General features: G+C 40.1%; 10 protein-coding genes and 1 pseudogene across 23 annotated transcripts; 7 read left to right on the top strand and 4 right to left on the bottom strand.

The window, feature by feature from the left end:
• Positions 1-20,008: 20,008 nt before the first annotated feature.
• Positions 20,009-31,749, bottom strand: LOC116044580 (lactase-phlorizin hydrolase-like). Its single transcript, XM_036004655.1, is given in 18 exon segments — positions 20,009-20,291; positions 20,572-20,811; positions 20,983-21,016; positions 21,018-21,210; positions 21,417-21,548; positions 21,883-21,989; positions 22,106-22,296; positions 23,785-23,983; positions 24,185-24,475; positions 24,638-24,906; positions 25,041-26,594; positions 26,766-27,414; positions 27,499-28,177; positions 28,280-28,367; positions 29,578-29,671; positions 29,758-29,835; positions 30,557-30,627; positions 31,289-31,749. Coding segments are annotated over 18 exon segments (5,268 nt in total). The 5' UTR covers positions 31,479-31,749; the 3' UTR covers positions 20,009-20,082.
• A 5,595-nt stretch (positions 31,750-37,344) lies between these two features.
• Positions 37,345-47,564, top strand: LOC116044576 (lactase-phlorizin hydrolase-like). The gene is made up of 17 exons (XM_031291887.2): positions 37,345-38,005; positions 38,667-38,737; positions 39,459-39,536; positions 39,623-39,716; positions 40,159-40,246; positions 40,349-41,027; positions 41,112-41,760; positions 41,856-43,406; positions 43,501-43,769; positions 43,881-44,171; positions 44,265-44,463; positions 44,714-44,916; positions 45,057-45,163; positions 45,263-45,394; positions 45,493-45,716; positions 45,925-46,161; positions 47,252-47,564. Exons 1-17 carry the CDS (start codon positions 37,384-37,386, stop codon positions 47,422-47,424), a joined length of 5,667 nt encoding a protein of 1,888 aa, XP_031147747.2. The 5' UTR covers positions 37,345-37,383; the 3' UTR covers positions 47,425-47,564.
• A 1,421-nt stretch (positions 47,565-48,985) lies between these two features.
• On the bottom strand, positions 48,986-57,366 carry LOC116044350 (gap junction gamma-1 protein-like). Its single transcript, XM_036004503.1, has 3 exons — positions 57,136-57,366; positions 50,486-51,661; positions 48,986-50,375 (listed from the first exon to the last, which is right to left on the bottom strand). The coding sequence occupies exons 2-3, from the start codon at positions 51,630-51,632 to the stop codon at positions 50,362-50,364; spliced, it is 1,161 nt and encodes a 386-aa protein (XP_035860396.1). The 5' UTR covers positions 51,633-51,661; positions 57,136-57,366; the 3' UTR covers positions 48,986-50,361.
• A 26,640-nt stretch (positions 57,367-84,006) lies between these two features.
• Positions 84,007-86,526, top strand: cxcr2 (chemokine (C-X-C motif) receptor 2). Its single transcript, XM_031291416.1, has 3 exons — positions 84,007-84,017; positions 84,315-84,409; positions 85,453-86,526. Exons 2-3 carry the CDS (start codon positions 84,335-84,337, stop codon positions 86,518-86,520), a joined length of 1,143 nt encoding a protein of 380 aa, XP_031147276.1. The 5' UTR covers positions 84,007-84,017; positions 84,315-84,334; the 3' UTR covers positions 86,521-86,526.
• Positions 86,527-88,566: 2,040 nt separating this feature from the next.
• LOC116044570 lies at positions 88,567-89,536 on the top strand (annotated as a pseudogene).
• Positions 89,537-95,063: 5,527 nt separating this feature from the next.
• On the top strand, positions 95,064-100,842 carry faima (Fas apoptotic inhibitory molecule a). 7 transcript variants are annotated; one of them, XM_036004633.1, is made up of 5 exons: positions 95,064-95,177; positions 96,191-96,338; positions 96,451-96,679; positions 98,586-98,635; positions 98,938-100,842. In XM_036004633.1, exons 2-5 carry the CDS (start codon positions 96,225-96,227, stop codon positions 99,085-99,087), a joined length of 543 nt encoding a protein of 180 aa, XP_035860526.1. In that variant the 5' UTR covers positions 95,064-95,177; positions 96,191-96,224; the 3' UTR covers positions 99,088-100,842. The 7 variants fall into 7 exon arrangements, with proteins under 7 accessions (XP_035860526.1, XP_031147332.1, XP_035860525.1 ...); XM_031291472.2 differs by having other exon boundaries at positions 95,085-95,178; positions 96,199-96,338; XM_036004632.1 differs by lacking the exon at positions 95,064-95,177 and adding an exon at positions 95,854-95,964 and having other exon boundaries at positions 96,190-96,338.
• On the bottom strand, positions 100,506-107,181 carry parp9 (poly(ADP-ribose) polymerase family member 9). 3 transcript variants are annotated; one of them, XM_031291395.2, is made up of 8 exons: positions 106,929-107,181; positions 104,514-105,386; positions 103,909-104,139; positions 103,242-103,454; positions 102,855-102,915; positions 102,004-102,512; positions 101,575-101,734; positions 100,506-101,389 (listed from the first exon to the last, which is right to left on the bottom strand). In XM_031291395.2, the coding sequence occupies exons 2-8, from the start codon at positions 105,369-105,371 to the stop codon at positions 101,115-101,117; spliced, it is 2,307 nt and encodes a 768-aa protein (XP_031147255.1). In that variant the 5' UTR covers positions 105,372-105,386; positions 106,929-107,181; the 3' UTR covers positions 100,506-101,114. The 3 variants fall into 3 exon arrangements, with proteins under 3 accessions (XP_031147255.1, XP_031147245.1, XP_031147264.1); XM_031291385.2 differs by having other exon boundaries at positions 106,847-106,954; XM_031291404.2 differs by having other exon boundaries at positions 102,004-102,509; positions 106,847-106,954.
• On the top strand, positions 107,012-123,097 carry parp14rs1 (poly(ADP-ribose) polymerase family member 14-related sequence 1). 2 transcript variants are annotated; one of them, XM_031291372.2, is made up of 17 exons: positions 107,012-107,259; positions 107,392-107,510; positions 108,090-108,120; positions 112,098-112,379; positions 113,930-114,154; positions 114,277-116,528; positions 116,786-117,016; positions 117,280-117,501; positions 118,558-118,636; positions 118,999-119,160; positions 119,633-119,695; positions 119,906-120,082; positions 120,286-120,504; positions 120,594-121,208; positions 121,314-121,450; positions 121,751-121,925; positions 122,261-123,097. In XM_031291372.2, exons 1-17 carry the CDS (start codon positions 107,085-107,087, stop codon positions 122,542-122,544), a joined length of 5,448 nt encoding a protein of 1,815 aa, XP_031147232.1. In that variant the 5' UTR covers positions 107,012-107,084; the 3' UTR covers positions 122,545-123,097. The 2 variants fall into 2 exon arrangements, with proteins under 2 accessions (XP_031147232.1, XP_035860523.1); XM_036004630.1 differs by having other exon boundaries at positions 119,014-119,160; positions 122,261-122,544.
• Positions 123,098-124,252: 1,155 nt separating this feature from the next.
• Positions 124,253-144,775, top strand: esyt3 (extended synaptotagmin-like protein 3). Of its 2 annotated transcripts, XM_031291359.2 has the most exons (24): positions 124,468-124,812; positions 128,190-128,231; positions 129,504-129,638; positions 129,869-129,945; positions 130,093-130,162; positions 130,542-130,631; positions 130,720-130,775; positions 130,868-130,988; positions 131,257-131,433; positions 132,281-132,363; positions 132,929-132,977; positions 133,994-134,083; positions 134,304-134,366; positions 134,527-134,586; positions 137,856-137,930; positions 138,597-138,683; positions 139,036-139,185; positions 140,014-140,408; positions 140,555-140,653; positions 142,361-142,492; positions 142,674-142,779; positions 143,055-143,104; positions 143,317-143,367; positions 143,420-144,775. In XM_031291359.2, exons 1-23 carry the CDS (start codon positions 124,468-124,470, stop codon positions 143,354-143,356), a joined length of 2,592 nt encoding a protein of 863 aa, XP_031147219.1. In that variant the 3' UTR covers positions 143,357-143,367; positions 143,420-144,775. The 2 variants fall into 2 exon arrangements, with proteins under 2 accessions (XP_031147211.1, XP_031147219.1); XM_031291351.2 differs by having other exon boundaries at positions 124,253-124,812; positions 143,317-144,775.
• A 400-nt stretch (positions 144,776-145,175) lies between these two features.
• Positions 145,176-236,158, top strand: dnah7 (dynein, axonemal, heavy chain 7). The gene is made up of 66 exons (XM_031291338.2): positions 145,176-145,798; positions 146,050-146,146; positions 146,318-146,498; positions 146,655-146,730; positions 147,113-147,293; positions 147,447-147,519; positions 147,692-147,817; positions 148,761-148,880; positions 150,650-150,833; positions 151,003-151,182; positions 153,122-153,394; positions 153,920-154,047; positions 154,426-154,504; positions 154,769-154,993; positions 155,152-155,298; positions 155,917-156,096; positions 159,195-159,335; positions 159,485-159,852; positions 160,578-160,764; positions 170,331-170,524; positions 172,748-172,946; positions 173,858-173,998; positions 175,207-175,419; positions 175,499-175,608; positions 176,501-176,669; positions 177,160-177,262; positions 178,435-178,562; positions 178,887-179,099; positions 181,983-182,081; positions 182,437-182,685; positions 186,603-186,752; positions 193,439-193,621; positions 195,478-195,654; positions 195,934-196,065; positions 199,277-199,498; positions 200,482-200,679; positions 203,170-203,325; positions 203,567-203,735; positions 204,790-204,916; positions 205,961-206,180; positions 207,248-207,874; positions 208,108-208,353; positions 208,760-208,989; positions 209,127-209,457; positions 209,562-209,908; positions 210,290-210,470; positions 210,821-211,006; positions 211,499-211,662; positions 212,731-212,885; positions 214,502-214,692; positions 216,814-216,947; positions 217,057-217,392; positions 217,561-217,687; positions 217,985-218,179; positions 221,110-221,202; positions 221,368-221,544; positions 221,933-222,094; positions 222,179-222,379; positions 222,602-222,763; positions 224,289-224,474; positions 225,583-225,720; positions 227,929-228,159; positions 230,026-230,178; positions 232,619-232,796; positions 233,520-233,623; positions 235,896-236,158. The coding sequence occupies exons 1-66, from the start codon at positions 145,730-145,732 to the stop codon at positions 236,100-236,102; spliced, it is 12,009 nt and encodes a 4,002-aa protein (XP_031147198.1). The 5' UTR covers positions 145,176-145,729; the 3' UTR covers positions 236,103-236,158.
• A 7,841-nt stretch (positions 236,159-243,999) lies between these two features.
• slc39a10 (solute carrier family 39 member 10) lies at positions 244,000-280,863 on the bottom strand. 4 transcript variants are annotated; one of them, XM_036004331.1, is made up of 11 exons: positions 275,143-275,161; positions 265,710-266,496; positions 265,117-265,499; positions 262,601-262,778; positions 253,779-253,954; positions 250,639-250,803; positions 250,337-250,445; positions 249,910-250,218; positions 249,153-249,233; positions 246,782-246,972; positions 244,000-246,594 (listed from the first exon to the last, which is right to left on the bottom strand). In XM_036004331.1, the coding sequence occupies exons 2-11, from the start codon at positions 266,473-266,475 to the stop codon at positions 246,442-246,444; spliced, it is 2,511 nt and encodes an 836-aa protein (XP_035860224.1). In that variant the 5' UTR covers positions 266,476-266,496; positions 275,143-275,161; the 3' UTR covers positions 244,000-246,441. The 4 variants fall into 4 exon arrangements, with proteins under 4 accessions (XP_035860224.1, XP_031147165.1, XP_035860223.1 ...); XM_031291305.2 differs by lacking the exon at positions 275,143-275,161 and adding an exon at positions 280,631-280,863 and having other exon boundaries at positions 265,117-266,496; XM_036004330.1 differs by lacking the exon at positions 275,143-275,161 and adding an exon at positions 275,780-275,931 and having other exon boundaries at positions 265,117-266,501.
• Between the last annotated feature and the right edge of the window lie 2,840 nt (positions 280,864-283,703).

Below are 283,703 nucleotides of genomic sequence, written 5' to 3'. Positions count from 1 at the left end.
AATGACAGAATGCATGACTGTCATGGGTTTCATACACTTTCTGTAATAAAAAAAACCTGGGACAAAATCTATTTACATTGGGGGTCTGTGGTCTAATTTATGTCAGTTTAGGGGATGTTGCTTTACCACCATAATTATATTGTCTTGTTTCATGAGACTGTGGTACTCAACAGTGAGTAACTGTATTCTGTTACCCATGTTATCATTAGTCAAATCACAGTCAAAAACTGTTCATATCCTATTAATCAGAACGTAATTACAAGCAGCCAAGTCAGAAAAAACATTCACATCAACCTCCAAGTTGTAATTCCAAGTGAAAGATATCAGGAGTTTTTGACAGCTATTATATTGTGGATATCGTCACTTGGTCAACATAACTTAAGAAGTGTCAACAAACTGCTGGCAACATGGCTGCATGCAAAGCATCCATTGCTGACCGTTACATCTAAATAAAAGGGAGCTTTACACTGTTTGTTTGTACCCAGTTTCACTTGATAACTAACCACTACAAATGTGTAACACAACAAAATAAGCTAATTTAAGCATTTAAATTAATATGACTACAAGGCTAGCAGTGGGGGGGGAGCCAGTAACCATCTGGTGATGTGTGAATAAGTCGGAACAACAGGAGGTTTTCTTGTCCTTCCCATTCTGCTGACATTTTTGTGAATGCAACATAAGCAAACAACTCCCTAAATGTCATACGATTCAAATATTGCTCAGCTCTGATTGTTGCCAAAAGTACATGCAACATACATCAACTTTTTCCAGCTAAACTCCACCCACTTCCAACCTTGAAAAGAGTGCATGCAGAAATGCAGAAATGTCTCATGTTAAACAACCGAAACTATTGCAACATTGGCAAAAAAAGAACGTGTCTGATCATGTACTGTAAACCTCACTACTTAAGAAGCTGATTGAGAACATTTGTTTTTAGCTTCTTTAGATTAAATATATTGTATAAATATAGGGTAAAAGTAATTCCATAAAACTAAAGGTCATTATAAAACATATGCAAGCCACAAAGATCTAGGTAGACTCCAAGTCTGAAACACCCAACATATAATACACACTATCCTCATAGAGATTTATCATCACAAATCTGCAAAGTTCACTTCTTGTGAGGGAATTTTGTCATTTGCTTCCTTGTGTAGCCTCAGTCTGCATCACCTTATTCTATTTCACTTGGTGATTTCCAGGCAATCTTTTCAAGAATAACTTTTTACAGCTGCAGAGAACATGTGTCAACTTGTCGCATTCAGCAGTTGGTTGGTTTACTGTAATACTTAGGTGGAGAGACATAAACCAACAGTAGATTTTCCTTTTGAGAAACGTGAGGCTCGTTATTTGAAGCATAACATGTTTGCTTGTGGTGGCTTTGCGTCACTGTTGGTTCAGAAAATAATAATATGCTTCCTGCTTCCTTCTTTTACAGCAAAACCTGGTAGAATCAAGATAGCTGGAAGATTTTATGATAAAATTCTTTATCTTTTATCTTATCTTTACTTATGTGGGTCTTCCGCATCTGTGTTCTCGAAGTCTCTGCACCATCATTGCAGCCGGGGAAGACTGTAACGGCACTGTAGCGGCACTTTCTACCTATTTATTGTATAGGTATGACATCACAACTGCACAGAAGTCCTGTTGGCTCGTTTAAAGGCACCGTTTCCAAATACAGGCTGTGTGTATTTCTCTACGGATTGAGCATTTTTATTCTTTCACAGTATTTATATATAGCCCCCCAACCTACTTTAAAATAAAAAAAGACATGAAAATCTCACTTTTTGCAATATAAATACGTTATTTGTTTCTTCAATATTAGGTAGTAGGTATAATTTAAAAAAGTATTTTGAACTAACAGTACCACAGTCTGTGAAGAGAGCCTTTAATTATCAAGTCACACACATATGTTGCAGCTTAAACAAGTAGCAAAGACATCACTGACAGGTGTTGCCTTGAAACAAAAATGACACAATGCAGCTAAAATAAAAACAATGTTCAAGGGGAAAACAATTATAATTAGGTGGATGAAATAGAAAACAGAGTTGTGAATTTCTTTTCTTCATCCCTTTAAAAATCTACCGTATCCATTATCCAGAATCAATCTCTGGAGTTGATTATGGGGACTGGACAGGAGATAATAAAGATTTCTTTTCACAGTTAAAGCAAAACCTGCAAAGCCATTCTCTATGTACACTATTTATGGACTAGAGAGTGAAAGCAACAGAGAGAACATGGCTAATACACAAAGTTGACAAGTAAATGCAGTTATGTGGTAACTGTGTCCATCACTGATATCCAGCAGTGTACAGTGTGTGCACAAAGTCAGTGATCCAAAGCACGTACTGTACAACAGTGGACTATATACAGTAAATGCGAGGCATGGAAAGACACATGATGCTGCCACAAATTATGTAAACACTGGCATCTTAGCTTTAATAGTGGGGGTTCATCTAAAAAGAAATGGAACAACTCAACCCAGTGGAGACGTTCTCTAAAGGAAACACTGACAGCATAATAAGTATCCACTCTAACAGGCCTGTCCACGATAGCAAGTGGAGAAAGCTGATTTGAACATAGATGGGACAACTCAACCCGGCCACACTATCCTCTAAAAGGATACCACTGACAGCATAATAAGTATTCTCTGAAACTCGTCTGTGGCGGTGTGAAATGGGATGCATTCAGAGTTTATTTGCTGTAATGGAGGCAGATTTGGCTTACATGTGATGCCATACCATGCAATATGATATATGACCCGCACTCGGGGCATTTACAAAAGATTTTATTAGGACCATTTTCTTGTCCATCACCCATTAGCACACAACATATATTTAATGCAACCGATGTATTTCGTACAAGGATTCAAAAGGAACGAATCGTACTGTACATTGAAATTCTTGGTGTGCTTCTCATTTTGCCATCCGAAGAGAAGTTATTTACAAAGTTATTAAAGAGAAAGATCAGTAGAGGAGAAATAGAAGAAATAATTTTCCGGCACATTTGTGGCGTTAAACATGACACCAGAAAAAAAAAGGAGTCTTGGCTATTTTAAGTGGGTTTACCCATGTGTAAAAAACCTGAATATACACGCTAATCTTGGTGGAAAAGGGTATTACTGATCCTCACTGATTTGCTCCTTCCAGCTCTTGTTTGTTGCACCCATCGTCATACTGACAGATGGGGTGAGGAGAGGGAACGAGGTAACACATGAACAGAGTGGAACTCTCTGTGTTGAGAGCAGGAAGAAGAGGGAGGGCATGTCAAACTTTGACTTATTCCAGAAAGAGGAGTGGCCTGAAGGAGATACTGTGTGTTTAACCATTGTTTCAAACATAAAGTGCAGAATATGACTAATACAAATGGAACACAGTATCTTGGAAACGCAGTTCAAAACAGTACAAAGTACAAATCAGTTCAAAGATAACTAATCCCCTTAGATGCAGGCATTGATCACTTTTGCTACTGGTTCAGTTTTCAGAAGACAAATTGATTTATGGTTGTGCAGAGGCTCCACGCAGAGCTTTCGCCGTAGTCTATGTATGTGGCCTGAAGTTTATACTTGTGCATTGGTGTGTGCGTCGATCTCTTTAAGAGAATAGCAGGGCTGGCATGTGTGTGTGTGTGTGTGGGGAGTGTGTGTAGAACGAGTGAGAGTGTGACAGCGATTAGCTTCAGAGCAGTACCGACTCTAGAGGCATAGTGGGAGAAACACAGGGGAGAAAGTGTCTCCCCTGTGCTTTCTGACCACGGTGGGAAATCTGTAGCAGGAAAAGTTAACCCTCTCCCTGATTTCATGTTGTTTATGGAGGAGGAGAACCAGGGGGAAATGCAATGCTACCAAGCCACAGTGCCGCGACGTGTAGTTACATTTTTTGAGAGGTGCATGTCAGGCTACGGCGTAGGGTCCGGCGTGGGGTCCGGCATGGGGTCCGGCATAGGGTCCGGCGTAGGGTCCGGCGTAGGGTCGGTATCTACACATTCCTACCTACGTAGCCACGGCGTCGATTTAACGCAGAAGCATAAATGGGCCTTCACACAGTCACTTGTGTGGCTGTAGACTTTTTTAAAGCGTTAGATAAAGTGTCAGAATGGCAAAATCTGGCACAATAAAGTAACAAAAGTGACTTTACCTAAGAGTTTGACTGACAAGAAAATGTGGCAAGAGAGACTTTTTGTCACCTGTGTTGACACTCGTCTTGTTAGCCTTGTCGGGATCTGTGACACCCGTCTGGGCGTCAGAAGAAAGAGTGACAGAAAATAGAGGCTTTTATTGGATAGTTTAGCTCACTGGAATTGGAGACCAAAGAGAAACCTAATTACTATGACAAAAGGGAATGTTGTTATTGGTAGAGCCCCTGCAGCTATGCTGTATAATTTGACATTTTGTTTTAATTCAGCAAAATGATGTCAACATAAACCTGAATGAGTCACAGTCTTCACAATATCACTTTTGTTGCTGTCATTTGCAATACTTACATTTTAATGTCATTCACTTGTCAACTTACTGCCAGTGGCTGAATGGTTTATAGTGAGAAAAGAATGTCTCTGAAAACAGTGTGAGATGGGTTATATTTAATAATTTTTGTCATTTAATTTTTGGTACTAATGGTAAACGCTACCCTGAATAAGACAAGAAACTAATGCATTTTTAGGCTATTTATGACTAGACAATGTTACAGTTAAGCAAAACGTGAATATACAGTACATGCTTGGTAATGTGTTGCCATTTGCAGATTGAAGTAGGCAGGATTTCACATCAAACTATAAAGGGGAGAGAGCAACAAAATATAACACACAGGTAACTTTCATTAATAAGTCATCTAAATATTTTTGAGAGTTTGTTAACTCTTTGTTAATGTGTATATCACTTCTCCCTGATGCAAATAATGAAAGATCACAGTGCATTCTTGAGTGTCCATGCACTCCTTTGGTTTTTGAAGGGTAGATCAAAAAAGACTGCTTCAGTTTCAGAGTAATGGAACTCCACTTCAAATGGAGTCTGGGAATCAAAGTGGAGCGGAGAGGTCAGTGAGGATTTTACAAACAACAACTGGAATCTGCTGTACCTATGGAATTACACAAGGGATCCTTAACACTCTCTACTCAACGGGAAACACACAATATCTGTAATCCACACAGAGATTGAGTTTAAATCTTTAGCAGATGGTGCAGAATATCATTAAAAAAAAAATAAAAGCAACAAAAGCCAAAACAGCTAAGCTAAAAACAATATGTATTTTGTCTTCATTGCACCAATACTGATAAGCCAGAACTAATACCTCTCTACTAACAGGAGCAGCTTGTAGCCCCAAATGCTGTCAATAACCCTCCAGAAATGACAATACAGGCCTTTTAAAACACCTGCTTCATCAAATCTTGCTGCTTTTCTTCCAAACACGACTGGGAATTCTATTTGAGTCATCTAAGATCTGCAGGAAATACACACTGTATGCCTTTATTGTAATATTGCTTTGACAGCACCAGAGGGATTTCCTGTACGTTATGACGGAAAGATCAATTCTTCCAAACCCATGATAGCTGAGCATTCTCCAGAGAGCACAGCATTATCTTTTAGGAGATAAGCTAACGTTGGCACATTTGAACACTACAGGTTAATGCAATTCAAAGTGGGACAGAGGAGCAGAGGGTAGATGCTCGGCCATGCAAATGTGGCAACCATGATAAGCGGGGTGGAAGTTGCTGGTACTGCAGTAAACTGCTGTGAGACAACAGAGTTTTTCTTGTAACCCTTTTGGAATAATCTAATAATGTTTCTCTTTTCCATTATCTTATTTAATTTCAAGATTTCAGCCACCCACACAAGAAGGGAAAAGGCTAACAGGGCGTGTGTTTGTGCATCCAACTAACTTAATTAAGGCCCAGGGTTTTAGTCCTGTCGTGAATGCTCAGCTCATTGATTTGGCCCAATGGTCCAGCACAGAGACAAGTTTCTTTCAGACTCAAGTGATTTTTTTTTTAATCCAAGATGGTGAAAAGCAAGATTTCACAGTATTACCACAGTATGAATGCATACTGATTTCTGTAGGTCAACTGAATGGGAAGCAGGTATGCAGGGTGCAATTTGTTCTTTTGTCATTTCAGCTGTCAAATGAAAACACTGTAAGCTTAAAGAAGATAGTGAAGACTCATCGAATTCATGTATCAAGGAGAAGTAAAGTCGCTACATCTTTGACTTTGACAATTTAAAATGTTCATTTTTTTTAAGTTGAATGATTTTGGCTTCTTTTGTCATCAAATTCCTTTTTAAAATTGCTTGCCTTTTCCATATTGTGCCATAAGATATTGTTACAATGCAGGACTAAACTAGAATAGAATAGAATGCAATGCAGGTTTTCCTGTGCCGCAGGTTTAAAGAAGCGATAACCAACAGGAGATAGCAACAGCTTGCTGCATATCCTTCCTCCACAGTTTAAGGTGCAGTAAGTGGATAAGACAGATTAATGGTATCCAAGCCACAACACAGCAGCCAATCCTGTTAAGCCAAGCCGGGCACGGTGGCAATAGTTCAGATGTGTATGGCTTCAGTGATCCCTCGTGGGTCTCCTCCTGACACTGAGGATCCCCCAGATGACTGTTATTGCATCTGCCTGCGTATGTACTGTCTCCCTATTGTATGTTCCCCAGTGTGTCTTTTTTTTCTTTGTCTTTCTCCTTCCTCTCTGTCTCAATTGTTCAGTGCAGACTATTGTGGCATGACCATTGACATGTCCATGTTTTCTTTCTTTCGTTTCCCACTTTGTTTCCACAGCGACAGTCTTGCTGTAGTCCATGGCATGACGCAACGTTCCTCCTTTATGTGTTTGTATTTTGACATTCCACTGTATCTGTGTCATGAGGCATTTGGTAACTAAGTGAGATGGATTTGATTAATTTGAGCCAGATAAAATAAGTTTAATCTTGAGTCGATCACAAACCATTCCATCCTACAATCCGCAATCCTATTCTTCTCCCAGACCACTAATGATGCACCCCCCCCCCCACCCCCCTGTGTTAATGATACATCACTCACTGGACTATTTCATCCAGCCACACAGATGCTCAATTCATGGCCCATCCATATAGCAAAATAATCCTTCCTAAATTTACAGCAAAAGCTGGAACAGTTTGCTTCTCACTTTTCACTCAGTCCTTTATCTGATGTTTTTCATTAGATTTGGCTTAGGAGCTCAACACAAGAAGATGAAATGTGTTATTTCAGTGGATTAGGTGTAGACTTGTTTCTGGAGTCGAATAATCCCTTTCAGCAAATTACGGTCCCCCCAGGTGCTGAATACAGACGCAGAACCTGAAACAAGAAATGCAATACATTTTGTATGTCTAAGCTTCAGAGAATATGTTCCACACTGAATGCTTGTTCACAATAATGCTGCTCAGGAACACCCGAAAGGGACTAAGGTGCGGAGAACACTTCCTGCAGCAGTGGTGAAAGTCCTGTTACAGTGTGATAAACATGCGGCTCTAATCCACCAACAACACCATGCACATTAGTGCACAGAAAGAGAGCTCAAGGAATGACAGCAAGGCGGGAAAGACGCTTTGATTCTTATTTTCACCACAGTGCAATCTTCACGCCAGTTGTGAGGAGCATTACTATGGTAACAGTGGATTGTCTTCTTTAACATAACTGGGGCCGTACACTTAAAACCACTGGATAAAGTCACATTGTGCTGGTTTCGTTGCTAGGCAGTACAGATTAGGCTACATTAGTTTACTCATAGATCATTTAAATAACAAAAAAAAGGTGTTTATTCATAATGCGCACATTTATTGTGCCTTCTCATATGCCCCATTGCAATACATTTGACAGCTCCTTCAAAATAAAATGCGATTAAAATCAAGCAATAACTTCGCAGTTCTATTTGCACCACATCATTAATCAACCTAACCCCTGCGAGATAAGACTGGAAAACATTTGCTTTAATGTGGTACACAAACAGCACATGGATCCTCAAATATTCCATTTAGAGTCTTCACTCATTCCTCGTTATTTAGAATGCGTTTGTTTGTAAAGCTCTGCCTGTTGAAGGTATGCTGTGTTTCAAAACACTGACGGCTCAAGCCAATTAAGAATACATTTCTTTTAATTACTGCACTGGACTATATACAGAATTAGAAGCTGAGTTCTGGTATGCCGTCTTTTATATATATTCATATTATGACAAATGCTTACGGTCAGAGTGTTCTCTCATTATGAAGCTAAACCTGTTTCATTAAAGTCAAGACGATCTCCTACATGCATGCACAAAAGTCTGCAAACCCCACATGCTATGACTGTAAATCAGTGCCTGATTGTCTTAGAGGGTGACATTTGAATATGAGAGCCACTCATGGCCTGCATGATTCATCTCCACAGCTAACCACATAATACTACACACTACTAAACCTGGGCACATATTTAACATACACGTTTGCACCATACACGTTTACATACTTATGAAACTAAAGGCAATTTAAACTCCCTTTACACACACGCTCAAGCTCAGTGCAAGTGCCACTAGTCTGTTGACAGCATGTGGGAGAAAGGAACACTCTAATTGGATACAAAGATACTTTAAACTGTGGATAGAATGTATGGACAAAATTGTAATTTTAATTGAATTGGGCCATTTTTACAGATGTAATTCTATTGGACTGATAAATCCATTTCTGAATAAAGCATGTTGTGCTCACCTCAGTACACAGAAGGAGCCGCATAGTGAACACCTACAGGGAATTTTACAGAGCGCTCTAGTCAACAGTGAAATCCGCCAGGGCAAGTGTACCCCTCACTCCTAATTACTATGTTCCCTGGTGAAATTTAAACTCATTTATTGCTTTTGTTCCCTGATAGCACTTTTAATGTAGAGCCCCTTGAAACATTTTAATTGTGTTTTCAAATCAAGAATAGCAATTAAGTATTGACAGCGGGGTTGAACCCCATGCTACAACAGGAAGTTTCATTTAAGCAATCTGTTTGTCAGACATGTGCAGCTGATCTAGTTAGCGCTCTGTGTAATCATTACCATAACTAAGGAATACGTTCACTGCTATTCCTGCTGCTCATGGCACTACATCACAACGTTTCCTATTACTAACCGTAAAAACAACAGTCCACTGCCATGGTAAAGACTCTGTGACATTGTACAATACTAATATCACCAAGCTAACATGCTCACAATGAAACATGCTAGCAGGTAAAGTTTACCATGATGACCAACTCTGTTTGGCATGTTAGCATGCTAACATCTTTAAATTAGCAGTTTTAGAGCTAGCAAAAAACAGAGTATTGGGGCAAAATGACATTTTGACCAGATTGTGGCGCTTGGCTAGATGACAAAGTCAAGTGACCAAAGGTATTACAATTCTTCCTGAGGGGGACACGAATGTGTGCACCAATTTTGATGGTAATTTGTCCAAAAGATATTTTATCAAACGCCAAACACCTCAACCTTCCAAGGAAAGGCATGGGATTATCAAAGTCTGCAGGACTGAACCTATAGTTCACATGAATCTCTTTATTGGATAGTTCATTGAAATCCTTAAATACTGCTTGAGGTATGTCAGTCTGGACCAAAGTGCTGAAACAACCAACCAACGGACAGACAATGCCTTCCCTAGTGCCATGCCGCTAATAGCGTGAATATTGCTGCGTTATGGCTGTGCTGTTTTTTGTAAATGTCATTAAAACAGTTTGACCTTTAAATCCGATTTAGCCAGTAAAGCAATGATTTCTCCCTTTCCATTCAGAGACAGTTCCTCATACTGGAATATCTTGAAATGGACCTCAGCAGAACAGTAGAGGTTCCCTCTGAGAAAGGAAGTTTGTGGCCTGGTTGTCAAAAGCCTGTTTGGAAATGTTCAGTCCCCAAACATGTCAATGTCCCCGTCAACTGGGACCATTGCTGCAGCTGATACCACAGCTTGGTTAAATATTGAAAATCTGAACATGCTTTGTCTCATGCTTGAGTTTCACTACATTTGACTCTTGTCTCACTCAGGTGCAGCAATGGAGGCAGTGAATGGCATATGAGTCACAGTCAGTGACTCATTTGGATTCAATTGGCAGCCCTAAAATAAAATTCAGTAAAATGTGGTTTCACTTGTTCCATTTCTGTCATGCATGCATAGTGAAAGAGTCAAAGAAAAATGCAGAGAGAGAAGGCATGTGCCAAAAGGTCACCAGCTTGGATATGTGGTTTATGGTATGTGACAGTGGCCGATGCAGAAGAATCAGAAAGAAGTGCTGATGATACAATGTTCATATGGTTTCATTCTGCACTTCAAAATCACATCCATAGTCAGCTTACATATATTAGGTAGTATTCATAAGCGGTTTGGCTACCAGCTGACTAGAAACATCCAATCTTACTCTGCATATACCACTACATCAACACCCCAACTTCCTCCCTATGTGTTATGCTTTTGTTACCAAGATCTAATGTTAAAGCAGCCATATTATGCTCATTTTCAGGTTCATAATTGTATTTTAAGGTTGTACCAGAATAGGTTTACATGGTTTAATTTTCAAAAAACACCATATTTTTGTTGTACTGCAGTGCTCTCTCTCACTGCTGCAGATCCTCTTTTCAGCTGGTCTCTGTTTTAGCTACAGAGTGAGACCTCTTTTCTTCTTCTTCTTCTTCTGTACTATCTTTGATTGCACTTGCACATGCTCAGTAGCTCAGATGTAGATCATGTCAGCTAGCTAGCTCCATAGATGGTAAAAGAAAGGCTGTTTCTACAACTTCGGTCAGTTACAAGGCAGGATTAGCTGGGAGACTTCTAAATGAGGGCACACATGTAAGTAGTTCTTTTGTAGATTATGGTGAACTTGTGTGTGTTGTAGCAGTGCTTTGCTATTGAGAACGAGGTAGCATGCTACGAGCTAATGGTTGCGGTTAGCCTGCTCGTTTCGGCTTGTGACGTCAAGCCGTGCCGATTTTGAACAGCTCACCCAGAGACTGAAGGCAGGACACATTCAGAAGCCAGATCTCACTCTAAACAGCATGGATGGATTTTTTCTCAAAGTTTGTATGTGTGTGGAAGCACCAGAGACACAAAAGAACACCCCAAATTCCAGAAAAGTGTTTTTTTCATAATATGGGCACTTTAATGTAAGTCAGACTAGTTTTCCCAGCAGAATATTCAAGGGCAGAGCCTCAGATATAACTATGACCATTTGTTCTAAATTACAAAATTAAAAAATGATTCTCAATTGATGTTCATATATGTCAAATATCCAATAATCCAAAAGCATTTCTCTAGTACATCACAAATTCACAACGATATCAAAAGACATCAAAAGACAATGAACAGTGAAAGGAAACACTGGAGTAGACTCAATTGATGTCAGTATGAAAGAAGAAGCAGTAAGCAGGTGGGCAGTTGAAGCAGAGTATTTATTGGCAGAAGGCAGCTTCAATATAATTTCTTTGCTGCCCATTTCTGTCTGGGTATGTGTGTTTTAACTCTGCAACAAAATACCAAAACTCATTAAAAAGGTAGTCAATGTGGCTGATTGGACCTTTTCCAGGACTGTGTGGGTGTGGTTAGACTGAGAGATTGACATCTTCCTGAGTCCACTGTTAGTGTTCTTGCACCTGTTAGGGCGGGACAAATGACACCTTTGTCATCCTTATTGGTAGAAAGAATTTGTGACCTAATAAATTCCCATCAAAGCTCCGGCCCACCTTCAACCTGAAAAGAGTCTAATCAGCCAGAATAACCTGTGTGGGTGTTGAGAGGCTTTAACAGTAAATATAAACATAACCTGTGTGCATTAATGACAATCAAAACCAATCAATAGACAGGGATCATGGTTAGGTGGAAAAGAATGAACAAAGGGAGGAATGCTGCGTTCATAGACATCGGAAAAAAACATTTTTCCGAGTGAAAACGTCATCATTCGCATCACTTCCTGTGGGAATCAGAGGTGGGAAACTCGGGCTAGATTTTGCTAACCGAGTTTCCCAGTTGGTGACGCGTTGTTGACAACTGACGTTTGATGTAGGCGACTTTGGTTCACTGAACATATTTCAATGACAATAAACTGTTTATTGTGGACAAATGCCTCTGCCAAGAAACATAATATGTTTCAAATTATTCATAAATAGGCCCAACACCTTATCCGTGTCCTTTCCCATCCGTTGTCCTGCAGATAACACCAACAAACACCTGTCCATGTGCTGTTTGTATGCTCGCATAAGAAAACTGCAGCAAATCTTTTGTTATTGTGGCCTCCATGTTTTCACACACCTGATGCTCTAGGCTACAGCCAACCGTTGGTGGCAGTCATGCAACAAATTGTTATGCCAAACGCCAATATAACAGAAGAAGAAGAACACGCATCCCGACCATCCTAACCATGTGAACGCTGGCAGTCGGAAAAACAATGTAATCACGGGGGCGGTCCCTGTTATTCCCAGGTGGCATGAATGTAGCAGAAGGCTGTACATATAACCTCTAATTAAGGGGATTGATTTCACCTGAAGGGGGCAGGTCATTCCTCATGAAGGAGTGTTTGATTTTAACTTCCACTTCTCAGGTGTGGTCAGGTGACCTCTGTTTGGGGACTTTTAACACACAGGATGTGCTACAGTATATACACCTTCATAGCCAACTCTCATAGAACCAAAATAAATCGATCTTCTACGTCACACGTGTCAAACTCGAGGCCCGCGGGCCAAATCCGGCCCCTCGCAGATTTTGATCCAGCCCGCATAGGCCTATCAGTTTTGGTTCACAATCAATTTTGGCCCGCCTAGTTTTTGTTGCCTTTTCTACGTATTTGTCTCTTTTTCCAAAGTTTTTGTTGCTTTTTCGGACCTTCAGGGCACTTTTTTTCTTGATGGCTGAGGAACTTTTTTAAGACTTTATGTTGACCAAACTGTAAGTGAGAAGACAATATGAGACATGCAATAATACAGTCAAAGATATTTGACTTTTTCGATGAAATAAAAGCATGTCAATAAACTATACATGTCTGGCCCTTGATGTGATTCTCATTTTCCAATGTGGCCCTTAGTGATATTGTGTTTGACACTCCTGTTCTACGTGATGATCCTGAAAGTTCCTCACTGTTTGTTTGTCTGTCTGTTTGTTTGTTTGTCTTTGAGTAAGGAGTCAGTAGCACAGGTTCTACTCAGCAGGGTGAGTAGCTCAGCAGAAGAATGGCAGACTACATCCTGTCACGGTGAGGCTGTTACTAATTGTTTCCCGTAGACCAGTGGCACACCAGACAGCCAGACCTCAGTAGAGTTTTCAAACAATCCAACCTGCCAGATGAGGATGTTCAAACTCTTCTGTGAGCGGGGACACACAATTACTTTGCAATGATCTTGTCAGACTGTACAGTCATACACAAAAATGTATTAAAAAAGCAATTATCCATCATGGACATATCTGTAGCTTTATTTAACTTTTTACTGTATTTGCATTTTTGCCAATCACCTTTTGCTTTGCTTTTTGACTCTTGAGCTGCTGTAACAAGTTTTTATCTTACCTTAATATATATGTGCTGTTGAAGCAAAATTTGTTGAGAAGTGTTTCTTAGCTAGACATAACAAACCTTTTCAAAAAACATAATATCAACATTGTTGAAAGTGGATTATTTGCAATATTTTGTTTGTGTCTGGTCTCGTCTGTTCTCAAATAATGTCTGTCTCCCTCTGCATGCTAATACAGGAAAAGAAGACAGACTCTAGTAACTCCCATTTCTCTTTTCACCTCTAAAAAATTAAGTGTTATAATCACCAGAGACTCTAAACTGGCTTTGGCACTCAGTAAACATTGGTGAGCAGCCTGTAAGCCACAAGCTGTATGCCAGCTGTTGTGTGCCATCCTGCTGCATGTCCTTTGAAGTGCTCCAGCCAACCAGGCTGCATGAAGAATGAGCCAAGACGGGCCGAGGATGCCAAATGGCATACCACCGCCATGTCAGTGCCCTAGCAATAAAAATGAATCTATCTTTGAAACAGGGACAGTGTTATGGATAATATTGCATTACACGTCTGGCCAGAATTTTCCCCTCAAGGACTTTGAGCATTATTAGACAGTGCACACGTGCATCTGGTGAGTGTACCAGACTGGCATGTTCAGAGGAAATAGAAGTAGGCACAGCGGTTTCCACAACACAACAGGACCCCTCTTTTCAATTTCCTGCTCCAGTTTCCATTCCTGCTTTATTTCGTGCGGGGACCGGTGAAGTGGGAATCGCAGAGGAAGAACGTAACATTTAGCCGATATGGCACCACAGAGGACAAAACAAGGAAATTGATTCTGTCAAAGGTAATATTTGTGATAATGATCTCAATAAAAACATAGTGTGATGTCAAACTGGGTTAGCAGGATTCCCTCGGGAGATTTTACTCCTAACACAGCAGTGGTCACTAACTAGCTTTATAACAACTTCAAACTTAATACCAGCCTGTTACCTGAAGTGTATTTTATTTCCTTATGCAAACTAAAAGCTTGTCTTTAGTAGTTTGACATCAGGCCTGTATAAGTAGTGTTGACGTGCATACTTTTTATAGCTTGATTTAGCAGCCAAACAATTCACGTTGAAAGATGATGGTATCCTGTTTTCTGAATTGTGTCGGTACTGTCAGTGAGGCCTTCCTTCAATCAAACATGTACATTTACAGGGAATTCTGAGCTTTACAACAATTTAGAATAAAACTAAGACTATAGCCTTGAGTCAGAATCTTAAAGTGACTACAATCAGTATTTGTATGATAACAATGTATCAAATGACAATGTGAAAACAATGTGACAATCTGAAAGGGGAAGTTATCGCCTAAATCTGCAGCTCTGCTTGTCTTCACTGAGCTTTAGAGTCAGTTTCAGCTCATTGTTTAGCTGCCTGGCCCAAAACCTTTCTGTTTTGGTTTACTCTCACTGCTCTTATAGAGTCGTCTTTGACCGCAAGAAGGTAGCTGTTTTTAGCAATAAATGTCTAAAAACCCACTGTACACTACCTGCCAACATCCAAACATCAAACAGTAGTCATTGACTAGCTGGTAAACATAGTGAAGAGCCAGATATTTCCCTCAGGAATTGATAGAGACAATTATCAGGCCTAAAATGCCCACAAATAAATAAATAAATAATACTAATAATACTAATAATAATAATAATAATAATAATAATAATAATAATAATTAAAAAAATAAAAAATAAAAAATACATATATATATATATATATATATATATATATAGTACTTGTGCTAAGCTGATATTGGCCATTATATCGGGTTGGCTGATTTAGCAGTCTAGCTTTACAAAAGAAAACACTCAAGGCATCAACTCAGTTTCCTTTATGTGTGTGTGTGTGTGTGTGTGTGTGTGTGTGTGTGTGTGTGTGTGTGTGTGTGTGTGTTCGTGTGTGTGTGCGTGTGCGTGTGTGTGCGTGTGTGTGCGTGTGTGCATGAGAGAGCGAGAGAGAGAGCATGTGCTTCACTAATTACACTCATAAAAGTAACACAGCAACATATTCACCAACCTGGATTTCCACATCTAAGGTTGCCACGGGAAGCAGACACAACAACACCCAACAACCATTTATAACTAATTATTTACAGATGTTTTTGGCTTTTTGTCACAACTGAAATTTTCCAATGCAGTGATTGGAGTCATACTCATAGTGACACCTTGGGACAAAGGTTGACAGAACAGAACAGAACTTTTTGTGCAGTAGTTGAACGTTCCTGATTATTTTCTATTCCTGTATGTGACTAAAATTGTACTTTCAAAGATTGACACCCAGTATACTGTAAACTTAAGATCTGTGTTGCAGGCGGTGCTGGCTCCAACAGCCTTAGCTCAGCTGGAAACATTCTTAAAGTATCATATTGCTATTAGGGGAATGAAAATGAAAATACCCCCCCCTCAATTCCAGCCAATTCCAGCGTCCCATCCCACACAATTCTTTAACGATAATGTTTTCCTGATCTAGTATTTCAACGAGGAAGATCTCAGCCTCTTTCCTGGAGAGAAAGACCGTGTGGAAAACACTCCCTCTTTAAAAAAGAAAAAAGAAACAAAAGAAAACGGCTTTTGCAAAGTGTAATTAAGGCACTCATTGCATGTCAGACTGAATTAGAATATCAGAAAGAAAAACTCAAAATCAAAATGTAAAATGTAAGTACCCGTCACACACAGACAGAATGTATAGCAACAACAAACACTTCAGAGCGAAATTCTAACTATTTCCCTTGCTTTGAAAAACTCTCGACGAGAGCCCCATCAGGGCCTACTAGGGAGCAAGGATGGCATGCAGCAGTTTGCAATCACCATCAGTCTGCCTCCATGACACAAAGGGGAGACTTCCACCCAGCAAGCATTTGATTAAAACAGCAGCAGTACATCAAGTCTCATCTTTGTGCCAATACCATGGAGAGTCAGTGCAGAGCAGCAGATGTGTAGAATATGGCCTGTGTTTGTTTGTCTGTGCACATGAGATTGCCATGGACACAGAGCCAAAGGCACAATATCACATATACTGTGATATAAGATGACATTTAAATGTGATGCAAAATAGTTATTTACAGAGGCTATGAGTGTATCATGGTTTATCTGAGGACATCTCAAACTGTACTGTACTGTAAGACCAAAGTTTTTGTCAGTTTCTTTTTTTTAAGCAGATTGAAAACATGAGCTACTTTCTATTTGGACTCTAGGGGTGTTCAGCTCTAAGTTACTCACTCAATGGTTGAGTCTGAACTTCAATTATGAAAGCACTTTTTTAACTGCATACATATATCATATGACTGATGTTCCTTATTAGAAAAAGGACCATTTCTGTGTTTTTAGTTGCACTGGAAAATACAACACATCACACCACTCCTGTTCTGTTCTTACCAGTGAAATAGTTTTTTTAACTTTTTGTTTTTAAAAGCCTTAAATGGACGAGCTCCACAATACATTACTGACCTGCTAACTCCATGTTCTGCCCCCAAACAACTCCTCTCAGTCCATCACTCATGTCTCAAACCCAAAGGTGACTATGCTTTTTCGGTTGCTGCTCCCAGGCTCTGGAACAGCCTCACGTCCCACATTAAGTCATGTTCCACAATTGAAAACTTGAACTCAAATTTAAATCTCTACTTTTTTTTCACTCACTTTCAGTTCCGTTTGAAGCTGCTTGGCTTCTGCCAATTCCCCTCTTGACTTATTTTCAATTCCCTATACTGCTTTTTAATCTATTATATATAGATATATTATATATATATCTATATATATATATATAGATATATATATATTCCTTCTCTCCTAACTTCCTATTTCTTTACTTGACTTTGGCTTATCATGTCAGTTGTTTTGTATTACATTTTGTATTGCTGCTTGTTATGTACCTTTTCTCTCTGTAATGTTGTGTATTTGTATTGATTATTATGTATTGATATTCTTAAACCATCTGCCTTGACTGGAAAGCACTTTGGGTCAACTTCATATGTTTTGAATGTGCTTGATAAATAAAGATGACTTAATTTGACGTGACATTTCAAAATGCAGATGATTGTGTCGCAACGCAATACGTAATAAAGAATAGCCTGTGTTGTATTAATGTACAGACACATACATTCACACATGCAAATTGTTATGTAATGCTGCTGGATTGTAATGATGAAAAAATGTATTGAATTATCGAGTTTAAGTTGATACTCTGCATGCAGCCTGTCATGTTTTATATACTGCACATACTGGATGCAATTATATAATAACAATTACACTTCCTGAGTCTTGACAGTATCTTGTACGAGTGTGCATAACTCACAGATTGGCAGGCACTCCTACATGTGCAAGTCATCAAACTTTTATACAAGTTAATCCACTTGACCTAAAAACATTTCATGGAACTATGAGCAAATATGTTTTCCTCCGGTCTGACTCATACCCCATCCTGACAGACTCTGGGATTTCAGATATTGAACAGACCCCTTGTTGATCAGAGCTGTTGAGGCACAAGCAGTGGAGAGCATGCACAACAGACACCCACCGTGCATTATTGCGTACATCCTGTTGAGATGACGTGTCACCCTGCAGACCAGATGTAGGTATTACAGCAGGAGTGTAGAGAAGATGCGTTGTTGCCCTGCGAGCCTCTTGTCAGGGAGAAGAGCTGTTTGTGTGGATCATGTGGGAGAAACATGAGTGACTGGCTCCTCCAGGCTGTGATGGTCTTCTAGCCTGATTGGTGGAACAGTGGCAACCGAAAGCCTAGAGATGTGTTCTGAGACTCGATGGTTTCCAATCCCCAGACCAGTACTAGGAAACGTTTAGGTAAAAAAAAGAATATACCTTCTCTTTAAGAACTCCTACTGAGGTGCCCTCAAGCAAGGCAATTTTCTTTTTTTTTTCAAATTCAACTCAGTGGAGCGACTGACTGCCCAGCAGTTTAAGACTGAGGATGTACCTGTAAGCTATGAAATAGATTCATGAAATGCTTTATTAGTCCCATTGGGAAATTCTGTAAGCATTGCATCAGCATGCGGCAGGTTATAGGCCTAGTGTCAGAGCTCACAAACCCAACAATGCATGTATATATGTATCTTTAAAGTTATCAGGATCTTGAATACTTTTTTCTTGAATATTTTACTTCCCTTGATCAAAATGGTAGTAAAAGAGCAAAATGTATGCAGGCATAATACAAGAGACAATTTTGCTTAAAATGGATGTACACCCTGCTAAATAGCTGAATATGATCTTTATTTGGTTTTCCTGATTTGTATTCTTCAATGCATACCCTTCTTTAGCCTTAGCTTTAACTTCGGTTGAATATTAATATTTATAAATGTGGAAACTGTATTGCAGCAACTGTCAAGTGTCTGCGTAGAAAATGATTTTCTGGCGCCATCCAGAGGTCATTCACTGACGGTGACACAAGGATTTGAAAACCTCACAGGTATAATCTTTATATTTAAAAATATATAGAAAGCAGCAATGGTCACACAATATTACATTGACAAACCAGGGGACACACAATTGAATCCAATATTTACAGATTTATTTCAGTATAGCAAGAAATAAAGGCACAGAAATGGTTGCCATTACCTGTTACATATTAGAGTTCACAGCCTTTTAAATTTCACCAACCTAAAATCTTAATTTATTTACAATAACAATTGTTTTTTATATTCCTAAAATATCGTTATCATCTTTAAGTGTGTCAATAAGAAATTGAATCAAACCCTAAATACATCTTGGGCCTTTTGCTTTCTTTCTGAACCTGTGGCTATGAGCAAATGTTCATACGTAAGTTGGTATAAAGCTCTGATCAGAATAAAGGTCAATTGACCAACACAGTTGTTCTATGCAGTGTTGTAATGTAATGAAGTACAAATACTTCGCTACTGTACTTAAGTAGAATTCTTACGTATCTGTACTTTACTTGGTTGTTTATATTTCCGGAAACTTTTACTTTTACTCCACTACATTTCCCCTAAGCATCTTCGTTACTTGTTACTGGAAAGTACACTGGAAAAAAGCAGGTTTGGCGAATTATTGCTCCTAAATTGCCAAGATAATGCACCCTCCATTCCAGTTGGTGACCTTATGCCTGGTTGTTGCCAAGCAGCAAAAAAAATAACCTTAGGCCAATACTAAAGAAGAAGAGGAGGAAGGATAATGACTGATAGTGTCATGGAAGCACCTGGTGCAGGCTCTGCCGCCATGGTAACAGACGATGACCACCCCGACGACAGTGGTGATGAAGATAACGTTACACACCTTTGGCCATAAAGTTCATAATCAATTTTTTTTTTACTTTTACTTTTACTTCTAATACTTCAGTACATTTAATATCAGAAAATTACTTTTGATACTTAAGTACTGTACATATCAGATACTTTAAGACTTTTACTCAAGTAATACTCTAAAAGGAGACTTTAACTTCTACCAAAGTCATTTTCTGGTAAGATACTTCTACTTTCACTCAAGTATTGCTTTCAAGTACTTTATACAAGACTGGTTCTATGTTGCTGCAAGATACTGGAGAAAAAAAAACTATATATGATTCATTCATTTAGCACCTAAACAGGCAACCGTTCACATATCAGATTTCACTTCCTTTCAAAACTTTCCTCACAATCTCTCCATCTTAACAGATTCCACCACCGCTCTCTTTAACTTCCTTCGTGTTTTCAGGAGCCGATGTGCAACAAAGATGATACCAAGTACACTTAAAAATAGAAGTACAAAGATGACATAAAGTGCAACTTCAGCATCGTAAGTTGAAAGCTCCAGACCCAAGAAGTCCACCATGTTCAGGAGCAGAACAGGGACAGTTGTATGTGCAGTGTTCTCTGGTGTGGTCATAATGGGGGCATTTGTCACTGTGGAAAGAGAGAGACAAGAAACAAGGGAAATGTAATGATTTATTCATGATAACCTTATATTTTGCATTTAAACCAGATCTAGCTTCTGCTTTAGAAATGTGTTTTTGTTTTAATAGTTTATGATCTGCATGCTATTGCACTTGTTTCCACCATAAGAGGTTTCCATGCTGCAGAACTAAAATCTAGAGGAAGTTTCCCCTTCTAAATCTTGTTTTTTAATCTGTGGACTGAGCATTACCTTCAGGTTCAGGGTTCAAACAGTCATGGGGCCCGAGGGCCGGGTCTGGGAAGCCATTGCAGGTGATGATGGAGGCGTAGCGGGAAGCTGAGTTTTTAGGGATGCGGGGCAAGGTAGGATTGGAGCGGTTCACATAGAAAATCCCAAATCGCTCGGCGTAGCCGGAGGCCCACTCAAAGTTGTCCATTAATGACCAGGCTGTATAGCCTCTCAGGTCAACTCCATCCAGAACATGGGCTGAAAGAGCAACAGTAATGCATGTGCATAATTATTTATTTTTAATGCATGAATTAAATCTCTTTCAGACTTTAAAATATATAATTTAATGTAAAAGGTATGATAAATAAGCAGGACAATACAATTTTCATAAATCCGTCCAATACTTGTTTTTTTTATTGGCTGTGGTACCTTTCAGGGCTTGGTTAATGTAGTTTTCAGCCGTAGTAGTACTTTCTGTGGATGTCATTCAAGTTCACTTCTCCTCGTTCTGAGATCCCATTCTCTGTGACATAGACGGGTGGGTTTCCATACTCATCCTTGATAAACTTGAGGATTTTCCTAAACCCAAATGGAGTGATCTTTAGCCAAAAGGAGCCAGACTCAATCCAGGTGCGGTCATGGCTGGTTCGAGTTCCCCTGGATATTGGAATGGACATTAGCTCAGCATTAGTCACATATGTGATGTATATTTTGGCATCTACCTTATGTGGTCATTGAAACAGGCAGCTGAACAAAGTATGGCATTTTTTTCCCTCTTGTGTCATCAATCTTCTGCTCAGGTACCGGGAAGTACAAAAAAGCACCCATGTTAACTAGGTGTCATTTTTTAAATTCCAACCTACCTGTCGCCTTCATAATCCTGCTGTTTTCCCAAATCGAATGGGTATGAAAGAACTGTGGTGTAATGGTTGAAGCCAAAGTAATCATGGGTCCCTTTGATCCTCTTGATTTCCTCAGATGTGAACTCAGGAAGCCTTTATTAAAAAGAAGAGTCTTTTTCAAAACCCAGTCCAGGATTTCTCCATAAATCTTAAAGATGCACTCTAATATTAATCTGTTACGTAGAGTGCAGACTTCTTTAAGCAATTACTTTTAGTATACTAAACCAAATAAACAAAACTAGTGGTAGAAGTAGAGCATGACAGAATGCATTTAATGGAGTATTGAGGCTTCAACACCAATTGTATAGTATTTCAAAAAGAAAAGACAATAAAATTCCCCACACACACATTTCACCTCTGTCGGTCTAAGCCATAACAATATTCTATTTCAAACCAAATTTGTTTTTATTTAATAATTTTAATTTACCGTGATTCAGGGAGACCTGCAGCAAGGCTTCTTTTACGAATGATTGTTTTCATTAAGTCAGGGTAATCGCCGTTGAAGATGGGATGGGCAAACCAGCCAAGGAGGAACTGCAGACATTATGTATCAGAATTAATATATCATGTGATTATTAAGGTGAATTAAGGTGAAAGAAAAAACTGTATAAAGTGGCAGACCCAGTTCTGGTGTCAACATATTATTCTACCTGCAAGTAGCGTTTGGCTGCATCCACATCCTCCTGCTTATATGGGTTCCTTGGCTCCACCCAATCAGAATTAATGGTAATGGAGATGATGCCACCCTGCGTTACACGGTACTTGTCATTGTAGAGGTGCCAGGCCTCAGCATGGGCCTTGATGATGTTGTGAGCCGCAATATACTGCTTACGTACAATGCCTGAAATATTTGTGGCGTCATTAAGATTGCTATCATTCGTCGTCATACAGTGTAAGGTTTTCAAATACAGGACATTTAAAGAGCCCCTATTATCCTCCTTTTCAGCATCATATTTGTACTCTTGGGGTCTAAATGCTTTGATGTTCCAAAAACATATTATGTTTTTCATACTGCCCATTGCTGCACCTCATCTGCTTAAAACACTGAGCTCTTGGCCCGCCTTCCCGAAAAGCCCAGTCTGCTCTGATTGGTCAGCTGTCCCACTCTGTTGTGATTGGTCAACCAAATTGAAACAAGCCACTGGGTGGGCTGTGCTTGCTCAGGCGGCACCTATGGGCAGCACCAACCCGTTCTCACTCCCAACTCGTAAAATACGGATGCTTGGGCAAGGGCTCTCAGCGTCCGATACAACGCAAAAAGCACCCTTCAGCATACGTATGGGACGCACCGGGCAGAGCAGCAGCGCGACCACGGTGCTGTAAGATGATGTAGTATTAAGAGAGACAACGGTAGCAAGTAGTATAAAAGACTGAAATGCCGTGTAAGGAGGTTGGTTAAGGTGGTGGATGGGTCAAACAACACAGGACTTTCACCCAAGAGACCGTGGTTCGTGTTTCCCGTTCTTGTCCCGCGTGTCACAGAAATGCTCATTTTATAGCCCCACCCACGATATTTTCCTAAACTTAACTGTCCCGTTCTTGTACCGCGTGTCACTGAAACGTACATTTTATAAACCCACCCACAATCTTTTCCTAAACCTAACTGTCCCGTTTTTGTGCCGCATGTCAGTCAGTACGTCCCGACCCAGAGCGTCAAAAGTAGAGGAGACTTTTAGCGTGAATAACAAACGCCAAAGGACGCCAACAGTCCTGACGCTAAAGGAGACTTTTAGCAAACGCCAAAGGCACATGACCAAGCGTCCGTATTTTACGCGATGGGAGAGTGAGAATGCGTTGGCAGCACATATGAAAAACTGGGCTGGCATTCTCAATCAGTGACATCACTAATTGAATTTCAAATAGGAATGTGGGAGAGGCGTTTCAGGCAGTTGAGAAAAAGGGCTGTCTGTGATAGAGAAAGCTCAATTTTATGTAACACACTAAAAGACTGGAAAAACAAAAACCAAAAAAAGCATAATTGGGGCTCTTTAAAACCAATGGAGTACATACATCATATGTTTTTGTGTTGTGTAAAATGTGATCTAGTTTAGTTAAGTCTGATTAACTTTGTAAAAGTTTCTCACATACACTGATAAGTAACAAACAGATTTGATTCAAAAAGGGGATACAATCTTTTTTCAGTTTACATGACACCATTTTTTGTGTGAAATGGTGTCATATGTCTACACCTACTCTTGTACATGAAGCCTCTTTTCACTAGTTTTGTGCACAAAAAAAAGGGAAATTATGGAATTTCTACAACTTTTAACTTTTAAACATACAGCAAAAAAATGTTTCTCAAGAGATGGTATCTCAAGAGACGGTTTACCTGGAGCAAAGGTACCATATCCATAGCCAAGGTTGGCTACAAAATAAGGTTCATTTATAGTAATCCAGAACTTCACTCTGCTTCCAAGTTGGTTGAATAAAACATCAGCATAATCTCTGAATCTCTGAACAATGGTTTCATTCTCCCAGCCCCCCACCTTCTGTAGAGCTAGGGGGAGGTCCCAGTGGTACAGGGTCACCTGAGAAACAGAGGAGAGGAAATGTGTACAACAGTATTTTTTCTAGAGGTGATTTTTTTTCTTTGAGGGCAAATGTATTTGTATGTATGTATTTGTATGTATAATAATTTTGGTGACATGTACTGCTGATTTTTTCACTATGAGCCCATGTCCAACATTTTAAAATCCAGTACTACATATACAAACTGCAACACTGCCTACCTGGGGCTGAATATAGGCATCTTCCAAGGCATCCAGTAATCTATGATAATAGTTCAGTCCAGCTTCATTGATGTGGTTGTTGGTGCCATCAGGAAGCACTCTGGGCCAGGATACAGAGAAGCGATAGTGGGTCACCTTCAACTTCTTTAGCACCTCCACATCCTCGTTGATCTTGTTGTAACTATCACAAGCAATATCGCCATTGTCGCTGTTGGCCACTCTTAAAGGAGTATGGACAAACTTGTCCCAGATACTCAGTCCTTTTCCATGGGCCCTCCAGCTCCCTTCAATCTGAAATGAAAAACAAGTTGTATTACAGTACAAGTAATGGTTAATATTTCCTTTGTGTTTCCTCCCTGTGTATTGATAAAATATACCTTAAAGATAACTGACACTCCACCATGCAAATGCACTCTGCCATTGTAGAAGAATGAATGTGCCAACATTGCTTACCTGGTAAGCGGCACTGGCAGTACTCCAGTTGAAGCTTTTGGGAAACTGTCCATGAAGGCTCTTCTCGTCATCTGTTAACGGGAAGCCATTGTCCTTTATGACTTGGTAATAATAGTGAGCAGAGCGTTTGGGTGTCCTTGGCCGGTTTGGGTTAGTAAAGTCCACATGGTGCAGCCCAAATCCTACTTTGTACCCATTGAGCCACTCAAATGAATCCATGAGCGATGTTACTATGTATCCTTTCACTTTCACACCATCAAGATTATGAGCTGTGTGAAATATGTTAGGATGAAGATAACATGATTAGGAATTAAAAAGAGTTGAGTTTAGCTTCAGCATGCAAGATTAAGCGACCTAACAAACAGTATGTTCTAAAACATAAGTAACTGAAGTGAACACTCACCCTTTAAAGTCTCATCAATGTAGGTTTTGTAGTAAAATATTCTGTCAGTGTCATCAACTGTGGTTTTTATGTCTGTAGCAACTCCATTCTCAGTAATGTAAATTTCTGGATCTCCATACTCCTCTTTGATCCAGTTGAGGAGTCTTCTCAAGCCCCACGCTACAGCTCTCTGCTTACTGATGGCAGTAGTTGGCGATTCACCTTCCTCAGCTTCTGACAAGTCCCGGTCATATTCATAAGATTGAGGGGCAAGCCTCAATGTAGCATGACTTACTATCTTTGTAGTGTAATGATTTACACAGAAAACGTCAGCAGTTCCCTTGATGAAGCTCTTTTCTTCTTCAGTGAAGGAAGGCAGTCTTGTCTCTGTAAGACCCTGGAGTTCACTTTTGTTTCCAACTTGCCACTTCATTGCATCAGGATAATCACCGTTCTTGAAAATGGGGTGTGCAAACCAGCCCAGTTGGAACTGCAGAGCGCGGTCAGCAGCCACCACTTCACGGGGAACATGAACATCTTTAGGTTCAATCCAATCAGCATTCAGGGCAATGGATACTAGACCGCCTTGGGATTTGCGATACTTATCATTGTATGTGTGGTAAGCCTTGGCGTGTGCTTTTATAAGGTTGTGTGCAACTCTGTATGGTGCAATTCCTGGATTCTTAACATTTGGTGGGATCTGTCCAAGTCCATATCCTGACCATGCAATTGTGTGAGGCTGGTTGAGGGTCATCCAAAATTTCACTCTGTTGCCAAATATAGCAAAGCAGAAGTCACAAAAGTCATTAAAAATATGAATCATCTCTACATTGTCCCAGCCACCGAGGTCTTGTAAAGCTTGAGGAAGGTCCCAGTGGTAGAGTGTCACCATGGGAGAAATATTATATGCTAAGAGGCCATCAATGAGTCTATTGTAATAGTCAACACCTTTCTGGTTCAGGGAGGTGCGCCGACCATCAGGAAAGATCCTGGACCAGGACAAAGAGAATCTGTACGACTTTACCCTCAGAGCTCGCAGCAGGTAGAAGTCTTCATCCAGTCTGTGGTAGCTGTCACAGGCCACATCTCCATTGGCGTTAGCAGGAATACTGCCAGGTTTTTGAGTGAATGTATCCCAGTTGCTGGGCCCCTTCCCATCAGCATTCCAACCACCTTCAATCTGATAAGCCGAAGATGATACTCCCCAACTAAAGCCTTGCGGGAAAGTGCCGTAATGGTAGAGTTTTCTCTCAAAATTGGTTTGGCTGGAGAATTTCTTCCAAACATCCTTGGCTTTGGAAGGGACAGTGGAGGGTGGGTTTGAATACATTTTATTTGACTCTTTGTTTTTCAGTTCTGGTTTATAAAAGAACAGTTTTTTGAAAGCAAAACCACTGTTCTCAATAACTGTGGAGTAGAAGTAGGCAGACTGCTTTGGAGTCCTGGGTCTGTCAGGCAGGTCAAAGTTGACATGGTGCAATCCAAAACGTTCACTGTAGCCTTGTGGACCTTCAAAGCCATCCACGAGCGACTGGACAGTAAACCGCTGTATATTTACTCCATCCAAATGTATAGCTGTTGAGAGGATAATGACAAACCAAAAACTAAAATAAGGAACGCAAAAGTATTTACGAGGTATCATCCACTAACCTTAACATATAATCTCCGATGATTGGGGCAAAAGCCTTGTCTTCAGTATAAATACATATGAAAATACATAAGCAACTACGAATTTCAACAACATACCTTTCAGGGCCTCATTGATGTAACTCTTCATGTACTCTATTCTACTGGCATCATTTAAAGTGTCCCCACTGTACTCAGTGGGCATACCATTCCCAGTAATGTGGATGTGCACTTTGGTAACATTTAAGTATTCTGTAGAAATGTAGTTTAGAAGCCTTCTAAGTCCCCAAGGTGTAGAATAGATCCACGCAGAAGCTGTAGAGGATCATGACGGGTCCACATGTGCCTGGAAGTCACCTACCCCCTGAGGACCAGGTGTGCAGCCACCAACACTGTTGTTGACCAACCGGGAGGTATAGTAGTTTAATCCCAAGTAGTCAGCTGTTCCACGTATCCTCTGGCTCTCTTCAGTAGTGAAAACTGGAAGTCTTGCTGGATCAGAGAGGGGACACTCGTTTCTTTTCTGTTCAATCTGAGTCTTGAGTGTTGCAGGATAATCTCCATTTACAAAGATGGGATGTGCAAACCAGCCCAGCATGAACTGCAGGTAGCGATCTGCAGCTGCTATGTCTTCAGGTCTGGAGGGGTCCATGGGCTCAACCCAATCAGAGTTCAATGCAATGCCTACCTTCCCTCCTTGTGTCTTCCTGTACTTGTCATTGTAGACATGAAAGGCCTCAGCATGGGACTTGAGCATATTGTGAGTGACCTGCAAAGAAAAAAGAAATAATGACATTAGTAAATGTAGAATGGCTGTGCATCAACATGTATTTAATATTAATATTGCTCTCACCTGATAGGAGGCAACCACATAGTCTTTTACTCCAGGGGGATGCTCACCAGTGCCATAACCAGCATGGCTCACCACCCAGGGGCTACTGAATGTGTTCCAGGTCTTGACCCTGTCTCCAAACCTGGAGAAACAGAAGTCTGCGTAGTCCTTGAATGCTTCAACGATGGAAGCGTTGGTCCATCCACCATAGTCCTGGAGTGCCTGGGGCAGATCCCAGTGGTAGAGAGTGACAACAGGCTGTATGTCAGACTCAATGAGAGCATTGATCAGCTTGTCATAGTAGTGCGCCCCTTTCTCTGATTGGCTGCCCCGGTGGCCAGAGGGGAAAATACGGGCCCAGGAGATGGAAAACTGGTAGGTGTTGACATGAAGACCTCGCAGGAGGTAGACATCATAATCAACCTTGTGGTAACTGTCACAAGCTAGATCAGCTGTCTGATTTTCAAAGGCTAGGCCGTCATGACCAAAACGGTCCCAAATGGTCTCTCCCTTACCATCTTCTACCCAGCCTCCCTCAACCTTGAAGGATTCACTGGAGCTGGCCCATTGGAAGCCAGAAGGGAATGATTCATTGAGGAAAAGATCTCGTTCTGTTGTGGACTGGGTCCCAAACTTATTCCACACATTCTGATAACTGTTTTTAAATGTTTTAATTCCATTGTATTGTGAAATGTCATGACTGTTGGAAAAGAGAGGGACATAAAACAATGTAAAAATACAAGTAACAAACTGTCATTACTGTACATATTAAACTGTACATTTCACCAAGATAAACAGGTACCTGGTTGGGAAGTCCTCCACTTCCAGCATACCCAAAATATCCATCATGTCACATCCCACAATATTCAGGTCATTGTTGTTCAATAAGGCTGTGATGAGTGCAAGACAGAGTTACTGACAGTTCTATGATCAGCATTAATGGCATATGCAGAAGTAAAAAGGCACATTCCTTTTTGATACATATTAAAAAGGGCCAGCAGCAATGCTAACAGCTTTGTTAGGCTGTACTTAGCATGGTGATTAGCAGGTATAGTGACTATTTTCAAACAAAAAATTGGCATGCTCAACTCAATAGTCTTAGAAGGCTAATGTGTGCTTACCCCAAAATCATACAACTGGCAAATGAAATTGCCACTCACATGTAAGTATATAATACGTTTACATGTTTTAATAACGCAAAACAGAAGGAAACAGATGTTAGGCTTTCCTCAGTGTTTTAGCGTTAGCGACCATGATCTCCATCTTAGTTTAGCGTGCTAACATTGGCTAATTAGCACTAAACTCATAGTACAGCTGAGGCTGATGGGAATGTCATTAGTTTGGCAGGTATTTCGTCATAAACCAAAGTATTTAAAATGAAGTAAGTAAGAACTAAAGTAAAAATTGATTTTGATCTTAAGATAAAATTGTTGACATCAGTTATTGATAGTTTAATTTGCAACAAATACATAATAAATTAGGCGCTTTAAACCCTACATTCTTTATCTAACCAATCAACGTTTAAAATGTTCTTGCCACAGTCAAGTGGAAATGACTGTTCAAACGATATGTATTGCCTGCTAAACACATTGCATTGTGTTGTATGCATTAACTTAGAATTAGAAAGCAAGTCCAGCTGTGCCATGAATGTGATTTTCCTTGTAAAACTTTACTGGACCATAAAGAAAACAATTTGCACTGATCACTGCCATATGATAACACTTCTAATAACACTGCCATGATTATTGTACTGTAAAAGTTTATGATATTGCAATTTACAACAGGCTAGCCTTGATATGTCTTGAGGATCATGTTGAAAATATCCTACACATTTTCAACTTCATGCACAATTCACTAGAGTTTATGATTATGAATCATAATAATAATACTTAATACTCAACAGTAGAAGAACCGCAGGCACATTTATACATTTAAAAAGAATGGTCACTTGAATGCAGACTTTGTTTAATTTCATGTGTATAGTTCCTGTTGTAACTGCATTTTGGACTGGTTCACAAATCACAAAAAGTGTTAGTAGTTTATTAGTAAATGATAAGTAGTGTAATTGTGAGAGAGACACTGTTGTTCCATGAAATTTACCTTGGACGGAATTGCCAAGAAGCTGGTATTCATTGTAGGGACAACCATGAACAGTCATCTCGTATATCAGGATAGGCAAGTCCCCACTGGACATCTACAACATAACATGCATGTGGCTGCAGTGGGATACAAAATATGAAATGCAACGTGAAAAGAAACACCCTTGAATGTTTACTGTACCTGTAAGCTGCTCAGCTCCTTTGCAAAGTTTGATGCAGCGGCACAGTTATATTCAATGTGCACTGACAAGAAGTCCATCTGTTCAAAATAAAAGACACAGCACAGTATGCTATCCCACTCATGTCTTTTAATGAAATAAAAAGTGATTGTTTAAGTTTTATAGCCATAGTGCCGACATTGATACACAATATACTAATGTTATCCAAAAGTTTTGTTGTTTTGCGATGAATGTGTGTCAGAGTAAAGATACAGGCATGGGCAACAAGTTGCTGACACATAATCTTTGAACACTTAGTGTCAAAGAGTTAAGATAAGGAGAGATATGAAACATTTTGAATAGCTGACAATAAACTTTGTAGAATGCTGAATCGAATAGAAAATAAGGCACCACCGGGACCTTGCCAAGATGAGACCATCACTTCTAGATCTGTACAAGGAGGATGTTTGACAGCTACCAAGAGGTCGAAAAAAACTGCAAAACTTGTGGTGCAGTCTGACCCCTTCATACACGCAACATCAATCAGAACTGTATGGACAGCTATTGCTTAATACCACATATATTTATTATTTTTACAGGTGGAATTATAACATCCACAAAAATGATACTAAAATGTCCCTTAAATACAATATTTAAAATGACTACATCAACTATTTATATTTATGTTGATTTACTGTTTTTCAAATGGTTTTCATTTGGAGCCTAAAAGCAATAGCACCTAAATTTAATAATATAAATGATATAAAGAAAGAAGACATTTGAAAGATGCATATACATGAGAGACCAGAAGAAGCAGCTTACTGTAGTTGAATCTTTGATCTGGGGAAGAATTTCAACGTCGTTAGCTCTCAACCCGATTGACAAACGTCTCCCTGTGAATGTGCATAAAGACACTCTTAGCACAATGTAATCTTAGGACCTCAACATAAGCCTTGATTACTGATGATATTTTGACAAAGCACAAGTTTAAAATAATAAATTAACGATGGCTGAATTCCATTTAGCTGCTCAGTTTCAGGGTTCTGGTATTGTGTGTGCTGACTCACTGTCACACTGTCACACTCTGGCAATACGAGACTACACTGAACGTGAATAGTGAGACACGTGAATAGAACCGAGCCATCATTAATGTTATTAGTAACACCTGTGCTTTTCCTACTATGACAAAGAAAAAGAAAAAGAAAAGAGCCAATTGGGCACAGCTTTACATTGGCATGCGTGCTTAGCTTCTTTTATTGATCTCACCTGGATTGATTATTGAGATAGGCATGGTAATCTACACGTTATCTGTGTCATAAATAATGGGGTGAAGGGTTTCAGATAGAAAAATAACGATTATCAGTTGGTCAGAAAGTAATCTTTTTTACAAGTTATTTCTCAAGACACATTAAAAATACCATATACAAGTCAATGTAGTAATGGAAACATATTTTTGGAGGATTAAGGGTGACAAGAATTAATTTCCTGCAGACTGAAGCTAAATCAATCAATCATATTTATTCATCTCCTCCTTCTCTTATGAGTCTTACTTACCTTTGTCAGGAAACCGTTGATGGTAGAGCTGGTAAATGTTCTTGTTGAGCTGGAGGATATTTTGCAAAGGACTGGGAGAACCTGAAGGCTGCCCGTCATGCCAAACATCATCCAAGTCACTCAGGGTCACCCATGAGTGCACCAGTGCTCCAAACTCCTGGAAGGCAAACTCTGCATACTGCTGAAACATCTTTCCCAGCTCCTGGCTCTCCCAGCCTCCATACCTTGATCTCAGAGCGTCTGGCACTGTGGATCCATGAAGGACGCCCAGAGGCTGAAGGCCCACCTCCAGCAGCTGTTTCAGCAGGGTCTGGTAACAGGTAACCACAGCCTGCTGCGGTTGGCTGGGGAGGCCTGCGGGCAGGAGTTGAGCCCATGAGAGCGGCACTTTAAAGTGAGTCAGCCCTCTGTCCTGGAGGTACTTAAAGTACTGTCTAGAGCCTGGAGGTATGGGATGACTGCAGTCAAATGTGTCCAACACTGCCTCTTCAGAAGGTTTGACATTCAGGCCTTTCACATTTTCGGTGGTCTTGGGACCGGCAAGAAACATGGCCTGATCATCATGTTTCTGGCACATGCAGCCATACACAGTGATCGAAAACAGAGAGAGAAGTTTGCCCAATAACAACATATTGTCTGAGTGTGGGGAACTGAATGAACCATCGGATGACTAACCTTTTATACTAGTGCTGTTTACAAGCTTGAACTTTCAGTCAGACCAGAGTTTCATAATTGACACTTTTGTATGCAGGGGTCGCCACTGCTGTGATACAGCCTTGAATGCTTCTGATAAAAGATAAAGGGTCAAACCAAAGGCAGGAAAGATTTATGATGAAAGGTTAAACAGTATGAGTGTATAGGTCAAGGAGGAAATTCCAGAAAAAATAAAAGCAAGTATTGGTTTACTGAGTGTAATATTAAATGTCCATAGAAAGATTGGTTATATTATAGTATGTAATATTTGTGTGTTGGGTGTAACAGTGTGGCAAAAGTATATCCTGTTAAAATTTGTTTTAATTAACTATGTCATTTTCATATTGCTAGAATATTGCTAGAATTTGTATAAGACCATTTCATTCCAGTCAAATTCAATATATCATATTATGCTCAATCTGTAAACTATAAACTACCCAGTGAGCAAAAAGTTGTCTAAAACGCGTCTAAATGACGTGATTTATGGATATCCAGAAGACTTCTTCTGGGGAAACAGAATGAAAGTTTTCAATACATCTTTTCTGGACGTTGTATAGACGTCAATTAAAGATGTGTGAAAGACGTAATTGTTAGACATCCAGAAGTCGTCCTCCGGGTATATAGAATATTGTTTAAAAAATATTGTTTATATAACTTAAAAGTTAATTTTGAACCCTGCTTACAGGGCATCAGGGAAAACATAAGCAAGATGTAATCAATATAAACATCCCCCGATGAGCTTGGAAAAGCTCCAACTTCCAGATGATAGGGGGGTGGGGGTGTGTAGGGTTACCTAAACTGCTGTTTTATCATTACACCTTTAGTACGAGACATTTAGCTCATTACACCCATGTTATGAAATGGAGTGGGTGATAGGCTCTCCACTCCACACTGTTGAATTGCTTAGCCTATCTACCAAATAATCTCCCCAGTATCGATCCCATCCTGTCATATCCCATCTCCTGGATACGTGGAGGATACTATGTCAAATGTTCAATCTAAATACTTATCTTAATTTAAAGTCAAGTATATGGTTGAATCAATTCAGTGTCAAGTATATGGTTGAATCCCACATTACTAACAGGCAAAGCCCCTTTCTTATGGCTAAATTTGGCTTACTTTTACTAAAGACCTGGGGGTCTGTTTTGGTGGGTTTTTTTTTAACTTATTTTATTTCTTAATTATATTTATTTATTTATTACTTATTATTATTTTATTTAAATATATTTGTTTAATTTATTGAAATTTCTTTGTCTTTTGTAAAGACGTATGTTTGTTACAAAGAAAAGAAGCTTCCTGCTTCTTACAGTGCAGACGCTTTGCTGCTTGCTTCTGCTTCTGCTTGCATATTTCTGCTGCTAATCTTGCTTTTCCTCTGAGAGAAACTATGAGCAGCGGCTCTTGGATACTTATAAATCACTGGACTATACATTTATTGTAGACATAGTAGGCTATTGCCATATTTCAACTTTTTTCTGCGTGAGCGTGGCCTACCAATAGCTCAAGCCTGTCCTACAGTGACTGGAAACGTGGTACTTAGCTAAAGCTAATTAGCAGCAAGATGTCTCCCTTCTCCGTGGTTGACTACTACAAACTCCAGAAGATTGCAGTTCTGGAACCCAAAATTCATCCGTTAGAAGTAAATGTGGAAGTGAACGGACCATGTGGGAATTACACCACTTTACCATGGACCCAAAACAATGGACAAAAGCATGCTAACACACGGCTAATTAGCACCAACAAGATTACAAAGAAACAGGAGGGCTGTGTAACGGGTAATATATCAACAAGTGGTAATCCTCACTGGAACTCTTTTGGTGCGTAGCCTAAGAGAGAAGACACACCAGCCCGATAATCGGCAGTCGGACCATCTGGCGAGGTCGGTGACTCGAGTCTGTTCGGTGTGTCCTGTGCCATCGGCCGTCCGAGGAGCCGTCGGCCTTCATTTGGGCCAACCCGACATGTTCAGTTGGGAGACAGGGCAGTCGGGACTCACCCGGAAATGGGGAGCGGATGAGCCGCTCAAAATCTGACGAAAATCTTTTACACTGACCTTTGTCAATCTGAAATGAAGACAGATTCAGAAACTACACGGCCTATTTCTCGCTTAAAATGTTTTCAGAAAGACGTTTCGGTGAACTATTTTAGTACAATATGAGATCGACATACAAGCTGCCAATGACTGCCAATGGCTGTGAATTTCCGGAGAAAAAAGAACCACGTGACGCGTTCGTCCAATCAGCTGCCGGTTTTCATTTTCTGGGAAATAATCAGATTGTTAATGGAAACAATACAGAGCAGCGCCGCCTGTTGCTATGGAGACGTATTATGTTTCGCGCACGCGCAGAGCGTACGCTCAAGTCGGCGTCGCCTCAGTGTGTTCTGAGGCATTTTTTGGACCTCGGGACCCGACTGATCAGTCCGACTGGCTTTTCTGCCGACGGTCGGCCCGTCTGGTTGGTGTGTCAGGGCCCTAAGAGTAAATCATTTTCCTGGGAAATGGGAGGACGACTAACTGCCCGTTAGTCATCCTCCCATTTCCCAGGCACAGCGCCCTGAGATTTGTGATATGACCGGCTGGCCTGTATTATCATCCAGGCAGAGTGCCTCCCCAACAACCGAGTGTGCAACTGGATAACAGATTTGTTCCACTGCTGCAGGACCCTGGACCTCCATCTGATGACCTAGATTGCGTCTCATTGTCACACAGCAGGGTAAGGACTGAGAGCAATTCAAAAAGTAAAAAGCTACAGGGAAACAACTGGGCATCAAACTCTGATTGTGGGTGACTCTGCTGTAAAAGATGTAAAAGGCATTAAAAACACCAAAATACTCAAAGACACAAAGACATGGTGTCTGACTTGGCCCAAAGAATCCCGGACATCGTGGCAGCATACCCAACTGTGAAGAACATTAAAAAAACCTCTGTCCACATGAAAACGTAAAAACACGCTATTAAGTGCTGTCAAGAGCATGCCAAACCAAAAGGTGGCGATATAACCCTATAACCCTAACCGTTAAGCCATGTTGGCCAAGCCTGAAGTTCCCGTAGAGGTCCGATCGTCTCGTCCGTCTAGTCCAAAACCGGCAATGATGGTGGCGAGTTCTGTCGTGGGAGTGTTGTCATAAGCAGTGACTTGCATTCTGACACCTCTTTTCGGCAATATAATGTGAGAACTGTGTGCATGTATCTGAATATATCTAACAAGCCCTGTTAGCACAGTTATTAGCAGAAATATCTTAGCTACATCCGCCATTGCAGAGATTCGTCTCATGTAAACAAAGGTGATAGCGGCGCACAATCTGATGTCAAACAAAGGAAACAACAGTGTGCACTCCGACGTCACAAGCCAAAATCACCATTTTCACCAGCTACATGGCACCAATGCAACCGGAGTTTCTAAAAATCTTCACCCTGGCAGGAGTTTTCAAAAAGGTTCGGTTTTCGGACCTGGTACTGCGTTTTCGTGTGGACGAATGGCCTAACCGTATAGAAAAAGCTGCGGTTTTGAAAATACCTGTGTTCGTGTTGACAGGGCCTTAAACTTTATTAAAATATGAATGAAAATGGGGTGCCTGGGTAGCTCACCTTGTAGAGCAGGTGCCCATATGAAGAGACTCAGTCCTCAACGCAGGGGCTCAGGGTTCAGGTCCGACCTGTGGCCATTTGCTGCATGTCTTCTAGAGTGCGGATCGAGCCCGGCAGACAGAGCAGTAACCAAACCCGACCCGAACCCGACAGGCATTAAGATATTTATGTCCGAGCCCAACACAGTTAAAATCTTATTTTTTTCTCATACTAAATACTCCTTTTTAACTTCATCCTGAGTAGTAATATATCACTAATTTGGGATATAGTAGAATGTAATATGAAAAAAAGAAATTAAGATGCTTTCAGACAGCAATATGTCATGTAATGTCTATTTTGAAGTAATGAGTAACAATTTAGCCAACATTTCCTGTGTGTTAATAACATAGTGGTTCAGGGTTCAAACATGTATCTGCTGAAGGTTGTTCATCATAACAACTGGCGATGCAATTAGAACCAACAATTCACAACATACAGTATATTACCTATCTGTTCTGATGCCTTGTTAACCCAAACTTCATAGTTATTCTAAGGGGCATTATGTTGCCTGTAAGCTTCATTGATCTTCATCAGTGATCTGACAAAATGGCAACACAAGTGGTAGATCATATCTACATCTGCTCAAGAGTCCAAGCACTAAAGAAGAAGATGGAGATGACAAAATAACAAAATAAAATCAATAGAGTTATGTATTTAAATAGGCCATTGTATCATTTTTAATGTTAATTTTCTATATCATATATAGAACCATTAACTTGATAAAAAAATATTCATATATATATATATATATATAAAATGTTAGAAATTTGTAATGCCAGTTAAGCCCCATGGTTGAGAATTGAACCATACATAATCATCCTGGGACTGCATGGGGTATTAAGATCAAGTTAACCTGACATATATGTTCATTTATGCAGTCCATCTTAAAAACAGAATTGTAATATTGTGCTTGCAACTCCCAGCGTGAGCATAAGACACACGTATAATGTAACTGAATTCAGCTCATTTATTAACTACGTAAATTAAAAACCACAGGCAACATGCAAACAAAAGCAAGGGAAACATAATTTATTATTGGTATACTTATTATACCTGTAATTATGGCCAGCCTTTGTGACATAAAAAGCTGAACTTCCATATCCCAAAAGTCTCTGAATTCAAAGGTGGGTAGGCTATCTTTAACCTATCAGAGATTTGATCAGCCATGATCCTGCAACCCAAGAGGTTGAGTTTAATAACCCCCGAGAGCGTCTGTTGATAATAGTTTATGATGGACACATACTGTACTTGTGTTTTTCTGAATTTAAGAAGAGAAACATTGCTGGTGGGAGAGATACCAGCAAGGGGAGCTAGTCCACTGTGAATCCAACTCCCTCAGCATTTCCAACCCAAGGTTTGTTGAAGTGTAAAAGGAATTCAAAAGGGCACCTGTAGGTTCCTCGTAAACAAAACTGTCACTATTTTTTAACTTACACTTTGGCTTCTAAATATGTATTTCTTACACTTGTGGGTTCAAAATCAACAGCCTTTATATTCTCTCTCATATTTTCCTGTCATGCTATTAAGGAAACATACATTTTTAAAAAGCATGTTGCATAAGTACAAGAGGGGGATGCAGTTATTTATCACTTGCCATGTGCGAGTCCAGAGTCTTTCTGACCATATCACACAGCTGCAATAAAACACTTCTTGCACCACTTGGATGTGATAATCATCTTTTAATTGTGTAACAATGCAATAAGAATAAAACATAATTGCTTTAAAAGAGCTCGGCTATCCGTTGATAATATCAGTCCATCCGTTTCAAGCCACAATGAAGTACCCAATGTGGGTTGTTTCCTTGTATGTTTTTTGTCTGTATATTTGCCGGAGCAGTGAGCTGAATGGAAAGGAGGACTTCATGCTTGTTGCAGGGCCTCTGACAAAGCAGCTGGTGAGAAGCTCAGGCAGTGCAGTGAATGATGCATTTGACTGCAGTCATCCCATACCTCCAGGCTCTAGACAGTACTTTAAGTACCTCCAGGACAGAGGGCTGACTCACTTTAAAGTGCCGCTCTCATGGGCTCAACTCCTGCCCGCAGGCCTCCCCAGCCAACCGCAGCAGGCTGTGGTTACCTGTTACCAGACCCTGCTGAAACAGCTGCTGGAGGTGGGCCTTCAGCCTCTGGGCGTCCTTCATGGATCCACAGTGCCAGACGCTCTGAGATCAAGGTATGGAGGCTGGGAGAGCCAGGAGCTGGGAAAGATGTTTCAGCAGTATGCAGAGTTTGCCTTCCAGGAGTTTGGAGCACTGGTGCACTCATGGGTGACCCTGAGTGACTTGGATGATGTTTGGCATGACGGGCAGCCTTCAGGTTCTCCCAGTCCTTTGCAAAATATCCTCCAGCTCAACAAGAACATTTACCAGCTCTACCATCAACGGTTTCCTGACAAAGGTAAGTAAGACTCATAAGAGAAGGAGGAGATGAATAAATATGATTGATTGATTTAGCTTCTGTCTGCAGAAAATTAATTCTTGTCACCCTTAATCCTCCAAAAATATGTTTCCATTACTACATTGACTTGTATATGGTATTTTTAATGTGTCTTGAGAAATAACTTGTAAAAAAGATTACTTTCTGACCAACTGATAATCGTTATTTTTCTATCTGAAACCCTTCACCCCATTATTTATGACACAGATAACGTGTAGATTACCATGCCTATCTCAATAATCAATCCAGGTGAGATCAATAAAAGAAGCTAAGCACGCATGCCAATGTAAAGCTGTGCCCAATTGGCTCTTTTCTTTTTCTTTTTCTTTGTCATAGTAGGAAAAGCACAGGTGTTACTAATAACATTAATGATGGCTCGGTTCTATTCACGTGTCTCACTATTCACGTTCAGTGTAGTCTCGTATTGCCAGAGTGTGACAGTGTGACAGTGAGTCAGCACACACAATACCAGAACCCTGAAACTGAGCAGCTAAATGGAATTCAGCCATCGTTAATTTATTATTTTAAACTTGTGCTTTGTCAAAATATCATCAGTAATCAAGGCTTATGTTGAGGTCCTAAGATTACATTGTGCTAAGAGTGTCTTTATGCACATTCACAGGGAGACGTTTGTCAATCGGGTTGAGAGCTAACGACGTTGAAATTCTTCCCCAGATCAAAGATTCAACTACAGTAAGCTGCTTCTTCTGGTCTCTCATGTATATGCATCTTTCAAATGTCTTCTTTCTTTATATCATTTATATTATTAAATTTAGGTGCTATTGCTTTTAGGCTCCAAATGAAAACCATTTGAAAAACAGTAAATCAACATAAATATAAATAGTTGATGTAGTCATTTTAAATATTGTATTTAAGGGACATTTTAGTATCATTTTTGTGAATGTTATAATTCCACCTGTAAAAATAATAAATATATGTGGTATTAAGCAATAGCTGTCCATACAGTTCTGATTGATGTTGCGTGTATGAAGGGGTCAGACTGCACCACAAGTTTTGCAGTTTTTTTCGACCTCTTGGTAGCTGTCAAACATCCTCCTTGTACAGATCTAGAAGTGATGGTCTCATCTTGGCAAGGTCCCGGTGGTGCCTTATTTTCTATTCGATTCAGCATTCTACAAAGTTTATTGTCAGCTATTCAAAATGTTTCATATCTCTCCTTATCTTAACTCTTTGACACTAAGTGTTCAAAGATTATGTGTCAGCAACTTGTTGCCCATGCCTGTATCTTTACTCTGACACACATTCATCGCAAAACAACAAAACTTTTGGATAACATTAGTATATTGTGTATCAATGTCGGCACTATGGCTATAAAACTTAAACAATCACTTTTTATTTCATTAAAAGACATGAGTGGGATAGCATACTGTGCTGTGTCTTTTATTTTGAACAGATGGACTTCTTGTCAGTGCACATTGAATATAACTGTGCCGCTGCATCAAACTTTGCAAAGGAGCTGAGCAGCTTACAGGTACAGTAAACATTCAAGGGTGTTTCTTTTCACGTTGCATTTCATATTTTGTATCCCACTGCAGCCACATGCATGTTATGTTGTAGATGTCCAGTGGGGACTTGCCTATCCTGATATACGAGATGACTGTTCATGGTTGTCCCTACAATGAATACCAGCTTCTTGGCAATTCCGTCCAAGGTAAATTTCATGGAACAACAGTGTCTCTCTCACAATTACACTACTTATCATTTACTAATAAACTACTAACACTTTTTGTGATTTGTGAACCAGTCCAAAATGCAGTTACAACAGGAACTATACACATGAAATTAAACAAAGTCTGCATTCAAGTGACCATTCTTTTTAAATGTATAAATGCGCCTGTGGTTCTTCTACTGTTGAGTATTAATTATTATTATGATTAATAATCATAAACTTTTTTTTCAAAAAATTATGCATGAAGTTGAAAATTTGTAGGATATTTTCAACATGGTCCTCTGTGTTTTACTGATAAGACATATCAAGGCTAGCCTGTTGTAAATTGCAATATATCAATATCAATGTTAAAATTTTTACTTCTGCGTATGCCATTAATGCTGATCATAGAACTGTCAGTAACTCTGTCTTGCACTCATCACAGCCTTATTGAACAACAATGACCTGAATATTGTGGGATGTGACATGATGGATATTTTGGGTATGCTGGAAGTGGAGGACTTCCCAACCAGGTACCTGTTTATCTTGGTGAAATGTACAGTTTAATATGTACAGTAATGACAGTTTGTTACTTTTATGTTTACATTGTTTTATGTCCCTCTCTTTTCCAACAGTCATGACATTTCACAATACACTGGAATTAAAACATTTAAAAACAGTTATCAGAATGTGTGGAATAAGTTTGGGACCCAGTCCACAACAGAACGAGATCTTTTCCTCAATGAATCATTCCCTTCTGGCTTCCAATGGGCCAGCTCCAGTGAATCCTTCAAGGTTGAGGGAGGCTGGGTAGAAGATGGTAAGGGAGAGACCATTTGGGACCGTTTTGGTCATGACGGCCTAGCCTTTGAAAATCAGACAGCTGATCTAGCTTGTGACAGTTACCACAAGGTTGATTATGATGTCTACCTCCTGCGAGGTCTTCATGTCAACACCTACCAGTTTTCCATCTCCTGGGCCCGTATTTTCCCCTCTGGCCACCGGGGCAGCCAATCAGAGAAAGGGGCGCACTACTATGACAAGCTGATCAATGCTCTCATTGAGTCTGACATACAGCCTGTTGTCACTCTCTACCACTGGGATCTGCCCCAGGCACTCCAGGACTATGGTGGATGGACCAACGCTTCCATTGTTGAAGCATTCAAGGACTACGCAGACTTCTGTTTCTCCAGGTTTGGAGACAGGGTCAAGACCTGGAACACATTAAGTAGCCCCTGGGTGGTGAGCCATGCTGGGTATGGCACTGGTGAGCATCCCCCTGGAGTAAAAGACTATGTGGTTGCCTCCTATCAGGTGAGAGCAATATTAATATTAAATACATGTTGATGCACAGCCATTCTACATTTACTAATGTCATTATTTCTTTTTTCTTTGCAGGTCACTCACAATATGCTCAAGTCCCATGCTGAGGCCTTTCATGTCTACAATGACAAGTACAGGAAGACACAAGGAGGGAAGATAGGCATTGCATTGAACTCTGATTGGGTTGAGCCCATGGACCCCTCCAGACCTGAAGACATAGCAGCTGCAGATCGCTACCTGCAGTTCATGCTGGGCTGGTTTGCACATCCCATCTTTGTAAATGGAGATTATCCTGCAACACTCAAGACTCAGATTGAACAGAAAAGAAATGAGTGTCCCCTCTCTGATCCAGCAAGACTTCCAGTTTTCACTACTGAAGAGAGCCAGAGGATACGTGGAACAGCTGACTACTTGGGATTAAACCACTATACCTCCCGGTTGGTCAACAACAGTGTTGGTGGCTGCACCCCTGGTCCTCAGGGGGTAGGTGACTTCCAGGCACATGTGGACCCGTCATGGTCCTCTACAGCTTCTGCGTGGATCTATTCTACACCTTGGGGACTTAGAAGGCTTCTAAACTACATTTCTACAGAATACTTGAATGTTACCAAAGTGCCCATCTACATTACTGGGAATGGTATGCCCACTGAGTACAGTGGGGACACTCTCAATGACACCAATAGGATAGAGTACATGAAGAGTTACATCAATGAGGCCCTGAAAGGTCAGTGTACAGAATTTCTCTGAAGAAAACCACCTTTTATACAGTATTGAATTATTTTCAACTTTAACGTGCTGTTGTGTGTGTCCATTTTGTAGCAATATTCTTAGATGGAGTGGATGTGCAGCAATTCACAGTGCAGTCACTCATGGATGGATTTGAGGGAAAACAAGGCTACAGCCAAAGATATGGTCTTCACCATGTCAATTTCGAAAATGCAGACAGACCAAGAACCCCAAAACAATCGGCATATTTCTACTCTGAGGTCATCAAGCAAAACGGATTTGGGTCACTAAAAGGGGATGTTTTTAAAGGGGCAGAGATGCAACTTACCCGCCAGCCAACTGTTTTACCACCCTCAGAGGTTCCGTCTAAATCAAAGGTTGTCTGGGAGAAATTCTCACACCAGTCTAACTTCCAGAGAAAGGTGTACCACTACGGCACTTTCCCACAAGGCTTTAGTTGGGGAGTATCATCTTCGGCTTATCAGATTGAAGGTGGCTGGAATGCTGATGGGAAGGGGCCCAGCTTCTGGGATACATTCACCCAAAAACATGGCAGTATTCCTGCTAACGCCAATGGAGATGTGGCCTGTGACAGCTACCACAGACTGGATGAAGACTTCTACATGCTGCGAGCTCTGAGGGTAAAGTCGTACAGATTCTCTTTGTCCTGGTCCAGGATCTTTCCTGATGGTCGGCGCACCTCCCTGAACCAGAAAGGTGTTGACTATTACAATAGACTCATTGATGGCCTCTTAGTATACAACATCACTCCCATGGTCACACTCTACCACTGGGACCTTCCTCAAGCTTTACAAGACCTCGGTGGCTGGGACAATGTAGAGATGATTAATATTTTTAACGACTTTTGTGACTTCTGCTTTGCTATATTTGGCAACAGAGTGAAATTTTGGATGACCTTCAACCAGCCTCACACAATTGCATGGTCAGGATATGGACTTGGACAGATCCCACCAAATGTTAAGAATCCAGGAATTGCACCATACAGAGTTGCACACAACCTTATAAAAGCACACGCCAAGGCTTACCACACATACAATGATAAGTATCGCAAATCCCAAGGCGGTCTAGTATCCATTGCCCTGAATGCTGATTGGATTGAACCTAAAGATGTTCATGTTCCCCGTGAAGTGGTGGCTGCTGACCGCGCTCTGCAGTTCCAACTGGGCTGGTTTGCACACCCCATTTTCAAGAACGGTGACTATCCTGATGCAATGAAGTGGCAAGTTGGAAACAAAAGTGAACTCCAGGGTCTTACAGAGACAAGACTGCCTTCCTTCACTGAAGAAGAAAAGAGCTTCATCAAGGGAACTGCTGACGTTTTCTGTGTAAATCATTACACTACAAAGATAGTAAGTCATGCTACATTGAGGCTTGCCCCTCAATCTTATGAATATGACTGGGACTTGTCAGAAGCTGAGGAAGGTGAATCGCCAACTACTGCCATCAGTAAGCAGAGAGCTGTAGCGTGGGGCTTGAGAAGACTCCTCAACTGGATCAAAGAGGAGTATGGAGATCCAGAAATTTACATTACTGAGAATGGAGTTGCGACAGACTCAAAGACAACTTGGGATGACTCTGCCAGAGTATTTTATTACAAGACCTATGTTGATGAGGCTCTGAAAGGTGCACTGACATTTGCTAATATAAATATGATTGTCATGACTGTTTAGATTTTTAGTCTTGGTCATTTATTTGTGTGTGTATGTTTTATTAACAGCCTATGATCTTGATGGCGTGAAGTTGAAAGGATACATAGCAACATCTTTAATGGATTCTTTTGAGTGGCTCAATGGGTACAAAGTAGGATTTGGGCTGCACCATGTGGACTTTACTAACCCAAACCGGCCGAGAACACCAAAGTATTCAGCTCACTTCTACTACCAAGTCATAAAGGACAATGGTTTCCCTACACCTGATGATGAGAAGCAACTTTATGGACATTTCCGCAAAGATTTTATGTGGAGTACTGCAACGGCATCATACCAGGTAACTGTTTTGATGAAGCCCCTTCATTAATGCTGGATCGGGAAATTGCACATACATTCCTTACTCTGTTGTTTTCTATTTAAATCTCTGTTTTACATTTACTCTCTCCAGATTGAAGGGGGATGGAGAGCAGATGGAAAAGGTCTTAGCATCTGGGACAAGTTTGCTCATACTCCTCTCCGAGTGTACAATGATGACAATGGTGACATAGCCTGCGACAGTTACAATAAAGTAGAAGAGGATGTTGCTGAATTGAAGCAACTTAAGGTGACCCATTATCGTTTCTCCATATCCTGGCCGAGGGTGCTTCCTGATGGCACCACCAAGCACATCAATGAGGCTGGACTCAACTACTACCACAGACTGGTGGATGCACTGCTCGCAGAAAACATCCAACCCCATGTATGTGTATTTCTTACCAGCATCTCAAACATTTATTTGAAATGGAAAGTTGCTTAATTCAGTAAACCGTAACTGCTTTTCCTTTGTTGTTAGATCACTCTCTACCACTGGGACCTTCCACAAGCTCTGCAGGATATTGGTGGCTGGGAGAATGAGACTATTATTGTCAAATTCAGGGATTATGCTGACCTCATCTTTAGCCGTCTTGGCCACAAAGTGAAATTTTGGATCACTATTAATGAGCCGTACAATATAGCCAATATAGGCCATGGCTATGGAGCAGCTGCCCCAGGTTTTCTTTTACATAATGCTATTCATCTCACACTCCTACCTCACATTATTGTATGTTCACTTGTTTGGTGTGAAAAACAAGAAATGTTATTGAAACAGTATTGCATGGTCATGGAGTGACACATGGAGTAAGAAAACAGTGTTATTTTATGTGCAACAATCCTTAATCTGACCTTTGTAAACCATAATGACAAAAAGCATATAGCTAAACAAACTAGCAAATATGTCCGTTACTCCTTGTGTGTGCCCAGGGATCAGTTTCCGACCAGGCACTCTGCCCTACATTGTGGGTCACAACCTGCTTAAAGCTCACGCTGAAGCCTGGCATCTCTACAATGACACGTACCGGGCCAAACAGAAGGGAATTATCTCTATCACCATCAACTCTGACTGGTCAGAACCCAGAAATCCCTATAAACAGGAGGACATCGATGCTGCAAGACGTGTGGTGCAGGTACGACAAAAACAAAAACGGAGATACTTTTACACAACTTATTGTTTGCAGACTCTTCTTTTGTACACACATTGTATAATATACATGTAGGGCAATAGTTGTTTAGGTCTCTAATAGCTGTTGTGTGTCTCCTTGTGCAGTTCTACATTGGCTGGTTTGCCCATCCCGTTTTTAATGGAGACTACAGCAACATGATGAAGACAATCATTCGAGAGCGAAGCTTAGCTGCTGGTCTTTCTAAATCTCGGTATTATAAAAACTGACATTTAAGTCTGAAAAAAAAAATAATGGAAAATTGTTTTGCATTTATCAGGTAAATTGAATTAGTTTGATTCAATCTCTCCAGGCTGCCTGAGTTCACTCCTGAGGAGATTAAAAGGATTAAGGGAACCTATGATTATTTTGGGTTCAACCATTACACCACTGTCCTGGCATTCCCTGTGAACTATGGAAATCTTCAGCACTATGATGCTGATAGGTAAGCAAGTCATACATGATCACAAGGTGATGAGCTGAAGATGTAGAATTTCAATTTTTGTGGGGAAAAAATAAAAGTCACTGATTGGATCTTCTTAGGGGTGCAGGAACAATAGCTGATCGTACCTGGCTGGATTCAGGCTCATCCTGGCTGAAGGTCTCGCCGTTTGGATTCCGCCGGATATTAAACTTCATTAAGAAAGAGTATGGAAATCCACGTATTATCATCACAGAAAATGGCATGTCAGAGCGGGGACCTATTGACCTTAATGATATTCATAGGAGCTACTACTATGAAAAATACATCAACCAGGTGCTGAAAGGTATCAAACCACAACTTCCATTGTATATTTTTAATATAGATCATTGACAATATCTCATGTAAAGTATCTCTAAGTAGTGGATGCAGTTTGGTCCACGGTAATCCGTCTGTTTCACCGAATAATGTTCATGTTTAAAGCAAGATACAGAATTTCTAGTATATAAAACAAGAATTTTGCATTCCTAAAGGTGTTCATTTTCTCCTCCCAGCATACTTGCTAGATAATGTGGATATCCGTGGTTACACAGCTTGGTCACTGATGGACAATCTAGAGTGGGCCACTGGCTTTTCGGAGAGATTTGGCCTTTTCTACGTCAATCACTCAGACCCTAAACTGCCTCGCGTTGCCAAGACTTCTGTCACCCTCTACTCCACCATCATCAACTGCAACGGATTCCCCGACCCCGCCATGGGACCCCATGAGTGCCTGAACTCTGTGCCCAAACGTAGGTTAATGAACTCATAAACTGACAGTTGGAACTAAGATATGCACCCAATCAATCATGTAAATCGATGACGTAACATACAGCAGTGGTTTCCAAACTTTTTCACGTCAAGGAGCCCTAAACTGCCACAAATTAGACCACGGACCCCAATTTGATAAGATTGTGAAGATTGTTTTATCACAGAAAGTGTATGACAGCCATTACCAAAATAGTCATACATTCTGTCATTGTGTTACTTATGGATAGAATTAGAGTGAAAATAAATGATACCCCCTCAAGGACCCCTGGGAGTCCCCGGACCCCACTTTGAAAACCACTGACGTTCAGTGTACAGAACCTAAAATGTATTGTGATATACTGACCCAGTTACTAGTAAGCCCATAGGAGTTACTGCAGTAAGCCTAATTTTGTTAAGGCCTAAAGAAACAGTGTTCACATTTTAGAGTTAGATGGGAGAATACCACGCTCATATCTGTCTGTTAAGTATCCAGCTGGAGCCGGCAGACAGTTAGCTAAGCTTAGCTAAAAGACTGAAAGCGGGCTTAAACAGCTAGCCTGGCTTTGTCCAAAAGTAACCATCACCTTTAAAGCTCACTAATTACAATGTTGTATCTTTTTGATCTGTACAAAATCCTAAGTAAAAATAAACGGGGGTTATGAGTTAGACTATTTCTTAGTCAAGAGTCTTGTTGTCATCTTCTTAAACAAAATATATAACTTGTTAATCACTGAGCTTTAGAGGTGCTGGTAGGTGGATTTTGTTCCCTGTGGACAGAGCCAGGCTAGCTGCTTCCTCATGCTCTCAGTCTTTATGCTAAACTAAAGCTAACCGCCTGCTGTCTGTCTTCATGTTAAACAGACAGACATGGGTGTGCTATTGATCTTCATCTAACTCTTAGCAAGAAAGCAAATAAGCATTTCCCCCACAAAATGTCACTATTTCTGTAAAAACACCATTCAGTAGTAGAAAGACTTTAGATTTTGTGAACTAGTAGGTTTTCTGTTCCCACATTTAGAATGTGTAAAACAAATATGGATTAGATATACAGTTACTATTACTAATATGACAACCTTTGTGTCTTTTCTACAGCAACGAGTGCACCGATCACACCCGCTCCCGACACTGTGAGCTTCCTGGGTATGAAGCTCTCTACCAGTGATGCCGAGATCGGACTTAGCACCACATTTGCTCTACTGGCTGTTGCAGTGTTGGGAGCTATTTGTTTATCTTGTTTCCTTTATAAGGCAAATAAAACATTTTAAGGTTTAACTTTAGAAGAAGATATTGAACTATAAAAATGGAATGGAAATTGACTGGAGTGGTAATTCTATCAAGTATTCTATCAAATATCAAGAGTTGTAATAGAAGTCTAACATAAAGTAAACTGTCTGAGCTGTGTATTCCTATAAACACCATTTTATAAAACTTCCTGCATGATAAAGTTGAGCAGGATTCAACTAATGTCTTATATTTGTCATTCATCCGATAACATCAATATGTTACTGCTGTTCTCAAGTCTCCGTTTATGATTAGAAAATAATACAATTTGCTTTCCACGTTATTTGATTTAATGCTAAAACTGAGCCCCTGTAACTGTGAACCACATTAGATCCAACAAGATCTGCCCTTCGTTTGTGGTAGCACTCTGTCTTGCATTCAAAAAGTTAAACACAAGTAAGTCATTTATGAAGTAAAAATACCAAATATGATCTGGTTACAGCAGCAGGTCCACAAACAAACTAGTGAGATAGTCTTCCACTTAATGCAACCACATGCTTACCTACGATCACATAACATAAAACATTACCATGTAACAAAAAGTTTGTTCTGGGCCTACAACTTTAACATCAATATCAGAAATAATAGCACCTTCTCACCATCCATGCAGTCTACAGACTTTGGCATCTGTCTATGACAGACATTTTCAGATAGTTCTTAAACTATTTGAGAAGTGCTGAGAAGTGCTGTTAGATACAGTATCTTATAGACATCTGTATTTGCATTGTAAAACCAAATCTATTGCATCATCCATGAAATACTGGATAGCGCCTTGCAGAAAATCGGTTCTGTTACTCAATGCCATGTATGTTCTATTACTCATAAGTTTGGAAAAAGTCAACTTTTAGTTGACCAACAGGGGGCTGTAGCTCTGTCATTAGTTTAGCTGTGGTTTAAGGTGTTTCCTGGAACAAGATGGTCTCCTAATCCTTATTGCTGTGTTCTCAGAAGCTGCAGGTCAAACTGCACCAGTGGTTTAGCATTACCACGGTAGACATTAACTACTGCCACTAGGGGTCACTGTAGTTTTGTTTACATCCTGCTACCGTCACTGCCTGCTACACAGATTTAAAACTTAAAATATTTAACCACCCTTTAAAGGAAATATGTCCAAATAAAGTTATATTGTGTCATTACATTTAAAGAACTTTGATATATGCTTCCGTTTGTTTGATGCCAAGAATATACTGATTATCTGACAAGATAAGTCATAAAACCAATGTATTGTATGACTAATTCCCACTGCAGATTAATGTTAAGATATTACATTTGACAAATTGATACTGCAATGAATGGATTGTTTTTGTTGGAGTAACAATTTTCTGCTAATTTCTAATCAAAGTGCAGTTTCTGAATAATACCCTCAGCAATTAGTGTTAATGGTGGCTGAATTGCAAACTCAAAAATCTGAGACCTTAATTTTTTTCCAAGATACAAATAACTAAATGAACACAGCATTATGTCCTATTCTCTAAACCCCTAACCATTATTTATAGATTTATAACATAATAAAACCAGACTCAAACCCCTTGAAAAGTGTTTTTGTTGGAAAATTTATTTTAAAAACTAACCATGAAGAACTATCAATACAAAAAGTATAAAAAGTACAAAAAGCATTGTTCCAAAATAACTTGAGATGACAATATTTGAGTTGGCACCAATTGGCACTGTGGTTATGATTCAGCATACAAAAGATGGCATCTCAGAGCGCGTTCAAGGCATTGAATTTACATTGAAATGATTATGTTGTTTACATCCCTCATTGAGATTCTTTCCGACCTGGAACACAAACAGTATTTTCCCTTATTTAACCAAATGATACAATTAAATCCTGGTCTGTACGGAAAAAAGGGAATGTTTGCTGGTCTGAGACCATGTGCAAATATTAAGTTGCAGGTTATTGATTTTTTTGTTGAAATGTACTGAAAAAAGAAAATTGAACAGTTGAACTAAAAGAATGCACGTCAATGGACAGGCTTCAGGGAACTAAGACAGCAGACTGTGAATGTTGTTTTAAAATTAAATCATGTCTGCCACAGTGACAGTAGCCTCTTTTCAATACAATACTCACTAATACAAAAATAAAGAACAGTATCAAATACATGTTTTAACGATACAAGACAATATCAAAAGTTACGTTTTTCAAGCATTACCCAGGTTTGTTTATTCCTTTGGACAAAGGCACCCCAAGTGTGTTCCAGTTACCATCGAAGCACCAGGCTTGGGAATGTTGACTGGTGCAGTGCCAACAGTCAAAAACTATTTATAAAAAAAAACTAAAAAAAAAAACAAATAGTGACACACTTGAGAGAAACCTTTGTATGAAAATTAACTCAAAATGTCTTCATCAGCATGACAATAACTCCAGTACCATTTTTTATGAGTGGTGCCTTGTCCATTAACCTTTGTTGTGCATCTCACTCAGAGATTCACAAAGTAACATTTTTCTACGGTATAAACACGTTCTTTGCACTACAACTGGCTTGGCCATACCTTTACAAAATGCCATAAAACAGAGTTTAGATCTAAGGCAAACTTGAGATGTATTCACTGTGAATTTCCAAAAGAGGACAAACTCTCCTGTAATAAAAAAATATATATAGACACAAAAAAAAAAAATTACAGTTATTAGCTGCCCTGAGGGAGAAGTACATGATAACCTTAACCGTTCTTGCCGCACAACGGTAGTTTGTAAGCACTTTGGATCTTCAGACAGGCGTCTCAAGTATTGCTGGTTGAGACGACCGCTCTCCTCTTTTCCACCACAACTGGCCGTAACACAGAAAGGCTTGGGCTGACTTCATCCACCTCAAGCAAGGACACACACACACACACACACACACACTTTGATTCCCTTATGTCCTCTCACTGATCCTGATGTCACTGATGTAAATTTCAGTCTTGTGTCAGCTTATGAGAACCTATGCACGAAGACCTGTAAACAGAGAGATAGTGTCAGTAAAGCATTTCGTATTGATCGATACAAAATAAAAACGATTAAAAAGAACAAACTTATGAAGAGGATGAAAAGGTTGGAGGCCTCACCTTTCTCACATGTACTGCTCTGCTTCTCCTGGGCAAAGTTTAATCTATTCTGCTCAACCGCGGTTCCGTTGGACTCTGGGCTGCTGCTGCGCGACGGACTGCTCTCCTCATTTTGGTAAGCCAGGTCCAGATGCTGCTGAGCCAGTTTCAGGTGTCTTCGCAGCCTCTCCAGCTCCCGCGATGAAGCCTCGTCGCCAAACGACTCGCGGCCCGAGTCTCCCAGGTTGTCCCTGAAGCCCATTTTTCCCGACGGGTCCTTCTTCAGAGCCGTGTGGTAGCCTGGAGGTGCCGATGGCTGGCGGCAGATGGAGGACCTCTGGCTGGACAGAGCTGGGTGACGGGGGGTGGGAGGCTGAGGACGCGGTGCGCAAAAGCAGTCCCGGATACCGCTGATGCCGAGGTGAAGGATCTCCAACATGGTGAAGAGCAGACACAGGGCGCTGACCGCATACATAATGAGCAGGAAGATGGTTTTCTCTGTGGGGCGCGAGACGAAGCAATCCACCGTGTGCGGGCAAGGGGAGCGCGTGCATACGTACGACGGGACCACCTCCAGCCCATAAAGGACGTACTGTCCAAACAGGAACGAGGCCTCAAAGATGGCACGCGACAGCAGCTGAAACACGTAGACCTTCATCAGGCCATCGCGCTTGATGCGACGGCGTCCGTCGTGCTTTTTGCTGGGCTTCTCCGCGACTTCCTTTTCCTTTTCTGGCTCAATCTCTTCCAGGATCATGGGGTCCTCCTCCCCATTATCCTCCGCTTCCTCATAGTCCCGGTTGGCACCACGGCTCACTATCGGCATCCTCTTCCTGCCCCGCGGCCGGTAGTCATCGTCCTCCATGCGGGCAATCTTATGCATGGCAAAGCCAAGGTACATGATGGTGGGGGTGGTGATCATAATCACCTGAAACACCCAGAAGCGAATGTGTGACAGCGGCGCAAACGCATCGTAGCACACGTTCTCGCAACCGGGTTGCTGCGTGTTACACACAAATTTACTCTGTTCATCATAGTAGATTGACTCGCCCCCGACAGCAGTCAGCACGATGCGAAAGACGATGAGGAGGGTGAGCCAGATTTTGCCCACGAAGGTTGAGTGGTTGGAAATCTCGTCCAACAGGCGTGTGAGGAAACTCCAGCTCATTTTGCCTCAGCAGCAGAAGGGAAGCTCTCACCTGTGCAGAAAAAGGGGGGGGGGGGGGGGGATTATTCAGGTGTCACTTTTAAAATGCATTTACCAAGAAAGTGCTCACTGACAGTAAAATAGCACGTGGAAGGTAATATTTAGTGTTTAGTGTCACTGCAGACATTTGGTCTCAACTACAAATCAATATGCCCCAAGCCATATGAAGGACAGCATTTCACAGATAGGATTGTTAGGAAAGAAATTATTAAGAATGACACAGACATTTAAGATATTAGAATGACTTCAAATGTAAATATATGCAACATTTTTCATTAAAATCCAATATAATGATCGACCTAAATTAATTGAGTTATTCATTTTGGTACATCACATTTCACCATTGCTCATATTGACTCCCCGTGTTCTTGCACCAGGGAGCCACAAGATGGAGCTATTGTGTCACTGTAGCAAGGCTGACCCTTCCCAAATCAACCATCACAAAGTGCATGCTCAGGCAACGATCCTGATGCTATTACCAAATCATGCAACAACAACCAGACGGCTAACTAAAGAATCAAGCGAAAGACGTTAGCCGAGTGGTGCTTGAGGCATATCACACTAAACATGTTATGAGCTGTAGTGTTCAGAGACAAAACATTCAAGTTGGAACCAAATGTGTGAAATGTCTAGTCATGGTTTAATACTCTAAAGCAGGGTCCTCAGAGTTACTGCAGGGAGGGCCTCCAAATTGTCAAATTAAACATAATTCTAACATATTATTAGCAAATATAAATCCCCACTGATGATAGGCTTACTGGCACTAAGGTAGCCACACACAGATATAGTTCATCCTAAGGATTCACTGTGCTACAGGTATGTTTAACATTAAAGGATGACTTATAAAATAATGGCAACAATTATTATTTTAATAGCTCAGTATTCTATGCAAAAAAATGTATAAAGGCTTTAGGCCGCTCTACACGTTATTGTAGGCCCAGTTTAATATGCAACTTAATTTCATACAATCTATGTAGTAGGGGGTGCCTGCTCCGTCTCTCTCAGTTAAGGGGTCCATAGCTTTAAAAAAAAAAAACACTTTGGAAGAGCCCTGCTCTAAAGATTGTCAAAACAGAGTAAAAAGGCTGATAGTAAAAAAACAAGAGGCAATGAAGAGCTTCTGTGGTTTCACACCATCTGTGACCAACCTCATAACTTCTGCTGAGTAATTACCCACTACCATAAACTACCAGGCTTGAGCCAAGTAAATAAGCTACAGTGCGTTTGTGATTTTGTAGATTATATCATTCCATCTCTCATTTTAAGACTTTCACTACTTTTACATCTTGAATTGTCTTTTAGATTAACAAGGTGGATGTTGTCATAGACCAACAAACCTTCTGCTTTCAGGCCTGTTTAGAATGTTTTTTGCTGCTGCGGTTAAAGAATATCCTATGTGTGTGTGAAATCACAAACCTTGGAATCCCCACTGTCCCTCTATTAAAACTCTGCAGCGGCCGAACTCAGATTACCACAAGATTAAGCAAGTATGAAGTATCTCGGCAGCACAGGATGGGCCGTAACATTAGTGTTCTTGACAATATATTTTCTAACAGTGAGTAGTGTGGTAGCATCTTTTAATCTCTTTAATATTCCTGCCTGGTCAGTGCCTCAGGAAAGGATAGGGATCCTAAAACCTAAAGTAACAACACTTTATCATATATAAATATACACACAAAATAGACTCTATAGACACAAAGCTATGGAAAAATGACGCAATGACAGAGATTGTCCACTCAAATCTAAATCCAATGTTTTGTTATTCTTAAAATTCTAAATTTCGTTGTAAGCCAAAATGTAAAGTGACAATCTTCGTAAAGGAAGTAGCTGAATCTGAAAAAAAGATGCAAATGGGATAACCAATTTGATCACCAGCTGTCAATGATAGAGAACTAAAAGTCCAAGAACATTCCAACAACAATTCTGAACATCTGCAGGTTTAAGAACATGTTTTCACCTCATCCATAATGCATTATGGAAACCCAATTATTAACCACACAGCGACACCAGATACCTATACTTGTTAGACGGCTTTTAGTGTTTAAATTTAAGTTTTAGTGTTTCCTCAGTTTCAAGGGCAGCTGCTTTAACAATCTTGCTTGCTGCAACTCTAAATTAATTGTTAATGCAATATGGAGTAAAACAAATATAGTCTGTGTAAATATGACAGACATTTTCATATAGTTACAAACCCTGCTTTCAAACTTCAACTCATCAACCAACAACCTCAACACACAAAACCCAGTGTTGGGCTCCGTAGTATCTCTTCAGTCACTCCCAGGACTTAAGCCGCCTACACGATAGGCGGTAAAACTGCTTTGCGCTGGCCGTTCCAACGGGGGAGAGCGGTGCCGCCCAACTATGCGCTGCGGTACCCCTGGCGTCGTGCACCCCTCAGATTTGCCGCATTGCGCTGCGCTCAAAGTTTAAATTATTTCAACTTTGACCTAGTTGCCACTGACCTTTCGAAAGCGCAACCAATGAGATAACCGCTGCCGTTAACTAGCAAAGGGGAAATAGCTTCCTTACCACCCTTGATGACGAATACCTGTGCTGCGCTTTGCTCTGCGCCCTACCTAGTGGTGCGCAGAGAGCAAATCGCTTATCATGTGTAGGCGGCTTTAGGCAACAACGTCATATTCACCGTGTTCCTTTTTCATTTTAGAAAATTAGAATTAAGAATACTAATGATACAATTAGATCTACACTACCACGTAACTGTGTGCACTTATGCGATGTCAAGTCTCGTATTGCCAGACCTCCCTCCACGTCGCTGCGGAGGAGGCTCTGGCTAGTCCCCACAGCATTCATCGATCAGAATGTGTACTAGGGCTGCCACCTCTTAGTCGATTAGTCGACTAATCGGTCGTTTTGGTCTCAGTCGACTAAGATTTCTTTAGTTGATGAGTCATTTTTTATGCTTATTCATGCTTAATTACTCATTTCCAAGAAACTTATGAGCACATTTCTGGTAAACACAAGATTTAAAGTGGTGCTTTTGCAGGATTAATTGTGGGGAAAGTCAGTTTTACAGATGGTTAATTAACTACATTTATATTGTGCTTTTCTAGTCTTAACCACCTCTCAAAGAGCACAACTCTGTCGATTACATCAACTAATCGATTAATCGACAAAATCATATAAGTGTTAGTCGACTAAGAATTTCTTTAGTCGAGGACAGCCCTAATTTGTACATCTCAAATCTGCAATGAACTTTTAATTTGTCAATTCGCAGTTTTGATTAAAGAAATGTATCAACTGAAAAACATAAAACGAGGGGAAAAAGATACCATGTACTGTCCAACAATCCAATGAACTAGCACTGAAAGCCCTTACAGGTGATACATCACCCCCAAATGCTCCAGTAGAGACCCTCAATAAGAGAGTGTTGTGTGTCAGGGCTCTGGTGTCTTCATCAGTAATGTCAGCATGCCGTGAAACTAATTCCTGCATGTTTCTCCACAAATGTCCCATACATAGTTGTTTATTCACTGCTTTTACAATGTTTGTCTATTGCTCACAAAGACTACAGTTGTCATAATCCTTTTTTGGCTTTCTGTAGTGCTGAACAGCCAGCTAATCTGACATTCAATCTAAACTTAAAGCTGAAGCCTGTAACTCTTAACCAAAATATTGTAACTGTTGTCATTTCCATTGTCTAGTGTTGTTAAGGCTGGCACACACCTTAGATCTGTTATGTGCATGTGCGTCAGAGGAACTGCAACAGCATTTGTGTAGTTTCACAGAACAGTGTGATGAAAGTGATAGATCATACACTTGACTACGATCATATTTCATCACTGGCTGACTCGAATAAGCAGCAGGATTTGTGAGGGTGTGTACTGCGTTTGGTCTCGAAACATCCACTTAACTACACCAGACACCGAAGATAACTTAGTATAAGCTTAATACAACTATAGTGGCCACAGATGATATAATGTTAGTTTAAAATCTGATCAAAATGTATTGGCTGATCGTCTTTCACACAAACTAGCAGTGTTGATATATATTTTGATGAGGATTGAAATTTCTACCACCTCAAAACTATTTACTGTATTGTCACTTACTAGACAATAGGCCTTTACACATGTTTGCAATAAGTCACCAGGCCTTACGAATGTATCAGTCCCACTCTAAATTACTGTGTAAAACACATTTTAAACTCGTTTTTTAAGAGCTAATAGGGATATCTTGAAGCTTGTGTTTTTCCAAAAAGATGCTGTCTAGAGTCTATGAGATAAAGCCCACAAAAAACATGCCAATCAATTATGTTTTAAAGTCTTTTTACTCTCTTACTTCATCACATGTCAATTTCATGGTCCATCTACTGAGGCGGCCTCAGCCTATCTGTGGCACTTCGAAGAAATCAGTCTGTTTCCAAGTAAGGACTAACATAAAGCAGCAGCCTCAACACTGACGGAGCCCTGCAGAACAGAGGGGCTATTGTGGCTCTCACATCTGGGAGGCTAGTTATGGTTATCCCTCCCTTGTCCCAAAGCCCTAAAGCTAAGAGGCCCTGAGCTTACTGGGGAAAAGCCCCTAAAAATGACCAGCATGTGTGTCAAACTAGGGAGTGACTTCCACTGGACTAGGGAAGAATACACTAATCCGCCCTTCGTATCACCAGGAGTCATAAGGCCATAAAACCTCATTACGTTAGACAAGTTGTTGAGTCTGCATTTGAAATAAAAAGAAATGAAAGCAGAGAAAAATAGGAGTAGGGCTAGCTCTGATAAAGCAGTATATTTGAATACTAATATCAAATGGAAAACTAAAATTCATCCAATTTGCATTAAAAAAAATCCTCCCCGCGTGGTTATCTGGACAACGTCACAGCGCCGCTCCACATGCTTCCACAGCACAGACACAAATCGATGGATAATTAAGCTAACGGTGTACACAGCTGCGCCACGTTGTTTGGACAAAGTCAACTAGTGACTAAATTAGTGCTTTAAGCTAAAAGAAAACATGGCTATTCTCCATAACATATTTGGGGGGGGGGGGGGAGGGACACTGTCCCTGCGCGTTCCTTCATCACCAAATCCAGTCGATATAGTCATGCCCAATAAAATTAGCCAAATCTTCTGCATACCAGCAGAATTACATGGCATGCGGTGCTAATGACAACAAATGCTGCGCCAATTTATCATAAATCACAAATTATTCCGCATAATGCAACCTATTTGGATGATTTAATTGGCGCTGCGTCCTGCCAGCCTGTCCGCGTGAACTAAACGTTAAGTTAGTGTTAAAACAATACATTTACCGACCCTGGCTTTGTGGACACGGGTTATTAAAACGCCGAAATCACGCTAGAAACCTTAAAAGCAACTCATAGTTCTTCCGGCGCTAAAGTTAAAGATATAACTTTAGCCACCGACGCACTATTGTTAGCAAAAGCTAAACCGCTACCTATAGGTGCTGTTGCCGCGTCTGCGGTATCACGATTTGTTTGCGTGTTGTCTTACCTTCACTTGTGATTTGGGGTTCTCTGCTTTCGCCCGACGGCTCCTCGAAGTTGTCGCTTATTTCAAGAGCTTGTTTTCTCTTTATTAAAATAAAGCCTTCCCGTTCTAATATCAAGTCATCCAGTTTTTTTTCCTTTCCTACGGGGAGCCTGTGTCCTTCTCCAGTTGTGTGCTGTAGTCTACTGCGGGCTGGGGTGAGGACAAAGAATATTCCCAAATCCCCCCCTTTTTTCCTCCTCCCACTTTCAACCGGGCACCCCACCCCCTGTCTGCGCAGAGTGGAGGAAAACGATCAACTGCCAGCATTCCTGATGCAATCCTTGCTTCGTCTTTCGCCCAGAACTTTACCCTGGACTCAGAGACTGAGAACATAACTCCCTGAAATCTGTGACACTAGAAGACCTCAAAAAGTAGCCTAATATATATTTAGTGTAAAAAGATAACGTTGTTTCAATTCAAAGACACTGCGCTTCCTACTTGAAATAGGCTACACAACGTGTAAAAACATGTAGTAAAGTGTTTCAATTGTTACCAACACGAATAACATAAAAGTCGTTTAATGGTGCTTCATGTTATGACCTGCAAATGTGTTATCTGCATGATCTTCCCCCAGTGCTTAGAGCAGCAGGTGAAGGTAGCATCAGTTACACAATGGTTTGTGTGGTCTGTGAGGCAGCAGCTCCGTCACCATTGCTTCTTTTGGGATGTGGAACAATATACAGCCAGCTGGTAGTGAGTGCATGGGCTGCTTCCTGCTGTTACAGATGTTCGAAAGTAGTTGCCATCAGGAAGTCCCTTCCTCCAATGTCACACTTTCTTTGGCAAGGGCAGCACACACGTATCCTCAGCCCCCCTTAGCATCTCTTTGAAGCTACATCTAAATGCTTATTAATAGAAGACAAAAGTGTTGATGGTATTTTGAGCCAGGATTTATGTCCCACAATACTTGAAGGGTTCTGGACCAGCATTGTCACAAATCCCAAAGTGAATAGTCAGTTGTCTTAACTCAGCACTATGCAGACTTGCTATTCAAAGAGAAAAAAAAAAGTGGCATCTACCATCTGCAGTATGGTATTACCCTAACACTCAATCAAAGGTGAGATTTCCTTTAAGCAGTTGAATTTCCAGTAGGCTTACACGGCACTTTTCCCAGAGAAGTGACTTTAATGAGATATGTGTGGTTGCCCAGATTAAATATTGCAGGCATCCAGTCCGCATCAGTCTCCCAAGGTAGTCACTCAAATTGAATGATTGCACTGTTATGCCCGGATCTCCTGAAATGCCAGTCTTCATTGCTTACCCACCTCCAAGCAAAAAGGCAGACAGAGCAGATCTACTCTACTTTCACATATTGCTTGTTGCAAATGGGCGGCATAGATCTCGGGGACTGGTGTACTTCGTCTCGTCTTTTTGATAACTGGTAAAAGCACAGATATTGTTTAATATCTGCTGCAAACAGGAGGTCAGTAGAGGAATGCAATGCCCTTCCCCCTTCTCAGGGGGAGCAGCAAAGCTCTATTGTGAACCACGAGCATGTTTTTATTCATAGGGTGTAATGGGGGGGTGGCCTGGTAAACCACAGTCCAAATGACAGAGAAAGATAATCTGGAGACTGAACAGCTCAGCCTTGTGGTCTCTTTAGACCATGAGCTGAAGATAGCTTTCTTGTTGCTAACACAGAATATATTTGTATGTAGGCCTATGCATGTGTATTAAGATACAGTTGTTCTTGAAATTGACGCTGGTTGGGATTCTTAAGGACTGAACATCAACACTCGCTTATCAACACACATGGGTGTAAAACACCACAAAGTTAGCATTGTATTTATACAAGACAATGTTGTTCCCACTGTACAGTAATAGGCCTCTTGAACCCAAGGCTGTTTTTCACATCCTTTGTGTTGAGGCCTTTTGTATGGACTCATGGTCATTTTCAGAACAGGTTAGTCTACTCTGAAGTGCCACATTGCGAATGGGAGTGGTGCTATTCATGTTAGGATACGTTTTATGACCAATGTATATTGACGTAGTTTGCATTCAGATGGATGGATTGGTTAAAATAAAGCCATAGTTGCACAAACTATTAGAAAACACATTTGTTTTTCTCCAGCTTCCATTCGCGCTAAGTGGACAAAAACAAAAACGGATCTTTTCAGAAACACCCTCCGAAGTAAGAGAATGAAAACAGCTCTTCAGCATTGACGAGTTGATGGGGAAACTGATCTTTGTGCAAATGCTGATGTATGACATACAATCTGGCTTAAAGGGACTGTACTCATAATCCTGAAAAAAGCAGCCAGCTGGGATCGCTTCCACATGGTTCGCAGTGACCATTTCCCTATACTGTACATGAAATATTTATGTTTTTTCACGGCCACATGCACTAACATGCACACGCAGCTGGACTGGCTACTGGAGTGTGACTTCATTCTCTGCTCAGGACGCCATCACTCCACTATATCTTTTCAAAGCAAATATTTGTTAGTGCTATAAATAATGTTCTGAATGTCAGGTACAGTCCCTTTAAAGCTGCCTCTGATTACCCAATAGAGCAGACTTAGATATTCTTCTATTGTTGTGGTGTTAAAGTGTGGGTGTCAAAGTATTTGAAAAGAAACAGCATTTTATGATTCATCCACATTGGTGTGGATATGGTCTAACCCTAATTGTTTGTTACTGCTTTTACTCAATATTCCCTATACTATTTACGTCTCTGTTACCACAAAAGAAATTGCCTGTACTTGCTGGTCTTTCTGACCTTTGACTAACTGACAAATGTTCCTTTCCAGCGACAGCTCCACAGATGTTGCAACATTTCCTAAGAAAGGAAAGGGCTTTGCCCTCTTGTTTGTTTCAGAAACTGACCCACTGTGAATCATCCCCTTGTGATGTTTGCTTTCCTGCCAAAGACACTCACACATACACATACACACACACACACACACACACACACACACACACACACACACACAAACTTTTGATGGAAGAGTCAGCAACTAGTTTTGTGCCCTTGTGCAAGTTCTAGATAAGCCATATTGTCCCTCTAAAGACAGTTGTTGTCAGCTCTTCTGCCAGCAGAAGGAACTGAAATGCTTGAGAGAGCCATGAAGATGGAAAAAAAATACGCATTGTGGTTCCTCCGCTGCCTTGATGCATGATAATTGTATTAATCACCATGTTACACACATTCTGTGAAGGGATTCCCTTTCTCTCTATATTAACTACTATTTGCACTACCACCATTGCACACAGTCTACCTTGGCACCTTTAACTCTTTTAATTTCTGTGAGTGATTTTTAGATTTTTATGTATGAGAGATATGTGTGTATGTGTTCAGTTGTGTTATGGTTGTCTAAGATACTGGATGCCTAAAATTTCCTTAGGGATGAAATCTAGGGATGGATCTATCTATATATCTATCTATCTATCTAACACCATCTTTGCATTGTAGATGAATAACACAAGCCCACAGATGCTCAGTGACAGTCACTCAGTCACTTTAGGGTGTTTGGGTTAGCAGAAATGCTTGCTGCATGCTCTTGCTGGTTTTAATCTTTTAACTTGCATTCTTGAGGCAGTCTCCCTGCCAACACACCCAGGAAAGAGGACATAGCTCATTTTATTAGATGGCATTAGCACAGTTTAACTATGGCGACCATCCAAGATGACTTTAGAAAAATGACCAGCCATGTCCTTGCTGTGAGCCAGAAAGGAATTCCTTTCTCTTGCAGCCTAGCTGTATTATTAGTAATTTTCCACTTCTGCAGCTACTTATTTATTCATTCCTATGCTCAATCATGCATGCAAATGGGGCCATTAATCTGAAAGATACAGGTAATGTTCAGGTGGCAAATCTACCCCCACCTGTAAGGTTTTAGGCAATAATTCACTGGACTCTGAATTAAATTCAGCAGTAAACCTAGCCCACATTGTAACATTTTAATTCACAGTACAAGAGGGAAGTTGAGTTTCCTGCCAGTAGGACTAATGCTTTCCATCTGTGTGTTGTTTAGGAGTCTGTGTTTCCCAAATAGTGCCTAATACGGTTCTGCCTCAGATCACAGTGGCTCAGTTTAACAACCCCACAGTTTAACAGATACACAAGGACTGGACTTGTTGTCAGTGATAGAGATGAGTTTTGGACAACATGATCTCACAAAGGCCTATGTCACAACAGAATTAAAACAGTATGGACAATTTCCAGGGCTAAAATATCCGGCCTTGAAAGTCTGACATTTATTCTTTATCCAGAAGTCCTCTGTGTATACTATGTACTGACTGTACCAGACACAGTTTACAATGTATACATTCAATGTGTGAGGAGCTTAATTTCAAAGCAATATAAGATACCTAGTATCATATTAGATTCAATGATTGCTACCACAGAAGTAAAGATGGCTGGTTGACAAAGTTAGGGCTGAAGTGGGTTTTTTTTAAGTTTTGATCTGCATTTTGAAATAGTGGCTTTGTGCTGGGGGGGGGGGGTTATCTCTCAGTATGAGGATGAATTCTTTCTTCAGTGCAGTCTCTGAATTTTTCTTTTTTTGGTTTACTGCTCCTTCTTTGCTGGTTTACTGCTTGCTCTTCCTTCCTGGCTAGGACAGTCCTTAGAGGGGGACAGGGTGATAAGGCAAGGGGGTGGGTGGGTGGGCTTAATTTGCAAGGTTACCCTGTTTTGCATGGGGGAGGGGGACTGATGCTCCCAACAAATGACTCATCTCTTTCCGGTGCTGTAATTCCCAAAAGCATCTAATCTGTGATACCATCTTTGTTACACTGTATGATGGTGGGGAAAACACTACTGTACATTCTCTATGGGTGCAGATCCTGTTATGAAAGTCCTTGTATCTGTTATGCAGTCACCACCAGCACCCCTCAGTCGCATGGACGGGGTACAGCTGCAACAGACTGCACGTGCGCAGGACACACAAAAGACACCTCAGCGCTTATAGGGAGGAGGGGGTGCAGGAGTTACCATGGAAACAGACAGCCCTACCCCCGTAGCAGATGGTGGTGGTGAGGGTATCGGGGGCTGGGTGTAGGGATGGCGGGACCCAGAGAAGATTATCTTGTCCCGGTTTTTTGTCCTGAAACAACAGCTTCTTTTTGTCTTCTTAACAAAACAGGTGGCTTCAGGTTGTGTCCATTTGTTTTTTAACGTTAAGAGGCAAGCTTTGTTCTGTGGGTTACAGGAAAATATAAGTTATCTCTCCGATCAAATTCAAAGAATTTGTACATTTGCAACCACATGATTGCATTTTAATAAGTTGAAGCTTGATTAAAATCTTAACATATTGACATGGTTGGCTCTAAAAATCACTGGTAGCACCATATTTAGATTTACAGTCTAAATCCAGGTTTCCATCTATATGCAGCGCAAATTTGAACAGAATTTCCAGAAACTCATTTTAGGAAAATGCATGGTTGTCTATTATGTGATTTTGGAGGAGCACATTGAGATAAACAGTTGGTGTGTGTAGGGGGTATTTTTCCGATTTTTAATACAAAATTCCCTCTTAATGTTTCCCTAGACAATGTTCCCTAGCTGCATTTGAGGGTTAGTAACACAAATACAGAATTTCATCATTTAAAAAAAGGTAACTTTGGAAGATATCCACTCAATTTGGCTTAAAACTTAATCTGTTGAAGCCACATATCAGCTTTACTAAATTTTATAATGCATTTTAACATAGAACAAAGACTTAGTTTATTTGTCCTCCAACTCTGAAGCTGCGTTTTGCTAACTTAAATTAAGCCCTGCGTGAAAAAAACGCAGCCTCCTCATTTATTTGAATGAGGCGAGTCTGGTGGTGCAGAGGGTGTGCCAAAGCAGACTTCCGGGGGGAAAAGGTCGATCGGCAAAAAACGTCAACCTGGCTCAATGTGATGTCATCCAGCAGGGCGCTGCAGTGACACATCGTCTTGGTTGATTACTTTCTAACACAAACATTGTTTTTCTACAGTTTACATCTCTGGTTGCGGAACCAATTGCTACCATGATAACTTTTCCAGACTTGTAAAATCCTATCTTTTATCTTTTTGTATTATGTTGATGTTTTATCATCTGATAAGCCTTCAAACTCATGGAACTGGACTTTCTGGATCATATTTTATGTCCTGCCGGTATCTAAAGCAACAAGTCCCTACAAACACAGCCCCCTGTTGTTGTATTGCAGTTCTAAACTGTCCTCATAACCACAATCACAATGTTAACCAGAGAGCTAACTCTGCTCATTTTATCTCAGCTGAGCAGCATACCAAAAGTCCAATACCTCAACTGAACCTTATCCTTTTAGTCCACATTCTTACAGGGGCGATTGAGTTTTCAACTCTCCTAAATCTTCTTATATCAACTTATATATAGAGTTTCAAGTTATAAAGAGGCAATCTTTGATGCCTTGGCGTAAACATGCTTGAGGCAGAAGAGTCTTTTAAAAGGAGGGGAAAAGGAAACACTTCAAGGCACAGGAAATGTGGTTATTGAGGATGGCCTCTGTGCCCTGCTGCCCCCCTGCCCCTGCTGCTCACAACACATCAAACATCATTGTGACATGTTTAACTTGAATTTTGGAAAATGACTGTAACACCAAAACACTTAATTTATGCTGTTTTTCATCTTTTAACGTAAAAGCAGCAGCAGCTGTGTACAGTTCATTAAAAACATATCACTTTTTTACAAATGTTGAAATCGTTCCATACAAAAGGTATTGAAAAAAATCATGTTTTACACCAGTTATAACAAACTGTATGGGAGTATAGACTCCCACACACTTAGCTATCTCTGTGTGTGAAATAATTCCTTGTGTAACTTAGCTCTCCAGTTGCCCACATCTGGTTTTGGAGGTTTTGTAACTTTGTACTCACCCAAGCTCGTCTTCCTAGTTCTTTCCATTTCTAATGACACCCATTCTTGTGTCTTGTCAAAAAAACATTCTCCCTATATTTATCTCTATACAGAGTGTTCTCTGTCTTCCAGAAATGCCATATTATTAGCTCGTTGAAAGACAAAGCATAAAATAATTGGCAAATTATAAAAGTAATTGTCCTTAATTCAGACTATGAAACCCCTTCAACCTCTTTGTCATAAACACGCTACTCTGGTGATGTCAGCATGACTGCGCCAAAGAGCCATAAATGAGTAAAAGTGTTGGCAGCCATATTGGCAAGTCTTGGAGTGAAGTTGGACAGAGAGGAATTATGGGCTGGGTAAAACTGCTAAGATCACCATTGATTCAGCATGTACAGCACCTCTCCTCTGGATGACAGGAAAATGAGATGATCTATCAAAGCAGCAGTAAGACACTGCGGAGGAAGGGGTGATTTGTGTGTTTGGAGTCATGAAAATACAAAGTAAAGGCTAAACTTCAGTATCACTTTAGAACGGAATCACTTGAATTTAAATCCAAATTTGAGTCCATTTGAAAATCCTTCATTGTCTTGTATATCAGGGTCGGGTGTGGATCTTTTTATCCATCAATCATCTCACACCACGGGTGGCTTTACCTTTTTTTTCCTTTTCATTCTTCAAATCTATGTCCAAGTAACTGATGGAATGACAGAGAGCTATTAAGTTTCAAAACATGTGTTTGGATGAAGAGTCCTCACACTTGTGAGCAGTCCTGCACATGTGTTTATTCCATCAGGCCCTGCCCTCTCATATCTGAGTGGTGATGTCATGAAAAGAGAGGTTAACGGGTCTCACAGCTTCTTGGTAAGCCACAGTTTACGCACTAGGTCAAAGTTAGACTTATTGAAAGTATGTCGGCATATTACACATACCCCCCTTTATGGTCAAAATTACTCTCAGCCAGGGAACCATGACTACAGTTATGAGCAACAGTTTTGCAGTGACGCTTGTTGTTGTAATAGTGGGATGACTTGCTTATACAAAGTGTACTGTATCATCCTTGTGGGAACAGTGCTACCAACTGTTGGAGGATATGAGTGGTTACTAAATCACTGCATGCAGATTTGAATCCCACATGTGCCCACAAACACATAGGCCTAGTGCTGATAGGAAAAGCAACCTTAAATGACAAAAAAATGACAACAAATTCTAATTTTTGAATGAACAGGCTGTAAACTCGCTTCCCATTGGCTACTGGAATAAGAGAATTACCTCATCTAAGCTTGTGATATAAACTTCCGGATATCCAGTGGGAAGTGACGTTACTCCAACTATGGATTAATGTTCCATTGCTCAGGAAACAGTAGATTCAGTTTACTAGGGACTACATGACAGCAAACAACTGCACATGAAAGTTAAAATAGTAGTCCGATTTCCACAATTTTTTCTAAATGTAATCTTCTATAAGAAGCCAGTATTCATTCTCTACACGCAGATAGGTACACAATAGGTAGTTCTTAAGACTTTGACCAGAGAAATAATTTTATCACTCCAGAAATTATGTTGTGATTTATGTTACTGTTATGACATGAATATTGTCAATCGCAATGGACTTTCCAGTGATGATATTTAGTTAGTTAGTTATAAGTCAGCATTTTTATAAATGTGTGATTCATGTGAAATTTCCTTTTACATCAGATCACAGCAGGGGCGTAGCACAAAATTCTGGGCCCTGTAGAAAGGCATTTTCTATGGGCTCTGTTTCATTATGTTCTGTCTCTATCTGGACTGTACATAATGGACGATTAAAGCAGTCTTGCTTACTTGAACTTTATTGCAAGTGTGCAGTCATCATCTCTCAACTCTATGCCTTTGTAACGTTATCTGAACTGGTCCACATGCGCGGTGTAACCTCTAAAACAATCCCCCGTACAACGGTACTTAAATAAACAATCCTATTGTTACAGGCTCCTCCACGCATCCACAGCAATTCATTCTAGCATATTTTTGGGCCCTCCTCACATGAGGGCCCTAGGTACTCAGTCCCCTCCCCCCCAGTCCGACGCTCCTGGATCACAGTGAGCCAGTGTTGTTTTCACCATTGTTTGAGATTTTAACAATCCCTTTAATTTTCCTCAATAAGTAGCTTTATAAGTTCGAGGCTGGAGGCAATTCAGTGAGGTCAAAACGGTTGGGATATAGTCAAAACCATCTGGGTCTTCAGCTTTTCTAGGAGATTTATTTGATAGAATGACATGATGTGGTGCAACATTAAAACGCTTTTTTTTAATTTAAAGTCTTGGGTGCCTGGGAGTCTGGTAGAAAGTCATTTCTCCAAAAAAAAAAATGAATTGAATTTTTTTCATATACTTGGAGCAAACTCTCATTATTAGGGAGCATATTGAAAACATATTGGCAAAATATCATTTGTCATCACCCTCTAAAATGTCATCATATAACATAGTACTGTACATGAGGGCACGCAGCCCAGTGCACATATCAAACTGGGTTTAGATTTCCAGTTAGTCATTTATTGAAAGTTATTGTCTAAATGTGATTAATGTTGAGCAAGAAAAAAATGTCATTACAATTGATCAGATTTAGTTTGATGGTGTGAAGAACACTTATTTCTTGGAGGGATTCACACAGTATATCTTCTTTCTCTCATCGGCATTATAAAAAAAAAAAAAAAAAACAGCTGTTCAATGATTAGGACTATTGTGATCTAATTAATTCAATGTTAAGGTGTGTGAATGTTGTCTGCTTTATGATGAAAGGATACGCTGATATTGAAAAGATTAGCATTGGGTTGAACTAAAACCACATCAGAAAACTTCACCAACCAAGGGAGGGTCTAGTGGTTTGGCTCAAGGACCAAAACATGAAGGATGACAAAGAGTTCAGAATGCCTGAGCAACTAAAGCAAACTATGTCTCACCAGCTGACTAACACAGTGGGTCCATACTGTTTGAATACATTCATCCTTCTATTTATCTGTGTGGTGAGTTTTCACTTGTGTCTGTAAAAAAAAAGAGGGGTTGGGGGTGGTTGTTCATAAAAACATAGTGGCAGATTTATGGTATACACAACAGCTGTGTCTGCTTCTCCAAAAGAATTTATTTTCCACCTATTTTTTTTTCCAGTCAAGCCACAAAACAGCTGTAAGTTTTAAAGTGTAAAGTGTAAGCCTATTCGTCAAAAGAGTCATGGAAGAACCCAAATATCTGTCTACTGCTTCCAAAATCCTCTTCATGACAGCTCTGTGTGTGTTCTAAACCGTCAACAGGCAGCACGGGTTAAAAGCAGACACTCCCCTAAACACAGATAACATTAGCATTAAAAAAGTAATTTTAGCGCTGCTGAACATGTTAACAGCACAATACACTGTGTCGGTATTATATTAGTAATGTTATGTATAGTCGCATCAGGTACTTTTAGCTAGCATGGTTAGCGACGACCTCTAGGGCACTTTCGCCACAAAAACATATGAGGTGGCAGATCTACGTTTGCTGGACGCCCTAACAAACAAGCCCTCTAAATTAAACGAAAAAATACATTGTTTGTAACTTACCTCTAGGACAATCATAGGTGCATTTTCTGATCTGATTCCCCTATCGGCATTGATGATCTGACAGCACACTCTTTGGTAAAGGTTTGGCTAGGTTAAGGAATAAACACGACTTTGTTAGCGTTAACTCCTGACAAACATTTAAAATATACATTACACCTTGTGAACTGGTCTCACCTTGAAACGGGTGTTTAACAATCCAACAAATAATTAAAATCCATGGCTCTCACGTGCTAATAGCCAATTATGCACTCTGGGCTAACAGGGAGGTTTCCTTCCTGGCAGAGTCAGCATGTTCCACCCATTACTTTAACCATTCTTGCAGTAAGACACAAAACAAATTCTCCTGTTGAGCTCTCAGTTATTCTGGTTTGGTTTTCTGCCACCTGCCTGCGCAGGCCTGTCTCCTAAAAATTACATTTTCATACAACGAAACTGCATTCTCAATTACGTTTCAAGGGAAAGGTATAATAGCCCAAACTGTGTTTGTTTCGACGTATCAGAAATACTTTTTTAATCAAAGTCCGTGAAAGTCTATGTAAGGGGAAGGTCGTAGTGGATCGATGAATGGGTTATACAAGCAGAACTTTTACCCAGGAGACCGCTGCTTGTGTCCTGTGTGAAACCTAACGTCTACATTGACTTTAGCTTTACAAGCATGTGCCTGTATGCGTATGTGTGTGTGTGTGTGTGTGTGTGTGTGTGTGTGTGTGTGTGTGTGTGTGCGTCAGAGAGGGCGAGGCAGGGTTATGTCTCCTGTTTTGCAGGGTTGTACTCAATGTTCAAGTAATTGTAGAAGCAGAGGGACAAAGATGTTGGTGTTATATGCAGCAACAACCCTAACAATGAAGAGGTGACAACTGAAGACACATCTCATCAACAGCCTATTGGTAAACAGGTATTCTATGCAAAGTCATGAAGCACGCAATCATTGCAAACAAATGCTGTTGTTGAGTCACCAAATACCTAACATTCACTGAGTGCTTATAATAATTCAATAGCGAAAACATGCTATATTTGCAGCAAGTCCTCCAAACCATACGATTGCATAGGTTGTTTATTTCTACCCTCTAATACGAATATGACACAGAGCATTTCATTAACTAGCGCCCGTAGCGGTGGCAGGAAATACGACCCACAGGAGCGTTTTCCATCCTCATCACTAATCCAAATAACGTAGCGTTCACAGTTTTAAACACATTAACGTGAAACGGGCGCATTTTGGTTAGGTTTAGGCACAAACTACTTAGTTAAGTTAAGAAAAAGATAGTGGTTTGGGTTTAAATCAGTACATCTGTTAATTCACTTCCGGTTACGCATATGACGCAGAATGTTGCGTAGTTCTGTATGTTCCGTAAAGTTAAAACAAAACTCGCTGTTTTCTTTTATTTTCAAAAAAAATGGGAACCTCGGTCTTCTGGGCAAAAATCCTGTTTGTTTGACCCATCCACTTCCTCAACCTGCCTCCTCACGTGGAATTTGGAGCTCTTATACTTCTTCACTTCAATTCCTGTTTTGCTCCCGTCAAATTACTACAGCCAATGTATGGGGTTGTTTTTCGGGGGAGGACAGTCTCTGTATTTTATGTGTGTAACCTCCTGTCTATCACTTTACAGTGTGCTGTTGACACTGTGTAAATAGTATGTCACTGTAAGTCCTGCACATTTATTCTGCCTGCTGTGTCGTGTGATGCTCTACTTGTTATAAAAGGGTAAATATATGTTTTTATGAAGGAGGGGGGTAAACTGGTTCCACTGTATGAAGAATAAAGTTTCCAGGTCACTGAATGAATGTTGGTCTTTGTCAGACGGGCTTTTTCTTTCTCTATGTCCTCTGGCACATTGGAATGTTGCCTAATGGCCACTCGGCTGACTTTGGTGCTTTGTCAATGTCACAATCATTGTTAAACATAATGTACTTTATCACAAGCATACAGAATATTTTCATCTTATTGAGAGACCTAACATTTCTTGTGACCTGTCAGACTGATGTGCACTCAGTTCATTGGAGTTGTCCACACAGCCCCAACTAGCTTGATAATCTCTAGCTGCGTGCAATGCCTTAATTGTGGTTCTTAGGGTCAATTACACATTAGCAAACTCAACCTTCACATACTGAATAGCTTTCAGACCAAACCCTTTTCAAACACTGACACTCCTCCCTTTTAACAAAATCCAACCTAATTGCTTTTGATTAGTTTGGGTTGGGGCACCCGGGAGGTTGAGCTGTTTTTCTGTAACATGATACTTCTGGTAACCTTTGAGTTAACTGCTAAAGAAAACCCATTTTATCATTGTTCCTAGAAACTGATATTGGCTTGTTTGAAAGACAGAGGATACAGTCACATCATTCCAACTCTTTACAAGATTGAAATGGAGTTTCTTTGTGTCACATAACAAGACGCAAAAAAAGAAATTGGGACTGTTCGTTAATGTTTTAAACACTGTTGGCTTTGCACTTAGGGTCACCTGAACTGATTGCTTGTGAACAAATCCCATATTTTAAAAGTGTACTTTTGGGGGCCAAAATCTCAAGGCGAGAGCTTACATGTTGGCAAAAGGGTTACTTTGTCAGAAAAAGCCAGATAGCTTGAGCTTTTCTCAGCCACTTAAACACAGACTTCTTTCTGTTTCAGGCCAAAACACACACACACACACACACACACACACACACACACACACACACACACCAACAGTGGGTGGGTTGGCATAACATATCTGTGAAATGAACAGGCCTGTTATTTTAAGCTAGACTTGAATGCTCAAAAATATCCAAAATGGCATGGCGGTTGACCTTGATTAAGATTTGGTTTGGGAATATATATGCTGTGGTTTGCCTCTGGCTCCTTATGTGAAGACCAATTAGACACGCCTTCTATTGAATGAAAACGAGTTTGGATTCTAAAATAAGACCATCTGATGTCATCATACATATAAAACCACATCCTCAGTCCACACAGTTTATCCTTTTGGTCTCCCAAAACTTGCACGAGTATAGTGCAACTAGAGAGCCCACAGGGGAACATTATAAGTAAACAGATAGCACAGAGATTGGAAAAGAATGCAAATAGTAATGTGAAATACTTATAATTTGCTGTAGTTCTGCCTTACAAAAGTAAAAAAAAAAAACTCCCAACATGACAATGTAAAAAGAAGAGAGGGCATAAGGAAATGAGGCATTCCAAACAGAATCGGCACAGTTTTCTAAAACCCAGAATGCTGACTCATTGTGATTCTGCCTTTTACATCCGCAGTATAAGTCAAATCCCTTCTATGTGTCAGCAGACTTGGTCAATGAAGTTGAACCTAATTCACAAGGAAAGATGGACCCTCATTTTTTAACTGCTTTTAACTTCTACTTTAACAGATAAACATACTGTAGGTAACAGTGCATTTTATTGTCCATTTACACATACAGACGCCTTTTATTTTTTACAAGCTGTTCTACGCTTCACAAACATTAAAGCTTCACTGTGTATCTTTTGTGTATTGGCTGTCTCTCTGGTGAAGAGGTTAGGGTTAAGTCTGGCTGTATGCTTCCTTTATAAACTCCCTTTTTTCGTCCAATTTTGTTCTTCTCCAATACAGTTTGAATGGATGGATGAGTAGAACACGATACTCAACTTAAGGCCGTTTTATGCTTCTGCAGAGGCTCTACGCAGAGCTTTCGCCGTAGCCTACGTAAGTGGCCTGGTGTTTATACTTGTGCGCTGGTGTGTGCATCGAGCCGGCATGTGTGTGTGTGTGGGGGAGTGTGTGGTAGAGGGAGAAGTGAGAGAGTGATGGCGATTAGCTTCGGAGCAGTACCGACTCTACAGTCATAGTGAGAGAAACAAAGTGTCTCCCCTGTGCTTTCTGACCAAGGTGAGACATCTTTAGCAAAAATTAGAAAAGTGAACCCTCTCCTTGATTTCATTTTGTTTATGCAACGCTACCAAGCCACGGCCAAGTGGCGTGCGTCGCTGCGACGTGTAGTTAAATTTTTTGAGAGGTGCACGTCAGGCTACGGCGTAGGGTCCGGCGTAGACGCAGAGGGGTCTGCGGGGGTACGCCGTCGATTCGACGCAGAAGCATAAAGCGGCCTTTAGCCCTCATTATTGGTGTTATGAAACAACCTGATCATGATTGTTCTATGGTCCTTATCTACTGGCTTTACCTCTGTGAGTTGACTCAGAAAGCAGTTACGAGTGCTCGGAAAACAATGTGACACGGATCAGGGTTTAGTTCATAATGTTCTGAATTAATAAAAGACAGAAGAATATTTATATATATTTTCTAACAATCGCTCCATTCACTTCAATGACGTGAGAGTAGAAAGATAAGGAAGAGGCACCAGAGGAAGGGAGGATTGATTCAAGGTTGGTTCATGCAGATACATCTTCAGAAAGAAAAAAAGTGTGACAATTTATGATATCAATTTAAATAAGGCCTGAGAGAGGCATGGTTTAGAGTTTTTTTCACATTATGGATTGGAACAGATTCATAACAATTGGATTCATTTTTTTCGGAGAAGACAACGCTGAAGCAGAGCCATTTTAATATACAAATACCCCAAACTGTCATAAAACTGGACAGGGTCTGTCATAGTAACACTCTTGTTTTGTATATGAATCCCAAGAAATGTGAAAATATGAGTCGTGTGCAACACAAATGCTTTTCAAATCGGCCTTGACACTCAAAATAAAAGGAAGGAAGAAAGTTAGTTCATTAGTTAGTAAGAAGCATGGTCATTGGTAAGCAGTGTTGGGAGTAACGCGTTACAAAAGTATACTAATTAAATTTTGGTAATATTATACTCGTTACAATCTCAGTAACGCGAGTTACAACGCATTTTAACGCAACATTTAGTGGTGCATTGGTTTTTTTAAGAATTCACCAACACCACGACACATTTCTTCACAAGAAAAAAAAAAAGCCGTATTATTTTCCTGTCGCTGTATTCGATGGTTGAGATGACTGCAGAGACAAATACATTTGCGAGATGGATATTATTTTCAGGAGTTATTACGCTGCGTTGAAGTGAGCTGTCCTGTTTCTGTTCCCGAGGTCAGAGCTAGAACCAGAGACGGTAGGGACAGCATGTATGTCCCAACAGGTGACGGTACGTCAGCGGCTGACAGATATAAACATGTCGGGAATTAATGTTGAGGCTTGCTACACGTAAATATCATTGCATTTTATCAGCCGTGGAGAGTAACTATGCCTGTAGTGGAATGGCTTCGAATGACGACCAAAAACGCTTGTCTTTTACTGTGACCATTTACTGTTCAATATGTTGCAGTTTTACAAACAAGAAAGTGAACAACTTGAGCCTGACGGACATGTTGCTTCTCAGTAAGCTAGCAAGAGTAGGCTACACAACAGACAACTCGTGTAGCTTACTTCAAAATAAAAAGCACTTCCTGTGACGGTTCGCAGTAAAACTAAATTACTGTTAAATAAGGTTGTGTAGGCTACCTTTTCACAAATCAGCTGTAAATCAAGTACTGTAAATAATGTTAATAGTGAGTTTTAATCACACTATAATTGAACATTTCCTTTAGAGTGTTTTAACCTAAACAACATGAATTTCTTTTTGAAGTGCTATAAACAAACATTTTACAACAATACCGTACTTTTAATTGAGTATTTTCATTTTCTCCTACTTGCCTATTATATGTTTTACTTATCTATTTTGTATAGCTTTAGTTACTTTGCATATTTATATTAATTATACAAAATATGAATAATCTATGATGTATTAAAGTGGATAAAGACGAGACTTTATTGATCCGGTGGTGAAATTCACAAGCTAGCAGCCAAATCAAACTTCCCCTGTTATTTTGGTGAAAGTAACTCAAAAGTAATGCAAAAGTAGTGTAACGCATTACAATTCAGAGACAGTAATATTGTAATATAACTAATTACTCTCAAATGACAGTAATTAGTAATCTATAATGTATTACATTTTGGAAGTAACTTGCCCAACACTGTTGGTAAGAATGTACAACTGACATCAATATAGTTCCATGAAACAGGTTACGTAAACTAATTATTAGGAGGACAAAATATACAACATGCTCAGCCATACAACAATTGCAATGCACTCTAGGCAGGCTGGGTTTCTGGTAAAGCCAGTATTACAATTCAATTCAATTCAATTTTATTTATAGTATCAAATCATAACAAGAGTTATCTCGAGACACTTTACAGATAGAGTAGGTCTAGACCAGAGGTGGCGAACCTGTGGCTCTTGAGCCGTATGCGGCTCTTTGCCTGCTCCTGTGAGGCTCTTACTGTGTGGCTGGGGGCTGTGTCATTGGTTGATTGTTGTTTTTAACTTTTCTGAAACATACAGTATTTCAAATAAGTAAAAAAAAAACACATTTGAATGCATCTGCCAATACATTTGCCAATTATTTTAAAATGGAAAATAATGCAGCAGAGTTTTGAGGACAGATTCTGCAACCTGAGGAAAAACAGCGGCCACAGATCACCTTCCCCGTTAACCCTTTCACTGCTGAATCAGATTGTTTGAAAGCCCCTCTAGTGACAGATGAGTGAGAGAGTTGCTTCGAGAGGCCACAACGGAGTTTAAGCAAGACCTGAAAAGGATTGTGGACAACAAAGACTGTCAGGTTTCCCACTGAGTCAATCTAAGTGAGAAAAAAAACTATGAAAACTGCTATGTATTATGACTGTCATCACATCTGGAAGACACTGTTGCTGTTGTAGTGTGGACGTGCATGTGTTGTGTGGCTTTTTGCTATGGTGCGTTTTTTTTTGTGGCTCTTTATACCTAACTGGTTGGCCACCCCTGGTCTAGACCAAACTCTGTAGTTTACGAAGCCCCAACTATTACAGTGGTTGCCTCAAGAGCAAGCATTAGCAGTAGCTATTGCGACAGTGGCAAGGAAAAACTCCCTTTTTTGTTAGGAAGAAACCTCGGACAGACCCAGACTCTTGGTAGGCGGTGTCTGACGGCACCAGTTGGGGGAGTGGTGAATGGTGGCAATAATAGTCAAAATAAAGATAGTGAAACAGTGATCACAATGGTAGTCGTAGTAGTTCATGTCATAGTAGGGTACAGCAGGGCGTTACGGGGTGTAGTGTGGCACAGCAGCCTGGGTGGACGCGGTTGGACGCAGCAGGACGCAGTCGGACACTGCGGGGAATCGCAGAGCGTAGCAGGATGTAGTAAGTCCATAGCATCAGCTGCACCCAGGACCCCGGTGTAGGTGCCACCCAATTCCAAGGCGATGTTCTGGGTGAAGAAGAAGTAAAGGGATTCCGGGGAGAAAACTCCCCAGAGCTAGGTTAGTAACAGGCATTTCTGGGACTAAGATGCACACAAAAGGAGACAAGTGAAAAGAGAGAAGAGGGAGCGGCTCATTGTGTCCTTGGAAGGAGCTTCCCACAGCAGTCTAGAGTTATAATAGCATAACTAAGAGAGGCAGGCTAAAGAGAGGGGCCCTGGACCGGGCTCGTACTCTCCCCTGCCGGAACGGGCTTGTACTTCCTGCCTCCCTCTACTCTACTCTACTATGCTGCAACTCCTCACTCCCTAACTATAAGCTTTATCAAAGATGATGGTTTTCAGTTTATTCTTAAATGTGGCGACGGTGTCAGCCCCCCGAACCCAAGTTGGGAGCTGGTTCCACAGGAGAGGAGCCTGGTAGCTGAAGGCTCTGGCTCCCATTCTACTTTTAGACACTCTAGGAACCACAAGTAGCTCTGAGTTCTGGGAGCGCAGTGCTCTAGTGGGACAATAAGGTACTAAGAGCTCTTCTATGTATGATGGTGCTTGACCATTTAGTGCTTTGTAGGTCAGGAGAAGGATTTTAAATTCAATCCTGGATTTTACAGAAAGCCAATGCAGAGAAGCTAATACAGGAGAAATGTGATCTCTTTTGTTAGTTCTTGTCAGAACACGTGCTGCAGCATTCTGGATCAGCTGGAGAGTCTTAAGGGACTTATTTGAGCAGCCTGATAGTAAGGAGTTACAGTAGTCCAGCCTGGAAGTAACAAATGCATGGACTAGTTTTTCAGCATCGTTTTGCGAGAGGATGTTCCTGATTTTGGCAATGTTATGAAGATGGAAAAAGGCTGTTCTTGAGGTTTGTTTTAAGTGGGCGTTAAAGGATAGATCCTGGTCAAAAATGATTCCTAGATTTCTGACAGTAGTGCTGGAGGCCAGGGCAATACCATCTAGGGTAGCTATATCTTTAGATAATGAAGTTCGGTGGTGCTTGGGTCCCAGCACAATAACTTCCGTTTTGTTTGAGTTTAACATCAGAAAATTGTGGGTCATCCAGGATTTTATATCTTTAATGCACGCTTGAAGTTTTATCACAGCTACTTTAAATGACTGCGGTACGTGACCCGTTAATAAGGACATATTGATCGTATCTAGTAATGTGGTATTGACCACGGGTAGTGCTTCTTTAAGTAGCCTCGTTGGAATGGGGTCTAAGAGACAGGTAGTTGGCTTAGCTGAAGAGACCCTTAACATTAATTGTTGAAGGTCCATAGGAAAAAAGCAGTCTAAGTATGTATCAGGTCTTATCGTTCTCTCCAGCCCTCCTGCGCCCAATGGTGAGCCGTTAGAAGCTGTGGGCAGAAGGTGATGAATTTTTTCTCTAATTGTTATAATTTTATCATTAAAGAAGGTCATGAAGTCATCACTACTCAGAGCTATAGGAATAGATGGCTCAACAGAGCTATGACTCTTTGTCAGCCTGGCTACAGTGCTGAAAAGAAACCTTGGGTTGTTCTTATTTTCTTCTATTAGTGTTGAGTAATAGTCAGATCTGGCATTTCTGAGGGCCCTCCTATAATTTTTCTAATTAATCTTGCCAATCTACACGAGATTCTTCCAGTTTGGTGGAACGCCATTTACTTTCAAGTTTTCGTGAGATTTGTTTTAATTTGTGAGTTTGGGAGTTATACCAAGGTACTAGTTTCCTTTGCACCGCCATCTTCTTTTTGATAGGAGCAACCAAGTCTAAAGTAGTCCGTAGGCAGGCCGTAGCAGCGTCTACAAAGTTATCAAGTTGGGAGGGACTAAAGTTAACATAAGGGTCCTCTGTTATATTAAGGCATGACATTGAGTTAAGTGCTGTTGGAATATCTTCCTTAAATTTAGCTATAGCACTGTCAGATAAGCATCTAGTGTAGAAACTTTTATTTAATTTCGTATAGTCTGGTAGTAGGAATTCGAAAGTTATTAAAAAATGGTCTGATAATAAAGGATTCTGCGGAAATACTATTAAATCGTCAATTTTGATGCCATATTCTAGCACAAGGTCAAGGGTGTGGTTAAAACAGTGCGTGGCCTTATGCACACTCTGACTGAAACCAATTAAATCTAGTAGTGAGTTGAAAGCAGTACTAAGGCTATTGCTGTCAACGTCCACATGGATATTAAAATCACCTACAATAAGTACTTTGTCTGATTGAAGGACTACACATAATAAAAACTCTGAGAATTCAGATAAAAACTCAGAATACAGACCTGGTGCTCGGTAAACAACAACAAATATAATTGGCTGTACTGTTTTCCATGTTGGGTGTTGAAGATTAAGAACAATGCTTTCAAACGAGTTATAATTTAGTTTAGGTTTAGGATTAATTAACAGGCTCGAGTCAAATATGGCTGCAACTCCCCCTCCTCGGCCTGAGCCTCGTGGAATTTGGGTATTATTATGACTGGGAGGAGTGGCTTCATTTAAACTAACATATTCGTCATGGCCCAGCCAGGTTTCGGTGAGGCAGAATAAATCAATGTGGTTATCTGATATCAATTTGTTTACCAATAGTGCTTTAGACAACAGATATCTGATATTTAATAGTCCACATTTGATTTTCCTATTCTGTTCTATCGTTGCAGTGGTTGTTTTAATTCCAATTAGGTTGTTTAGTATAGCACCTCTTTTGTTAGTGTTTTGTTTAAACGGTCTCAGTCGGGGGACAGACACGGTGGTTATGGGATTATGAATGGGTGATTGCTCCGAAGGGAGCACAGAGGGGCGTGTAGCGCTGTATCTCTGATTAGTGACTTTGGGAGAGTGTGTCTGGTCAGTGTGCTTGTGGGAGTGTTTACGGGATGTAAACAGTCAATCAAAGGTCTGGGTATGCAGGGCGTGGTGCAAATTTCCACGTAGCATCTGGCTTCCGCGTGTATTGGGATGAATCCCATCCTTGCTGAACAGGGAGCCACGTTCCCAAAACAGATTGAAGTCGTCGTAAAGAGACAGACTTGTAGCCTAGTAACTGAGACAGACTTTCTTCTCTCATATACTCATAGTATTCTATTTATTATTCTTATTTAATTGCAATCTTTTTTCAGTTTTTCAGTGCTGTGTGTAGTCTTTTTTTCAGCTTTGATTGATATAAGCAAGTGCTAGAATCTGCTGAAAACCTGAGTCAAAAACCCTGTATGCAAAAGCACACTTGGCCTAGAAAACTGATTCCGATAACATATTTTTAATACTACTCTTTAGCTGCACTTGTGCACCAGTGCCAGATAAAAAAAGGAGGAACTAAAGAAAAAGACAGGAAGCGTGTCCCTGATTGCAATACTGAATTCCTAAAATACAGCTGCTGACCTGCATTAGAAGTGTCGGGTAGCACAGGCTAAACGTGTCACTGACACAACAATAAAGATCTCTACTGACAAGCCAGAGTGTACACTGGCTACTGTTTTCTCATCCAACTCAACACCCATTGAAATAGACAGGAGCTCTCAGTGGTGTGTCCACAACCTAATCTCCAGCCATTGTGCAGACAAAAACAAAAGCAAACAGAGCAGGCCGGGTAGATGGTAGGGTTGTCTGGGTGGTCCCAATTTAAACTGACAGCTCATAAGGCAAATAGGCAGGTCTGTGTGCTGGATTTTCTTTTGTAACTGTAGACTGAGGTGTTAAAATAGCAGGAAAGTCTGAAATAAGACCTTGAATAGAGGGGATTTTGTAAGAGCTGTCACACCATTGGAGCTTTTAGCCTGGCACATCCTATCACTGATATTTATGTGTAATAGACAACATGCACCTGCTCTGCTTTAGAATCCACAGCAGATCCCGAGACACAGACATTTGAGCATTAATATAGTACATCTGTGTTATGACTGTCCTGCAGAAAAACACTAATTTATAAAACAATTTGGCATGGCAATATCACTTAAATCCTAAATGCATAAACCCACCAATAACGTCACTCACACACTTGCAAAGATATTTTTTTTCTTTGTTTCTCTTCACTAAATTCTTCACCTTCAAACATGATGAATATAATTATGTCAGTCAGTGCCACTAATTAGAAACAGCAGCTTGACCCAACACAGCTGTTTGCAATGTGGGCTTCAAATCCCTTCCCTGATGAACTGATTTGAAATCACTCAGAATTTAAATGCCAGGTTAACTCCCTTTCACATGGATGGTGCACATGAGAAAAATGGATTACTGGAATCAAGGCAAAGTAAAACTTCAGCAGTCCAAATTCTATTTTGTAATCAATGCATTTGTAATCATGAATGCCCAACAACATTAGCTCTTCTACAGCAGGCCTAGTCGTGAAGTTCACTAAACAGATATACCTTAAAAATAACTCACAAGAACTGTTCTTTTACAATTTCTGGCCACTTGGGAACAACAGAAACAAGCTGTGCATACAACATTGGCACATTATCAAATATTGCTAACGTAAAAAGTTACCTATTTACACGTCCGACAGACATTTAGTAACATTGGCATTGTAGACATGTTTCTGGTCACTTGACAAATGTTGAGTGTAGCCTAAATTATCACTCTCCCTTTTAGCTCTGTTTTTGGTCTTTGCTAACTAATGATGGAAATATCTCTTTAGCTGCTGAATTTGTTTATTTAACCTTTTTTTAACCAGGTAAGCCGATTGAGAACAAATTCTCATTTGCAACAACGACCTGGCATAACACGTGTGAGACAACATAGTTACACAAAAATACAGGACAAATATAAATACTCAGTTTAGTACAGAATCTGTATCGGTTTGTGCAAATGGGAATGTACAAAAAGCATTAAACAAACAATAAACATATATGACAGCAGTGCAGGTAAGAATGTGCCACTATGCGGATGGAGGAGAGCTAACACATGCAGCTGTTGGACAAGAGCCCAGACAGCAGTACTTTAAAGGCAGCGAGTAGATGAACTGTTTCAAGTTTAAGGGTTTTTTGTAATTCATTCCAGTCGTTGGCAGCTGAAAACTGAAAAGAATGGCTGCCAAAGGAGGAGTGGACTTTTGGGGTGACTAAAGAGATGTATCTGCTTGAGGGCAGGCTGCGGGTAGATAGAGCTACAGTGATCAGTGAGCTTAGATACAGCGGTGCTTTGCCTAGCAAGGACTTGCGAGGAGTAATGCTCTACTGTTCACCACCAGCTAGATGCTAACTGTCTTGTGACGACCCCTGCTGTGTCTTGTTTGCTGTGTGATTCACATGTCTCTTTGTTGACTCTGCAGGTGGATCGTCAGTGTAACCTGGAACACCTGAGTGTTCCCGGGTTATTTAAGCCTGGCTCTCCCTTATCTGTTGGTTTATTTTGGTTATGTTGCTTTAGTTTATCTGCATGCTTTGTCAGCACTTCACACTCACTCACATCTATCGCTCATGCACGCTTACACCACAGACTATACTGACAACCACATGTTAATACTCCTTTAATTTAGTCTAATTGGGTTTGATTTGGTTTAATAAAGTATCTATTTCTTTTCTCCAACTTTATCATGGTGTGTCTCCATTTGTTGTGGCCTAAGAGCTGGGTCATAACATGTTAACTGCTGTTTGTTAGCTGGCAGGTAGCATACATTGGGTTTTCAGAGCTACTTCACCACACTGAAAGTTATTGGCTAAAGTAGTTAGCCAAGTTGTTAGCAAACCCTATAGGAACATGTTTCACTTTTTTTCAGAAAGACCAGTGAGAAAACAAAGAAAGATTTGAGATTCCTTTTGAGTTACGTGGTTAGCCCAGAGCGGTCATCAGCACTTTGGCTCCATAGTATGTTCCAGAAGACACAGTCTGCTGGAAGGACCACTGACAAGGAACTGCAGGTTCATATGTGGATATACTGTATAGGGATGGAAACATGCCAAGACACTACTGTTGACAGAGCACTCTTCATAATAGAAAAGTTGCGTAATACAACACTGACCCCTTTTATATCAGGAAAGGTTGACTAAATATTAGAGACTGCTCTCAGTTTAACATACAATTTCATAGCACAGCAAACAACATCCTCCTAAATGACCATACAGATCAACACCTCTCTAAAATAAAAAAAGAGAAGATTTTAATGAAGGTAGGGTTAATGCAGGGCTGTTGTATAAGCACTGTAGTGCTGTAGTTTTAGCTAGGTGTACCAAATAAACTGGCAACTGAGTGTATTTTAATCCCACTTACAGCACTGTATATGTTGGATCAATTTGTAAGAGATGGAGTTTTCTTTGTGGGTAGCATCCAGTCACCAGACGCTCACTGAATGTGGTCTATTGTTCTGAACTGTAAGGTTATAAATAAAGTTATTTTGGGACAAGGAATGCCTGGAAACCAGGGTTAGATGGAACTAAGAGAGGCCTTGTCTTCACTGTGCCTTGCACAGCCATGTGTCAACGTCTTGCAGAGGTAATACATTTCTATAGAGCTAAGAGGAAAATACATCCTTAGACCCTGAGGGTTAATACTTTAGAAAGTGTCTCACAAGCTTAACCATTTTTGTCACCAAGGACTACTGTCATTTCCTCCATGAACAATTTAGATTCATTCGTTTGATTACTTGCTGGGTAAATTTGTAAAGTAGGTTTAACTGCTTTCTTGGTTGTGTCATTTTACAACTTTTTAAATACTGTACGTATTGGTCAATTAGAGCACATGGAATGGCTGAGGGACAAGGAATGACATTTGACCTCTGTCCAATCATTCAGGCTACAATTTGCTGATTAGAGCAGCCTGTGGTCCGACCAATGGAAAAAGACAGCAGTCTTTAAAGGTCCTATGACATGCTGCTTTTTGGATGCTTTTATATAGGCCTTAGTGGTCCCCTAATACTGTATCTGAAGTCTCTTTTATATAGGCCTTAGTGGTCCTCTAATACTGTATCCGAAGTCTCTTTAATATAGACCTTAGTGGTCCCCTAATACTGTATCTGAAGTCTCTTTCCTGAAATTCAAATTCTTGGTGCAGAATTACAGCCACTAGAGCCAGTCCCACAATGAGCTTTACTTAGGACGTGCCATTTCTGTGTCTGTAGCTTTAAATGCTATTGAGGAGAGAGGGGGGGGGCAAGGTGGCGGGTGGGGGTGTGGCCTTGACCAACTGCCATGCTTCGCTCATTTGCAAGCCATGATGTCTCTCTCTCTTTCTCATGGGCGGGCCAAATTCTCTGGGCGGGCAAAACAGAGAAAGGGGAGGTAACCTTCCTCCTTATGACCTCATAAGGAGGAGATTCCAGATTGGCCCATCTGAGCTTTCATTTTCTCAAAGGCAGACCAGGATACCCAGGGCTCGGTTTACATCTATCACCATTTCTAGCCACTGGGGGACCATAGGCAGGCTGGGGGAACTCACATAAAAAAAAACTCATAAAGTGAAATTTTCATGCCATGGGACCTTTAAATGGACAGCATGGGTTATATTAGAAAACATGTCCTTTAATAAGCGCTGAGAGCAGGTAGAAGAGAGGTCTAGGGTCACCACCAGGGAGGGAGCCTTGTGATGTGATGTCAGCCAAACATCTGTGGGCACTGCTTACTTGATAACCCTGATGACATTCCTGCTTTCCAGCTGGAGAACGTTTTCTCAGTTATATGCATAACTGGCCAAATGCAGATCATGTTGAGACATTTACGATGCTGTCAGAAAGATTTTTGTAAATATATGAGACTTAAATGGTCACAGCTGGTTGGTGTCAGTCCTACAAAGTGGAGTAAACACAGTCTATGTGTAAAGACTCAATGTTTCATAATCACACATTGTGAAAAAAATCCATCTCTGAAGAGATTTATGATCAGTATTGATTCGTAGGTTATAAGTATTTAGTAAAGAATTGCGTTTAGGCAACTACTTTTCAATGAGTTACTGATTAAGAAACTAGTTAAAAAGTAATAAGTTGTTTCAAGTAAGTTTATGATAGGCCTACACCACACACCAAAATTAGGTACTGTACATTGTGTTGCATGCTTCCCATGTTGAATGTCTTCTGTACGTCTGTCTGAAACCTTGAAGACGGCCTTTCCCTTACTCTTGTTACATTGTAGGTGTTTTACAGACATTGGACCTTTTTGAAGTATTTTTAAACCAAGCAAATTGTGTCACATTGCTGTCTTTCTCCTTATATTTTTTTGTAGTATTTGTTGTTTTTATTAGTTTGGTTTATAGTTGTTGATGATTATTTCAAATATAATCTGCTTTTCTTCAGCAATTTAGTGTTGCACTCCCATAAAGTTGTAATAAAACCAAAAACTATTTTGTTTTTCTTATTCTTATTCCAGTATGTCCCAGAGAATTTCTGCAGTGAACACATCGATCAAGACTGCTGCTACCCTCTACTGGACAAATAGTCAAAACAGCAGGATTTAAATGAATTAAAAGGAAGAACATGTAACATTAGAAAAATATATAATCTTCATACGTTATGCAAGCACAAGCCAATGCCCGTTCCATTATATGAGTCTGGGTCTGTTTTAAGAATCAAGGTCTGTATTCATCAAACTGCTGAAGGTGAAGTAAAAGACAAGGTTAAATCCCTTACTTTATGCTGCTACGCACATTTAATACAAAGTGTTAATCCTCAGAGCATGCACCTTTCTAGACATGTTTTTGAAAAGCTGTATTGTATATAGTCATCATATCTGAAGCAACAGATGACAGATGGTTTATCCAATCACCTGCCAGGTATTATTTTAAGTGTCTGTCCTTTTCCAAACAGTTTCCAATGATGGCTTCTCAGACGGTTCTGTGTAACAAACCATCTGGTGTCAGGTTATCTTGACAGGCCAATGGAATAACATTATCAACTGTTAAAGGCAGCATGTAAGGCAATACATAATATAAATGGAAAACTCAAACCTTGAACTTGAGATCACAGATTTCTCTGATAAGGCTGTTTCAGTGTGATGTTACATTTGAAACCAGACTGAAACACATTATGTACTCTGCAGAAATACTATCTTACAAATGTTGTTATTCAAAACAGGTTTGAGATTGGTCTGTGAGTCAAAAAATGGGTGTAGCTGTGTTGTAGAAATCCTTCATCCCCTCTGCAATAGCCATACTGAACAGCACAAAATGAACACCCCATGTCTTGTTTTTATATGTCTGTGTGAATGTCTTTTTGTGACTGGAGCCTTGTCAAAGAAAATGTTCTGTAACCCTTGTATAACAGACAATAAATATTATCTTATCTTATCTTATCTTACCTTGTGACTATGGTAGCAACATGGGTATTTTTAACTTGGTAAATTACTTTATTATAGAATGAAGAACCATTTTAAACATCATCAAATCATATCAAGGTATGTTATTTGCTGTTATGTTATCAGTTTCACTCGCAGGTTCATCTTATCAACATCCAACATCTAACTGACATCTAGGTTTTGAGAGAAGACATGAAGAAGAAGTCATGTGGCAGATAAAATCTATGGTTTGCCTACTTCCCTTGAATTTGCTAATAGATAATCAGCAAAACCGCCATCAGCACACACACACGTTACAACAGGTCTGCAAGTAAAGACAACACTTCTTGCCAAACAAGTGTGCAACAAGAAAGGAGGGATGAAGCTGCAACTTTTGATCGTTTGTGTTTTGATGTATTTGGTTCGAACCAATCAACAAGATGGGGAAAAACAGGTAAACTTTCTGAATTTGTGTTATTTTCAGGTTGCAGTTGGGGTATTGAATTGTCATTCAAATTCAAATTTATAAATATAATTATTATTATTTATATTATTATTAAAAAAGACCAATACACACAAGGCTAAGAAATGGTTTGTTTTGACTTTTAGTGCAATTGTATGGTAAATATATGCTAATATGATACAATACAATGCATGTCTTAAATGGTGATATGGTGATATTGGTGATGGCACAGTGGATTAGATACATGCCTTTGGTGTGGGAGATCTGGGTTCGATTCCCACTGCGATACATCAACCAGTGTGTCTCTGAGCAAGACACTTAACCCCTAGTTGCTCCAGAGGCGTGTTACCTCTGACGTATATATAATTGTAAGTCACTTTGGATAAAAGCGTCAGCTAAATGACATGTATAAGTAATAATAATTATTATTATTCGCAATAATAATTGAGGAGAGTTTGGAGGTCTCAAATGGTTTATGAGGCAATGTTTAAGTTCTATAAGTACATTTTGTCAAATGTTTAACTATTAAAGGCTGCATTAAGCAATTTCATACACCAGTCAGTCAGGAAATTGTATTTAAATTTCTTCTAGAGTTAGATGAGACCGGTCGACACATGACCAGCTGTTGCTCTGGTCAAACGTAACAACTTACTATTGTCAAGAAAGTGATTTGAGCGTATTTCTCAAAATGTCAAACTATTCCTTTAAGAAGTAGGTAACTTGTGTTTCATTCTGATACTGTACGGAGAATATACCTTCTACATACTGTCTATGGAAGATACCCCACAAGCGACCATACCTTACTGAAATACTGCTACTCCTATTAATTGGGCGAATAAAAAACGTAACCATGTCAATTTCGGTCAGATGGCACCCCACTCTGGGATTTAGGCTAATAATCATTACCTAGTGCGTAGTGCAGCTTCAACTGTACTTTTCTATTCTCTATTGTGCAACTATGGCAACACTGAACTGTCTGCTCCTTCTTCTTCTGCTACTTGACATATTGTAATGATTTCGTTTTTATTTTGCAGCAGATAACAGAGGGAGTTGATCTAAGTGACTTGAGTTACACTTACAATGTTTCTCTGTATGAAGATGAACCATCTACTCCTTGCAGTGTAACTGCGCCTGGATTTAATAGCCTTGGCCTGATGATCACCTTCATGGTCGTGTTTGTCCTCAGCCTGTTGGGCAACAGTGTAGTTGTCTATGTGGTGTGTTCTATGAAGAAAGGTAGAGCCAGCACAGATATCTACTTGATGCACCTGGCGATGGCAGACCTTCTCTTCTGTCTTACCCTCCCGTTCTGGGCCGTCAATGCTCACTCTGGTTGGATCTTCGGCAACTTCCTGTGCAAACTCCTGTCGGGCTTCCAGGAGGCATCGGTATACGGTGGTGTCTTCTTGCTGGTGTGCATCAGTGTTGACCGCCACTTTGCCATTGTGAGAGCTACACGTGTCCTGACCTCCCATCACCTGTTGGTGAAAGTGGTGTGCGGTGTGGTGTGGCTGGTGGCTGGAGTGCTGTCCTTACCCGTGGCAATTCAGAGGGAGAGCATGCATGTTGATGACCTGGGCCGAACCATTTGCTATGAAAACCTAACCGGTGAAAGCAGTGACCACTGGCGTGTTAGTCTGCGTGTCATGCGCCACCTTGTGGGCTTTTTCCTGCCACTGGTGGTGATGACTGTCTGCTACGGCTGGATCCTGGTGACACTGTTCCACGCACGCAATCAACAAAAGCAAAAGGCCATACGTGTCATCCTGGCAGTGGTGTCAGCATTCGTTCTGTGCTGGCTGCCTTATAACATCACTGTCCTGATTGACACACTCATACGAGGCAGAACACTTCCAATGGAGACATGTGAAACTCGCTATACAGTGGAAATGGTGCTAGATGTGACCCAAGTGTTGGCCTTCATGCACTGTGCAGTGAATCCAGTGCTGTACGCCTTCATTGGGGAGAAGTTCCGTAACCAGCTGCTCTTAGCTCTTTACAAACACGGGATCATCAGCAAGAGGTTCCTGGTGGCTTACAAGAAGGGATCAGTCAGCAGTGCAGGGAGCTTAAGATCTAGAATCACCTCTGCTTCCATGTAAAAAAAACAAACAGGGGTTAACAGCTAACCTTGCTCTGTATTTTTTGGAGCCAGGCTAGCTGTTTCCCCCTGTTTTCAGTTTTTATGCATAGCTAAGCTGTGCTACTGGCAGCTAGCTGAAGCCTTATGTTGAATAGACAGACATTCACAAATAAGTCTCTGCAAAGAAAGTGAACAAGATTATTTCCCAAAAACGTCAAACTATTTCTTTAAATCATGTCATCCGCAAATTCAGAACAAATATTTCTAAGGATGTGCTTGGTTCACATGTATGGTACTAAAATTAAAATGGAATAGTTGTTTCAAAACCTCAGCTGGATGTCTGCTTTTAGGATCCTGTCACAACCCAGATGGGTCCCCTATAGCTTAAGAGAGCATTTGCAACAACAAAAAATCTTGCCTTAATGTCTTTTGATGCTAAGTGATTTAACCTTGTTTGAAGGGTAATTATTGAGCATAACAATTTTGGACTCAAGTTCTCAACCTCAAAAATATAAATCAGTTCAAGCCATCAAAGTAGTGAATGAGAAAGATGTGCAGTTATTGATACTTTGATGGTGTGCCTTCCTTTTTAACTTTGAGAACTGGTGCAATTATTGAAATTGTATTGTTTGTGTATGCTTGTACAAAGCATGTGTGTTTTTTCTTGGTAAGACAGTCCTTTATGTCCTTTAATTATGTCATTTTCTTGTGTTTTTGATTCTGAGACACGGATGTGACTGGAAAGCCATCTTCTTATTTTGCAGTCTTTATAGAAACACTGTGAACCTGGGTTTTTTTGTCCCTACTCCAGACAGTAGAAAAAACAATTTTTTTCTCTTAATCAGAGATCTCATACTTTCAAACAGGAAGAAGTGATGAAATCAGCTTTCTGTTTTCAAAAACAAGTGCTGTCTGTCTCTTTGATGAATGCTTTTCATGTCTTTGTAATCAATGCTGTAAGGAAGGAAAGGTTCTTCATGAGAACTTGTGCAGCTGCCATAAGTGGAAAACAAATTACATGTAGGTGTTAGAATGATCATTGATATATAATAATAATATGAATTATTATGGTATTATCCTATTATTCTCAGTTGTTTCTGCAAAACTCATTACACTCTTCTGAATGATTTCTAATAGTTCTGTGTTTTTATTTTTTAAATGTTTGTCTAAAATGTATTTTTTAACATATATAACCCAACATGTATGTGTAGTGTACTTACAAATTCCCATTTAGCTAATATACAGTATTGAGCTTTTATGAGAAAATGGCTTAATAGTGCAAAAGTAAACAAGTAGTGTAGTGCAAATATTACAAGCAAATGAAATGTATACTTGAGTTAAAATAAACCCTTAAACCCAAAATCACGCGTGGTCTTTCCTCAGTCAAGTTGTGTGACACTTTGTTATTTCATTCATTAAATTAATTCTACTATCTGTGTATTACATTTTAGTACTGAGGAGCAGGAAACAAGTGTATAAGGTAAGATGTTTGACTGTTTCGGTTTTGGTCATCAACTCACTGTGAAGTTTATTGGTTAGAAACCTTTTTTCTGTTACTCTATCCAATGCTTTCTTATGCTGGCCACATTCCGGCCATGCTCCTGTTTGTGTACTGGTGTACTGTTAATTCCCATAGTTCAAGGTTACTGTATTGCCATTGCACAACACAGGGTTGCACAACGAAATGAACATTGACGTTATGTAATATTAATTTAGACTACGGCTATGGCTTGTCATCAAACTAGTATTTAACATGTCACAAGCTGGCTCACAAGCAATGCCAAATAGAAAGGAAACAGTTATTAAAAGAACCGAATAATAATAATAATAATAATAATAATAATGATAACAACAAAAAAAAGGCAAAAACACACATAGACTGTTAACTCCGTGTCAGTTGTGTCTGTGAGTAGATGAATGAATAATGTGTTTTATGATGTGAAATAACTGGGAATACTGATGGATGAATGCACTCAGAGACTGGCCAGTATTTTTTTTATAAAGTTTTCCCATTGGAAGTCTTTGCTCTGAACAAAGAAAAGTGAGAAGAGGAGATGACCTCAAAATGTCTCACACGTCAGCTTCATATCTGATCAAAAGGAGGAGGAACAAGTAGAGGAAGTACAGTATTTAGCAAACACACTCTGCACATTGTTCTCTTATTTGACAATTCACGTCACCTATTTAATATATGTGCTTTTTTATGTTGTCTGTCATGGTGTTCTATTTTGTATTATTATCATTATACAATATTACTATTATTATCGATTACAAAAAATGTCAAAAATGCATTGCCACTCTTTCCATGACCCTCTGATCTTGAAGCCTCTAATAGTGAACAACAAAACAGAATGAATGCCTACAAAACTATATCAGGTTCATTTAAAAAAAGAAAAAAAGAGTAATACAGTGGTTTGGTACCTACGGAGCCCCGGAGGTGACATGGAGGGGGGAAAAAAATACATGTACTGGGGGCAAACACTAAACTCTTGACTTTCAAACTCGAGATCTCAAGTTTGTGACATGGAGGAAAAAAAAAACGAAGGAAAAAAAAAAAAAAACATGTACTGGGGCAAACACTAAACTCAAAGTGATCCAGATGTCAGCGGGAGGCGGAGATTTCCGTGGCCGCCGGCAGCGTCTCTTCCCCCGGGCAGGAACACAGCTTCGCCTCGCTGCTGCGCCGGTCCCCACTGATCCAGATGGGACAGGTCAAAGACACAGTGGTGATCGGGAGGATCGTCCACGTAGTCCAGGACGACCTGTACGTCGATTTCGGCGGGAAGTTCCATTGCCTTTGCCGGTGGCCGGTGGACGGAGAGGAGCTATAGCGGGGCTGCAGAGTCCGTCTGCGGCCGCAGGATCTGGAGCTCACTGCCTCTTTCCTGGGAGCCAAAACCGACACCACGCAGCTGGAGGCCCAGGCCGTACTGCTGGGCCCTGCTGGAGGGAAGGGAAGCCCGGGAGAACCAGTACCAGTATTGAGCGGAGTGGACTGTCACAGCCTGCTGAAGTTTAAATCACAGGTTTCTTAAAGGGAGTCTGGCGGGACTCAGACTGTGGACGACGAAACATGACTTTAAGTCTCGTTAAATAAATAAATACACGCAGACATAAATCATGCAAATCCTTTTTTTTTTGGGGGGGGGGGGGGGGGTCACAAGGCACGGGTCGGGGGTAGACCTATTGGTAAACATTATGACCGCCACTGCTGTCAACGTTTTTTGTGCCTCTGATTCATGTCTTCATATCACTCCGGCAAGCGACGTAGCAGATGACGTTGAGAAGTTGCAGTGAGGAATATTTTAGGAGCACCATTTTCGGCAGTGCAGAGAGGTAGTGGCCCACACTAACTTAGTGTTGAGCCGGGAAACATGGCTAAAAGAGTTCTACAGCAAACAGATGTGCTGGGCGAGCCGTCAGTCAGTGGAAGCTAACAGAAGCTAGCTGGCGTAAGCTGAGAGCTGACCAACGCTACCAAGTGATCGGCGGAGACAGGGAGTACGTGTATTTGAAAGAGTCCAGCAGTTGTGGCAGATGAAGGTCCAGTCGGGAGTTTGGATGGAGATTCCACTGAAGTCCACTGTGGTCTGAAGGGCTAATCCTCGCTAGATCACTAGCTAGCGGTAACCGTTAGTCGGGAAGTTGACAGCTAACGTTAGCCAGCTGAAGCTAACAGTCGATCGATGGTGAGTAACGTACGTTACACAGGCTGGTAGCAGCACAGAGTCCAGAGTTGATAAGTGTGTGTGTGTGTGGGGGGTTAGAAAGGTGTTGAGAATGACCAACACCTAATCTTAAATTTACGGTACTTAATTTACTACGACCCGATCAGAGGTTACTTAAATTGGGACATTCAGTCAAAATCAAACACGTCAACTTCAAACGGGATCTCCATTTGCAGGGTTCAGGCTGTACCGGACCCTCCCGGTGATCATGCTGCTCTGGGGGACCGGCTGCGCAGTGAGACGCCGCTGCTGACAGGCGCAGAGCTCTGCCGGTGTTGCACCGAAATCTGTGACCCGTCGTGATCTGTGTCCCTCCTGTTAAAAGCGTAGCGCCCCCTTCCATGGTTAAGGTTAGGGACAGGGGTTTGGTTCAGGTTGAGGTAGGGGTACACCGATCTCGATGGGTCACAGATTTCGGTGTAACACCGGTTAAAAAATCGGTACAGTTGGTTTTAACGCCTGATGCGAAGTGTAGGCCTATAGGAGTACACATGACAACATTCAACATCACTGATTAAGTAGCCTAAGTCAATCCTACATTTTTCAATTTGGGAGCAAAACATGCTCCTTGGGGAAAAAAGTGACCATAAAGCCCTGTTCATGCTAATTAAATAACTGGACTTTATGGTCAAGTGTTGTCGTATCCGGCCCATGTCCCGGATGTGAAAGCCCCCTTGCTGGACTACTGAATATAATAATATTCCATTATATTTTGTATTTTGAATTGTTACCTGCCACCAGAATTTAGTGATTTCCTAGCAATAAATATTGACATTTTTACCATAAATTGGTGCCTAAAAATGTATCAGAATGCAGGAATTGAAGTCTTTTACCCTCAAAACCCCAGACCCCCTCCCCCCTGCTTTGTGTGTTCCTGCAAAGACAAATTCTGAGCAAGGAAAAACCCTGAAGTATAATCATATAAACAAAAACATTTAAATTGCAGAGTGAGAGAGTTAAAACGGATGAAAAGATGAAGAACCAGACAGACAATATGTACAGTGTCAACAGAAACATGGACAATCAAACAGACAGACAGTGACAACAAAGAACAACATACTGTAGAGAATGACAGTAACAGCATACAAACGGCATAAATAAAAATTTGTTATAAACGTGTGCTCTTTAAAAAGCAGTAAGCATTGTTTGCCAGTTACATTAAATGTTTAAAAATCTGTTACATAAGGTAATGCTTATATTATTTCACCATTTGTACACAAATGTCATTAGTGAATGCACATACTGGTGCAAGCAAAACAATCTAGAGCTCAACGCTCTAAAGACAGTGGAGATGGTTGTGGACTTCAGGAAGAATTCAGCCCCACCTGCCCCCATCACCCTCTGTGGCTCCACAATTGACACTGTGGAGTCTTTCCGCTTCCTGGGAACTACCATCTCCCAAGATCTCAAGTGGGAGCTGAACATCAGCTCTCTCGTCAAGAAAGCACAACAGAGGATGTACTTCCTGTGGCAGCTGAAGAAATTCAACCTGCCAAAGACAATGATGGTGCACTTCTACATAGCCATCATTGAGTCCATCCTCACATCGTCCATCACCATCTGGTACGCTGCTGCCACTGCCAAGGACAAGGGCAGACTGCAGCGTGTCATTCGGTCAGCTGAGAAGGTGATTGGCTGCAATCTGCTACCGCTCCAGGACCTATACGCCACCAGGACTCTGAAGACTCTGCTGGAAAGATTGTGGCCGATCCCTCCCACCCCGGACACAGACTCTTTGAGACACTCCCCTCTGGCAGGAGGCTGAGGTCCATCAGGACCAAAACCTCACGTCACATGAACAGCTTTTTCCCCTCCGCCACTAGCCTTATCAACAAGGCCCGGAACCCACCCTGACTCTCTCCACACCCCACCTCTGGCTCTACATGCCACTGTTCTCTCTCTGCTGTAATGCTCTTTGCTCTTTATTTTTTATTTATATCTTTATTTACTCTTTATTTTTAATTTAATACATACTGTGTACATATACTTATACTTGTATTGTTTATACCTATACTTATATTGTTTAATATTCCATCTAGAGAATGTGTGACGTGCACCAACAACACCAAAACAAATTCCTTGTATGTGTTAAAAAACGTACTTGGCAATAAAACCCTTTCTGATTCTGATTCTGACATGTCTGTGGGTGGGGCTGCATGGGCGTGGTAATGTGGGCTGGTGTGGCTACAGTGTCAGGGCTGTCTGTGTGGGTGTGTGTGGGTGTGGGTGTGGGTGTGTGTGTGTGTGTGTGTGTGTGTGTGTGTGTGTGTGTGTGTGTGTGTGTATGTGGTAGTAAAGAGAGAGAATGGGAGAAGGAAGTTTGTGTGAGGTGGACCTGGTCACCACAGACCCAAATCTTCTCAGTTGTTGCTACTGTCATATGCTGCACTGTCTCTTCATGTGGCACATTATTTATATTATAACAAGGTAATGCAATGTGTAATCAAGTGATGACTGATTAACAGTAACGTAAATGCTAAATGCCCTAATACCTGTTGATACTACAACAATGCAAAGTATAGGCTCTTAACATTGCAGTTTTGCACATATCATGTAAGACTCAATTTCTCCATTTCTTTGCACAAAACTCTCCAGAAAGTGGTTTATTTTTCAAAAAAAGGGAGGGAGAGCCCCCCCCCCCACATAACAAATCCCAATTTAACCCCTGCATACAACGTTCTATGCAAGTAATATTAATGATTACTTTCATTGAATTTGGGGTGTTTCATTCAGTTTTATAGCTTTCGCGGCGTCATGGATGCGGCATATATTTTCCTGCTTTTTTGTCCTTTGCCAATCACACCTATGCACACTGACTGAGAATATTCACGTTTCTTATGAGCCTCATATATCAGTGTGAAAGTCTCAATTAACCTGCTACACAACAGCTTTTTCAGCATTTTCCTATTTCTCTCCTGATGTGACAGCGCGATTCTTCCCTCTCATAGTGACGATCCATATTTGAAAATACATGTTAATTAATTTTAACATTTTAATTGTATTGATTTACTTTGTGCATCAGCAAGCCTGTAAGAGCCAGTCCCCCAGAGTTTATAGAAAATGTTTCTACATTAAAACACATCTGGATCACTTTGAAACTCAAGATCTTCGAGTTAATGTTTGCCCCCAGTACATGTTTTTTTGTTTTCGTTTTTTTTTTTCTTCCATGTCACAAACTCGAGATCTCGAGTTTGAAAGTCAAGATCTCAAGTTTAGTGTTTTCCCCCAGTACATGTATTTTTTCCTCCATGTCACCTCCGGGGCTCCGTAGGTACGGGAGTCAGCCCTGTGATGTTACACGTGGTTATCATTTGAAATCACTCAACTTTCCCTCCGAGTACTCAGATTAAAGGTCCCATGACATGGTGCTCTTTGGATACTTTTATATAGACCTTAGTGGTCCCCTAATACTGTATCTGAAGTCTCTTTTATATAGACCTTAGTGGTCCCCTAATACTGTATCTGAAGTCTCTTTTATATAGGCCTTAGTGGTCCCCTAATACTGTATCTGAAGTCTCTTTCCCGAAATTCAGCCTTGGTGCAGAATTACAGCTACTAGAGCCAGTCCCACAATGAGCTTTACTTAGGATGTGCCATTTCTGTGTCTGTAGCTATTAAAGAGGAGAGAGGGGGGGGCAAGGTGGAGAGTGGGGGTGTGGCCTTGACCAACTGCCACTTTGCTCGTTTGAAAGCCATGATGTCTCTCTCTCATTGGTGGGCCAAATTCTCTGGGCGGGAAAAGCAGAGAAAGGGGAGGTAACCTTCCTCTTATGACCTCATAAGGAGTAAGATTCCAGATTGGCCCATCTGAGCTTTCATTTTCTCAAAGGCAGAGCAGGATACCCAGGGCTCGGTTTACACCTATCACCATTTCTAGCCACTGGGGGACCATAGGCAGGCTGGGGGAACGCATATTAACCCTTGTGTTGTTCTCCCGTCAACCTTGAAAAAAACAGTTTTTATCAACGTTTTTGCCGCCTTTTTTTCACAGTTTGTTTTTGCTTTTTCCAACGTTTTAAATTGTTAAATTTTTCTTCTACACATTTTCAGCGCTTATTTCTACATCCCATATTCCCTGATATAAAACAAAAATTGAAAATGGGTCCATGTGACCTGAAGTCAACACAAGTAAAAAACCTCATAAAGTGAAATTTTCATGCCATTGGACCTTTAAGCCATTCCGTATCATTAGACATAGGCCCAATAAGGCCCTTCTGCCAGAAGATGGGGCTGTTTTCCACCAAATCATTCAGTCACTGAATCATTGAACTTGTTAGGGTGGGACAACTTATATCTTTTAATACTTACTAGTACACAGTGATTGGTGACATCAGGTAGCCTTATGTGTTACATGGCTCTGCCAACTTTCACCTGAGCAGAGGTCTAATTAGCATAAAAACACCTGTGAGGGCAGACAGTACTGTACTGTAGCAAGTATTCTCACAGGCCTGTCTGAAGGATGTCATTTTGCCATGACTCCAGCTGGTTGTTGACAGTTGGTAACCCTGGCTCAGGTTTCATGACTGCTTTCTTTTTCTTGCTACAACCATTTTATACAGCGTAGACCTATGGTATGGCTACAACCAGGGTCCAAAATCAGCACCAGCCACCAGCCAAATGCTGGTAAAATATGCAAGTGGCTGTTAGATGTGCATCACTCACCAGCCAAAAAATGGTAATTTATTGAGTGGCTAGTACAATTTGAACATTTACTAGCCATTTGGCTGGAGGACGAACACTCAATTGACTCATGAATGACATTTTGAAACAGCTTTTTCCCATCAGTAGGCGTGGTCTAGCCTGTACGTAGGCGAATATCGTGTTACCATAGTAACAACACAGTCACAGCCTGTTGACGCTCTGCAGCAGCTAACTAGCTAGCTAGCTAGTGGCCTGCTGATCATTTCTGTTAACCAGTGGACTAGAGCGCTTACTTCAGCAGCATTAAGGTAATCGAGATGTATAGTGACGGATGATATTCCTGAGCACATGTCTGAGGTTATCCTCTTATAGCAAACAAGGTAACATTAGAGCTACTGAAAAAATACCATATGATAAAGCCCGACTGACGCAGTAATGCTTCCGTTTTCTTTTCAAAATAAAGTCCTCGTGACTAGTTTATTGAGGCTAGCTATTTTGATAGTGAACAGAAAACCAGTACCTTATCCTTTTTATTATATTTTTGAAACTAATGTTTTAGTGCTTTTTAAAGCTGCAATTGTCACATGAGTTTTGCTGAAGAGCAAATATGCCTTAAAATTGTTGAAACTTTGATATAAGAAAATATTTATGTGGAGCCTGTCTGTATGCCAGTAGACGTATGTGTATGCCGTATGTACGACAGAAAAACCTATATGTGATAAATATACATCCATGGGATTTCCACATCAATATTGTTTGTACCATGGGCCCCTAATAGCCATGCATGGGCCCCAGGGGCTCTGTAAAATACTCATTACTCCGTTGAATATTTGTCACATACATATGCTTTGCTAGTGTTAATGGTATTACTTTGAATGTAAAACCTCACATGAGACGAGAGCCAACTTCTTTGTTTTTAACATAAAAAGTATTTAGTTATTTATTTCAAACACTGCGTGCTGTAATTGTGAAAGGGAAACCCTGACACCGGAAGTCGTAATGCAACAAAAAGCGATACCTTACCACGTTATCGTCAGCCTTCGTCTATGACGAGTAAACTAATGTTAATATTGTAGTAAAATGCGCTCCAATTACGGTACTTAGATAACGTTAATATAGTCTGACCTTACAGGTGGAGATACACTTATACCTGCACTAAAAAGTATTATTAGGTTTCACGTCTTTGTTATTTGCTAACTAACGTCAGCCCAGTGTTAGCTTATCTCACGTTAGTTAGTTAGCTAGCTAGCTAGGTAAACAGGGGTTGAAGTCATGTATTTTCCTTGACATTTAATTGTAACGTTAGTTGTTCTGTTGTCCGTTTCCAGCAGGGTCAGAAGAAGGTGACGTTAGGATGTCGAATGATCTTGCTGGTGTGTGGGAGGTGGCACTGAGCGATGGAGTCCACAGGATAGAGTTTGAGCATGGCACGACCACCGGGAAAAGGGTCATCTACGTTGATGGAAAGGTATGGATCGTGATCTTTAGTAATGCAGTATTTAATTATGACCCCTTTTATGAACGACAGCTTCTCATTACAAGGTCAGCTGTTCATGTTTTCATTTCACATCACACTGCAGGAGATACTGAGACGGGACTGGATGTTCAAACTTGTGGGGAAGGAGGCATTCAATGTGGGCAAATCAGAGACTAAAGCAACCATCAACATTGATGCAGTCAGCGGTTTTGCCTATGAGTACACCTTGGAGATCAACGGGAAGAGCTTGAAGAAGTACATGGAGAACAGATCAAAGGTCACCAGCACCTGGGTTCTCAACTTGGACGGCATTGACTGCAGGGTGGTCCTGGGTGAGAGCCTCACTTGTGTTTGTACATTATACACCCACTGTCCTCATCATCTATTGTTTGTCCACTTAATCAATCAGGATGGAAATCAGATTGATATTTAGCAAAGTGTGACTTCTGCCCCTTCAGAACTACCCTCTAATATTACGTCGGAGCTGAGGTTAAGCTCTTTAACAGCTTTAAGCCCTAAACCATCTTCAGCCACCTCTGGCATCTGAGCAAGTTAATCCATTTTATAAGTATGCTGCTTACAGTAGATTAGGATGCATGCCACCTGAAGCATGTGCAACACATAGGAAGTACTGTACATTAGCGTGCCATAAACGTATGTTTTTCCTAGTTAGGTTTATGGAAGACTTGGGTGCACATATTTGGCGGGGCGTTTAGGGATCCTTCCTAAAAAAAAAAACATATGCAATTTTGCATCATTTTGGACCATTATTATTACCACATCTGTGTCAAAAACGTTGGAAAAGCTAGAGCTGAAAATACATAAATACCTCTCAAAAAGCTTAAAGACAAAACTCGCTAAGGAAATCCACTGGGGGCCATCTACAGTCATTAGACCTGAGAAAAGTCATTTAGTTAGTTTTGAGGCTCACGTTGATTTTACATTCATTCGACTTACGTGATGCCCAAAACGACTTGGATGGTGCGTCTAAGCCTTATATGGAAAACCCTGGCAATAAATAGCCATACATTTCAACAGTAAAAGACTGTAAATAATTCACTGAAGTGGCAGAAATATGTCGGTGTGATCTGCAGTAGCAGCATCACACATACATCTTTGTGGCATCGTGGTCACCAAGTTAGCTGTTGTTGATAATAACAGAACTTGTCAACATGTTGTTGTCAGAACCACTAAACCAGCTTAATGTTATTTTTGTAGACAAAAAAGTTTGCAGAATTATTATCTAGGATCGGATCGGGACTCTGTATGGGTAGATATTCAATATTTTAAAAACCGGATCAGGATCGGGGTACAAAAAAGCTGATTGGGACATCCTAGATCAAGTCATGCTTTTTAAAGCGTTTAAGTTTTCTCTGTAATTTCAACTCACCGGTAGCTTTCAGTACCCTCAGAAGGATTAAGCGTCTACATTCATACACAATCAGAGTTACACACATTGTACTTTTAGAACGAAAAAGAAGAAAATAAGACTTTTCAGGGAGTGGTCATTTCCTCTTTTCTGATTTGTTTTAGTGCTGTGATTCAGAGGATTCAAACATAATTATCTTAATTCAGTTCAGTTGGAAGTTTCCCAATTAAATTAAGTTTTGCTTTGAAAAAAATCCTCCAGCAACTGAAATACCGCAAACCCAAGTTTTATTTACAGATTTACACAGATAGACATATGTGAATAACTTGATTTACATTGACCACAGTCTGTACGCATATATACACTTTAACTATTATTATGTATTTCAAAAGAGGGTGGATATTCTGGATATCTCTTCTATTCTTAGATGATCTATGTGTTAGAGAAAGCCTGCAAGTGATCTACAGAACAGATACCAACCAGGGCATTGTTCTCTTGTTCTGGGACACCACCTGATGATCACATCAACTCAAACATTCTCACACCATTCTAACAGCATTAGAAACAAATGACTCTAACATGGCTGTACACACCCTGGGACTGGTTTAGCAACTTTTAACTGGCAGTCACATCACATGCTTTTAATGCCTAACGTTGGTATGTTGCGTTGATTCAGTGTCTGTTTTAAGTTCTTTCATTTCTTTTTTTTTTTAAAAGCTATTTGTATATATTTGTTTCTGTATTTATTGTTTATTTCATATGCATGTTTAATATGTTTGTTACGTATGCACCAATCACCAGAGCATATTCCTCGTAAGTGGAACTTACTGTGGCAATAAGCCTTTTTCTGATTCTAATTCTGATTTCAGAGAAAGACACCATGGATGTTTGGTGCAATGGACAAAACATTGAGACTGCAGTAAGTACAACACAACAGTAACTGATACTGATTTGTTATGCAATACAATGACACACCACTGAATTAAAACAGTCGTATTTTAATTGTGGCGTCAAGGGAACTCAAAATCAACAGTTGGGAATGCATGTCTCCTGAAGTCAGAAACCCTAGCATGATAAACATTATAACTCCTATGGGTAGAAAGCCTCAAACACCCTGGGGTTCTACAGACGTCTGCATATAGAGCAGCTCCAAAGCCGACAATATGGAACTGAACGATTGCTTTTCTCTGTCCACTCTTTTTGTCCGATTTGCACCTGCAGGGGGAGTTTGTGGACGATGGCACAGAAACGCATTTCACACTCGGAGACCACAACTGCTGCGTGAAGGCTGTGAGCAGCGGGAAGAGACGAGACGGGATCATTCACACGCTGCTCGTGGATGGCACAGAGATAGCTGAATGCACAGAGTGACTGCATGTGTGTTTACATTTGTATGAAAGCAGAGATGTGGTGCATACGTGTGACTTGATATCTATGTGAAATAGAGGCAGAGTGTAGAGTTGGAGTCGGGGACCAGTTGGCAGAAATATGTTTTGGTGGCCATGCTGTGCAGGGTATATTAGCCATATATTGGTCCTGTAAGGGTTGTTCTGTATTTAATATAGTATAGTAAGGGTTGAAGACAGGACCTGCAGTCTGGGCAGTTTAACAAAAGATGTTGCAGCTATACATTTCAGCCTCAAAAAGGGATTTACGGTCTCAAAGTGCAACTTCACACTGAAAAACCTTTGAGTTGTAAACTGGTACTGTACATTGATATAAATGCTGTCAGTTTCAGTAATATTATCAGCGTTAGAAGCCAGACGTGCCATATTTATTTGACTCAGCCTGGCTCGGTTTGCCCTGTGGTTGTTGACATTTGGCAGCTGGTGTTCACTTAGGTCATAGTGGATAGGACTGAGATTGTCTTGCTTCAGAGACGTACTCCACCTGTTGTCATCTTGGAGAAAACCACCACCCACTTTACAGATAAGCAGTAAACCCCAGACTCTACCTGTTCTCCCTGCTCTTCATGCTCGCTTTCTTGTATTTTTCAATATCGCGCAGTAGGAGGATTAGCAGGCCACGAGATTATTCCTTCCATTCTCAGAAGTGATCATTGTTTAGTACTACGTTGATGTGTTGGTCTTTCTGTGATTGGTCCAGCCAGTTGATATTACAGTAATATGTAATTAGCTTTTGGCAGACTGCTGAAGATGTGTCAAACATTCTAGGGTACATTGTATACAATTGAAACGCTGAAGTTTCATAGACAATCATTAGGTAGTGACGTTGTTGCCAGTAATAAATCATATAGACAGCTGAAGCAAATCACTGATATCCAGACATATTCTCTGACTCTGTGTCATTCTCAGAGATGTGTTGAATCCTGTTGGTGCTGTCAAATTATTAGTCTCTTTTTTTATGTAAAGGCCAGATGTTGTGGTGACACAGAATTTAAGCTAAACATTTTTTTTTTTATTTTATAAAGTCATGGTCAGAAATTAAAGATTGAAAATGTTTCCAATGTATCTCAAATGCTTTCATTTTGAAAAGAAAGGCATTTACTTATAGAGCACTCATAAAATAAGTGAAAACACAAAACCATAAACATCAGTTTTGACCAATAGAAAAAAGAAGTGAACTCCATGACAACTGTGGAAGTCATCAACTGATGACTGCTTGATGCAGCTAAAGGCTAAGGTTTTTATTATTATATTTATTTATGATAGTATGAAAGGCATGGACTGTGTTTCCATATTCTCTGAAGTAGTGTTGTGACATAATTAGATGTCAATAGAAAGTGCTAAATTTTTTAAACAAGAAAGAATACAATAAATTAATTTTTTGTTTAACATTCTTTAATTGTGATATCAACATCAGACAACCAGCTGCCCCCACGGGCTCCATCACAATTTCCATGTTGAGTTTGATAGTTTTATGAACAATTTACAATTATTTTACAATCAGGTTCTTGTAGCCAAAGCTTTTCACGTCTGCCCATTATATGAAGGGTTATATTAGTTGTCCTCTAAATAAAATAAAATCAGTTTTATGTCTATCACTGTATACAATGTTTGCATATATGGTAGCATATGGTGCCACTAAAAAAGTACTCATCCAGCGGTAAAAGTATACTATTGTTGCTATAAGTTTAACCTAGTCACCCAAAAACAAGTAATGAAAGAAATAAGATACTCAAAACGAATGACATCTTTGTCGAGCTGAATTTAAGCTAATATTGTAGTAATGGCCTCCATTGTATGATTTTAAGGAGTAATGGAAAAAGACATTTTATTCTAATAGCAATTACATAAATCAAGAATGCATATCAGCTTGTTTTCAGAAGAATCTAACTTCCTGTTGTTAAGTTTCCTCTGGTATGGTAAGCATTGCTACACTTGTATTTGTTCCGTACAACACGATAAACCCAGAGTAAACCGTGAAGAAATCACTCTTCAGACTATCTTACACGTGACAATGTATGTGGGCAGAGCTTGATAACCGCTAAATATGACCGAGATATCACGTCCTCCGCTCACGCTGTCGTACAGCATTAGTGAATCTGTCCCCACAGCAGGTGGCAGAATGAGACCTGGTTTACCAGGGGTGGAGTTTCCTGTCAACACATTAGCCTCCACAAAGTACAGATACTCCTCCTTTGGCCCCTTCCACACTTCCATGGCCTTCTGCACTGTGCCGGCAAAGTAGATGCCCTCTCCATATGCTGGCTCTATATTGAGAGGAAGACACAAAAGAAAAATAGCTGTATTGTTTCTTTGTTATTTTTCCTTTTCTAACAATGTTCTGTATCTGTAAGTCTCATTCCAATTTAAAGACCCCTAGAAAATTGTCATTTAACAGATTAAAAGAATTTGTCTGCATTATCAAATGCTATTCCTAGAAGCATTATCATACCATTAGGTGGTGCGTACTCTGCATGGAATCCGATGCGGCTAACCATCTCACAGAACTGTGCAGGTATGCGTTGAAACATCGTTTGTGAAGTGGTGCACGAGAGCTGGTTTTTCTTGACTGCAAAGAGTATTTTCAGTGTAGGGTTCTCCACCTTGTCCACCTAAAAATAAAATATTTCACTGGTCAAACAGTGGTTTAAAATAAGACACTTGTAGCTAATTACGATTAACAGTATTTAAAACAAGTTAGTACAAACACTCCTCCAATTTAAGAATATGTCCACTTTGAAACTGCCTGTGTAGCATGATTAAGGCAAATAGAAGAAACCATATGAAGACATTAACAACATAATTGTGACATGAACTAAATGACAATGCTTTATAGTTTTCCACAACAACACCAAGCATGTGGCATTTACATATACTGTACCTTCAATATACGCAGCCCACACTTTCTGAATGCAGATAATCTCTCTGTGAACTCTGGCCTTGAGCGGTCAACTGTCTTTCTTTCAAAGGACACATTCTTGGTCGACACAGCACAACACATGGCACATTCTTCCTCTGTGACAAACTCCATCTGGATGTTGCAGAGCATGGCCTCCACCTGCAACCCAGCGCATACGACATCTGCAGTTGAATCCCCCTTTACAGTTATGCCAGCACGACCGTTCTCAAAGGACTCGTCGATGGAAACTCCTCCTTTGATTAGACGGGATAGTTGCAGATGTTCTTTCTCGCCGAAGTGCTGGATGAAGTTGTTGCGGATAACAACAGTGTCCGAGGAGCGGAAGAGAAGGCCACTGAGCCATCGCTCAGCCTCACGTGTAGTTTCATCAGAGGGGCCGATCAAGCTGATCTGTGGAGTGAGAGCTCTGTCGCCATGGAAGTCATCTCTGTGCTCAAATGCTGGCTGAGAAGACATCATTACGTCCAATGCTGCAATTTAAGATCACTGTTATATTCAACCATTTCAGCAATAGGTTTGGTCAAACATGCATTCCCACTATGCTGGTCATTTTTAACATTAGCTGTCCTAGATTAGCTTTACTGGTTTCTATAGCAACCTCTGCTATAAAGACAAATCATATGCAGACATGGATGTCACTACAAGGACAATGTAGATTTAGTTTGTTTCTTAAATCATAACTAGTGTTCTGCACTGCTTTAGATAGTATGCTGCATTCCATAAGCATCATCCCCATAAGTACTTGCATCAAAAGACACAGAAAGAAAGAAAGGCTTTGTGTACATTAAATGACAACTGAAATATTGTGTTACCATGTGTAAAGTTGGGACCAGATGCTTTTTGCTGGATATATCTGAATTGTTCCTCAAAAGCCTAAAAAGAGAAGGTCATTAATACATATAAATGTATTTATTAATGTTGTATAAGACACATTCACAAAGCATAAATGGCATTTGAGTTAGTAAGAGAGAGAGTATTGGCAACTGAACTTGTCTGACCGGACCAACCCGGTCAACAGTTCTCAGCAGGTTTAAGGGAGTGTCTCACACTAGATTAAAAACATAACCACATTCCACCAAACAGATAGATATTACAATGCTATTTAATTAAAACATTACAGATTTCACATTTACTAAATAACTAACTTGCATTTACGGTAATATTATTCTAATATCATGACTGTATTGTTGCTATACAACCTTGAATGTGTCGTTGTCAGGAGGAAATATGACAAAGTGAACTTCCAACTTCTTTTGGACCTTTTGGGCGAAGTCGGCCACTGCATCAGACATAATCTGGGCAACTTCTTTTTTACCGAACCCGAGGAATCCGGTGCCGATGGCAGGAAAGGCGATTGACTTGTGATTTCCGGCTGCCAACCATAAGCATTCTGATACTGAGTTGAAAAGATTCTGAAATGATTAAATCAGTGGACAGAGAAATTACATTACAAATGATACATTCAACACTTTATATTAGAGGTGTGACGAGATCTCGTCTCAATCTCATGAACCCAATCTCGTGTCTTGTCTCGTGAACTGGGTGTCTCGTCACACCCCTACTTTATATACAGTAATATTTACTTTCGTAACAGTGTGCATTTTCAGTATTCAGGCTTTCAGCTGTACTTTTTTTCAATGCATATTTGTTTTGCAATGAGCGCAATTTAATGCTACTTGGAATATGTGCTCTCTTGATCAATAACACAAATCCAAACAAAATTACTCTGTGAAAGAATGTTTCTGAGATGTGAATATTTAATCTACTGTATATTTGATTTATTTACAGTTTGGGATAAACCAGACTACGCATTTTATATATTATCCCTTTACTTAAATGCCCCATAACAGTTAACTCATACTGTACCTTCTGCGCCAATATCTGCTTTGCTGGGTCTTTACACTTTTCAGTGCAAAAAGTATGATACACCTGTTTACACTGCAGCTTGTAGGCCTTTGTGATGATCACATGTCCAGTCTGAGGGGCATTATATATTTCTTGTTGTATTCCATAACCAGCTCTCTGCAATAAAGCTTTGGAGATTTCACCAATCTTCAAGTCTCGCTGTCCTGATGCAGTGTTTACGATGACATCTGTCTGAGAGAAAACATAGTTAGTACACGGGAAGGAAAGCATGCGGTTTGCGACAAGTACTACGTACATACTGTGACTATTGACTATATTACAGAAGCTTATAATAATCCCTCTGAGGCACACATTCAAACATACTACACCATACATATCTGTAGTACTTTACATGTCAAGCCAATTATGGACAAGGCTAGGTGCATGTTTGTGAAGATGCTTTGAGCAACCACAACAGACAAAAAATGTGAGTAAAAGCTTATTGGTAAATATTCCTCGAAATAATAAAAAAAATGCATACATTTTTTTTACACAAGCAGCCATCCACATTGTATAAAATAGGTAAGTAATTCGCAAATTGATGAAGAAACATTACAGATTCTTACCTGCTGTTCCTCAATTTTGCCCCTCTTCAGTGTCAGGTGGACATTTCCTAACTGGACAGTGGGTGTCGAGGTTTTGGCATCACCTCTGGTTCTGCTGTTGGTAAATATCTGAAGGCAGGCCCTAGTCATTTCTTTGACCGTAGGCTCGTCATTGTTCACAAGGAAGATATCTTTAGGAAGATGTCCTGAAGAGCGAGAGGATTCATAGTAGCGTTTCACAGTTGTCACTATGGTGTTTGCACAGTCTGGCAGGGGGTAGTTGAACAGACCAGAGCTTATAGCTGGAATGGCAACAGACTGCAGATGGTTTTCCTTAACTTTGTCAAGAATGCTCTCGATGGCCCTCTCCAACAGCCGTTCAGCCCCTGAAAGATCTGACTTCGAGGGATATTTTGATAGATGTGGGCCCACAGCATGGATTATCTTCTTGCATGGTAGGGACCCAGCATCAAAGACAATTGCATCTCCTGTTTTCAAGCTACCGTACCTGCTGATGTAATCATTACTGTCTCTTTGGATTTGTAGACCCCCAGCAATGGACAGAGCTTGAGCAAGGCCACCACAATGCTGAAGCTGGTCATTAGCAGCATTCACAACAGCATCCACCTGGAAATTGGTTAGATCGGCCTTCCACACAGCCAACTGAACACCTCCATGTAGTTTAACAGTAAACCTCTTCTCTGGGACAACAGGTGGCCTTCTCTGCTGCACAGTGCTCGGACCTCTTTCAAAATCCACACCATCAAAGGTGGCCACACATCCAAATTTGCTTTGAATGACATCACTCAGAGCAGATCCACATCGTCTCACAATGTTGACCGAAGGTCCATGAAGAGGAATATCTAATTTACTGGCCATGGTTCCTAAACAGAGCTATGGAAAAAATGTTGTGTGAGTAAATCTTACAATGACACCAGTATGTGGTTAATAGATTTGATACACAGCACTAGAAAACATCGCTTTTAAAGTGAATCAAGACAAAAAGTCACAAATCAATGACTGATAATGTCTTTACATGCTCAATAAATACATGGAACCGAATATATAAGAAATAACTACGGCAGAAGACCAGAAATGATTGTCAGCGTCTTTAAAATGTTTAAACAGTAACAGCGGGTGAGGCACAAAATAGGATTATCAGTCAAACTGGAAGAACATCATATACTTCATTTAATAAAATCTGCGTAAATTATTTGATTATTGGTTATTATTCACCACACCATAGCTTTTTCAATGGCATTGTATCATTCCATAGGTAAAAACTCTCCCCTATACACTAAGTGTGTAGCTTATATTAGACCGGCTGGGAATCACATCTTCAGCTGAGGCTATTTGTTGATTCAAAGCTGTGTAAGCTGTTGCCCCAGCACCAGGAACCCACCAATGCACAGTGAACTGTATCATAGTTTTGTGGACGTATATAATAATTTTAACATTTAATACACAACTTAATTCCCTGCTATTGACAGTGTTATCAGGTCTGAAATATGTTACTATGAATTGGAGAGGGTGAAGGTCTGCACTGCAGCCACACACTCTTGGAGAGCACTCTTGATGAATTGGGAAACAATTTAACATGACGCAGATATTAGACATAAGTGCTGTTTTCCTTTCCCGCCAGTAGAGGGAGACGGTGACAGTAACCAATGTACAGGGGTATCCCACTCTCAATCAGTTGTCTCAAAAAAACACGAGCAAAATGTGTTCCCATGCCATAATACTACAAAAAGAATAGAGTATATGCACTAGCATGCTTGGAATGCTGCTTGGCAATTAGTATACAAGAAAGTTATTGTGTTTTGTTTTTTTGTAACATGTAAAATCTGTTAACTAGAAAGAGAAAACAAAACATTTGCCCAAAATACTATGTTTTCTGAGATGTCCTGCAGTTGTCTCACTTGAGTTGCTCTCCATTGCACTGCACTTAAAAATCTAGTTTGCTTTGCATTATATTGACATCAAGTAAGTTCTTATTTTTGACAGGTTATGAACACCGCACTACTAAAGGTGCAAAAGACACGTACTGTACTATTCTATGTATTCGTTTCAACGTTTAAACATTTATTATGACTTTTCAAACTAGTTTAGACAAAGATGTTAGAGTACTACATGACATTTTTGGTTTAGATAGCTAGATACGTATAATAAACCGCCATTTTTCTTTTTTTTTTTTATCAGCGCGAGCGGGCGAGCTGATGCGGTGTTGACGAGACAACAAAACAAACTGCTTTGTGCCATGTTTAAGTCCAACATGTATTTCGACACTTATATTAATTTAAACAAATTTAAAAGACTAACGGAAGTGCATTGTGCTGAGATATTAAGATACTCACCCACCACGCTGGAAAGTACCGAGGAAATACAGAAAGCGAAACAGTGAGACACAGGGTGCGGTTTGACCAGTAAATAGTCTGCCTATGTCCTGTCTTAACTGTAGCCTGCAGCCCATTCTTCTGCGTCAACACTTCATGGCAACGCTCGACGACGATGTCGAAAACACAAGTCGCCGTCTCATTTCCTAAGAAACAAAACTGAAAGTAAAGCAGGACAGACAGTGTTGGACCAGCCACAATGGCCGACGCATATTCGTATGCTCTGCTCGTGAAGCTCGAAGAAAACAACGTACCAAGACTAAAAAACAAATTAGTAAAATACTTTCAAAGTAAGAAATCTAACGGAGGCGACTGTGAAGTTGAGTATGAACATGGCAGCAGCACAGCGGTGTTGCGCTTCCGCAGAGAGGAGGGTAAGTTTGGCCTGATAAACTAGACCGTAGCTTAATTACCTTTACTTTGTCTAAAACGTAAAGTTTCGATACCCATATTATAAATCGACTTATTTACTGATAGTGTTTGAATGGTTTTTTTTTCTGCCACAGACCAGCGAAATGTTTTGGGGAAAGAGGCGCATCAGATTAGTTTGGATAAAGGCGTGTTAAAGTTGACAGTTCGCTTACCTACCGATGAGACAACACCACCAACAACAACAACAACGCAGGTCAGTATACACAAAATGTGTTTATCTTTGAGGCCCCACCTTAGCAGGCTATGTTGTCATTTAGGTGTTAAAAGAGCCTACATGGGGAGGTCACGAAGCAAGTTAAATCTGCCATCGTTTCCTATAACATTCACTTCCTGTCCTCAAATGAAATAGCAATGATATTTTTCTATTCCTCACTGTCTGGGGATCATTCCCTTCCCTGAATCTGATGGGACTGTTATCAGTGTGCGGCAAGCTGTAAAAGAGAATAGTTCCTTGTACAGCTTCCATTTCACTGTAGTCATGTGAATAAGCATACACCAAAGATGGTGGTATACATTCTGAGATTTATAATCTTATCAGTTCCTGCTGTTTGGATATCATAGAGATCCAAACCAGAAGCACAAAACACTTGGGAAGGATATTGTGTAAGGGCCTTACTCCTTGACACAAAAACTGATCATTTGTTCAATTCCTTTTCAAACCAGCTGACATTTAGGGCATTGTGCCATGTGAAACCGGTTGCATGTGATGCCATGAGTGATTTATAAATGTAATAAAGGGGATTCATTTTTATACCTTTCCAATCCTATACAGGAAGCTCCATCTGACAGACTTAACAAGACATGTAAGTACTCATTAAAACAAATGTCTTACTCTGTAACAGTGAGTTTTGTTAAATCAGATCAAATATCAATATTGACTTATTCTTTAACATGTGATTGTTTCTTGAACAGATTCACACACAGAAACATACACCCACATCTTCTCATGTAGTACAGTATGTGATTAAGGGAATTTATGGTAGCTTGAATACAAAAATTCCATAAACAGCAGTCCGTTTTATCCATAGGTAAGATATAGTCTACTAATAACAAGTTAATCATTTTGTTTGTGTATGTGCTGAGCAAAAAGTTAGTTTCAATTATTAACCGCTGTTATCTTTATAAATATATCTGGATATAACCAGCACTAAACAAACACTTTTCTGTGATCATTTAAACTTTGCGGCCCACCATTCAAACCATACTGACGTGAAAACAGGAAGGCATTCCTCAACTCAGAAATAAATGTCTTCTCAATTAGTAGTCTCTAAGATCAATAAGTACAGTTTTGGGTGTTCATAGGTGATATCTCTGGCCATGAAAGCTCAACGCACTGCAAATTAAGAAAACACGTGCAAATAGATTCAACACAAACAAATGAAGAAACATCTTCACCAATTCGACGCCACATGCGCAGCATTTAGAAAAAGTGCTGCAAATAGAGAAACACGCTGCAAGAAGCTCACAACGGAAACGGTTTCCAGGGGACACTAAAAAGTGATACATAGATGATGACTACATGAATCAGATATTATAATAGTAAGCCAAAGGCTAATACAGATAGCTAACGCAGTTTACAGTTAACAGCAAATATCTGCAATAATATCTGAATCATGCCATCACAATAAAAAAAAAAAACATTCATGTCATTTTCCAACATCACTGACGGATTGCCGACTTTTATAACTTCATAATCTACAAAGCGTTTTCTAGCCATGTGCATCCTTTTTTAGTGTCCCCTGGAAACGTTGAAAGATGTTCTGTTGTGTTTTAAACTTTTTGCAGTGCCTTTTCTGTATTTGCTTTGCTTTTTCTAAAATGCTGCGCCATGCTGTGTCCATTTGCATGTTTTTTCAGTATGCTGTATGTTGAGCTCTCAGGGCCACCATAGATATATATTTGCATGTTGGTCGGAAGAAAGCAGAAACAACATGGGGTAGTTGTGGCCACCATAGATATATATTTGCATGTTGGTCGGAAGAAAGCAGAAACAACATGGGGTAGTTGTGACTGCAGTAGTTTCTTAAAGTGGCCATATTATGCTCATTTTCAGGTTCATAATTGTAATTTGAGATTGTATCAGAATAGGTTTACATGGTTTAATTTTCAAAAAACACCATCTTTTTGTTGTACTGCCCATTGCTGCTGATCCTCTTTTCACCCTGTGTTCAGGTCTCTGTTTTAGCTACAGAGTGAGACCTCTCAACTTCTGTAACATCTTTGTTAGCAGTCGCACATGCGCAGTAGCTAAGTAAGCTCACAATTGCTAGCTAGCTGTTTCTCCAATTTTAAGTAGTTCTATACAATTTGTTTTGTAGATTAGGGTGAATTTGTGTGTGTTGTAGCAGTGTTTTGCCATTGAGAACGAGCTAGCATGCTAACGGTTAGCCCCCTAGCACCCTCGTTTCAGCTAGCCCGTTTGTTGTTGCTGTTTGCTCCGGTATTAGCTGTTAGCTCCGCCGTTAGCTCTTAGCTCCGCTATTAGCTGTTAGCTCCGCATTAGCTGTTAGCTCCACTATCAGCTGTTAGCTTCGCCGTTAGCATGTGAAGCTAACACTTAAACTCGTCAACTGTAACCGAAGCTGCTCTTTTAACATCCCTGCTCTGTGCATTCACATATGAGAGCAGCGCTTGTCTCCCATATCACACTACTAGCTGATTGTCTTATTTTGTTTACAAGTTACAGATGGAGTCTGGAGATGATGCAGGGTACTTATTGTTTACTGTTTACATCTTACTTTACACACTTCAAGCTGTTACAGCTAGCTCAGTGGACAGCCTGAGACATGTACAATAAAAAAAATTGCCTTCTGCATTTTTGTTTTGCTTTTCCCTCCATTGTACCAAACCATGACTTCTGTGTACCGTTCCACCCCTAACATGATTTCACTTAACTACTTAAATGCGCATGTGCGACTGCCAACAAAGATGTTACAGAAGTTGAGAGGTCTCACTCTGTGAGGAGAGGAGCTGCAATGGGCAGTACAACAAAAAATATGGTGTTTTTTGAAAATCAAACCATGTAAACCTATTCTGATACAATCTCAAATTACAATTATGAACCTGAAAATGAGCATAATATGGCCACTTTAAGAAGCCACCATCTTTACATAAACCTATTCTCAATGTGGCTTTTTGTTTGTCTTCCAGGTTTGATTGTACTTAATGATAGCTTGTTAACGTATTGCTGTTAATCAACTTTTTTTTAAATGTTTCTGATGATTTCTAATCATGCATTAAAAAACTCCACTGATAGCTTCACTTTTAAAAAAAACATTCTGCACACTTTCATACTGGTCTTTGAACCATTTGGGAACTTGTTTACCCCTGTTTATTACTTAGCCACAGACTTTCACACAAGTATATTACATAGGCACAAATACAGTTAGTTTCAGTTTCGATTTCCTCTGCATGGTTCTCCACTTGTTCTTTCCTGCTCTCTCTAGCGCGCTCTCTCTCACTCTCTCTTTCACCCTTTTATTTATTGCTCAATTAGAGTGTATTTACGTAGTTGGTTGTAATGTAATGTAAAGATCAATAACATGAAAATAAATTACGACAGCCAAGCAGTGTCTGACTTGTTTTAAGTCACAGTTAATGACCTAAAATGGCTGTTAAACCACTCCCCTCCTTTCCTCCAGTCAGTGTTGACCGGGTGCACACGACTCCTACTAGCAATTAGGCTATACCATTGACTGTAAATATGAATGGACAGAGCGTGTGTGACGTCACCCATTGGTTTGTGGAGATCTGCTATGAGTCGTCGAGTTTGCCGTTAGGGGCGCAGCCATCTTGGTTGCGGATGTGACGATTTTAGACGAGAGGGAGGAGTGAGGGAGGAGCCATAGACTGTTGGGCGATATCTGATTGTGACGTTAGCTGAGAGTTGGCAACGCTGCTTACACTCTACGTTACGTTACACACTTTCGCTGGCAATCTGGATGCAGCTGCTGCTGAAAGATAGCCTACATAATTCAAGGTTAGATTTAGCTTTGCTAGGTTTTAAATATATCTTTGTCCCATAGTTATATTACATATAAGACAGGCCGCAAACTGTCAATCACATCATAGCCACGCCCTAAAACACCCCTTGCTTTATCGTCGATTTTAAAATCAACGAGACAATAATTAAAAAAATGAACATCATTCTATGTTGCAGAAGACTTGAAACTAGCGTTTGAGACCATAAACTCATTATGAAAATGTTTAATGAGGTAATAAATCAAGTGAGAAGTGGGTCACTTTCTCATAGACTTCTACAGAAACCAAACTCCTTTTGCATCCTCATGTGTCGCCTCCTGCTGGAATTCAGATAGAATGCAGGTACTTCCGCATTTGCAGTACTTCGCCGAACCGGATGCTTTGTCCATTAATATTAACTGTCTATGGGCTATACTGACATGCAAAAACACAAGTACTGTGCTTTATGAAAATTTGATAATTTTACAGTCTGGTTTAAGACAGGCTTCACATCTTTTTTTCAGAAAATGATACACAGGTAACAACTTTGAACACTGAAAAGCAAGATTATATTACCAGGCTGGCACCTGTCACAGACTGTAAATTAAATCTTGCACTGACCTAGTAAGCATCACTTCAAATTTTGAAAGAAGAATTAAATATCTTTGAGTGGCCACCTAAATAAATCAAACATGGAGAAACACTTGGAATAAACACAAATAGCGATTTCCTTCATGGTTGGCTGTTATTTAGTGTTAAATGATCTGACCTCATTAATAACTCTGTGTTCAGTCACTTAACCTTCATGTCTCATTAACAGCGGATGTTGCTGTGATCAACAAGCAGTCAAGCGCCGATGAAGGCACACCTGCGGTCGTTCACTCAGAGGTGAAAAGCAGAGAAGATGAGGCAGCAAACGAAGAGCTTTGCTCCACTTCGGCTGTTATAGAAAATATTCCGGAGAACTTGAACCAGGAGTTTTTGGAGATGCTGGTGGAGAACATTTTAAAGGATCCTGACTCTCCATCTGCCAGCCAAAGTTTCACTTTGGAAGTCATTCCTGGCATCGCCTCTGCTGTGGTGACTTTCCAGAGTGGAAAAGGTACTTTTGTGTGTGTGTGTGTGTGTGTGTGTGTGTGTTTTTTGTTTGTTTGCGTGTGTGATCATACAATAGTTCCAAAAAGATTAATTTATGCTGAGGTTTTCATTTTACAGACAATCACGGATGCACTTGTATAATCTCCAGCATCCCTCTGGTGATTTTTTTTATTAGGAAATAACACAAAACTGCTTCTGCTGCAAAAAAGAAATTGTATGAGAAAACATGACTTTATGACATACATTAATAGACAGCTGATGGCTCTAGCTAACACGACCTTGCATCACAATAAAGTCAATTATTCCAAATTAATCCCACACAAATTACTTTCTGCAAGTGGTGAGAAATGACCTGATTCCTGCAGTTTTATAGACCACAAATGAGCAGCACAGATAAAGAACACAGAGGTGTCCTCGTCGTAAATAATAGTAGCCAAAATAACATTCCTGCTGTTTGCCAGCAGAAAACTCACGTGCCATATATATGCCAGAATATACACTTATTGATCAGCAATGCAATAGAACCTGACAAATTGATGTACTTTGTATGAAAAAAAAGTACCTTTTAGTGATTTTTCTTATAAATAAAGTTATGTTTAAATTCAGTGTTTTTCACCAAAATGCATTGTGTGAATAGAGCTGTAACAAATGTTACTGTACAATTAGTTGTCTCAGAAATAATTGCGATTAACAATATAATTGTCTCTTTCAGTCAAATTTAAAAATATTAATTCATTTATTACTTTTTAAAAACAAATGAAAGTTTTGAATGAATTCCAGAATACATCTTTTGGTTATATCCCTGTTATGTGACCCAGATAATGTAATAAGTACACAGCCTATAAAGTAAACCACGCCTCGTTATTATCATAAAACATTTTTACTAACATTGTCATTTTTGTTGCTATGAACGTGTATTGGGTGTGCCAACAACTAAAAATTGAAATAATAATAAAAATATAGAGTCCCACCAATAATGACTTATATATAAATACAATTTGGCACATCTAAACAAAGTCAACAATTACCAGTCATAAGCCTCAAGACCATAGCTAATGTTATCCATTAATTGCGGTTGAACAAAGAAATGGCGATTATGTAAAAAAATTGACAATTATGTAATAATTGTTACAGGCCTATGTGTGAATCATTGTATCTTGAAAACAAATTTGATATATATTTCCCCCTTGTTAGCCTCCCCCTTGTTCCCCCAGGCTAGCAGTCTTCTTCTTCCCTTCATTTGTTGGCACATTGTTGTGTTCCTTGGCTCATTACTGCTGCTGTCTGTCTATCAGTGGATTAGTGTGAAAACATCTGCAGGGTTGTGAATCATGTCACCTGCTGGTACAGGTGCATGCATGTGTTTTCCTTCTGCATGTATTTGAGATACTAACAACATTTTCACAATAGCTCATAAAAACTTGACTCCTCTTACAGAAAGGTCCCCACAAGGCTGATGCTTTTTTCTAAGAAAGCACAAAGAGCTGTTTATTTTTTGTGTTTTATAAAAGTGTTATTGCCTAACTACCTTACCTTTTTATCACTATCTCACAGAAAACACTGATTTCGTGACAAGATGCCCCCAAAACAGGACGTTCGCTAAGAAGGGACTATCAGTCCGGCCTCTTGAACTCACAGAGCAAGTTGTAGTTGAAGACATACGATATATTAGTGAAGATCTCCTCCGCCTTTATTTTGAGAATGCAGGTGGGGATGTGGAAAAAGTCGTGCTTAATGAAGCAGAGCAGACTCTCTTCATCACCTTTAAAGACCTTAAAGGTAATGCAAATTACAGTACACATTAAATATTCTACTGTCTGTCATCAGAAATTGCCACTTTTTTATATGAATTCTAGTAAATTCGGCAATGTAATAATTGATTGGAATTTTTTCCCCCATAGCTGTTCAGAAAATCATGAAGAAGAAGCACCACATCAAGCATGAAGAGATCAAAGTGTATCCATTTTATATATCTTTGGGAACGGCCCTTTATGGCAAAGATAAGCCCTCACTTAAACTCCCTGCTGCTGTCTCGGAACCCATTGACAAAGCTGTCTGGAGATACCTAAATGACAATCAGTCGGCAGCAGAGAGCATTCATAGTCAATTGGCAAAAGACTTCTGCAGCGTAAACCTCACCCAATCTACTGTGTGCCTGAGCCCCGTATCTTCACTACTACAGCAACAGAATGCCAAAGCCATCATCAAAGAGTGGAGTGATACTGTAAAGTCAGCCTTTGCACAAGCTCTGTCAAAATTCAAATCCCTGAAGCTTCGGCCAGAGCCAGAGACAGTATGGGAAGAGGCTGAGGGGAAGATCAGACAGATGCTACTGAATGAGGATGTGGTTGTAGTGCCTGATAAAGTCAGTGGTGTCTTATCAGTGGTTGGTCTTGTGGCTGATGTCAGCAGACTAGAGCAAACTCTTTGTGAACTAGTAAACGAGATTGCCAAAAGGGTGAAGAGGGAGACATTGAGCGTGTCCCAAGAGATCAAAGTGTCGCCGTCGATTTTCCACATCCTGTGTCAAGACGGTCTTCAGGACAAGCTGCTACACGTGTACCCAGAACTCAAAATGTCATTTAGGAAAGAGAGTCCGGATTTGATATTAACTGGCTTTAAGGAAGAGATTTGGGCAGCAAGCAAAGTCATATATGATGCAATGTTTGCCTTAAAACGACAGAATTTAGAAATAGATAACTACGTGCTTGACTTGTTGAAGGAGGAAGAACAAGAGGAGCTTACAAATGACCTCCTTATATCCAATGGAATAAATGCAGCATTTGAGATCAATGCACACAGGGTGCAGCTCCTTGCTTCTTCTGACAGAGATCTGAAGGATGCTGAAGACCACCTGGGGAGGCTGCTAATATCTCAATACACTGATGTTGAAGACATTAATGTCCTGGAGAAGCCAGAGTGGAAAGACCTGGTCAGTCAATTAGTGAATGCTGACGATAAGTCATGCAGGAGAATTCTAATCAACACCAGTGGGAAACAAGTCGTGGTGTCTGGCCACAAGGATAGGGTGATAGCAGTTAGCAGTGAACTTGATGACTTCTTGACTCAGAATGCTCAAGTTGAAGAAAGCGTTGCGGTCAAGGCCGACGCCATAGTTGAATACATTCAAAAACACGAAACATCTTGGTTGGATCAAGTGGCAGAAAAGGTTGTGGTGTCTTACCGAAAGGAGGCCATCTGTCTCAGTGGTTCTAGAGTTGATGTCGCAGAGTGCAAGACCTTGGTTGAAAACCTGGTCTCTTCTGTGTTCTTTGAAACATTAAAAGTCCCCATGCCTGGAGGGAAGAAGTTCTTCCAGGATAAAGAAGCCATGTATGTTTCCTCACTCTTTGTTGAAACTGGTTGCCTGGTCCAGCTGGTTGATGAGACTAGTGGTGGACAGGACAACTTGGCCCACAGACATGTACCAAAGCCTGTGTATCAGCTTAAGACAGTTGATGGAGTGGAAATAGCCGTTTGCAAGGCAGATATGTGCAGCTACCCCGTGCATGCAGTTGTCAATGCTTCTAATCAGGACTTGCAACATAAGGGAGGTCTTTCACTAGCACTTCTTAATGCTGCTGGCCCTCAGTTGCAGAATATATGTGACAAAATAATTAACTCGAATGGACAGCTTAAGCCTGGAGATAGTGTCATAACTGATGCAGGCGGGCAGCTTTGCTGCAAAAAGGTCATCCATGCAGTGGGACCCCAGTTTGATCAAGCACATCCCCAGAAGCCTCTGGCTCAGTTGAAAAGAACTGTTAAGGAAAGCTTAAAACTTGCTGCAAAGCACGGCTGCGTCTCTGTGGCTCTGCCCGCCATCAGCAGGAACCTAGGCTTTCCTCTCAATTTGTGTGCAGTCACCATCGTCAAAGCAGTGAAGGAATACTGTGATGAGTATGACGACAACGCCCTGCAGAAGATCCATTTGGTGAACAATGATGACAATACTGTTCAGGCTATGGAGGCAGCTGTCAGACAGGAGTTCAGAAATCATGGTGTCAGTCTTTCTCAACAAACTCTACCTACCAAGACCACCAAGTCGTCCGCTGTGAAACATGCTGGATCCGACCCAAACTGCTTGTGTCAAGTGCAGACCAAAGAGGGCTTGGACATCACTCTCACTAAAGGAAATATTGAGAATGCCACGGTAATTTCAATTTCCAGCAGTTAGTTTAGGAGTGAAACATTCCTACAGAAGGACTACATACAGTGTGTAGCATTTAACTACTGACTCTATCCTCTAGCTCCTAAGTATCCCCATTATTGAATGTAGTCTTATAGGGCTTGAATGATTCTTTTCTGAACGATTCTTACAGCCCGGATTCTTGACTCTTCTATTAAATAATTAAGATGTTGTAAAAGGAAGATGATGCAACTGATAACATTTTGTTTACACATTCTTAGACGGAGGTGACGGTGAATACTGTATTTGAAAATCTTGCACTGAACAGAGGGGCAGTTTCCAGTGCCATCCTGGCTGTGGCTGGACCCACACTTCAGCAGTTGGTACTTGCAAATAATGCCACTGGAGTTGCCGGTGAGATCATTGTTACTGATGGCTGCAAGCTGAAGAGCAAAAAGGTGTTTCATGTAGTTGCACCTCATTGGGACAAGGGAAAAGGCACAGCTGACAAGGTAAAGTGTTAGATCATGTACAGTACATTTAGGGTTAAATGACTATGATCGGAATTTGATGAAAGGTCTGAAAGGCCTACATTTTCTTTCTCTTACCTTTCTCTGCATGTCATGTAAAACATTATCTAGCTAATTTCTGTAACACAGATTGCCTTCAGTTTTATTGTCTGCTCTGTTTGTGGCCACAAGTCATATCTTTGTTGCAGAGGTTGTTTCGATACATTTTACCTAGATATTAATAGCATTTATGTTTTGCCTTCCAGACCTTGAGTGGCATTTACAAGGGTTGCCTGGGCAAGGCAGAGGAGGGTGGTCTGACCTCCATATCCTTCCCTGCCATCGGCACTGGAAACTTGGGTTTCCCAAAAGACCTCGCAGCCTCATTGATGTTGGACGAAATCTTAGCGTTTAGCAGTACGAAACAACCTAAGCACTTGAAGAAGGTCGTGATCATCCTATACTCACAAGATGCACAGACTATCCAGGTAAGGAAAGAAAAACAAGCTTTGTAGTACTTCCATGCCACCAGTACTAAAATAAAGTTTAAAATTAGATTAATTTAAAATTATAATTTTAGGTTAATTTGGTGACACTGTCGTGGAAAATTGCCTGTAAGAACTCAAACACACATGAAATAATGCACAAAACAATCATGGCACAATAATTAAATTGTTAATGTACAATAATATTGAGAGACATAACCTTATTACCAAGCCAGAAGTCAAAGCATATCTTCTGCCAGAAGAGACAAAAGGCATCTTTTATAGTAGGATAACTTGAATTTGATTGGCTGGCTGCCCAAAGATAATAACTTTCACCCAGTGCTAACAGGCCACAATCTGATCACGCACTGACCATGCCTTAATTTCACATCGGTGTCACCCATCTAGGGTCTTTTCACATGTCACACAAGCACACATGGATGATCTGCTTCTATTTAACCAAGGGGCCCCTTGAAAAGGGTCAGTGAGAGACCAGGCTCTCTGTGAAGAACACACTTGGACAAAGTACAGCAGTGTGATTTAAATATAAAAGTTGTACCAGTTTCTAGATCAGCAGAGTGAGCAGAATTGCAGTCATCAAGTGCAAGGTTACTTTCACAACACAATAGTGAACAATACACAGCGAGGCTGTTATTAATAAGATACAATTTACAAAACGGTAACGCTGGATTACATGCATCATTTCCTGTGAATCCCGGACCCCGCCACTTATGTAAACTACTATGTAGAGAGGTAAATCAGAATCACAATCAGAAAGCAGTTTATTGCCACACTAGTGGAACTACAGTACATGGATTTAGCTTTGGTGATTGGGTGCATACATACAAACAAACATATTAAACATAAATAAGAATAAACAATTAATACCGAAACGGAGACAAATGTATTGAAAAATGCATAAAATAATAACTCACTCCTACTAGTCAATTACTACACTGTCAACAAAGAGGCAGCCAATTGAGTGTTTGTGTTTCTTCTGTTGTGCCGTGGTATTTGTGAGTGTTTTGTTATGAGGTGTCTCTGTGCTTCTGTCTCCAGGTTTTTAGTGATGAATTTACGAAGAAGTTCCCCAGTGCCTCAGTTGATCCGTTGCCCACGACTTCCCAACAAAGTACAGGTAGGCGACATTTTAACGTGCAGTTATAATATAATGCTGTATTTAGAAATGTGTAAGGAAACAAATTACATATAATTATTGACTGAAACACTTCGTAGTATATTTATACACCCAACAAAAAAAATATTTATTTTGTAATGATATGCAGAATAGCAGGCAGATCTTAGCATTTATAAAGCTGAAACTGAAAAAAACAAACAAAATTTAATTAAATGATTTAAATAGTTATGAGTAAACAGTAATGATAAAGTTACGCATTTTTTGTCGATAAGCTAATTTGTAATTTCAACAATACTGAACAGGGTTTGTGTTTGAACAAAAAAGCTTTATTTAAGGGGCACCACTGTTAATTCTTTTCCTATGTCTACTGCCTCAAGGTCCCTTCTCTAAAGTTGTCTCGAGCTCAGGAATGCATGAGACCACAATGGGAAGTGTGGCCGTACAGGTTGTCACGGGAGACATAACCAAGGAGACCACTGATGTCATCGTCAACTCCACCAATGAAACCTTCTCTCTTAAGTCAGGTAAATGATAGCTTAGCCTTGTTTCAACAATGCAAAAACAATTATAATTTCAGATTTTTTAGATTTAAAGGGTGGTGATGGCGCAGTGGATATGACACATGCCTTTGGTGTGGGAGACCCGGGTTCGATTCCCACTGCGATACATCAACCAATGTGTCCCTGAGCAAGACACTTAACCCCTAGTTGCTCCAGAGGCGTGCAACCTCTGACATATATATAGCAATTGTAAGTCGCTTTGGATAAAAGCGTCAGCTAAATGACATGTAATGTAAAATGAATATGTACATGTAGTGGAGAGTACTTTAGAGGTATGATACCTTAAAAGTACTGTCCACTACAAGGCAACATATTTGACACCTGAATACATATTTGACACCTGAATCCCACACATAATCCTGTTTGTTTTTATATTTATATGTATATTTTATATTGATTTTCTATATGATATTGTGTTTGTCTTTCTTTCTTCTAGGAGTATCGAAGGCCATTATGGATGCAGCTGGTCAGGCTGTTGATGCAGAATGCCAAAACCTCAGTAAGGAAACATTTACTCAAAGAGTTGACACCAAACACAGTATAATAATCTTCTTGCTTTGTACTTTAATGACATGGATAAAGAGTTAATTATTAAGCCAATTCTGTAATAATAATTGAGCATGGCCTAAATACACACACACACACACACACACTGAATGCACACTGGTCAAGGTTCAAAAGCATTCAGATCCACTGTCTACACCTTTAGGTACCCAGCCCAACACAGGCATGATAATAACCCAGCCAGGCAACCTCAAGTGTAAGAAGATCCTCCACCTAGCTGGACAGACGGACCCAGTAAAAATCAACAAGGTTGTGAAAGATGCACTCCAAATGTGTGTGAAAAACTCCCACACTTCTGTCTCATTTCCTGCCATTGGCACAGGTGAGATTTATTCACAGGATGTGGCGTTTATCATTTGTCAAGTCTTGAGTGTGTACACGTATAAAACTCAGAAATCACAGCTTCTTCAGTGTGTTTTGTACTGTTTTGTTTTGTCTTTTTTTTTTAATTTGGATAGTGCCTTTTGGGGCTGCTGCACATGTACACAATTAATAGCAAAAGTAATTAATGCTGTACCCTTTCAGGTCAAGGCAATGTTCAGGCAAGACAAGTGGCAGACGCCATGTTGGATGCAGTGGTTGATGTCTTGAGCCAATACCCATCCGGCCCCCTGAAGACAGTTCGGATAGTTATTTTCCAGCCACCCATGCTAAAAGAGTTCTGCAACAGTATGCAACAAAGAGAAGCCACAGACCCGAAAGGAACAGGAGGGTTCTTGGTAAACATTGGCGCCAAAATCAAATGTAAGAACAGTGAAGAGAATCATTTTGGTGTTCATATTCTTCAATTCATAATCACTTTTAAATGTTACTTTCTGATTTTGATCTTGCAGCGTTATTTATTAGTGGAAGTGTTGACAAGCCAAAGAAAGAAGAGGATTTTGTCATTGAGGCTCTGAAAGTGGACCCTGCTGTCTTCCACATCTGCGGTGAGTCACAGGCAAAAGTAAACTCCGCCAAGCAGTGGATCAACGACCTAATATCCAAAGAGCAACAAAGACTGTGCATTCAAGACAACTCCATCCTTAGCTTCTCTGATGCGGACCACCAGCGCATTGTTGATATCCAGAATAAAAGGGGCGTGACAATAAAGATTGACAGCAAGACGGCCCAGGCCTCAGTCACCATCGAGGGGCTCAGCAAGGACGTGCTCAATGCCAGCGATGAGATCCATAAGATGCTGGTGGTGGTGAGAAATGAGGAGGAGCTGAAGAAGAAAGTGGAGCTGGCGGGCACAGTGGCAGAATGGCAGTACCTGCAGCAGGGGCAACAGTTTCAGAGCTTTGATTCAATGGGCAACTTCGAGCTTGAGCAAGCATTGCAAAAGAAGCTACCAAATGTAAAAGTTACAGTCCGGGGTCAAGACTACACAGTCGCCATGCCAAAGGGACCTGCCACTGATAACCAGGGACGCACCCTGCAGATAAAGCGCATTGACAAACTAAAAGGTATCTTACCTATATATATATATAGTTATTATAATATTGTTAATTGTTTGAAAAAAAATAATTATTATATATAAATAAATAATAAATTGTTTATTATGCCACTAGATGAAGACCTGCCTGAGTTCTGGGATGCAATGCCAGCCAACACCTCGTGTCAGGCTGTCCCCATCGCGGCCGGGACCACGGAGCACACTGAAGTCCTGAATCTTTTCCGGGCCACATGCACACAAAACGTTATTAAGGTAGACTGCATTTACCATGGACTCAGTGTATGTAATTATTCATGTTTTATTTTTCAAATCTACATCAAATGACCCGTCAGGTGGAATGAATACACCTTGTGATGTATTCAATTGTTGTATTATTGTTGTTTTTACCTTGTAAAGCACTTTGGTCAACCCAGTTTTTAAACAAGCTATATAAATAAATTGACACTGACGATACATCTATTTTTTTTTAAATATTAAAAATCCATTATACAGGACAAGCAGATAATGTAATAAAACTCGGACTCTCAGTAATGTACTCTTCCCTCCTCTTAGATCGAGAGGATCCAGAACCCTCTATTGTGGAAGAGCCTACAGATCAAGAAGCGTGACATGGAGCAGAGAAACAATCATCAGAACAACGAGAGTCGTCTCTTCCACGGCACCTGCCACAGCACGGTGGACCACATCAACGAGCACGGCTTCAACCGGAGTTACGCAGGAAAGAACGGTGAGAAGTTTAAGCTGAAAACATGGGACATTTTTCAGTCCGAAAATGTCCTCAATCTGTATCGACAATTGTTAACAATTCCAGTGTGACACAGCCCATTCCTTGTAGTATTGATTAGTAGTTTTTACATCACAATTTAGCACATTTTAAAATCGGCTTGGCCATACTGTACCTCAGTTGCTTTAGAACAATTACAAGAAACCTATATTTAGAAAGAAGTTACCGTGCCAGTTGACTTTTAATGGATGTTCAGAATACTACAGTTGAAAAACAAACTTGTGTTGTAATTAAAGCAACTACCTCACAGATTAACTCTTATCATTTTGCATTTTCAGCTGCTTGTTATGGCAATGGCACATACTTTGCTGTCAATGCTAGTTACTCTGCATCAAACACCTACTCCAAGCCGAATCAAACTGGGGAGAAGTGCATGTACCTCTGTCGAGTGCTAACCGGGGATTTCACCGCCGGACAACAAAACATGATCATGCCGCCGGCCAAGGGCACCGTCTCCGTTCAGAAGTACGACAGTGTCGTGGACAACGTGGCCAAACCCGCCATGTTCGTTATCTTCCATGACAGCCAGGCTTATCCTGAATATTTGATTACATTCAAGTGACAGCCATGCACTGAGACTTAACTCAGACTTAATACAAATGTCTTACATTTGACACTGCCTTACATACACCTAACATAAATAAGTGTTTGATTTGCTATGAATCATCAGCTAATTCATGTTTTTCTTTTTTGGACATTAGGTTCATACTTTTGTTATATAATAACTTAGTTTACAAGCAACCTGTAATGATCCCATGGGTAAGTTATGAAGGTATAAATAGTTGGATCCATATAATGCCTTGAACATATCATACTACAGAATAGTTATGCAAGAACTCAAAAGAATGAAAGGAAAATGAGAGGGTTGTTGAAACACATTTGTGCCTATATCTTATGCACTTTGTAATTTCACTGAACATTTTACACTGTTTGTGGAACGTGGGAGGCTGCTGGAAAGTACCTGCTCTGTTCCAGGAAATCATGGAATAATAAGAGCTTGTCTGCGTATGCATGTGTATATCAGGTTAACAATCACTTTTGGTTTTGAAAGCAAAATTGAAAGTTTACTGGTGTTCTAATAAACAAGTCTGTACAAATAAAAGTTAATACAAGCACACTGTGTTGATTGTTTTCTATATATTTAGGATATGTATTTGTGTCCAACTGTCCAAACTCATTTTTTTTTTTATTCTAACAAACCTATTCCTTACATTCCCCTATTTTTTTTATATAACCAATTGAATATATACAGTATATTTTAAACGAAAATTTGCAATTTCCATACTGTACGGGAACAAAAACCTAAGGAATAAATACAACCTAAACACATAAATTATCTTTTTGAAATGCCTGCTTATCACGTTTTGTAACTATTGCACCATTACTTTCACATGTAAGCCTAACCCACCTGTTCATTTACAGAATATTTCCAACATCACCTAATGTTAAATCGTGGTTAATTTTTAACTCAGAAACCAAATTGGGCAATAAGTAGTTTTTATATATATATATATATATATATATATATATATATATAATAGCCTAGACATCTAGACGCACCCTATCGGCAACAAATGTAATTTGCAACATCTTGATGTGAACCTCTATCAGGATCATTTTCACACTTTTTCAAGCACTTGCATTGAGGTCAGCTTTCTGCGTCTTAAAATGTAACGTTTAAGAGCTGCATTTTCATTAACATAGCATACATATGGCTATTGTTCCTCCTAAGTGAGACAGTATTATACAGAAAAGGGCAGGAAATCACAGACTACTATTGTCACACAGCTTTATTAAAATGAGGTTGGGTTCTGTGCTGGACTCTCTGGCTCCACCTGTAGGTCTTACTGCATAATTTCCCTCTGACTTTTATCTCCATGGATGCATTGATTGATTGTCTCGTTACCGAGATAAAAAAAAAAAAAGTCAAGACTTTAGGCATCGCAGATAACAGAAATGACACTGCTGCTGATCTATTGTCATATGACGATGGTTTATGTTAGATTGCCGCAGCCACAAAGACATTTACGGTAACAAAATCCTATAAAAACTGCAGATGTTCGCAGAATAAAAAATATGTAGAGAAGGTAAAAATGCACTATAGCCTGCAAATATAATAAAGCTATAAAAGTGAAACAAAAAAAAAAACAGCCAAAACACAAACACAGGCCCCTATAATATAAGGTAGCTTTTTTGCATTCATTTTTAGGGTGGAATTCTTTTTTGTTGATCGCACTCCCCACCCACGGCCGCAGGTGTGTACCTATTTTAGCTGCCTTTTGGAAGTTTCAAACACGGAAGTTTTAGGACTGTCAGTGTCACAACCTGCACTTATGGAGTGTGCAGTAGCCTGGCTTCCCTGTTTTGTTTTCCTTTAGAAAGCCATGCAAAGGTGAACCGAAATAAATCTGTTCAGGCAGCGAGCGTAGGCTACACAACTCTTTTTGGACTTGAGGAACCAGGATCCAGCAGGGAGTCCGAGCCAATGGCATCCGCCGGGGAGATAGACCCGAGTGTGGGAGCGGGGCTCGGGGAAAGCCTGTCGATCCACGGCAGCACAGAGAAGCTCAACTCCTCCGCTGTCAATCGCATCCTGATGGAGTTCCTGATGTACTTTGGCAAAGCCATGCTCGTCTTCTACCCCGTGTATCTGATAGGATACCTCGGCCTCAGTATCAGCTGGGTGCTGCTGTGCATGCTGCTAGCCACTTGGTGGAAGAAAAACCGCCAGTGGAAAGACGCCCGAATCGGAACCGCCATCGAATTTGTGGACAATGAAACACTTGTGGTCAACAAGGAGCTAGCAAGTGCCTTACAAATGGCATCATGGGTATGTATTGTGCTAATATGTGCTACAACCGTACATGACAAATTTCTACTGTTTGTCACACTGAAATTCAGCATCCAGGCAGTGATGGGACTCTACTCAGCAACTTTCCAGTCATTGAAGAAAGACCAAAGCTGTCAACCCTGTGTCTGCTGTTTTTGGAGTCACTGATATGAAGTGCATTTTGTGGGTCAATCAAGGCAACACTAGTGCAGTGGTGGAATGTAACATTTACTCTAGTAGGCCTACTTAAGTACACATTTAGGTACTTATTTACAAATCTTTTCTTTTCTTGCTACTTTCTACTTTTACTCAGCTACATTTCAGAGAGAAATATACTTTTTACACCACTAGGCCTACATTAATCTGACAGCTGTAGTTACTTTACAAATTAAGATTTCTGCACACAAGACACATGTAGTTTGAAAAAAAAAACAATGTTTTATTATAAATTAAACTACCCAACAATATAATGGCCTACAAGTCCGGCTATTAAACACAGAACTGCTTTGATCGTTTCCAGTTCCTAAAATGTTAGGATTTTTCTTTACTATTAATAAGTACATTTTCCTGATGATACTTACATACTTAAGTAATATTGTCAATGCAGGACTTGTAACAGAGCATTTTTTTTACAGTGCACACACAAAGAGAGTGAGCTGCAAGACACTAACTGAAAAGTAATCTCTATTGTGTATATAACATTCCTCTGACTGACATTAGATGAATCCCTCTCACGATCTCAACCTTCTTAGTTCCCATGAGTCACTGTTTGATTGGGTGTGGTGGTGTGTAGAGAGACGACACCTCCTGCAAAATAACAGCACATTTGGCTGGCTTGGCTTGTATGGGAGGTTCAGCCCGGTTCAGCCCCAGTCTGCCATGTCATGCAAATAAATGGTAGTGTTGTCAAGGCAACAGAGAGTGTGACATGTCCTACAGTAGGACTTGTTTCAGGATGTTTTTGCACAGTGTGCGTGTGTGAGAAAAACTTCAAAACTTAAAACAGGTTTTAAACCATACAATGCAGGATTTAATTTTAAAATATGCACATTTCTAGACAAGCCAGATCCACATCAAGATGTTGGATCTGGGAACACACCATTGGCAGGGCTCAATCCGAGGGGCGGGATAAACGGTTGTCTTTCAAATTCCCACTGCACGCAATAGGATAGCGCTACAACCAGGCAGAGCAACGAAGAAGGTAGCGAAGCTAGTTGATAGATTAAACTTTTGCCGTATTCGGCCGGCAAAACTCTGAACACATCTTTTTAAGAATGACTTCAGTGCTGTTCTTTGTTCTTTTCCTAAAGAAAAGCTTAACTCCAAGTCTTCCAGAGTCGCGGCCAAAGCCGATTCGAAAGGCCGCTGTTCCCAGCAGCAGCAGCCATAAGCCCGCCCACCGACTCTATACACAATGTGATTGGCCTGGCCAGAGTTTGGTTTTTCCAGCTTGCAAGCCAACGGAGAGTGCCCAGACCCCCCTGGCTGCAAATTACAGAATCTAGACTCTAGGGTGCGTCTAGATTTCTAGGCTAGCACATTTCTGTTAAATCAGTGGATCTTATTTTACCCCATTTATAGATTTTTTTAAAAAATATTTTTGTGAGTTTTGGGTAAGCTTTCCCTTTTCAGCATCTTAGGGACTGTTCGTTATTTAATTAAAGGGCCACAAGAGGAGTTTTGGGACCTTTAGTCAAAATAGACCTGACCCTCCCTTCACCAGCAATACATTTTAAATGACCCTCCAAAATGATTGGGAGAAAAGGGATGACCCTCCCCAACAATTTATTGTACTGGTTTGCTCTTGGAAAAGATGTACAGATAGCCATTGTTTTTTTTTACAGCCATGAAATACATGATTAAACCTCTGCATTCTCATCTTACGCATCCCACTCTATTATGGTGTGGTGGCCATTTCAGTAGATTTACTCACTAACATTGTTGTGGAAACACAGTAAGCATGGAAACTAAATGCACACTTCCTGCATTACTGCATTACTTCAAATACTAAGTTAATCATCTAGTAAACTAGTATTCACATAAAATAAAACAATAAAACATTGAGACCATTCAGCAAAGCACACTGGGTAATTCAACACTGGTTGCTATGGACTCGTCACTAGCATAGGTAAGCTTGCCGAAGCTGAACATTATCCAAAACTCCATTTCTCAGATGAGCGTCAATTTGGGAGCTTGCATGCTACCACTCATTCCTTCTCAAATGCCTTGAAAAGGCTGTCGTTTACACATTTTCACAAATAATCACAAATAATCACCGGGACCGAAAGGATATACCTCCCCTCTCATGCCTTCCCGGCTGCCGGCTGGTGCTGTCTGCGGTCCGAGTTTCGGCTTTTCAAAATAAAAGCTTGCGTCTGGTCAGCTATGTTTTCGTACGGTGTTTTGTATGTTTTTGAACTAAACGGTACGGCAAGCATGCAAATGAATAAAATTATTTTTTCAGCAGATATCTTAGTTACAACACGATTGAGCTAGCAAAGCAGTTTTGTGTTTATATGTGCAAGCGGGATTTATTCAGTTTGGGAAATCCCACGGTCTCTAAAGCTACAGCTCAGCTGACTAAACAGGGAGGGACCCATGCTTGCTAGCGATAGGGACCGAGACTGAGAGAGCTACATGGATAAATATGCACCAAACAAACCAAGCCACAAATTGGATGACCCTCCCATCAATAAAGAATAAAAAGACATGACCCTCCCCTATTTTCTTCCGGTGGTCCATTCCATAAATACCGAACGGTCCCTTAGGCAGAAGTCACTGATGGTACTTTAATTGGATAGATGCTCAGCTGCTCTTTATTAGAACATGATTCCAAACCTCTGTTACAGTCCACAGTTTTGATGCTGCAAAGAAACTTTGGTAAGCCTTAATAACAAATACTACTGTGCTTTTCCATGTACACTTTTTCTAAGGAATGCTGTCAAATTTCAGAAATGGGGGAAAAATGTGCAGAATGTTTCAGAGATGGATCCACAATCAGTTTTTATAGGCATTTGATTATTTTCCCATTTGACTCATGTTGACTAATTTAACTCATAAGCCATCTTAGAAGAATTTGCATGATTAACTACAACAACCACAATGGAAATAAGTCCTGTGACCTTTTTTGGTTTAACTTTGATATTCTTTCAATTGTGCATGTACATTGGTGTTCAACCATGTAAGTGTCTTTAAAAAAAATAAAGAAATAAAACACAAAGAATTTGCATGATAATTAATAATTACTGACAATTTTTAATTTTGTTTTGTCTTCCATCACCACCATCATGCATGCCGCTACTGTATGTTGTTTGGGTATGGGAAAAATAATTACAAGCCCACTTCTAACTTCACTATCATGTTTTTCTTTCTTAAAGGTCAACTTTCCTGAGGTTGAGAAGGTTGGCTGGGTTAACAAGGTACAGTATCAAAAATAAAGTTATCTTCTTAAACTTTCTGATTTCTGGAACCTGCTAAATCAAGTTGGTGCTTTTGATTTTTGACTCTGGTTTATGGACCCAGTGCTCAACAGCACCAACTGTGCCATCACTATATAGGGATTATGGCCTGCATTGGAATGCATTCAATGTACACAAAAATGCAAAAGTAGTTGGGGAGCACAGGGTGTTAAAGGGATGGTTCGGATTTTTAATTAAAATGAATAATTTAAGTGGTCAGTCATAGTCAGTCTGTATTACCTACGGTGGATGGCGGTCGGCACACCCTCAGTTTGGAGAAGCAGGCAGGAGTACTGACACGTGAGCTAAGCAATGTACTGCTGTGGACGGTATAGTGTATGCTATATTTAAAATATGTTCAGTGCTTTATGAAGCCATTCTATGATTTCTTCAAAGTCGCCAGACTCCCTTTGACAAAAACAGTAATTTTACCTCGCAGAACACGGGAGTTGCTGGTCTACCGCTGCCTTGATCGATTAGTTATTTTGTGTTCTTTTGTGACTTAGTTGTTTTAAAAGGGTTAGTTTGGATTCACCAAAGTCACACACAACTAGTCTCGCATTGCTAGACCTTCCTCCACAGCACTGCGGAGGAGGGTCTGGCTAGTCCACACAGCATTCCAGGATGGGAGAAAAACATGCTCTGGTTTATTGGCATTTCTTTAAACCAATCACAATCGTCATAGGCGGCGCTAAGCGCCGGACACAATGACGGTGCCGCTGCAAAATAGCCTTGTGAAGGAACTTGTTTTGGTGGGAAATGTGTGCGTTCAAAAGTTGTTTTAGTTGTGCAACAGAAAACTCAGATTGGACAGATAGTCTAGCTAGCTGTCTGGATTTAGCCTGCAGAGATCTGAGGAGCAGTTAACCATAGTCCTCATAAGTCGACTGGAGGTTAGAACGCCAACACAAAGAAAGCAGAAGGTGACGGACGTCCGGCCGAAAAGCTGAATTCCGGCTGAATTTCCGGCGGCACCTGAACAATCCCGGAAGTGGAACCTTGTTGATATAGACTATACGATAACAAACAAACTAATTGATCGAGGCAGAGGTAGACCAGCAACTCCCATGTTCTGCACGGTGAAATTACTGTTTTTGTCAAAGGAGTCTGGTGGTTTTGAAGAGAGCATAGGTGGATATAACAAGTGCAAGTGCAATTATATGTGCTGTTTGCTTAAGGTGTGGAATCAAGGGGGTTACACATGCTCCGTTATGTTCTGCTTTGCATCTTCAGGTGTTGGAGCAGGCCTGGCCTTTCTTTGGGATGTACATGGACAAGCTCCTTAGAGAAAAAATCCAGCCGGCTATCAGGCTCTCCAACCAGGCGCTCAAAATGTTCACTTTTACCAAGATCCACTTTGGAAACATAGTAAGTTTGCATTTGTCCTCCATACTCCATAATCAAAACCATTTAAATCCTCCTGAATATGACTTATGTTCCATCAGACAGTAACCAAATATTTTACTGGCTACATCTTTTATAAATCAAAGCACACCGATGTGATTTGGAGGTAGAAATGACGCTGTCACACATGAGAGTGCAGTGTCTCATTAAAGATGGCAGAAGAGGTTCCTTTTAATTTGTTTCCCAATTTCCAGCCTCTCAAGATCACTGGAATGAGAGCATACACACATGAAGTGGATCAAAGGGAAGTGGTCCTGGACTTGCATATAAGGTTGGTCAGCCACATTTCTCACATCAGAGCTGCTTCTGTCTTGTCATTTGGTGTCAAATGTGTTTCGGTCCCTCTGTTCCAAGACTGTAAACTCTGAACAAGAGCCCCACTCATGTGTACGTCTCACCAGCACTGTTCACTTTGCAGTTATGATGGTGACGTGGACATCGACGCTGTAGTGAAGCCGCCAATCACAGCTGGTATCAAAGGACTTAAAGTGGGCATCTCATTTTTTTTCTGTATTCTCTGCATTACATTTATCTTTATCGTATGTTTTTAGGACAAAGGTTGATGGAAACTGAGGCACTTGAGAGGTTACAGTTTAAAAAAGCCTTTTGATAATTTCTTGGCCAAGTCCAAAAAAATTGCCGAAACGCATTGCCGTGCTTTAATTGTTTGGCCAAGAAAATATTAAAGGCTTTTTTAACTTCACCCTCTCAAGTGCCTCAGTTTCCTCCAACCTGTGTACACTAGGATCCCCAAACTTAAGAGCACCGGAGGGATACTCTTAACACATCCGAGCAGCTCTCCACGCATACTGCATATACACGTGTTTAGTGTGTTTAGGCTTGTAAAAACTGTCCTGAATCTTCCAGCTCCGTGGGATGCTGAGAGTCATTTTGCAGCCTCTTATTGGTCAAGCACCACTGGTGGGAGGAGTCACCTTTTTTTTCATCCGCCGCCCTGTAAGTGATCTTTTCATGACCTTATTGTCCTCAATTAAGCTGTGATTTGCCAAGTTTAAAACTCTAAATGTTTTTTTCTTTTTATCAGACCCTAAACATCAACTGGACTGGCATGACCAACCTTTTGGACAGCCCTGCATTCAGGTTAGGTTTCACAGAAAACTCCCTGAGTCTTATAATGACCATCCTCTCGTGTTAGAATCTTATCGGTCCCCTTCCCATCTGTCCCCTTCCAGCTCCTTGTCGGAGACGACCATCATTGACATCATTGCCTCGCTCATGGTGTTGCCCAACCGCATGTGCGTGCCCCTCATAGACCAGATCAAAATGGATCAGATGAGGTTCCCACTACCTCGAGTATGTAAGATGTACAATCCATTTTACAGATTAATCTTCATCTTCTCACCTGCAGCACCCTCTTGCATTTTAAAACACTCTACATCATTGCACATTTTAGGATAAAAGTCCCCTACCAAAAAAAATAAACTGTTAAAAGTTGGATGTTTAGACGAAGTATAGGTTTCTCTTTATCAATTTTTTTATATATAGGTACATCTTTTTCTGTGTGTGTTTTTCTTTCATGTGAAACAATAGTTTGAATCTCTCCCCGTCTTCCCGTCCTCAGGGTGTGGTGAGGGTCCACTTGCTGGAGGCCAGAGACCTGGTGGCCATGGACACATACATGATGGGTTTAGTAAAAGGCAAATCAGACCCCTATGCAACTCTTCGAGTGGGCAACCGAAATTTTAAAAGCAAGACCATCAAAGAGACTTTGAACCCCGTATGGAATGAAGTGTTTGAGGTAGAGTACCAGTAGCACACATACCTTTTTAACATTCCTGTCAAAGCCTCTGGATGAGCTTAAAAATGCATGAAAATAATTATTTATTTTTTTAGTTGCACTGTAATCCTGTACAAGTTTCTTTATCCCAAGAAGTGTTGCAAAAAAAAAAAAAGGTGCAGATTCGCCACTTTGTGATGCAGAGAGCACATGTGAAGTTGCCGTGACCGATTCGAGAGGTTCTAATCACTTAGTTGTGGTTGTACTGGACAATGGACTCAAGTTAAAAAAAAAATAATAATAATATTAGGAGTAAAAGTAACATTACAAGTTTGCAGCTGTCATTTTATTTATGTAAATATCAATCTACACATTTGTGATTTTTTTTTTTTTTTTTCTGTGACTCCACATTCAGAACACAGGTGCGTGAATATTTTCTATGAGGGAAAATTTCAACATACAAGTTCCGATTTTTGTTCTACAAGTGCTCACATCAAGTGTACAAGCTCTCGCATTTTGCACCATATTTACCTTCATAAAATTCCTTGCCTGTGAAAAGCTAAAGAAAAATACTCTCTGTCGCGCATTGCATTAAAGAGCTACTCAAATCACTGTTGGCAACTCATTGTTTGAAAGCTGAGGTTGTCTCCAGCAGGGCACAACTTTAATTTTTTGCATTATTAAATGCACTTTACAGGTGTAATGTTCATTATCTAGTATCCCTTGTCTATGTGCGATCTGCTAAAGTCTTTCTTTAAATGTTGCAGAAATCTCAGTACGTATGCTGAACTGGGCCACGCATCTAAACATTGACTTTCCCATCTGAAAGACATTTAATAACATCCACCTTTCCTTTATCTGTGTGCAGTTTGTCGCCCATGAAGCCCCCGGGCAAGAGTTGGAGATGGAGATTTATGATGAGGACACCGATAAAGACGACTTCCTTGGAAGGTACAAAACTATCTAATGACAGCGCATGTATAGACCTTTTTCGCGGCAGACATGTTGACATGACATAGTAGGACAAGCACAGGTGTATTCAAAACCATTAATGATAGCTGCATTCCACTTAGGAGAGGACCTGGTATTGTGCATGCCGACTCACTGAAATAGCTTACTGGGACACTTTAAGTTAAGGTTATCAATTTCAGCTGTGCTTTTCCTACTATGACAAGTCAAAATAGACAGTCCACCTAGGCCTATTGTGATTGTGGCTGTAACCCTGTATGTCTGCTGTGAAAAAGGTCCATAGTATTCACTTTATTATATAGAGAGGGTTTCTCAAATATGGAAGATTTTCTTAAGCACTACTTACTACCATACATATGCCTTAGTGGCACTAAACAACACAAAATATGACGACTTTATCGTAAATATAAAGGACATTAGCTTGTACAAACATGTTTTAGAGAAGAAAGCATGTTCATGTGATATTAGCGCTGCAAATATATTAGTTTTAAATGATAAATATAAGGTTTTCACTCACCATCGTTATGATTTTTCATCATCACCTTAGGTATAACCTTGATCTCGGAGTGGTGAAGAAGGAAGTAGAAATGGATAAGGTGAGCTTTTATTTCATATTGTGGAAACACAATATTTAATAATGAATGTATTGATTTGTGCCTAATAAGTACAGGATTTTCTCTGCAATAGGAAAAACTCAAAAAAATATTTGCCGGTGTCGTGCCAAAAACGGATTGCCGTCTGTGAGAGCGTGCGCATTCTGTTAAAGCTGTATCACCCAGTTTATATATGTCCACAACTTACTTGGAAAACTGCGTGTTACTGGATGTATTGACCCTTTTTAAAAGGTATTTCAACAGGTAAAAAGTTCTGGGTGGGCTATAATCTGTCAGATATAACCCTCATTCATCACATGTAAATCAAGTCATTTCGAGGCAGAAACAACCTTTCAAACACAAGGTAGGAGGAGCTGCAATCTAATAATAATCTGTCAGATATAAGCCTCATGAATGAAATCATGTAATCTTGAGGTAGAAATAACCTCTCAGTGAAAAGGTAGGTGTTACAGCCATTGCAATGTGTATGCTTGTACACTGGGTGGTGCGTGGGCAGCCATATAGCTGAGCTCTCCAGCACAAGTGCAGGTGATTGAGACTGGATGAGCATACAGTTTTTGAACGTATTGTGTCGAGTAGAATGTACCCGTTGTTTGTTTATTGAAATAAATGGTTAATCGCAAGCAAAAGAGTGTGGAAATAACTGAGTGCACGCGTCCAACTAGCTATCCCCCAGTCTTGCAATCCCTCGGAGACTTTAAGTGGTAAAAGCCACCAACATTTAGTCTCGCATTGCCAGAACTTCCTCCACAATCACTTTTTGGCAAGTGGAAAAAGGACTGGATTGGTTATAATCCAGGGCACAGGGCGCTCCTGCAGACAACAATCACTTTTTGGCGGACGATCGATTTCTGGCACAACACCGGCACTACAGGACATTACAGTACAGTTTCCTACTAAATGCTAATGCATTTCTAACCATTTCCCCCAGTTTTCTGTTTAAAGGCAGTCTTTATGTGAATGTTATGTTGATAAATGAATCTCTCTTGCTGTTGTAGTGGTTTACTCTGGAAGGGATCCAGAAGGGAGACGTTCATCTCAGGCTCCAGTGGCTTTCCCTTAAGTGTGACCCCAGCCTGCTGAGGGAGGTAGCCTCACTGTTGCTTACGTTTATTCCATCTGAATTTTCATTAATGTTTATATTCAATATCATTAGGCTGTTATTCTACTTGTCAATCTTCTGGCCACAAGGGTGCCTATCTTAACTGTAGGTTGAGCCTGTTTGCAACTTACTTGAGTTATTGGGCCAGCAGTCAGTCAGTCACTGGTGTAAATCATGTATTGCTCTCTGCCATCACTCTCTTCCAGTCTGCAGACGGCCTTGCTTGTGCCATGCTTGCAGTGTATCTGGACAATGGCTCAAACCTACCAGTAAGTGGCTTCTAATGGGGACTGGTATGGACTGCATACGTGTCTCCCACAGGCGCGTCATTGTTTCCTTGAATTTGATGTTTAAGAAGGTGTGGGAACCCTGGATGATGCAACATGGATAGACAAATGTGCTGATGTGCACTCTTGTGTTTGTCTTCAGAAAGACAACAGCGAGATCTCCGAGCTTCAGAAACCCGGGAAGCCGTCAAAGGAAGCTCGGGTAAGCTGCCTTCCCTTTCCAGTAGTTGCTATAAGAAAGAACTGGGCTGGAACTTAGAGACCCCAGACACAAAGGCCCCAAAGGCCCCATTTGCATTGTGCGTAGTTTGTAGTTTTGTTTTTTTTGTGAATATTAACCCTTGTGTTGTCTTCCCGTTGACTATTAACTTGTTGTCCTTCTGGGTCAAAATTGAAAATGTACTTTTTTTCTCACTTTTTTTTTTTTTAAAGCTTTTTCTATTCATGGTCAATAAACCTAATGTATATGACATTATACCTTTTAAAAAAGCAGAAATAATGAATTATTTACTACTAGTTAAGATCACAGGATGTTGACTGAATCACAGACTGGTTTATGTCAAAATGTAGTCAGGATACTGTTTTGAAACCATTAAAACATTTTTTTTCAAATGCTATAAATTTGAATAAAACTCCCAAAATTCAATGAAAGTAATCATTCATTTCACCTGCAAGAACGTTGTGGTTCCATACAACGTACATCCATGCTTCCATGTTAAATTAGGGCAATTTGGTTGAAAGGAACCCATATTTCTGATATAAAAAAACTTTGAAAATGAGTCAAATTTGACCCGAGGACAACACAAGGGTTAACCGCTACAATAGGTAGTTTTTGCCCTTGACAAGGAAGATAAATGCTCATACAACATACCAAAGACAAAAGATACACATCATACTTGTACAATAAAGACAAACGTCAGACATGTATGTAGGTATTAAAATCTAAAACGTAATCTTAAATGAAAACATGCTTCCTCATTGTTGAGAATAGAAAAAAACAACATATTGTTTATTTTCCCTAAGTCATAGGAACCAGTCCACTAATGGTCATAATTGCATTACTCATATAGTTGATTGACTGTATGTAAGTTGTTCTTACTAATACATCAAATCAGTTTTGAAAGGGGGGTGATGTTTTTATTTAATTTAATAACACCAGCCTAATGAATGCCAAGGAGACACATACTCTTACTAAAATATTAGCCTGCACTTGATTCGAAATATGAATATTAATCCAGGGCTGTTTGGTATGCAGAGGCCCAACCTTTCTTCTTACAAAGGTTTTATCGCTGGACATTCCCCATAGGGTGTGAAAGAGAGGCACTTGTACTGTAGTTTCACACATCTCCCTTTAGTTAAGCCATTTTTTTTAATTTCATAGCTAGCCCATCTTAAATAGATTGCATGGAATGCTTGAGGCCTTTTATGTTAGAGGTTGTCAAATAGTTAATGTTCTTTTCTGCGCCAAATAAAAAGCCAATGTATATTCTTAAAGGTTAAATCAGGCAGATATCTATTTTTTTTTTATTTTTTTTTTTACTTTTACTGCCTTACAATTGACAGTCCTTTGGTATTTTGATGTCAGACAAAAGCTTTAGTCAGATCATGTTCTCTGGTAGTGCTCAGGTGTACCTGTCCCTGTGCGTTGCTGGTATTTCCCGTTTGTCTGGTGCATGCCTGTCATTTTATATGGGTGTGTTGTTACCATCTGGTGTCCATGTTGCTAGATTTCTTCCTTTAACCTGAGGTTTGTTCATGGTGTTTTTCCCAACATAAAGAAACATGCAGAGGAGTGTTGATAACTTAGTGAACATATTTGCGGTGAGGACTTAGTTGAGCAAGTCAAACAATCATTATTTCTATACCCATTTGACCCCTTTTGTAAGTCAAATATATAGGCTGATGTTGTTTTTTTTAGGATTTTAAGATTTCTTCATAGGATAAATCAATAAATGCCATTGAGGTCACATTTGACCCACTCAAACTTGTGCCTATGCTATAACCCCATCCATCTGATAATTAAGGCAATTATATCATTATTATAACAAATTGAGAGAATTATTTAAGGACACTTTTTGACCCAGACCTGTTAAACAAATCTATCTCAATACAGGGTCTCCTGACTTGAACTGTCAGAAGCAGCTCCTAAATGCCCTCTGCTGGTCATTGTGTGGAAATACAGTGGAGTGAAGTGTGACAGGCAAAACTGAATTCTCATGTTACGATTTGTGTTGTCTTCCCCGTCGACCATGCAACTTCTTTTTTTTCTGGGTCAAAACGTGAAAAAAATTCCAACGTTCTGGTCGTCTTTTTCAACACTTTTGTCACTTTTTTTTCGAAGTTTCTGTCAATATTATTGAAACGGTTTTTTTTTTTAAGCTTTTCCCATGTTTTGGCCTTCTTTTGAAGATTCTCCAGACATTTTTGTCACTTTTCCTGACGTTTTTGTCACTTTTCCTGACGTTTTTGTCACTTTTTTGAAATTATTTTCCTACGTTTTTCAACGTTCTATTATCAATTTTTCTTTACATGCTATAACATTGAATGAAACACCCAAAATTAATGAAAGTAGTGAACTGATCATTTATTTAACTTTTGAAAAGCGTTGTATGGAAACATCCACGTTATTTTGTTTTAAAATTTGGTTGAAAGAAACCCACATTTCTGATAGAGAAACTTTTTGAAAATGGGTCAGATTTGACCCCGAGGACAACAGGAGGGTTAATCATCCTGAGCTGTAGTACATGATTCATATCAAACATAGTTGAGGAAAACTGCAGTGACAACCTTGTCTTAAGTCAGGGTGGTTTATTCCTTTCCAAAAGATTCTGAGGAAAAGCAAATCATTCTAACAGTCGTGATGTGGTTGTAACCTTTACTCAGTAAGTGCATAAAGTAGTCAGACAGTTGAAGTAGACAGTCTCAGTCAACGTGTCGAGTTTATTGAAGGTTGTTGTTGTTAAAGCCCCAAATGTGTCCGCATCAACCTCTGCTTTCTTCTTCCCACTTGGAATGTTGTCAGCCATGCTCATGCTAGCTGTGGCTACCACCAATAGCATTCACTCCAGTAATAATACAAGTTTACTTCTTTGTTTTTCCAAACATCTGTTGTACACTACGTGTCCCAGATGGTGTGGTGTGTCTGCAATGTATTAGGGAGTGGAATGCATAACCTGCCCAACCTGGAAGGCAACAGGCTGCTTGTAGACAACTCCCAGTGTTAGCTGGTTAGCTTGTTGCTGGCGGCCTATTGTAATAAGTGAAAGCAGACTTTTAACGACCGAATTATGTCATATGGGAAACAAACACTAAACGCTGTTATCAAGTGTCAAGTAGTTGCAAATATATTGTTGATAATGGTGAGTCATTCTGGCCCATCTGTAGTTGCTAACTAATATTGCTCATTGTTCCTGAGTGTCTTTTTTCTCAACAGTGTATGAAAACATGTTGCCATGTTTACTTTGTTTTCAGCTCACAAAAAAGAGAACCGTCTTGCCAAACTCCTTTGTGGAATTTTCCATTGATAAGGACATTAAGAAAAGCAAGGTACGGCTCTCACTTTATCACATTATTACACCATTTTCTCTTTTAAAGGGGAACACCACCTAAATGAAGAATTCCAATATGTTATTCCCATGGCCTAGGAAAGTTCAATCAATATTTGTGAACATGAGCTACTCTCTCTTTAAAGCCAGAAACCAGAGAACTAAGTCTCAAACTTGTGATGTCATCAGGTACAAAGCTGCTTCATAGACAATGAATGGGAGACTGATTTTTGTTTTTTTGTTTTTTTGTTTTTTATACCCATAGTGTTCTCAGTTCAGAAACAGAACATGTACCCATATACTCCGATCATTCCACTGGGAGATCTCAGTGTCATCTATAACGTCTTCATTAATTGACTATGGGGCGGTTTCACCACTTTATACTTGATGAAATCACGAAATTTGAGTTTTAGCACTCTAGTTTTTGGCTTTGGGAGAGAGTTGTTCACGTTTACTAATATGTTTGGACTGTCTTAGACCATAGGAGTAACATGTATGCATTTTTTTAAAATGCTCCCGTTAAGTCATTAGATTAATACAATAGTTCTTAATTGTTACACTTGTTTCGGTGTATTTGGCACTGTACAAGAAGGCCGACCCCTGTCAAACTGAAAAGCAATGAAAGCATTCAGCTGTAGTTATTACTTACTGTCTTCTCTTTTCACAGGTTGTGTATGCATCTAAAGACCCGGTGTGGGAGGAGGGCTTCACCTTCTTTGTGCATAATGTCAAAACACAGCAGCTCATAGTTCAGGTTTGTCATTTCATGTTGCACACAAACCATACAGATGGTTTCTCCCACCTGTCTGTTTTGATTTGCAAATTGGCAAATACTGCAATATGTATGTGGCTGGACAGTGATCAGACCTCCAAGACTAGTCTATAGTTGTATTTATCCCTATGAAACTATATGTGTCAATATGTATTTCACTGACAAAAGACAGCTACCTTATCATTTCATCACAATAAAACCTAAAAACAAGGAAACTATGAAACAATGTTGTAAAAACGTAGACCCTTTTTCAGTCTCTCAAATATAAATAACGAATATAAAACCTTTTTCCAATCACTGCTTGAATAGTTTTATTTGTGTTCTCGTGGTCCAGGTCAAAGAGTCGGAGAAGAAGACTCAGCTCGGTGTTCTCCACTTGCCCCTGGCTCGCCTCCTCAACATATCCGACATGACTATAGACCATCGGCTCCCGCTGGAGCGCTCCGGAGTGAACAGCCAGATCAAGCTGAAAGCCACTCTCAGGGTGAGTACACGTTGGAAGGCAAACACACACATATAGTACGTACAAACTCCCATAATACATAGACTGATCAAGTACATCACACGTTTATCGGTGTTTTAAGCCCCCAACATCTCCTTCCAGGTAGCGCTGCCTAGAAGGCATTAGGATTAGGCAATGGTTAGGGTTAGGGTTAAGGTTAGGTGCCTTGAAGTCAACGGTTGCAGCGCTGCCTGGAAGGAGACGTCAGGGGCTTAAAACACCATTGAGCACATCACAGTCCGTACAAAGATACAGTTTCATACCAAAGCATCATGCAGCTGCTTTAACACACACCTGGATCATGAGAACTTTCAAGTAGGGGTGTGACGATACATCGATCTGGATCGATATATATCGATTCAATCCTTAACTATCCAATATTATCGATACAAAGTGAAAATATCGATACATATCGTCATCTTTAAGATGCGCCTTTATTTTGAAATTCCCACTTTATATTTATTCTTTTTATGAAAAAGAGTGGTTTGTTCTTAATTTAAACGTCTGGGAAAGCTTAGAAAAGAAATTGTCAAATAATTTTAGTTGCTTTTTTAAATGTAACTGATTGTGTTAAATGGACTTTTGTATCGTCTCGTATCGGTCGCAGGCCCCTGAATTGAATCAAAATCATATCGTGGGAGACTTTGTGGTATCAGTAAATAATGTATCGTTGTCCTAAAAATTGATATAATCGCGTATCGTGATAAAACGAGTGATTTACACCCCTACTTTCATATGAGCTCTATTACTGTACATTTACGTGTTTACATTGTGTCACTGACATTAGCCATTTTCTCAATCCCATAACAGATTCTTGCCGTGGAAAAGCCTCCATCCAAGATTATCGTCAATCCTCCTCCACAAGACAAACGACAAATACCACCTACTAACAAAGGAGCTAGCGCCCCTGTATCCACTCCCTCTGCCACTACATCCTCCTCTCCAGCACTTTCCCACCAAACCAACCCCCCTGCCCAAGCCTCATCTCCGGCCTCGGCAGCTGAGACCCGGAACGGCTCTGAGGAAACCTGGCCGCCACCTTCTTCCACGTCACACATGCGTCGGTATGACTCCCAGAGCTTGCTGTCGGAGAATTCCATCGCTTCCCCGGCAAACATGCGTCGGTACGACTCCCACAGTCTGCTGTCGGAGAACTCCATAGCGTCGTCGCGTTTCGACCTTTCAGAGGGGGCCACGTATCCAGAGTGAGTCCATAGCGTTGTTCTGTGTCTACATGTCTTTTTCAGACCTATAGTGTGCTGACCTCTAACCTTTCTACTGATATCGTGAACTAAACTATATAGATTTAAGTAATAAAAGTGACATTGACGAATGTTTTCTATCACTACAGGGCCATCCGGAACCATCAGGGTTCATTTGGGCAGATCCAGCTGACTGTACGCTATGCCGCCCTGAGGAAAAAACTCATCGTCCAGGTTATCTCCTGCAGGTACAGCGGAGAAGTCAAGCCTCACTATTGTTACCCTAACAGCAGTACTAATATTGTACTGTACATGTTTACCTATGCTAATGTCTTGCTGTTTTTTTTTTTTTTTTCTCTGGTCTCAAAACATCTGGCCAAAGTACTACTGGCTAGCCTGGTTGACACCAGACCCTTCTCAGTTGTAACTGAGAGTGGGTCTGGGGAAGGTTCATTGACAGTTCATTTCCAAAGGGGCGTCATCAACGGACGCCGCTCAAATGCCTCTGGGCGCATTGGATAGTCCAACCAATCAGACCAATGATCCGGGTGACGCTGCGCTTCGGTAGCCGTCATGTTGAATGTAAACAAAAAGCCGCTCGTCGTTGCGTAAAGCCCGCCTCAACGGTTGTGATCGGTGTATAGCCCGCCTCAGCGGTTGTGATTGGTGCCTCGATTTTGGGGACATTGGAAATGGGTTTGAATGGGCTCTTTGCCAGACTGACTTGCAGAGCAAATCTCAAATTTGCCGGAAGTTTGTCAGGGTTTACCCAGGCTAACTACTGGCACATTTACAGATAAGTTGATTAATGTGCCTTGTCCTTTTAGAAATAAATGAAATGAAATACTGACCAGGAATATTCCCATTTGCCTAGCTCAGCTCTGAACACATTTTAGATTCCAGAACTATGCTATGATTATGATGAGCTATGATTGGGCCCAAAAAAACCAGGCCCGCATGATCCTACATGAACCCCCATAGTTTCTGTCCAAGCCCAACTCGAACCCAAACCACGGCAGCAGTTTTATGCCCAAGCCCGTTTTAAAACCCGAATTTCCACTGTGTAAAATAAATGTTTAATATTAAAAAAAATCTTTGGTTACACTTTACTTGAAGGTATATACATAAGAGTGACATGACACTGTCATGAACGTGTCATAAACATTATAAACTTTTATGACATAACGCTTCTTTTAGAAAGTGTCCTTCGGTTTTTGTTAGGGTTAGGGTTAGGTTTGGGTTAAAACGCAACGCCCAGGATGGGTGCTGCAAGGGGCACGGGCACAAGGGGACCACTGGTGTGAATAAAACACTTAGGGTTAGAGTCAGGGTTCATGTGTCATGACTGTGTCATGACAGTGTCATGTGTTCATGACAGTGTCACGTCACTCTTATGTAGATACCTTCAAGTAAAGTATTACCAAATCTTTTCTGTGCAGTAATGGACATCTGTGACACGACCTCTGAACATGCCCAAATACTGCCATATTAAATAGAGATTGTATTACATTTGGTCAAACATAGTGGTACACAGCCCATACATTATTCATGAAATTATACAGACTATAAGAACTATTAATTTTAAATTACAGCCTGGCCCGGCCAGAGAATCAAAGCTCTACTCTTTCTCACATTTCAGTTTCTGAGAGATAACATTAAAATAACTTTCATGGGTAATTGGTTGAAATACTGTACATAGACTATACTTCACTATGGATATATATGCCATCAAGTGATCAGTTTTTGCCTAGTATGAAGAGAAAATCAACTTAGAATAATTTCTTTTTCAGTTCTCAGTAGAACATCAACCACAGTTTTGTTTTGAGAATACTATATATAATAGTCCGTAGTATTTCCCTGGTTTAAATACTGTGACTGAGTCCAACATAACAAAAGAGGAAATGGCTGTAATTAACATATACATGATTTTCTCTTCAAATGTATGTTGCCTGCAGGAACATATTCCGCTTCAGTGAGAATGGCACAGACTCTTATGTCCGCCTGTATTTTCTCCCTGACCAATCCTGGGTTCACCGCAAGAGGACACAAGTCAAGAAGAGGACAGTCAATCCTGTCTTCAATCACAAGTAAGCTTACCGGATTCACCCTACATCACGCATCTGTATGAAAAAAAAAAAAAGAAGCTATTTTTGATTTCTTATCACCACGGTGAAGTAGTTGCTGTACGTTTAAGGCTCAGAAGTCAGTTTCAGGCTCAGAGACAGTGTCTGGAACGTGTCTCTTTCCGCCATTTCTCTTTCATCACAGGTTTGAGTTTGACGTATCACTTCAAGAAGCACAAACCAGAAAGTTGGATGTTGCAGTGAAAAATGGCAAAATGTTCCACTCACGGGAGAGTAAGGACATTGGCATGGTGGGTAATACTACTTGTAATAGACTGTCTGTTCATTTCACAAGATTTTCAAAGGGTAAGGGCAGTTTAAATGCTCTATGCAGTTCAATGGTGTCATCGGTGAGACAAATATTTCCAACTTTAGCTCATTATGGTTCAGTGTAAAGTTTTTTTTATTTCAAACATACAGTATATTGCAAAACCAATGTCTTGGCTACAATGGTTGTCACACTTTTGCAGTTTGCAACTCAGTCTGGATAAGTGACTGAATTTTCCAGTTCTGCTCCTGTCCACAGGTGCTGCTAGAACTTTCACAGTTGGATATAGCCAAAGGCGTCACAGAATGGTACGGGGCCCAGTTTTCTTTTTTTTTCTTTTTTTCCATGACTTGGGTAAACATTAGCTGAAGTATTCTGAATTGAAGTTCCAATACTTTGTAATGTCATTGTGGTGTACATTGTCTGGTCAATAGTAATCATATATTGCATATTGGGAAACACATGGCTTATTTGGTTCAATAATAATTATATGAATATTTGATTTCTCTTTCCTCTTAAGGTATGAGCTCACACTGCCTGGGCTGAAGAAATTCAGCTAGTGGATAGAGCTGTAAAACTTCTGTTTTCAAAGCAGCTCTTCAGCAGCTGCAAGGCCAACTGCAGGCCGGATAAATGCTTGGGTAGTGGCATGTTCCTTTGTCTTCCTTATCATCGTGGACAAGTTGGGCTTTCCAAATGCAGCACTAAACCCATCTCAGATACTGGAAATGTTTGGTACTATATGTCAAAGGCTGTACACTTGCAGGCACATATAGTAATATTCCAAACCACTCTCCTACTCAGGGTCTTACTTGGAATAAAGTGTTTAGTTGTTATGCATTTGTCCCACTCACAGATATCCCCCACGATATAACGAAATATTCTGTTTAAATATTTTGTTTAAACATGCTTTGGTATCTCAGATAAAGGTATCATTTTATGATTCAACTTAATGTAGCTTATTGTATTGACAAGCACAAACACAACGATTCTGAATAATAATGCAATTTCTTAGCATGTATTTTCCATAGTATGTAATGTACCCTAATTCATCAGAACATGTTTGTTTTTATACTTTATCAAGAAATTAGATAATTCCTTTTAATGTAGATATTTTTTGCGGGAGGGTTGGTTTTAAGTTGATCTGAGCCAAAGTTATTCTTTTTGTGTTTTTGTGTTAATATATGTATTAATAATTATGTAATATTTCATAGTATTTGAAATAAATGGAAAAGCAAGTGTGTTTGTTGCAATCCAGGAGCGTCATTACATATTGAGGATGGGTTGCACACGTTAATATACATGTATACATATTCACAGCTGGAAGAAGCCAAATACTGAGCAGTCCTACTAAAGAAGTCGGTTCATTAGAAGAGAAACAGCATCCAAGCAAGGCACATATCCTAGTTCTTTGCTTAAGCGCACCTTGACAATAGTGAGGGAGTGAGTACATATTTTATACCTAACCCTTCAGATTCATCACCTGGTATTTAAGTAATCTTCAATTTCAACATTTCAAATACTCACACTCTCATAAACAAGCTTCATAAAGTGTATTAATAAAATAGCTTTCTGCATGTGTGTAGAATTTAACTTGAAAAACCAAGCTAATTCTTTAAGGTGTGCAACAATTCCCATTACATAGTTACAGCTATTGTCACAATACATTTGTAGGCTTATATCTTGACTGCCATGGACTTGTGGTAGCCATCTATGCTAAATACATTGTTGACTGCTAATGTTAATTGTAAAAAAATGGCCAAGAATTTGGTAAACTGTTCATCTGTTGTCCTTTTAAATTATTCCACAGCTGGAAAATGTATTACCAGTTTATAGTTTCTGGTGTTTTTGAATTGACACAGTAAATGACTGTGACATTTGTTTTCAGCTAACATTTTCATAGCAAATAAACATCTTTAAGAAAATAAATGTTGGTTTTTCTCTTAAAATGATTTTAATAAATGTGAGATTAAGTGTGACTGCTTGTCTTTATTTACACACCATTACATTCAGTCCATATGTGTTGCTTGTACGTGTATGCCCTGGGATATAGACCATTTTCCATTGAAAAGGTAGGGTTTACCTTGCCCAAAGTGTTCAGGACTCCAGCCCTTGCCTGCACCCCCGCGACCCCCCGGTCTATAAAGTGGCTATACCGCTAAACCCGATACAATTGATAGAATAGTCCTATAACATCATCTTTCTATTCTAACATATACTTATATACTCTTGAACAATTTATAAAATTCCGTCCGCTTATTGTATCACCATCAATGTACCCCACCCCACGCTCACAACACACAATGGACTATTCCATCACTAGGCTCGTTGCACCTAAACATTGTGTTGCTAGGGGCTCTGAAACTTGCCATGGTGATGGAAACTCCGAGAGTGGAAGTTTTCTACACAGCATCAAATACTGAAGCAGGGTTATCATCACAGTGGGAATTTTAAGGCACAGCACATGAGGGAAATTAGATTAAACATTGTTAGCAAAATGCCAAGCGGTAACCTCCTTTTGAAGTTGAGCAGCCACTCTGGCTCAGTATAGGTAAGCTAGCTAGATAGTTAGTTAATGTAATAATCGAACCGGTAACGTTATCCTACCCATTCTACCCAAGTCATGGCAGAAACAGTTTTTTAACTGTTAACGTTACGCTGTTTGATGGAATACTGACAGTAATTAACTTGCTTACGTTGTGCTGCTATTATATTGGTCTTGTAGCTTTATATCTATGACTATCTATATCTATAGCTATAATTAACAAAGCACAGGCTATTTTTTATTTTTATTTTTTAACAAAGCACAGGTGCTAATGAGTTCACGCGAGTTCCCAGTTGCTTCCCTAGCAACGGCCGTAGCAACGACACAAGGGTTTCGTTAGGGAGTTAGCGTCAGCGTTAGCTTATGATAACTTTGCACAACTACCAACATGAGTTCACCCAAGAAGAAAAAAAATATTCTTGATAGTCTAGCACTCTTACCACCAAATCCACCACAGGTAAGTCAAGAGAACAAATCTCTATCATTGTTTTTTTTTTTATCAGTGCAACTTTTATCTGACTGTAACGTTATTAACTTTATTTGCCACTAGTTAGCTTAACTGACCATGGCACTAAGCTAACCTTTTTTCATATAGTCAAATATGAACACTTTACAATACAAAATAAAAAAAAAGGTTAGTGTCTTATATTACTTTTACATTTGTGTCAAACAACACCAACCTAGCTAATGTTTCACTCCATTGTCCAGGTCCACAGAAAAAGGCCGTGGATGGACACAAAACCTTCATTTTCTCTGTATCCCCCAATCAAGCAGAAATCTCAAGGAACTGTAGCAGCTGTGAAAAGTGAGTTGAAACTTTTGAGTTGGTAGTATTTTTCAGTTAGATAAAAAAAAATATAGGTCTAATGCTAACTCAAACACTAGATTGTATGCCAACTCTTAGCTATACTGCTGTAATTTATAAGGACTACACTTGTGGCTTTTCTGTTTGAACTGTTTGCCCTGTGTGCTGCAGGAGATGGGCTCATTGAAGGGGCGGACAGTAGACCAAGTCAGAGTTATGGCAGAGGTCAGAACCTGCTCCAGAGCAGAAAGGCAGTGCACATCCGTGGGGCCTCCAAGCATTGCAGCAGCTCCCTCACAGAACTCATTAAGAAGCGCAAGAATCTCCGTGAAACTCTTGTTAAATTCATATGGTGACTTACTCTATATTTTATAAAGCTTAATTATATGTCTGTCATGCCATTGTCATTCTCTACATAAGTTAGAGACTTAGGATAGGAAATACTGTGTATTAAATAAAGTGGCAATTGTTGTGACTCCCATTTTGCCAATTTTTTTTCTCTTTTTAGCCAGCAGGAGGAAGAGGATGGCAACTCTCCACTATGTGGCTCTTCCAAATTTAAAGCGAAGAATGATCATGAAATGGTGAAATGCAATACACACTTGATACCATACAGTATATTATATCACAGGCCCTCTTTTGTTGTACATGTGCTCATAATGAAGACGTTGTGCCCATCATTCTTTTACATAATCTTTTCAAGACACGCATATGGTAGCCTTTTAATCACCATTTTGTTTAGTTAGTCTCAGTGGTTGCATGTGCTAGGTATGTTTCTTTTTTTAATTTTTTGTTATGTAATGGATATAGTTGATATTCTATTCTTGCTTTTACTAAGGCCAATCAATACAAATATGTACATTGTTTTGTAATCAGCACTGCCACCAAAAAAATAAAATTAATGTCAGGCATTGTTTGTTCAAAATATCGCTACTGAAAATGGATTGTAATATTCTGTCCTGTCAGAGATATAACTACTACATCCAGAAAGGGATAGACCTGGAGAATGTGGCTCCTCTGATGGACTCTTGGCTGGAGAACATTCAAGACATGGTACCCTGCCACCTGAAGAGCCTGAGCACACCGATGGAACTGCTGGTGGATGAGATTAAGGAGGACTACCTGCTCAGCGTCAAGACAGCAATCTGTATGTCATTACACTTAACATTTTATGAACTAGTAGTATTGTATTATTATATAACAGTGTTACCCCAACAATATTTGGGCACTGGATGATGGTGTGATGCATAAGAAATGTGTTAATAAAATATTGTTTGTTTTCTTTTTTTTGTGATTGCAGTGAAATACACATTCAAAGATTCAGAGGAAAATGATGAGGACAAAGCCAAAGATCTACTCCCTCACAGACTTGAGTAAGTCCGCAGGACGTGACAAGAGAATGTTGCACGTAGCAAGGCTCTTATGACCAGGACACATAGAGATTCCTTGTTTTGTTTTGTACAAGGAAAACCTGAGTATTAATAAGCAGTGACTCAAAGCCTTTAGAATTATGAAATATATTTTTCTATTATCTTTCACTGTCAGAGTGAAGTCAGTGCCAAAAACATGGAACACCTCCTTTGTCCATGCGCAGAAGAAGATCAGGGATAATCTTCACTCTATCAACCCCACTATGCTTAATGTGCTTTACATTTGGCATGCCTTTTACAAGTAAGTATGCCATGATGATATATATTTTTTTTTTAACTTTTGTTAAAACCACACCTTTGTTTCATTTGTCTTTACTATTTAGAATGCAATTGAAATAAAAATGCATGCGTGTGAGTTTGATAAACTTTGGTCAAATTAGCCTTTTCAAAAATTGCAGTTAATTAATATAAAGGAAAAAAGTGTTGAATATTTTGAATATCTGTTAATCTATAATACTTAAGTCAGGGTTACAGCATGTGACAAGTAGACAGTAGTACATATGTGACCCACATAATGTAAAGACGATAAACTTAAAGGTGCTCTAAGCGATGTCACGCGTTTTTTAGGCTACAACATTTTTTGTCACATACAGCAAACATCTCACTATCCGCTAGCAGCCTGTCCCCTGAACACACTGTCTCTGTAGACAGCCCAGGCTCCACAAACGCCAACAAAAACAAACTGCACCAACCTGCACCACCAAACATAACAAACAGTGTTCCAGCATTCCAGCCAATAACCGACAAGAAGGAGTTGGGGGTGGGATTCAGGGGGTTAGTGCGCGGAAGCACGGAAGGGAGGGGGAGGGGACGGGATGAGGAGGAGGGAGGGGCGAGCTAGCCTCGTTTTGTTTGAAAATACTTTGTCAACAAGAAGTAATGTCACCCAACATCGTTTAGAGCACCTTTAATTACTTATGGCAGCCTATTATGCATTATTTAATGTTACTCTAAATTCTATCAATCAAATTTGGTAACTGTGGATATATTATTACACTAATGTTATAACATAACAGCAAAAATGAAGATATTTACACAGCATATAATTATTTGCATTACACCTTGTATGAACTGTTTAACAGCATAAACATGGACAGATTTTTTTTTTAGAACAAAAAAATACAAGTGCTGTATTAGATCCATGTTTCCCTATCATCTCACCCTCTTTGATGACATGCTTGCAGAAATCTCCGTCTGATAGACGTAGAGGAGTTCCACCACAGAGAGGAGTCCATGGAGATCTCTGTGTTTCAGCAAATTGTCACCAGGCATGTTGGAAATGCCAGAGAAATCCTCCTCAAAACGTGAGTCCACATATCTTAACACCAAGATACATGTGCTCAGTTAAATAACCAGGAGTACATTTGAGTACAAAGAAGGAAGCGATACATTTTGAAGAGCATTAGCAATTTCATAATTGATACATCCTATTTCTGTGGTTTAGGACTATACGCTTTTGTAAACAAAAGACATCTTTTAAGTTACCATTTGTAAAATAGGGCTCTTTTGTAGTAACATGGAGTGGCAGCCATAAGCTATTACATCAGCAAATACATGTCTCCTCCACAACCCCCAAATGGTTTTTGTAAATCCTAGATTTGCGTACTTGCACATTTCCTGCTTATTAGTACTCCAGCTGGATATCACAACATTATTAAGTATATCTACCCAACCTTATGAAATTCTGCACTATCTTGTATAAAGACCTTCACAAAACTGACTAAGATGAGGTGGTGCCACACAGAATGTCTATATTAATATTCATTCCTGTATGATAGCTTACACTGAGAGTACAGTCAGCAGTGGTGGAATGTAAATAACTACATTTACTCAAGCATTGTACTTAAGTACAATTTTGCAGTACTTATTTGTCTGACATTTTTAGGTACTAGTTACTTTGCAGACTTTGATTACTAATACCATTTTTAAATAAACAAATACATTATGATATATTATTATATGTTAAGCAACCCAGCAACAATAAAGTATTTGAAATTAGCTCCACCTTTACCAGCAAAACATTAAAATTAATTAATGCATCATTAAATAAAATCCAGTAATATATATATATATATATATATATATATTAATATGACTACCGGTCAAAAGTTTGGGGTCACTTAGAAAGTTCCATTCCACTCCATTATAGACAGAATACCAGTTGAGATCAGTTGCATTGTTTTTTTAACCAGGGCAGCAGTATCAGATTACGTTATGTGGGGTAATGTTGTGGTTCATGGGGTACTTTCCATAAGATCATCTCTCAATGCAAATCAAACCAGCTATTTGGCTAACCGACATAAAACCATGCCAATCTCTAGGTATGGTGAAGGGCGTGTGATGATGTGGGGCTATTTTAATTCCAAAGGCCAAGGGAACTTTATCAGGATGCATAGTATCCTGGATCCATAAAATAACTGGCCTTTAAAAATAAAAATCTGCCTGCCAGCTATGGGAATGATGATGTGGGGCTATTTTAATTCCAAAGGCCAAGGGAACTTTATCAGGATGCATAGTATCCTGGATCCATAAAATAACTGGCCTTTAAAAATAAAAATCTGCCTGCCTCTATGGGAATTTAACATAGGGGTGTACTCACTTTTGTTGCCAGCGGTTTAGACATTAATGGCTGTGTGTTGAGTTATTTTAAGGGGACAGCACATTTACACTGTTATACAAGCTGTACACTTAATACTTTACATTGTAGCAAAGTGTAATTTCTTTCAATATATATATATATATATATATGTATATATATATATATAATTTTGAAAGGGACCATTCTGCATTATTAGTACTTTTACTTTTGGCACTTCAAGTATACATTTATGTTATTAATTATACCTACCTAATTTATACTTTTACTTTTTACACTACACTATTTTTTACAAATCAACAAGCCACTTATTGCAGTGGTCTCTATGCCCCAGTTCCCCCATTGGTATCAAAAAAGTTTCAAGTTATTTAATTATTGGACTATTTGATATTTGCCTCTGTAGTTTGAGCATGAATTGCACATTAACACATTCTCTGAATATAATCTTACATTTGATTTTGCTGTTTTCTGCACCAGTTGGCTTCCTGAAGTGCACAACATTTACTACCAGGGGTGCAAGTATGAGCTGGTGCCGGCCTCCAGGAACATGGCCAAACTGCTGTCTTTCTTCAACTGTGTGGCTACACTGATGACCTCTCAGCTGCAGAACCTTGCAATAGACTCAATCAGAGACTATACACACCTAATTTCCCAAGACCCGGTAGGAGAAAGTATTCTAAACTTCAGGCCAATATATTTTAGAAGAGGGAGCTGGAAAAAAGTCATATTAATAAATGTTTGGATTTGGATTTTGACATAGATGAACAGGTGGACACTAAAAGTTGCACTTTTTAATCTGCCTTGTTTTGATTCGCTCTCCACCATTTTAGCAGTCACAGCGAGCCTATGAGCACCCAGGCTTTGTACTGCATCTGATCCTGGAGGACAGGGTGATCAATATTGAGCCCAAACTCAAATTGTATGAGGAGGCCCTCCTTAACGTCTATGAACTCATGATCAGGTCTATCAGCATGGTACCGCGTGTGGAAACCAAGCTGTACTTTGAGTGGGTAAGAAGAAAAGTGTGTGTGTGTGTGTGTGTCTGTGTGTGTGTGTGTGTGTGTGTGTGTGTGTGTGTGTGAGTGGTATATACCCCTGCAATATAAATCCTCCCTTCATGAAGGTTGCTATGTTCAGTTTTTGTTGTTTTAAAGAGGTGTTGAATCTAGGCCTGTCACGATAACAAATTTTGCTGGACGATAAATTGTCCCAGAAATTATTGTGATAAATGATAATATTGTTGTTCTGAGACCATTTTCAACTAATATAATGATAATGGCATAATAATGCAGGGACACATTTTCAAAGATCAATAAACCTTTATTTCTAAAGAATATTTAACACTGAACTGGAAGACATTTTAAATATCCACAATATGTCTTTGATTTCCTTTAGTATGTCGTCTTTCACGCTGTTGTACAGTTGTGGAATTGCCGTTTGTGACACGTATGTTCTCCCAGGCAATTCGTACTGGCTGTCAAATGTTTGCAGCATTCCTCGAGTGTTTGTTTGTGCAATAGACTACAGACTCTGTACTACATTTAACAATTATTTATTAAACACTAAATATCAAATTTAAATAATATATAATTAATAAATTATATCTATCTATATCTATGTGGCTATCTGCCACATGGCGAGTAAATGTTTGTATCAAAATAGTTCTGTTTTTCAGTCTTCATTTTGGCGAAGGTGCAGCTACTTTCTTCTGCTCCTCTGCTGTCTGCAGGTCGGAACTTCGCGGGGCGGGCCGATACCCACACACACCCACCCACACCCATACCCATCCACACCCACACCCACACCCACCCACCCCCCCACACACACACACACACACACACACACACACACACACACACACACACACACACACACACACACACACACACCAGACGCCAGCCACCACGTCACTTCTGTTCACTGATAGCTATCGTTTACCTCAGGCTAATTAATTAGCTAGTAAGTGGCGATTTTTGGCAGCCAGCCTTCCAAAAGAAAGCACAATGAAATTAAATAACCGATCATTAACCGTTGACCGACAAGCAGGTAACGGAGTCTCAGTTCACCGTCTGGGAGCCTCTGACACACTTTCCGCACTCCGTGTCTGCGGACAGCTGTAGGTTTGTACCAGTTAATGTTCTGTGCATTGTCGGACACACGCGGCCACTTTCCTGAAACCGCTTGCGAGACTGACAAGTCCACAGCGGCGCGTATGTCTGAGTCTGTCTCCACCTGCAGGTTGTCAACTGTGGTTTGGAAAGAAAGGGAGAAAACAGGACGGCGAGTAACATGGCGGATATCGCTCATATACTTTTATTTTTATTTTTTTAACGCCGCCTTAACTGCAAAGTGCTGCATGAAACCCTGCTCCAACAACTAGCGTTTTCTCTGTCTCTCTCTCTCTCCACACACAAAGAACATGCGACTGACAAGAGGGTTCACTCCTCGTTATGCTAAGGAACCGAGAGTGGTCATCCACTCTCTTTGGTAGAGAGAGAGAGAGAGAGAGAGAGAGAGAGAGACAAGGAAAACAAAGAAGCATGCAAATGGAAATTATTGCGGCCGGAAAAATTATCGTGGCCGGAAAAATTATCGCGCTCATTTTTTTTAGCGTGCGATTAATTGATTTATTGACTATTGCGACAGGCCTAGTTGAATCATGAAGCTGATCCTCATTGCTATAAATGGGTGGACAATATAATAACCACACCTGCACCACAAACTGTAGCCTCCAAAATTATTATGAAGTTTAACCCAAACCTCTCTAAAGTAGTGCCTTAGTAATTAGTATAGCACATTGTGAATGATCTAAAATTTGGCAGTGGTTGGCTTTTCCTGGAGTCATGTCTGGATGCCCTATTCTGTATTCTTAAAATCACAGTGGCTAATCATTGCATTGCAATATGCAGCTTGGGTTTATACCCTACCCTACCCATACCCTCTTTCTAGCCAGGCTCCCAGTTTGGATGCACCCTAAAGCCCATCATCCTGCCAGAGATCCTTGAGGCCCAGCAGGAGGAGGTACGCCGTGTGTTCTGGGCTGAGTGTGTCCGGCCCAAGGAGTATATCCATGAGTATGATAAATACGCCACACTGGTATCCAGGCAGGCAGAGGAGGATGTGGATCAGTTCCTCAGTGAGCAGCACTCCTTTCAGGAAATCATGGTAGAGGTAGTTCACTACCAGCAGCTTGCTGACCAGATCCAGTACACATCAAGCAAGGTATTTGTACTTCCATTATTCTGTAAGAGTGCTGTCCATAACGTACAGTGTTAATGTGAATAAAAAAATGTCCCTTGGGGACAATAAAGTCTATTTCATCAGCATCGCGGAAGTCACCGGAATTGACAATGTGATGGCTATAAAAGTTATATATTACTTTTATATTTTACCCAGATGTGTAAAGAAACTTAAAATGTAAAATAAAAGTTAGAGTAGAATGTGAAGTGACAGCAACGAGGTTGCTAATGTTTCTTAATCAATCAGTCAACCAATCAACCAATCAATCAACAAACCAATCAATCAATCAATCCATTTTTATTTGTCACATGACATTTTTTATTTTCTTTACTCTCTAATTCCAAATGATAGCTATGATTGTTTAATAAATCCTGATACCTAAACAATCGGAAAATCTCAAAAGTTTAAATCTTGATGTTTTCCGTGACTAAAACTGTCTATGCTTATTTAAAAAGGAATTTCCTGAATGATGTTAACTGTGTTACTGACCAGTACTTTGGGCTTCAGGTGGTACGTCTGGGCATGTTTGAGGTTCAGTCCCATAAGCTCGTCCACTCTCTTGTTAAGCGTGCTCAGGAGCTCCAGCAAAAACTGGTTACCCGGATGCTACAGGACCACCAGGAAATCAACAAGAAGTCAGTTGGTTCGCCGTTTTCACTTTTTTTCTCTCCACATCCACGCAAATTTTTTTTTAAAAATGCAACACAGTTAGCTTTAAGTTATAGTTTTGAAAGAAAAGTTGACAGGGATTTGTGTTTGAAAAATACAGCTGATATTTGCATAGAGAAGTTTCAGAGTTCCGACCTTAGTTGGCCACTCGCCAAGTGCCTCAAGCTAAATATTGTGCCTGTCAAAGGGAATATACAGTAGTACCCTTTTTGGTTTTAGACCCAGTGTTGTATTGGCCTCTATCCCAATGGTGCCTCTACAGGCTGTGCCATAATGAAATTGTTATTAATGAACTGTGTACCCCCTTAGTATGTGTCACTAAAGTAATGCTCTTCCTCTCACAGGCTCTGTAATGAATTTGAAAATATTGCAGAGAAGGCACTGAGCACACCAACTGACACCCAGAAACTGATGGAGCTTCAGGTAACTAACCCAAACGCTTGTCTCATAGACCGGCAGTGTTTTACTATACAATTGTCCCAAACATATCTGTCCACAAAGCAGTTAGGCATGGCATTACACATTAAGGATCCAGTCATTAATAATAGATGAAAACTTTACATGTTTGTTTACACCTACTTATTGGACTGAGCAATTAAATACATTCTTTTTAAGTATTAACTATTTTGCCATATAGGACATGAAGTACTATACCAATGTTTGTTGTTGCCCTGTACTCCCATTCAGGCCTTCATGAATAAGGTGGAGACCACAGAGATGCCTCTGTTGGAGCAAAGATTGGCAGACTCCAACACACAATTGTGTTTCCTGATGGACTTTGTCACCCTCTCACCATTGGACATGGAGCTCAACACAAAGACCATCCAGTGGCTTGAGCGTATGCCATCCATCTTTAAGGAACACCAACAGATCATTTCTGAAAAGACAGAGCAATATCAGAGTGGCCTTAAGGTCTGTGTCTCTACTCTATCTGTCAAACTAGTGATCTGTTGACTGGAATCTGGATTTTTTTTGCATCAGAACTGTTGAGCCAAATTATTATTGTGAATGTGAAATGAAAATTATTGCTAAAAGAAAACAAAGAGTGCATTTCTGTGTGTGCATTCCAGATGTGTCGTGACCGCTTTGTGGAAGAACTGGAGAGCTACTGGGCACAGGTGGAAGAGTTTACCACCTTTGGTGAGCTGACGGATCTCAGCAAGTACTTGAAGAAATCCCAGGCCCTCAATGCTAAACTGGAGTTAGCCATGGAAAAGGTACATGAATATAGGAGCAGAGAAAAAAGAGGTCAATTTACAATCTATTAGCAACAACTCTGTTAAATAAAAGCTATGGAGAGTGACAATAGGCCAAAGTTGTAGTAAATCATGCAGACAATTTTTAGTTATACTGATACCCAGACCATGGTAAAACATATAGCATAAAGTGTTTTTGTTTGTATCAGTACAAAGGCACCTTACACTGGCATGTAAGACCTGCTTTTGCAGTATGATTCAAGGCTGAATATAATATTTGATTTTAGAAGTACTTCACTTCACACATTTCATAAAAGAGCAGAGGTTGTATTGTATGTAATTGGTAGTCATGGATAGACATTCTTGTGATTGAAAGATACAAATCCATTGTACAGTGGATTAATGCATTGCATTTGAAGTTGATTTACAGTATGTGCTTTAAAATAATTAACCTGTAGAGGGCAGCATTGGCTGTAGAACAAACTGCCACAGGAGTTGTTAGAGGCTTTATGAGTTTTTTGTCATCCAAACATTGACACTCATCTATTTATCCATCTATCTTTTCTTTGTATGTCTTTGTTTCTTTCTTTCTACCCTCTATGCTTCCATCTCTTTCAACCTGTCTGCCACTCTGGAAAGATAAATGAGTTCAATCTAGAGGAGGAAGCCTATGGCTGGTCTGTTTCCCAGTACCCACAGCGTAAGAAGATCCAGGACAAGCTCACACCCTTCCTGCGCCTCTATGAGACAGCCACTGATTTCCTCAAACAGTACGAGCAGTGGCTCCATGGACCGCTCTCGGGTGTGAACCCCGACAAGGTACCATCATATGAAAATGATGTAAAAGTTTAATTATTAAACCATGAAGCACTTTACTTTAAGCAGGGACATATTTTATATTCATTACAGCTTCAGTGCCGCTCAAGTCCTGAACTGTGTGTGCTTGGATGTTGCTAGGTTTCTGTGTTACAAGAACATTCTATTAGACTTGGTGAACTCATGGTGGGTGCGTGTGCCCATAGATATATAGATTGTGATTTTCAGTAGTACCAGAGATATCTGAGTACAATGCCTTGTTTGAAATTCTGTATTCTTTGGAATCTCTGAAAGCTCTCTCTCTCTTTTTCTTTAAACCATCAGCTATTTAGGTTTTAATGCTACGTTAATGCTACAGGATTCAGAAAAGCTGCCTCTTTGCAGTCTGTGTGTGTGTGTGTGTGTGTGTGTGTGTGTGTGTGTGTGTGTGCCTGCAGTTACACACAGACACACACACACACACAGACCTACGCACACATACCTACACACGCACGTATGTCATAAAACAATCATATGGCATATCAATCTTTTTGCTTTAATTGGCTTTGTCCACATAGCATTCATGTAAAATGTGCTATCGCTTGTTAGAGACAGAGACGTGTACGTGCGAATGAAAGTTCACAAACACACTCATCTGCCTCAGTGTCCTGCTCCCCGCTGTTTGATTGACATCTCTGTATCTGTCTATAATGATGTGGTGAAGCAAGACAACTCTTATTGGGCTCTGTGTAGCAGCCGCTAGGCAAACCAAGTTTTTTTTGGAATAGGATCTTTCAACAACAAAGAAATTCAAAGAGCTGTGTACAAGCTGTATCAAAGAAACACAAGGCGATATGAAAAGACAAATAAATAGGATTTTTAGAGATGAAAGATGAAATAACATGATGAAAATGAGTAAGAAGTGAATGAAACAGAATAAACAGGAGAATAAAATACAGTGCAGTCACATTGCAGTGTGTAACTGCACTCACAGGTGATACTAATAAGATTAACGATGACTCAGTTCTAATGGAGCCAGTAAGCTTTCATCCATAAAGCTAAGACCCTGGATCAGGTATATCTAAATGTAAAGCAGGTTATTAGTGTTATTAATTACACGTGTCTGTTGTTTACATTATTATTTACATAATTCTGTAACATAGCTACTTTAAAAAGGCATATGGTACTCGTTCTATTCTTGGTACCCTTCTGTCACCCCTTATTCTCCCACAGATGTGTATATTAAACCCCCCATAGCACAAACACTTGAATCAGAAATCAGAAAAGCGTTTATTGCCACAGTAAGTTACGCTTACGTGGTATTTGCCTTGGTGCATAATGGAAACAAATATATTAAACATTAATAAGAATATAAAATAAATACAGAAACAGAAACGAGTATATACAAAATAGCTGTTTAGCATAAGAAACAGGAGGCCGAATGGGTTGAGTGCAGAATGTAAAAAAAAAATATATTAAGGCACAGGTGTTTTCACCTGACTGATAGGAGGCTAGCCCACAGGAGAGGAGAGGTGACCCCAATGCTCCTTACAAACCACAGTTGCATGCTTAATGCCCTTTGCTGCCATTTTAAAGACAAAGCACTTCCTCCATCAACTTGACATTCAGCTGTTATTACTACTGCTATAACTGTCAGTGTTACCTCTATAACTACTGCTACTGACACTAACAGCAAGGCAAGGCAATGCAGCTTTATTTATACAGAACATTTCGGCAACAGGGCAATTCAAAGTGCTTTACATAATACATTTAAGGGCAGTTAAAATAATTAAAAACATTCTTTAAAAAGAAAACAGCTAAAATAGAATAAGACAGGTGTAAAATACAAGAAGAAAGTGCAGTGTAAGAAATAAACAATCACAGCATCAAACAGAAAATGATTTAGCCTTGATTTTAAAAAACAGAGTTGCAGTGGACATGCAGTTTTCTGGGAGATGGTGCGGATATGCGGTGCATAAAAACTGAACACTCCTTCTCCATGATTAGTTCTGCCTCTGGGGACAGAAAGCAGACCTGTCCAAGACAACCTGAGATGTCTGCATTGTTCATAATGTAGCAGCAGATACAATTTTTTATTTTGGCCATAAACTATTCAGTGCTTTATAAACCAACAGTAGTATTTTGAAATCAATTCTTTGAGAGTCAGGAAGCCATTGTACTGTGATCCACTTTCTTAATCTCAGTGAGGACTTGAGCAGCAGCGTTCTGAATCAGCAGCAGATGGAGACTTGTAAAGACACTGTTACTGTAGTCAAGTCTACTGACAACCACTAACAGTAGTACCTTTGCCACTACTACAAACAATTACTTTACCCTAGCAACCACTCAGTACTCTCTAGAAACCAACCTTAATCACTTGAGAAACCACCCAATTCATCCTAGCAACTGCCTAGAAACACCTTTGTGGCCATGTAAGAAACCGTTTCAACCACCTAGAAACCATAGATACCACATAACAACACACTAGCAACTAGCTAAAACACCATAGCAACCACCTGGTACTGCCAAGCTTCCTAGTCCCTATTAACAGAATCCAGAATCCTGGTGTTTTTTTAACCAGAGCAGCAGTTTTCAGATTACATTATGTGCTTACATAATTGCAAAAGGGTTTTCCAATGTTTTCTCAGTTAGCCTTTTAAAATGATATCAGATTAGTAAACAGAATGTGCCTTTGGAACATTGGATGAATGGTTGCTGATAATGGGCAATGTAGATATTGCATTAAAGATCAGCCACTTCTTTCTACAACAGTCGAGAACCCTTTTACAATCATGTAAGCACATAATGTAATCTAAAAACTGCTGCCCTGATTAAAAAAACAATGCAACTGATCTCAGCTGGTATTCTGTCTGGAATGGAGTGGGATGGAAATGTCTAAGTGACCCCAAACTTTTGACCGGTAGTGTATATAGGATGAGAAGACTATTTATATACAGGATAGTGAATTACTATAGCATAGTACGGTAGTAGTAGTAGTTACACAAACTGTTTTTGGTATAATAGACAGTTTTTATTATATCAATTCAGTTCACAATTATTAATTCACAGTCATTCTATTCGTTTTCCTGGTGTCTTTGTAATTTAAAACTCCACCCATGTAGGTAGAAGGGGATGTTGGTAACTACTGGCGCACTATGTACAAGCTGGAGAAAGGCTTCAGTGACGTACCCAAAGCCCTGGGCATAGCGACCACTATGAAGACTAAGGTGGAGGACTTCAAGGAACACATTCCTTTGGTGCAGGTAAGACCCTAACAGAAATATTTAATATCTATAGAAGTCAAAATAACTATAATTTCAATTACTTATAAATCATCAGAAACCTAATAGTTTAAATTGAAAAGTCTTTCCACTAGTATACATCTGTTTTTTGTACTACCCCTCCTTCATAGGTACTGTGCAACCCAGGCCTGCGTGAACGCCACTGGGATAAAATGTCAGAGGTGGCTGGCGTCTCTCTGCAGCCAGCTGATGACCAGGCCTGTGTGGCTCACTTCCTCTCCATGCGCCTGGAACAGCACCTGAGCAGCTTCGAAGGCGTCAGTGAGGCGGCCAGCAAGGAGTACTCCCTAGAGAAGGCCATGGAGAAAATGGCCAGTGAGTGGAGTGACATGGAATTCAACCTCCTGGCCTACCGAGAGACGGGCACCTTCATCCTGTCATCTGTGGACGACGTGCAGATGCTGCTGGACGATCACATTGTGAAGACGCAGACCATGAGGGGCTCACCCTTCATTAAGCCATTCGAGGTGGAGATACGGTAAGCGATAAGGCGATTTGCTTGAGAATTATTTTGCTTGTTTTAAAAAGCAATTCACTAATGTTATGAAGTACACACAAAATCATATGAAAAGCTATCTCAAGCTACAGACCCAATTTTTTTGTCTGTCTGTATACTGTATAATTCATTCATTACTGTTCCGTTTTTTATCTGCCTTTGAGTTCAGCAAAAGATTAATTTTTTCCATCCTCTGTAATTTGTGAGATTATTGCAATATTATGTTGCTGCAAGGCAAGGTTTGACACAGGATTCCCTGTGGCTTTAAAACATGTATTGTGCTATATATGACAGGATGCTAAAGCAGCTACTGTAAAACGTGTTATGAATTTTTTTTAATACCCCATGAGAACCTTATAATGCCATTATCTAGCGTTGTGGGTGGAAGAGAATGATACCACAGAGAGGATAAAGAAATCGGGTTGTCAGGACATTGTACAAGTTACTCAGAGAGACATTCCGAACTATCCTTTTATACTGAGTGTACTAACTACAGATCAGAGGATATCTGGCATTAAATGCAAGATAATATAAATACACATCCAGGATTCCCAGACCCCTTTTACGTTTGAGCTGTGATCATTTGTATTGGCTCATTCTAGGATTCTTGTCCTTTCACAAAAAGTGGAGAATGATTTTGTTAAAACCTAGTTAAGTGATATTAATTATAGTTGTTTATTCTTACATGTACTCATCTTCTCATGTAGGGAATGGGAGGGCAATTTGCTGCTCCTCCAAGAGATCCTGGATGAATGGCTAAAGGTGCAGTCCACTTGGCTCTACCTGGAGCCTATATTCAGCTCCCCAGACATCATTACTCAGATGCCTGAAGAGGGACGCCATTTCACAAATGTTGACAAAACCTGGAGGAGCACCATGAAACAAGTTTTACTGGTAAGTCGATTGATTTAATTTTGTTTTATTTTTGCAGTCCATGAATCATTTTAAAAAAGGTTGACAAACTTGGCAAATATTACAGTAACCACCTAAACATCTAAATATAGAGGAAAAAAAACTCAACCCCAAATTTTTGTACAGCCAGACATTTACTGTTGAAAGAAGAGTACTGGACTGGCCATTTCCTATTGGCTGACCTTTGGTTCCAGGAGTAAATTTAGGTAGTGAAATCATTTGGCTCCAAAGACCAACCAATAGGTGGTCTCCAGAACAATGGATAACCATGGTTGGTTGACTAAAAGTAAATGGTCAAAGAAAAGAAGTCACATCTAGGATTGTTGCTGTTGGTGTTACATCAGTGTGATATGGTGTGCAACCCTAAGCCTGTTGTCTTTTTCTCTACATGTCCCTGACATTACAAAGAGGGTTTGTCACCCATGAATAAAATGAATACCCTTTGGTAAATAAACCCAAACTTTATGGTCCAAATCGAAGGATTTAGGATGATCTGTTTTAACATTTTCATCAACAACTCAAAGGAAATAGTTTTAACAGTAACCGAATGAATAGTTAGAGGAGCACACAGTGATATAGTTCCCAAGTAAAAAAAAGCAAAGCATAGTGCTGGTCAATTAATCCTGGGTCGAACAGGAAAACATTCAACCATCCAATTGGTGTATTGACTGTACAGAGACATTTCCTATATAAATGGTTGCTGTATTTATTATTTGTATTTAACTGGAGTGATATTGATGCTCTGTAACTACACCACACATTTCAGTAATAAAAAAAGAAGAACAAGTAGGAAATAGTGACATGCTGCAAGCCTAATCAGAAAGTTCACATCAGCAGAAAGCTGGTTTTAATGTTCAGAGGCAGCAAATAAGGTAAAGTTGAAAAGGAGTCTTTTTTTTCTTCTCGTGAATCAACACAATCAGGGGTCCTGTGGCTGGAATTCCAAATACAGATCCAAATTCAAGTATGATATACACAGCTCAGGCCTAGTATATTACCAGGCAGTGTAACCATTAAAATATAACGTTGTCTACTATAATAAGCATCAACCTGACCAGGTGGGGCGAAACAAACATAAACCCTTAAACATGCACGACAGTGAGAGTTACAGCAGAGGTTGGGATTGAAATAACGAGGAAAACAAGAGGCATAGAAGTATGCACTACATTCAGAAAGGAGTATTTAGACTGAGTTGGTCAGTTACAAGACAGTGCAGAGAGAGGAGGGAATCAGTAGGAAAAGAAAAGAGAGCAAGAAAGAAACAACAGAGCGAGGATAGAAAGTGAGTGTTGCACCAGCATCCTCAAAGAGTTTCCAAAGGGTAATTGGCGTCCTCAGTAGACCTGAAATGAGACGCATCAATTTCTGGCAGTGTCCTCCAGAAAGCCCAGCCTGACTGCACCATCAAATAGAAATTATGGATTTTGTCTGGAAGGGGCAGGGCCATACTGAGCCACAAAGAAAATGAGGTCACCAAGGGACAGGGAGCCTACACACACACATACACACACACAGATGTGCACGCGTACTGTCCAGTCTACTGTGAGTTGTGTAGACAGTGTTATGGAGCACAAATGTTGCTACAGTACACTTGCATTTGCACTTATCCAGCTTAAGGGAAATAGGGCCCTATTTCTTAAGTTTATCAAGATTTTTTTCAGTTCAGTGAAGTTAACTAGGTAAGAACTGTGTGTATGCTGCGAAATCATTCTCATACATAATGCTGATGTTGGACTTTTCAGGAATTGTTATGTAAAGGTACAATCAAATCTACAGATAAACATGGACTGCACTGTATCATTTAAAACATAGATCCTTTTGCTAAGTGTTTGGTGGACAAACGCACAAAGAACACTTTTACAGATGTGCTGTAAATATCGATGTGCATGTATAGGATTAAGCATTGCAAAAAATGGATTTGTCAAATATAATTTTCCTAATGTGTACGTCTGATGTACCTGCTGGTTTTTAGTATTTTGTAAGTAAGTGGTGAGCCTCCACACAGCTGCTTAATGGGATCAGACAGTCAGGAAGGATTTTCATTGTTGCCCGCTGTGTGAATTTAATCAGAAAGCCAATATGCTGATGTTGATGTTTGATGTTGGTATTTTCTTCCTTAGTAAGGTAATTATGTAGTTTTGGGCACTAAAGATTGTCAATTTTGTTGTCCAAAGTAAAAGGCAGGCACCTGCTTTACTGCTTACTATTGCTTACTGTTTCAGAAAAGTGATCAGTAGCACAGATAAAAGCAGCATGCAAGGGCTCTTCTAATTGTTGTGGCACTAGTAACTCTTACAGGTTGGAGAGGAATTCTACTTATTTAGCTTTTTATAGTCTCCAAGAATAACCCTTTAATGCATATTAGGGCTGCATATTAGGACCTTTAATGCATATTAGGGCTGTCAAACGATGAATTTTTTTAATCGCGATTAATCGCCAAAGTTCAATAGTTAATCACGATTAATTGCATGTTTTATCACATGAATAAAATTCTATTATTTTGCATTTCAGAACTGTTTCTAAGTACATATTAACAATGGAAAGCCATTCTTACCAGTGTATCTTAATTGGGAATCAAATTAATGCAAAGAAAGTTACTTTATGAACTTGACTTTAAGATTTGTAATTGTTTATTATTTATTTGCTGTAAACAAAAGAAAAATGTGTGAATCTGTCATTATTGCACAATTCCTACAAGTACCTAACCTAACTGAGATGTAACACTAACACTTTGCTTATACAGTACAAACAAAATGGTCCAAAAACTGGATGCCACAGCAGGACATTTGTAACCTTTATGTTTTTCTAATAAGGAATGTAACAATTCTCCTGGACAGAAAAGGGGGTGAACAATGTCCCAAATGTCAAAAAAACAATACAAACAACACAGTCTTAAAACCGTATGCTGATATACGTAGTCAATATAGTGTGCAGTAACTTCTAAATAATTTGGATTACTCACTGACGTAAAGTGATCACCGGTTAATGAGACAGCGTTTGCACTTTGCAGCAGTTCCAGTTGGGCTGCTTTCTTCGTGTCATGCTGTGTATGCGTGAAACTACTGTCCCCCTCGACAACTTTTTAAAAGTTAACTTTCCATTCAGAATCTTATTAGCATCCATTTCGGCGTCTCACGCTCGCCATCCACTCAAAACGTAACGTTAGCCTACTACTCTTTGGCCGGCTCGCAAGCCCAAACAAGTGTGTGTGCATGGTGTGCGGCGTGCCTTTGTTTTGTTTCCGGTCTAGCTAGATCCGGTGTGGTGTTGTAGTTTTCTAACGTTACTAGTTGTTGCAACAGCATGTGAAAAAAACTACAAAGTTTGCCAGGCCAAAAAGAACGTTAATCTTGACGCCGTTAAAATGGGTTTGCGTTAACGCCGTTAATAGCGCGTTTAACTGACAGCACTAATGCATATCCAAAGGTAGTTATAACCTGTTGCCATCCCTCTTGTTGTATGTGTTTGTCATGAATGTTTCTGCAAACTGAGGTTATGGAGCGAGACAAGGGAAGAAATATCATTGTGTGTCAGAGTGCATCATTGTAATTTCAATATTCAAAGTAAATATCAAAGTGTCAAAACACCCACACCCACTGTTCTCTACACAGTAAGTCCAGCACGAATGTCAACATTTCCAGTGCCAATGTTTACCAAACTACTGTATGCCTCGGTTGGCCATTAAGAAGATTGTGAACTCACTGTAAAGTGCAAGAAAAATATACCACTTTTTGACTGAAGTTTTTTTCTTTGAGAATTGTGAGCTCAATTTGTTGTACAACATGTTAGGTAACATGAAAAACTAATCCCTGTTTGTTGATCATAATTATCCTTCATGAAAATTTTAGACTAAAAGCTCACATTTCCACTATCCCGAGACTAGGGTTGGGTACCGAAACCCGGTTCCACTATGGATCCGGTTCCTACGCAAACGGTAGTATTCGGACCGGATTAGAACGCAAATTTCGGTTCCTATTTCGGTTCCGACTGAAATATTTTCCCTCTGTTGCTCCAGACAGCGACAGACTCTTTTTTCTTTCTCCCTTTTCTGCCGAATGGCGCACGTGCCCGCTTGCGGTGTGAAGCAAAAATATCACACTTTCTCTGTAGTCTACCGTTAGCTAGCTATCGTAAAACTAGGCTACTTTTAAAATGCCATATTTTCCCTCTGGGCTCACCAAAACGGACGTAAAGGCATATTAACCATTCACTGCACGTGATCGCTAGTAAACATATTACACTTGCTCTGCTAGTCTATCGTTCAGGACAAGACCCTGTAGCCTGCTGGTGGGGGAGGCAGGACAGCCTCCCCAAATTGTCTGCCCTTTCAAACTCATACCTGTGTGTACAGGCCTCTTGGACACCATCTGAGAGAGTTTTCTCCTGTGCAGGACATGCCATTAGTCAGGAGAGGTGTACTATCTTGCCAGAGAAGGCAAATATGGTCATTTTTCTGCAAAAGAACTACTAAAGTTTGAAGCTGGTTGGCATACCAACTCAACAACATTTATTTTGTTGTTACTTGTTAATAGTGTAACTGTTATTTGTTAAATTATTGTAGTTATGTGTTAGGTGACTTAGATTTACTTATTATATATTTAAGTACTTTAAAACGTTAATATATTGTTACATTTAAATAATTTTCAATTTTAAAAAAAATCCATAAAAGAGCCTTTCTTTGATGTCATTTTTCAGTTTTTCAAGAATTGGTTTAGGAATCAGTTAGGAATTGGAATCGTTTTAAAAGTACCGGTTTGGCATCGTAATCGTAAAAATTCAAACGGTACCCAACCCTACCCGAGACAGTCCTGAAACATATTTGGGACACTATCAAAACAGTCACTTGTAGTTGTAGTGGTGGCTCATCTACCTTGTCTATGCCATCTGATACACAGGAGCCTCTTGAAGTGTTCTGAAAACATAATATTAAGGTTTTCATCTACAGTAGGTTGCTATTCTCCTAAAGTATCCCCACTGGTTTATTTGGACACAACAGTTAGAGAATCATAAAAAGCCATTTCCAGCCGTTTATTCTGGTACTGTATAAAAACTCACTTTAGATCAGTTGAAAATTGCCTGAGGGGGGTAATTTACAGTGGTAAACATTTAATTTGAGGTTTTTTTATCCCACACTTGAGTTGAGTTGCTTACTATCAATCTCTTGAAGCGTAGCAAGAATAACTTAAAGTCTTTTTTAAGGGAAGAATCCATCAGAACATGTTGCTTTACAACCTAAATTGTTACGTCCATTTTTCCTGGAAGTGTCCTTCAATTATTGATAGTCATCAATAAAGGTAGTCATTTTTGTAATCCATACACTGAATGGCTACCAATGTGGCCTTGACTACCTTTAATGTATAGAGCCTCCAGTGATGACAGTAGAATATCTTCATACAATTCTGGGGAAAAAGTACCTTATATAGCGATATGTTAGTGGGTATGATCCCAAGTGATAATAGTGGGCATCCTATATCTAGTTGTTCCCCAGGACATTTGAACACCATTCAAGCACAATTATTGACACAATTATGTCTGAATGATTTAAGAAACAAAATCGATAATACTTTTTGTATCTTTTAGCTACGTTTTAAATATTTTCAACTAATGATGGGATGTCACGTACTGTATTTAAGTACTGCAGGTTAAGATTAATAACTGTGGAAAGCAAAGGTAAGATGTACACTATGGTCTCCTTGTGCAATCACCAGTTTCTTGCCATGTTTAATGCTACTTCAAAGTCAGACAACTTTATTTATCCCGAGAAGGGCAATTCATTTGCAGCTTACCCAGTCCATACACAACATACACAACTTCGAAACTCACAGGCAAGGTCTATGTCAGAGACAACAGATCAACATACGTTGGTTTGTTACCATTTTGTTATGGTTTTTATAAATAACTAAGTTTAATATATATATATATATATATATATAAGATTTTAATTCCCCATACCATGTAGGCCAGTTATAGGAAAACACCCCTCCGCATAGGCGCATACTGCATCAAAATCTTGACAAAGAACACATCCCTTCATCTCGTCCGTGGCATTGATCAGCAGTGCATGAAATTGGAATCATCTCAACTCCATACTTCCACACAACAGTGAGAGCAAAAAGGCAGGCTACAGTGCAGCTCTCCTTTCCACAAATCACTTCAGGGTTTTTTGCCCAGGCTGTTGTCATCAGATCAACCACTGGGAGCTGCTCAAGATCCACTGATCTTCCAGCATCTTACAGCCTCCACATCTTAACTTCAATTTCCTCCACTTTTATTTTATTTATTTTTTTATTTGCTGCCTTCATTGTGTCATTTATCTACTACTGCATTTACAATTGCAGAAAAATACAGATCCAAATCAATTTAAAAGACTTGTTTCTATGAACCTGCTTTCTTTTAACTTTGCAGCACGCCACACCTTTGCACCCTCTAATGAGCAAAGGAAGGGAGAAACAGTTGACCATTTGAACTCATGGAGAAGAACACTGACATATTATTTACTAATAGACTGATGGATTCACCCAATAATAACACAATAATAGTTAGTAAAAGAGTAGCTCACTTAATAGTACACTCACACGCTCATGCAGACATTATTTGTCCTGGATGTGTGGTGTGTGTGTCAGATTCAAACAAAGAAAAATACTCTCTTTAGGTTATAGTTTTCTCGCCACACAGATTGCAGACCTGATATATCAGCTGTGGACAGTTGCTGTCCCCCATTGAAGCCATCTGTTTGGTGCATAAAAAACACATTATCACGTATAATACCAGCATTGTTATCCCTTCAATGTGCTCATGAAAAGCTTCCCGCTGGCAGACTCTACTGTATATAAAAATAGCCCTGCTATTACATTGTCCTGATGAAATCTATGAAGCTAGAATCACAGTTCATTAATCATACCCTTTACCAGTATAATTGTACGGCTCACTGAGACACAGTCAAAGCGTGATCATTTGATTTAGCCTTTTAATTAAATTAAATTTACTCTAGTTACTGTAGTTTCAGTTACTTTAAGTCTTTCATACTGACAACTGCCTCAAAAAATTATGGATTTAAATGGTTTTAATCTCTAAGTGGCCCTTACTTAGTGCAAACCAGAAGTTGTGTCACTTTATAGCAATAAAGTTTCGTAGGCTCACAGTACAGTTCAACTGTACCAGCTGGGTCCCTTACAGTTCATATTGTTTCCATTTGCAAAAGCTAGAAACCATGTTGACACGTGTTGCATCGTTCAGAAGAGTGGAGATATTTCTTGCGTGGATGAAATGGTCTATACATGAGGAGTTTATAGGCAGACTGGGTTAATGATGATTAAAAAAACTTTCGAGAAACACAACAAAGATACTTTAACTGAAGAAGGCCGTTTGTGCTGCTACGCGTGGGTTGCTGCCCAATTCTATTTTTTATGTGCTAAGATTTCAATATGAAATTTCCATTTAAATACAGGCATTTTAAATTGTTTGTAAGAAGAGTGCCTTGGACCATTTTTCTCTTTTGTGTTCCCCTTCCAAAGAGAACCTTCATGAATTGTATGAACTTCCGAGCACACACTTTTTACTCAATGTTTTTCACTTTGGCTGTGTTTTGTTCTTCCTGCATTTTATCTCATTTTGTTCAGAGGATATTAGGCTGTGCGTTACGCGTTGTATGTTTTAATGTGAGCATGTTCAGTCATTCACTGTCCAACCTTAAAGATTAGATTTTTTATATATATATATATATATATATACACTTTTTATTTAGACACTTCCTGGGGCTGACAATGCCAGAGGATATTAAGTTTGTGTACAGATAAGATGATTTCAGAGCTGAAATAGTTCATAGGTGCTAGACAGACCTCAGGTGAAATCTCTATTACTGTCCCATCATAGATTTTGTTAGGGCGCTGTGTGACACGTATTGGGCCTCACTGTGGAACTTGGAGTGGATGTTGCTAAAGGACTATATTTCTGTTTTAGTGTTACCTTTAACGCAGTGCAGTGATGCACTGCTAGAAAAATATTAACACAACAAACCATCTTTCTGTCATATGTTTCCTTGATGGACAAAAATGTGCAGTAAATTGCCAACACTAATGTGCAACACACGTAAGCAACTTTTATGAGGGAATAATAGTCATGGTGCTTAAGTCGGAATGTAACTGTGATTAAATTGCTGCTTTCTTAGAGAGATAGCTGCCTTGAGAGCTCCATTAGAAAAAGCTCTACAGTCCAAAGAGGCCAAGGAAACATACATTTTATTAGCGCCTATGTGAGACTCAGAGAAAACTATTAAATGGATAGTTATCAGCTGTTTGTCATACTAGAGAGCATGAACTGTGAACTTGTGATGATTCTGATTGGACCTGAAATTGTTACCTTGCACGGCTGCTGGATTCGTGGATCATGATATGATTAGATCTTGCAAAAATCCATCTTGTCAGGCTTCAAGTAATGAGTTTTTTGTCGAATTACCGTGATTTCGGACCAATCAGCATCCTGTGAGGAACTACTGGCAGCTGCGCCCATGGTTTACTGTAGGTGTACTCAATATCCTCGACATTCCACTTCCGGGATTGCTCAGGTGCCGCAGGAAATTCTGCCGGATGCATGTCTTTTCGCCGATGTCCGTTTCCTTCCGCTTTCTTTGTGTTGGAATTTTAAACTCCGGTGGATTTATGAGGACTATGGTTAACTGCTCCTCAGATCTCTGCAGGGTAAATCCAGACAGCTAGCTAGACTATCTGTCCAATCTGAGTTTTCTCTCGCACAACTAAAACAACTTTTGAACGAACACATGTTCCACCAAAACAAGTTCCTTCCCGAGGCTATTTTCCAGCGGCTCCGTGCAGAGCTTAGCGCCGCCTAAGATGATTGTGATTGGTTTAAAGAAATGCCAATGAACCAGAGCACGTTTTTCTCCCATCCCGGAATGCTGTGTGGACTAGCCAGACCCTCCTCCGCAGCGCTGTGGAGGAAGGTCTGGCAAAGCGAGACTACTGTAGGTGTGTGTGACACACAGAGAGGCGACTGTTTCTTCAAAGAGGTTAGTGTCGATGCTGCAATAGCATCAGTTATATCAGAACTGGAGAGTATTTCTTTATTGGAAGAAGAGCAAATAACAAAACTGAAGGCTTTTCTCCATGGAAAAGATGGCAAAAAGCATGCACCGACACGCTAAATAACTCTCCTCTGTCCTCAGCCTGTGGCCTGTTCTGTCTTCTTCGGTGATCTCTTACTACATCATATGGTTCATTGATCTAATTGGTTAAAGTTAGCCAATCACCTGCCAATTATATTTCGAAAGTGCCTTCCCTTTTCCAAACAGTTTCCAATGCTTTTCAGATGATTCTGTGTAACAAACCTTCTGCTGCATCAGATTACTTAAAATTGCCCAAACGGGTAAAACATGTCCATGTATGTGTTTTGAATATATGTTTATCCTAACTACGTGTTTTTAGGAGTTGGTGATGATGATGATGATTAAATGGCCCATGTTGGTGGTAGACCGCGGAAATTAAGTAAGGGACATTTTTACTTTAAACACTATTCTCTCCTGTCTATGTTAGGACAAGCACGTGTTGGCAGTGATAGCCATCGACAAGATGCTAGAGAAGCTAAAAGTCTCCAATGAGCTTCTGGAGATGATCCTCAAAGGTCTTAATACCTACCTAGAGAAGAAGCGTCTCTATTTCCCACGGTTCTTCTTCCTGTCCAATGAGGAGCTGCTGGAAATCCTCTCTGAGACCAAAGACCCCACAAGGTAAACAGTTAAAACACGTAGGCATCATTGTCCACACAATATATTTTTTATTATCAGAATCAGATAGCAGTTTATTGTCACAGTAGTGGAACTACATGGAATTTGCCTTTGTTATTGGGTGCATACATACAAATAAACAAACATATTAAACAATAATAATAAACAATAAATACTGAAATAGAGACAACTATATACAAAATAGCTGATTACGTAGTTTAAGCAATGTGTGCAATGGGCATATGTATAGTCCAGGATGGAGGTTAGTGCAAAGTGTAGTGGGGGTGGGGGTGGGGGGTTGAGTGTCAGCGACAGACAAGGGAGGCCGTAGCCTTGTTAGTGAGGCTGACTGCAGAGGGGAAGAAGCTGTGTTTATGGCATGAGGTTTTGGTCCTCAACCTCCTGCCAGAGGGGAGAGATTCAAACTGTTTGTGACCGGGGTATATTATGCATTATCCCTGATTACGATTAAGAGCATCCGTGGTTTTGTACTACTTGTAGTGGTCATGATAAGCCGTGTAGTGGTCGTCCATCAGTAGAAGTCAAAACTAGTATGCAGGCAATGATGAAGAAACTTAAGTATAAACCATCTTCTGTACCACATATGTAGCAGCGTTGTTGCCTTTGTGAAACTGATGTTAGGGCTACAAAATATTCATCTAACTATAACGCATACTCCGCCCCCACAGTCCATACTGATAACCTACCCTTGTCTTATTTCACCCAGGGCGTTAATAATGAATGTGATTCCAGACAAAAGATGTTCTATCCTTGTACTCTCTTACTGCCATTTCTCTTTTTGCTTTCACTTCTGGCTTCTGGGAATTGTCATCACATCAGTACAGATGCACACAGTCATGACCTCTTCTGGAAAGAAGGGAATTATGCAGTAGTGGGGGTGTTGGTAGGCTGTAAAGGGCTTTGTAATTTTGGGAAAGTGCTAGTGAGATTTTTCGACAATTTAAATCATTGGTCCCTGACTGCAATGCTAGACTGACAAAAGGGCTTGCTTTTATTTCAGGGATGAAGAGAAAGTGAGGTACAGTACCCAAATGCCAAAGTTTGAATGCATTAGAATACTATTTCCTATTTCTCCTGAATTTGCACATTGAGAAAAAGCAACAGAAGAACAAAAACATAGAGATATGAACTGGTATGAAAAAGAGGAAAAAGTAGAAGAAGAGTTAGAAACAATAAGAACAATGAGGACGGGAAATTCCAATTGGCTTAGGCTATGAATGCTGTAGTGTGTGGATAGGTTTATGCTACATACATGTCCCAAATAAGGTTATTACAGTAAACGAAAACGAAAATATTTTAGTAAACTGAAACTAAATATATACTAAATATTTGTATAGGGACTCCCTATACAAATAAACATTGAAATAAAATAAAAGGACTTCAGCGAACATTGCTCTTAAGTTGCAGTGACATTACATACTGTAGCACCAAGGACAAGAACGGGTTTTCGCAACAGCAAAAGCCACAGGACATTGTGTGAATGTGAATCAAAGTATTAGTGAATGAGTTATAATCTTCTGAATGTCTTTAGGGGTGCAGCTGGATTGTATCACAATTTCCCAACTAAACTCTAAGGTCAGTCACAATGTAAGAGAAACTGGCAATGAGCAACCCTAAGTGATTCTATGACCTAATGTGTGATTTTGGAAATAGTAGTTTGACTCAAGGTCCACTACTATCTTTTCTGTGCTTCTTTTGTGTTGTAAACTACTGTTTTGTGCTATGTAGTGATGAACTACAACAGGGGCAATCATCAACGTGAGCAAATTTGCCAGTGCTGTAGTTATCTCACTAAACCATTGTTAGTTTGACCATTAGTGGATGAAAATCAGCTGCTGGTGTTGTCCATTGTCGTAGAACCTGATTTAAAAAAAAGGACAACTGGGATCAGGAACAGTAAAAATGTGTTGTAGCTTTGAGACACAGTTCTTCTCATGCTTCATGTCTGCAGTCTTTCATTTTTAAAAATTCCACAGGCATTGGAACTGGTGCATCATTATTCTTTCATATAATAAATGCCAATTAAAAAAAAAAAAAATTAAAAAAAACACACACACTCAGCATAAATGTGGACTAATTAACCATCAAAACTTGGCCAATTATGAGGCCAGTGTAAGATATAATTTGGACATTTGCTCATATGTACTGTAGACTAGATTAGATAATACCCAAGTGATATAACTTTCATGCCTTACTTGCCTTCAGGGTGCAGCCCCATCTGAAGAAGTGCTTTGAAGGCATCGCTAGTGTGGTGTTCACTGATGTGCTGGACATCACCCACATGAAGAGCAGTGAAAGTGAAGTGGTGGCGCTGCTGGATATTATTTCCACCTCCAAAGCCAAGGGCCAGGTGGAGAAGTGGCTTCTGGAACTCGAGAATGGCATGATTGCCTCCCTGCATAAGGTGTTGTGTGGATTATTTGCTTACAAAGTATACATAAACAAATGAATGCATTTTTTTTTTAATTGTTTCATTTAAATGAGATTTTAAATACCCTTTAGTCAATGTTTGGCACCAAACTTGAGATACTGCACATCCAAGGCTTCTCTGTGTATGCTTTTTTAAAATATCTTCCATTAAACAGATACTACAGTGTTAAGGCCAGACACAACACAAACATTGTGTTTTTTTATTTATTTTATAATAGCTCTTCTTTCAGAAAAGTAGAGAAAAAAAAAGCACTTTTAATCCTTATTTGCATGTGTAGATTTCTCCTAAGGGTATAGGAAATGCATAAGTATATAATACAAGGTATACGATGCTGAGGATTTGATTAGATATTGTGTCTGTAGATAGTAGGAAATTAAATAGTATGGAATTTCACGATACATATTACTTTAAAGGCCATTTTCTCATAATGAGAACTTTCCAGTGTTATTTCGATCTCTATTCTGAAGGTTTTCACAGAGGTGTTTGTTCATATATCAGTCATAGTATGATTTATACAACATGTTATTCCTAAAAACATGGAGTTAAGATGAAAACAGATATCTAAAATTCCCTCTGTAAAAACCTTTTACTCTAATATGTCAACAAAATGAAATAAGGATTTTGACCCTGGCTTTATCCAATGGTCAGATTTCTGTGCTGGAAATTACACATTAGCGCATATTGAATTAGAAAATGCCCCATTTGTTTTCAAATTTAAACATACAACTTTAGAAAACTTGTAATACAAAAAATAACCGTCCTAATCTCAGTACTTGTAATCAACTGGGGAAGTTTCATGGTGATATCTATTATTTAAAAATGTTAATCTATTCACATGTAGTGCTGTGTGTTAAAGCCTCTGTCCCTCTTGTGTTCCACTGTAGGTAATCGGGGAGGCAATCCAGGCGTACCCCAATGAGCTGAGGATCAACTGGGTGCGTGCTTGGCCAGGCCAGACCGTGCTCTGCGTCTCACAGGTCTACTGGACAAAGGATATTCATGAAGCCATTAGTTCAGGACAGAAGGTGATCAACTGTTTATTGTATTTCTTTAACATGCATTAGATGTTTTGAATAACAGTTTACATATGTAGTGTTGAGGTAAGGTCCTTCTCAAACGTATAAGCCACTTTATATTGCTGCCTGGGATCTTTTCTCACCTCCAGCTGTTCCCAGTTTGTGCCTCTCATGTACAGTCTTCATTACATTTGAGTCCCAGAGCTGAGCATCTGTTTTTTTTTGCAAAAGATACATCCCATTGAAATCTCTTTGAAAAACCCAGCAGGTCTTTTAACAAGACTTGCTGCTATTTTGAAGGTATTTCAAGAAAGCTCAAATTAACTATTTTCAAATTTAAACAAGTCATCAAAATCATGATTAAATATATTTTTTATTGTGGAACAGACTTAATATTTTTATTTCTATTTACAGACTTAACCCACATACTTACATACCTAATTACGTTAACAGGCAAGCACACCAGCATGTTTTCCTGAAACACATCATTTACAATATGCTCTGAAGTTTTATGATGTCTGTATCAAAGCTGTAACCATGGTAACAGCTCATATCTAAAATACATAATCTACAGTATGCTCTGAAGTTGCATGTGTGTGTCAAAGTTGTAACCATAGCAACATAGGCTGTGAAGTATGTCATGTCAGACATTTAAAAAGGTCCTCAAGATGAGGTCGACAAAGTCTGATTACTCGTGGATAAATTGTATTACAAACTCAGATTACCTTTCAATGAATGTGTTACTGACAGTAATGACGTAACTAGTAGCTCCAAGCTACCATCTAATTCAAACTGGTGCAGCTTTTTTCCACTAAGATGGATATGGTCTAACAGCTGGTCTGAATGAGAATTACAAGCTGTATTAAATCCGTCACATCAAATGAAGAACAACAACATCTCATAAGATGACACATAGCCAGCAGAGGTCTGTGGCATAATGCTGTTTTATGAAGTTGCACTGGAAAACCCCTGCGTATCACAGGTTATATTCTTCTTTTAATATCATCCTTCAAAGCACAAGATCATCCCCAGCCAGCAATGCACTTATAAAAGAAGAAAAAGTGTTGTTTTTTTCTCTTAGACATCTTGACAGTGATGGACTTAGTAGTTGTTGCGGCCGGGATCAAACTTGTGACCTTCAGTTTATAGATGGAGTCTTGATAGCATCCTCTCCAGAATGCTCTACCTTCTATTTAATCATGCCTCTCTCCCCTCAGGCCTTAGATGCCTACCTGGTGCAGAACAATAGACAGATTGACGACATTGTGGCACTTGTACGCGGCAAGCTATCCAAGCAGAATCGGGTGACCCTCGGAGCCCTTGTTGTGCTGGACGTCCACGCCAGGGATGTGCTCGCTACACTGGTGCAAAAGGGAATAAGTGATGAGAATGACTTTGAGTGGCTTAGCCAACTTCGCTACTACTGGGTGGTATGTAAAAGGGACGATTTTCAACTCATATTACATACTCAGTGATTGACTTCTAAACTTTGCATCACACCCTGTGCAGGAGAACCTACTCCAGACCAAGATGATCAATGCCGGCTTGCCTTATGGTTATGAATACCTGGGCAACACTCCACGACTGGTCATTACCCCACTCACTGACCGCTGCTACCGGTAAAGCTACTACACGAGCTCCCTCAACAGTTCACTGTCTGTCTTTTTCTTAGGCTTATGTTTGGGATGCTTGCAGCTAAAAGTCCTGCCTGTCTTATGACTCTACAAATCCCAAGTTGGAGATAGCTACATCTATCCCTACACTATTAATCAATCACCCACCTTGTTATTCTGTCTACAAGAACACTTTTCTTCCCGTTTTAGATGCTAAATTCCTTATTAGTGTCATTTTAAATAGACAGTATATTGTCGCTGAGCTACTGGGAGTTCTTCCTTACTGTGTTCCTGGAAATCATTTTCATCAAACCTGTTTGTGCATGATGCTCCCCAGCTAGCCACTAGGGCAGAGTACTGCTAGAACTTGTCTCCATTAGACAGGGGCTGACTTTATCTGCTTTGGCTGTGAATGGCAGTTTACTGATCATTGTATAGGGTTACAATAACAAGAATGACATTGTAATACTTTGGATTAATATGATATTAATTTAGATACAAATTTGAAGAGCAATACTACATTATGTATGTATGTAATACAATAAGTCAATCAAAACATTATTCTGAAGTCATTATTAATGATGTATTCTTGCAATGATTGAATCAATATATTACTCTGAAAGATTGTAAGACAATATGTATAAAAAGGAGGCATGAGAATAATAACAAGTAAGGCTCTCAGTCACTTCAACATTTTACTATATATATAAATGTTTTGTCAGCGAGCTGGAGTGGACCTATTTTGATGTGTATATACGTATATAAAAAACAAAAACTATATATATATATATATATATATATATACACATAATACTGTGAGGAATCACTTGATCGCATTAATCACTGACAGGCCATCATTTATTACGAGCTTTTCTCCTGTCTGTTACTCGTACTTCAGCACTTTGTTTGGTGCTCTCTCCCTCCATTTGGGAGGGGCCCCTGAGGGCCCAGCTGGTACAGGAAAAACCGAGACAACCAAAGACTTGGCCAAAGCTGTGGCCAAGCAGTGTGTGGTCTTCAACTGCTCTGACGGACTGGACTACATTGCCCTGGGCAAATTCTTCAAAGTGAGTACAGTTCTCTCACCATAAATCAAAATTACTAGCTACCCCGGTAATCCAAACTGTAACTCTCACACACAGTTGACAAGTGATACACACCAAGAAGCCTATTTCCTACACACTAGTGCAACTAGTTATACACAGAAGATATTCCTAGGTGCTGTTGCCCTCGTCTTTCAGATGGAAGTGTGCCAGAACAGATACTTCCACCTTGGAATATACCACTAGCATAACAATCATCACTTCAAAGAGTCAGATAATAGAAGGTGGCACAGGGTTAGATTTCCCTCCCTTTCTTATTTCCTCCTGTCCCAAAATGGCATACAAAGATTTAAACGCCAGTGTGCATTTTTGTTTACAACTGAAACTGCTTACACCCTACTGAAATTTCCTGCCACTTGCCATACTAAAATAGCTCTCACATACTCAGGCAAAACCTGCTCCTACATACTATTTAAATATGTTTTAATAAAGTGTGTGTGTCTGCGTGTGGCAGGGCCTTTTGTCCTGCGGAGCTTGGGCCTGCTTTGATGAGTTTAACCGCATTGACCTGGAGGTGCTGTCCGTGGTTGCTCAACAGATTCTCACCATACAGAGAGGTTTGTGCGTTTTTATTTCTTCTTTTCTTTTTTGACATTCTGGCTATCCCTTTGGTCTTTGTAGCAGCTGGCAGTATACCAGAAACCTACAAGTAAAAAAAAACAGGTTTTAGACTACAAAGAGCTGCAACATGGCGCTAAAGCAATTTTATAGGCTGACTAGCAGAACTTCAAGCACAGTTTTGTTCAACGGAGCAAGGCAGTGTGTCCTATGTGTGCTACGGCTGTCGAATGCCTTGTGTCATAAAATGCTAGAGCCAAAGGGGTATACAGATTTTTCTTATCCCCAAACTAAAGTTTGAAAATGCTATTTTAAAAGGTTTATTTTGCATAACTGCTGCTAAAACTATTTTTCACAGTGGGGTTTTAGCCCTGGAATTTTTCCTTATCTGAATTGTGGATAGAGGGTGTTGTATGTTGTGAAGACTCCTCAAGCAAATTAGTGATTTTGGGCTAATTAAAATCAAGATGACATGGCATAAGCTATAGGTTAACTTGTGACACATTTTAAAGCCTCTAAGCCTATAGTCATAAGTTTAGACAGCATAGCATCATGATATTTTCTGTGGCAATACTGTATCGATACACAGACGGCAAGTATCGACCGATTATTATGTGTTGGTCAGTTTGTATGCTTGACAATCCCATTTTGCAGCAACAAAATTGAAGTGAGATGAACAAACAGAGAAATGTATCTTTTTAGATAAAACAGACGTTGACAAAGTTTCCTTTTGGGGACATCATTTGAAATTGGGAAACATTTGTAGTTGGAAAAAAGGTAATAAATTGCAATATATCGCAGAATATTGCAATGTGTAAAATCACAATAATATTGTATCGTGACATAAGTATCGTGATGATATCGTATCGTCAGGCCTCTGGTGATTCCCACCCCTAGTATTTGTATGTGCATCAAGGTGCACAGGTCCATGACATGTCTCTGATGGGCACGTGGATTTGTCATCTACTGATAATGCATATTGATAATAATGGCTCCTCAGGATGTGCTCATTACAAAAAAGTCTCCAGAGCACACTGATCTATTCACAGCCTATTATAGTGCAAATGTTTTGACACTACTCTTCTCTTCAACTATTTTTATCCAACTCCAAAAAGGCACATAGGACATCTAAATACATACTGTATATATCTTACTGCATCTATCTGTCCAGGAATCTGTGCCCATGCTGAGATGCTGCTGTTTGAAGGGACAGAGCTAAAACTCAACCCCTCCTGTGCTGTGTTCATTACTATGAATCCTGGCTACGCTGGACGCTCTGAGCTACCAGACAATCTCAAGGTACCGTATCAGTTCTATGAGTTTCTCAGCCCTTCTTTCTCTTTTAAATATCCATACTGTGAGTTCTGGAACACAAAGGTTTGAGGCATATTTATAGACATAATTGATGAGTATGTAGTACACTGCAAATCTGCATTCTGTGTTTCTCAACTAAAAGTAGTTCAAAATATAGGCCTGTTTTATGCCTGTAACCAAACATTTCTGATGTTTCTTTTTTACATCAGGCATGTGTAAAAATGCATAACTGTCTGGAACTACTTCAATTCAAAGTTTTTGAAAATGAAGGACTCGTTTCCTTTCAGCAAAAGTGTTTCTTTATACCAGGCTCTGTTCAGGACTGTGGCTATGATGGTACCGGACTACGCAATGATCGCAGAGATTGTGCTATACTCGTGCGGCTTTGTGACTGCACGGCCCCTGTCGGTGAAAATTGTGGCCACTTATCGCCTCTGTTCGGAGCAGCTGTCTATGCAGCATCACTACGACTATGGAATGAGGGCTGTCAAGTCTGTGCTTACTGCTGCTGGAAACCTCAAGGTATCTCAACATTCATTTTAATATCATACATGAAATCACTCACCTTTCGGCGAAATTCGCCGTTTTGAAACCAAAATAGGTGACCTACGTGAATCGTGTAGATTCGATGAGAAAAATGTTTAAGGGCTGTGGGGGGGGGGGGGGGTACCAGAGATTCAGTGAACTGCGAACAGGTGCGCGTGTCAGAAGGGAGTGCGAGTGCATGGAAATATTAGCGCGAAGGGCCTTGCATTACCAGTTTCTTTCTCTGGGAAGGTAGGGGAATACCATTACCTGATTGGTTTACAAGCAGTTCGCTTCGCTCGTGCTGACCAGAGCGTGCACACCAAGGGCTGCAGACCACCATCAGAAGCTGAAAGCACACCTGGCTTCGGCGATTTACCTGACTGAATTTGGTGAGTGATGGTTTCAATAATTTTAATATTTTCTGGTATATCTAAGTCACCCTGGAGCTCTGTTGACATAGGCTTAGCTAATGTTAGCTACAGCTTGATGAATTGAGTCATTGAACACAGCAGGAGAGAATGCAACGTTAGCCAGCTAAAGCTCCGGTGGAAAATTATTAGCTAACGCTACCGTTAACGTTAGCCTAACATTAGCTAGATATTTTTACTAAAGTTAGCTGCTAGCTTGTATAGCTAACGGTAAATCACAAAAAAGAAACACTGATTAATGTTAGTGCTTCTTTCTAAAATCTCTACAACTCGTTTTTCCAGGACGTGTGGACAGCCATGCAGCTCTTCAGAAGGGAGGATGTGAAGTTCGGGGAGGTGGACAGAACACTATGCAAGAACATCAACTCTGCAGCAGCCACATACAAATGCCAGCAGAAGATGAATCAGAAAGAAAAGCAGCAGCAGCAACAGCAGAGCAAGTATGGCTCCCAAGCATCTGGCAGTGCTCAGCAGGCCAAGAAACAGACTGCTGAAGAACAGAAAAGGGCGAGGCTGAGACATGTGGCAAAACAGCGAAAGTGGGCCATGGAGACACTGGTGGTCCAGACAAAGAAGAAAAAATGAGATCTGGTTCTGAGAATATTACGAACTGTAATGTAAATTGTTATCTTTGCCAATAAAATCTATTAAAATCTGAATTACATAACATTGTATTGGCTGTCAATCATGATGGAAGAGTAGACAAGTTAAGTACAGCACGTCTACCATCTCTTGTGGGGGTTATGCATTAAGCCATTTGTGGTGCCCTTACCACATTGTGCCTCATATACTGTAAATGTTAGCCCCATTGACAGGCTGTCATGAAATGGCTTGCATAATACTTAGTAAGGAAGCCATAATATTTTTGACTCATGGCTGAAGTTAAGTCTCTCCAGCTCTCCCCAGTGTTGGCAAAAAATGCATCTCAAAATGCATCAGATTGATGCTTTAAAATATGGAATATTTAAAATTTTCTTCAGGGGGAGCATGCCCCCGGACCCCCCTAGAGGGGTAAAATCCTTCTCACCTTTTTCACCCCTGACCCATTTTCATGCCTGTAATATGATGGGATGTTTTTGTTCATTCTTATTGTGACAGTTTTAGATTTAAAGTGCTCATATTATGCTAATTTGGGGGTTAATAATTGTATTTAGAGATTATATCAGAATAGGTTTACATGGTTTCATTTTCACCATATTTTTGATGTACTGCACATTGCTGCAGCTCCTCTTTTCACCCTGTGTGTTGAGCTCTCTGTTTTAGCTACTGAGTGAGGCATCTCACTTCTGTTCCATCTTTGTTGGGAGTTAATACATGTGCAGTAGCTAGGTAAGGACTAGCCAGTCAGAAGCAGAGTATGAGGGAGTGCCATGCTAGCAGCTAGGCGAGCATTATAACGTGTGTTACAAAGTGACCACGTTTGTCTCTGAAGTAAAGGCTGGACTACAATAGAGCTGTTTGGAGCAGTTTGTGAACAGTGTTTTCTGTTGGAGATGGTAAGTCCCTTTGGGGTGGACTTTGGGCTTTTTCACTTTGTAAACCTATAACGTGCACAAAAAAGATATATAACACAATAAGGGAAAGGGAAAAAGCCAAAAAGCACAATATGAGCAGTTTAATAAATGGTCATTTCTCCCCAGGAAAAAAAAACATTTTAATAAAGAAGAACAATCTTTAATAATTTAACTAAAAGACAAATGTAAAAAAGACTCCCTAACTGCGGTGCAACAATTTCTCTACTCTTGCTTAGTCTGTGTTGATGACAGTACTGCTCAGCAAGTTAAAAAAGGCAAACATTCACATAGCTGAGTGTAATATCTTGCCTCATCTTTATAATAGATTTGCACATTTTTAATGCAAAGGGAGGACATTTATTTTAATTAGGGTTTGGTTACATATAATTGGTCATTTTGTGATACTATTTGGATTGTGTGCAGTGCACAATTTAAATTTTCTTCATGCCACTCTATGCAGTAGTAATCTTTCAGACAAACATCACAAACCTCCTTATTTTCCAAACACAATATGACAAACCTTTTTGCAAAATGCAGTGATGTGTGAGAGAGGAAGAAAGACTTGTCAGTCTGACTTTCAAAGAGAAAGTTATCAACAGGCACCTGCATATTTTATACACACACGGCGGCTATGCCCCTACTCTGGTGACCTGATGCATACATATCATTTTTTTCAGACTCAGCAGGGACACTGAGCCTGTCGCCTTTTTAAAATATTTCTTTGGTAAAACTGAGTTTCCATTTAAACTCCTACTGCAACTGCTAACTGATTTAGCTTCTTAAATTAATTGGTTGTGATTGTCACGGGGCACAGACAGACTTTACAGTGACACTCTTTATAAACATCCAGAATTAAACTGCTTCTCATTTCATGTATGTTCATTCTTTTTTACTCCTGTTTTCTCTTCTTCTTTTCTCCTCTGTTTGCACCGTAGCTCACTTTTCCAGAAGAGAATGAAGACACCCTGCTGCTGAGATCCATTATTGATGTCAATCTGCCCAAGTTCCTGGACCATGATCTGAAGCTATTTGAGGTGCGATAGAGTGGAGCTCTTCCTGTCTTGATTAATGGAGCGATACACATCAAGTGATGTCAGCCAATGTTAATTCCAGTGGGTTTATTTGGAGCCATGATGCACAGGGACAATTTAAGCCTGTTTGAGTCAGAACAGGTCACTGGAGTATGTGTGTGTGCGTGAGTGAATGGTTGTGTCTAAAAATGTGTGTGTCCATCAACTGTCCTCACCCCACGCTTCTTAACGTATAAGTGTGTGTGCATGTGGGTACGCATGTGTGTTTCCATTGTATGTTGTTGTAAAACAGTATGTGTGTTCCTTCATTCCATTCTAAGATTCCTCCCTCACTAACTACATTGCCTTTCAATTTCAGGGTATCACCTCCGACCTCTTCCCGGGGGTCAAGCTTCCAAAACGAGACTACAGCGTCCTGCTGGAGGCCGTCGAGGAAAACTGCCAACTCATGAACCTGCAACTCACCGATTTCTTTGCTGAGAAAATCCTGCAGATCTTTGAGATGATGATAGTGAGGCATGGTTTCATGCTGGTGGGTGAGCCGTTTGGAGGCAAGACCAGCGCCTACCGTGTGCTGGCAGCAGCCCTTCATGATGTCTTTGAAAAGGTATGATGTCCTGTTTAGCTCTCAGGTGGATGCTGTGCTCTTCATCTGTTGACAGTAAGAATTCAGAAAAAAAAAGCTGGAAGGACAACATTTTTTAGTCTGGGGGGAGGGTCACCCAACTGTTGTATTCATGAAAACAGCTACATTTCAAAGTGGCTTGTTTGGTGCATACTTTTCTTTTTTTGTGATCAATTTTTTTATAGAAAAATGTACAAAATATAGGGCTGGGCGATATGACCTAAAAATAAAATCCCCGATTTTTTCCAAAAAAATCCGATTTAAGATTTAAATCGATTTTTTTCTCCCCCTACTTAAAATCAATCTGCAGATGACAAAGAAATTGTTCAAAACAAGTTTTAACTTTATTTTGTTTTGACTCACACACACGCACACACATGGGGCATGTATACCATTATGATTATTCATGCCAATTTTGTGGAAATATAAATTGGTTTGAGTGTTTTCCCTTTTTATGGATGGGGGGGTGCTATATATTCAACAAACAAACGGATGCGTGAGATAAAGCTGTTTTCACACATACAGGTAATTCACTTCTCGTTCCTCGCTAAAAGTTCAAATCATTTTAACGTTATTGCGCAACCTTGCCCCTATTTCCACCTGTTGCTGAGTAACGTACATTAACATCCCATGGTCTCTTGAATGTAGCATACCTGTAGCAAGCGCCTTCGTAGTAACTAGCGGTAGAAACAAACGTCGAAGAGGAGCTCCGTGCTACAGAGCGGCGATTGCTAGTTGTTTAAGCCGCTACAGACCTCCGTCACAGCTCGGTCGTATCAGCGGCATTTAGTAGATGTGTTTAGCCGCAAAAGAGTTCCTCAACACCGCCTCTGGTGCCCCGCATGGTGGTCCTTTAGGTCAGCGGTAGCTGGTGGTTCAGTTATCCGAGAATAGGTGACTCTCAGCCGGGGACAGAGCACCGCGAGCTGCCGGTCATTTCGGCGGAGATTACGGATAAGTAAGTAATGAAACTACTAGTTAAGAAAAGAATTAATATTAGTCCCTGTCGCTGCCATGTTGTTTGTGTATCTCTATGGCAAACGCGCGGGGCGAGGGCTGAGCCCGTTCGGAGCTATGGGAGCCCAGAGGGGAGCGTTGGCGGATGTTAAGGAGAAAATCGATTTTCATTTTAACAAATCGACGTTAACTACACATTCGAGTTAATCGATAAAATCGATTTTTCGCCCAGCCCTAACAAAATATATATAATCACATCATGTACACAGTGTATTCCTTTCTTTTCCTACCCAGCAATGTAACAGAAAAAAAGTCCTTTGTACAACCTTAGGAAAGCAACAGTATTATAACTCCTATAACACCCCACACCCCCCCACCCCAAGGCGACTCCCTATAATCCCCCCCACCCAGGATCTCTCCCCCAATAAAAATATAACAGAAAGATCAAGGTCGGCCATGCTGCACCCTTTCTTTAACTGACTTGTATGCTGCCTCCCATGCCTGCAGAGTTTGGTGCATACTTTTCCATGTAGATCTCAGTCTCGGCCCCCCATTGCTAGCAGATGGGACTGACCCAACAAAGATCGCAACATGACAGCAACACGAGTTTGGAGTTGCTTTCTTTAAGAATGCAACCCTATAGCTAACTGCGCCACCTGTTGCCAAAGTATCTTCACTGACATGAAGATGGAATATAATGAAGCTGACTAGCTTCATAGAAAGGTTTCATGTTGCCTCGAGCTGGAGCAGCCACGGAAAATACTGAGGATCCACGTGTGCCAGACTGCCAGTAGGCTACATTCATTTAAAATTAAACATTGCAGTTGTTGCTAAGTGGAGCGTGTGAGCGCTGATCGCGGTTACGTGTCAGTTAAACTTCTCATCTCCAATCCTATCTGTATTTGTGAGAAGTGGCGCTGTCCTGAGTTGAAAGATAGCCTATGGCCGCTGTGCATTTTCTAAGGTTCTGAAATGCAAACATTTTTGACTACTTTTTTTTTTTAAAGGGCGTGCGCCCATGAGCACCCACGGAGGAAAACATAAATCGGAAGTGAATTTAGTAATGAAATAGCAGACAAACAATGTATAAAGTTTCCAGTTGTAGTTCCAATGAGACAACCTGTAGGGGGACCAAAGCGGGAAAAGTTCTCTAGTGTTTTAACTTTGAATTTCTGATTGGGCGGGCCAGCTGTCAATATGGGTTATTACCCAGTGTGCTTTGTTGAATGGTCTCAATGTTTTATTGTTTTATTTCACGTGAATACTAGTTTACTAGAGGAGTAACTTGAAGTAATGCAATAATGCAGGAAGTGTGCATTTAGTTTCCATGCTTATTGTGTTTCCACAACAATGTGAAATCTACTGAAATGGCCACCATAATAGTGGAGTGTGGTGTATAAGATGAGAAAGCAGAGGTTAAGTTGTGTATGTCATGGTTGTATAAAAAAAAAAGGGGCTATCTGTACATCTTTGCCAAGTGCAAACCAGTACAGAAAGCATCAGTATGTTGTTGGAGGGTCTTGCCTTTTTTCCCAATCATTTTGGAGGGTCATAGAGAAATGTATTGCTGGTGAAGGGAGGGTCAAGTCTTTTTTGACTAAAGGTCCCAAAACTCCTCCGGTAGCCCCTTAAATAAATAACGAACAGTCCCTAAGACATTTCTACAAACTGATGGTTTTTGTAAGAAGAATACATATCACATGTCAGTCGGTCTGACATTTATTTCATTTGTATAGAAGTACATAACATGGATTTTTTTGCTTATGATGTAGTCACTGTCGGCGATACTGTATAAACAGAAAAATATTTAGGTCAATTTTTGGTAAAATAAATAAATGGGTTGACCTTAGGAGTCCTTAGGTTTGAATCCGACCTGCGGCCCTTTTGCTGTGTGTCCTCCCCTCACTCTCTCCCCCTTTCATCTCTGTCTATCTAAAAAAAAAAAAAAAATCACAATATATACATTAATCAATGTTTTTTTCCCACCCCTACAGCTCACTATATTTCACGATTCCTTACGTGGCACTAAGTCTTGATCAATAGCTACGTTAAACCACTTTATCTTCTTGGTTGCATTTCCCGTAGTTGTCCTTGAGGTCCAACTTATTTAATATGTTCCTGTCAGGTATTCACCTGGTCAATTTGTCAGACATTTTGGGAAAAAGCATTATTTTCATGTGGTTAACCATGCATTCTTTAATTGTATTGTATTACAATTTTGATGAGGTTTCCAGAGTCTTTGGGACTTGAACTTGCCCCATCAGTAGAAAACAACAACAAAAAAAAATCATATAAACTTCCATGTCAGGTAAAATATGTTACACTCAGTATCCAAGGCTTATCTGAGCTACATGTTTTTTCCCGAGTAAACACATCCATCCAATTTGTCAGAGCTGTAGTCTTTGTTTAGTAGTTATCGATCTCACAGAGAGGAGCAGAACTAGCTTGTTGTATTTACATGGCTGAGAGGGCTGAGAGGCATCCCACCAAGGAGACAGATGAAGGCCTGCTGATGGAACGCCTGGGAATGCCACATTTATCATCGTCATCCTCGCTGCTGCCCGTCCACTGATCATGTCCAACTCCCCTCCCCTTCTCTCTTCTCTCGTTTTTGTTCTTTTTTTTCAGCAGCTTGCTTTTCTCATTGTTTTTAACTCAAAGCGACACATTGTTTGAAAAGTCGTTGGTTGCCGTTTTCGCTTATCTTCCTCAGTTAGCAGAAGTCCTGTCACACAGACGATAATCTTCTAAGCAATTCATGAGTCTTGGTGTGGACAAGTTAATGAATTCAGTGGCTCTTCATGCTTGCCTTTGCTGCGTCTTTACCTGTGAAGTAAAGAATTCTTCTGTGTATTTATATACTGTATATGTATGTGTGTATTGAGTTGACATCTCTTTGTATAATCTGTATGTCTGTTGTGTGCTTGTGGTTGTCACACCAGGGGTTGATGGAGGAGAACCAGGTGCAGATCACAGTTATCAATCCCAAATCCATCACCATGGGCCAGCTGTATGGCCAGTTTGACCCCATCTCTCACGAGTGGTCGGATGGCATCCTTGCCGTCAGCTACAGAGCCTTTGCTTCCTCTCAGGTAAGATGGCTGCTTGTACAGCAGACGTACCACAGTTTAAACAGCTTTTAGGTTGAGACACAAGCAAACAAACACACAGTATTGTGTGTAAAGGAGCATGTCACTGAATCAACACGCTCCTTTACACCCTCATACAGACGACCATGTTCACAACTGGGAGCTGCGCAGGGTTAGTCGCACACCACCTGTTCCGCTTTTGGATACAGGGCACTTGAAATCCAGCACAATGTGGTCCAATTTTCAGATTCATGTAATATTTCATGCTGCACAAACCCGTTTTTGCAGCATGGAATATTATATTTAGCAGAGGATGTAACACCTCCCATTGGCTCCCATAGCTTTCCATGTGCCTAATACTGTATATGTTTACAAACAATAGCTTAAAATGTTGACCTTGACCAAAACCATCACTTTATACCCAAATCCTGTTGAGACTGTGGTAAAGTCATTTAATCTGCTCCAAATGAAGGGAAATCATTTCTTCTTATTCAGGAATCCAAAAACAGAGACCAAACAATGCAAAAGACCCAGTGTCCTATTTCAAATGTATTTATTTTTTAGGCTTCACTGTGTCAAATTACACTGAAGAGTATACTACAACTACAGTATATGAGTAAGCAGAATCTACAGTCGACTCAAAAGCTGAAAACCTTCTGATGTTTACTCAGTTATGATGGAAGGTGGGGATTGCACAATATTTATCCTGGCGGAGATGCCACACCTAGTGAATGAGGACATGGCCGAGTAGAATAGCTAGGAAGGTGCCTACTATTGGTATCCTCACAGAGTGATTTCATTTCTCAAGCTCATTGATTGAGTCTGTGCCTGGGAAACTACAGGCTGCCACAAATACACACAGAGCTCCTCTGAGATACAATATTTTGGTGCACAACACAACCAAATACCATATGTAGTCACTATCAAGTAAAAAATAAACAGAAACAGACAGGACAATGGCTTCATATCTGATAATGGAGCCTAAAATGAGTTTGATTAAGGCTTTTGTAAACATATTTTTCATCCAAATTTAAGATGAAATGAGATGTCAGACAGACATTTATTACGTTCAAAACTGAAACTGTATTCCACCATAAATGGTTTCGGAACAGTCTTGACTGATGCACTTTTACACATCCGTCAAAAAACTCAAAAGAGACATACTATATCTTTATAAAAAAAAAAAAGTTTAGCTGTAGGAGAGATATAAACAATGTCTGCTTAAAATATACATTCAGGCTACCAAATGCTGTGTTATTGTTTCATAACTTCTTCCTACAGGTTAAATCCTTAAAGCATGTTGCACTTTTGGCATATTCGGATGTGGCCATAGGTGCAATCTACATGTATAAAGTACTAGAGACCCAGACTTGAGTAAAAGTACAAGTGCTCTATCAAAAAAGTGACTTGAGTAGAAGTTGAAGTGCTCTTTAAGCACCACACTTAAGTGGAAGTACTAAAATATTAAACATTTTTGGTACTTAAGTATTGCAAGTAGTTTATTTTAAAATTTACTACTCAAGTACTGAAAGTAAAAGTACAAGTATTGTGTTATGTAGTTATTAAAGAAAGCAGTCAAAAGTTTTAATATCATATTGTTTATATTATTTCAAATGTTTAGCCTAAAGGACACTCACAATTCCTTTGGCTGTTGCAGCAGTACAAAGACAGGAATGTACAAGAGTACCTTAAAACAGCTAGTTAACGTTAACGTAAGCAGTGGCGGTTCTAGACAAATTTTACTAGGGGGGCCAAGGAGGGGCCTGTGTTTAACCAGAGGGGCACATTAAAAATGGCAACAAATGATATTTAAAGATTATAAACTTTGCCTTTGGCTGTTACTGTAGCCCTATTTACTATTTCATTATTTCATCCATGCGTGGCGCAGTGGATCCGTGCGCACTGTCACCTGCCGTGGCCTCACTAACCTCTCCTCCTCTGAGTCGGGTCTCCCTCGCGCATTGGACTCAGTTTCACTGAGCGTACTAACACTTAGAAAATAAATGGCATTACAGAGTTCAAACCGCTTATTGTGCGTAATTTGGACTGACACTGAGATGCATGTTGTTCTGTAACTGGTGTGGCGCTGCCACTATTCTCTTGATTTCCACTTCGACATTTTTTTGAGTGAAAGAGACATTACATTTAGCACATATCATCACAGGTAACAAGCTAACCATTGCAAAGTGTTGTGCTAATGCTGGGAACAGGCACATTGTATCTTTATATATAATATATATTTATATATAGTATCCATATGATGTGACAGCTACAGGACATGCTTTGAATTCATAAGATTTAACAATACAAGTGTTAGGGACAGATCAGATGGCCAGAGACTTGAGACTTGACTTGGACTTGACTCGGACTCATGGCAAAAGACTTGAGACTTGACTTGAACCTGCCCCTCAAAGACTTGAGACTTGACTTGGACTCGAGCTCAAAGACTTGAGACTTGACTTGGACTTGCAAAAAATGACTTGTGAACATCTCTGCCTGATAGTAAGAAATTACAGTAGTCCAGCCTGGAAGTAACGAATGCATGGACTAGTTTTTCAGCATCGTTTTGGGACAGGATGTGCCTAATTTTGGCAATGTTGATGGATGGATGGATGAAGATGAAAAAAGGCTTTTTATTTATTTTGAGTGAGTGCAGGTGCAAGAGAGGTAGGGCCATAAAAAATTAAGAAAAAGCTGTCAGAGTAAAGTGTTTTAACCTCGACAACCCAACTGCATTTTACCGCAAACTTGCGACTAGTTAACTTTCTAAACAGGCGCAATCGCTTGTTTGCTAAGAGTCAGGTCAGTGATTGTGAATGTGTGATTGTGTAAAGGTGTTCACGAGATAGATACCAACCTTTAGTGAACTTGTGAATTTCGCCAGCCGTCTTCTCTCCTTTATGGAGACAGACGCTGTGTGCATGGTGGGCTCGATGGTGTTTTAAGCCTCCAATGTCGCCTTACAGGCAGCTAACCCTCACCTTAACACTAACATAACTTCTTTGACATAACCATTGCCGCGCTGCCTGAAAGGCGACATTGGGGGCAAAAAACACCAAACACTGCACGGTGGGAGGAACTGTGTGTGTGTGTATGTGAGCGAGACACAAGTGACAGAGAAATGGAGGAGAGCAGGGAAAGGAAATGCAGAAGAACGTGTTTTAAATAGCGTTAAAAAAAAAAAAAAATGATAACGAAACGCAATGTGCGGCGGCCGGTGTCGGAAACACTGATGTCTCAAGCTGTACCACCTAGTGTCACACAGTCTCTCCCCTGAGCTAGCTGCAACAAGTGTGTAAAGTAAGATGCAAACAATAAGTACCCCAAATCTTCTCCAGACTCCATCTGTAACTTGTAAACAAAATAAGACAATCAGCTATAAAACAGAAAATACAGCATATCTGTTCTCTGCAAAGACAAACTAAAATACCTGATTAATGCAACTTTCTCACGACGTCTCCTGGCCATTTTTCACCGCTGAAAGCTGCTCCCTGCCTGGCTAAAGCTAATATAGTTAGCCTAAAGAAACAAGGCGTCTGTCCCAACTAATGTTATGGTTCGGAGCCGCGACGCTGGAAAAGTACCACTAATCTACAATAGCAGTCTTATCCACCACTCTCTCGCCTGTACTACTGGAACTGACTGGTTCTCTAACTCTTGTGGGTCGCCACCACTCGCCATACTCGTCCTTAGTGCTGCTATCTCTGACTCACTAAAACTGCATACATAGGCAGAGATCGGCTACATAGGCAGTGCGCCAAACAGCTTCAGAGCTAAGGCGGGGCTACAGATTAGTTGTCCCTAAAGAACCCGCGTATCTAACCGTAGTTCCGCATTACATTAGTTCCACATTACATTAATTAATTTGCACGCAAGTTTTATTTATTTTTATACCGTATATTCTCCGTGTAAATTCATGAACCGAACCATGACGCCCGTACCGTTTCGGTTCAATACGAATACATGTACCGTTCCACCCCTAGTAAACATAGGGCACAACTACAACATTTATTTACTTAAGCAGCGCAACTACAACATTTATTTACTTATGCATGTATATCTGCATGTATTTCAAAATGTAGGCCAGGTATTTACTTAAAAAAAAAGAAACAGAGTCATATTGACACAAAAAATAATTTACAGCAGAAAGCACCATTTTAAGGACACACAGTAGGCCTACAATGACATTGTAATTGCACTGCTTTGCAAATAGTAAGAACCTTCTTCATCACAAACCTGATGGTGCAGTACTTGATCCACATAGATCCACTTGCTGCCCCTCTGGCTGTTCTGTGCTCTCTGTCCCTGTATGTTTTCTTCCTCCTCACCCTCTTCTTCATGCTCCTCACCCTCTTCTTCATCCTCCTCACTCTCTGGAATTCTCTGTGACAACTCTCTGTGTCAGAGCCCCACTTTTATCACATGCCCTCTCTCCAACCTCCACCGACTCCTCTGGCTCTCCCTCTTCCTGCTCCTCAACTCTCTCAATACCTTGATTTGTTTCTCTCACTGCTGTTTTTCTCACTTTTTTGTTTACTGGGGCAAAAAAGGACGCTATGTCCCTTACTCGTTCGTTTCATAAAAAACGTAGGGGCATGCATTACATTTCGTTGCCTAACCATCCCTCCCTACTTAACACGGGCAGATAGCCTGTTGATTACTTTACTCAAATGTATTTGTTATCGCAATGCAACAGCCAAGACAGATGAAGTTACGTGACATCACAACATTGTGTAGACCTAGCAAGGATGAGTTTGCTTAGATATGATTACGTTTCTAAACATATCGAGACCAGACATTTACAAACTTGATTTCGTTATCAGTGTGAGGAACAAAAGTAACACGGTTATGTGCAAGAACAACAAGTCACTTATGAGATGAAATCGTTTTGCTTACCTTTGACTCTTGCAACAGGAGAAATCGTAGCTCCTCTCTCCAAGAGTAGTTGCTAAGCTCTCATTCACCGAGCAGCACCACATGTGACAGGCAGCTGTAATTTACCCGTGTAGAACGTTGCGTCGCATTAGTTACCGCTTTTGGCGCTCGCGTGTTTGGAATGATTCATAACATTTTTATAATTGTAACGAGTAACGATGCAGCACACAAATTTATCAGAGTAATAGTATTAAACTCATCGAAAATCTGTACTGAATTAAAAGTGGAAGTAGGAGAAAAAAATAATACTCCAGTAGAGTACAGATACAGCCTTTTAGTACTTAAGTACAGTAGTGAAGTAGTTCTACTTCGTTACTATACATCTCTGGCAATATACTCATATGTTTTATGTTATATGGAGCTGTGAAACGAGAAGATCAGACTTAGTTGCATTATCATCTCCTCAGTCTCAGTTTAGGAGTTTCGGATGGATCATTGTACAATAGGCATGACATTCCAATTAACTTCAAGCTGGTAGAGAGAGAGACTGCGGTGACAGGTAAACAAAAGAAACATTCTGCTGTCTTGTTAAATTTAGATCTTTAATAACGCTCTTTCATTCATGTACACACACTAGACACACATGGGCAGACGTTTTACAGTTGGCAGTGCATTGAGGCATGCCATAATGGAAAATCATTTGTTTGCCCTATTCACAAATTGTTTCCAAATGAACATGTCATTTAAAACATTGGCTCGGTATATAAAGTTGTCATTTTACAAATTGTTTTTTTTTTGTGTCAATGAATGTGTGAGTGTGAGGGTGGTTATGACAGGCGAGGCAGTATACTGATGAAAATAGAAAACGAGAACAAGGCTTTTTTAAATTCAGTTTGAAAAAAGTCATTTTCCTCTCTTGGTAAAAGTCTTTCTTTGTTTTGCTCTTTTTTTCTGCATCACATTTTACTAAACTAATTTGTGTGTGCTAATCTGGATTCAGCAGCAGTGTAGTGCATAAAAGTCTCTGCATACATAATACGATTTTTCCCCCCCAGTGCCAAGCTCTTTCTCTCTCCATCAGATCATTACATTACAGTATACTCACTTTCCTCACAAGCACCAGATGGCCCCAGCCCATGGCATCTTCCATTTGTTTATATTACAACAAATCAATTTAAAGCACAGCTCTTGCCAGCCCATTTAACTAGAGGATTGAAGCTTGTTGTCAACCTCCATTATGACAGTGTAGGTGTTAATTTCATTCATTTAGCAAACATTCTTTGCTTAGATTATAATGTAGGCCTACAGGAGTTCTTTAATGACCTTGAAAGTATGCACATGGATTTCCGTAAGTGGGGAATAAATTAATACAGACAGTGTATGCATATGATTGAAGGATACAGGCACTGTCTTTATAAACCAAGTGGTAGAACAGGAGCTCTTTTCCTGCACTTTTAAGCTCTTCTTCTAAACTCTAAAGCCCCATGAATACTTAAGAAATTCTGTACATTTTAGCACTGCAGGGGCAAAAAAATCTCCCCAGGGTTTAAAGGTTTATCCATCCATCCATCCATCCATCCATCCATTCATCCATTCATCCATTCATCCATCCATCCATCCATCCATCCATCCATCCATCCATCTGACTGTTTGTGTCTCCTTACATCCATACATCCCTCCTTCCATCTGTCAAAGGCCAGTAGTGTGGTCTATATTGTGATCGCTTGTGACCTTTCTTTTGACGTATACACATTTAATTGTGCTATAAATAAAAATGTTGAGGTGTAAGAAATCCTATTTCTGTCTTCTCTCAGAGCCCCGACAGAAAGTGGCTTATCTTTGACGGCCCAGTGGATGCTGTGTGGATCGAGAATATGAACACAGTACTCGATGACAACAAGAAGCTGTGTCTGATGAGCGGTGAGATCATTCAGATGTCACCACAAATGAGCCTCATCTTTGAGCCCATGGACCTGGAGGTGGCATCGCCAGCCACGGTGAGAAGCACCTTTACTTTGATTAAGGGTTTCATGACAGCAAATCCTGCTTTTCCATTTTGTTGCACTTTCCATTCTCTTGATATAGTTGAGAAAAGAAGGATCACTTACTGTTGTTATTTAGAAAGGTACAATTTGTGTACACAGATGGTAGTTTTATCACCGTAACATTGTGCAGCACTGGTTCTGACCATATTTTGGAATATATTCCATCACTCCCTCCACATCATCTCATCAACCTTCCAATTACACAAAAGCTTTTGCTCATGATGCCCTTCATGCCTGTCTTCATTACACACACGCTCTAGTATTCATCTCAGTGTCTGCTCTACCCAAACAGTGTAGAGTTTGTCAAAAAAAGAAACAAACTATTTGTGGGTTTTATCGATTACATCCTTGGCTCAGTATTTTCAGATCACATTTAGTCTTTGCTTAATCTTCATTAAAGTGTCAGATGGGTGTAATGAATGCTATTAAGCGCAGACAGTCACAAGGAAGTACTCTATTTGAAAGTCAGTTAGTTCACTTACTGCTTTTTTTTTGATTGACTGTAATTTAAAAATATCTTAATGCATTTAGCCATTCCAGGACTTCATATCCTGCCTTTTTTCCCGCTGTTTTATCTTCTTTCATACCCAATTGAGGCAATGTAACATGCAAATTGGCAATAGATTAATTTCATTTTGTTAAATTTCCCCAATTTTCTCTGATTTTGGAATGTCCAGTTACCTTTGCAGTACAGTTATTGTCACTGCTACCTCTGCTGTTGGCTTGGGTTAAGTGCAGACAGTCATGTGCTAAGCCTGTAGTGTCACCAGCTACTTCTTTTTACAAGCCAATGATGACATTCACCAGAAGGGCATAACACTTGGGGTGTACATGCTATCCAGCCCCCCAGTTGTGCAGGTATTTTTGCAGGCGTTTCAAAGGAAATAATAATACAATAATATTGTAATTGTACCTGTCCGTAGGGTTATTTGTTATGAGGCAGTAACAAAGGCTTGATTGCAATACATAGATGCCTTGAGAGAATACCTTTGCATCTCCCTGGCTCTACTTTTTTATTTTGCAGACTTGTATTTGTGATTCTCTATAGCCTGGCATCTGTTCCTTTCATCACGCTGAATGCAGAGGCATTGCCATTTTTGATCACAGTGAACTCCTCCGTACTTTGTGCAGGATCAATTTTGTACACTGTTGATCTCTCTTTCCCTTTTTTCTCTTCATTTTTCATCTGTTACTCTCTTTGTCTGTGAAAGTTATTTTTTTCCCTTCATGTTCTATCTTAAAACATTACTTTTCTTTTTTTCCTCTTATCATATCTGCACATCTCTTAGCTACAGCTCATACATTATGCCTTCACCCATTTCTGCTCATCTTTCTTCTTTGTTCTAACTTTATCTGCACTCTTTCCTGAAGCTATTCCTTGAGTGAGACTTGGAGCTATGGGATCTCATCAAAAGCTTCTCTTTAGGAAAAGGTTGTAATATAGTCATCAGGTATTCATTAGACATTTTATCACATATGCAGCACACACCCACTTACAGAATTTACCAGTATAAAGGATATGATGCAACTATTTGGATGAACTCCATAAATGTTACGATATTCAAACAAATTGGGACCACAACACCTACAATCCTAGATCCTAGAATGCTCACCTGCACTGCACTGCACTGCATGTCCACATCTAGTTTACAGTATTGCATTCTGGGTACTGGTCGGATTGTTTTGCTCATTAGTTAGGATATATACTGCATTAAGAATACTACTGTTATAAATTGATTGTTTTTATGATAAATACCACTGGTTTAGATGTGTGTTTTTAAATGTGATATACTGTATGTTTGTGGCAGGTGTCTCGCTGTGGTATGATCTACATGGAGCCTCATATGCTTGGCTGGCGGCCCCTTATGCTGTCCTGGCTCAATACCCTGCCCGCCACAGTCAATGCAGCGCACAAAGACCTCATCACTGCCCTTTTCGACCGCATACTGCCAGCCTGCCTACAGCTCATTCGAAAGGCCACCAAGGTGCTTAACCATCCTCAGGAAATAGTTTATTTTCTAGCTTATTTTACTCAAAGGGAATTTTTCATCTACAAAAATGCCAAAATATAACATTGATATACGTGTATTTTTCCCCGCATTTATAAGAAGCAAAGTTTTTAGGGTTTTTGAAATAGTTAGTTTTACTTTTCAGTTTCAGTCACCAGTGTTTATTCAACTATTACTACTTTTTATTGACTTCTGAGTCCTGTAGTGTATTCTGACATCACAGTTTTAATGTGTATTGTTTCTTTTTGCTTTCAGGAGCTGTCCCCAACCTCTGACGCCAATCTAGTCAAGTCCCTGATGAATCTGATGGACTGTATGATGGATGAGTTTCATGACCAAGCAAAGATCAAGAGCATGAATGAAAAAGATATTTGCTCCTGGTTGGAGGTTTGTGTACACACCCACTACTACTACTGCTACTAATTATATAGTACATACACTATATAGTATAGCTACTATTATTATAGTATCAAATAACAAAAATAAGATATTAATTGAATATGTCAACCCACAAGTGGCTACAGCATCATAAAACAACCATTATGTTTTATTGGACAGCATTGTTGAGTTACTGTAGGCCCACAATCCTACACAAAGGTTTTACAGTGCAGGCCTGTGTCCTGGAAGCAGTCCACCACATACAATATCCACTTCCCACTCTCACTAGTCTTAGCACAACTATGCCTCTGTTTCATCTCAGTGTTAAACATCTACTTGCATGATGCAACATACAGCTTTCTCTTGTCAAATTAGTCAATATGATACTAGACTGTACAAAAAAACAGTCAAACCACACCACCAAGAGCTTAGAAACACCAAGTCGACATCCAAGACCTCCAAGACAAACTGATGTCACTTCACATTTTCACTTCTTCTTTTAAGGGGGCCTATTATGCTTTTCCTCATTTTCTGTCATATCAATAATGTTACAAAGTCAGATGTTCATATTAAACAGTTACGTTACAGTCATCCCCGGCTGCAATGACGCATGGTACAGAGACACCCAGAGCATAGATGCAAAAGACCGAAGAAACGCTGGCCAATCAGAGCAGACTGGGTTTTTTCAGGAGGGGGCTTAAAGAGACTGCTACAACAGAGCATCTCAGACAGAGGGTGAATACAGGTGCAGCGGCCATGGGCAGAGAAAAATTAAGTGTTTTTTTTAATGTAAACATGTTCTATTAGAAACACACAATACAAATATGAATCTGAAATCTGAAAATGAGCGTAAGGTAAGAGTGTAATAAGGTCCCCTTTAAAAAGTTGCACTTGAACACACTACAAAGACTTCAGCTGACCAAGCACATATGTTCTGTGCTTAGGTGAGAGGAAATAACTCGTAAGTACTATGTCTTTGTACTCCAAATAACATTGCAGTGAGACAAGTAAAACAAACTAGCCAATTTTCATGTCACTGTGAATGTGAATAAACAGGTTTGTTGTATTCTTAGGATACAAATTGAGAATATGCCTGATAAAAAAATTGTAAATGGCACTGTCAAGTGTTGTTATGTCTGTTATTGACATTCTACACCTGTGGTTTTGCTTGTGGATGCAGAAATACATGTTGGGGGCAAACAATACATAATCGAGTGAAATCACTGGTTTGCTAAGCTGAATAGCAAGAGAAAACAGGCAGTCAGTGAAAGAAGGCAGCTCTCTATCATGATGGGGACTTAAAAGAGTCAATGGTGCCAGATACACTGCAAAATTACAGGGGACGATGGCCATGCATGACCCAACAGTGGCTTACAGGCTATCATTGCAACAGGTTGACAGACCAATAACGCCAATTCTACCCTTACCTCATATAGAAGTTAGGACCCTTCCTAACTTCGATTTTCCCCACTTACTATTTCCCAAATTGTGCGAATGCCTAATTCACAAACAGCCTAGCTGGAGCAAATGCTCCAACAAATTTCATGAAATTGTCACATTGTTAGTACTAATATTTGAAAGGGAAAATTGGATACATCCCTACTATGTGTAGCTTGATTGTGTTATTTTCGGCTTAAGTCAGACTGCTGTTACCTCTGCATTCTTACATCAAAACAATGAGTTCGCAGCTGTGAACTGTAAAACAAAAAAATGAACCTTGGCATTGGCTATTGTGGTACCCGTTGCATTGCTCCATAAACACACATCCAAAAAATGATTTCTTTTAGCAAACTCAGATACAGAATACACCAAAGAGTCTGCCTTTTTCCTTTTACACATACTGCCTCCACACAGGCCCACAAAGAGTGGAAAAGTTTCAGCAGATGAGCCCTTTCCTCTGCCCCCTGCCTGAGTGCGAATTGATTTTTTTGCCTCTGTCTTTTGAAAGCACTGCTATTATCCCCCTGTGGCACGCTGCACTGATGAATGCCTTTCAACCCTCTCTCCTATGTTTCTCAGCCAGTCATTATCAAAGTGTTGAATTAATCAGCCTTTTAACAGCATGAGCTATCATGAGGCTGCTAAGCCTCATGATAGGCCATTTCCAATTCCTACACTATTCCTGCTGTTTTTTCCCTCAACAAAGACATCTCTTCTCTGTGGATTCAGTTGTTTGCCTCATGAAGTGATATGTACATTGGTTGAGACATTTACATGTACATTTTAATCAATTCAGTCATTGCAAACCTTGTCTGCAATGAGATTTTTGACTGCAAACCCTACCCATATCTCTGCTCAGGGATTTTTGATGTTTGACTTTGGTTTTAGTGTGCGAGTATCTATTTACATATTTACATATACTTTTCCCTACAAACACCATCTTGAACATGATTTTGTTCATTTTGGATTACGGTTTAACAAACGAGTACCGTAGAAAAATGATAAAATACAAAAAAAAAAGGGTTTTTTTTTTAGTTGGTTTTTGAAGGACTGGCACTTAAAATGTTTAGTGTGGCTGGTGTATATTCGGACCCAAAGTGCAGAGGCAGATAACTGAGGATAGTTTTGATGTGAAGATTTAATTCAAAAACAAAAATCCAGGGTACAAAACCAAGAGGAATACAAAAATAGTGAAAACGCAGAAAAATAAACATAAGGAGTATAACTGAGGTAGTCCAAAATGCAGAATGAAAAAACAGAGCTCAAAAACAAAACTGCGCAGAGACCGCTGGGAAGACTAACACAAAACTAAGAGACTGGAGCAAAAACACGGACAGGAGCAATCACTAAGGAATACCGACAGGAGACGAAAATACTGACTTACACGGAACACCACGACAGGACACAAAATGATCTGACAAAAGACAAGGGGAAGACAAAGACTAAATACACAGGGTAACAAGGAAACACAAGACAGGTGACACAAGGGCTGGGAAACAGGTGAAACACATTAGGGCTGGGCAGTACAATCAAAAAAGGCGGGAAAACACAAGACAAGATAAAACCAGACTAGACAAGACAGAAAACCAAACTATCAAAATAAAACAGGAAACTGAGCAAAATACAGAACAGAAACAGACTACCAAAATAAGATAAAACACACCAACCCATAACATAAGAGGGATCTTTTTCACCATTGCCTTCATGTTCTAATTGATACCCATTATATACACAAATAATAATTTAAAAAAAGTGATGGTTGTCCTTTCCTTTTACACAGGGCATCTTTGTGTTCTGCCTGGTGTGGTCAGTGGGTGCTAGCTGTGACGATTCAGGCCAGGTAAAGTTTGATGCTGTGGTCAGGGAGGTACTGGATGGCCCTTTAAGTGATGATACCCGTGCCTGCCACGGCATTCTGGCCACTGTCGATGCGCCACCTAAACAGCTCACAGTGCCTCTGCCCAATGAGGGAACAGTCTACCAATATCGCTTCATTAAAGAGGTAGGGCTGCTTCTGATCTTTTTCTTTTTTTTTTTTACTTGAGTGAGGTCTGAAAAACACCGAAACATACCTGTATAGTTCTTTCTTTTCCTCAGACGGTAGGGAAAGAGGGACACTCATTTTTTCTCTTTGTGTGACCTTTATAAAGTGTTGTGCTTCTGTCTCTGTTCCATGGCTCTACCTGCCTGGAATTTGCTGCCAGTACAATACTTTTATACAATATTAATCATGGAGAATGGTGAAAAAGCAAAGTTTTCACAGCAAAGAAAAATAAACCACACAGTCCAGTTCCTGCATACAACATTCTTTATAAATCTTTGTTTAAAAAAAAGGTGTTCATAGAAAACAATTCAAATGTATTCCTGCAAAGGTTTTAGGAGACGAAGAAATGTGTTGTACATCTGAACTGTATGACATTTTTGTAGTTAATTTACAATGTATATTAGTAACTATCATAGTGATATTGCATACAAGATAGTTTGGGCCCAGATAATTGTGACAGGAAAGTTTCATATCGGCTCATTGTTTAGGCACTTGTCAATTTTATCTTACAAAAGAGGATGAGAGCTGGTATGGTTTTATAGTAACAAAGAAGTCTGCTATTATTAAATTATATATTATTATTATTATTATTTTTATTTGTATCTGGTCTGCCCCATGGACTATATGGATTTGATTATTGTTATATTTGTAGGCTATATAAATCAATAAGTCAATTCTGAACACAAGGAAATGGTTGCATACGATTAGAGACCTTTTATGTACAAACATCTGTATTGTTTATGTCTGACAAGATAGACAAATCAGTTGTGTGCTCCATGTTGTCATATGTTCTTACCTACAGTCGGAGACTAGATATTATGTGTCCAATGTTAGATGGTCCCTTTGGTTATTTTGGTTAAGTGGGAGCACACAATGGTCTTTAATATCTCTTAACCTTTTTTTTTAAATTTTATTTTATTTTTTTTATAAATACTCTTTAGGGTCCGGGCAGGTGGGAGCTGTGGACAGATGAGCTAAAGTCCTCTCCCCCGCTATGCAAAGACATGCAGTTCAATGAGATCATTGTGCCCACTGAGAACACGGTACGCTACACGGCACTGATGGAGCTCCTCGTCACCCACCAGAAGCCCACTATATTCATTGGCCCCACTGGTACTGGCAAGAGTGTCTACATTACAGTGAGTTGTTTGCTGTATACGTTTTTTTTATATTAATGTAACGCTTGGAAAACGTGTTTTGCGTTGAGCAGAAAGGAATTTGAGGTAAGAATGATGCAGATGCACCACCATCTCCAGCAGATTTTATTAGCAGTAGCAACTTAACATTCATTTTGTGGAGTGACCAAACAGAAAAATAACTGTCAAGTTGATTTCCCGATCCTGATCAGCGACTCATAGCCACATGATATCACTGTCCAAAATCAACCACATAAAAAAAAGTCACAAAAAAATGAAAAGTCAGCTGAGTGTGAGAGGTGAAGACAGTAATTATTGAAATAGTACTCTGTTGAGTTTTCTTGTAAATAAGTGTATGTTTACATTCAGTGTGTCTCACTAAAATGCATCTCCTTCCTCATTAAGCAGACATTTTTAAACTATTTGGAACCGTTATTGTTTACATCTACTGTATATTTGGACAGCTAGCTGTTAGCGCCTTTACCACCACAAACTGTTGATCAATGGAATAGCATGAAACCATCGGCAGGAATGGGAATTGAGCCGTCTGCATGCTAATGCATGTGAGTCCTTGTGCATATGCACAAGATACCAACGAAACTGGGAGCCATTAATCAAACCATTGCCCTTTTGTGCTACAAGTGGGTAATATGCATACGCTAATATGGTCCACTTCAATTTACATTGTTTACAGTGGAATACAAGTTGTACACTTGCTTGTTTCTCTGCCTGACTAGTTTGAAAGTGGCAAAGTCTTAAAGCGTAACTTTTTTATAGGGGCTGTACTCAACATTCAGAACAGTTAACACATTTTTTCTATGTAAAGATATAGTTGAGTAATGGCATCCTGAGCAGTGAATGAAGTCACACTCCCTCTGTGTGTGTTGTATTCTGAGCTTCTCTGTTGTTGTCTGTTTTGTTGGCTGGTCAGGCCGCACATGCATTTTATTGCATGAGTGCCTTGTGCAACGGTATCAGATGCCGAGAGCCATGACAAAGTGTCGGTATTTGACGAGTTGGGGAACTGTCTGTGAGAGCCCCAGCTCCAGCCTTGGGAAACTGGAGCAAGTGCCCTGCACATACAAATCATTTGAAGGCAAGACAGCTACAGACACCAGGTGTGAAACCGCCACCTTGGAGAAATACTGAGTATCTCTCAGCAGACCTTCAGCTATTTATATCAAGGACTAATCCCCCCTCCTTCCCTTTGCTTCATTAGTTCATCCATTAGTGTGCTCAAACTTGAGACTCTGGGGTGAATAGAGATCATCTCACTAGGGAGCCTGCCTTGTTCTCCACTCTTCTGCCTGTCTGCATGGTGGAGCAGCTCTATCCCATGCCGCAACCAGCAGACCATGGCTGAAGCCCAAATCTGGCAGGAGTGATAAAGGAGCAACAGGACTCAGACCATAATAGAATGACTTGCATGGTGCCGGCACCAGTACAATCAGACAGCTGTACACGAGCCTCCTTCACCTGCCCAATTCTACTCTGGAATGAGACAGAGAGGACAGAGAGAAGCTGTGCCGCTGGTTTATAATTTAGATAAGAGGATGATGATGCATCTTGGCTGCACCCTGTGATCATCCACATCACAAATCTCCTGTAATTATGCAGGTCATTACTCACATGATTGTACAAGCATGTGGAAGAGTACTGTGTGCATACTTCTACACATGGGCACAGGGGAAGCTAGAGCATGTGTTCTGAACACACATGGTACATAATAAAAGTACCATGAAAATCAGATCATCCACGACTACTTTTTCACCTATGTTCTGACCTATTCATGTAAACAGGGAAGGCCATTTGTCCAAAAGGGCATTTTATCGAAATGGCCTTTCATGAAAGCCTCTTTTAGCTTTTAGTAAAACGCCCTTTGGTAAACCCTCATGTAAAATCAAAAATTCATTGCTTTTACCCTTTTGACCTGCAGAACATTACTTTAGATTGTGTCCTGAGAGTGCAACTAATTCCCTACTTCATTTCAAAGTCATTTTCATGGTTTAACTGCGATCCACTTTTTATCTAATGAAATACTCACTAAATGCCACATTTAATTAGATTACAAAGCTTATCACAACCATTTTCCAGGATCAAACATTTTCAACCAAATGAGCACTTTCTTAAAGCATGCAATTATCAACCAAGTTAGTACCTTTATTACATTTATTCGTTGAATTGAGTTCATGACATTCCCAGCTCTTCATAAGTCACTTTAGGTGATCTGAATATCCAGTACACATGTCTCTCAACAGATTTGTACACTTCATTAGTAAACCCTTAACAAACAATGTAGTTATCCCATTGTTTGTCAAACAGTACTTATTTTCAAAATGTCACTTTTCCAGATAATAGCTCTTATTGTTTGTTGCCATTTTGTATTATTGTGTTGTACGCATCTAGATGTTCACGGTGATGATATACAATAAACTTCCATACAATGAGATTTGATGACAATCTGTGTTTCTATTTCCAATATCTGTTGCTCAGGACTTTCTATTAAATCGGCTGCAGAAGGATGTCTACTGCCCATTATTTGTCAACTTTTCAGCCCAGACCACAGCTGCCCAGACCCAAAACATTATTATGTCCAAGCTAGATAAGCGACGCAAAGGACTGTTCGGCCCTCCATTGGGAAAGAAAATGGTACAGACTCTTATGCTCATATGATATTTTATGTTGCTATGACTTGTTTAGCTGTTTTCCATCAGTGAAGTGAGTCACTAAAATGTGGGCAGTTGTAAAGATTTGTAGTCTTTTTATAATATTTTATTTTGAAACGCATCTTTAAAAATGTTGCACATAAAAAAGTGTAGTTTTAACTATCAAATACATTGTGGTTTTATCCGTATTTAATCTTATTTCAAGTAATGTTATATCTCATCAGGTAATATTTGTGGATGATGTGAACATGCCAGCCCGGGAGGTTTATGGTGCCCAGCCCCCTGTGGAGCTGCTGCGCCAGTGGCTGGACCACTGGAACTGGTATGACTTGAAGGACTGCTCCATGATCAGTTTGGTGGATATCCTGGTCATGTGTGCCATGGGACCACCTGGTGAGTAGCTGTGGTACCCTAAAGATAATTAGAAGCGTATTGTTACAGCAATAACCACAATAACAACAAAGCCCTAGATTGGTCGACAAAATGCAGATCGTTAAGTGAATACTTTTTTCCCCTCTGTCGCTAAACTGCTGCTGAAGTGCTGTTGAGTCAGTGTCACAAACTAGCTGCTGTTTTGTGGAGTTCCTCACTGCCTTAAGGTGCTTACAAATAGCAAGTGTTTACCACCTCCACCTCCATTACCAGTGTAAACACAAAAGCGTCTCTGTTCACTGAGGCTGCTGGCTGCGACAGCTGCAAGAGAGAGACGAAGGGTGCCTCACTCAGGTGCCCACACAGTATTTTCTCCTGATACCTGTACTGACAGTTGTTTAGATGTTCTAAGTTGCTGCTTAGTCTGTCCATGGCAACCACTAAACCCACACCAGGGAAACAATGGAGGAGCCCTCAAGTATTCTGAATTATACTACACCTCTTCAGTGATTATAGAGATAATAGACTTAAACTGCCTTACTGTGTTTATGATATTAGTTGGCTAAAATAATCTATCAATGTACATGTAAATGTGTTGATGTTAACTTGTATCTCAAACATCAGTAACTGTTGACTGTAAGCACTCCACAGAAAACATCCCCTCAGTGGACTCTATTGACTCAGATTGCCTAGTCATGATGAGTTGTGCAAGTTGTTTACACCCTGAGACATAACTGCTTCCCCTGTTCCTGTGTGCTATGTCACTAGGGGGGGACATACTGTAGATCCAGAAAAACTTGCACAAATGTTGAATGAAATGAGATTACATGTTAAATGGTATTACATTACTTAGAGCATGAGAAGAATATGGATCATGTGTATGTCATGTGTGACTATAGCTATGGTTGTTAGGTCATCTTTTAAACAATAATAACAACGTATTGAACAAATAGTAAATTAAGCCTAAAAAACTAGGTACTGGGTAGCAGAAGCACTCAGTTGAACCAGACCTATCAGAAGTGTTATCTCTGTCAAAGATTACAGTTTTTCCTCATTTTTTGTCCTGCTTGTTTAGGCGGAGGGCGGAACCCCATCACACCTCGGTACCTGCGCCACTTCAACATGATTACCATTAATGATTTTGATGAGAAGACCATGTATACAATCTTCTCCAGGATCTCAGACTGGCATTTCAACATACGGTAACTACGTAGCATGGGTATTTTTGTAAGGTGCCTTTCCCCAAAATGTCCCCAAATTTAGGAATCAGTTTAGGAATCTTCATAATTAAACCTTTTACATGTAATCCACTGAGCTACTCTAGTAGCTTGACCCATTTAACCTACAATGTTTTCAAATCCTGGGGTAGTGTCCCACCACTTTAAGCAACAGAATGAATTGTAAATAATTACTAGCCAAAGATCATTTAGCAGCTTGAACTGCAATATTGCACCTTAAATTGGGAGGACAATGTTATTATACAATTATTTTATTTATCAGTTTCTGTTTCAATAATTAGAGCATTAAAGGTGTTCTTTTTCCTCCTCTCTTAGTACACTGCCACAGTGTTTACATCAGAGACCACAAGTCATAAAGCAATCAAATCTGTTGGAAAGCTTTCAAATATACCCAACTACTTCTGCAAACATCATTATCAATTCACATCAAAATAGCAATTTCCCACTTTGACAGTGCGCTTTTTTTTGGAAATACATTGTTAATGCTAATGATAAAAGAAAAATCCATAATCATGGATATTTCATGTATTAATTTTTTAAGTGTTTCGTTATAGCTGCAGTTGGTCATATTTGCTCAAACTGTCACTTTATCCTGACAGTACTACATAAATCTGATAATCTGTGGAAAAAAAAAAAATAAAGTTCCTCTGCCTCCTCCTGGTGCTCCTAATGGCATGAGGAAAACAACCTACCAGAGCCGAGGAGTCTCTCACGCAGTGTCAATGACTGCTCGTGATCTCCGATCAAATTGTCAAACTGTTTTCCTTCAGGCGCAGTGGAAACTTCCAAATGCCATTACGAGCACCAGGAGGAGTGCAAGTACAACTGTCAGGATATAGTGACAGTTTCAACAAATATGACAAAACATATTTTTATGAATGTTACCTACTGAACCTTATATAAAATAAAATATTACAACATTAATTATTAATTATTTAATTTCCTAACTACACTGTAGGGAATAATCTTAATGGGATCTCAACAATGAATCAACCATTCCATCCACAGGTTTTCTTTCCCCAAGCCTTTTGCAGCTCTGACCTCTCAGATCGTTAAAAGTACCATGTCGGTATACCAGGAGGCCACCAAGAACCTGCTACCAACCCCCACAAAGTCCCATTACTTGTTCAATCTGCGGGATGTCTCCCGGGTCATCCAGGGCATCTGCCTGTCGCGGCCAGAGACATCAAATGAACCATCTGTCATCAAACGGCTCTGGGTGCATGAGGTAATGTTGTAAACAACAAACTTGTAAACAACAAGGTTACTTTAGGTTACTTTAGTTATGTAACTAAAGTAACCTAAACATGCGGATAAAATATCATGAAATACAAAAAGTGAAAAAAGATATAGCTGCAGTCAGTGATGGATTAATCAAGTCACTATTCTCTGGACTCGTGACTCGACTTGGACTCGCGCACTGATGACTTGAACTCGGACTCAAGGATTTACGAAATCGGACTTGAGCATTCGGGTAATAGGACTCGGAAGTTGGATGAAGTTTCTGACTACTTTTCTGTGTAATAGGCAGTGATGGAGTACTTGAACCCTGGACTCGAGTCACTATTCCCTGGACTTGTGATTCGACTCAGACTCAAACTCAGGTAATGGCGACTCGATTCAGACTCGACTCGGACTCAAACACTGGAGACTCGAGACTTGACTTGGAATCAACATGTGGTGACTCGACTGAAACACTGGCTGCCGTCAAGCTAGTCCAAATCTTTGACGTTCCACTTCCGGGATTGCTCCGTTGCCGCCGGGAAATCCGCCAGATTTCACTCATTTAGGCTGGATATCCATTGCCTTTGTGTTGGCATTTTAAACTCCGGTCGATATAGGAGCACTATGGTTAACTGCTCCTCAGATCTCTGCAGGGTAAATCCAGACATCTAGCTAGACTATCTGTCCAATCTGAGATTTCTGTTGCACGACTAAAACTACTTTTAAACGTACACATGTTCCACCAAAACAAGTTCCATCCAAGCCTATTTTGCAGCGGCACAGCAGCTTTTCTCCGGTGCTTAGCACCGCCCAAGATGATTGTGATTGGTTTAAAGAAATGCCAATAAACCAGAGCACGTTTTCCTCCCATCCCTGAATGCTATGTGGAGTAGCCAGACTCTCCTCCAGCAAGCTTTGGAGGAGGGTCTGGCAAAGCGAGACTACCGTCAAGCCAACCTAGCCTGTTGTATAGCCCATTGTATTCCTTTAAACCTCCCTGTGTTGCCATCTCTTCAAAGCTTTCTATCTCTAATCTGGCTTTCACATATTCTTTGCCTCGTTGGTCCTCAGGTTCTGAGGGTATACTATGATCGACTGGTTCAGGACACAGATCGGTCCTGGCTCGTAGGCCATTTACAGATGGTGTCTCAGAGTCACATGAAGGAAGACTTCCATCAGCTCTTCCAGCATCTGGACCAGGACAAAGACGGAAAGGTCACTGAGGATGACCTGCGCAGCCTCATGTTCTGCGACTTCCACGACCCTAAGGGCGAGGACCGCAACTACCGCGAGGTGCACAACCTCGACCAGCTCCGACAGGTGGTGGAGTCACACCTGGAGGAGTACAACAACATCAGCAAAGCGCCCATGAATCTGGTGCTCTTCCGCTTTGCCATCGAACACGTGTGCCGCATTTCCCGCATCCTCAAGCAGCCAAGTGGACACGCCCTGCTGGTGGGCGTGGGCGGGAGCGGCCGCCAGTCTCTCACCCGCTTGGCTGCCTACATGGCAGAGGCAGAACTTTTCCAGGTGGAAATCTCCAAGACCTACGGACCCACCGAATGGCATGATGACCTGAAGATTATCATGAGGAAGTCCACACAGGGTGAAGCTCATGGTGTTTTCCTCTTCACAGACACTCAAATCAAAATGGAGTCATTCCTAGAGGATATTGGCAACCTGCTCAACACTGGTGAGGTAAAGTAGATACTGTAGGTGGATTGATGGATGAGTTGAGGTAGATAACGTACAAACGTGATGGGAAGAGATTGATGGTTTGGATGAAGTAAAGATTACTGTGGATAGATTGAGAGATGGATAAACACATGGTTATTTAAATACAGTAGATGTGTATAGATAGAAAGGGTGTTCTATGTTACAAAGCCAGTACCCAAACACAGACCATTCTGTTGCCTTTTGGTTGTTTTTAGGTGCCTAACCTGTTTGCAGTTGATGAGAAGCAGGAAATCTGTGAGCGAATGCGCGTGTTGGACCGGCAACGTGACCGTGACAAGCAGACAGATGGCAGCCCCCTATCCCTTTTCAATATGTTTTTGGAGCGCTGTCGCACACAGCTGCATGTGGTGTTGGCCATGAGTCCCATCGGAGACGCATTTAGGAACCGTTTGAGGCGTTTCCCAGCCCTCATTAACTGCTGCACCATTGACTGGTTCCAGGTGTGTGTATGAATGTTGCATGACTTCTGGTGTGCTGTTGGTTGCACCAAAATATGTCGCAGGTAGTTAATCAAAAGACAGGGACAATATGCAGTGCAGTACATTGCTGAGCTTCCGTGTCGGTACTCTTGCCTGCTTCTCCTGCTTCAACTGGAAGCGTGCAGACTGCCATCTTAGTAGGTAATACACTGACTATGGATAAGTACCTCATACAACCCCACTTCAAAACATCTGAAACTATTCCTTTAACTTTATGGATGATGGCTCTCACCCCACATTTTTGTTCAGGCTTCCTTTAGTGGTAACTGATAACATTACCAGAAAGCCAGAGATTAAACCAGAGATTTAAAATACACATTAAGTATGGCACTACAGTTGCAGTACAGCTTATTTCCTTCCTTATCAGACCTGGCCAGAGGATGCCCTGCAGGCAGTGGCCTGTCGTTTCCTGGAGGACGTTGAGATGACTGACAGGTCCCGAGAAGGCTGTATCGACATGTGCAAGAGCTTCCACACCTCAACCATAGAACTATCACTTCGCTTTTTGAATGAGTTGCAGCGCCACAACTATGTCACCCCAACCTCATACTTGGAACTCATTTCCACCTTCAAGGACCTGCTAAAGGCAAAAAGAACGTAAGATTTAAGATATACTCTCTGTGTACATTGTGATTTTTTTTTTTTATTACTGCAGATGCATGATTTTTCACACAAAAGCCACATTCCAGCATCCATGTGTAACATTTCTTTATCTCTCTCTGTCTTTTGCTCAGTGAGGTGATGAAGCTGAAACGTCGCTATGAGGTGGGCCTCGAGAAGCTTGAGTCAGCAGCAAACCAGGTGGCCACTATGCAAGTTGAGCTGGAGGCTCTACAGCCACAGCTGCGTGTGGCCAGCAAGGAGGTAGATGAGATGATGGTGATAATTGAGCATGAATCTGTGGAGGTGGCTGAGACAGAGAAGGTGGTGAAAGTGGATGAGGCCGTGGCCAATGAACAAGCCATGGCTGCCAAGGCCATCAAGGATGACTGTGATGCTGACCTGGCTGTAGCCATGCCTATCCTGGAGTCAGCCCTCTCTGCATTGAATACTCTCACTCCTCAGGTAAAAGGAGCAATATGTTTTTTTAATGTAGGATAGTGCTCTTACATCTGATCTGACTCAAAGGCCAGGTGCAAACCTATAGATGTGGTTGTTTTAATGTACAGGATATCACTGTGGTGAAGTCCATGAAAAGCCCACCTACAGCTGTCAAGCTGGTGATGGAGGCCATCTGCATTCTCAAAGGCATCAAGCCAGATCGCGTGCCTGACCCCTCAGGCTCCGGTAAAAAAATTGAGGACTTTTGGGGCCCGGCTAAAAAGCTTCTAGGTGACATGAAGTTTCTCCAAAGTCTCCATGATTATGACAAGGACAACATCCCACCAGCTTATATCGCCATCATCCGCAGCAAGTACATTACCAACCCAGACTTTGTACCAGAGAAGATTCGAACTGCATCCACTGCAGCTGAAGGCATGTGTAAGTGGGTTTGCGCCATGGACAAGTATGAAAAGTAAGTAATGTTCTTTGTGATCTCAGTTATGAAAAGTGATGCATATTTACAAAGCTTGAGAGAGCTTTTCATCCGTCTAAGTGAGTAACATGAAGCTTGGTTATTGGTAACTTCACGTGAATAATCATTTTCCTAGAGCAAGTGTACCATGCATATGCCAAGCGATTAATATAAAAAAGCCAAATCAAGATGCAGATCATTTAAAGGGAAACGTTTTCATCATTACTGTTCTGACAATCTTAAATGTTACCTGCATTTATAGAAGCTAAATATTGTCATGTACGCCAAATATATGCTAACAAAAAAAAAAAAAATTAAACATATGCACTGTTTGAGAGGCTCCTTATCTTGTTAATGTTTACTTATTACATCATCCTTCAGAGTGGCCAAGGTGGTGGCTCCGAAAAAGGAGAAGCTGGCACAGGCTGAGGGGGAGCTGAAGGTAGCCATGGTGAGCCTCCAGAAAAAGCAGGCTGCCCTCAAAGAAGTCCAAGATAAACTCGCAAAGCTTCAGGAGACTTTGGAAGCTAACAAAAACAAGAAAGCTGACCTGGAGAATCAGGTATGTGCTTTTTTTTATATCTGCTTGTGTGATTGTTTATGGTTTTATATTTTGTTTAGTAGTTCCTCTATCTAGCTATGTAATGAAAAGGAGTTAGAAGTATAACTGCAGTTCCAGGTGAAAGTCTGAGAAATAAACTTGATAACAAAGAGGACAATGTGCCACTGACAAAGCAACCAGGCAAAGATAGTTGACTTCATTACCTATTGAAGCCACTGATAGACCAAACAGCTAGCCCAAGTCAATGACTACTGAATTACACAAACTCGCTCTGGCTAGCATGACCTTCATTCTGCTCCTTGACCTGGGAAAACAGCCACAGTGCAACACATTTTTGCTTTGTCCTGCAGGTGGATCTGTGCAGTAAGAAACTTGAGCGAGCTGAGCAGCTTATTGGAGGCCTGGGTGGAGAGAAGACGCGCTGGAGCGAAATGGCGGTCGATCTCGGAAAGCTCTACAACAACCTGACTGGGGACATCCTTATTTCAGCGGGCATAGTGGCTTACCTGGGAGCCTTCACCTCCAGCTACAGACAGGTAATCTGAGTAGGTAGTGCATATTTGAGAAGGGGATAGTAAGTATATATTACTTACTTTACTTAAAGCACTGCACCTACATACTGTAGATGTTTTTAAGTTCTTCATTTTGGGTTTTTCCATCAGAGAATATAAATTGATACACACTTGGTGAGTGTACAGTACTGTTTTCTGGTACGAATTTCTACCTTTGTTTATGTAAAGCCTGTGTTTAGAGTTTTAGAGTATATTTAATTTAGTTCTCTTTAAGATACTGTACTCTGAGACAGTTTTCAGACCAACAAAAGCCAAATGCTTGAGAGCAGTTTGGTGGAAAGTAAACACTCTTCAGTGAAAACCTGAAAGGAGAAGAGTGAATATAATTCATGTGCACAGCTGAATTGTTCACAAGCATATGCTCTAATTTGTGTACAGATTAGTGTGTGTGTGTGTGTGTGTGTGTTTGATTCTGCTCATGTAGTAAAGTGAAAATGTAAATGTACTCCTCTGCAGGATCAGACAGAGGAGTGGATGAATCTTTGCAAGAGCAGAGAGATTCCTTGCTCCCCCAACATGTCTCTAATGAACTCTCTGGGCGATCCAGTAAAGATTCGTGCATGGACCATCGCAGGCCTACCGTCAGACAGCTTCTCCATAGACAACGGTATCATAATCTCGTGAGTATTTAAGACAATCTTTACATTGACATGGCATTCTCTCTCTCTCCCTCAGTACTCAGGGTAATTGTACTGTATTGCCAAGAGTTTAACGCACCAACTATGAATGTCTTAAGCTGCTTTTTTGCTGCTCCTGATCCGAGTCATTTCATATTGAGCATCTGCAGACAACCAGCGTTGATGCAAAATTTATTTTTTCCTCCACAATAAAGCTATACAGTGCAGTGCATAATAAAGCTGTGCTTGAATTGTTATGGCAGAAAAGTATGGACAAGATTTGGACATCGTCTCTAAATGACATGAACACAAGCCGACAACTGGTTTTCAAATACACCTTTCATAAAAGCAGCATTTTAGAGTGGTGGTAACTCTGCAAATTGTTGCTGGAATAGAGGTAGATGAATCAATCTCCTTTTTAAAAACCCAAAGGGCCTCTGCTTACCCTGAGCGTGAATATCTTTATTAAAACCTGCTGGCTTCTATTTATTTTGTATGCCACTTCATTTCTTACTTACTTTAAGGAATAGGTTCCGGTGTGTCCGGTGTGCAGTTGTGTGGGTTTGACTGCTGCTGGATCACAATTCATGTTACAATTCATTAAGGGATCAAGATTAGATTGCCCAATATAAATCAGTCTACCCTCATGAAAAAAAGAGACCACTGTAAGACAGAACTTTGTAACCTTTCCTGGAAGCCCAAGTAACATTGTGTGAATCAACCTTTAGGTGCAGTTTAAAAAAAATCACCAGACATCTGCTTGTTTGTGTAAATAAAGCAGCAACATTGCTTTTTAATCACAATACTATGGCCCCTGGTGTGCTACCCAACTGTGAGCTGTCTATCTGTGTTTAGAGTGAATGTTCCCCCCTAAGCTCCTCTCTACATCTCCGTGTTTGTCCTCCAACATCCCCCCTGCTGTTGTGATGTCTCATGGTTAACAGTTACAGGATCTCTCACTCTGACAAGGCAGCACCATTTCATCACCCACTACTCTGTGTGTGTGTGTGTGTGTGTGTGTGTGTGTGTGTGTGTGTGTGTGTGTGTGTGTGTGTGTGTGTGTGTGTGTAGTAACGCCAGGCGGTGGCCTCTGATGATTGATCCCCAGGGCCAGGCCAACAAGTGGGTGAAAAATATGGAGAAGGCCAATAGCCTGCATATCATTAAATTGAGTGATGGTGACTTTGTACGCACTCTGGAGAACTGCATCCAATTTGGCACGCCAGGTAAGCATAAGCCTTCCTCCGGTTTGATGTCTCGCTCTGTTGTTGCTGCCTACTCTGTTTGTGCCTTACCCACATTGTTGCAGTTCCTGTAACCGCCTGCTGAGGTCTCTCTTTACCACAGGGACTAATTATGCTGTGCAAAGAATGTTTTTCTCTTTTGTTCTCTGTTCTGCAGAGGAGGAAATCATATTAGCAATATTTCTTAGTGAGGTGTTCCAATGAACCTTTATTCCGGCCTAATGCACTATTAGTATATCAAAGTATTGTAAATCATACAAATGTGCAGGAGAAATCAATTATGCTTTCACTTTTCCTGCCCAGTATCAGGCACATGTGTAGGCAGAAGTGGCGATCTGTTGTGCCATTTTTTTCCCAGTGTGTGTTTACTCATACTTTTGTCTTCTCGTAGGATTTTTATTTCGTCTAAAAGAGAACAGTAAGGGTGGAATTAGAAACAGACAGAGACAGCTATATAGCCATTAAAAAGACATCTAAATAATGACCCGACTCAGCCAGCCACTGGGTTTTTGCTTACTGGCAGAAGGCTAACAGTACAGAGAGTAGCTTACCCTTGCAGTGGGGCAAAATATGTCCCCAGAGGCTACAGTTCCACCCTCAACAGCCCGTTGTCTTACTTCACAGTTTTACGGTTTGTATTGCAGCCGATAATCTTGATTATGTGTATTATTAAAATTTAAAATTATAATTATAATTTATTAAATTATACAAAGTAATGTTTAATCTGCTGAAATATTATCCATATGGATGTGCCAGGATAAAATAATGCTCCTAAGCAATTTGCAAAAGGTTGACCTGATTTTGTTCACTGTCTTGGGAGAGAAAGTTCATCAGATGTCACTGGCTCTGAATGCTGTATAAAAACTTTGTTATTACCTCAGGCATAATGTCAATTATAGATGGGCTAATGTTCTTAACATGAGAACAGCATTATCATACCTAATGTGAAATCACATTAATAATGATGTCATGGGAATAAGGCATTTGCAACTGGTAAAGTTTTACTTGCTTCATTGGTTCTTTAGTAATGTGCATGTGCTGCACCGATTTCACAGACTTCATCATTGAGTTCTTCCCAGAGACAAGAAGATATACACAATGACAGGAAGTGAGACATGTAAAAGAGACCCATCAAGACAAGCCACACAAAAATAATATAATATTAGTTTCTGAGAAAAGTTATTGTAGATATGTTATTAACTGACCTGATGGAATGAATGGAAGGCTGTTATAGATCTAGGAGCCAGCAATGTAATGACAATGAGTGACAATGTTAGGGGCTAGAAGTAAAATTTTCTGCAAGACATTGTAGTAAAATGTAATACTTTAAAGTGTATTCTAAAAGAGAACCAGTGCAATGATGCTAAGATTTGGGTGATGTGGGAAAATGGTTCGTGTTGAAGAAACTTCGGGCTGCCAAACTTAAAATTTGAAGACAAATGGTTCAACTGTTGAGGCAGTGGAGTTGGTCAACAGCAGGAAACAGTGGCTGAACATGACAGCTCCCACATGAGATTGCTTGTATTAAGAAAAGTACTGAAAAGAGTCAGCGTCCCCTGATTAGAAGACATTGACAAAGATTGAACATTTTCTGTCAGTGCTGCTGGAGAATGTCGGAGAGGAACTGGACCCTATCCTGGAGCCTCTGCTGTTGAGACAGACCTTTAAACAGGGTGGTGCCTTGTGTATCCGCCTGGGAGACTCCACCATTGAATATGCTCCAGACTTTCGCTTCTACATCACTACCAAGCTACGCAGCCCACACTACCTGCCTGAGACCTCCGTTAAGGTACTGTAGTGGGAAACAGCCTCAGGCACTGTTTTTTGTATCTCTGTCCAGTTTCGCTTCACTTTGTAGAAGACATTTTATTATTAACATACAAAATACAGTGACTCTAATACTTAAACAGTATACTTTTTGCTGTATTCAATGGTGACATTTTCTAAATGCTATATTGCTTTGCCACCAATTTCACTGGTCAGCTTACTACAGTTTGACAAGAGGGATAGGGAAACAAGGCTGTTAGTACCACAGTAACTGAAGTATCAGAATGCATATCAATGCCACAGCCCCTATAGTTTAAACTGTTGTTGTTGTTGTTGTTGTTGTATTCATTCCACAATGTTGAGACACACAACCGGACCTGCTCCTTACAATATGTATTTGTGTGTTAGCGATGTAATTAAGTCATGTCTGCAATCTTCATCCACACCCACACCAGTCACACACAAAGAAACATAATCAGACAGACAGACGGAGAAGCTGCATGCCTTTGGCTGTTTGCAGCAGGTATCAGTATTGTTGCAATGAGCCCTGTGCAATCCTCCATGCACGCTCTACCAACCCCTACCATGCAGATGGAGCTGGTACCCTTCAATCCCACTGCAGCTAAGGGTAGATGCGTCATCCACAACAAAGCTGCTGCCAAAACAGAAGTTAATAGAAAGAGTCCCTTTGCCTTCAAAGTATTATTTTCATCACACCAAATAGCAACAGTCAACCTAATTTGTTTTGCCATCCCATGTGATTTTTATTAGGCCAAATGATAGAACTGACTTTCCATACAGTTTCAGTGTCACTGAAGTGTAACTGCTATGTGGGGCACTGTATTTTCCGTTGGTAACATGGAATGTGACAAAGTTTTTGTGAGGGAGAGATTATTAATGTGATGGTCTGGCCTCTCAAAATATGGGGTGTTCTACCATTTGGGATGTTTTAAGCTACGCTATGGATGGCAATGTTGGCTGGTCACTTGGTCAGTCTACCGCTTTGGTCCAGATTGAAAAATGCCGTCAGCTTTTTTATTTCTATGGTTCAGCCTCACAGAGCCGCTAGCGTGGCTGTAGACTCTTAGTCTTGTTTATTTCAAAATTTGAACGCAACAGCAAATTGTTCGTTGTGCTGAATACATTATTTTAGACCTTTGTTCCGAAATACAACTTTTTTTTCCTCCAGATAAATGAGCCCTAGTTTTCCTTGCTGGTTCCCACTTATTGCATCATACCCCTGAAATGGCAGCACGTTTTTACCCCAGCAACAGAGTGAAACAATATTCACTGATACCACCTCCCCAATGGAACACAGACCCCCTAAAAAAAAAGGAACATTAAAGGAAACTGCATTACAGAGGCAAGGTACTGAAGATCACATTTCAAGCATCTATTTGCAGGGGCCCGCTTTTATGGGCAGCTATTAGATACATTCAACTCATTTTTCAAAACTGGCTCAATCCTTTTTTTCTGTCTTCAGTACAGTACACAACTAAGGGGCTTCTATTATATCCATTAAGCCCTATTTGAAATGCAATACTTTCAAATACAAAATGGCAAGCAGTTAGAAAACCAGCCCTTAAGGAGCTCAAGGGATGTAGGGATGCGAAGACGGAGGGTGTATGTGTGAAAAGGACAAACGGGACAGTTATATGGGCTCTGAGTCTTTACCACCAGCTGAGTGGGTCCGCAGCATCAATAGAAATGGAATTAGGCCCCGGAGAAGTGCACTCGTTTATTAGGGCAGAGAGTAGATAGCACATATAGGCTTTTAACCTCCGGTTAAGTGCAGAGCAGAATGACTAAGGCTGTGTGGTAAAAGACACACTCCCACACTTTTCAGAGAAAAGAAAAAAAAGTAAATGCATCCTACCTGTGCTTTGCCAAGGCTGGAGTGGTGATTGGAATTGATTGGATAGGAGGTTCGTGGGAAGAACAGCCCTGAAGGCAAGGTGATCAACACTGCACTGTAGAGTAGCTCACTTAAATGTCTGAGAGCCCCCCTACACACACACACACACACACACACACACACACACACACACACACACACACACACACACACACACACACACACACACACACACACACTAATTTCTGCATGCACATGCCTGTGTACTGCTCTTTCTCTGTCCTTTAGGTGACCCTTCTGAACTTCATGATCACCCCAGAGGGCATCCAGGACCAGCTACTCGGTATTGTGGTGGCCCGAGAAAGGCCCGACCTGGAGGAAGAGAAACAGGCTCTCATCCTGCAGGGAGCAGAGAACAAAAGGTACACTTAGCACACACCAGGCTCAGGTCAAATCATTTCAACTAATCAAATAAAATGTCTCCTTCGTCAAAATGGATACTGTAGACCTTTTGAATTGCACTTTTGTCAGACAACTGAAGGAGATCGAGGACAAAATCTTAGAGGTGCTCTCCTCGTCGGAGGGCAACATCCTGGAGGACGAGACGGCCGTCAAGATCCTCTCCTGCTCCAAAGTGCTAGCCAATGAAATCTCAGAGAAGCAGGCTGTGGCTGAGGTGACGGAGAAGAAGATTGATGAGACCCGCATGGGCTATAAACCCATTGCTGTGCATTCAGCCATCTTGTTCTTCTCCATTGCTGACCTGGCTAACATTGAGCCCATGTACCAGTACTCCCTCACCTGGTTCATTAACCTCTTCATCAGCTCCATCGACAACTCAGACAAGAGTGACGACTTGATGCAGAGGTAAGTGTTCCTACAAGTCACTCCCTCTCCACTCGAAAGATCTTATTTGACTTGTTAACTGTTTAAAAAAAAAAAAAAAGGAAGATTATTAATAGTGTGGATATGTTTGTGAGTTCTGTTTGGTTTGGAACAAGATTATTAAAATGCTTGCATATGTGTCTTCTTCAGACTACAGATCCTGAAAGACCACTTTACCTACAATCTATATGTCAATGTGTGTCGCTCACTGTTTGAGAAGGATAAGCTCCTCTTCTCCTTCTGCCTCAATGTCAATCTGCTCATGCACAAAAAGCTGGTAGGAATACACACACGCTGCACACGTGTACAGATATACAACACTTTACTTCAAAAACATTGTTTGAGAACACATTGTTGTTTGATTGGTTTGTTAGTAAGTGCTTAGCTAATCAAACAAACTGGCAATGCCTAATGCCACAGATTCTGTCTTGTCTTTTTTAAATTTGTATAGAATTTTTATCGAAAGATAATCACCAAAATGGTCAACCTTTAAATCACTTTAGATCACAAATTCTCTTTAATCGTCCGCTGTTTTAACACTTTAATAGCTGCCTGATAGTGATTAATGTTGTAGGTGGATGAGGGGCAGTGGCGCTTCCTTCTGACGGGTGGTGTGGGTCTGGACAACCCTCACTCGAATCCCTGCACCTGGCTCCCCAAAAAGTCTTGGGATGAGATTTGCCGCTTGGAGGAAATGGAGCGTTTCAAAGGTTTGCGGCATGACATGGCTCGCCTCAGGAATGAGTGGAAGGAGGTCTACGACAGCCCAGTGAGTGTCATCAAGGCTGGTCTGGGGGGCTCTGTCTGTGGTTGTTGAATATGTTTTTGTGATGGCAAAGACACACTGGGAACGGTTAGTTGTTTTTGTCCTTCCTCTCTGCAGACAATTGGGGTTAATGCCCACATTTTTTAAATCAGCATACATGTACGGAAAGGCACCATTAAATCAAAAATATCCAAGAGAACTAAAAAGAAAGGAAAATCTGGAAGTCCCCACCAAAATGCAAAAGTAGTTGGTATACACATTAATATGGCTGACACTGCTGGTGTATTGTTGTAGAAACTGTACATATGTTGACTTTCAGCTGAAAATGTGGCTGTGGTTAGAAGTCCAGGAGGTGAGCTGCTTAAACCAGGTCACATTTAACACAGACAAAATGTTAGACTACAAAATAACTGGCTCTAAGACCACCAGAACATTTAGATTCTAGAGGTGCCACAGGACCATATCTATAGAGCAAATGTAGATATTTTGTCAACATACAGTGTATATGGATGCTAAGGCTTAACACACACAATTCTAGACAAAACTACTTGGCAAAATCGTAAGCTTGAGTTTTCCTGTGATGAGAGAGCAAACATTGCATCAGTGCCACCTTGGCTGTTGTGCAGTGCTTTGACTTACTCTGCTCGAAGTTCAAATTATTCACTAAACACTTTTTGTGGCCGACCAAGTAGGTTTAAGTAGGTTTTTTTTCAGCAAGACTTTTAAGTTCTTTAAATACAGCAGATACATTGTTTGCGGTAACACTTACAGTAGTGGCAACCGTAGCTCAGACTGCTTGTCATTTAAGCTAAGATTCCAATAGAAGTCATGTGTTACTTTCCTGATTTAGTTAAGTAGACAGAGGAAAATAAGTAATTTGACTGGAATCCAGGCAAACCTTAACAAAACAGTGTTGGTGAGGGGTGGGATGAGAAATGGAACAAGGGCAGGGTGAATATGTTAAACCTATTTTCCAGTGGATCTGGCACATGAACCACAGGCCAGCATCTCACACCCTGCAGCTCAGCAGGGTAGCTCCCAACAAGCATGCGTAAGCATTAGTCTTTGCTCCATCTTTAACTATTCCAAAGGTTTAACCCCTTAGCACTCCGCCCCCTCTTTCTTCAATCTATTTTAGGAGTTAGCTTTAATATTGTCACAATATTGTTGACTTTCCAGTACTTTGTCATTATTACCAAGTGGACAACATTTCTAGCTGTTATCAATAAGGAAAACACCACTTTTAAATGTCATTGTGATTGTTCTTTACGTTTCTGCTTAAAGAACAATGTTTTATTAGTTTAGTATAGACAAAGAAGAAAGAAAGTGGGAGGAAAGTAATTTGCCTGTCAGGTGTGGATGATTCACACATGCACGCTCTCTCCATCCTTGAATTATAAAGAATCTAAAATTGAGGTTTTATCTAATTAAATCTTTTCTGTTCCTGTTGTGCCAGTCACATCTATGCAATCTAGACGCAAGAACAGCTGCTTCATCAATGTGTGGTGCACACAAGCATGTGTGCAGTCTCTTTTTGCCGTCTCACACACACACACACACACACACACACACACACACACACACACACACACACACACACACACACACACCCCATATTTGAATTATAATCAACGGAATCAGCCACAACACTTTTATCCAATTAAATGTAGTTTGTTCCAGTTGTACAATTCACATTTATTCAATCTTGATGCAAGAACAGCTGTTCAATCAAGCACACAGACACGCACATACGCTTACACACAGAGAATCCCCAGGAGATTGTAAATAGGTGTATCAAAGCACCTGCCAACACACATAGCCACAAGTCTCTCGACAAACAGCCTGGGGAGAATAATTCGAAAAGTTCCCACTACCATTGCTCACTTCCTCTGGTGCACTTGTTCCACAAATGAATCAGTCATATTGCTCTGACCCAGTACCCAGTGGCTTTTCTGTTTCCCCACCTCTTTCTCCTTACGCTTTTTTCTTTTTCCACAGGCTTTTCAAACATATGTATTTATCTCCCCGCATTACAGTCCTCCCCTTTCACATTACAGATTACCCCTCTTTTTGCTTAATTACATTACTTAATCTTGCAACAGCTCGATACAATGAAACCCCATCCCAGAACTCCCCTCGCCCTCTCCAAGAAAAGTTGACAGAAAAGGCATTCAGTTGCTCATATTATGCTCATCTTCAGGTTCATAATTGTATTTAGAGGTTGTACCAGAATAGGTTTACATGGTTTAATTTTTAAAAAACACCATATTTTTGTCGTACTGCACATTGCTGCAACTCCTCTTTTCACCCTGTGTGTTTAGCTCTCTGTTTTAGCTACAGAGTGAGACCTCTCACTTCTGTTCCATCTTTGTTGGGAATCGCACATGCACAGTAGCTAGGTAAGGACTACTAGCCAGTCAGAAGCAGAGTATGAGAGCGTGCCCTGACAGTAGCTAGGTGAGGACTACTAGCCAGTCAGAAGCAGAGTATGAGGGCGTGCCATGCTAGCAGCTAGGTGAGCATTATAACGTGTGTTACAAAGTGACCACGTTTGTTTCTGAAGTAAAGGCTGGACTACAATAGAGCTGTTTGGAGCAGTTTGTGAACAGTGTTTTCTGTTGGAGATGGTAAGTCCCTTTGGGGTGGACTTTGGGCTTTTTCACTTTGTAAACCTATAACGTGCACAAAAAAGATATATAACACAATAAAGGAAAGGTGAAAAGCCAAAAAGCACAATATGAGCACTTTAAGCTGCTTATCTGTCACTTAAAGGGGACATATTACACTCATTTTCAGGTTCATACTTGTATTTTGTGTTTCTACTAGAACATGTTTACATGCTTTAATGTTAAAAAAATTGTTTTTCTCTAATTGTTTTCTCTCTTTATCTACAGTCTGAATTCAATATGGTATTGTGTTGTGCATATTCACAGAACCCCCATCAGACTCCGTTCCCAGATGAGTGGAAGGAGAAGCTGAGCCAGTTTCAGAGGATGCTGGTAATCCGTTGCCTCAGACCAGACAAGGTCAGTTCATATTCTGTTTTCCAAATTATGATAGGATATTATCAAGATATTGATTTGCTACACAATTTCTTCAAATGTCTCTACTATCTTTAACATTTTTCAAAATGTCCCAATTTTTCTGGACAATAGTAACAAAGAACTCATTCCATTTATTTGTCCCCCCAGGTTGTTCCTATGGTACAGGAATTTGTTTGCAACAGTTTGGGTCGTCCCTTCATCGAAGCGCCACCCTTCAACCTGAGTCAGGCATTCGTTGATAGCCACTGTTGTGCCCCCCTCATCTTCATCCTCTCCCCCGGCTCAGACCCCATGGCTGCATTGCTTAAGTTCGGAGATGAAATGGTATGGAGACACCTGGGAAATTCAGCAGCTTTGAAGCCTGCTGTTTGTACAAACTCAAAATAAGAGGGGAAATTGAATCCTTAAAATTTCCCAGGCTCCCACACAGGTCTTAAAAGCACTGACATTTTTTTTTGCCCCTTCCTGGTCAGAAAGCAGCTACATAAGTGTGTGTGTGTGTGTGTGTGTGTGTGTGTGTGTGTGTGTGTGTGTGTGTGTGTGTGTGTGTGTGTGTGTGTGTGTGTGTGTGTGTGTGTGTGTGTGTGTGTGTGTGTGTGTGTGTGTGTGTGTGTGCGTGCGTGCGTGCGTGCGTGCGTGCGTGCGTGCGTGCGTGCGTGCGTGCGTGCGTGCGTGCGTGCGTGTGTGTGCGCGTGCGGCTGTTCTCCCTCAGGGCTTTACGGGTAACAAGCTGACTTCCCTCTCTCTGGGCCAAGGCCAGGGTCCTATTGCTATGCGTATGATCGAGTCGGCCATTAAAGAGGGCACCTGGGTGGTTCTTCAGAACTGCCACTTGGCTACATCATGGATGTCAACACTGGAGAGAGTCTGTGAGGTCAGAACATCAACACAGACACTTTCTATACCAGATGGGAACAGTGCAAATTTTTTTTGACTTGGTGTTTGTGGCTGTGTGCAGGAGCTGAATCCGGACACCACCCACCCAGACTTCAGGCTCTGGCTGACTAGCTACCCATCTCCCACCTTCCCCGTGGCAGTGCTTCAGAATGGGGTGAAGATGACCAATGAGGCTCCAAAGGGCCTCCGCGCCAACATTGCACGCTGCTTCTTAATGGACCCCATCTCTGACCCGGAGTTTTTTGGCAGTAGCAGTAAGCCGGTCAGTGTTTGCATGCATGTCTCTGTGTATCGTATGTTTAGGTGGCTGTGCATATCTATCATGCCTACATCAGTGGGTGAAGCTCATTTGTGTCTGTTATCACCCCCACTGTGTATTTCAGGTTGTGTTTGTTTTAGCTGTGGAAATACTAAACGACCAACACTATTTATCTAATTATTGATCTAAGACCATGCTTTCCATCTTTGCTTATGCACCTCACAGATTGTGTTCAAGAAACTACTGTTTGGCCTGTGTTTCTTCCACGCCCTGACCCAGGAGAGGAGGAAGTTTGGACCTTTAGGCTGGAACATTCCGTATGAGTTCAATGAGACCGACCTCCGGATCTCTGTACAGCAGCTACACATGTTCCTTGAACAGTACCAGGTAGTTATTTTTAAGATTTTCCTTTCACAAATTATTGTTTTACACGGTTCCCATGGGTCCTTGAAATTCTTGAAAGTTTGTGAATCTGAGGGTGAAATCAAGGCCTTGAAAGATTTTTAAAATAGATATAAATAGACATGGGTCATTGAAAGTGCATAAATGCATATATTCTGTGCAAGAATAGAAATTAAAGTTCTTTTGATACATGTTTTACTGAATGTTATTTAATAGGCTATATTTCGCTGTCTGCATGTGTGTCTCTGCATTCAATTCAATTCAGTTTATTTAAGAAAGGATAGGCAAATTAATAACACGCATGATTATACATGGATTAAAAATGCCAGAATTAGCCAAAAGGCTATTTTTCATCTGTAGTCCCCTGGCCTTGATGTTAAAAAAGGCTTTTTAAAATACAAATAAACAAGAAAGAAAGACAACACAAACAGAGCAGAACTTAGCACAAAACAAGACATAGCACAGAAGCAAAAAGATTAGCAAAAAAACACAAAGTAGATCAGGTTACAAGATAAAATAACAGAGCATAGAGTACAAAGATTAGACAAGACACAACTGTTGAGAGCAATAAAAGCAGTAGTGAACTTACTACTCTCGCAGTTGCGTCATTGTTTCACTCGCCAGCCTGCTAGTTCTGACAATAAAAATTCTCAGTCTTTGAATTTGAGGGAATTGGGTCTGGAAAGTCCTTAAAATGTCCTTTTATGTTTAAGATAAGGCACTCAAGGTGTGAGAACACTGTTAATATTTCTTAAATGGATCATAGTTTTGTTTAATGTAACTCAAAGTAACACTGTCAGATGTTTCCCATATTCCATACAGTGTGGGATGTAGGCTAGTGCATACGAACACAGCATTATTCTGTCATCCATACTTTACATACACTCCCATGAACTGACTTTATATCTCTGGCTCAAAGTAAAACTCTGACTCTCACATGCAGATGCACTTACACCATCCACTCCTACGTATATATATATATTCAACATCTAAGCCCATAATAGAAATTCTGGCTTTTACAAGTGGGTTCCTCTTCACTCAAGTATCCGCTTTCATCAGCCATATTCAAAAACCCTCTTGACTTTTTTCCACAAACAGATAGCACTCCAAACCTCCACTATTCCCAGTTCCACCGCTGTAGCCGAGGAGAAAGTGGCGGAAATAAACTACTGAGGGGATCTTTTTTGTACAGAGTGACATTTTCATCTTGTAACCAAGTGTCGCTCGCTGAATTTGTAAGTGAAATTCTCCTCCAGAAAATGCCACAATGTCCACCCTTTCACCTCCTATTACGTCAGTTTCCATTCCAAGTCTAGCTCGTGAAGAGAATTGCAGCCAGGTTTCCTGTTTCGGAAGAACGTACACACAACACAACTAAGAATATTCACACACATTAATATCATGCGTTTTTTTTGTTTTCAATGATCAGTGATCACCTCCTTTAAAACACCCTAACACATGGTTATTCTTAGTTTCCTGTTCAAAATGTATGATTTCTTGTTTGCTGCAGGAAGTGCCGTTTGATGCCATCCGCTACATGACTGGTGAGTGTAACTATGGGGGCCGTGTGACAGATGACTGGGACAGACGGACCTTGCGCACGATCCTCTCTATCTTCTACACCTCAAAGGTCATTGACGACCCTGACTACAAGTTTGATCCCAGTGGGCTCTACTATGCACCAGCTGAGGAAGAAGTAAGAAAGCGAAAATCACACAAAATTGCTATAAATGATTGTAAACACCAGTCTTAAGCCATCAAGAAGGGGCTTATTTTTTTAATGAGTCCCAATTTATCTTAGATTTGGCTGAGATTTACAGAGCTTAGGACCAGGGGAAATGAGTACAGTATTTTACATAGAGGTGGGCAACGTCTGACCTGCCTTGTAACTCACTCACTTATTCAGTCACATTTAGCAGGCTGCAGATTCACCACAAGGAGGAGGTGTTAACTGTTAAACTGCTCTTATTAACATTTTAATTATCTGATTATTTGTATACAGTAGGATGACTTTGTGATTTGCTGCCAGGGCAGAAAATCGATAATTTGGTAACAACCAGAAAGTGGCTCTCCACTCCCTTATCTGAATCAAGTACTCATTCTACACCAACCTACATATCCAGCACTAGGGGCTGTTATGTAAAAGATGTGCTTTGACTGTGTTTTGTATTAACAATAGTTTGACCTTTTTTAGATATGGTAAACTGCAGCACAGACATGCTATGCAGCATGTTATTTAAATGTAAATATCAAAAGTCTTATTTAATTATCTTCCAACAAATTTCCCTTCCTTTAGTTAGAACAGCACAGCTGAAACAGCTCCTTATCCATGTACCCATCAGTTACCCGGAAGCGCTGGAGTTTCATTGCTTTAAAAACTCAAGAAAAGTTAAACTCACTTTAATGTGTTTGTCTTTAAACTAAGCATATTAAAGGACTCAGTTGCTTAGCGCTGTTGTTGAGCTACCTTTAAAAAGTCATTAAGAGATAAAATGTGTGTAACAGGGCACAGCAGGCAACCACCATCAGAGAGAGTTGATATATTTGTTAACACAAGTGCAATCTATGGCACGCTCCATTTTATTTGGCATTTTGTTTTCCAGTGCTGCACCCCCCTCCAACCATATCTTTTATTCATGAAGTCACATTTACATAGTCATTATAATAAATGTCAGCAATCTAAGGAGCCGACTTGTTTTTCAATGAGTGTTATTACTCGAGATGTTTCCTGATGTTGCGTTAAAAATTGTCCTCTCTTCTTTCACTCAACTCCTCGCCCTCTGTTCTCTGCATCTCGGTTGCAGTACAACAGCTTCATAGAATACGCCAAGTCGCTGCCACTCAACCCGTCACCGGAGATTTTTGGCATGAACGCCAATGCAGATATCACCAAGGATCAGTCTGAGACACAACTACTGTTTAACAGCATCTTGCTTACACAGGTAAATCCACCTGGACCTCCGAAACAACAAGTATTATATTGATTAGCTGCCTGTCAGGAACACACACACACACACACACACACACACACACACACACACACAAACACACACACACAACAGCAAACAAATACAGACTAATGCTTTGCGATTTTGTACTCTCACTTGTTAAGTATTTAATTTGAGCCATTGCAACTTATGAATATAAAGTTCACTGCTAAGATTAGTTGTTAACGCTATTTGTTATAATAATGAAGACAGAGGGCCAGAATTTAATGCAGCAATGTAATACTGAATTCATTATTATGCCATCACATGACCTGGAGCATAATGACCGTAAAACTGGGCAAGAAATAGCAGACATGAAACAGTGTTGTGGCCTGGCATGGGTACAGGTGAAAAAAACAAAGTTCACTGATCTTCAGTGCCAGCAGCCCTGGGTCGCTTCTGAAACCAATGCGTCCCTTATTGGCCAACATCCCAGATGCTCAGTTGGAGTGTCACTACTCAGCTGGTAGATTTTCAAATTATAGATAACATGCGTCACACTCTTACCAAGCAAATGCACGACACGCACACACACAAAACACATAGACTGGAGTGCACACATTAAAAATGTGTACCTGGAGTATACTGCCTCAAATAAACACACACAGCATCAATATGCTTCCCTCGAGTTTCCACCATCTATTATAGACATCCTTGCCAGCATTAAATATCACCCTACATTAAAATGTACTATGGAACATAAATTAAAGAGAAAAATATAAATAAATATTTCAGTTGTTTGTAGAGAGACTTCTCAAAGAACAAACAAAAAATCCCTCTTATAAGGTTGTCTTCCTTTGACTGTATGACTCACAGTGGCTTTGGTGAAGCTGTGTGATCCCACATCATATATATCTCAGCTATGTGGAGTTTTAGACTAGGTTAACTTATTGAGGATTATATTTTACCACTTCCTGGCTCCAGTTAATGTTTCCTGCAAATCAAGAGATTTCACACCAAGACCTAGTTGAAGAAGAAAAGAAGTGCGGCTTCTCCTGCAATATGGGAAGGGATATTTATTTAGCCCTGTATCCATTTATTTATTTTAAGATACAGAGCAGTGCCTCTTACTTAGCGAAGATTTCTCAATATGCCAAAACTTGTCTAAATTCCTGTGGGAATTAAACTTTATATTAAACAAGTGCAAGTGATCTACATATAGAACCCGAGTGTCACATGTGCACGTACTCTGTATGCATCCAATACATTCTAATTCCTCTGATTTAATCTCTTTAAGATACTAATATACAGTGTACATATACTGTCACAAAAAAATAAAAACAAATAAAAGTGTATTACAGACCTGGCTTGCTACAAACAAATATAAACTTATTTTCACAGGCATTGCCACTTCAAGTTAAAATTAGAGCTCAGTGGAGTCTGGCATTTATTCATATAAACTGCTTTCAACAAGATTAATAATGTCTTCAGTCATGTGTGGACTTTATTAGCATCTAATACGGTCCCATCAGTCTCAATGACCGATAAACAGGGAGACGCTTCAAATGGAATGAAGCAGCTATTTGTCATTCCCCTACTGTAACCTCAGTGCCATTAGCCAATGATTATCCATTACCGCTGGCTAGTGACTGAGCATCAAATAGGTAAATGGTGCAAGTTGGACTAAGAGGAAAGCGGTAGAATCACAGATTAGAGTGAATAATTATCAGCATGAATGATTATTAGAATTGTTGATAAGATTGTGTCAAATGACTATGCGGGGAGGGGTGAAACTGTGTGTTCGTTCACAGAGGGTGTTTTATGCTAAGTATATTCTTAGGATCATATCATCAGTGGCGTTATAGTGGTAGCTATAGGCTAGCCTGAGAAATGTCTACAAATTAAGGAAAGGAAGGTCAAATTAACAGGTAAATCATATGACTGTGATATTCTGTGTCAGGTTGTGTCCTTTTAAAAAGCATAAATCTAAATCAATCTGGCACAAAGATGATGAAATATAGGCAAAGTCAAGTCAGGAGTCAGAACCTCTTACCATCAGGATCTTTTCAGGATCAAAATAGCACCAATGCAAACGAGTCCTTTTAAAAGGGAATGCATAATTTGACAAGTCAAAGACCGCAAAAGATAATTTCCTCCAAAAATGAGCTACAAGTCCTGCCTCCCCTTCTCATCCGTCCTCTGTCGCTCTATGTCTCTGATCAGTCCCGCTCTTCAGGCGGAGACGCCAAATCCTCGGATGACATGGTCTTTGATGTGGCAGCTGACATCCTGAGCAAGCTGCCTGCAGACTTTGACTTGGAGGCAGTGATGAGGCGCTTCCCCACCAGCTACAATCAGAGCATGAACACAGTGCTGGCGCAGGAGATGGGCCGCTTTAACAACCTGCTCTGCACCATCCGAGACTCCTGTGTCAACATTCAGAAGGCCATAAAGGTACGCAGGAGGTAGAGAAGTGGTTGGATGTAAAAAAAAAAAAATACATATATTCTTACATCATCCACATGTGAGATGTCTAATCTCAATCCCTTCAAATTCATGTTAGCTGTAAAGGTGAGGAGTTGTTGATTAATTCTCAGGGATCCTTGTCATTGTTTGGATACTTATAGCAAGATGCATGGCCAAATGCACTCTAATTACACTAAATGTGTTCGTTTTAGATAAACAGTAAGGCCAAATGATGAATCATCATTGATTTCACATTTCTGTGCAGTGAAAGCAATATTTCATCAGATGAAGCACACCTCTGCTGAATGATTACAGGGGAAACTCTGGTAATACATCCTCAGAAAATAGATACTGTAGGCAGTCAGCACAACACTCCAAATGCACCATTCTAACACTATCATTTTCTATTACAAGGAAACAAGTGAGACTGTAATTGTGAAAGTTTAGGGCAATTTGTGGAAATCACCGTACAAAAGAAGTGCTTCCATCAGAAAATCTATGTTACTCTATTTTATATCTTACAAGCACTGCTGTTAGAGCATGCACCAGTTAAAGGTATAAAGCAATGAGCTGTAGAATAACTGAAATGAATACATTATAGAAATGTTGTTGACCCAGTTGGAATGACAGGAATGAAGCCACCACCTAAATCTCTAAATCCTTAACTAGTGCTCTTGACCTTCTCTCAGAAAGCACTCTTATCCTCGTGTTTATACCACTTCCTCTTGCCTAGGCCACAGACTCTACAGTATAATCTACAGCCATGCTAGCGGCTCTGTGAGGCTGTACTTGATGATTAGCCAGGTTTGACCATGTCTGTCATCTTAGCGTGTTAGCATGCTAACATTTGCTAATTAGCACAAAACACAAAGTACAGCTGAGGCTGACTGGAATGTCAGGAGATCATCAAAGTAATTACTATCCATCTTCTCTGCATCATAAGTGTCTGAGCCAGATTTGATGGTAGTCAATTCAATAGTTGTGGAGACATTTCAGTCAGACCAAAGTGGTAAACTGTTTTAACTTCACAAGTAATAGTTTGAAACCTGGGTTGTGGTTTTGCAGTTATTGGATTCATAAAAAAAACAAGAGGGAGGAAGCCTTGGCACTGCTGCATGTGATGAGCTAAAACTCAACAATTAGACAATTAACAGACTCCCAAATGTAGTTATCTTACAGCCCTGATATAATTTTAATCAGTGTTTTTTTCTTCTTCAAATTGCCACCAAGAGACACACTTGAAGAAGTGAGAGTATCTACTTAGGCCATAGAATCCCCTGGCAAAATAATTACTGACTTTGTATTTCCAAAGGTTTGGAGATATCGCACATGCCAAGACATAGCTTTTAATTGGACTGCAGAAGACTGAAAGAAGACTGTAATTATTTAGTTCATAGAGGGTTGCGAACTAAAGACCAAACAGAATGTCATCCAAACATATGTGCATTAATATGCGTAGCATTGCACTCCTAATTACACCATATTCAAAAAAAGTAATAAAAAACATGTCTGAGCACACACGTGTGTCTCTGTATACCATTTAATAAACTCCACACACACTTCCTCTCCTCCTGAGATGCACCCGCCCTGTGGGATTGAAGTGACAAAAGCCTAAAGAGTCAGGAAGGGGAATGAGCACATCATTTTTCGTACTTGTTTCAAAGGCCCCCTACACAGCAAATAATAGTTCCCATTATGTGGCTGTCTGTCACCTATCTCCACAGAAAGGTTTTTAAGTGACAAGCTTGAATTTCTTTATATTCAATTCATTTTCAAGTAGTGCAGAAGTTAATCACGTGTTTGTAGGTGAATTTGTGTGTGTGTGTGTGTGTGTGTGTGTGTGTGTGTGCGCAGGGGCTGGTGGTGATGTCTGCAGAGCTGGAGGAGGTGGTTAGAAGCATCTTGACAGGTCGCATCCCGGGCATGTGGATGAAGAAGTCCTACCCTAGCCTCAAACCACTGGGAAGCTACGTCAATGACTTCCTGGAGCGGCTCAAATTCTTACAGGTACAGAAAGACGATAAAACGAAAGGAATATTTGGGGTTAGTCATAAATACTAAGTAAATTGAAAATAAAAAATATCAGTCTCAAAGAAGGAGGCAATGGGGGGTTCGAAAGGAAAATTATAGCTGCTCTGCAGCAATGGTCAGGGACAAGCATTTCAAACATGCATGGAAGGTGTCCAAAGCACAATGGCTGATTACGAATAAGATGTGACCTTGTAACCTTTGGGCCTTGAACTCACAACCTTTGTGTTCAAAGGCAAGCGATGATCTCAGTAAGCTATTGTCCAGGATATAGAATCAGGTGTTAATGCAGACACACATTTAAAATATGCAGGGCAGTTGTCCACAGCCCAATGCCCGATTAGGTATATGCAACACCAGGGACTCAAACTCAGAACCTTTGACACGGTAGGCAGTTGCTGATCTCAGGGAGCTATTACCTGGGTGATGGCACAAGTGGCATCGCAACACCTAGTAGACAAGGAGCAGGCTTGCATGAAAATGCAGAATTTTCAACTACTGTTAAAAAATGAATTTCTCATTAGAATATTCTGAGAATATGTGTACTTGTTTAAGACAACATAAAGATCCCTGTAATTTATTTTCACAAAACTCAATAAATGCCAAACTGATGTTTATACATGCTCTATTTTGCATTGACTGCAATGCGTAGATGAGGACACAATTCAAACAAGCTTTGCACCTAAAAAGAACCAGAAATGAGAGAAAGAAATTAAGAAAGAAGAATGTGTTTACGTGATCATTTTTTTCATTTCACTGTAAAAAGGAAATACCTTAATCTCTAAATCCCTCTTATAGCAGAGTCAAATTAGTGCATACATAGCACGATGGTCACTTGCATGGAAAACATTAGTTAAACAATAAAAAGTGCGCAATCGACTCCACAAACCGATTCCATCTTTGCATGGGTAATGTTACTTCACCACTGTTGTGCTACTCTACATACAGGTACACAAATTCAAGGAAAAAACAACATACAATGTCTTAGGCCGTGGTTACACTTGTCTTCCATGCAGCTTTTGTGATCGGATGCGTGAGATCGGAAATCAGCTGTGTCCACACTTGACACTTGAATGCGACCTGCCTGATCAGGTAGTGATCAGATATATTTCTGTGTGATAGGTGCATCCAGAATGACACTTGGTCCAAGAGAGAGTCTTCTTCTTGTTTTATATTTTGTTTATTTTGTAATGGCCCGTATGAGACGCGCTTTTTCAATTGTCCGTGGTGTGCCCACATGCTGTCCACACCTCACTGAGATCCGAACTTAGTGCCAGCCAGGCCACCTCAGCATGTGGTCTAGCTAGTTGGATCCAAATGCGAGCAAGAGCCGTTGTTGGAATGTACAGATTTGACGGTTAATGTGTCCTGGCATGATCGGATGACAAGAGTCACATTGAAAAGACAAGTGTAACCACAGTATATGTTGGGCCACCACAAGCCTCCAGAACTACTTTAGTGCTCCTTGTTATAGACTCTACAATTCTCTGGAACCCTGTTATACCTCTCAGTGTTGAGAAGCTAGTGTCACATGAAATGTTAGTGCATACTGTGCCCTCTACAGTTAACTGGAACCCTACCTTAAGCTGTGTCACACTTGAGTTACACAAGACTTAAAGTTATTCATACCACTTGTTCTCACATAGGAGGTAGGGGGTAGTAATGCTTTTTACTCATGGGCAGGGTTCATACAGGAAACACATGCAGACACATGATATCATCATGTGAGTCTGCAAAGTGAACATCTTCATCATCAAACATTTCCCATGTTTCCCTTTCTATTTCCACTGGAGAAATATCACATTCCTGCTGTTCATTATTACTCAGTGGAGTGAAAAGAATGTACTGTGTGTGTCTGTGTGTGTGTTATCCAACGGAGATGTCCACCCATGACTCCCCACAGGGTGAACTGGAAAGTCACGGGTTTCTTATCTGAGACAGCATGCTTTCCTAACAGAATGCCTTGACATTTCAGGGCATATGATTGTTTGCTGTTTTTAACAAGAGTTGAGAAGAAAAACATCAGCTCCCTCTCAGTGTGTTCAGTAGACTGAAAATTCCAAGACGTTGTAGCCTAGCTTACAGTTGTACAAAGATCAAGATCAATAGTGTGTTGACCTCAGACCAGACATGTTTTTTGTTTTTTTCTGAACCTGAGATGATTTTGGAAGTCAGTTCCTTTTTCAGTTCGACCTGACCTGTAAAATGTTATTTCACATAATCAACTGAACATTATGTATGGTATTTTACTGTAGTTCCATCCCTAATGTTTTTGTTGTTCGTTTTTTTATATATATATATATATATTTTTTTTTTCTGGATGAACCTGAATAAAAGAAGAATAACAGAATACCCGTTGGGTCCTCTGTGTTCTGGCTGGTTTCATTCTATAAAAGTCTCTTCTCTGCTGTGTTTTTAGGACTGGTATGATCAGGGTACACCCGCTGTATTCTGGGTATCGGGATTCTTCTTCACCCAGGCCTTCCTCACAGGCAGCCAGCAGAACTATGCCAGGAAACACACCGTTCCTATTGACCTGCTCGGCTTTGACTTTGAAGTACTGGATGAGATACCTTACAAACGACCTCCAGAGGATGGTAGGATACTAACGGGGGTAGTGGAGAAGATAGGGTGAGAAAGGGTGATTTTAGAGAGAAGGATGACAGTTTAATAGTAAACGCCAGATATAAGGATAGCTTTTAATAGGATAAAATGTCTCTATTAAACAAAAGGGGATGAAAAGTGAGGTTTCAAAGGAGAAAGTGAAATAAGAGGAACATAAGTAGTGAGTGGGAAAAAAAAACCTGGATGAAAACTGACTGTATATAAAAGAGGCATAGTGTAAAGTGCAAAAGTAAGTTAAAGCCTCTGGTCTACATGCAGGCTTCGCTGTGCCTCCAGCTCTGCTGTAAGATTCTCAGTCAGTCTCATATAAAGCCTCCCTCTTAGTCCCCCCAGCTGGGGCCCCACAATAACACAGCCTATACTGCTAAGCTACTGTACAGTGTGTTAGTGCATTTTGGTTGATGCTGACATGATAACAGTCAGTTATCTCAAAAGCTCACCCCTTTATCCCACTCTATTAATAGGAGAGCTCCCATGCTTTATGGAAAGACAGTGTTACCGCACAGAGGTCAGTTCAGCTGGGTTCATAAAGTTTTACGGTTGCTGGAAGGGCCAACATGTATAACAGTCACAGGGTTCCTCCATAACTGGAGGTTATGGAATGTTAGTAGAAGGTAGTTGGTGATATTATTATCATAGTAATGCTAACTACTTCTCTTGTGCCTCTGAATTATCTCTGTGTGTGTGACACCCAGGTGTGTATATTAGAGGTCTGTTTCTGGATGGCGCCCGCTGGGACAGGAAGACCAAACTTCTTGCTGAGTCCTACCCCAAAGTGCTGCATGACCCCATGCCTGTGGTGAGTGAGGAGCACACACAGACACTGTACACAGATATCAATTAGAACACTGCATTTAAGAATCCTCAGACATAGGCTGAATGAACGAAGTGGAGCAAAATGGATTATCAGGCTGACATTGTGTGCATGTTTGCCAACTTCCTTTTTTTATTTTTTTATTTCGCCATGACCAATTTGTAGCCAGTAATGATCTCATCCACACTTGTAACTATTTTTGTGGCCATTTTTCTATCTGCTATTTTCCCCCATTCTGTTACCATTTTAATTTTTTCTTTAAACAATATCCTCAATATGGCTTAATATAAAGAAACAGGACTCTCCTTTTTTTTTTGTGAAGATTGTATAATTGGATGTTTCTTGCTGAAATGCACCTTAGGAATCGTAGTTAACTACTTCCCTGAAGTTTGTATGTACACAGGCTTGTGCATTTGAATTTGATCAAAGAATCTGATTAACACAATTGTTAATCTTTTGCACTGATGTTTCAACTGTATAATCAGTATTAGTATAATATCAGTAATAACACCAGAGTTATTTCAACCACTGAACAAATCTAATATTGATTTATGGTCAGAAAAAATACAGCCAAATACAGACTCATTTAGACATTTAACATATAGATGACCAAACAATCTCACCTCAAGGTCAATTTAGTAGCTGTTCTGGAGATTTTGATCGTATCACTTCTCATCCATGTTGGATGAAATGGATATCTGGTCCCTGCAGTGGTTAAAAAAAAAAAAATTAAAACATCTAGTTCATACATTTTATCCTTTTTTTTTTACAAGATTACAATATTTTGGTACTCTAATATCTCTTGTATGATTATAATAGCCCAGTTAAAATTGGTATATAAGCTAGTATAAGAGTTGGTGGATTTCAAACTGCCGTTTTCAAGATAGCACCTTTTTGGATTACTGATAGAACAAATGTGAAAATGATTAGATTTATGTTTTCTATTTGGTAGGGTTAGCCACCTCAGTATGGGCAACTATTAAGCCTCAATGTAAGATCCCATGGCAGTGTATCGTGCAAAACATTGCTATCAACCAGTGAAAAAAAAAAAAAAATCCTTGTTGCGTAACATATTCTTCCATACATTTGGGGGGAGGAGGTTTATTGATTCTGCTCCTGTGAAGCTCTCTGGCCATCACAAGAGAGGAAAGATAATATCTGTTCACGTATCAGATTATGAAAATGGGGCAGATTCCATCATTATTCAGATTGTAAACTCCTACGAGCTGGCTGTTTTTCTCTGAGGAGAAAGTGAACAACCACCACTATTATACTGTAGCTGCAGCTCTACCCAGGAGGATGTTCACAGCTCCTTGTTCTCTGGACTGAGCAGCAGCTTCAGCACTTCTTATTTCACATTGTGCCTTCAGGAGGCCGAGCTCCTTTGCTCTCTCTCATCCTTTTATTCATTAACAGAGGTTGATATGGTATATGAAAGCCGACTGACAGAGTGATGGAACAGAGTGCCAGTGGCAGAGAGCGAAGACTGATCAAGTTTGATTCTCCCTCTGTTCTCTCTTCATCACAATGCATTCAGTGATTATGAATAATGCACAAGCCTGGCTTTTTTAATATTCAGACATTTCAGGGCAAGTTATTAACAGAATCAGTTTTTGACAAGAGCGGAACTTAATTAAAAATGTGTTTATTGTATGTGGGGGGAGAAATCACAACAGAGGCTGCTTTGGCTGGCTTTGAAATGCAAATCTTCAGAGGCGCCCTTTATGGAACCAGATGAGTACTTTACTGGCTGCAACTCAACAAACTGTTTTTGTGGCCCAGTTTATCCGTTTTGCATAACCAAGCCTGTTTAATAGTCCAAGGGGACTCTTCCTTGTTAATGCTATTGTTTTATAAGTTTATGCCCCCAAAGTTCCCATTTGTAAGTTAACGTTTGGATAACAAATGGCGATCCAGGTTAGTTTCCACTGTTTCATGTCCTGGCCTTTAAACCTTAAATACAATCTGATCTTTTTGTTTCTTTGACAACAACCACGGCCCATCATCATGCATCTGTCATATAATCAAGTGTTACAGTAAATGTGTTGCTTGTCAGCAGAGGCATACAGGATTTCATTTGCCAGTTTAATTATTCCACTAGTCAAATGTTTGGCATGGAAAACAGCCCCTAAATGGCAGTGACTATTTGTAAAAGTAGCTAATGGAGGTAGAGTAGGCAAATGTGTCAGCCACATCTTCAATTTTAACCCCGTCATTTGACCCCGTCTGCCCCTCTGTGTTCCTCTCTCTCCATCAGATGTGGTTGAAGCCTGTCAAGCGGGAGGACATCCCCCAGAGGATGTGCTATGTAGTGCCTGTCTACAAGACCAGTGAGCGGCGTGGCACCCTGTCCACCACGGGTCACTCCACTAATTATGTCATCGCCATGACGCTCAACTCTGACGTGCCTGCTGAACACTGGATCAGGCGAGGGGTAGCGCTGCTCTGCCAGCTCAGCTCCTAGTCCCTTTTTATCTCCCACACATGCACATGACGTTTCATTAAAAAAAGAATGAAAAACATAGTCTCTTTTTTATGCACTACATAACAATTTAAATAAGTACAACAGGTAATAATAATGACTACTAGTTAATGCAGCGGATAAGCTCTCCTGACATTTCTAACATAGTTAGATTATGACTTTTTTATGGCATACTATACAATGACTTTTGTATAGTATTATTATGTACATTTTACTATACTGCTTTAAGTCTGTTTTCTAAGATGATTTTGCAGAACATTGAACTCATAACATTCATAACTTTTTTCGACATAGTATACAGTACTATTACTTTTTTCCAACATACTTTACTGTGACTTTTTAAGACATACTATACTATGACTTTTTAGGATAACCTATACTATGACTTTTTATGACTTTTGTCGACATACTGTACTATGACTTTTTTATGACTTTTTTCCAAAATCCCTATACTATGACTTTTTTTTATCAATTTTTTCGACATACTATACTATGACTATTTTATTACTTTTTTCAACTTTTTTTATCACATTTTTAGACATACTATACTATGACCTTTTTAATCACTTATTTTGACATACTATACTATCACTTTTTATCACTTTTTTCTTAAAATACTATGCTATGACTTTTTATCACTTTTTTCGACATGCTATACTATGGCTTTTTGACATACTACACTATGACTTATTTCGACATACTATACTATGACTTTTTTAATCACTTTTTTCAACATACTATATGACTTTTTTGGACTTTTTAGACATAGTATACTATGACTTTTTATGACATACAGTACTATACTATATACTATACTATGACTTTTTAATCACTTTTTTCGACATACTATACTATGACTTTTTTCAACATAATATAATATGACTTTTTTATCAATTATTTTGACATACCATACTATGACTTATCACTTTTTTTTGACATACTATGACTTCTTTATCACTTTTTTCGACATGCTATACTATGACTTTTTTAATCACTTTTTTCGACATACTATGCATTTTTATCACTTTTTTTCAACATGCTATACTATCACTTTTTTATCACTTATTTCGACTTGCTGTATTATCACTTTTCCCGACATACTATGACTTTTTTGTCACTTTTTCCGACATACTATACTGTGGCTTTTTTCGACATGCTATACTATGACTTTTTAATACATTTTTTCGACATACTGTACTATGACTTTTTTATCACTTTTTTTGACATACTATACTATGACTTTTTAATCACTTATTTCGACTTGCTATATTATGACTTTTTCCGACATACTATACTGTGACTTTTTGGACATACTATACTATGACTTTTTTAATCACTTTTTCCGACATACTATACTGTGACTTTTTTTCGACATACTATACTATGACTTTTTTATCACTTTTTCCGACATACTATACTATGACTTTTTTCGACATACTATACTATGACTTTTTGGACATACTATACTATGACTTTTTTATCACTTTTTCCGACATACTATACTGTGACTTTTTTCGACATGCTATACTATGACTTTTTTATAAATTTTTTCGACATACTATACTATGACTTTTTTCGACATACTATACTATGACTTTTTTATCACTTTTTCCGACATACTATACTATGACTTTTTTCGACATACTATACTATGACTTTTTGGACATACTATACTATGACTTTTTTATCACTTTTTCCGACATACTATACTGTGACTTTTTTATCACTTTTTCCGACATACTATACTGTGACTTTTTTATCACTTTTTCCGACATACTATACTATGACTTTTTTCGACATACTATACTATGACTTTTTGGACATACTATACTGTGACTTTTTTATCACTTTTTCCGATATACTATACTGTGACTTTTTGGACATACTATACTATGACTTTTTTATCACTTTTTCCGATATACTATACTGTGACTTTTTGGACATACTATACTATGACTTTTTTAATCACTTTTTCCGACATACTATACTGTGACTTTTTTCGACATACTATACTATCACTTTTTTATCACTTTTTCCGACATACTATACTATGACTTTTTTCGACATACTATACTATGACTTTTTTCGACATACTATACTATGACTTTTTGGACATACTATACTATGACTTTTTTATCACTTTTTCCGACATACTATACTGTGACTTTTTTCGACATGCTATACTATGACTTTTTTATAAATTTTTTCGACATACTATACTATGACTTTTTTCGACATACTATACTATGACTTTTTGGACATACTATACTATGACTTTTTTATCACTTTTTCCGACATACTATACTATGACTTTTTTCGACATACTATACTATGACTTTTTGGACATACTATACTATGACTTTTTTATTACTTTTTCCGACATACTATACTGTGACTTTTTTATCACTTTTTCCGACATACTATACTGTGACTTTTTTCGACATACTATACTATCACTTTTTTATCACTTTTTCCGACATACTATACTATGACTTTTTTCGACATACTATACTATGACTTTTTTCGTCATACTATACTATGACTTTTTTATCACTTTTTCCGACATACTATACTGTGACTTTTTTCGACATGCTATACTATGACTTTTTTATACATTTTTTCGACATACTATACTATGACTTTTTTCGACATACTATACTATGACTTTTTTATCACTTTTTCCGACATACTATACTATGACTTTTTTCGACATACTATACTATGACTTTTTGGACATACTATACTATGACTTTTTTATCACTTTTTCCGACATACTATACTATGACTTTTTTATCACTTTTTTCGACATGTTATACTATGACTTTTTGACATACTATAATATGACTTTTTTCAACATACTATACTATGACTTTTTTATAAATTATTTCAACATGCTATACTGTGACTTTTTGGACATACTATACTATGACTTTTTTATCACTTTTTCCGACATACTATACTATAACTTTTTTATCACTTTTTTTGACATACTATACTATGACTTTTTTATCACTTTTTTCGACATGCTATACTATGACTTTTTGACATACTATAATATGACTTTTTTCAACATACTATACTATGACTTTTTTATAAATTATTTCAACATACTATACTATGACTTTTTTATAAATTTTTTCGACATACTATACTATGACTTTTTTCGACATACTATAATATGACTTTTTTCAACATACTATACTATGACTTTTTTATCACTTTTTCCGACATACTATACTATGACTTTTTGGACATACTATACTATGACTTTTTTAATCACTTTTTCCGACATACTATACTGTGACTTTTTTCGACATGCTATACTATGACTTTTTTATAAATTTTTTCGACATACTATACTATGACTTTTTTCGACATACTATACTATGACTTTTTTTAACCACTTTTTTCAACATACTATACTATGACTTTTTTATCACTTTTTTTGACATACTATACTATGACTTTTTAATCACTTATTTCGACTTGCTATACTGTGACTTTTTAATCACTTATTTCGACTTGCTATACTGTGACTTTTTACGACATACTATACCAGGGGTGGCCAACCTGTGGCTCTTGAGCCGCATGCGGCTCTTTGCCTGCTCCTGTGAGGCTCTTACTGTGTGGCTGGGGGCTGTGTCATTGGTTGATTGTTGTTTTTAACTTTTCTGAAACATACAGTTTTCAAAAAAAAACACATTTGAATGCATCTGCCAATACTGCCAATACATTTGCCAGTTATTTTAAAATGGAAAATAATGCAGCAGAGTTGAGGACAGATTCTGCAACCTGAGGAAAAACAGCGGCCACAGAGCACCTTCCTCGTTAACCCTTTCACTGCTGAATCCGATTGTTTGAAAGCCCCTTTAGTGACAAATGAGTGAGAGAGTTCTTTGAGTGGCCACAACCGAGTTCAAGCAAGACCTGAAAAGGACTGTGGATAACAAAGACTGTCAGGTTTCCCACTGAGTCAATCTAAGTGAGGAAAAAAAAACTATGAAAACTGCTATGTATTATGACTGTCATTAGATCTGGAAGACACTGTTGCTGTTGTAGTGTGGACGTGCATGTGTTGTGTGACTTTTTGCTATGGTGCGTTTTTTTTTGTGGCTCTTTATACCTAACTGGTTGGCCACCCCTGTACTATACTATGACTTTTTTTTTTTAAATTTCGACATACTATACTGTGCCTTTTTTATCACGTTTTTTGACATACTATAATATGACTTTTTAATCACTTATTTCAACTTTCTATATTATGACTTTTTCCGACATACTATACTGTGACTTTTTGGACATACTATACTATGACTTTTTTATCACTTTTTTCGACATACTATACTTTGACTTTTTTATCACTTTTTTCGACATACTATACTATGATTTTTTATCACTTTTTTTAAACATACTATGCTATGACTTTTTTTTAACATACTATAGTATGACTTTTTTATCACTTTTCTGACATGCTATACTATGACTTTTTAATCACTTAATTCAACATACTATACCAATACTTTTTTATCGCTTTTGTCGACATACTATACTATGACCTTTTTATCACTTTTTTCGACATGCTATACTATGACTTTTTGACATACTATACTATACTATGACTTTTTTTATCACTTTTTTTTAGACATATACTATACTATGACTTTTTATCACTTTTTTTTAACATACTATGCTGTGACTTTTTATCACTTTTTTCGACATACTATACTATGATTTTTTTTCAACATACTATACTATGCCTTTTTGACATACTAACTATGACTTTTTTAACCACTTCTTTCGACATGCTATACTATGACTTTTTATCATTTTTATTTTAACATATTATGCTGACTTTTTATCACTTTTTTCGACATGCTATACTATGACTTTTTTATCCCTTTTATCAACATACTATACTATGACTTTTTTATCACTCTTTTCAACATACCATGACTTTTTATCACTTTTCTTTTTTAACATACTATGCTATGACTTTTTATCACTTTTCTTTTTTAACATACTATGCTATGACTTTTTATCACTTTTATTTTAATATATTATGCTATGACTTTTTATCACTTTTATTTTAATATATTATGCTATGACTTTTTATCACTTTTTTCGACATACTATAATATGACTTTTTCCGACATACTATACTGTGACTTTTTGGACATACTATACTATGACTTTTTTTATCACTTTTTTTGACATACTATACTGTGACTTTTTGGACATACTATACTATGACTTTTTTTATCACTTTTTCCGACATACTATACTGTGACTTTTTGGACATACTATACTATGACTTTTTTTATCACTTTTTTTGACATACTATACTGTGACTTTTTGGACATACTATACTATGACTTTTTTTATCACTTTTTTTGACATACTATACTGTGACTTTTTGGACATACTATACTATGACTTTTTTTATCACTTTTTCCGACATACTATACTGTGACTTTTTGGACATACTATACTATGACTTTTTTTATCACTTTTTTTGACATACTATACTGTGACTTTTTTCGACATGCTATACTATGACTTTTTGACATACTATACTATGACTTTTTTATGACTTTTTTTGACATGCTATACTATGACTTTTTGACATACTATACTATGACTTTTTTCAACATACTACACTATTGGCGTTTTTCCATTACATGGTACCTGCTCGACTCGCCTCGACTCTACTCGCCTCGACTTGACTCGACACACTGTGCGTCCGTTTTCCATTGCAGATTTTAGTACCGCCTCAGCGTGGCTGGTCGTTATGCCGGCTCGATGCACACACCAGCGCACAAGTATAAACATCAGGCCACTTGAGTTTGTTTTACAGTTCTGTGGAGGCTCCACACAGAGCTTTCGCCGTAGCCTGTGTAGCCTATGTAAAAGTGGCCTGATGTTTATACCTGTGCGCTGGTGTGTGCGTGGAGCCGGCCATGTGTGTGTGTAGTTAGGCTACGGCGAAAGCTCTGCCGGAGCCTCTGCAGAAGCTCTGCCGGAGCCTCCGCAGAACTGTACAACAAGCGGCGCCGCAGTAAACTACTGTGACCTAACGCAACACACACACACACACACACACAGAACGTCGAAGATGTGTGTTGCCAGAAGACACATTTTGTTTCTAATTAAGCTGGAGGCAGCAAAAAAAAACAGCTGGCTAAACTATTTAAAAATAGCGGGTTTGTTCAGGACACCCCCGTCTGTCGCTTTCACATCACCTTTTCGGCTCGCCTCAGCTCACTTGGAACCTCGACTGAGGAGGTACTAAAAAAAGTACCTGTTAGCAGGTACCAGGTACTTTTTTTCGTAATGGAAAACCAAAAAAGGCGAGTAGAGTCGAGGCGAGTCGAGCTGGTACCATGTAATGGAAAAGCGCCATATGACTTTTTTATAAATTATTTCAACATACTATACTATGACTTTTTTCGACATACTATACTATGACTTTTTGTCACTTTTTTTAAACATACTATTCTATGACTTTTTTCAACATACTATACTATGACTTTTTCATTACTTTTTTCAACATGCTATACTATGACTTTTTAATCACTTAATTCAACATACTATACCAATACTTTTTTATCACTTTTTTCGACATACTATACTATGCCCTTTTTATCACTTTTTCGACATGCTATACTATGACTTTTTGACATACTATACTATGACTTTTTGACATACTATACTATGACTTTTTAATCACTTTTTTAGACATATACTATACTATGACATTTTCATCATGTTTATCGACATACTATACTATGACTTTTTAATCACTTAATTCGACATACTATACCAATACTTTTTTATTTATTTTTTCGTCATGCTATACTATGACCTTTTGAAATAGTATACTATGACATTTTTTGATATACTATACTATGACTTTTTTATCACTTTTTTTGACATACTATACTATGACTTTTTAATCACTTATTTCGACTTGCTATATTATGACTTTTTCCGACATACTATACTGTGACTGTTTTATTACTTTTTTAGACATGCTATATTATGACTTTCATCAATTTCTTTTACCATACTATGCTATGACTTTTTATCACTTTTTTCATACTATACTATGACTTTATTTAGACATACTATGACTTTTTTTTATCAATTTTTCGACATACTATACTATGACTTTTTATCACTTTTTTTTAACATACTATGCTATGACTTTTTTCGACATACTATACTACGATTTTTTTCAACATACTTTAGTATGAGTTTTAATCACTTTTTTGACATACTATACTATGAGTGTTTTATCACTTTTTTCGACATGCTATACTATGACTTTATGGTCACTTTTCTCAACGTACTATACTATGACTTTTTATAACATCCTATACTTACTTCTCTGACTTTCATAATTTTTTTCCGACATAGTATACTATGAGTTTTTCGACATACTATGCTATGACTTTTTTTCGACATGCTATACTATGACTTTTTTTATCACTTTTATCGACATACTATAGTATTACTTTTTTCAACATACTATACTATGACTTTTTGGGACTTTTATACACACACTATACTATGACCTTTTTCTGATAACTGATTTCACCATGTTGCACCTTGTTTCAGACAAGTTTGATAGCTGATGGCAGATACACTCAGCTGCACCTTACCATTCATTTGTTTTCTAAATGTATGCATCGTTGTATTTAATGTATTTAATAATCAGTTTTGATAAACCTGCTGATCTGGGAAGGCAAACTGAAGCAGGAGACGAATGGAGAGTGGAGCAATGAAAGGCAGAGGAACGTCACTGATAGATGTGTTACGCTGTTGTGGTTTTGCAGCTGCACACGAGTTGTCTCTTTAACATTATGCCAGAACCATCAGCGATCTTTTCAGAGTTTATTTTCCTTCTGTAATGGGGAGAATGCACAGACAGGCAAACAGCAAGGATGTCACACTTTGCATTTTATATCCAGCATACTAAACAAACATACATACAACAAAGCAAAAATGAGAACAATCATAGACCTTCATTTTACAGATAGTTCTTTGCCAAATAAGAAGTGAAGAAGCTTATTCTTTGGGGCATTGTGTTTTAAGTGTCACTGACTCTTAGGGCACACTTGATAGTTTAAATTTTAATTATACAGGCAATACAGGAACTCAAAAGAAAAATAATGTTTCAAAAAAGGATTCCTAATCTTTTAAAATACAAAAAACACAATCAAAATGCAAATTGTAGCAAACAACTCAATACATGTCAAATAAACTCATAGTTTAAAAAAACAGAAAATGATTAACTTTACTTGGTGCTAAAACAGAATGAAAATACATTTGAGTCGTGTTGAACATAAGATTACATAAAACGTCTGTAAAATGATAGAAGTGATGCAGAAAAGTTATGTGTCCTCACACCTGTATAAAAAAAAGCAATGCTCATAATACCACTTACACTACACCCCAAAGAATTCCTCATGATCTTCCCACAGTTCATTTAAAAAAAAGTAACAAAGGTTGTCAATAGTTTTTTTCGGAACAAAGAACGAAAACAAATTTACACTCAACACAATGTCTGTACCGTTTCAGTCATGCTTCATGCATGATTCAATCAGATCAATAACACGAGTCCAATGTGACTGACGATGATTTACAGCCAGTTGAGACATAGATGATGGATGTCACACAGTGACAGGATAAATGAAGCCACACACATTATTTGGGTGCTCCAGCAGCTGAAGCTAGGCTAACTAGCTTAGCATGTGAGCTGCGGGACAGCCAATGGAATGTAAGGGGAGGGGTAGGGCGTAGTGTCAAGCACCAGCCACTGAAAATCCACACTTTGGGCCTTTTGGCACAGTCAGCAGAGTGACTATAACGTTACATCCTCAGAAACATACCAGAGGAATGCTTGTTTTATAACTCTGGTAAACATCCATTACAAGTGCAGGGAATGCTGTCACACAGTACTGTATATTGTTCTGCTGTGATACAAGAGCACTGTCTTTTGATTAGTCTCAGATTGTCAGGAAGTGAACTGATTATTTAACAGAAGTACTTTTTAAAACTATTATTTAGCAGCAACAAGAATCAGCTTTTAGCTGCTCCACTACTGACGCTATCAAGACTTCATGTATTTACAGTACATCAAAAAGAATCTGCATTAGTGTGACGACTCACCCTCCTGCTGTAATGAAATGTCCACTACAGGACAAAGCACCTTTTAGGAACTCAAAGAGGCCCCCTAAATAAATCTGGCACACTACAACACTTGGATTGAAGACGAGAACAGCTAGTTCTTTTTTTCCGATTTCACATTTTTGAAGCTGCGGATTCTTATAAAAAAAGGTTTAATGTGAAGGCCTGACGACGATATGTCTCCTCTGGCTACAGATTGTCAAACCCTTATTATCAGTCTGACGTTTGTGACATCTAGTCTCTAAACAAAAACATTAAAATCTTAAAGGCTAATTTGTAAAGGCTTTGGCAGCTGTGTTAGCTAGAACTATGAACTACAAAGGTTTAATAATCCCGAAGATCTAATTAGACAATAAAACATAACTCAGAAGTGATGATCTACCATGGAAAGTCGGCCAACACTTTTTCTATTTTGACCCTCCAGCTTATAGCTTGTCGACACATTTTGAAGGTGAGGCAACGTGAGCTAAAGGGTTTATTCCAGATGTAGTAGCAAGCTTAACTGAGCGCTCCGCCACTGCTGCGGTGCTGCTCCAGTGGCCGGGGCTCGGCACAGACAGACACGAGACGTTTGATACACAGCGTGATGGCATCAGATGGATGGCGGGGTGGAACACACACCACAGATGTACGAGGCATGGATGATGGGACACAGCACAGGGTGGATAAGAGAGGGGGGTGTACGGCGACAACACACTAACAACAGGTGATGGATGCATAGGCGGTGAGCTGCTGGGCCGTGACTGCTGCCTCTCTGCAGAAAAACGTGCGCTTCCTTCCTGTGCCACCCTACTCTCTACAGCTCTCTTTTAAGATGGAGGTTACTGGTTCAAAGCAGAGGAGGTGTTCTCTGTCGGTGTGAAGCCTCGCTCTACAGCAGACAGATTGGAGCTGACAGGAGAGAGGTAATGGAGGAGCGGAGTGTAAACATCACTGGCAGAGTCATGAGATATGCATAAACTACCGCTGCATGTTTTGGAATGGTGGCACTGGCTGTGAACGGGACCCACATTGCATGCAAGACTGGGCCGTTACATTGCAAACAAAGCGTGTTAAGGCCAAGAAGAACAACATTGATACATCCAGCTCTCCCCTGCTTTCGCGTCCCAGCACCCCCTTCTCTCCTTCTCGACTAAAAGCCAAAATCGAAAACGATGCGGTCTTCGAAGATGGCGATGAGCAGCATGATGCCGAACCCGGTCAGCAGGCCCAGGTTCTGCAGGATAAAGTGTCCCAGCTGGCAGCGCTTGTGGTCCTCACTGTCCCCGTGAAGCATTTCTGGCAGCTGTGAAAGAGACAAAAGGAACGGGTTGGAATCAGAAACTGACTTTCCTGGAATTAGCATTGCAGATCAGGAGGCACAGAGAGGAGCACTGGCTGCCCGTGTGGGAGAGGAGGCAGTGAAAGTTAAGCTGATGTTGTTGGGGGACAATTATCGCTCTGGGGCTGTCAAGAACAGTGTGCCAACTTACCATATCCACCAGAGCCACATAAAGGAACATGCCAGCCGTGATGGCGAAGATCCAGCTGGTGACATTGTGTGTGTACTGGCCCACAGCTGTGCCAATCACCATGCCAACGTAGGCCATGAGGGCGGACAGCAGATTGTAGGCAATGGCCTGCTTCACTGACATCCCCGCTTTCAGCAGCACCGCAAAGTCACCTGTCAGCCAGGAGAGACACACACACACACACACACACACACACACACACACACACACACACACACACTCATTTAAACACCATTAAAGCCATCTCCCATGCACCCATCACTTATTCTGACACTATATCCCAACATGCAACACTCAGGGTTCTCTGAGTGAAACCACTCTGTGTCATGAATGATTCTGTTCATTCACAAGTTGTTTATGAAAGGTAAAAGTAACAGAAAGTGTAATGCTGCAGCAGTGACAGCTGCGTGTCTAATTTGACGTGACGTGAACTTTGCTGCATTTAAACCCCTCAGTAAATAGCTTGGCCCCTTGTCACACTGTGGTTTTGTTTTACTCTTTTGGTCGTTTCTTTCGTTCAAAGCAAATTCCCGCCAAACACCTGCCTCCTATCTGTCTCTTCAAGCAGGTGGTGAAAACACACCAGGAGCTGCTCTTTCTAAGAAATATGTCTTTAACTCGCCTTCTGATACACTCATGATTACACATGCGTGCCGTAGCCTCTCTAGCCTCTTCAATCATTGCTGGGCCAAATGCGGGAAGAGGCCCAAGTCTCAGCGGAAACGCCCTGGATTTGGAAAGAGAGATGAATACTGAGAAGGGGGTGGCCTACATTTCCTGCACCGTGTAACAAGCGGCCTCTTTTCCTTGCTAATTACCTCAATGAATATATTACCACTCTGCTCTCATCCATCAATCAAACCCAGAGAAGAGGGAGGAGAAGTTAAAGAGAGACAGTCCGCACACACACCTCGCTTCAATGGCCCTTTTTTTTCCCCCTCTTCTTTTGCGTTTCCTGCCTCACTGGTTCCAATCCGTCCGACAGTCAGACACGCCTGCCGCCACCTCATCTACTGCAATTAACACACCCATCACTGCCAATTAGCTTCACTCTGGGTGGTTAAGAACCCTTATAATCATCATCTTTGCCATCCAGCTGCCAGGCGGGGGACAGCTTTTGTGTTCAGAAGGAACCGAGAGGTGCACTTGTCAAACTGCTGGGTTCGTCTGACAAGCAGCCCTACAGGGGTGAAGGCTCGACAGCAAGTGTGCCTGAAGAGCGGGTGCCAAATCAACAGGAAATGTGAAATAACGCGGGGAGAGACTGATCTCGCAAAACTTCACATGCCGCTTGAGACGGGATTTGTGCGGCAGTCAACCATCTGGAAACTCGAGTACGACGGAGTCAGAATAGAGACAAAAATGTTGGACCAGAATCAAAGCTCTTCTATACGGTCCTGAAGCCTCACAGTAAAACTTAAAAGCAGGTTTCTGTAGCATTGGTAAACCCCAAATGTGTTTCATCGCTTTTCCTCACAGAGATGCTTTTAACAAAGGCCCAATTTTTCCTCTTTTCCCCCTAAACACAGCAATAACAGTAGGACAGGATGCAGCTTGTCAACACAAGGGGGAGCAGGCAGACAAATGTGGGCTATTATTCACTGGTTCACACTCCGCCGTAATTGACACTGCTATAGTCATCAAGCCCACAAACGAGGTACGGAAACCACGCTACAACAAGACACATCATTAGTACTGATCTGCTGTGCATGGCCTCATTGTCTGTCTTTTACGCCCCACTCTCGCCACCTCTTCCTCTCTATAAACAAAGGCAGAGGAGAGCACTCGGGAGTAAAAAACAAAAAAGTACTTGGAACAAAAATGTACACTGTTGCTGAGTCAAACTGAAGCAAACTGGGTCCTCGGAGGGAACCGATATGAATGCAAATGAATGCACCGGCAGCTGTGCCGTCTTTAAAACCTGACTGTATGGAACGTGTGGCAGGCACAGTACATAATCTTCACTGACAGACACGGTGACAAGCCATTTCGCTGCTGTCAGACAAAAGCCATTAAATCGGGGAAAAAGTACATTTTTCTGGAGTGAGGGGAAGAGTGATTAGTGACGCTGCTGTGTTCCAAGGGGCCGAGGGGGCCTGAGACTCCCTCGGAATAAAGTTTCAGTCCAGGTGAGTTAAAAAAAAAGCTCTTTTGAATGAGGCAGTGATTTAAACACACTGGTTACCATTGTGTGAGCGTACTGAAAGGCCTTCACAATACATCTTTGTTCTACTTGTTGAATACATCAAGTGTGCACTGTCAAGTGGGAAATGAGAAAATGACTTCTTTTGTTTAGTTTTGTTGACATTTTCTGTTGTTGCACTCCACTTACCAAGTTCATGAGGCAATTCATGGCAGAAAACAGCCACTGATGTACTGATGCCTCCTGTCAGGTTTGCACTGAATGCTGCGCCTGTAGAGACAATAGGTTCAGGAACTGTTAGGAATGGAAGTAACGCTTGTTTGCTGTTGTGCTGAAAGTTGAGAAGATTGATATCGCTCTCATGTCTGTACACTAAAAGTGAAGCTAGAGCCATTTAGCTTAGCATAAAGACGGGAAACATGGGGAAACGCATACAGCTAGCCTTGGCAGGGCACAGTGACTTCCTGGAGCTTCTACTCCTAAACACAAAGTCACTGCGCCCAACCAAAAATGAGTCCGCCACATAAAATCACAACGTGTATTTACACTTAAGTTTTTGTACAGATCAAACATTCAAGGCATTTCTCAAAATAGTCCTTAAACTCTTTAGAGCCATTACTTTTATAACCGTTTTTAATGGTACAGTAAATGTGGCAGCAGCATAATGTTAGCAGAGCTTACAGAATCTAAACCAATAACCACAGTAACCATTAACTAATCCTAACTTCTGATCGGAACATGGCATTTCATGAGGCCTTTGTGATGTTTGAAATTTTGAGGGAGGCCATTAAATGAGGGTGAAAGCTTCGGAAGTATTCAAGTAAGTTACATTGAGCTAAAAAAAAAATGTTTTGTCTGACGTGTCTGTGGAGTAACAGGAATTCCTGATTTATTTACCTCTACAAGCGGACACTGCAGATAAAAATTCAAACCCGTAGCCTCTTACCTATAGCCAGGCCGTCGCTGAAGTTATGCATGCCATCGCCCATGATGACCATCCAGGCGATGCTGGCTATACCGGCGTCCTTCATCTCCTGGTCTGAGTGGCAGTTCCCACCGTGAGAGTGGCCGTGTCCGTGCGAGTGTCCGTGCTTCTTGACCTTGCGTCTGTTCTCCTTAGTGGGTGACTGGTGCTCTTGTTGGGGGATTGTGGGCGCCAGGGGCGTCTTGTTGGTGGGAGAGTCGGGCGTCTGGAGCTCTGTGAGCTGCGTGTCGTTGTGACCGTTGTCGCAGGAGACAGCGGTGCTGTCAGGGTCTGGAGGATAGAGGAAATGTTACAGTTACAGTGTACAGCCGCGGAGGCAAAGCCCCCCTTTTTAGCCAGGCTGAGGCTAAAAGTGCTGTAAAACACTGCACGACTGAATGCTTCTTACCTTCACTGAGCGGCTTCAAGTGCAGCCACTCTGCATCTGAGCGCCGATTTAACTTGTGATCGGACAACTTCCTGCCAATCTTGCCCTCCTCGCTCCCCTTCTTCATGCCCTGTGAGCAGAGACACAGTTTTAATGCTCTGTCCACGGAAATTCAATACATGTCTGTTATCAACAAGAACCACACTCAAGGAATATAGCAGACAAAAAGCAATCGCTTGTGAGAATTAAGTGTCTGATAACAGCCTTGCAACAGTAAGGTTCAGCCCAGTCTATTGTCTACAGCTGGGTCATGTTTATCTTACCCTGTGGTCTTTGTAGTGCTTAAACATGCCGATACAGTGTTCGATGATGAAGAGGAGGTAGATGCCGGCCAGCGCCGTTAGGCCCTTCCACACTCCATCAAAGGCTGTTACCAGATCTGTGTCCTGACTCGTCGCAGGCTCGCTGTGGTCGTGCTGTCCCTGGGACTGTAGACGGGAAGAGGAACATACCACCAATGAGAGGAGGATGATAGTGAGGGCGGAGGATCACACATTTATCAGGACACAGATTTTATTTCCAAGACTCACGCAAATCGAATCCCTGTTAGGTCTGGGTACCGAATTCGAATTCTTTTTGGGCACCGACCGAATTGCCTCCTTAGTATCGAAAAATGTCACTCGATACCAAATTTTAATACCTAAGGAGTAAATCTCATCAGCGTCAGTGAGCCAATTACCATGCTTACACCAAGATCTAATAATGCTGCTGATTGGCTGTCTAGCGGTACATCTAATAGAGGCATGCAGGAAAAACTCTGGCGCTCACATAGTAAATAAATTAAAAGATTTCTGCCGTAATGTGTCATTTTTATAATTTCTTTTTGTTAAAGCTATAGTGCGTAGTTTCTGTCTCCCCCCATGAGGAATTCTAAGTAATGACAACAGCACTGTCATTGGATCCACATTACACAAGCCTTCAGTGATGGTGCACCACCCCCACACCTCCTCCATGCAGTTGCTGGTAGCGTTTACCCCATCAAATCAAGTTGGACACAGAGGATTAAAAAAACATGACGGACTCTTCAGAAGAGGTCACTATCTTCACTCGAGTTTCTGCGTGTGAAAGTTGCCGGACGACCCCACATTATGTTGTAAACATAGCCATACTGAGATAAACAGAGAGAGTTTGTGAAGCTGATAGTCTTAATTAGCTTTGTATCAACTCATTTGGCAATGGCTTGCATGTAACTTATGACCATTAACATAAAAATGTTATGCACTAAAGCTTTAAAGTGTATTTTATAAAATTGGTATCCGAAAAAGTATCGTTCAGGAACGGGTATTAAGTCAAGGTATTGGTACCGGTATCAAAATTCTTTGAACGATACCTAGCCCTAATCCCTGATGACTCTTACTGTTGAGAGACAGAATGAGCAGTGGATAGCTGATGATCACTGAAACACCTAGTGGGACTGTGCACACGGATCCACTTGGTGCGTAAGACATGTCCTGGTCAGAGCAAGAGGGACTCAAAGTTTTCAGTATCAATGAAAAATGTGGTGAAAATATCCAGAACAAGGTATCCTGAGTTAGTTAGAAGTGACTGGCAGAGGCAGCAGCGACACACTTTCATATTTTGCAAATGTATATGATGATAAGTTATTAAAAGAGTCTTTCCCACATTAGCCATACCAAATAAAACTAAAAGTTCATGACATGATGGATTCATCAGGAATACAATTAAATGTTTGCATGTTTAAATGTGATCCTACCTATTTACATTAACAGTGTTATACCAATTATCAAAACTGCAATAATTAGATTAGCTCAGTGGTGGAATACAAGAGTTCAGATGAAAGACAATGAAACGTAACTAAATATTTAAACCTGCGAGTAAACTTTCTAAGGAAATATTTTATTTTTAGATTGAACCCTGTTTGAGTTGCATACAATCACTATATAGGGCATCTGCAGATGAATATCACTTAAATGGGTTACCATAGCCATCTTCAACTCATTAGACCTGATGAATATTATATCAAAACAGCAAATCACTTTTTGGGGCTTTTAATGATTTTTTTGGGCATTTCATCCTTTAATGGAAAGGACAGCCAGATATGAAAGGGGAGAGAGAGGGGGAAGACATGCAGGAAAATCGTCCAGGTCGGACTCGAACCCTGGACCTTCTGCGTCGAGGCACACACCTCTATATATGTGCGCCTGCTCTACCCACTGAGCCTTCCCGGCCACAAATGATTTTTTTTATTAGATGGTACAGATAGTCAGGAAAGGTAGTGCTTGTAGTCCTTTTTACAACAGTGAGGCACTTAAGAATCACACTTAGACTTTGCTGAAAGTTACTTTCAGCTTCTTTATACCTGCAAACTCAGAAGAGCTGAAAAAGGAGACACACACATATATATATATATATATATATTTAAAAAAGGAGCATCTTGTTCAATTGTATTTGTCTGTTCAAAAATATAAAACAATAAAAAGTTGATCTACAAAAAAAAAAAAAAAAGGAGCCCAAAACAGGGGTCAAAATTAAATGATTTATTAAAAATGGAATAACAATAACTTATAACAATAAGTTATTTCACCAGTAAATTCCTGTTAAACGACAAAAACAACCACTGGATGGGAAAAGGGTATTTTACAACAACTTTGAATGCAGCACGAGGCTGGCAAGGCAAATTTCAAGTGAACGCAACATGTGTGTTGTTTTTCAGATAACAGCAGCTACAGACTGTTGGAATCCTCTCCAGTATTCAGTATACAGACACACTTTTACACCGTTTATCTGTCAGCATTTTAACTGTGTTTACTCCAGCTGCTAGCTAACGTTAACTGCTGTCAGGTGTAGTGTTGACTAGCGCCCCGTGCGGTGATGTTTCAGTTCCCTCTAACGTCCGTTTTCAGAGCATCAGAGAGAAGCATAGGCATTTAAGTGGCACCTAAATAAGGCACAAAAATCGACGTTGCTATTCGGTCCGGTAGAGAACGGTTATTAAGGCACCGGTGCCATATTAGCACTGGGTCTCGGACCCCCCCCAAATAAAAACTCTTCGGATCTACACGATTCACGTGGATGACATTTTCCCATTCAAAACGGCGATTTTCGCCGAATGCGACTAGTTTGCAGGTATGTTATACAAAGTCCTACTTTTTACTTAAAAAAAAGTGTTTGACTTGTAAGTCAAGTTTAGGACCATTTTAAGACCATTTCTTCGAGGTGTTATGCATACAGACCCTGACTTTTGTTATACTGTAAATATACAGTAGTTCTCCCAAATGTATTGATATCAACCGTTGCTGTGGGTGTGCCCCCAATGGGTGGAGAAGACAAGAGCGCAGCATTTCATTATGTAAAAGACTGCTAAAAGACTATGACTGCTCTACAAAATGGATCATAATTCACTGTACACCAATAGAGTCCTGGCCGTCTGTGGCGTACTCACGTGAGGCAGCAGGTGAAGGAGAGCGTCGCCACTGAGCGTGCCCACCGCCAGCGCCACCAGGAAGGTGAGCAGGAACTTGAAGCAGGATTGTTTGAGGATGGGTACGAGCACCACGCCCAGCAGAGATAGCAGGCTGATGATGGTGATGGACACAAACCCCCACAGCCACACCCACACTGCAGAAAGACAGAGACAGGGAGTGGGACAGGGAGAGGGATGAAAGACAATATTTACTATACATTTCCTACACAGCAAAGGGTCAGCCCAGCACCTGTTAGCCACATCCAATGCTTTGTAGATGGAAATGACTCGTCAACTGTGACAGTCCATAAAGAGAAGAAAACACCGGACTAGAGCTGCAAAGATCAATCGATTAATCAGTTTACTTTTTTTTTTTTTCTTTTTTTTTAAGTTAAATTCTTATTCCAGCTTATTAGATGTGAATATTTTCTAGTTAGCAAACAACTAACCGGTCATGGAGAGAAAATAATCAGCATATTCATCGACAATGAAAATAATCATTCAGCCCTAAACCAGACTGTCACGATTTTAGCCAGCTGACTTTATCTTTCAGAGGAAAGACACTAAGAACCACAGCTTTACCATCATTTGGCTGCTGGCTGGAGCTATTTTGTTCCCTATCCTGTTCACATTTTAAGGAAACTATCCTCCTGAGGTTTTCAGCCCATGTGTCCTTGTGATATCACATGATGCCTGAAGCAAGAAATGTGAAGTGACATTTCAGCAGAATTCTACTCGCCTCATTTTTCATTTGGCCCGCAGACATGAAGCAGAAGAGAAAACCGTCAGAAAGGTACACTATCATTTAAACTGTCAGTCCACCTGTCAGCCCAGGACACGTTTCAAAACAACGCAATGCCGCGTGAGAAAAAAACTTTGTGATTTGTTTTCGTCACAGAGGACAAAATATTTAATGTCGTATGAAATTCAATGTCAACACCAAAGCCGGTGGTGTGTTTGCTAAAGCGATGCTGGCTGCTGACATTCAGCTATAGGACATCTATTGACTAGAACACTACAGAAAATTGACTTCAGTGAGCCATTTGTCACAACAAACTGTAAATATAGTACTGAAAGGTTCTGTTCCTCGCAGATTTAGCTGGTTATTATTGTGTAAAACAATGAAACTATTTGGATAATCCATTAATCTGTTTGAGTAATTGTTTTATGGGAAAAAAAGAGTAACAATTCTGATTCCAGGTTCTTAAATGTGAATATTTGTTTGTTTCTTCACTCCTCTGGGACAGTAAAATGGATATCTTTGAGTTCTGGACAAAACAAGACATTTGAGGACGTCATCTTGGGTTTTGGGAAACACTGATAGACTTTTTTCACAATTTTATGGCATTTAATAGAACAAACAACTAACTGAGTAATCGAGAAAATAATCGACAATGAAAATAATTGTTAGATGCGACCCTATCTGTTTGTCAGGGTCAAAGTGCATGACCCTAGGGAAGTATTTGACCATTACTTCACACCCAATATATTTCCTCCCAACTGGTCAACCTATTACAAACTACTGAGCACTGATAGAGCTTAATTCATCTAAACAAAAGAACCAAAGTTGCCATCCAGCCAGAGGGAAGAAATGACTAATAACAGTAAAATCACACTGGCAGACACACTTCCTCTCATCTAATCGGCCCCAGGTGGTGTCGCGTGTGAAGAGATGATCTGCAACATGTCTTATGCCTGACAGAGTGGTCTTCAGAGAGATGGAATCAAGCTGTTACTGTCCCATTACCCAGCTGTAGGATTAAAAAACATAAAAAAATAAATAAAGTCCCTCCCCTGGCAGCAGCCTCTCCTCTCAGAAAACAGGAGGCTGGAGTTCCTCCTGGGGGAAATGTTTCAACTGATGACGAAGGTCCTGATGCTTAAGTGCTGATTACAGCCACTTGTAATTAGCTTTTGGGAAGCTTGCTACTCAAACCCTGACTCTTAATGCAGGTTTACATGAGTCCTCAGAAGGGTTAAACGATATTAACAAAATGTGATATTGCGATATCGATTATGAATATTGCGATAAATATAAATTTTGATATTTTTAAACATGTAAAATGTTAAACACAAAAGTTACGGGAAAACGCATCAAAATAGATTCATAACACAAGGTTTATTTCAACTGACAGTCATATTGGACTGGTACAACATGAATAAATAAATAAATAACAACCATGTCTACAGAACAGGACATGTTTTACTGGTTGTACAGTATGACATATATAAATAAAGAGAACAGGACACAACTTTTCTTTCGCTTCTCTGATTTGTTCCATTTTGTTGTCTGTCAATTTCTTCACTTACACTGTCACTCTGTCGAAAAATGCACACACTTGGTACGCTCCATAGGGTTTGTCACCTAATGGACCCATTGTGCAAGTGGCACGGTAACTGGCCAATGAAACATGATCATTATAGCGTTTCAAGAGGGCTCTAAATCAAACACAACTAAGCCACACAGCCAACGGACGGGACGCAGTGCTCCACAATATAAACAAAATATTACATACTTATCGCAACACTTTCAACATAATATTGCGCAACGTGATATCATGATAACGATATTGAGTCGATATATCATGCACGCCTAGTCCTCAGAAGCCATGACAAACATCAGGAGGCATTTGGTAGTTTTAATGATGATGGTGTTCACTGCTCCAAAATCTCCCGTAAGTGTTAAATCGGGATCTGGTGACTGTTTGCCATAGCATATGGCACATCACTTCCTCATCATTTATCATACTCATCAAACCATTAATGTCCTGTATGGAAACATCTACATTAGTTTGGTTTCTCCACTCATTTATTCATCCTTCATTGTATCTGTATGCGTTGCATTTACTTGCTGGCAAAGGAGTCTTGCACCTGGCACTTTAAATCTTTCTTTTAAGGCTCAACACAGACCCCTTGACTTTGCAGTGAAGTCAGTGTACAGGCCACAACTGAACACCACACTCATCCAGGATCCTCTGAACTATTTGAATTTAAACCATAAGGTACAATATTTTAACAAAACAGAATATTTATTACACTACTCTCAGCTTTCTCAAGGCCTCTTTTTCTGTACTCACTGAACCGCGCCTCCCCGACAACATGTAAATGCAACACACATTTGTGAACAAAGTCCTCGTAAGTCAGGTAATTTGACAATATGCTAATTAATGCAAATAGGTCAGAGGCTTTAAAATATTTTAGAAATATACAAGCTGGGTTTGTATTTTTATAGATTATATTTGCTGTATTACTTGACATTTATTTAGGTTGGGCGATATCTCCTTGTATTTTTGAAGCAAATACATGCGTGCTCTTTACAGTTTCTTTACAAATCATCATGTATGTTTGTAGATCTTGTTCTGTGCATTTATTTTGGGCACTACTGCAGCAGAAAAAAAAAGTTTTGCTGCATGTTTTGTGTTTTTCTGAGTACGAGCCAGTCATTGACTGTATTAATGTCTAATAAAGACAACCCCGATAGACATTAGTAACACTGAGTAACGTGGATCCAGAAGCTGTGTCCCTGCTACGTTTCACAGTGTCAAAATGACCCATAGTCTATGGTCTCTATAGTTAGAGGTTAATGGAATGGTTAAATATGTTAGACATACATATTGATAACAATAATGTGACAGCATTTTAGATATGACATGTCTTTTCTTTTCTTGTGAAACCATCATTAGCTGATACATAGCCTAGATTGCCATAAAAGCAAAGGAATGCTCTAGGCTTTATAAGTAGAGCAGTAGACCACAGTCCGGTATAAAGCACCAGTTAATCCACTGTACGCGTTGTGGAGAGAACCTCATCATCACAAACTGGATCGGCTGAATTCATTTCCTCATCACGGATGAAAATGTCTTTACTGACCCTCACTTTCTCGTTCTGTCGTTGCCACGGTTTTCAATGTGCCTTACAAAAGTAAAAAGTGCTACAGATGACTGCTTTCTTATTTGTTGCATCAAGCGGAACAATGTGTAACCCTGAGAGGCAACTGTACATCAGCCAGACAGTACATCACCGCAGGTCCTTCACACTCACACAGCTCATCTACTTCTCTATCTCATTACCCCTATGCAGTTGTGGTTGTGTGTGTGTGTGTGTGTAGGAGGTGTGCAGGGGGTTGCGGCAGGACGATAGAAGGCGGCGATAAGGGAACAGAAGAGAGAAGATGAGACCCACCGGTCTGTGTCTTCTCTCCAATTACGCATCTCCTGTGAGCCATGGCTCAGAAAGAAAATGGCCCAGGGTGTCGCTTAGGCTCTCTTAATTGGCACAGCGCAAAAAGAGAGGGGAGTGGGGACCGGAGAGAAACCGACTAAAAAATGTTGCGAGCTCCCCCATGGATGCCAACAGGAGGTAAACGAGAGGTAGCTTCGCGGCGTGTGGTGATGCCTATGGTTGACTCATGGTGCACAATCGCAGGCTCTAGTTTTCCACTAATGAGGAGCTATTCCTGCCCTTTTGACTTGTTCGTGCTGTGTTCCTCGTCGCCATTACCATTTTTCGATGGTGGCACACTGCTGCCTGAGGCACATGTGATACAGGTGTCTCCGGAGAGGAGTGTGTTTAATAATTAAAGATTTAAGAGGCCGTACAGTAAGGGAATTACTCCAATCTCACGGTTGAACTTAAGTGTCCGCTGCTTTGACAGTACCATTCTGTCCTAAAGTGTTCTTTTCTTTTTTTTCAAATTTTTGCAGCTAAAAAGTTATTCCGTTGTCATAAAAATGCCACTTTCAGCATCTAATAAAAATAAACAGGATGTGCAGAACATCTTATGACCCCAAACTTGCCATATTGTTTACAGTGACAGCTCCCAAACTTCTTGCCTACTTTGCATAACGTGAATAAAAACTAAAATCCAATTACACTGCAGGCATAAATACAGAACATGAGAACAAACGTACTAGGTGTGAATAAAATGCAGCGTGGTCAGATTGATTATCACACAGGGATCACAATGCAATTTGATTCCAGGTGGCCATGTGTTATCTATTCCAAGAGATTTACAAGCTCGGCCCACTAATACACATACAGTACCATGACACAGAAATCCTAAGAAGCAGCCTTTTCTATGGTTTGTGTGTGCAGAAACTGTGATTACTGGTCCTGGTTGGATATGTAGCCATCTTTTATGGCTTTATGACCTTTATTTCACAACCTGTAACTCATTAACTTAGGCTTGTGATTTTAGATTTTGCTTTCTCATAAACTGCGGAACACTTTGAGGTCCCAGAGCAGGGCTTTACGCTGACCTTCATTCTTTATAGCTGATCTTTCAGCCTCTTTCTTTTTGAATATTATTAATTCAGGGATTTGGAAAACAAACTGAAAGAAGAGAGATCAGTGCAAGAAAGATTTTCCCAACATAAGTGAATTTATTTTTATACAGATAATAGGACCACTAGATTGCTGCCATGACAACAACAAATTATTGAATAACTAGAAGGGCACTCATGCATAATGCACAATTTGAGGGTGACGCTGTATAACACTGATACTATAAATCTAGCGTTATAATCAATCACAAAAACTGAAACTCAGCATCTAAACGTCACCGCTGAGTCTCTGTCTATGACGTTCCGGGTCGTAGCTTAATTGCATCGCTCCAATGTCATCCGTTTCCTCACAGAGAAACATCCAAATAGGTGAATGATCCCTTACACTTCATGAGCTCTATAATACACTAAAATCAGAAATATTACACAGGAAAACTGAGTGGGACATTAGGCTAATGAAAATGTGCATACGACACTCAGAGGAGAAGTTGGTAACACACTTGAAAATGTGTTACAAAGACCTAGGGGCTGTACAATATTTTCCTACTGTAAATATAAGTAAAACGTGTGCACAGGGTTGTTAAATGGTAACAGCTGAACTGTCAGGAAAACCCTACACAGAGGTAAACACTTGACTATACAAAATAAAATAGTGTGATCAACCTCATGCCTACAAATGTGCCACCTAAAACAGGTGATACTCAACAAAAAAAAAAGAAGAAAAAAAAAAAGAAGAAAAGTCTTCAAATACGTTTTTGGTTGGTATATGCTATGTTTATTCCTTCCATTTTTGCTTTTTGATATTGTACAAAAACCAATAATTATATGTTGAAAAGAAAAAAACATTTCATGGAAATCGGGCCAGTAGTTATTCCGTAATCCTGCTGACAAAACAACAAACGGACAAACCAAACAAAAAAACATAACCTCCTTGGTGAAAGTAACAAAGGGCGCATGTTGCCATAGACATGAAGCACCCTACACAACTCGTTAGTGCTGCAATTAGGTGAGTGAATGATCCTGATTTAGAGTGTCAATCTATGTACTGGAGCTAGAGGTGATATGGCAAATTTGGCTGCCTAATTCATTCAAACATTAACTTTCTCCCTGTGAATATGGCCCAAAGACACACATGCCAGGCTGACTTTTCCACAGCTCTCTTAATACATTCCCTGCCTATCAACTCCTGCTGATGGCTATTAGTTATGCATTTGCTCACTGGGACTTGTGATTGACTGACAGAATGAATCAATTCATGATTATGCTAAATACTTGCTGCCGCCACAATCCCATCTCAAAATAGCTAACATATTTGTTCCATGATGATATGGTAACTACCACAATCACTCTTGCAAAAAATGTGCAGGCTATAGAGTGGAGGCTTTAGAGGTTTAACAGGTGAAGTGGTCATTCACAGTGCTGGGCTGTCTGAACCCATAATCACGCTGGTGTTTTATCCACACCTACATCTGCAGGTGAATGCATTTAACTGCAGTTTATCTATAAGAACAAAATCATAATGTGGGTTTTGACATGCCAGTTTGAGTGCAAGACCAGCCAAGAAAATGAGTGGGTAAAGTACAGGAGTGACCCTCTGTTCTCCCTCTGCATCTGTCAACATGCCCATTAATAAATCATTTAGTCACAGACTGCTCCTGTAAAGCTGCAAAGTGGCCACAGTGAAAGACATTTAGCAGTTTCCAGAAGTGTAAAAATATGACTAAGAAGCACAATTTCCTGAAAGAAACGCTAGTGGGTTATGAGAAACCTTAGAATAAAGGTTAAACAAAGATGTTTGTACTGAGAAAAGTCGGTGGAAGTGTGGTTTCACACTTGGCAAAGTGTTGTAGAGACCAAAGAGCACGGTGAACAACAAACAGGAAAAACAGCTCTTTTATTAGCAGACTGTGCTTCAGTTTTGTGTGACTTTAAAGCTGGAGAGCTATCTCTCTAACCAACATTTCTCCACGCCTGCTTTCTTACATCCAAAGACATTAGACATTACCCTTTCTTTATCTGTAAATAAAAGTTAATTAAGCGTTGGTGTTAGAGAAATACAAGAAGCTTGAGATTAGTCAGCAACAGCCTACTCATGGTTTTTGGGGATTTCAGCTGTGCTTTCAAATTACTTAAAGAAACTTGTACTAACTTTCAATATATTTTTTTTTAACTAATGCCAGCGTTCACGTTAGGCTCTGGTGAGTGTTCACTGCTTCTCTGGATAGCAGACAATGAGAGAAAACTTGCATATCAATGTACAGAAAATGAGAAAAGATTGAGCAAACAATGGTGGAAAAACTCAGGGGATTATGGTTACAATTCCTGCTTCACTTCAATTATTATCACTATTAAAAAAATGGCTTGATTATTTAAAAAAAAAAACATCCTTTCATGCAGGTCTGCCACAAGAGGAGCCCCAGGTTACACATGCTGATAGCATCAGATTATAAAGCTAATGGTTTTTAGTGATGTCCCTGTGGTTTCCTGCTCATGAAGATAGCTGTTGTCTCTGGCCGATGGCAGCGGATAAAGACTTACAGCCAACTTTTTTTTACTTTTATAGACCAAATTCTTATCGCTAAACATATTTACTCTAACACTAGCACTAAAACGTACCTTCTCCGGGTTTTATTTCTTTCTTCAACCTTTTTTTTTTAGGGTTCTGAGTCACTGTCTGAGGTCCATACGCTCACAGTCCTGATGATATCACTGTATTATTGAGTTCAGACGAAACAATGGCCTACTGAACAAACATACGTCGTGGTCCAAATATGATTATGTACTGATGGGTTTAAAGGCAGTTACTTGATCCATTGTGCAAATAAAGTTAAGTTCATTGTTACTCTCCATTGTTTTGGCAATAATATGGGTAAGAAGATCACACAATTTTCCAAGACTGATTACTTGCAATATCTAAGCATTACATCTGTGTTGCTTTGCTGTGTAGTGAGCTATTGATCTTTAAAATCCATTTAAAGTGTAAAAAAGAATCTGAAATCTCCTGTGATGTTGTTCAGCAGTGATAGAACTTCCCAATCTAAGCTACTGTTTGTTTTACTACACCTCAAAAAAGCGTGGAAAAATAAATAAAAAGAGGACACAAACTTCACAGGAAAAGGGTGTTGTTTTAGAAGAGTGGACTGATGTTTGCTTGCTGTTAATGCTATTTCTTTTTAGTTGTATGCAGAACAATGGTTAGGCCAAGAGCTGCAGACTCTGGGGCACCTTGGGCAAACATCAAACCCTTAACATGCTTAATGAGGTTAAACCCTTCATATAGTCCTTCATATTCTTAGTATAAAACATGTCTATCCACAACAATAACAACCCGACAGATATAGAGTCTGCTAGCCTTTCTGGGTCTGGAGTAAAACCCTGAGTGGTGTTTTAAGTACTTTCGAGAGGGCTCTTAGCAGTGTTGAGGTTCACGCTGAAATGATTGTTGTTTTTAATTATGTTTTTTTCTTATTAGTCTTTTCAGTCACAATGCACTGGATCAGTAGGATACTCGGCTCTTACCGGAACTGACGGGCTCCAAGGCTTTCTGCTCCACATCCATCTGGTGGTAATGGCGGATGCAGACACGACTGTCTATCTGGTAAAGCAGGGCAGGACACAGGTAGGTGAACTGGCTGGGCGAGATGAGCGAATCGGGACTCAGGCCGTAGAAGGCGAGGAGCTGAGTGAGGTTCAAACACTGGGAGGAGAAGGAGATCGTAAAGTATAAAGGGAAGAAACCACTGGCCAGTGAACAACTGAAAACTAAATTGTCAATACTGTGACATATAAACTAATAAGCTCTATGCGAGATGTATCCTTTGAATATCAAATACTCACCTCTGTAGACTTAAAAGGCGGCTGTAAAAGCAAAGTATTTAGGCAAATGCATGACTGTTTGGACAATACTGACATATGGACAGTGGACGGGAGAAGTTAATTATGCTACGGCAGTGGGCTGCAAACTTTCTAATTTCTATGAAACCCAGCTCTGTAAAGACACAATATGTAAAAAACAAAACATTGTACAGACTAATAAAAAAGTAACCCCCCTTAATGGATATTTTTAACTGCTATTAATGCACTTTGAATTGCCTTGTTGCTGAAATGTGCTTTACAAATTAAGCTGCCTTGCCCCTCTCAATCATCACTTATTATGACCTACCAGAAGTGTGTGGCGGTGTCTGTAACTGCAGAGACTCTGCCGTCTGCCTGTATTTTCTGCCTCTTTTCTTTTCATTTTGCTGCGTCTGAGACCTTATTCTATGCGTCAACCACTATAAAAATGTAGCAACCAGGTGCCAGATCGTAAGAATGCATCTGAGGGCGTTTTCACATCAACAGCCTTTAGTTCGGTTGAATCGAACAAGAGTTTGTTTGTCCCGCTGGTGCGGTTCGTTTGGGCAGGTGAGAACGCGGCAATGAACTCTGGTGCGCACTAAAAGTGGACCTAACAAGCGTACCGAGACCTGCTTGAAGAGGTGGTCTCGGTACACTTTCAATAGAACTCTGGAGCGGTTCGTTTGTGGTGAGAACATGATCTGTACTCAAACTGCACCAACTATATATACTCCGCAAGTCTGAGCTAATGTCTCCTGTAGTCAGGTGTGTTTAGCAATCTGCGATGCAGCAGAACAGCAAACTGTAGCAGCTTGCAGTGTTTATATCACAGAAATAGACTGCGGTCAAGCTTGCCGTCCATCACTCGTATCTCCGTGGTCAAACCAGCTGCCGCTAAAATTGGAGACAGACGCCGGCAGAGCAGAGTGAAGTCTCGGTGACCAGACCAGATGTAGTAATGTCTCTTGCGAAACAATGTCTGATAATTTTAATGAAATGAGCTGGTTTTGACCACTAGACCAGAACACAGGACCTCCCCCTGTATTTACTTTCTTGCTCCCACCCCCAGACATATCAGACCAATAAGAGGGCTGGATGTTCTTGCCTGATTTGTAATGATGTATTTTGGTACGCTTGGATTTTTCCAGGTGTGAAACGAAACGAAACCAAACCGACCGAGGGCAAATCGCTCCAAGTTTACTAACTCACCAAATGATTCGGACCAAAGCAAACGAACTACAGGTGTGAAAACGCCCTGAGAATAAGTTAAGAGAAATAGCGGACATAGTGCCGAAAAAACGTCATTCCAAAACAAGAGTAAATCTGTGATTGTCTTTCACCCGCTGGTGAGCATTGTAACCCTCGCTGAGCCAGGGAGGAGGGGCTAACTAATGGTAGCTCATCTGGTTGAGCGTGCGCCCCATGTACCAAGGCTCAGTCCTTCCTGTAGCCCGGGTTCGATTCTGACCTGTTGCCCTTTGCTGCATGTCATCCCCCTCTCTCTCCCACTATCCTGTCCTAAGCTGTCCTTTCCAATAAAGGCTAAAAAGCCCCAAAAAATGATCTTAATTTTTTTTTTTTTTTTTTTACAGGCAGTAGTAGTAAATGAGTCAACATTTTTATTCCACAATTCTGTGTACGCAAACAAACTTCCTCTTCCTTTGACCAAAATTGGTCAGAATGAATGGCAACAAGGGTTAGAGTTAGCTCCAATGCGCTATGTCAGTGCTGGAGTGTAGTCTGGCTACATTGCTTATCTATGTTGGGATAGGGGGGAAACGCTCTGACATGTTTCTTTAAACCAATCACAACTGTTATTGGGCAGCGCTGAGCCCCAGATGCAGCGACGGTGCCTTTGGAAAATTGATAGCGGAGACAGCGGAAAGGGAGGGACATCCAGCGTGTGAGAGACGTGCTGGATGTCAGTCTTTAATCCTCAACTGTACATCTGGGAAACCAACTAAGGTTAGCATGACAGAAAATAATAGTGGTAAATCTCTGAGTATTTCGGAGAATTACTTAGCTAAGACACTGCTCAGGCCATCAACGGGACACTTGTTGAATCATTGTATAATAATAAAAAAGATGGTTTGTCCTATATCAGATGACTGTGCTATGTATATGAATCTGTTTATATATGAAACAAAAGTTCTTGCAGTGGAGCTTCTTGCATGTCAGTGCGTTTAAACAAGTCCTACCTCCTCATGTTGGTGAGCCACTCCTTCTGGGTGGCCAGACAAGACCGGGACTGGCAAAGTGGGGATGGCAGGCCCTCCTGGTGCCTCCCTCTTATCTTTCTGAGAATGGATGTGACCGTGACTGTGATCATGGCCATGACTATGTTCAGACTGATGGTCTTGGTCATTAGGCTGAGGTGTGAGAGGAGAAGAAGTTTTGTTCCGCCCTCGCTGTCCTCTGACCCTGGCTGGCTTTCCTGGCTTCTTGGGCCGACTTCCTGTGGTGGCAGGAGTGGACTGTGGCACTTGAGGGACTGGGGACGGCTGCGACTGGGCAGAGAGCTGCTGTTCCTGGCTGAGGGGAGGAATGGCTGTGCCTGTCTGCACTTCGAGGACAATATTGTGGTCGTGTTCATGATCGCTGTGGTCGTGATCACTGTGGTCGTGATCACTATGGCCGTGATCACTGTGGTCGTGATCACTATGGTCGTGATCACTATGGCCGTGATCACTGTGGCCGTGATCACTGTGGTCGTGGTCACCGTGGCCGTGATCACCGTGGCCGTGGTCACTGTGGCCGTGATCACTGTGGTCGTGGTCGCTGTGGCCGTGGTCACTGTGGTCGTGATCACTGTGAGGTTGAGAAGACAGGTCCTTGTGGTTAGAGTCCACCTGTACCTGCCCATGTTTGTGCTCCTTGTTATGTCTGTGACCATGTTTGTCCTGTCCATCAGAGTGTTTATGGTCACTATCCTCTACCTTGGTGTGATCATGATTATGTTCTGCATCATGCCCATGATGGTGATCACGTCCTGTAGGTGCACCAGCAGCCGGACTGGCAGCAGTGGTCTGCTGGTTGCACTTTGTCGGATGTTGTTCTGTGAGTGGATGGTGGGAGCCGGTTTTGTGGTGTGGATGACCGTGCCCGTGGCTATGGCCGTCATTGGTGGATGAATGTGAGTGAAGCCCATCCTGCACATCCACCAGGTCGAGGTGTGCTACGTGGTCATGGCCTAGCTCCTCATGATCTACATCTACCACCTTCACTTCACCCAGGCCCAAGCTAAACAGCAGACTCTGAAATCCCTGGAAATCAAGCCTATCTTTCTGGCCGTAGCGCCTGAATAGCTGCTGGATGTAGAAGCGCTGCTCCTCCTCTAGAGATTGCCCTTCGCGACTTACAGGCTCCGGGGACAAAGTGGGTCCTTTCACGTATGGAGCTTCGGAAATCTGCAGGTCGCTGTGGGCGTGGCTGTGATTGGTATGGTGATGTCCGCCGTGCTGATGGTTGTGCCCGTCTCCATGGCAGTGGTTGCACTGATGGAAGAGGAAGGTGAGCACACACAGGAAACAGAACTTGGTGTGTACTTGGACTCGCATTGTCCCCTTACTTCTGGTCCCCTGCCAAAACAGGAAACAGTATCAGAATTTGAATCTCTTATTTGCCAGTCATACAAAAATAATTATAAAAACAGCTTAAGCAACCAAGTAAACATCATCCAGACTGTTTTACTGGCAAGTTTATGTTCCTCACATAGTGCTCCACTGAATAAGAATTCCAAAAGTATTTTATAAATGAAAGCAGGTTTTTGAAAGATTGTCTTTTTGGCTTTATTAAATGTTTGTATGTCTTAAGTATCACAGTCAGATTCTGAACAGCTGCATCTTGTTCCATATCTCCTCACTAGAGCTTTGATTCCCTGCCCAAACCCATTTGGGCTCGACCCCATGTGCCAGGTTTTTGTTGTTGTGTGTGTCTTTTTTTTTTTAATGCAGACCTTATAGTATAGATGGCAGACCGCCATCTATTCAACTTACACACATGGATAAAAAGCACATACAGTATCAACATTTGGCTATTGTCTGTGTTTCTGCTGTTCGAAAACCATGTCACTGACAGTAGTTGCCTAGAGAACAGTCTCGAAACTTCCGACTGCCGCATCTCATTAAAGGTGCAGTAGGTAAGCCTTAAGGCAGCTACACACCGGGCCGATACTCGGCCGTTGGACAGTCTGGCGAGGTCAGTGACTCGAGTCTGTTCGGTGTGTTCCGTGCCGTCGTCCGTCCAAGGGGCTGTCGGCCTTCATTTTGGCCGACCTGACGTGCTCAGTCTGAGACAGGGCAGTCGGGACTCACCCGGAAATGGCGAGCAGGATGAGCGTGACAAAGCCTCTCAAAATCTGACGAAAATCTTTTAAACTGACCTTTGTCCATCTGAAATGAAGACAGATTCAGCAACTGCGTGGCCTATTTCTCGCTTAAAATGTTTTCAGAAACACGTTTCGGTGAACTATTTTAGTACAATATGAGATCGTATTCTGAACAAGCCGCCATGACAGTCTGTCTTTGAATTTCCGGAGAAAACAAACCCACATGACGCGTTTGTCCAATCAGCTGCCGGTGTTCATTTTTTTGGTGACAATACAGATTAGCGCCGCCTGCTGTTATGGAGACGTATTACGTCTCGTCGCTTTGGTGTGTTCCGAGGTACTTTTTTGACCAACTCAGGGAGACTGATCAGTCCAACTGCCTTTTCTGCCAACGGTCGGCCGTCTGGTTGGTGTGTAACTGCCTTTATAAAACTAACTTTCTGTCATATTTGCTGAAACTGACCCTATGTTCGAGTAGAACTACATGAAGCAGGTTAAAAAAAAAAAATAAAAATCTGGCTCCTCTGGCACCACCTACAGCCTGTAGTGTGATTTGTAAAAATCCACCACTCTCTGTTCAGATGCACCAATCAGGGCCGGGGGGGGGGTGTCTAACTGCGTGTCAATCACTGCTCATGCACACGCATTAATTCTCCCTAGTGGGGGGAGGGGCTTAGGAGAAAGTTTTGGACTTTAGTAGAAAGGGGGGAGGGACTGAGAAGTTGTTGATGTTCAAATTTTTGGGCTAAGTCCTGGATCTTCACAATCCTACCTACAGCACCTTTAATGAGCAGAAATGTTATACAATCTCTATTTAATATGGCTTCTGACAGTTTTTAGGCTGTGCTGAACATTTGAGAAGGTGCATGTATGAGATTGTGTCACAAACCTCTGTTACCACACTAGTTGAATTTAGCCTATAATAAATTAATAATAATTTCATGTATTGAATCAATTTGTTATAGTCGGACAACTGTAACTTTGTATCCTGTTTGTCCTTTTTATCAGGTGCGTAAGACAAGTAAAAAGTCTGTTTTGTCATCTATGACTCAAAATGCTCTGCTGCCCAGAAAATCACCATATTGAAAGTTTGACTGAAATACCACAATATTCACATTTTTCTGACATTGATATATATATCGCAATATGAGAAAAGTATGCAAACGTCACAAAAAATAATCAAATTTATGTACAATGCAAGGAAATATGTTCCACTGTTAAGCATTATATCGAGGGAAAAAAAGTCTCATTAAAAAAACCCTCATTAAGTTGGTTTTCAATTACTATTTGATTGTAATTATTACTATAGACTTGAATTTTGCAACATAATAAAACCGCCGCAATGGCCTTAGCTGTAAAAAAAAAGAAAAAAAAAGAAAAAAAGAAAATAAGGCACGGTTGCTTAATGTAACAGTACTATTCTTACAAATTCACACACGTGTCAAATTAGACAGATTAGTCAAAGTAAACTCAAAATGATCACGGGTAAAAGACAAGAGGAAAACATGCTTTTATGTGGACTCTTGTGTGGAAAAGAATGTGAACAGGAAAGACTTGCGTCAGATTAATCATTTCTGATCAGTGATCAAAATCGGCCTTAAAACACCCGATAAGAGCTTCCCAAGCAATGATGCACTGGCACACTGACATCTCTCAGTGTAACAGGGTCTACATTAGTTCACATACTGTATAATATTAAAAAAAACACACAAAGAAAAAACCTAAGCTGCTACCTTTAGCTTAACATAACATCTGAATCTGAATTAGGGAGCCTTCTGGAGCACAACAAACTCTCCACTTTGAATTATGTAACAAATTGCTTGTTTTCCCCCCACTCTAAAAGGCCTGAAGCAGCAATATAATTCCAGTCAAATGATCCTCATAAGGTCTCTTGTGAAGCCTGTGGGTGGTTGATGCGTGAGGGGGGAGGAGGAGGAGCAGTAAAGACAGGTCAAATGAGGAATACTGCTGGATAATGGCAAAATGCTGCATAACACACACACACACACACACACACACACACACACACACACACACACACACACACACACACACACACACAAAAAAAAGGCCTTTGGCAGCCAGCTTGTTAGCTAAGTTTATACTGGATTTACAACATACACATCTTGAGGGAATAGATTTGTGTTGTGCAGACAACAGCTACGGAGCTAAATGTTAAAAAATAAAGAGGGTGATAGTTGCTCCTCACAGTTGTCAAGGCAGTTACAACATAGTGCACACTGTAGGCTTGTGGGAACAACAACAAAAGATCACAATATATATGCATTGATTTCTTTCTGGATCACCACAAGAAGATACAACACATTCCTAAACAAAAACTAAGAAGAGAGATACAAAAAACAAGTCAAAGTTGACTTAAATAACATTACACAATAATGACATTTTAAAACCGAGCATATTGGTGATAGACTTAAAATTGGCTGTTAGCTTTTTTTTCAGACGGCTGGTTCTGGCCCATTAAGGACAATATAAACATCCTGTTTTTTGGTAAAGCGTGAAAAATTTAACAATTTACCGATCTATCCAACACAAAATATTTTAATCCCTAACTATACAGTATTTGTATTCATCCCACTAAAACATTTGACAGAGAATACAATTTGAAAACATTCAGCTTGAATGGAACAAAGCCCTTGTTTCTTCGTCAAAGCCTTGATCATCGTGCAGACGACATCAGCTTATCAGCAAATGACTAGTAGCTCATTATGGACTCCCTTCTCCCCCAGATAACAAGATCAAAAACTTGTGTCAAAGCAGTGTTTGGTATCTGTATTTTAAAGTGTGTATGCGCTAAATAATGTCATATTATGGGTTATTCTTCCATCAAAATGTAGACAAGGATTATAGCTGTCACTGAAATTTCTGCACAAACTAAAGTTATAAAACTGAATTACATCCAACATTTGCCCTCTTATAATGAGTCATCCAGGTGACAAACCGTGTGATGCAATTCTAAACCATCAAAAGGCCGCAAACAAATCAAACATTTTTCAAAAAAAATGCAAATAAATAAAATAAAATCGGTTACTTAACACCGACTCGACTCTCATTTAAAGTTAACTTTAGAAACTGGAAGCGAAGCTACTTACCACTGTGTGAAATTTAAGTTTTGGCTAAGGAGTGAATGATGCCGCTCTGACTCAAGGCTGCAGACGGTAAGTGTGGTTACAAGCCTACTTCACGGCTGTCGACAAGACAGTGTTTATAAACATGAGACAACAGTGACCTATGAACCTTACAGCAGATAGGTTGGGGCAAAACCAGGACCTATTTCTAAGAGCACACCCTCTGAGCAGCAACAGAGCCTGCTGTGTTTTCCTGATTGGAGTCTTTGTTGTGCTTGGCCTTTGGGGGAAAACACCAGAATGCCTATTTAGTACGAGAGTTTAATTGTGTGTTATTGTGTGTATAACTAGATTTAGGGATGGACTCATGTGAAACTTTTGGCCGATACCGATAACCTATATTAACATGCGGTTATGGCCGACAACTGATATTTACCGATGTGATCTATATAAAAAAGATGTTTCTATGATAATCATATTTTGTACATACTAAAAAACACATGTGAACACTGTGAATTTGAAAATGGAATGTCTTACTTTATTTGCAAAACATTTGAAAAAGCCCATAAATCATAGATTTACCTCACTTTTTCCTCGTAACAATTACAGGGCCACCATGAAAAACACAAGTAACTAACAGTGTTGGCTTTAGGCTAGTTTTACTTGTAGCAAGTGTTTAATTTATGAAAAAGTCCAGTTGTGAAAAAAGTTTGGATCATAAATGATTAACTAAGGATCATGAATCAAAATATCCTGTTTAGGTATTGTAACTAATCAGGGTTTTTCCTGGGTTGGCGAGAGAGAGATGACTAAAACTTGGAGGAGGATGTCACCAAAATGAGAATAGCTGGTCCACCTTAAAGCCAGGCCACCTTAAACCCTCTGGGGCCTAAGCTATTTGTTGCAATCTTTGGGTCACTGGGTTTCCTTGTGCAATAATGCTTGCATGTATATCTGTCGCAGTGCTCATGGTGTCACAAAAGGTAATAATATGACAACCTCTTTGTAACCAGATATAATGTGTAAAATTTGGCAACTATATTTATTTGTGCAGTCTATACTTAATTTCCATTTACAATTGACAGTATTGTTGTGGGAAGGATAGGGACCAGCCTATGGTGCCTTCAAGTACTCTCCTGAACAATCCATTTAAAAGAGTAGTCAACATGTATAATCCAATTATAACTTAGAGTGACTCCTGGTCAATAAATGACCAGTGGCTCATTCACAGACCGGCATGTGAGGATTGTGCATTAGCAGTTTGGTCAGCAATATTATGGGGAAAACTTGTTTTAAAGACAGGTTTTATGGACATTTTGAGATTGTTTGCTTTTTTAAATATCTGGTCTCTCATTAACCTGGCTCAACGAATTTACATTACTGGGATAAAGTCTGACCTTCGGCACGTGATCTCCCTCCCCTTCAGCTATTTCTGCTATCTATTTTGCAAGGGCGCTGTTGCTGCATCTTGGGCCTGGCACCGCCCAGGACAGTTGTGGATTCTTAGTCACTTTTTTATGTAATAACACCTCCCTTGTGTTATTCCCCAGTGAATGGCATAACAAACTCAAATATCTTGAAAACATTAAGGACATGAAAGCTGACAGTGACCAGCATGACGTAATAAACAGCCAGTGGTCTGCGGACATCACAAATCGCATGTCTAAATACTCCTTCTGTCCTATTCGCCAAATCTGTGTTAAGTGTCTTTGTTTTAATAATTTAGGCACAACCCCTGAAACTTGTAAGCAGTTACCTGGTCCTATTTTAAAGCAGGATTCGTCAGCTTAGTTCTGTGCACAGAAAACAGTATTGATGTGTATGTGTGACCTAACAAAAATAATAATCAATAATAAAATTGGCGATGGCTGAATTCCATTTAGCTGCTTCAGTTTCAGGGTCCTGGTATTGTTCATGCTGGCTCACTGTCACACTGTCGTGGCTTACAAGGACACTTGAATAGAACAGATTCACTGCTAATGTTATCAGTAACATCTGTGCTTTTCCCACTATTTCAAGTCAAAAGGTCTGGTGTGAAAAAGGTCTATTTGGAAACCACAAAGTTTTCAAAGATATTAAATAAGTCAGTAAGAATTGTGAGGCCAGCACACTGGAATTACAAGACAGACTGAGGAGCAGACAGAACTTTTTTTTTCAAGGATTTCATTAACGGCAGCATAACGTAATACATTGGAATGAAAATGTACGTGTTATACTGTCAGAAAGTGGAAACGTTTTTTGCTAACATTTGGAACAAATTTAAGGGTAAATCAGAGTGTAGGAGGTTTATAAATCAGCTTTCTCGTGATTAATAAATTAAATTTTTACCTAAAGAGAGAGTTCTGTATTGTAAAAACTATTCTGATTGTGGTTTTCACTCCCCTGCAGCGAGCCTAAAAAACACAAAAAATAGAAGAACCTTTTAAGAATGACTATTTGCATATATCATTTGAAATAGTCTCTCCAACTATGTGACATAAGCATTAATGTGTTATGTCAAAACAATTTGTCAAGTAACCAAGTTAAACAACTGCAAAACGCAACTTCAAAATTTAAACATAAAAATCATAGATCTTATTTCTGTCATTTCTGAAACATTTTTCTATAAATCTTACTCCATGCGTCACAATGTCTTTTCCAGGTTGTTTCTCTTAACAAAAAAAAGATTGGCCCTTAAGCCGTTTCATATGATTATCACGCGACCATACACACATCCTTCCCATCTCAGTATCGAGTCTGTGGCTGCAGGGAAACGGAAAGAGGAATGAAGGATACAAATCACTTCTGGTATTCAGAAAACGGAATCAGATGGTTCCAAAACAAGTAAAGACAAATATGTTTTTTTTAGCCACTGATCCTGATCTGATATTTAGATTTCTTACAAAATACATGCACTCTCAGCCTCTCTGTACACCTGCATTAAAATCAATAAAGCCAATGATGAAGATATCTGCTTTAGAAAAATATAACCCACGTTACAGCTTTCTTTTAATGGTTTACTTTAATATTTAGTATTATGTCCAAACGTGTTTTAAAAAAGAACGGTATGGAAGAAAGGTTTCAGTGTGGCTCTGTACCATACCACCAAAAGTTGCACTACACAATTTGTTCTCGAGTCAGAGGACAAATACAAACATGTCAGATCGGAGAGTTTCTTAATAAGGCCTGAGGTGTGCAAGAGAGGGCAGATGTCGGCTGCCACATGGACCCAACTCACAGCAGATGGTCTGTGGGAATCTTAAGTGGCTTTCACACCTGAAAGTCTGAACCAAGGTTTATGTTTTTGCATTTGATCCGGTTAGTTTGGGTTTCACACTGCAGTTATGCAAGCACACTAAAGATCTATACGTGACAAAACTACGTCCTGCCGTCATCACGTTTGTGAGCTGCGTCTCCAGATACTTCGAATTGATTGGTTTGTAGACGGGCTTCCCCGTCCTCTCGTATCCTCTCTCTGTGTCGGAGTTTTTTCAACTGACTGGTGCGGCTCTTTTTGTTTTGTTGCAATGTTTAGAAGCAAGACACAGGAACTTTCTTTCTGCGGCATTTATTCAGAGACAAACGGAAACCTACACCGTACATTTACTACCACTTAACAAGTAAACTGCTGATGTAGTCTCAGCTCTGATAGCCGACAGCTGTCTGCTCTGAGCACATTCACCGTCACACACTCTCATGTAGCCTATATACTAAGCACTTAGCTATTCCTTAAAGGAGCTTCCACGGTCTTATAACACGATGTTAGCCTGCCAGAGCTTCTTGTATTTGGTCTGAAAGTACGAACCATCCAAAAAAATGCTTTCACACTATTAACGAACACGGTTCAGTTTGATCCGGACCGAGACTACCTGTTTTGGTCGGAACAAATTTCGGCCGTTTGGTCCAGACCGTGGTCCGGGGGAAGTTTCACACCTGTAATTTTAGTTTGGATCAAACTGAAAAGTCCGAAGGTCCGGACCAAACGAGGTAGGTGTGAAAGCCCTCTTAGAGGACCATGGTCTGCTTTTGTATCGTGAAATTCAGGATAGTAAGAGACAGATGAGACACCTGAGTTCAAGAGAAACATCTTTGCTGACAATCACTGAAGACAGCAAGAAAATAAGAGATTGTTAATAGGCTTGGGATGATGTAAAAATGTTCAAACCGGTTTGTATATCAAGCCAAACACCGGACTGAACCGGTATACCGAATTTTACCACTCGATTTTGTGCCGGGACGCCATCGGCACAAGTTGCTAATGTCAGCTACTTTTGAATTTGCCTGAAGACAACATATTCAGACAAATACCAGTTCAACCGGTTAGCATAAATTCAAACCAGTTTAGCCTTGTACACTGGACATAACAGAAACTGACCCAACTCTAATTGTCAACTGTTTTTAGCTTACCCATCAGTGTTTCCTAAGCATTCATTGGCACAGTGGTGAGGCTGCACAGTGAGACGTTACCAACACTGGCAGACAGAATGTGAAATCATTACAGCTACAGCTTAGCTCAACTGTCCACAAAAAGCACAAGCAAGTGGCCTATACACCTCATGTTTACAGACACAGTGCTTTTGTAATTACATGGACAACCACCCACGACTGCTGCGAAAGAATTACAGCAAAAACAAACAGCGATCAAGGTAGTCATTTTGACACGTCAAACCAGCAATCCTCTGATCAAGACCAGCTATTCTGTGGAAATTGTCATGAGCTGTGCGGTAGGTCTCCTGCAAATCATCTGGCTCAAGTACCAGACATACTCACAGTAATGTAGACAGTCTTTCAAACAGCCAGCCTGATAATAGCACGTATTAAAGCAGACTCACCACAGGTGGTAGGTGAAGAAGACACATAAGTTCCAGTGCGAGTAGTAGTTCCCAACGCACTTGTCTTCAACTGAATATGAAGATAAATGAATGAATGAAGAAATGTCCAACCTTTCCAAGTCCTACAAATTTCCAGCTTCTCCAAACAGCCTTAAAGAAAACAAGGCTGGAACACCCTAATGTTCAGCACATATTTTGCATCCCTCTGTGGTATGAAATTAGGTTGTGGGCAACCATGACACATGCAGGTTCAAATAAGACCAATGTACACACGCTACAACTTTCCTGAACTTCTTACCGAGTCAAACAGCATAAAACAGGAAATACCACATCTAATTCAGGTTTTGTAAGTTCAAACCACTGAGTCGTTGCTGTAAGATGCTGTGTATATAGTCCTGAATTCCTCGGTTGGAATCATGAAGCTGCAACGCAAATGAGCGAGTAATCACTGTGGCAAGGCGCAGGTGCGTGGCTGATGCTCTGTGGTCTGGATAGCATGTTGATCACAGTGTAAAAGAGTCTGAGGCCGCAAGGCTAGACCAGGAAAACACAGACAAGTCAACAGAACAATCAGCGGAGGAGTATGTACACTGTGCAGATGTCAAAGAAACAACACCTTGGCAAAACACAGTGATGCTTACCTCTAATCACAAATAAGCCAAAAAGGACAGGAGTTCACGCCACACCAATACAAAATGTTCACGCCAGCACTAACATAAGTAACAGGTTGACTGTTTTGAGGCTTTTGAGTCAAGTGACTTAACTAATTTGTACAGGGAGGAGGGAGGCACAGGGAGGGAATGTGTGTGTGTGTGTGTGTGTGTGTGTGTGTGTGTGTGTGTGTGTGTGTGTGTTTGAGCAGTCAGGGAGCTGTGTCTGGGATCAACCACCTGACCAGCTTCATGGGGTACGTGTACGTGTGTGTGTGTGTGTGTGTGTGTGTGTGTGTGTGTGTGTGTGTGTGTGTGTGTGTGTGTGTGGCGCTATAGGTGTACTCTTGGTAGGACAGTCTGCCCATTTTACTAATCTGCCTTGATGTAAATCAGCAACTTGAAATGTGTAAAATATTTTAAAATGGCAGCGCAGCATTGTCCCTGACCTCGGTAATTAAAACAGTGGATGTAAAAACATGCATTGGTATGTATTGGTTAACAAATGTTAGCTAGCAGGCCTCAAAATGCCCTGTCTGCATTAAAAACGGTATCGTAAACAGCAGGAGTGTGGGAATGGTGTGGCGTGCAACAGATTGTTAACATTGTGAGCACTAAAACAAATTGACCCGCCAGGCCAACGTTTACATAATTCTTTTAAGAAACCTGCAGCTGGCAGCAACAGGGACGTTCACCGAGGGTGTGCACTGTAAGGTATCAAGGTAGGCTTACATTAAAAAAAAAAAACGTTTAACAACCTCCCATGTTTATGATTGTTTTTGGCTTTTAAGGGAGGGTGAAGTGGATCCCTAATCTGGCACTGATCTTTAACCTGTAAGCCCCTGAAGACACTGGAAGCATGAGATAAATATATACAAAGAAACTATTTAGCTCAACAAAAGATGTAGTTAATAATAATAATGTTGAATGAGACCCTCAGGCTTAATGAGTGATGCACTCCTTTCTGCAGATTTACCATCACCCTTCTCCTCATTTTATTGAAGTTAGCAGGCACTGTATGTCCTTTTAAAACTAGTTTTAAGGGCTTGTTAAAAATGTACTAATGAAAAATCAATAAAAACATTATTAAAAATAAATAAATAAATAAAACTCAACTGAACATGAGAATTGAATCAGTAGATAGACAGTAATATCAGCGGAAAAATTGCCAAAGGCCACTTTTAGTTAATTATACTGCAGCAGAAATCTTACACAAAAAGCGGCATATTGGTAAATAAATGCTGTAAATAATATTCAGCCATAAACAAATCATCACCAAAAACTTCAAGTAAATTAGTGTTTGTTTAATCACATTAGTGGTAGCGAGGACACTTGTTTTTTTGGGTTGATTTCAGCGTCAGTATATTGGCCTTATATTGTCACTTTAACCCAAGTGGACCTGAAACAACAGAAAATTCAAGCGACCTTGGACTGAATACTATCTAGTTTTAAAGTGCCCATATTATGAAAAAATCACTTTTTCTGGGATTTGGGGTGTTATGTTGTGTCTCTGGTGCTTCCACACACATACAAACTTTGAAAAAAATCCACCCATGCTGTTTAGAGAGAGATACGGTTTCTGAATGTGTCCTGCCTTCAGTCTCTGGGTGAGCTGTTCAAAATCGGCACGGCTTGTGACGTCACAAGCCGAAACGAGCAGGCTAACCGCAACCATTAGCTCGTAGCGTTAGCATGCTAACGCTATGGCTAACGCTAGCATGCTAACGCTAGCATGCTACCTCGTTCTCAATAGCAAAGCACTGCTACAACACACACAAGTTCACCATAATCTACAAAAGAACTACTTACATGTGTGCCCTCATTTAGAAGTCTCCCAGCTAATCCTGCCTTGTAACTGACTGAAGTTGTAGAAACAGCCTTTCTTTTACTGTCTATGGAGCTAGCTAGCTGACATGATCTACATCTGAGCTACTGAGCATGTGCAGTGCAATCAAAGATAGTACAGAAGAAGAAGAAGAAAAGAGGTCTCACTCTGTAGCTAAAACAGAGACCAGCTGAAAAGAGGAGCTGCAGCAGTGAGAGAGAGCACTGCAGTACAACAAAAATATGGTGTTTTTTGAAAATTAAACCATGTAAACCTATTCTGGTACAACCTTAAAATACAATTATGAACCTGAAAATGAGCATAATATGGCTGCTTTAACAAAAACTCCAAGTTAGAACATGACCGGTGCTGTTTGTCAAGGGTTTGCTGAGCCTCAATTAGAGCTTAGATCGGCCCAAAAAATCAAGCCCGAACCTACCCGAGCACGTTGTGTCCGAGCCCGGCCCGGACCGAAACATTAACTGTAATTATGAGCCCGAGCCCGATTTAAACCCGACAATTTTTTAATACGTGGGCCGTTATAACTGACGTTCTCAACTACAATTCAGAGTTGTTTGAACTGCAGGAATCTGTTTAGAATAATACAACAAGGACTAAGCATGTAAACTGCGCTGTTTGTTTAGAATGGAACGGATCGCAAGTGGATCCGAGTGAAGAAACGTAAAAAAAAAAAGAAACAATGATGAACAACATATTGTTGTCACTGCCCACGACTTGTTTAAACTGCTTCCATACCTCCGACTTTCCTCCACACTTGCTCAAAGTTAATTCTCCTGTTTTTCTTTTTTTCTTTACATCTTCAAGCTCCCGGTGTGATGCGTGCGAGAGGAGGAGACTCCGCGCATGACACGTGCTGCATTTTGTAACTGCAGCCTAACTTTTGTACACATTTGTTACTTTTATATAGCCTATATATATATATATTTATAATATTTCTGATTATGGCATAGCTATCTCCCCACCCAAATAGGATAATAAGGTAATGGATAAAAAAAAAAAAAAAAAAATTGCTTGATCAAGGGTCCGGCCCAGGCGCGGTCCGGCCCGGCCCGAGGATGTGGCGGAAAATAACGGCCCGAGAATCTAAACTCTAGCCTCAATTCTCTTTTCCAGCATTGCCCTACATCCTAATCATACACTTTACTTGGGATGTAAATCTTATGGACATTGAAGGATGTTTACTACATTACAAAGGCAACACTTATTCATGTAGCACTGTAAGCGAAACCCTGAAATACACAATGACACAATGGAAGTCTGTGCATAATATCCTTAGGCTATACTTTCAAGCTGTATGCTGCAATCATAAACTGGTTCAAGTATGTTGTTAATAAGATTTGGTAACGCAGCTCAATACTTAAAGGGGAAGTTCACTGACATCACACATGAAGGCCAGTTTACCAGTCATGTTGACTACTACTCAGCCTGTGGAAACAGTTGTTTGTCTTCTGTGGCTCTGGAGGAGCTCTGTCAAGTCAGAATAAAATAACATAATTTACCAAGGCCCTGGTCCCAAATCACGTGTTAAGTGAGAACTATGCAGTACTCAAAACATAAATAAAATTGTTGTGTATATGAGACCTGCATTATTCATCCAATTGGTGCAGAAGGAGGCACGGATTACATACATGGCACAAATCCATTTAAATTCCTATAGAGGATTTACATGTCGACATTGAAGCTAATCGTGTTTTAACAGACTGAACCTTCTCTAATCCTGAGGGCATAGCACTTCTTGGTCTTCTTTATTTGACTGGGGCTAACGAGAGAACAGTTAATACAAGGATGTTCCACAGTGACGACACCAACAACAAATTCAAATCTGGTGTCTTGCTTTATTAAATCAATTTGGTTCATTGCATTTTTTAACCAGTTTTGTTAGTCGTTTAATGTTCTGATTACATCTTTCATAACTGATAGGATAGGATGCATATTGGCATTTTATAATAAAAGATACAGAGCATAATGATTTCTCCAATTCTGTCAGTTGATGAAAATCATCAAGGATGAGGATATTTTAGAAAATGGGAGTTGTGTTTAACAAAAAACTAACATCACTGATCGCATCCTTAACAAGACTATCACATTTCAACCTACAGACATTTGAATATTGCAGCAGTGTAACAGCCTTTTGTTGAATAGACTGGTTTATGAGGATATGTAATGTAACTGTGTGGAATAAATGCAAATGTTACAACTATATTTCTTTATGAACAGAAACATGTGTTTATGGCAGCTGTTGCATGCTGTTTGCATGTTTAATGATCACACCAGCACACTAGTGCTCTTCAACTTTGAATTATTAGTAATTAGAAGGGACAACGTCAAATTTGAATACTGTATGACCAAAAAGCAATCACTAGCTACACATGTGCCCGCCCAATAAGGTAGGTGAAAATGAATGAGAAAAAATGCTATATCAAAAGCAACTCAGCCACACAAGTTTGCTTTGCTTTAAGACTAGTGAAGTCGCGCTGTTATGAATCGCAGCAGCGATACCGCCCATCGCTCTGGTTAACAGAGGGGGCTTGAACACTGCACGTGGTGTGCATAATGCAACACTGAGCAGTGAATACTACTCATCCTCGTCATTGAAACGTGCCTACAACGCAGAAGCGTTTAAACTGATGAAATTATTAAATCACCAGCACACACAACCAGTCGTCAATATCCCAGACAAGCCCCCGAAAAGCTGCCCGAGTTACACGTTCAAAGCCCGCTAGTATGTTTTGTTAGAGTCGCCCCTTTTGTACAGGCTAACGCTACGCTAGCTTGGAGAGGAAGGCAACATTTCAATCAGCTAACGTTAGCTAGCATACGACTCACAGGAAACTAGCTCACAGCCTACAAAGAGCAACGATAACATTTGCTAACTAAGGTTCCGTATCAAATGTTCACAATAGTGGATGGTAACATCGACACGTTATGGCAAATGCTGCCCGGGTCCATGTTGTGGGAGTGAATGACAACAAATGGGTTTTTATATAGTTACCTCACTCGAGTGCCGTGTGCATTTCCTCTTCGCTCGGTACCAAAAAAAAAAGAGAAAAATACCGTGACAGTCTGGTTTACGTCAACACACGAAAGGCAGGTCATTCACCAACGTCTCTTGCGAACTATCTGTAGAATCCCGGCAGGGGCGGGCCAACAGTCTGCGCTATCTGCGCAGTGTACATTGAAGAAAGCACTGACGTTTCTTTCCACCAGATTATGTCTGGGCTGTCATATGACTGGCTAAGGAAATTATGTACAGACAGCGATGAGTAAATGCCACACCCGCGTCACCAAATAAATACACCCTCTATTTTTAATTCAGATGAGCTGTGTTTTGGCAGTCAAAGCTCATCATTTGAGAATAGCAAGATGAGGTCATAACCTTTGCTCTGACACTAAACATAGTCTTATTTAATTACAGTGGCATGCTGTGCACCACACGTTTCTGCAAGTAGGCTATAGAGATGATTATTTCTTATACTATAGTTTGCAAAAATGTTTAATGTAGTTTAGTCTTCATTCGCCACATATAGATGTCAGAGCTGCTAAAGTCTTTACAAAGTGTATTAGTTTAAACCAAACATAATGAGGACAAAAAGGGAGAAAAAAAAAAAACAGAATACATAGGCTTACTTTAATCCATCAGACGGGGAAAAGTGAGAAGAGCTGAATATGCATGTTGAAACCAGCTGAATATGACTTTTTTGGTGTGCAGGTTCCTCATTCACATACCAAAAATTTAAACTAACACCCTTAACAGTTTGTTTTAGCCCTTGAACAGTACATTTAACACATAGGCCCACGATGTTCACAAGCATATCAAAACATGATTGAATGGTTGGACTTTTTGTTTTTAATGTTTGCCAAATAAAACATCTTAAGAAGGTTTTTCATGACCAAGTCACCAAATCAATGGAAAGTTATTTATCTAATGGTTGAGTGCAGTTGTATCTGGCTAGAAGCACAAGTCATGACAGTGTGGCATGTAGGGCACATGACCTGAGCAGGATCCTGGCTGCCACTGAGGACATGGATGTCTTGTCCTCGGTATTGTTTCCGGGAATGTGGAGGTTTTAATCACCTTGTGAAATTACAGATTACGCCTAGTAGGGTTTTAAGGCTGATTCTGGTACATTTACACTCAGCATTGACTGTTTAAGGCAAAACATTAACTAATCAATTCTTTAAATTAAAATACAATAGATGGATTCAGTATTTCTTGACTAGAATAACATTCCTGGCAGTGTGGTAAAGGCTTTTAAAACAGCCTTCAAACCTGCTGGAAGATTCTGAAAAATGTACAGAAAATATAATTGGCCGGTTGAATTAAAGGTGCCCTGCCACACGTATTTCATTACTTTGTGGTAATGTCTGAAGTTCTACCATGGACTCTGTAACATTTTTTTGTGGAAAAAATGCCTTAGTTACCTTGTTTCAAGCCATTCTAGCGTGGTATAGAAAGCCTGCAGGAAGCCTTAGCTCAATTTGTACCAGTTCTCATTAATATTCAACGAGCTAAGCTGCTTGACTCTGATTGGCTAACAGCTAGCCAATGAGAGCCTGGCTATCAGCATCGTTTACCCAACGCAACTGGGTGAGTTCATGAATAGTAATGAGCTCAGGCAACACCATGTCAGACTGACCAGCTTTTGTAATTGGCCTGATTTCTCCGCTTATTTCTTTTCAGTGGCTAGAGCTGACAGAGGAGGTAGCAGTTCATTTTCACATTCACGACATAACACAAACACATATGGACCTAACATATTTCAAAAAATGCAAGTAAAAACGGTTTTGTGTGGCAGGGCACCTTTAATAAATAAATGAATGTGACAAAATCATTTTTAGAGACTTCTCAGAGTTGTGCTGGGGAAATTAGGACTCAGTTTTCATAATCCTGGCCAAACAGCCCTGGACCTGGGAAGTTAAGGCTTGTTAAATCATTGCATTAAAATGTTTCTTGAAACTTGAAACATGCAAAAATATGATATGATGCAAACAATTTTGTTCCTAGTTTTTAATTATTAAAATGTTTGTGGTATTGACTGTTTTCAAGCTGAGATATGACTTTTAAAATCAAGGTAATTGGGAATGAAACTAAAAATGTATATTTATTCCTGTTATGAGTCATATAGTTGTTACAACATTTTGAACAACATTCCTGGCATACATAACTAAACCTGACAGTAAAGGATTAGTTACTTCGACTCAATTTGAAAGCAAACAGCGGCCACTGTGGCCACAAGTAGAAATTACAGCAAAATGACATTGAATTTCACTTTATTTCCCAAGATCAGGGGCATAGCACAAAATTCTGGGCCCTGTAGAAAGGCATTTTCTAAGGGCCCCTCCCCGCATCCACAGCTATTCATTCTAGCATCTTTTTGGGCCCTCCTCACATGAGGGCCCTGGGTACTCAGTCCCGTTCCCCCCCCCCCCCAGTCCGACGCCTCTGCCCAAGGTTCTCTGAAGTCAGAGACTGTTATGAAAAAAACCCAATCACGATTTTTTTGTGATGCGTATTCTATCATCTACTGACTTGACCTCTGTGAGTTAACTCAGAAAGCAATTACGACTGTCCGACACAAAGCAGGGTTTCAGTCAGTTCACAATGTTCTAAAGGTTTAACGAGACACAAGAATTTTCTACATTTTCTAAAAAATTGCTTTATTCACTTCTATGACCTGAGAGTAGATGGATAAGAAAGGGGCACCAGAGGAAAGGAGGATTAGTTCAAGGTTGGTTCAGGCCTAAATCTTCCAGAAGGAAAACAGTGTAACATGTATGATTAAAACAGATGAGAGAGGCTTTTTTTTTTTTTACCAAAGTCTTTTACAGAATGGAATGTAACAGATTCACAACGGAGACAGAGGCTTTGATAATTACAGTTTTGAGTGTTAGTGCATTCTTGACCTGAACTCAAGGGCCATTTACTTTTCTGGATTTTTCAACCCCACCTCACTGTCTTCCACAGCACATGGGGCTTGCTCAAACTATCTTTTATACAGACATTTTAATCAGTATAGAAAGAAATGAGGTTGAAAGCTCTGGGAAAAGCTAGTAAGTGGATTTTG

Source organism: Sander lucioperca, chromosome 8 (assembly GCF_008315115.2).
Source record: "Sander lucioperca isolate FBNREF2018 chromosome 8, SLUC_FBN_1.2, whole genome shotgun sequence".
In the NCBI taxonomy this organism is placed as follows: domain Eukaryota; kingdom Metazoa; phylum Chordata; class Actinopteri; order Perciformes; family Percidae; genus Sander; species Sander lucioperca.
Note: the sequence above shows the minus strand (reverse complement) of the source record. Positions and strands in the feature narration are given on the sequence as shown.

What these genes read in the sequence shown, in the direction of transcription:
- LOC116044576 (XM_031291887.2), top strand. Translation starts at nt 37,384, where the DNA reads ATGAAGTACCCAATGTGGGTTGTTTCCTTGTATGTTTTTTGTCTGTAT. An exon ending in AGGAGCTGAGCAGCTTACAG is followed by an intron (nt 39,537 to 39,622) that starts GTACAGTAAACA and finishes GTTATGTTGTAG; the next exon opens with ATGTCCAGTGGGGACTTGCC. An exon ending in CATCAACCAGGTGCTGAAAG is followed by an intron (nt 45,717 to 45,924) that starts GTATCAAACCAC and finishes TTCTCCTCCCAG; the next exon opens with CATACTTGCTAGATAATGTG.
- LOC116044350 (XM_036004503.1), bottom strand. Translation starts at nt 51,632, where the DNA reads ATGAGCTGGAGTTTCCTCACACGCCTGTTGGACGAGATTTCCAACCAC.
- cxcr2 (XM_031291416.1), top strand. Translation starts at nt 84,335, where the DNA reads ATGAAGCTGCAACTTTTGATCGTTTGTGTTTTGATGTATTTGGTTCGA. An exon ending in AACAAGATGGGGAAAAACAG is followed by an intron (nt 84,410 to 85,452) that starts GTAAACTTTCTG and finishes TTTATTTTGCAG; the next exon opens with CAGATAACAGAGGGAGTTGA.
- faima (XM_036004633.1), top strand. Translation starts at nt 96,225, where the DNA reads ATGTCGAATGATCTTGCTGGTGTGTGGGAGGTGGCACTGAGCGATGGA. An exon ending in TGACTGCAGGGTGGTCCTGG is followed by an intron (nt 96,680 to 98,585) that starts GTGAGAGCCTCA and finishes TTCTGATTTCAG; the next exon opens with AGAAAGACACCATGGATGTT. An exon ending in GACAAAACATTGAGACTGCA is followed by an intron (nt 98,636 to 98,937) that starts GTAAGTACAACA and finishes TTGCACCTGCAG; the next exon opens with GGGGAGTTTGTGGACGATGG.
- parp9 (XM_031291395.2), bottom strand. Translation starts at nt 105,371, where the DNA reads ATGGCCAGTAAATTAGATATTCCTCTTCATGGACCTTCGGTCAACATT. An exon ending in TGGTCCCAACTTTACACATG is followed by an intron (nt 102,513 to 102,854) that starts GTAACACAATAT and finishes CTTAAATTGCAG; the next exon opens with CATTGGACGTAATGATGTCT. An exon ending in AGAGTACGCACCACCTAATG is followed by an intron (nt 101,390 to 101,574) that starts GTATGATAATGC and finishes CTCTCAATATAG; the next exon opens with AGCCAGCATATGGAGAGGGC.
- parp14rs1 (XM_031291372.2), top strand. Translation starts at nt 107,085, where the DNA reads ATGGCCGACGCATATTCGTATGCTCTGCTCGTGAAGCTCGAAGAAAAC. An exon ending in GACTTCCCAACAAAGTACAG is followed by an intron (nt 118,637 to 118,998) that starts GTAGGCGACATT and finishes TTCTTTTCCTAT; the next exon opens with GTCTACTGCCTCAAGGTCCC. An exon ending in AACCTTCTCTCTTAAGTCAG is followed by an intron (nt 119,161 to 119,632) that starts GTAAATGATAGC and finishes TCTTTCTTCTAG; the next exon opens with GAGTATCGAAGGCCATTATG.
- esyt3 (XM_031291351.2), top strand. Translation starts at nt 124,468, where the DNA reads ATGGCATCCGCCGGGGAGATAGACCCGAGTGTGGGAGCGGGGCTCGGG. An exon ending in CCTTACAAATGGCATCATGG is followed by an intron (nt 124,813 to 128,189) that starts GTATGTATTGTG and finishes TCTTTCTTAAAG; the next exon opens with GTCAACTTTCCTGAGGTTGA. An exon ending in AGATCCACTTTGGAAACATA is followed by an intron (nt 129,639 to 129,868) that starts GTAAGTTTGCAT and finishes CCCAATTTCCAG; the next exon opens with CCTCTCAAGATCACTGGAAT.
- dnah7 (XM_031291338.2), top strand. Translation starts at nt 145,730, where the DNA reads ATGAGTTCACCCAAGAAGAAAAAAAATATTCTTGATAGTCTAGCACTC. An exon ending in TCCAGTACACATCAAGCAAG is followed by an intron (nt 153,395 to 153,919) that starts GTATTTGTACTT and finishes TTTGGGCTTCAG; the next exon opens with GTGGTACGTCTGGGCATGTT. An exon ending in TGTTCCTTGAACAGTACCAG is followed by an intron (nt 222,764 to 224,288) that starts GTAGTTATTTTT and finishes TGTTTGCTGCAG; the next exon opens with GAAGTGCCGTTTGATGCCAT.
- slc39a10 (XM_031291305.2), bottom strand. Translation starts at nt 266,475, where the DNA reads ATGCGAGTCCAAGTACACACCAAGTTCTGTTTCCTGTGTGTGCTCACC. An exon ending in TCCTTCACCTGCTGCCTCAC is followed by an intron (nt 250,804 to 253,778) that starts GTGAGTACGCCA and finishes TCCCGTCTACAG; the next exon opens with TCCCAGGGACAGCACGACCA. An exon ending in CTTGAAGCCGCTCAGTGAAG is followed by an intron (nt 250,219 to 250,336) that starts GTAAGAAGCATT and finishes TCTATCCTCCAG; the next exon opens with ACCCTGACAGCACCGCTGTC.